Here is a 210,429-nt window from a genome sequence, read left to right as displayed (position 1 = left end):
CAATTTGTCCTACAGGGCTGTGAAATGTTAGCTTTAAATCCAACAGAGAAAAAATTAACCCTGGAAGCTGCTGAGCATCCAAAATTCCCATTAGCAGCAACTGTCTCCGCTGTGTATTTCAGGGGAAAATAAGAGACTTGTTTACTAACCTTAATTATCAGGGAATGGTTTGCCTAAGATAGGCTGTAGATGGCACTTCTTTACAAAGATTGACATGGATTCCTGTCAGTCCTTGCAACTAACAAAAAAAGTTAGTTCATTAATTCCATTTCTGTGTCCGTCTACAGAGGGAAAGCAAAAAAAAAACAACACTACGTTAGATGGGATAATGTCTGTTGTGCTCTCATCAAACAGTGGCAAAAAATAGAGCTGAGAGGCTAAGAAACATCACAGCCTCCTCTCCACATCGCCTGGTGTGGCGACATCCAGAAGACTCCAAGTTTTGAAACAGTAACGGAGAATCAGCATCTACAAAATAATAATCATGTGATTCCTATCTTTATGTACAGTGGAAACAAGCTTAATTCTGTTTTCCCTCCAGGTCAAACCAAACATTCTCTGCGGGGCTGTCAACCAGGGCAGGCAGTTGTGTTGGGGCTCTCAATCATAACATCTAATCACCACATCTCCATATCTGCAATCCAAAGGGAAACCTGAAGCAGGTGCGTTCTACTCAGCAGACTGTGGTGTTCTAAATTAATCACTTCATTAGGTGAACGCATATACATTGTCTTAGTAAGGTCAGCCAGGCTTTTCAAGTTGAAAAAGGCTGAACCTACCTTTGTATTAAAGCTTTTGAAGATAAGCATGAGTAAACCTCTTGCTGTGAAAAGGGAACTGAACATCAGGAGGCAATAATAAAGATTATTATTATATCGTTTTCTCACGTTCAGCCAGCAATATGCTTCGGTGGGTGCTCTGGTCATCCTGAAGTGTCCAGTCCAGCAGATACAGGGCTCCAATAGTAGAGGAAAAGACAAATCACTTGATATATAGAGGAAATTTCTCTACTCTTTCCTGTGATCCAGGCCAACTCGGTGAAGTAAGAGAGACTTTAATGGGAAGGAGAAAAAATAATTAGTCTAAGTAGCATAATATGGTGACTGTGATCCCTGTCTGTAGCTATTGCTCCCCTCTGGATTGAGTCTGGTGACATTTAGCTTATCATCACTGCCTGTCCGTACCTGAGCAGACAAAACAGACAATGGACAAGAGCATAAAGGGCTACGGAATCATGTGGTAACCTGTTCAGAATCACACACCCGATAACTGATGGATAGCAAGCAGAATCACGTCAGGGATTTGCGTACCCGACTGTAAAACTGCAAGGGCTGACAGCAGCACCTCTGTCTCACAGGGCACAGGGCAGGAACAACAGCTGTGTAGAAGCTGCAGTCACTGCGATGTCATTAGAACATTGGGCTGAAGCACAGAATATTTGAGAATTCCAGCCCTTGCTGCCTCTTAGCCTGTCCCTTTAAAAACTTGTGTGTGAGCCTTCCTCCTGAAGATGGTAAATGATAAACCAAATCGTAAACCAAACAATCTACAAAGAAAAAGATGCATTAGTATGCAAACTATCCCCCATAGAGGAACTCCTCTAATCTTTTCTCTGACATTCCTCCAGATTTCTTTATAAAGCAAGCAGATTTCTCTTTGAGATGCTCTTCAGAAATGCTAATTTCTACACTGGATCCTCTGTACAATTAATAAAAGACAAAAGTAGACAAAACCTGGTGGTTATTTTATTCGCAGAAGGCTATATGCCAAGTTAGTAACATCTCCCCCCTCCTTTGCTGGTTGCCTAGCCATGTAGTGTGAACTTGGTGAGAAAAGAGACCAGATTTGGAAGTGGACAAATAGCAACCCAAGACACTTGGCAGAGTTTTCTGAAGATGGCCCTAAGACAAAGCACAGCCGTTGCAGTAGGAGACGCAAGGATTGTTCAGCACCTCATTTTTTTATTTGCTCTTTGTGCAGTCTCACCTACAGGAGCAAAACTCAGCTCTAATTGGAAGAATTAGTCACAGAAGGATGACAAAACTGTTGGACAGTAAAAACGGGAATCCCGGAAGAGGAATTACTGAAAAGATCCAAAGTCGAGCAGGTACGAGGGGGAAAAGTCAGTAGAAAAACAGGTGCTTTCCTAAATGTTATCGGAAAGCAAGCAAGGTCATTCTATTCACTTAAAGGATCAGATCAAGAATCACGAAACCCCCAGGCATTTATCAACAGACACGAAGATAACACCAATAAGTGAACGCTATTTCTAGACTAATTTTCTAATTACTGACTCTACAGAGGAGAAACGTCAGAGGACATAAAACCAGGTTTATGCGCAGACGGACCAACAGAACTGAAGCCAGTAAATACACCCAACTCCTCAGCGACTGATTGAGTCACCTGCGTGCGATCACTGTGTGCCCAGCAGTGCAGGATCCGAGCGCTGCCAGTGCCGTAATGGCAGTCCAAGGACCCTGCTCTTCCTACAAGATAGGGTAAGGCAGCAAATAAGTAACAATGTACTTTTGGTTGATTAAGACTGGAGAGGAAAGAACAGGAGTTGAGCTGTTGATGCTCCCTCCATGGAGATAATTCCCCAGATCTCCAGGCAGCCTCATGAGAGCCCGAGCTGCCCACACTCTGTTTCACTTACAATAAAAGTAATCTCTGCTGAACAACGGCCCTTGTCGTGTATTTTCATTGCCCTACAGCAATAAGCAGCAACAAAACTATTATTATTATTATTGTTGTTGTTGTTGTTGTTATTATTATTAATTGCATTGGACAGGTTAATTTAATTAAAGAAATCTAAGTGGAAGAGGGAAAAGATGGTAAGCTACCACTGTAACAGCCTCATCTACCTGTCCCTTTTGCCCTCCAGGGTCCCAGGGCTCTCAGTTCAGCCTTTTGTTTGCACAGCGTTTGTTGGAAAATTAAATTAAATTAAATTATCTGAACAACGCTGTACAAAACACAACATGAAGCCTGTAGAAAACCACTAAGAAGAGAAAACAATGCTGGAGAGAATCCAAGGCAACATTCTTTAAGGAATCCAGGCTGAAAGAGTTTGTATTCACATTTAGCATGAACACTTCTGCTATTGGAGCAATAAATTGATTGGTAATGGTGAGACAAGGGAATCCCTTGTCAGGATGAAAGTGAAAAGAATTACCTGGAAACACTTCCCTATTAGGGGAAGGAAAACCTAACAAACAAACAAACCCAACCAGCAATGAAAAATATTCTGCACAGATTACAGCCGAAAGAGGAAAATGGAAATAATGGACATGAAGAGTGTAAATAACACGCCAATGTTATCTGAAAATGAAAAATATTGATATATTACCAACTACATCTGTGCAGAGGTGTCTTTTAGTTAGACAGTTCTGACAGAGTCTAGAACAGAACAAAGGGCACAAGCATTATTTTGGTACAGAATGGAGACCCCTTCTAATGGGAGATCTTACTGACCTGGCAGATCAGAAAATCTCAACCCTAAAAATTACATCTTCTGTAGATCCAATCTTTTTAACGAACTTAATGCTGCCTACTGAAGTTATTCCAGAACTTCTCCTGCTGACAGTAAGGCAGCAGCCCACACCTGTTTCCAGGAGAAACCCCAGCCTAGCCTGCTATCTCAAGCCTGTGAGCTCGCGCAATCTGGAGGAAGGGGAGCCCAACCATGAGCTGCGTGTGCTCAACAAAGGGAACACAGGATACCAGCTAGTGGTGTTCCTTTACTTTAGAAATTGTTGCGCAAGACAGAGACAGAACTTGAAAGCTTCGTAAACTGCCATCATCACATGAATTGTCATAACTGTGTGTCAGATCTCAAGAGTCTGTACCTCCAACTGAACTGCCAGGACAACGTGAAGGGAACACTGCATCAACTGCTAGAGCTAAGAAATAAAACAATTCCAAAGCAACCATGCCCTTCCTTTTAAAGACCTATCCCTCAATTTCTAAGTCCTGTGGAAATCAGAACTTAAAACGTTAATCAAACTGTAATGCAGAATGGCACGAGAAGCTCATGGCCAAGGTCAGCAAAGCCAAATAGCTCAGTAGCTGCCACAGATTTATTGCTCACTCATATTCAAAGCTTTGACATAGATCAGTGCTTCACTATACATATTTTCACTAGCAAATCATTTTTATTTCAATCATAGTTTCAATGACTGTTCATATCTTATTGAAGCTACATCTGTCAAGAGGTTTCTAGCAGGTCTGGTAGACAATCCAATTCAGGCAGCTACATACATTCTGTCTCAAACACTGCGTGAAGTCTTCTCACCCTGTGCTGCCAGATTTGTGATTCCTACACCTGAACCTCGATGTACAGGAATTATATTCGCATTTGCACTGCCAAAGCAGATGTGAAGATGTATACAATTGATTTAATGACAGACATCCGTCACCTACATCTCCCCCACGATGCAGCCTTTGAATATTTTGTCGGAAGTCGAACATGTCTGAAGGAATTTCAGTTTGTGGCTGCATAGGTCAGTAGCTTTAGGACGGGGTCCGTGCTGCGTCAGCCTGTGGTGAACATGTTCACAGTACTCAGAACACGTGTGTTTGTGGAGGGGTTTTCCCGTGTACCGCATGCAGGAGGATGATGAGAAGATGACATACCGAGGGTGTGGAGGTTTCTGGGACTCCGACAGAGGCACAAATCCGTCGCTTACATTTTCAGGTGACTGTTTGATGACACCACCACATTAGAAAACCCCTGCTTGATCTTTACAGGTGCCGTGAAATTTGTTTCCTCGTGCTGTGATGTAAACGTGAAGGACAAACTGATAATTAAACCCGACCATCTCTTTACCTTAAGGAAACTCTTCAAAACACCTGCAGCTCTCTCTAAACCAAATCCGCTCTCCCTAGTTTGACACTGCTGATTCCCCCGGGCTGCTGATGTTTCAGACATCACATTCAAACCTGTGCTGAGAGCTCTTTTAATGTGAAACAGTGCTTAAAGCAGGGCAACAGTCAGGAAGGCATTAGTATTCCCGGTGTTATTGGCATTCGTTAAAGGGAGCACAGGGGCTGATGCCCACCTGAGAATGCACTGCTGGGCACAAGGAGGGAAATATTCAGGAATACACTGGCCTCAAAAGCTGTATCTTTCCTGCTATCTGCCAGCTTGAAACCCCAGCCAGCCTGCCTGACTGGATGGGCAGGTATTCCCCAAACTGCTACAGAGCAGCACAGCGGATCTCAGTTCATGATGTTCTCCATCAGAAGAAATGTTCTTCAGGGAGAAAACCTCCTGGAGCTCTCTGTGCATTCCTGAAAGAGCCACCCTAGGAACAGGGTAATGTAACCACAAAAATCAGTGTTATACTCTCCCTTCCTTCTCTTCAATAGTGCCAGGCTTTTCCTCCAAGATGTGATAAAAAATTAATGTTTCTACCAAGACAGTCATTAGAGAAAATGTTTTCATGCCTCCAATGCAGAGCACAATCTGTAGCTGAAATCCAGGGTCGCATTCAGTATCATACACAAAGTTACTCATTTTGACAGCATTAAAAGGAAACACCAACACATCCATGTAGAGGATAATTACACCAATACGGAAAGGAGGGGAGAAAACCTCCTCGAATGCTTTTCCCTTCCCCTCCACTCCTTCAATAAAACCCCATAAAAGCTGTCCCATTTTGGGGATACAGTATGTCCATTTTTCTTTGGTAAAGCCAGAGAAGGACACTTCTCACAATTAGGAGGGGAAAATCAGTAAGAGCCTAACAAAGAACGCTTTCAGCAGCAAGACCTATCAACTCCACCTGTTCCCCAAAGAATATTGCCAAAATAAAAGAACTTGGAAGGGCTTCGCTAGCTCCTGACAGCCCGTTTAACAGCCATAAACTCAGTGGACCCACAGCACAGGTGGCAAATAAACCCAGTTTACTCTGCAGCTACACTTACTCTATCTCTGGTGGTTGTGGTAACAACTTCTACGCTTTTTTCTCACGAGCTCACTCCACAAATGCAGTCCATAAAATCCATATGTGGTGATCCAGCAGAAATCAAGACCATTGAATAAAGCTTTTGATAGCCCAGGTTACGCTACAGATTTTTAATGTGAACTGGGTGGCAACGGGATAAGGAAGTCAAAGAGTGATGACAAGTTCTCTACACCCGCTTACAGTAAGGGAAGGGAGCTTGCCCGCAATTACCCTTTACTTTCACAATACTTCAGGTGTGGAACTTCTGTGATTCAGAGGTAGTTGTGAAGTGCAGGACAGGAGGATGCTTATGAAGGGAGTGTGGAATTTGGAACATATTTTTCTGTGTCATTTAAGAAGCTTCATATTATCAGGACATTGTTTACTGGGAACTCTGGTGAGGACTGTACAGCTTACCTGTGTAGATCAGGTTGAGCACCAAAGTCGCCCCAGAGAAGAATGGAGCTTCCACTGCCATCCAAACAGATGGCATCCAGAGGGTCTACAGAACACTGGAACACAAGCTCACAATCTGCTCTTAGAGATCAGTCAGAGAATAGCAAAAATCTCTTCTAACTCCTCAGATGTCTGTGACCCCCTTTAAGCTCATGCAAAAGAAGTGTAAACGTTTTGGGAACATCATGCACAGATCACAGATAGAATGAGAGATTAGCATTCCAGGACACTTCAAATGTAGCCCAGAGGGACAATTAGAGTTTGAATATCCATTTGCACTCACAGATAAAGTTTGATCTGACTACTTTAGGGAGTAAGCACACCACACACTTATAAAAAAAAAAGATTTTGAAGGCTACACAGATTAGGCCCTTTGGTTGTCAGGAGAAACAGTACGCGTGTGAATAAACAGGCATGCTTGCTGGAAAACTACATTTGTAACTTGCTGGAATTCTTTCCATATCTACAAACATCCATTTTTACACCACAGTGCCACTTACAAACATTCTGAGAGATTTCCTGCAAATCAGTAACAGGATTTTCTCTAAGAAAGCTGAGTCTCCAAACTGGAAAACACATAAAAAGCTCATTTTACATGTTCATTCATCAGAAATTACCTCACTTGACTGAAACAGTACTTAAAAGATACCCTTCATCTCAGAGATCGCAAGGAGTAAAGAATACTAATTGTGTTTGTACAATCAAAGGACTCCAAACTTATTAAGAGTGGCCATTATTTTACTCCTTGTTAATGATTCTGTAGGAGTCCCGAACAACCTGCAATAGCAGAGAGTCCAGAACAACTGGTAATAATGGGAAGGAGACTCACTTTAGCGTGTAAGACTCTCTTCATCATGATCACATGCTTCAGTAGATCTGAACATAGGGTGCCTTAGACTGTGGAGAAGCAGAGGTGACCTTTATGAGCAAAGGACTGTCAAATAAAATCCATCAAGACATACTTGTTCAACATTCTGGGGACAGGAGGGGGCAACTGTTATTGTCAGAGGTGACAATAATAAAGTTAACTCCAAGGAAGCCTGCTACGAGCACTTGTGCATCTCTAAGAGCAGGCAAAGAGATTCCCACCTGGCTGGTGTCACATCCCAGACCATGACCTCAGGACTGAAGTCCCAACTGCCTGAAAGCAGAGCGATGGCAGTCGCAGGTTCCAAGGCTTCCCTTCTCCCCACTCAGTGCCTGCTCCATGCTGGCTGCTGCTTTGCCAAATAAGCATTGTCTCCCAGAATCACAGAATCACCAGGTTGGAAAGGACCCACTGGATCATCGAGTCCAACCATTCCTAACACTCCCTAAACCATGTCCCTCCGCACCTCATCCAACCTTTCCTTAAACACCTCCAGGGAAGGCGACTCGACCCCCTCCCTGGGCAGCTGTTCCAGTGCCCAATGACTCTTTCTGTGAAGGATTTTTTTCTGATATCCAACCTGAGCCTCCCCTGGTGGAGCTTGAGGCCATTCCCTCTTGTCCTGTCCCCTGTCACTTGGGAGAAGAGCCCAGCTCCCTCCTCTCCACAGCCTCCCCAGCCAATAACATAAACGTTGACTCTCCCATTCCAAAATCCCACCTCCATTGGCAGTTTCTGTACACCTACAGAACAATCCTGTGCTCCGGATGCTCCTATCAAACAGAAACACAGTTTAGACTGACAGCTTGCAGCCCTTCAGGCTCGATTCGCCTGCCTGGTCAGCATCTGAGCCAATGTCCAGCAGCGCAGACATTTCCACCCACTGCAGCCCTTCTGCCCACCCTACACTGGATGTGTCAATGATGAACTTCAGTTCTCAGCAGAGGGAGCCTGCACGCCTCTGCTGCTGCCCTTGAGGGAAGCAGAGCATCTTGTAGGGCAGCTGCTAGGCAGTTCCAGGCTGCTTTTCACTCCAGCCTGGCAAAGTGTGTCCGAACTTCAGATCAAAATGGCACAGCATCCAGGCACTCATGAAGCACGAGTGTTCTCTCAGTAGCCCAGCGTTTTCCCTGGACCTGGAAGAACCTAATCTCAAAGAATAAATTTCTCCACAAACTCCCACATTATATAATGTGTCCTGGGGGTTTTTTTATTATTATTTTATAGAAGAAAGCATATGGATAGCAGGCCCCAGCACACCCTTGGGTGACAACACCCTTTAGTGTACTGTGCTACCAGCGAGCACAAACCCTGTGCCTGTGCTTGGTTGGGTATGCAGAGCTCTGAGATGGCATTCACATGTCCTGAGCTGCTCAGGACCCAGCCTGAACCCAGACCAACCTTAAGAGAGGAGTGAATATTTTTTAGGATACCAAGGTGGAATTTTCTAAGCCTTTGAACAATTTGTGTCTGTAGTGTGAATTTCAGCTACTGAAATTGGGGAGGAGCGCACTGTAAAACACAGGACTTTTCCTTACTTGAAAAGAAGTCACTTTCAGGCACACAAGGGACAAAAAAAGGTGACTGGGAACAGCTGTTGCAGATTTATCAAGGGAAAATTTTGTCTGATAAACCTGACTGTCTTCTACAGTAAAATAACTGTTTCTGTGGGCATGGAGGAGCGCGATTTTGGTATGGTCTTCCACAGCATCATTGTGGCAAACCGGCAAGGTATGGACTGGATGAGGGACCTTGCAAAGTGGCTGCACCATCAGGCTCAAAGGTCAATGGTTCAAAGTCTAATGAATGCTGGGAACAACTTATATCAGGTTCAATACTGTTTAATATCTTCATCCATGACCTGGACCTTGCCAACAGGACAGAATGCACCTTCATCAAGCTAACAGCTGATATTGAAAGCAAGAGACCAGTTCATATGCTGGAGGTCAAGGCTGCATGCAGAGAGACCTCAAGAAGCTACAGGAGTGGGCCAACAAGAACCTGGTGGAACTCAGCACAGACAAATGCAAGTTCTGCTCCTGGGGCAGGATGACTCCGTGAAAAAAGCTGAAGGATACTGGTGGAACACAAACTCAACATGAGGAAGCAGTGGCAATGTCCTTTGCGATGGTGGGGTCTAAGCGTGTGCAAGGCTGCACCAGCAAGAGCACAGCTGGCAGGATGACGGCACTGAGCCCCGATTGACACGCACGAGGCAGCGCCTTGCAGCCTGTCTGGGGCCTTTCAGCACTGAACTCGAGAGCGAAGGGTCACTAAAACAGCAAGCGCTGAAGAGTATGAGGTCAGGAGAGGCTGAGGGACTGGGTCTGTTCAGCTGCAAGAAGAGAATTCAGTTATCATCATCAGATACATGGAAGACAGAGCCACGCTTCTCAGGGGAACACAGTGAAAGGACAAGAAGCAACGGGCATGAGTTGCAGCAGGAGAAATCACGAACAGATATGGGGAGTGTTCATTGTAAGTGTTTGGGCCCTGAAACAGTCATTCAGAAAAACTGAGAAATCTCTGTTCTTGGAGGTTTTCAACACCTGACTGGACAAGGCCCTGAGCAATAGGATCTAACTTGGAAGTGAGCCCTGCCCTCCATGGTCTCCGGAGGCTCATTTCAAACTAGATGATGTTATCTGCAGATCTCTGGCACTTTCCTGTTCTTCAAAGGCCACTTTGCTACGCACAGCTCTGACAGCAATGCTCTCATAGGCTCACATGTCAGAGTTTTGACACATGTGATCACACTAAAAACATCACTGGTGTCAGACACTAATTTCCTACTACTCACTGACTGCCAGATCATGGCTGCTGTCAGGCAAAGTCCCATAAAGCCCTGGAGAAAGCAGAGTATACTTCAGTGCCACTGTTTCATTGAGACTTCTCTGAACAGAAACTGTGCGTGAGCTGACTGAAACTGCGAGAGGGCTGGTGGGGCAAAGTCTGAAAGCTCCTAATCACTGTTTGTTCAGCTCTTATGTAGACCTCTCTTTGGATCTGCAGGCATGATGCCCAAAAAAAAGGCTCAAACAGAACCATGGAACCATTTGGGTTGGAAGGGACCTCAAAGCCCATCCAGTCCCACCCCCTGCCATGGGCAGCAACACCTCCCATGGGACCAGAGGGCTCCAAGCCCCACCCAACCTGGCCTTGAACACCTCCAGGGATGGGGCAGCCACCACTGCTCCGAGCAACTAATCTACTGCAACAGATTGATTACACCAACTGTGGTGAGGTGACTTGGAGCCTGAAGTGACATATGCCAGTATTCCATCAGACTTACCCCATTACAGCAAAACCAGCACTTTTTTTTTGAGAGAGCAACATTAGTTCTCCTCTTCAGTAGGGAAAGGATAGTTTGAAATCAGTGGAACAGCTGAGAATAAAGCGCCACAATGACTTTGACTTCCCTTTGATCCCGAAGGTGAACAAAGGCGATCACGAGGCATCACCAATAACCAGCGCCAGCCTTGCACCCTGCCTGTCTGTGGGACAGCACTCAGGAGTGGCAACCACTCAGATCAGTCAAAACCAGCCAGATTAACGTCTCTGCTACATTCTTCATTAGAAATATTCCCCAGAATGCAAGCACAGCGGCAATTTGGTGCAGAGCGCCTGTGCAGGTGCAGAAGGTTCTTCACAGGCTGTCGCCAGGTTCTTTGCAGAATTAGTATGAGTAAAGTAATGAACCCAATACAATTATTAGAAAGAAAAGGGTGAAGAGTTACAAACAGCTTCTTGATTTTAAAAGCGAACGGCGATTGACCAAAACACAAAAATCAAATGCTGCCTATGAGCACATTTTCTGTTAAGCTCAGTGCGAGTTCGGTAGTCATAATGGAATCCACTTATTAAACCCCAAGATGCCAAATTAAAAATTACTAAGCTATTAAAATTTAAACCAATAGTAAATACTTCTCCATTCCCTTTTCACACTCCTAATTTTTATTTTCATTTTCAAATAGACCTCTTTGAAGACGTAGGCCTGGTTCTTCTTTGTGTGGTAAAAGCCTGTCTTTAGTGTGGTTCGTAACATACAGTAACAGGAGCAGGACAAACAGGTGCTCCGCGGGTTATCAGCATAAGGGAAGAAAACATATCGTGTCCTGCACTCTCATTGCTCTGGCCATGCGTGGAGCTCAGTGAATCACGATCCCTCGTTCACCTTTGCATTCTCCAGTCATGTTATTCCCATTAGCGAGCAGATGGCGAGGCTGTTCCGTGCAGGCTTCATGGTACTAATGGAGAAAGTAGATGTTATAGCTAATATTTGTTTCTTATTAATTATGTTTCTGGGGCTTAATGGCTTGTGTTTCCTCGGCAACAAACATGTCATGTGCTTTTCAATAAGGCTTGCATATGAGCTGGCTACGGAGCCATGCCGGAGATCCCCGCTGACAGACCGGGAGGAGTGGATCCACCCTCTGGCAATGTCAGGACCTCCCCGGTGATTTGGCGGAAAGGGGAGCACCTTACCCAGCCTTTATGAAATCATCAGAAAGCGGACTCCTGCTTTCAGTACCTGCATGGTTCAGACTACACAGGGCGAGGAGATCAGTCCTTGTTCTAGCAGAGACCGTCCTTGCTTATTTTACACCTATATAATGTCATTAACTTCCTGGTTATCCACTTAAATAATCTACAGCCAAAAAAGCAGGATGCTATTCCAGGAATTAAATCAGGCCAGTAAGGCCTGAAGAAATCTTGGAGGAAACGAAGCTGCTCATTTTGTTTCATGTTTTTCTACAGAATAACTTGTTACAGGAAACAGTCTTTTTCAGAAGCTCAACATGCTTTGGGAAATCTCAAGAGCACAAAACGGTACCCCACACCCACAGAAAACAAACCTGAAAGTACAGAAACTATTCTGCTAAGCCAGATTCTGACAGATCTGCACAGGCACAACAAACTCCTGATGACAGAACTCCACAGTGATCATTAAAGTGCCACTCATCAGCGCCTCTACTATTCTGTTTCACAACCAATATAAAAGCTCCGTGTACACATCTGAAAGGAAAAACATTATCTAAGAGTTTGTGAGAAAATTATGGTTCTTTCTAACATTTTGAACTATCCCATAATGTCATTTTGAGGCTGTCATTGTATATGCTTCCAGGTTTCCCCTTCATAAAAAGAAATAATCATGCTACAGATTTCCTACTAAAATTTTCCGTAGCTTTCTAGTGTAACAAAAACTGGGAAAAGTGACTTCTTACTTCCGAAAAGCTTCTGTATCAGAGCTCTGTGCTCCAGGATATGAGCAACCACTGCTTTCTCCTTCCACTCCATCAATAGTTTCAAACCTTCTTTGCGGTGTACCAGTCCCGGCGGAGAGAACTCCAGTTCCTCCGTGGAAGGAGGCAAACATTTGGCAAGAAAAGCGTGGGAGAACTGCCTGCCTCCCCAGGAAACTAAACTTGTGATTAAAGAAATGGAAACATAGAAATTCCATAGAAAAAGAGAGATCCATTGTTCCATCAGAACGAAGAAACGTAGAGAAATCATTATTAAAGACACGGAAATGAGACCTAATAGGGAGGAAAGAACGAGGTGGAAGCAGCACCAAAATATAAAATGGAACAATCAATATGAAAGACATCTCTACAAATCATACTGAACAGAACTGAAATTAATAAATCAGGTGTGCACCGAACCGTTGCAGATGGCAGAGGGAAGAAAAGAGGCAAGCAAAGCTGTTCAGCTTGTGTAAACAGAGAACAGTGTTTAATTTTTCTCCTTTGTTCAGCCACACTACGTCAGGGCAGACCTCTGTACTCAGGAGTCCTCAGCTGAGCGAAACCAAAGCATCAGGAGTGTGAAAACAGCATTGCCTCTGCCTGCTGCTCCCCAAGTCCTAACGGAAGGACACTCAGACCCAACGCTGACACTGTACAACAGAGCAGCACAACAGTGTAGAGAAGGCGGCTTCTCTAAAGCTTTCAGCCTGCTACATCAGTCACAGCTCCGCCAGTGAACGCTGCCGTCACTGCATCCCTCAGCCACTGAAAAGGGACAATTATTCCAGTTTAACAGTGCAGCCAACACGGAGCAGCTTTCTCCTCCAGAACAGGATCACCCTCTTCTCCATCAGTGACACCAAAGTAGAAAGCGTGAGCCCATCATAAGTTAACCAGCTGCAATCCTCTCTCCAGAAAGGAAAAAGTAAGTTGATTCGCACATGACTTCGCCGCCCAGTGCCATACCCACTCCCTGCTCCTTGCACACACACAGACACCTTTCTGCCCTTGAAATAACCAATGCTAGCTCCAGAGTTAGGGCACATCACACTCTGCTAACATGGAATAAACATGGTTTACAAGGGAAAACCACCTGGAAACATCCTCTGCCTGTTACTTCACCCAGTGAAGAATTTGGCACTAATTCTTGTGAATCTGGGCACAGACAATCACAATGCAAAAATCTTGCATTCACTTTCTTCATCTGCTAGGAAATCCATTAGGAAATTTGATGCCAATTCACAATCTGAATCGTCTGCCAACACATCATAACTCCTCTGTGTTTACAATCCCAGAAGGTGAAGGACATATAAAAACATCACATTGTTTCCCTGGGATATGGCACTGCCCAAAGTTACTGCAACCATCACCCAAGGGGCAGTTGAGGGCACTTTGTGTAGATTCCTGTTGATAATTAAAAAATACTGAATTATTATTAACCTTCTGCGAAAACTGTTTGAAGCAGCAGAAGCAGCTGTATCTGTTAGTGCCAGGGAGAGCTCCATCGCAGTTCAGAGGCGATAGAAAGAACCTGAAGCCCTTTGCAGGCAGGCATGCACGTGCGGTTACACGGTGGCTTCAGATGGAATGTGAACCATAAAGACACTGACAGCCAGGGCCTCTGAGGATGAAAGCACGTACATCAGCCCTGGAATGTGCTCCTGCCTGGGCATTTGAAGAAAAGCACTTCTCCTGCCTTTATCTGCATATAGAATATGAGGGACCGGCCACATTTTGGGTTTAACTCTAAGAATATCCTTGTCATTAAATGATTCCCAATGGCAGCTTCAAATAGTGCTGCAAGAAAAATGATAAATGCCAATGTTTCTGCCTCCGGGTCCTCATGATTTCTGGAAGTGCAGACAGCTCTGTTCCTGCTGCTCCAAGGAAGCTGCTGCTGGCCGGTAAGGTAAAGAGGGATTTGTTTGTCCACACCCATTATAAATTCTGAATTTGGGCTGTATTGTTCCTGCCGTTCACAGCTTCACTTCCCCACATGCTCAATATCTGGCCATGACAGGAGGGTTGGAACTAGATGATCTTTAAGGTCCTTTCCAACCCAAACTATTCTACGATTCTATGATTCTATGAATATCGAGCTGGTTATTCTCAGAGAAACACAAAAAGCCCACCAGGATTGCTCTGATTACAAACCACAGTACATCCCCAATGCGAGGTACCTGGAGCTACTCTTCCTGAGCATCAGAACCACCGCCAGGACAAACCTCACGTCTGTACTTGTACCATTCTTGTAATTTAAAAAACCTGACGCCCCAAGTCCCTCTTTGGGCTACGAACAGCAGCCCAACCCCTGCCTTAAGGCAAAGAGCACCCGGAGGGGTTACTGAGTAATTAAGTGAAACACCCAGACAGCACCGCACCTTATCAAGCACAGGCATTTCAAGAAGTTTAACAGTAACATAAAATTCTGAAGCTGCTATATTCTATGAAGGCAGTTCCTGAAGGCCTGAAGCGTGTCAAGCCTTCATGAGAGCACCTGCAGATGTTTATCTCGGCATAATAATGATCCCAAAGGGCACAGAACAGCAGAGATTACAGGGGCAAGGGGCTCTGATATTCTGTCCCTTTTACAAGGACTTCTAAATATTGCTTGTTTATGCAAATATAGTAAATACCTTTAATAAATGCATTTATTTTAAAATATTAACAAATATAGCTAAGCATGTTATGTCCATGCAGGAATCGCAGTGCGCACAAACATTTGCATCATTTGTGAAAATTCCTCTAAGATTATTCCTTGGCCAGTACATGTAGTCCTGTGTTTGAGCTGATAAAATTTATACATACATCATATCACCTACTCTATGTAGCAATTTACAATTTAGATATAATGTAAGCATTTCTACTTATTTGCAACACCATCATTTAAAGTCCGAAGGTGCTCTGATAGTGTTACTTCTAACAGCACTGTCATAAACAGCAGTAACATAGAGGGGAGACCTTATTGCTCTCTACAACTACCTGAAAGGAGGTTGTGGAGAGGAGGGAGCTGGGCTCTTCTCCCAAGTGACTGAGGACAGGACAAGGGGGAATGGCCTGAAGCTCCGCCAGGGGAGGTTCAGGTTGGATATCAGAAAAAAATTCTTCACAGAAAGGGTCATTGGGCACTGGAACAGCTGCCCAGGGAGGTGGTCGAGTCGCCTTCCCTGGAGGTGTTTAAGGGACAGGTGGATGAGGTGCTGAGGGACATGGTTTAGGGAGTGTTAGGAATGGTTGGACTCGATGACCCAGTGGGTCCTTTCCAACCTGGTGATTCTGTGATTCTGTGATTCTGTGATTCTCAGGAAACATCATGGTTTGGGGTGGGTGCTATTTGTACACTTTTCCTGCAAAACCTAGCGAGAATAATAAAGACTCAAAGGGCAGTGCACGCATTCTGCACTGTCGGGCAGAAGGAGCAGAGTTTGTCCCTGAGAAGGGAAGGCAGGCTGGGCGGCACGGCCAGCACGGCTCCCGGCACGCACCTCTGCAAACAAGTGCATTCCAAAATGCTCTGATCAGACACATTAAAGTGCCCACAGGCCGAGGCGATGCTGCCAAGAGAAACAGAAGCCAACCATTGCCTTATTCCATCCCAGTCCCCAGGAGAAGTCTTTCCCCTCCCAGAAGATGGCAAAGCAGTACAGGTTCCAGCAGTGGTGCTCAGGCAGACTTCGGCAGCCCAGCGGCGTGACCAGCACCAGGGATGCTTTCCCAGTCCATGGGAACATGGAACACACCATGTCTCACTGTGCCTCTGCCCCCAGAGCGCCCGGGCACAGGGGGGAAAGCCCTACAGCTTCTGAAGGCTCCCACTGCAAACGTTGTTTCGTGCCACCAGCCTCAAAATCACCCACCAGGGAGGTGTTTGTAGACCCTGTGCTTTTCTCTCACTGCTGTCTGAGGTACTGCATTTGCAATAAAGCACTGAACGCTGATTTAAGACATGCAATGACACTTCTTCCAAATGTAAAGCTATAGAGCGCATAAGTGTTTCCTGTTAGTGGCTTATTATCACAGAGGAACGCTTTTTATTATAATAATTCATAATTAATACGTCTTGGGGGTTTTAAATAATATGACTTTGGATCTCAGCGTACTGTGCAGAGTGAACACTGCAAGGATGCAGTTCTCCAGCAGATGGAAGCATCAGTCAGCCAAAGCCAAGCTCCACAGCACCCAGGCTGCCTTGCAGCTTTTTTTTACCTGTCACAGTCTGACCATGCAGACACCCCACGGGGCCAGCGACGGTAGAAAACACATTTCTAATCCTTTACTGGTATGAGATCTCCGGTATTGCTGTATCGCAGCACTCAATTATGACTGAAGTATTTGCGAACATCCGATGCTGGTGGAAGAGCACCACACCTCGAATACTGTGTCCAGTTCTGGGCCCCTCACCACAAGAAGGATGTTGAGGCTCTGGAGTGTGTCCAGAGAAGAGCAATGAAGCTGGTGAGGGGCTGGAGAACAAGTCATACGAGGAGCGGCTGAGAGAGCTGGGGTTGTTTAGCCTGGAGAAGAGGAGGCTGAGGGGAGACCTTATTGCTCTCTACAACTACCTGAAAGGAGGTTGTGGAGAGGAGGGAGCTGGGCTCTTCTCCCAAGGGACAGGGGACAGGACAAGGGGGAATGGCCTCAAGCTCCGTCAGGGGAGGTTCAGGTTGGGTATCAGAAAAAAATTCTTCACAGAAAGAGTCATCGGGCATTGGAACAGCTGCCCAAGGGAGGTGGTTGGGTCGCCTTCCCTGGAGGTGTTTAAGGAACGGGTGGATGAAGTGCTGAGGGACATGGTTTAGGGAGTGTTAGGAATGGTTGGACTCGATGATCCAATGGGTCCTTTCCAACCTGGTGATTCTGTGATTCTGTGAAGAGCAGAGGCAGGTGCATGGAAGATGAATCGGGAACCTGACTGCAGAGTCCAGGCAAAATCTAACAAAAAAAGTAAGCTGCTTCCCTGTTCCAGCCTCCTCCCGGCATTTCAATGGATAACTCAAGCACTCCAGAACTCAGCTCCGTGCCACCACTGCTCACCTGTGACAGTGTTCCTCTTTTCTGCTCCACAGTAATTGTAAGGGGTTTAACCCAAATTATGATGCTGAGCGTGAGGCCCACAATGCACAGGGGCATCAGAGCAGGGCTCGTTTCACGGTTAACTCATGGCAGCTCTGAACTTCAGTTTCTAGTGAACTCCAGAGCAGCTGCACAGGGATGGAGAGCAGAGGCTCTTTATTCAGTCCATGGGGATGGTCACACGTACACCTGCACAATCTGACCAGTGCACCTTGGACATGGAATTCACGCGAATCACACAAAGTCTGGAAAAGCCATTTTCATGAAAGCCACCCACAAAGCACTGACCTGTACGCCTGTGTACACAAACCACCAGAGCTGCCAATCGGCACCACCAGACCCACCAGACACCCCGCGATGAACACGCTTCCCATTCCCCAGTCTTGCCAGAACCGTGACCCGCCCCGCACACACGCTCACACGCTGTTCCCTGCGCTCAGTAAACACTAACACACTGGTTCTTGGGCTCTGACAGCTGCTCCCTGTTTTTTATGGAACCTCGCTTCATCGGTCACACGGCATTTCTCGGGACTGCTTGCATCATTAAAACCAGGCAGGTACATTTCAGCAAAGATGAAACGGGAACTGGGAAAGCAGGGAAGAAGCGGAGAAGAAGCTACAGCCGCACCCAGCACTGGTGCCAATGAAATGAGCTCTTGTACCTCTGACAGATGGGACCATAACCGGGCTGGGCTGTTCCTCACAGAAACAAAGGGAACCAAACAGGAAAAATCAAAGAGCAATGGAAGGTGGGAACCCATCTCGCACAGAACCCAGGATGATGCAGCTTTTTCCCATTCTGTTGTGGCTTGACAGCACCCAACGGCAGAAAGAGGGGATCTGACTCCCACAGAGCCAGGGAACGCGGTGCCGACAGAGCACATCCCATGGGAAAAGGAAACGGGGTCCTTAAACCCAGGCAGCCCTCCTCAGAACACAGAAATATTAAAATAACTCTTTATTCCCACTAAGGGGAACATTCCTGGCAGCAGTCAGATGACAAGCCCTATTTTCCCAGTCACCTCAGCCAACTCAGTAGCCATGGCAACCGTCTCCAGTGCAATGACATCATACGGTTTCCCAGGCAACTGTTCCCAGAGCAATGACATCATATGGTCACCATGGCAATGCTCCATGAGGCCAGGAAGACAGTATTTTTAAGTGGAAAAATAGGTCAGGGAGGACAATGGAGTAGTCGAGGAAGAGCAGGATAAAAGATAATGGAGGTGAAAAGATCAGCCTTGGGAGAAGGATGGACACAAGGGAAAGGAACAGACGGACAGAGGATAAGGATGGTGGAGAGACAGGGAAAACGAGGAGAAGGGACAAGAGAGAAATTCAAACTACTACTTGTTTACAGATGTACATCTCTCAATTGCGTTATAGACTTTGATGACACACGATTTGGAGCAGAGGTGCTGAACCACAGCGTGCAGGGTCACAGGGAGCCCAGGCATGGCTCAAACACCAGATTAGCAAGGGAATTTTTGACAGTGCCTAAGAAATGGTCAGAAACTTCCAGCCTGCAGGAGAAATCTCACTCAATAGAATAAACCAGGTGCTTCTTCTGTTACAAGGTCCAGTTTCTAACACACTTCCATCCTCTCACTGACCGGAGCTCACGGCTCTGTAGCAGCAAGGCCAGTAACCAGATGCTACCACCAAGCCTGAGCCAGGCTTGAGGAGAAGATTCCTTTGTCCCTTCTTTCTGTTCTTTGTACTTGAAGACAAGACAAGAACCTGGACAACTGACAAATGAAAATGCGTTTTCCGTTGATCAAACACTCCTTCAGACCCTCACCAAAATGAAAGTAATGAGTGTCCCTTCCTTTTAATTTTCTAGATCTCCTTCCAATTCTATTATCCTTTCAAATGCTGGAATTTGCCGAAGATAAATATCCTTTCTGAATTCAATTATCTGCTAATTCCAGAGAGCCTTGGCCAGCCGACAATGTTACCACCAGCTTTATGTTAAGTGGCTATAAAACCCCTGGGGAAAAGCTTTTTGGCAGCAAAAGGCTGGCACTCCTGATGCATGGGGTTAGATCAGTGTAGCAGAAAGCAGGGCCCTTCGAGGACAGCTTGCAGTCTAAAAGCTTAGGACAAGGCACTCGAGGAAGCTTCCAAGTTTATCACACACTATTTTTCTATCCAGCAAGGCATCTTCGCATGTTCTCTCTTAAGTGAAATCTTCATTTGGTTTAATCAGCACAATAATTGCCTTCCACCACTCATTTCAGAAGGACTCAAAGCAGGCTCAGAGGCAGCAGTTGTGACTGTAACAGCGATGAAGTGATGTACTGTTGTAGCTGTGACACCTTCTACCAGAAGTGACTCATTTGTCCAGGTGAAGCTAAGCTGAACCTTGGCTGGCCTATTCAGAACCAATTTTCAAATAACAGGAAGTTTAGAACCCTACTCTGAGCGCAACGGTGGCTGCAGCTTTTGCTCCAGGATCACAGAATCACAGAATCACCAGGTTGGAAAGGACCCACTGGATCATTGAGTCCAACCATTCCTAACACTCCCTAAACCATGTCCCTCAGCACTTCATCCACCCATCCCTTAAACACCTCCAGGGGAGGTGACTCGACCCCCTCCCTGGGCAGCTGTTCCAGTGCCCAATGACTCTTTCTGTGAAGAATTTTTTCCTGATATCCAGCCTGAACCTCCCCTGGCGGAGCTTGAGGCCATTCCCCCTTGTCCTGTCCCCTGTCACTTGGGAGAAGAGCCCAGCTCCCTCCTCTCCACAACCTCCTTTCAGGTAGTTGTAGAGAGTAATGAGGTCTCACCTCAGCCTCCTCTTCTCCAGGCTGAACAACCCCAGCTCTCTCAGCTGCTCCTCATAAGACTTGTTCTCCAGCCCCTCACCAGCTTCATTGCTCTTCTCTGGACACACTCCAGAGCCTCAACATCCTTCTTGTGGTGAGGCGCCCAGAACTGAACACAGTATTTGAGGTGCGGTCTCACCAGTGCTGAGTACAGAGGGAGAATAACCTCCCTGGACCTGCTGGTCACGCTGTTTCTGATACAAGCCAAGATGCCATTGGCCTTCTTGGCCACCTGGGCACACTGCTGGCTCATGTTCAGTCGGCTGTCAACCAACACCCCCAGGTCCTTCTCTTCCGTACAGCTCTCCAGCCACTCTTCCCCCAGTCTGATAACCCCCAAAGCCCAGTCTCAAGTCAGTGGGAGCAGTGGGCGGCCGGCTGGCTGCACCTCGCTGCAGAAAAGCAGATGGTTGTTTCCTAGACCAAGAATTTCCTGTACCCATGGAACACTTCTCTAATAGCAGACCTCACCTGTGCAGATCACTACTGCCATTCAGATAGCAACGACGCATTTCACACACTAAGCACCTTCAAACCTGCACAAGGATGGCGTGAGGGTCTGTGAGGTCCGGCTCGCGCTCAGCCGTGCATTTCGAAAGGCAGCCTCACCACGGTAAATCTCCACGGTGTTTCCTTGCAAAACTCTGCAGTTCCCAGGCTGGAAATGTTCCAGGTGCCCAATCATACACAGCAGAGTGAGGACTGAGAGGGAGAGAAATCTCCATGATAAGCAGCACACGGAAGGATGTGGTGGCTGACAGAGAGCAACAGGAAAAGGGGAGGAGGAGAGGAAAGGGAGAAGAAACACCTCATGCTATCAAAGAGCAGAAGCAGGAACACCAGAGAGACACAAAGCCAGGCCATTCCCAGCGCCTCGAAGTGACTCCTCAGAGCCTGTGCTCCTCCTCCATAAATCAGAGGTGCTTCCAGGAGAGGCAGCTGAGCCCACCTCGCACAGACCACGCTGAGCTGGGCGCCCCCAGACAGCCAAGACGCTCTGCCCACGGGCAACAGCCTCGCAGAGTTACCAAACGAATTGGTTTGGGAGAACGGGGAGGAAGGAAATCTTGGCAGGGTCAGCACGAAATGAAGGGAAAAAAGCTGCAAGAGAATAAAATCAGTGGACAGTAGAGGTGGGGATTGCTTTGGTTTGTGGGGTTTCCTCAGGCTGAGCATCTGTGAGACTGAAACACCTGCATTAACAAAGCCACATTCCAGGCTGATTTCAAAAAAAAGAAGAATTTTTAAGAAGCAGTGGTAAAATCCAAGGTGAATTGTGAATTGTTAATGCTCTTCAGTTTGGCGTCTGATAAATCCCTTTAATAAGCGATGATACACACAAACACTGAGTAAAAAAAAAAAAATGCAATGCTGAGAGTTGACTTAACGGAGGAGAAGAAAACAAATCCATTTGATGTTTCAAGCTGTGTTCCCTTAAGTCATAAAGAATAATGCATAAAATATGTAGTTACTGCTACCACAGTAAGTGCTGTGCTTTACAGCTGCACATGCAAGCGTTCTGCATTCATTTACAATAAGACAAGTGCTGCTGATTAATACACAACAATAAAGCTCACAGGTAAGAGCAGAAAATGTAAAATGCAGCTCACCAGTATGGACACAGTAACACAGTGAGACGTGGCAATAAAACCTCGCAGGCAGATTTCCCAGATCTGACAAGGCTTTAGCTCTCACCCAGCTCAGCCCTAGGGAAGTGAGTGATTGCTTGAAAATAGGTTTGAAGTAACAGAAAGGAGAGACCCCAAAGTAAGACTTGTTTTTATTAAGTAATAAATAATAAGAGCAGAAAGGTATTTATCAGCAGGAATTAGAATAACTGATCAACAAAATATCTCCTGGGTGTTCTCGACTTCGTGTCAGCCCATCCACTTGCTAATTAGCCCCAAGACACTACTGTGATTGCACAGGACGAATAATTGATCGTCCCTTACCTGGAGATCTGGCACGGGAGAGGTTCTTAATCAGTTCCCAGCCCCAGGATCCAGCGTAGATGTTATGGCAGCATTAACAACACCCTCCCCCCCACATGTATCTAGTACAAATGTTAAGCAATTGCTTTAAATATAACAAACTCTGGGCTACCAAGCACAGCTAAAGCTGCCTTCCACCTTCTAGGTTGCCTTCCACCCCCGTGGCTCAAACAGGATTTTCCAAAGTTAAGCATCATTATTTATTATTATTAAACTTTACATGCCTGTTACTAACCATGCTCATTGCCATATTGCACACTCTGCAGTGTACAGAAACTGACATTATTAACACAGAAAAGGAGAAGCACTGAGACAAAATGCAAGGGATTCTGAGCTCTGGAAACCAGGAGGATGAATGAGCAGTAGCATCAAAGCATCCTCATCTGCTAACAATGTTGGGCCATGATGATACTGATGATCGCAAATGACTCAACTTTCCAGTCCTCCCGTGCCATTTTACAGTCCTGAGAGGCTTAACAGGACTTGTTTCAGAAGAAAACAGCAGTCCTTAAAAAGCCTGAGGTGGTGAGAGGAGATGCTCCTGCCCTTTAAGGACATGCTGGCATCTCGGCAGGACCCGGCGCAGCGCAGCAGCCAGCCAACAAACCCTTGGAGCAAGTAGTACCACCTCCTGCCAAAGGCACGCCTGGGCCTCCCGCTCTCTTCTCTGGAGCTGGGATGCAGAGACAGGAACAGAGCAGATTGCTCCAGGATGGCTCCAGCTGCCATGAAGACAGGAAGCCACCACAGATGGTCCCCAGCCGTGCTGGATTATCCCAGCAGGGCACATGCACCACAGATTCACTTATTCTCAGAGATGGTTTAGAGTCCTGACACCCCCGATCCTCAGCCTCTCCTGGGCTGTCTCTCATTGACGTAACAAGGATTGGACTGCAATAAAAAACAACAGTCTTGGATATGGGGTTTCTGTGACTTAGAACAAAGCAAATATGGGACAAACATGAGTTTCCCACTGCAGACAGGACATTCTCTGTCTTCCTCAGCAGAGAAACCGGTTGCTCAGTCACTGTGTTATTGTACCACAGACATCTCCCCATCCCTGCCCTCTGCCAGAGTCGGATGCGCTTTTGTGGTGCCGAGGACACAGCAGCCATCAGAAAGACTTGGCAAACGCTGTTCCTGCCAACCCCCTACGATCCCTGCTTCCTTCCAGCACTACATGCTTGGGAAAGAAACCAGCGCTTCTCTGCGACCCCTCCTCTTCCAGTACCCTCTGCTTGAGGGAACTCTGACTGAAGGCCATTCCTTAGGTGTTCAAACAAGGATGCAGCTCTCAAAATGCCACAGGTTTTATAGGCAACCACTGCCAGAGCAACCAGGCTCCCAGCACAAAACCAGCAGGAGCCATAGGGACAGTGGTTTGACCCACATCTTACCTCAGATATACTGTCAAACCAGGCAATCCTTCAGAGATGGAAGAGCCCAGCTACTCACAGATTAAATCCTAAAGTGGAATCGATCGCATCATCAAATTATGTGAAAAGAACCCATACTGCTGTAGGTACATAACTGTACCGCAGCAGGTTATTAACAGCTGCCTCCACACTACTGTATTCACTGACTCTCAAACAGGAGAAACAAACATCACCAGAAGCTGATTGCAGATGAGAACAAAAGACAACTCACTCGGCTTCTTTGTTGCTCCTGTTGTTCCCTAATTGTTGACTCAAATATTTTTCTCAAATGGTGTTAAGTTTTTCTGGTTTTCTCATCACGAACACCAACAGTGACAGTCTAAGATGTTTTCAGATGTGCTAAACTAGCAGAGGATGACTCTTACAGGAATAACAATAAATAACAAAAAAGTCCTGAAACAGGGTACATTCCTGGCACACTGAACATCTGCACACACCTTCACAGAAACCTTTGGTTTTTAATTTACCATACTCTCCTTAAGCCTTTTTGTCTTGCCTGCTTAGGTAACATTCTTACCTGAAATAGCTTTCCTGATGGTGTTTTACAATATTCCAGTGCCTAATCTGCCTCTTTCACATGCAGGATAGAAAACTGCTGAACGTCTAAGGTCTCTTCCTGCGGTATTCCCAGGAATACTTTACATCTCTCTATCATCTTCGAAATGCAGAGACAAAAGTGTAAAAATCAAATGAGGATTCTGAATAGTTGTACCTGCAGGTGACTTTCTTACAGGGACAACAGCAACTGTTAACATCCACATGGAGGAACAGCTACCTGGGACCAGTTTGGGAAAAAGATGGTGTCAACAGAGCACTCGCTGGCTCAGGGGCAGGCAGACAAATGTAGCTGGAGACTGGCTTTATTTCTAACAGACAGCTCCGTTTCTGACACTAATTAAAACCCTCCCTGGCCCGGCCTCATTGTTGGGAACACAGTTTCATTTCTCACAGAACCCAGCAAGAGCAAGGAACTAAACTCTCTGCATCTATGTGGAACTTCAAGTACTTGACTTTGTTCAGAACAAGCTCTCAACACAGAATCACAGAATGGTTTGGGTCAGAATGCACCTTCCCCCTGCTGTTGGCAGTAACACCTCCCACTGGGGCTCCAAGCCCCATCCAACCTGGCCTGGAACACCTCCAGGGATGGGGCAGCCACAGCTTCACTGAACAACCCAGTTCACCTGCAAAACCAGGCACTCAAACACAGGGACTTGTACACTATTAGAGGAAACAGAGGCAAATAAGAGCAGTCACTTCCAGAACAAGCCCTGGCAGACAGTAGTAATTCACATTTAGCACACACTTCAAACTCTTTAGGAGGTCACTCTTTTCAGGATTAAGCAATAGCACATCCAGGATCTGTACTTCCACCTCTTTCGGACACTGTGTTAAGACTTCCACCTGTTACCAACTTAACCCATGTACTAAAGCCGGTTACCTCGCAGACAACAGAAGATAAAAAACATGCACAGATCTACCATTAAAAATCCTAACCCTCCAGATTCTTAAAAATGACCAGTGCACTGCTTTTAAAGAGCATGAGAATTGGTTGTTGTGGGTATTCAGACTAACAATATTTACTGTATAAATGAAAGAAGACAAGATGTAGATAAATGGAAAGTTAGGCAACCTCTGATCTGGCATAGGTGCCAGCAGCAGCCTGGAGACAGCAACACCCAAGAGCTGCCTTTCCCAGAGCATACCTTAGAGAACTACATACAGAACCAGTACATGTACGTATGCACTGCCTGCTGGGAGACAACCCCAAACCAGCATCAGTCTGGGGACTCAACTCCAAGCTGCTGAAGTGGAGATGCACTTCTGAGAACAAAAGTTTTGTCATACTGACCTGTTTGAAGGTCAGTATGAAATTAAGTCCACAGGACTTCCCTGCATAGCTGGGATCCGGTGGCCAGCACCTCAGCAGTCGCAGCTAGAGGCCGGGATGAGTCTGTGTGGGTGTAACAAGTGATGCTCTTCACAGCTTCTCAGTTCCTAAGCAGAACTGCACTGCGACGGCTCCACTACACCTACCTTTGCCAGCTCCACTTTAACACAGGTGAGTGCTATTACCTTCTAGATGGTTGTGGGTGGGTTTCAGCTTGGTTTCCCTGGGTGTATGTGCATTTGTTTTTCTTCTTTTTAGCATACTTGTATTTTTTGGTTTGGCTTAGCCTGTGAATCAACTTCTCCTTAAGCTTTTGCATAAATATGTTTGAACCCATCAGCAATCAATCTCCACTCCGAACAGAAGACAGGACAGCTTATGTAGAGATAACATCCCCGAAGCAGCATTTTATTTTATTCTTTAATTCCCAAACATTTAATTTAGAAGTCTGGCATCTCAGTCATCCATCTTAACATGGGCTAATATTGACATAGTGTTGTCAGAATACACAGACAACTAAACAGCCAAAGAGTTTACAAAAAATAATTCATGGTTCTTCAAAACAACTGCAAAAGGTTACAAGTATCAAAACTCTTAGGTATATGCACTGAATTAAAAGAAACTGTGCACATAAGAGGCAAAAAAATAAATTGCTACTGAAACCTCACATTTCAAACAGTTTATTGTAAACTGATAAACAGGGCTGCCATTTCACATCAGCTTAACGGTTTCCATAGACTGAAAAAAATCTGGGATGGCTAATTGACTTTGCATGCACAAAATGTACGGCTCAACAGAACTGTCAGCTCATCTCAAATGGAAAAAAATTAACTGGAATCTAATTGTCTTCAATCACTTCCCATTATTCTTTCCCATACTTTCCAATCAACAAGCAAACTAAAGATGCCTCGTGTACTATGCATCTCTCTGAACTGCTCAAGTGCAACTAAGATAAATAGGGCCAACAAACCACTCGATCCATCGGTGCCCATGAAGACTCATCTGAAACTGCTTCTCGATGAAGTGGACAGCAGATCTGGACAGCTGTACAATACGATATGCTTAGCACTAGATATTTAGTGTGACTATGGCAAGGAAATATTGGTGACAATGGGGATGGTGAAGTGGATGAAAGAGAGATCAGAGGAAAGCTTTTTAATTATTGCCCTCTCCTGCTTCTTCATCTTGCTGGTCACTCGTCCAGAGAGTGAGGTTATCTCGAAGTAGCTGCATGATGAGAGTGGAGTCCTTGTAGGAATCCTCGTTTAGTGTGTCCAGCTCTGCTATGGCATCGTCGAAGGCTTGTTTGGCTAAAAGGCAGGCCTGCTCAGGAGCATTCTGGATTTCATAGTAGAACACCGAGAAGTTGAGTGCCAGCCCAAGCCTAATGGGGTGAGTGGGCTGCATGTGCTCTTTGCTGATTTCAAATGCCTCTTTGTAGGCAGCTTCTGATGCTTCCACAACACTGTTCTTCTTCTCGCCAGCAGCAACTTCTGCCAGGTAGCGGTAGTAATCCCCCTTCATTTTCAGATAAAAGACCTTGCTCTCATACTGGAAGTCATTGCAGTTCTTGATCAAGTATTTATCTAGGAGAGCCAAAACATCGTTGCAGACTGTCTCGAGCTCCTTTTCTATCTTCTCCCTGTAGGCTTTAACCTTCTCCAGCTTCTTCTCATTCCCATCTGCCATAGTTTTCTGCTCTATGCTGCTGATGACACGCCAGGAGGATCTTCTAGCTCCAACCACATTCTTATAGGCCACAGACAGCAGGTTTCTATCCTCGTTTGAAAGAGGCTCATTCAGCTCAGTTACCTGAAAATACAGACAAAGATCAAATTTAAAGGGTTTTTCTTAGAGAAACGCATGCAAGCCTTCTTCAACACTTCCACCGCAAAACTGCAAGCTTCAAAACTTCTCCTAGATCTCCAAATTCCTTCTAGATAGGAGTCAATTTGTAACACTGAAAGTTTTAAAGTGTTTCTCCAGTCAAGTCTTAGTCTGTTGTAACAGAATAAGTATTTAGAAGCTGCTGCAAAGCACATTCACAGAAAACAAGTGAGTCAGGCTTGTGTAAGGGAGAAGCATTCACAGAAGGAAGACTCTGTTTTTAAGGATGTCTTTGCTATAATTAGGCAGACTACACAGTAGCAATGAATTTAAATGTACTTAGAATACCGGCTTTGTGAATCTGGAACACAGCACAGACACCGGGAACTGCTGCAGTTCTTGCATTTCTTTCCCCTGCTGCTTGCTTTCGCTGGACAGCAGAGACAGAAGTGCTGCAGTCATTATCATTAAGCTCTGAACAGTTGAAATGGAAATAGTGTTTCAGAGTATCTTTTGGTCACTTAAGGAGCAATTATACAATGTAATACAAAACTGATTCAGATTTCTGCTAACTGGTGGCTGCAGATAAATTTCAGGAACAGAGCATGAAAAACTGCATAGAAATAGAACAGGAAATCAGAAAAAAAAAAGCCATTACCAACTCCAAATTCTACAAAAAGCTGAGACAGAGGAAGGATAACACTTCCAATACTGTACTCAGGCCTACTTTGCTTGCAGCGTTAGTGTAGTTCATCATCTTCTACACAGCTTCTGCTCAACATCCTCCCAACAACCCCTCCTTCACCAAACCCTCCCCTCCAACTCACCTGCATCTATCTGAGCTCTACTACCCACAAAAACTGAGCACGGAAAAAGCATACAAGACGCACAAATACCTGAGGATAAGACTTAGTGGGAGAGGACAACAGCATCTGAAACACTGCTGGGCTTTGCAGCCCAGACTCCATGGGGAAGAAATTAAAGCTACAGGAGGACTGCATCCACAGCTATCCTACCTCTCCACCTGATAAACCAGCACGTCCTTTTTTCCCCTCATCCTCCACTTACCACCTCTATTCTTTACCCTCAGCTACCTTCCTGTTCATCCCTTTCCCTCTGCTTCAAACTAAAGAGCCTGCTAAATGCTGGTACTTAAGTATTCAGTAACTACAAAAAAACATGCCTTGTTACCATTTTTTCTACCTCCTTAAGGTAATGTCTTAAGCTTTTTAATACAAACTTTTAGAGACAGATGTCTCCTGCATACTCCAAACGCCAAAATAGCATTATACAGCAAACATCTTGGGAACCATAAAAGAGTGGTGAGCACTAAACCCTGAATTTTACAGTCTACAGAGCTGGTGCTTTCACTTAAAGGGAGATAAATCCACCACTTTTCGAATTTCATCTAGTTTGTCACCAGAGACAAAATACAACCTTACAGGAACACCACTCGCCTTGAAAGCGGATTCCAGGTTTTCTATAGTCTCTCTTCTCGTGTTACTGGTCTTCAATTGCAGAAAATGTATCATAACACCCACCCTGAAAAAGCTGATTTACAAAGCCTACTTGCAGAAGAGTCACTGCAATCACAGATATCCAACACCTGAAAAGCCCTCCTATCTTCTCTTGCAGCCGAATTACAGCTGAAATTCAACACAAATATCGTGTTGATCAACAGCAATATTTGTAGAAATTTCTAAAGATCACATTAACAGAGGAAGGATTTTGTGAAGCCTAGCATGAACTCCGGCAATCTTGGCTGGTCTTCACTCAACACTTGGTAATCAAAGCAGCTCTACAGTGCAATCTTTAAAATGCAGCGTAGTTTCTGGAAGCATCTCCACGCTACACCTAGAGCAGCCAGCTGAGGTTTGGCTGTTGCATCAGCTTAGGCTGAGAACATTTGCTAAGACTCTCAACAAGCAGCAGACTAACAGAATTCCTCCTGACACAGCAAGATGCGCTAATAGCAAGGAATACTCAAGACACACTCATTAAAAGTACAACAAAACAAACCCCAGGAGAAAATCCCTCTCTCAGGACCAAATGTAGGAGAGTTGTTCCTATGTGGAAAACGAACGTAACTTCTTGTTCAAAACTCACCACCAGCTCTGGGCCATCTCAAAACAACTGGGTTTTGGTAATGAGTGCAGTGTTTGTGACTACAGAAATATAGAAATAAAGATCTGTTCTGCCAACAATGACTTTCAAAAATGTTTTATAAACAATTAGTGACAGATTAAAAAAAACCAACCCCTCCTGAGCTGTGAAATTCTGGAGAAGAGGAGAAATAACGTTAATTGACTGCACATGCCTTTGTGCAACACACTGCCTTTCCAAATGCAAGCCCTAGCAGTCAGAGGACAGAGCATTTACTCAGAGTAAATCTACAGAGCCAGCACACTGAGCTTCAGAACACTGAGCTTCTGAACACGTTGGCACGCTGCAAACTGCAATATTAACTGAGAAAGGTCTGAAAGCAGGGTTTTTTCCTTTTTTCCTTCAAGATTTCTACATTCTCAGTTAAAAGAAGACAGCATACTCATATTTCATCTGTTTTTAAGATTACCAAAGTGAGATTTTCATCAAATGAATGAGATCTTCCAATGCAAAAATAAACCTTTTGGGGTTTTCCCAAGTCACTGTCCATGGCTTGAAGAAGTCCCTTGTGAGCAGCTGCTACCACAGACACAACACACCAGAGCCAGAAGCCTGCAGACAGCACTGCCACAAGCCTTGAGCCACAAAGCAAACCACTTTTTCAGATAAGGTATGGTTAAATCTCACTGTCATGCCACCCCTGGGCACGATTTATACCCCCCCGGCAGATCCTGTTCATCTAGAAACCGATAACCACTGTCAAAGAGAGCAGCATCTCATGTGCAGCGCAGGAACTCAGCGTAACATGCCAGCAGCTTCCCACTTGTTATTCTGCTGTGGCAGAAATTTCCAGTGCTCGGGATGAAGTTCATTCCTTCCAAGTGTCACCTTTCAATGTGCCTCAGGATGTCAGTCTCATTTCCCTCTCTCTAATTTTTATTTCATTAAGCCTGAACTATTTCCTTCTGATTTAAGCTGGTGATTTCTGAGAGGGAAATTGCAAATTATTCCCCATCCTGGCTAAAAAGCGCCAATACTTTATATAGATCTATCTAAAAATCTCATCTACCTCTGTGGCGTAGCTGATCTATTATAAGAAACCGGACTCAAAGGAAAGCATATGATGTTCTCAGAGCTATCTACAGTTTTATCTACTTCCGGTATGTTAGCAAAGGAGATAAAATCAGACATGTTTCTCTTTACTTGTGGGAATGATGCGAAGAAAAAGACAACTTGAAACGCTGAAGGAAATTTACTTCTTCCTACCTTCCGTTCTACCTATAGCCTCTGTAATGGGAGAGATTTTAGACTGTAATAATTCTCTTTTACGTTTTAGATGCAGACACACTTTCTTATAACGGCTGTTAGGAAAAACAGAAGCACTTAAAAGATGAAAAGCCATTTGCAGTACGACTTCAGAGCAGTTCGTCCTTACTAAGATGTTACTCTGTACTTCCTTTATGCAAACACATTACACTCACACCTAAGTCTGGTGTATTTTCAGTCCCCAGCCACACAACACAGGCCACGACCTGCTAGCAGTGCTCATTCAGACTGACAGTTTGCTTTTTATAATACAGGCTAAATCACTGATTTCTGTAGTACTTACAGGTGTCTCCTCCTCTGCTTTATGCCCAGAAAGTTCTTTCACAGTTTACTGGGGAAAAAATGGGTGTATATAAAAGGAATCTTTACTATAACCCTGGAATTCCTGACTACACATGCTAACAACCATGGAAGCACTGTATCAGCTCAGGAATCACTTCCATGTGTGTGATCCCTACCGAGCTGAGCAACTTTCACATGGGAAATACCCAAGCAAAGGTTCCAAGCTGTGATGCACTGGATTGCTGAGCAAAACATGGCCCAGGCCAAATGAACATACGTGATTTTTACCTCTCTTTTGGCAGCCAGAGCACAAGTCATAGCAAGAGCCAGTCCTTTGCAAGCTGCTGCAGCAATGACTGTACCTGACCCAGTACAAAGACAGATTTCATTATTAAAATTCTTCCAATACAAAAATATTATTTGTAATTTCTGAATCAGACTAGCAAATTTAAACCAGAGCAGTTTCTTGCACCCAGTGGCTTCAGTGTTTGCTATCAAGCACTGGCAGTTCCATAGCGAGGGTTTACTGTCTAAAACCATAGTAAGGAAGTGGAGGAGGATATTGTTTACGTTAATGGCATCTCCTTCCCCGCTCCTACACACACTTCATTAACCCAACACCAGACACTGATGCAAAGGAGAACTCAGTGATACAATACTAAAAATACGAAGCATCCTAAATGTTTAAGTCCATGTATGTACACAGATAGAGCCTACAAATTAAACTAGAACTTCCAGCTATTTTTCTCAAAAAAAACTTTAGACTATTACATTATTTCCTGCTGAGTAATATTTCACGCACAATTGAATTTTAACATTGTACATGTTGCACAACTCTGATTCACCTCACCAACTGCAAGGTGTAAATGAGTCTCTACCTGCTATGCAGCTACACTAGAACAGTGGCAGAAATTGATGCTCTGAGCGCTACAGATCAGGATAAAACTGTCTTAAATGCTGAGGGTTTATACGGGTAAAGTGTTCCAGTCTTTCTGGAACAATCTAAACCCACAGGCACTCAATGCTGTACTTTCTAGGTGCTGGAGGACACGTTCCATCAAGTGAGAGCCTCTAACACTTACGCTAAAAGCACAGCTTGTCCCAGTGCGTGAAATCATTCTTTACCTACCTTGTCGGGTTGTTCAAATAGCTGTAACCCTGGAGCAGCACCTACTGCAGCGAGCCTGCCACACCCCCTGGAAGCACACCACATGGTACAGACACATTTACACACCACAGTATGGTCTGTAAAAATAATTTTGTCTAGGAAAAAGTAAACTAAGCTTATTAAACCTATAACAGCAAGCAAAGTGAAAGTTTAATTTTCCTCTCCTGTCTACACATTATAGGCCAAAATACTAGAATTCTTCCAAGAAAACGCAGCGTAACAGCAATTAAAAAAAATATGTATCTTTGAGCAGTAGTTTCCTTATTCAAGCTGCAACTGCTACTTCATCTGGCTTTACTTTAGAAGGAACTGATAGGACTGAAAAACAAACTGTTTCTCCAGCTTTATCCTGACAGCCAAAATGGCTGTCCTGTGATACTTTTTCTTCCTTCACTGATAAGTCTCAAAAATCACGCAAATACGTTTTCACTAAAACAGTCTTTGTTACTTCACATTTCAGGAGTAAGGGCCAGGCTGCTGGTGACACAATGCGTTGTAAAGTGCAGTGATGAATGCCCAGAACTGAAATTTACCGCTCAGGTTTCTGTTTACACTGAAAGCACACTACACTTTCACATAGCACCTTCAAAAACCATCAGGGATCTAATATTCAAAGCTTTAAAGATTTTTGAAAAGAAACTTTTCAAATCAAGCTGTCCTGCCCTGAGAGAAGATATGTGAGTTAGAACACTGAGTTCCTGTTGAAGGAAGTCTAATGTCTCCATAGCACAAGAAGATTATTTGAGTATTATTATATAAGGATAAAAAGTGAGTATTATTATATAAGGATAAAAAGTTCTCTTAATAGCTGTTATTTACAGTCACTGACATTAATTAGCTGTGTGAGGACAGAGAGCTCATGTAACATTTCATGAGAGCTTACGCTCACACCTACAAAATCGACTTCAAACACTGCAGAGCGTTCTGGAAATTCACATGGCGGAGCAAGCACCTCTGCACGCCCAGTAGCCAACAGACGCTACATGACAAGCACGCAACAGGATATGAACAGCTTAGAAAAAGGAAGCTTGCCTCTTAAATTCAGCTTTACTTTTTGTATTTTTGGAGTATCTATAATGTTTCATAAAAGCTCAACACTCCGTTCACTTGCAGTGTTCGCCAGCTCCCGATTACAGCAGCTCATCATTATACACGTTATCTGAGAGCAGCAGCAGCAGCATTACAGATGAGAATACTGTGACCCCAGATGAATGAAAATCACATAGTAACTGGGACAGTTGAGACACACAAGTGGACATAAGCACTGGGGATGTGCACTTTCTTTACCCATTTCCTGAAGCACAGCAACTGGATGCTGTTTGTTTCACATACGTTCAGATAGCCAGCACACACTCCAGCTCAGTATTTGGGAAGATAAAAAGCTATCTCCTCAATACAGCTAGACCTACGGTCTTTGAGAACAGCAGGGGAGTTTAGTGGTTTCTCGGTGTCATCTTCTAGAAGGAGCAACTGAAAGATTCAAGAGATAAACAGAGCTGCTACTCCTGGGTTACCTGTGTTGAGAAGTCTAGCAATACCTTTAAAATGCAGCTTATTTTAATGTCTAGTGCCTCTAATTTTGAGATACTTGGAACTATTGCTGCTTTAGAGCTGGATTGTAACGAGGCAATGGCAAAAATGAAGGAGAGCAGTAAAATAAGTCTTTTTACTGCCCTCGTTTAAGGGATGCAGTGTACATCACAGCCTCTGAGCCAGACTAAACGGATTGGTCCTTACAACAAAAATGTGACTTCCATTCAAAGCAAAATCATCTAGCGCCTGCACACAGCGCTGCTCGCAAGGGAAACGATTCCTCTCGGGGCCTTCGGTGTTCACAAAGGACACAGCAGCAAGAACAAACTGCAATCAGATACAGCAGAGACACCGCTAAGCATTGACTAACATTAACGTTACTCTTAAAATTCAGACCATACGAATGCTTTAAGAAAGGGACTAGACGTATTAGGTTTGACCATTCTAGTATTTTATTACGTATCGATACAGACAGTTCAGCGCAAGTAATTTCAGTCGAAAGGAGCGGAGCTGCAGCGGCCGCTCAGCGTTTAAGCTCGTGTCGGCGTTCGGCGGGGCAGGGAGCGCAGCAGAGGAGGCGAAAGGCGCCGTCAGAGCGTGGGCAGGCGCCGCAGCCGGTGCCTCAGCCAAGGGTCTGGAAGGGGCAGGGTCCGCCGGGCGCGGCTCGGAACCGCGGCTCGGGACCGGCTCCGCCTCGGGCGGCCCGCGCCTCCCTCCCTCCTCCCCCTCCGCCCGCCCCGGCCCCACTCACCGACTTCATGGCCGAGGCCATGTCGTCGTAGCGCTCCGCCTGCTCGGCCAGGCGCGCCCGTTGTAGCAGCTGCTCCCGGTCCCCCATGGCCGCGTCCGTAGCGCTGCTGGGCTGGACTCGGACCGCGCTGTGCGTGCGTGCGCCGCGCTCGGAGCCCGCGCTGCTGCGGCCGCCGCGCCTGCGCGCCGGGAAGGCACCGGGAGGGGCGGAGTCAGGGCCGGGAGGCGCGCGCCCGCGCTCTATTTGTAGGTGACGTCACTTGCTATAAATAGCGCGGCGCGGCGCACGCGCGTGGCAGCTGCTGCATTCTCGCTGCAGAGGGGCGGGGCGCGGCGCGGCGCGGCTGCCCCCATCCGCTGCCCGGGCACCGGCACCGCCCGGCCGCCCCATCCATAGCCCGGGCCCCGCCCCAGAGCCGGTTTGCCCGTCCGGGTTCGCAAGAGCGGACTCCCGCAATTCGGCACAAAGCCGTGCCCCCTCTGGCTCCTCAGCGCTCCCCGCCGCCGCGTAAAGCCAGCGCCTTGTGCCTCCGCAGCGCCAGCGCCATCTCCAACACACACAGGCTCCAGAGGGGCCAGCGCTGGGGTTTTAACAGACTTCTTATGACAAATAAGAACAAATGGCGATTCTGGGTCATAAAGGGTGAAAAGTAACAATTACATGTATCAAGATCCAAGCCGATTGCCAGAACGTTCAGGAAAGGGCTCTGCAGCACTGAGCAGCATCGTGCACAGACGGAGCTTCAGGCTGCATTGGTGCCTTCCTCCTAAAGGGATTTGATTTGCAGTTTCCATGAGAAGGCAGTGACATAAAACCGTAACAGAGCAGAACCCAAGTCTCAGCCCAATTAATTAACAGCATCAATGCAAAACTTGGATAGATTTTATCTATGGATAACGTTTGTATTGGTGGGCACCAGGAATGCATACTTGAAAAGGCACTCAGTGTAAAAAAAACATTTATATGTATTGATATATGTTACTTACATAATGTATCTATGTACATTATATACATATATATAGCATATCTGTTCGTACATTTGAATATATCTAATGCTTAAGGGAAGACTAATGAGAGTGCACTTCTCCAGTTTGGAAAATGGCTGCTGGAATTCCTCAGCAGAGATTCGTCAGTTTGTGAGGGGTTCCAACAGCTCCCAAAATGTGCTGGGCCTACCAAAAGCTTTGCAGTCTCGTACAGCAATTTCAGACTCCCGAGGGAAACAGATTACGCAGTACTTTTAAAACCAGTTATTCACCTACTGAACCAGACAATCTGCATTAATCTGCCAAAGGAATGTGGAGCCATTCACACATACAAATATTCTCCCTAAAACTTTTGGGTTTTTTTTAAATGGAAGTTCCTGTATAATGGCTGTTTCTCAGTGTAGAGTACCTCCAAAACTCTTAACCTTGAACCCATGAGTTGATAGGTCACCGCACTGTTCTAAAATCAGACAGGTCTAAACCAAACAGTTGCAAGGAAAAGTGATAAAATAAGGCAATTTTGTACAGAGCATTTGGTCAGTCTGACAGCTACTTAACACAAAGGCAGAACTGCATTTCGCATACACCAGGGCTGTGGCAGAGTACCTATTTTCTCCTGTACGTACCTCGCCCAGTGCTCCGGATCTTCAGCCATAAAGGTGGCTCCATGGATCTACAGAGGCACAAATAAAAACAGATTAGACTTTCAATTTGCTACAATATTTATAAGCTGAGATACAGCCTCTTAAAAATGGAAAGGAAATCGAAATCTCAGCAGCCTTTTACTGGAACACTGACAGGGGAGCAAACCGCTGCCTGACTCTGGTTCCCTGCCGAGCACAGATGCCAGGCATCGTACACGACGTTGCAGAGTTTTGCGATTCCCAGCAAAGCTCGGGCAGGAGCTCAGGAATGCAGCTCTCAGGAGGCAGGGTTCAGAGTTGTTGGCACAGGGACCACACCCAGCAAGAATTTGTAGCTGGAGAAACTTATGGTACTGAAAATTGCACCATGACCTAAGGCAGTGGCTCTGCTCCACGGACACATCTGATAATTGGACAGCACCAGTGCTCCACAAATAGCTCCCCGCTGAAATGCCGTTCTAGTTCACTGCCCGGCTCCACACAGGGGCACTGGGGACACCAAAGCAGTCTCAGAAAGCATCTCCCCGTGCTGAGGTTTAGCTGAGGGGACAGAGCCACAAGGTGGGGCGTGAGCACTGATGAAGAGGAAACGCGGCAAGGAAATTACACCATGCCATTCCATACTTGCCCCGTGGAAATCCTCCCCTTGGGCTGTTCGAGAGCGGTGATGGAGCAGGCGCTTGCAGCACTCTCCACAAGACTCACGGAACAAAAGCATTGCAAAGTCCCTGCCACCAACATCCTCCTCATCCCTGGAGCAAATGATCTTACTGAGGGAACTGCTAATTGATAAAAGCCTTCGGAACAAAACACTGAAAAGCACAAAGAGAACAGCAGCAACTGCCAGCTAATGGGGGAGGTTTAGCAGCTTCCCCATCACAGCAAAAGAAGTGGAGACGGTTTTGTTAAAGAGAGAGAGAGATGGAGAGTTTGTGGGCATCTGGTGTTGGAAATACTGACCAGCACTAGCACGGGGCATGATGTTCACATAGTGCTGTGAGGACAGACTGTTTCAGAGGCTCAGGACTATCTGTAATTGTTATTGTTAGAATCCTGGCTGCACATACCCCCCCAGTAAAGTGAGATAAGTGCACATCAGGGAGGAAAGGTGGTGTAACCAGTGACAAGATCCAAGCACAAGATACGGGTGGGTGTAGCTGCAGTGTGATGATTCTTTCTCAAACCACAGGGACTATAATGTCAATGATATATTTCTAGCAAAACCATACACCACAGTTTAACGACCAACAGAACCCCCGAGGCTGTCACAGTGTGTGTGTGAAAATATTCTACTATTTGTCATATTTTAATTTCGTGTTAATCTTGAATCATTCTCACGAACCTCCCTCATAACTCAGAAGTAAAACCCAGAACGAAGGGAGAGCAATAACACTGCCCAGTGCTGCTCAGTTCATGCCATGACTGTCGTAAAGTACGTGGATATCTGTTCACCAGCAAGGGAGGATCCTTGAAACAAAAGGGCAGTGATTTGTGCAAAACCTGCACAGCCCTTGCTGCCTCACGAGACAGGTTAGTTCTGCACATTGACACGCACTGGAGCTCAATGCAGCACATTAATACCACTCAGCATTCACACACAGCAGCCTTTCGCATGTTCAGCATCCCGTACAGACATGAGCTGATAAATCCTCGGAATTCTCTGGTTTCAAGCGTTTGCTCATTTCAGAGCCCCGGGGAGGGAAAAGCGCTGTGCCTGAATAGAAGATGATGGCAGTGTTCGCACTTGCCAGAATGATTCAGGGCTCTGCATGGAGGCTCCAGGCATGCTCGGTGGTGAGAGTTCCTCAGTGCAAAAGCACAGCAGCCAGCTGAAAGCAGCTTTAACTCTCCATGAGCCGCTTCACACCACAGCGCTTGGGGTTTATTCTTGATGTAACCAAAGTGAAAGTAACCAGAATTCACAAGCACAAGCAGGAAAACATGAAAACGCCTGCTTATCAGAAGCTGTCACCAGAGCACCACACTGAAACAGGGCTCCTACAGGTAAGAGGAAAACACCCCAACTTTCGTTAAGTAAATACTGAAAGTAAACAACAAAATTAACAAGAAACCATCAATTCTACTGAATCCCAGGCTTTTTCCAGAGCTCCTGAGCACAGAATTACGATGTCTAGCACTTCTGGAGCCACCTCGAAGGCACCTCATCCTGGGCATACACCATCAAGAACTCAGCAGCAGAAGCCGCATTTGAAAAAGAAGCCCAGATCTGTGTTGACAAATGAATTTTTACTGCTCCTCAAACTTTACCAAAGTGGATTAGTTTGATCTAGAACTGGATTAAATGCCACTGAACATTATTGATCTGCAACAATGACCTTTTCCTGTAGAACATAACATGAAAGACTTCGAGGGTAAGACTAATGAAACACAAAGATAAAAGAAAATGCCTCTGCCAACATTTTCAGAAGTGGCCTCTTACTCTGGGTGCCCTACTCAAGCCACAGTGTAAGTGCTCATTTCCTCTGAATGTGAGGCCCCAAGCAAGTGGAGCCAGGCGTCCAGAACAAGAGACTGCCTGAAAATACCAGCCTTGAAGTTGTGTTTCCTGACCTTTGTCCAGAGCGAGCCTCAGTGCACCCACTCAGTAAGTGCGATAGCTAGCAGGAACTCTCGGTGGGACAGAAAGCACTTCTCCTGACAGTAATCCTCTCTAGCACTGAAGTGCATTAGTTCAGAGCAGATTTTACCAGTGGCTGCCACACAGATCCTCTATATGGTCCCTTCGATACTACACTTAGAACTACTGACACGCAACAGCTCACTCCCTGACCTGGCTGTTGGACTGCCAGGCAGAGAGCTGCCTGTAGCAGCAGTGCTGGAAAACACAGATGCCTACCTGCTGGGAAACTGTCCTCACCTCAGGGTCTGCTGAGTAGGGACTTCTCAAAGTGCTCCCAGATTTCCATCCCCTTTCTGTGATCTGTTAACGTACATTAAGCACTGTTTTATGGCCCCTCGTATGAATTTTAAGATAAAAATGGCTTTGGTTTTTGTATCTAGGGCAAGCTCCTTCCTTTCCTAGGCCATGCCATGTTGAGGAGGAGGAATAACAACAGCAGGTACAGCACATTCAGCTCAGGGCAGGTCATCCACGTGCTCACGGTGCTGCTAAATACAGCTCTGAGGAAGGACCACAGGAACACATCCAGAGTGTATGGTAGGACAGGGAAACCAGAACACAGCAGGGATGCAAATCTCATCTAGGAAAGGAGAACAAGATAAGAAACAAACTGAACTATTTGAATGCTAGTGCCAGGTGAGTACAGTCTAAGAACTCCAGTGATGTCCTTCAAAGACTGACTCCACCCTGCAGCACAGGCAGGGCAGGGCAGTGCTAATTACCACCAGCGTTCAACAGAGATCTGCTCATCTCTTCCTCTCCTGTATGGCAGTGCATGCCACCTGTCCTTGCTTAGGGGCGGGGAAGCAGCAGCTACCTCTGACCCCTGCTCAGCTACCAGTACCTCAGCATAGTCAAGTCCTGGGAGATCATCCTAGGCACAGCATCCAAATTCTTGTCCAAATGCAATTGATCCTCAGGCATGTTTCATGCAGATCCCATACCCGGGTGGCACAGGGCAAAGATGCTAAAATAACTGTAATTCTGACCATTTGATTTTACATCTCTTAAAGCGAAATACTTCTAATTTGCCAGATTCTACCTATTGAGCTCTGAATCATCTAACATAACTTTCCAGAAAAGTAGTAAGTCATTTGATCTGGGGAACGACCTAGAAAATTCAGTTGTCCTCCAGAGAACAACGGTGCTGAATTTGGAAATGAGATTCATTTAAAGCAAAGAGAAAAAGCTTCAGTTCTGCTTTAGCTGCGAAGTCTTTTCCAGATCTAGGTTTGGAAATCAGACTTGTCCTTCTAGCACTTAAGAATTCTGGTGAATCACAGAACCATTGAATGGTTTTTGCATCGGAAGGGACCTCAAAGCCCATCCAGTTCCACCCCGTGCCACGGGCAGGGACACCTCTCATGGGATCAGGGGCTCCAAGCCCCATCCAACCTGGCCTGGAACCCCTCCAAGGATGGGGCAGCCACCACTGCTCTGGGCACCCTGGGCCAGGGCCTCTTCCTTTTAATTAAGAAGTCAAACCAACTGCCTTCTCGCTCGGTTCAAACACCTCACGAGGCCTCCAACCCTGGTGTTGGGGCAGGGCAGGACAAGGGCCAGCTGTCCCAGACCCCAACACCCGCATCCCTCACGGGCTGTGTTTTCTTAGCGAATAAGGTTTAGTTTTGCGTGAGGGGAACCTGCGGTTTCACGGGATCGCAGAATCTTTCAGGTCGAAAAGACCTTTGCGCTCCCTGAGCTCGTGGGCCCGTCCGTGATGCCACCGGGACCCGGCTAAGCGCCCCCCTATCGCCTCCCCTACCGAGGAACGGCGGTGAACCGCGTGTGAAGGCGACTCCGGCTCCCGCGCAACCGCGCCAGCCCCGCGGCGCAACCGAGAACCCGCGCGGGCCTGAGGCGGCAGCGCCGACACCGCCCCGCGCGCTGCCTCGGGCGCCGCCGCAGCCAATCAGCGGCCGGCAGCTCCCGCTGTTGCTAGGGGCGCGGGCCGCGCGGGCCAATGGGGAGAGGGCGAGGCACGCGCCAGCGGCGAGGCGGCTGGGCGGCGCGCGGGCCAATGCGGAGGCGCTGTGGAGGCGCGCGGCCGGGCACGCGCTAATCGGCAGGCGCCGCGGGGGCGCGCGGGGCCAACGGGAGGCGGCGGCCCCCTTCTCCCCCCCCCCCCCACTCCCAGTGATCAAACACCGCGTGTGAAACGCCGCTCACACCTTTCCCTTGAAAAACCTCTGGAGAAAGGGTAATTCATAACGTTTATTTGCCAACATATGATAACAGGCACGGGGGCTGTCCCCGGTGCAGCACCGAATCGAGCCCTGAGAGGACACACCGCCCCGCGCGAGTTCTCAACCCGCACTAAGGCTCTGCCTCACTCCCCAAGGCCCACCGCATCCGCCATCCTGCGGTTCGGTCTCCGAGAGAGGAGATGGGCTCCTGCTGCGCGAGATGGAGGAGCCTGAGGCAGAGGGAGCCGAGCTGCCCGCGACTCCTGAGGGGAACGACCCGAGAGACAGGGAGAGTCAAACAACAACGCTGAACACCCCCCCCAACTCCTGCGAGAACATTGACTTTAGCACTGGAACTCTGACATGCTCCCGGTCTGTGACATCCGTGGCTCTGCGGAGCGTGGAACACACCAGAAGTTGCACCCAGCAAAGCCACAGACACGCACAGATGAGAAGCAGCAGTATTTTACCAGCCCTCAGCCCAGACCTTGTTTCCCAGGCCTGAGACAAAGTTATCCAATATCCCCTGCTAGACAACCTAAGTTTTACTCTTTTTTGAGTATAGGAGCTTCATTTACCTTCATGATGTAGCGAAGGGCTCCAATCTCCTCAGTGCTGGGGGTAGAAATACTTAAAACTGCCACAGGACCAGTAACATGATATTTTTAGCATCTACAGTGCAGCTTCAGACTGCTCCAGTAACAACCTACAACCCACAATGCACCTTTGGATTCTTCTATCTTTTGCCGAATTCCAAATGTAACTAACTACAACAAAATTTTTAACCACTAGAAAAAGCCTGCACCCTTCTGCCTCGCTCTTTCTATTCATGTCAAACCCCTCCTTCATTTAAAAAACCCCAACATTGAAACAGGAAAGGAGAAGGTGTTTCCTGGGAAAGCGCAGACCACAAGCAGCTTCTCCGTAGGCAGGTCACATTCGTCTGCCGGCTGAGAATTCAAAGAGCAGCCATGCTGCCCAGAACGTGTCATTGGTTAACAGATCACCAACTGGATCCTCCAGGACCTGAAAGACACAGGAAGGGATCAAAGCTTCACCACATGCGATCTTTAACGATGCCATTGCTTACAGTGGAAGAGCTCCTCTGGGCAGACATATGGCAGCACGAGTGTGCACAGTGGAGGCAATGGCGAGGGCTATGTGCACAAAGTGACAAAGTCCTTGTTCCTCTCTAAGTTCAGGCTTAAAAACAATATAGGGTATAAAAACAATAAGCACCATCAGTGCAGAATTCAGCGAGCAGCAATTCCCTTTGCCCGAAGCACTGGCTCCTATAAATGCAAATAAGTGACAGAAGGGTAAGGCTGGGATGAAATAATTAGGAAGAGAGTGATCACCTGAAAACGGGAGCTCTGTTCAGGGAGGGAAAGAAATGCCTCCAAAATGAATTAATTGTTCATTTGCTTGTTTTGTTTTACTCTCATTTTGGATGCATGGCCTATGAAAAGCGGGCTGGACAAAAGGAAGCGCACTCTGCACCCCTGTGGTTCAGACACAGGAACCAAACATGCACATTCCTCCAACAAGCCCAGGGCAAGCTGATTCAGCCAGAAACGGAGTGCCCAGGAAGGTTGGGCACTGTAAAATCATTTATCCATGCAAGCTCTTCCCACACCATTAAAATATACAAAAATTGCTTTTCTGGATTCTTGAACTGAGGAACTGTTAGAAAGATTTGGAGATGTCCCCCCTTGACATCGGCAGGCACCACAGGGTGTCTTGCTCCCCACTCCTCATTGCACCAAGTGTCATATTTCTGTACCACTGCAAAATCAGTGCAAGGATGCAGAACAGCAAGATGAAAATTCTGGCTACAGAGATTGCACGCTCTGGGAATCTTAGAAAAGGCTCATTCATTATTAATGCCCAAAGCTTTCCTACTCATCTGGCTCACATTATGGCTGGTAAAAAGGCCACTTTCCAAGATACAGATCTTTATATTGATGCTTTCAAAGGCTCTAAAGAGGTTCTCTTCCCATCCTCAGAGCCACAGCCGCTTCCTGTAATGAGGCCAGTAGATACGGTCTCCTGCCTTTCAAAATCTCTTTTAAAAAGGTTTTCTCAGGCAGCTTACTCTGCAAGAGGAAGAGACATTGGATGCTGACTGCTTGGTAGACCCACACACGCGAAGCCAGAAAATAGCTCAAGGTACAGTTTATCTGGGCTTTCTTGGATCCTATTTTTAGGCGACATTTAGGTGACGAGGTGTGCTCTCATCCCCCTGAAAGCACCAGATCTCCAGCTTCTGTTCTCTACTGCCTTAAAATCACCATGAGAAGCCAGGCAGACTGCATCCAGATCACAAAAGTAACTTCTTTTATCACATCCTATAATAACACTGCTCTGTACACTGCCATCAGCCATCTCAGAATGGTGCAAAATCCCTTTATCTCATCAATAACACAGACTCGGAAATGAAAATTATTCAGGAGACTTTGAGAGCAGAAGCCCTCAGAGGGGAGGCCCCTCAAGCAGCTCCTCCTGTCACCTTCATCACTCAAAATTTAACTGGCACCTTGCACCTGCACCGGTTGCCTTGGCCACCATTTTGATGAATGTTCAGTGCAATTAGGGTCTGATAAGCAATCCAAGTGGATACTGCCCAGGGAACGCCCAGCTTGCTCTGCACTGGATTCCAAAAGGCATGCTTAGGTCAAACACATTCCATATTAAACACAATGCGCAATCTCACATCTCCCACGTGAGCTGCAGCTGGGTAGCGCATGTAGGGGCTGAGCTCCTTTCTCTGAACATTAGGTGTGTTCTCTTACCTGGCTGTGTCCCAAGGCTTGGCATTCTTCCACACAGGGTGCAGAAGCAGCAGGGCACAGAGGCTTGCCAAACACAGGCTGGCAGGGACTGGAAGAAAATAGGATATACAAATGCATTTAAATACAAATGTACTTTTGCTCTACTCACCACTGCCTGTCATGTGCTGCAGCAGGACAAGAGGGGCTGCTGGCAAGACTACTCATCTAATGGAATTCTGTTGTCCACAGCACTGCCCAATGTCTCCAAAGGCAGCTTGAAAATACAGATTCTACACTGGCAGAACTGGCCTGACCAGGAGCCACACACAGGGATGACCTCTTGGTTTGCAGCTTCCCTTACGTGCTGAGAACACTCTCCATAAAAAAGGAGAGGTCTACCAAAATGTCTCTTTCCTGGAACATCTGTTTAAAACACAGATCTTAAGAGTCAAAACACATAAATATGCGGCTTTAGACCTAGCCACAACATTGGCTACAATTCTCCTCCAGCAGTGGAGAGTCTGGGGAGGTGGCTTCCCCATCCACAGCTCCCCCAGGGGCTCTGCGAGCCTGTCAGAAGAAGTCACGGTCTGTGGGCACTGGGTCAAGTGGGAGACGCTGGGTACTTGAGGATGGGATGTTCTCTCCCTACATCACCAGCTGACACTATCCGTACCTCAACACTACTGCCCACACGGCTTCCAGGAACAGCCCAGGGCAAGCATGGCCATACAGGCCAGACCAAAGGTGCTGACTAAAAGAGCACAGGAAAAATCTAGAAGGAACAGGGCAAGTGTAGAGTTGCCCTTCCTTGGAATGGCCCCCAGATTTCAGCAATCACTCCTGGGACTCCTTGACTGGAGCCTGCATCCAAGCAATTACATTTACTAATGACAAATGGATGCAGCCTCCTGACCCCCATCCTTTTTCACAGCCTGCTTACACCGACAGGCGCAACGCCCTTAGCAAGAAAATCTGCCATTTAATTACGCGACAAGCCAAAAAGCAACATACTTCTGTGCGTTTTTAACTCACTGCCTGCCAGCGTCAGGACGCTGGCTTATCCAGAAAGGACAGCCTAATAACAGGAGGATTCCTAGCACTCTCTGCTGGAATCCACAAATGCATGCAGAAGCAGTGAGCTGCAACGAACACCTCAGCAGTCATGTTTCTAAATCGATGTGCTGGCTCATGAATGTGGTCTGCCTTGCTCCACAGAGTCCACTGGGCTTTTCTGTCTGAAAAGCGAAGCACAAGAAAGTTGCATTCTGCATGAACCATTAGCCAGGCTGCATCCACCCATCCTGACCAACGAGTGAAGAGGATACAGCAACACTATCTGCAGAGGCAAGCGTCTGTTCGGTGTCCCACAGGGACCTCCATTCAGTGGCTGGATCGAACCCTCCTGCCAGGCAGCAGGAGCAGATGGAGACAGTTAGCTTCCAGCCTGGCTCCCCCTCACACTCCTACCTCGCAGCCCTGGAGATCATAAGAGGTTGGAGACAGCCCAAGTGCGTAGGACCGGCTGTGAAAAGCCCATGAAAGAAATCAACAGGAATTGTTCTAATAAGCTTTCAGACTGAGTCCTTTCTAGGTGAGCACTTTTAAAATGGAACAAGCAGATTAAGGGCCCTTTGAATGGCTTCAAGCTCTGCCCCTGCCCTTAGGGACCAACAGGCCCTGGCAAGGCCATGAGGGCAGAATGCTCAGTCTGCTGCAGGTGGGCAACTCTGGACAGGTAATTCCCTTCTCTGTGTTTTGCTTTTATCTGTACAGCAGGGATAATTTCACTGCCCTGTCTCTCCAGGACAGGAACACTCATTTCCCTTACAATTTAAGCTGTTGACACCTTTGTGAATCCCCAGGTTAAGACATTGCTAAAGACAACTCTGGTGACTCAATTTTCTCTAATTCAGTAACTCTGCTGGAGGGCTCTGCTCAATAACAGGCGATCCTCGTCCACTGCCATTCCCTGAGCACCTCACTCAGCACAACTCATGTGAGGTCTCCTGGCTCTCCAGACAGAAACTGCAAAAGGCCCTCGATGAATTTGCAGCTCAAGTATCACTCATTTCCAAAGAAACTGCTGTTCCACAGCATTTATAGTACTTTGGGGAGTTCACGGTTTTGAGGGGAGCTGAACCAGGCCACTGAACAGGGTTTACAAACAGAGTTCAAATAACCATACCCTCACCAGAAGGTGTCAACAAGGCAGCACGTCCCACCGCTGCCAGGACTACGATAAAGGGGGTTGGGTTGCTGACACAACTGCCCTACCCCACAAGGAGATGTTCACCATAGATTTCTGCTGCTGGTGGAACATGTTAAAAATAAACATGAGCTCACTCTGGAGTCAGAACATGCCATTTTAAATCCAGCCAAAATACTGCCAGCAAGCCTCACCGATCTCTCGTGATCTTTAGCCCCTGTTTAAAATTGTGAATCCTAAAACACAGACTGAGGCGGTTTATAATGCCCAGGATTTGGATTTGCCCCAGCAATTCAGATCAAGGAGCCCGACATGAATGTGAACAACTGTAGGCACCAAGCCAGATCGGAAACAGGAGGGAAAGGCAGGAATGTTTTTAGCAGGGAGCTGGGAGACCAAAACCCACCAATTTTTATCTCCAGTGAATCACTGCTTTCCCTTGGTGCTTGACAAGCCACAAAGCCTCTCCGTGCCTCTGCTTCCTCATCTACAAAGCAGGAACAGAACTGCGTCTGCTACCTCTAACATGTTATGGGCAGCATCACACCAGCACCAATGCTGGATGGTGCCAGGCAGAGGGGTTATGAGATGGGGCCACTGCTCCAGCTCTGGCAGATCAGTGTGTTAAAGGAACCTCCTAACGTCTGTTTGGCACCAGTGATTTTTATGGAATGTTATGGAAGTTGCATAACACATGGAAGATGGCACAGCTCTTCGTTGTTTGCATTCTGTGAATTTATCTCAAGTTCCAGAGAAAACCTGCAGTCTGAAACATTTGTTACAGGTGGAAAACAAAGGCAGAACAGTGCCTGTCTCTGTCTTCCAATTTGGAAAGCTTGCACTATGGAATAATCTTGTCATGAGGTTATGAAGCTACAAAAACTATTTTAGGAGTGAGTACAGGCCCCATCAACCCAGCCCACAGAATCAGCTCTCACTGTATCAGTACAGGTTATGATTTTCCACTAAAAATTAAAACAGGCTTAGAACCTAAACCTGCTTTAAAGAGACGGGTTTGTAACTTTCCTGGTGAGGCTGGTCCTGGATGTCCTTCCTTAGTGCTACACTGTAAAACGCACACACTAACAGAGCAGTTCCCATTTCTAGTGCACAGCTATAAAATGATGGACACCAGGAGAGAGCCTGGCCCCAGAACAAGATGCACCACCACACTCTCTCTGCAACCCCCTTCAACAGGGCTGTCAGGACAATGCCAGACCCACGGCACTGTTGTTTCTCCTGCCTTTCAGAAGCCCCGGGCTTTCCACCTCCTTTACCTGTGGGGGAGGATAGATTCCAGGGTCCCTAGCTGTCCTTCTCTAAGGGTGAAGCTTTCAACCTCTAAATCTGCCTGATGAGTGAGTCTTCCTGAATTGGCCTCAATATAGCCGCCTTGAGGGACTCTGCTCAAGGGAACTCTAATACCTGCTGAAATAAATGCTTGTATTAGAGATGATCAGAGATAACAAGATGCCGACCTCTGACCCAGCTATTCCTCCCCTCCTTGCCCCACATTCTCCAGGGGCTGCGTGAATGGCAGCCACAGCACTTTCTGGTCTGTAGACCTACAGCAAAGGCAGGTGGACATCAGTTATGTATCCTATCAAGGCTATTCTGAAGAACAAGGAGGAGTAAAGAGATGGTGGGAATGCTGAACAAGACTGGACAGGAAGGAAACGGAGAGAAAAAGAATAGCAGGAAGGAGAAAGGAAAGCAAGAAGTGTGTCAGAGTTAAGTACTGTCATATGGAAGGAGCTACAGTTTAAGCAGAAGAGTGGGTAAGAACATCTGCTTCAACACCAAAAACGGCCAGGTTTTCTCATCGAGCTTATTACAGAAGCAGAACTCCCGAGCTCAAGATAAGCCCTACTGCCCTTTGTCATGACATCAGAAAGCCACGTGAGTGAGAAAGAACATTTACAACAAAGGGAGGAAAAGCTTGCAAACTCTTAAGGCCAACGATGTGAGTACAGGCTTACTAACCTTCTACACTTGGGGTCCACATGGAGCCAGAGACTCCTCCAGTGCTCGAAGGGGCCTGCCACACTGCCAGCCATTGCTCTGGGATGGGAAGGGACCTGCAGGAGCACAGGACAAAGTTCCCCGGCTGGGGGCTGGCATCAGTACTGCTTGCTGCTTCTGCAGGCTGCAGGGTGGCAGAGTCAAAGCAGGGTTCGGGTTCCAGCACAGCCTCAGTGCGAAAAGCTACAGGATGTTCAGTGCTGTGAGTAGTCAACACCACCTCACTTGTGCTTGCTTCGTACAGCTCGCTGCTCTGCATAAAGCTGTAACAATGGAGAAAATACCTCAGCCAGATGCGCTGCTGAGCAAAGAGAGGGATTCCCTGCTAAACTTTTGAATCCTGCCCTGGAGCTGGGAGATGAACTGCCCTGACGCCGGGCATGGACCATTCCCAGCTATGGAGTCACAACCCCTAAGTGATGATGCCTGGGAACTGACAGGAAAGTCCAAAGGTTGCTTCCTCTCTGAACTCTGACTGTAAAGACTTTTTGATACATCACCTGGATTCCAGCATTTTTAAATAACTTCCTTCGGGAGGCTTATTCAGATCTGCAGCTGACTGCTCCCACCCTGGGGTGCAGGGCATGAGGGTTATCTCCATCTGCTGGGAGCCAATGCCTACACAAGATCCACCTGAAAGAGAAGGCCGGGGAGGTGACGGAATGCTGTTACTCCAAAAACCAACGCTACAAGTCTAATTTGCCAAATGCAGCAAGACCCTCTTCTTCCCTGTGACTGAAATGTGGTCAAGATTCTGTGAAGGGGCAGGGAAATACTGGGCTTTACTGGGGCACTGCCCTGATCCCAGCACCTGAGAGCTAAAACCTGCTGCCCCTTGTGTATCTGCTTTCATTTGGTGCCCCTGTGAAACGGGCACCTCCTCTCACCCATATAGGCCTCTTCGGGAGTGACAGCCGCTGGCCAAACAGAGGCACTGAAGTGAAGTGGCACCCTCCAGTGCCCACCTGACCCAGCAGCACAGAGGTGCTGTTCTGGGGAAGGAACATCCTTCCCTTCCCGAGGGAATTTCAAATAATTTCTCAGCTTTCTGGACCACATCCCCTGTCAGCAAGAGACAAACCTGCAGCCTGTGGAACGTAGGATGTGTTATCCTGCCACTCCCTTGTGCGGCAAGTCAAAGTCCTCTCAGGACAGGAGTTGTTGAGCTTTTCCAGACGAGGGATGCAGGATTTTTGACGTCGGCGGTAATTTGCAAACCAGTTATAGACCTGAGCTGGCTGCAGGTTCATATCCCGGGCCAGTGCCTCCTGCAAACCCAGAGGCAGAGAGGTATCAGGGGAAAAAGAATAAACCACACCCAAATAATCAGGCTTTCCCTTCAGCTCCAAAGCAGCCAAGCAAAAGAGCTCTCAAACCCAGAGACATTTGTTCACTAGGTCCCTGATAAGTCCACGTGGATCCCACTGAGGAGACTGATTTATAAACTCAAAAGAGCTGCTGGAAAATACACATTCCAACTTGCTCCCCTAGCCCGTTTGTGTGCTAAAGGAAACCATTTGCTGCTATTATGACTGATAAAAACCCAGTGAGGAACTTATTTCCCCTGATCTTTTTGTGCAAAGCAAGTGAAATTACTGAGCATGAACTGAATGATTTTGCAAGGAAATCTTTAGGGAAAGATCAAACACGGGGAATCCCAGCTCATGGGGGCTTCTTAAAAAAAGGATTTAGAGTGAAGCCAGTTATAGACCCAGATCCCAGAGTTCTGCTTTCCTGTGACAAGGAGACTTGACTGAAGGTAGCACATCCCTACCCGCTGTTCCTTGTTTGGACTCGTTGTCACCTCTGCAGCAAACCTGTGCAGCTGCCGGCGTACTTCATCTGAATAGTTTCGATTCTTCAGGCCTTCAGGACAAAGGGAAATAGGTGGAGGATTCCTGTATGCAAGAGAAAACAGGATTAAAGAGGACCCAAAAAGAGTCACATCCATGGGAATTTTCTCACATTGCCACAGGTGGTCAAAACATAAAGAAAACCCTGCCTCCAAGAAGCTGTCCTCTCAAGATGCAAGCCAGTCTCTGCATCTCCCCTGCATCTAACAGCAGCAGAGACAAAAATTCCATTCCCCCGTGCCGCAGTACCTCTTTCTGCAACGGAATTTCTGCAGTGGGGTTAGGAAATCCGTGCGGTGTTTCTCCATAAACCTCCGATAGTGAATCTCATGCCAAAGCTGCACCAGCTCCTCCTTCTCCTCTGCCCTACAATGCTATAACAAAACAGCAGGTAAGCAAACCCTTTCCAGGCAGGGAGTCAGGCTCAGACACTTACTCTGTGATTCCTACCAGCAGCATTATCCAAATCTGTGCTTGCTGTGCCTTCTCTAAGGCACACAGGGAGTCACCTGCCCTATTCCTCGCTTTCCTCGAGTGAAACAAGCTACACCAGGTCAAGAAGCCAAAATCCCCCACCGTGAGTGATGCAATTCAGCCTTCTTGACATCTTCCCATCCTGGCACACCCTCCAAACTTGGTCTCCTCCAGGCTTTTATCTCCTGAACCCTAAGTTCATGAAAAACTCCAAGAACTACCAACAAAAATCCCGCTTTCACAAACTACAACCAACCCCATCATCACCCAGCTGCCTCTTCCCCATGACTCATAGCAACTGCCTGTAGCAAAGGCTTTATTCTGTGCTTCAGGCCAGCCACCACTCGCACCTCACCTCCCACTGCTGCACACCAGCTCTGCGGGCGCAGTTTAGAGTCCTCTGCACAAACAGCTCTAACTATGCGTTTTCCAATACTTTTTGTCTTCATGAAGAAACAACACATCCCTACCTCCAGGAGTCTGCAGGCTGCATCATGCTGCCCGTTACGGACATGAACAAACACGCAAGCTCGGACAACGTGGATGTTAGTAAGAAAATGCATCTTGTGTTTGCATCCCATCATGGCCTCAACCAGCTCCTCCAGACCAGGAGATGAGTTCTGGAGGTCCTGGCAAAGCTGTCCTGCTAGATCCAGCAGCTTGGTGGGTGGTGAGTCCTTGTTTTTATTCTTGTTTAACATGGCCATGAACCGCTTCATCCTTATGTCCTGTTGGAAGCCTTTTCCATGCAATGCACAAAGTTGTTGTCAGATAAAAACTGTTACTCCCGTTTTCAGTTCCTTGCTGTTTTTTTTTAAAGGAAACAAGTTTACCGTGCTGTTAGAAACAGCCTGAGGACCTCAAGCACTTAAAACCTAAACTTAGATCTAAAGCAGCCCCAAAAGGTGAAAGCGGTGAAAGCTGCACCGGGTGTTTAGTTGAGAACACCGAGCTGGGAAAGGCGCATTAAAGTCGCCCCGGGAGCTGCTGTGCGGAACCAAACGCCGGGCTGGATCCCACTGCCCTGGCCTCGGGGGACACGGGAGTACCGGCAGCTCAGCAGCACCCTGAGCACCCAAACAGCCCTCCGGCCCCTTAGCTCCCACCCAGCCCTGCACCCTCGCACCTAAATCCCCGTCTGAACCTCCACAGCCCCAGCTTACCGGTCCAGACCTCTGGAACTTCAAACGCAGAGCCATTCCGCTGGCATTCCTTTGCCCCAAGCAGGGATGGAGCAGAAGAGTAACTGAAACCCGTGCTTTTCAATCATTTCGCCTTGGAAAACCAGACCCCTCCGCCCCGGTGCCCGGGGGTCAAACCCCAACCCCTGCGCCGGGGAAAAAAGGTGGAAAACCTGTGGTTTACCTGGAGCGCAGACCCCGCTCGTCCCTCGCGGCGCCGCTGCCCCGGCCCTGCCCAGCGCCCGCCCCTGCGAGCGGGGGCCGACCGCGCGGAGGGGCTGAGGGTGTCCGGAGAGGGGAACGGAGCTGGAGAACGGGGGTCCTGAGAGCGGTGAGGGATCATCTTGGCCTCTATAGCCTGGAGAAGAGGTGAGGGGACACCTCATCGCTCTCGACTGCTGGGCTCTTCTCCCAAATGATGAGAAGAAATGGCCCCACACTGCACCAGCGCAGGTTTAGATTGGATATTGGGGAAAATTTCTCTACTGAAAATGGTGAAGCCCTGGCAGAGGCTGTGCGGGACAGTGGTGGAGTCTTCACTCCTGGAGGGGTTCGAAAAGCAAGCACATGTGGCACTTAGGGCCAGGGCTTAGTAGGCACAGTGGGGTTGGGCTGATGCTTGCATTGGATGAGCTTAGAGGTCTTTTCCAACCTCTATGACTGACTCTCTCTGATCTGATCCTTCTGGCACGCTCAAATGAGCCAAATGAAGAGGCAAGCAGCTCAAACCCTCCGTTTCTAGGTGGGCACTGGTCAATAAAAGATCACCCGGGGATAAAACTGAAGTAGCTAAGATTCTCCTTGCCTTAGGTCTGAACACCCCCGTGAAGGCGCCAGCTCTCTGCTGACCTCAGTTCATCAAGGACAGACATTTGTAGCTACCTAACCGCTTGAGTGCTCTAAGGACTGCCCTCTCATTAAGCCCAAGCAAGGCTTTATATACCCTTCTCACCTCGTTAGCAGCTACCCCGGTGATTTGCCACGTCTAAGAATCTCACAGCTGCAGCAATTAGGCATAACTCAGCTGATCACAAATTCTCTCTTATCTAGCAACCTACAAACATCGATCATAGCCACCTGGCAGCCAGAGAGATCCTCCCCCCTCACAGCACTGCCAGGTGCAGGTCCTGAGCCCCCCTGAAATAACCACCTCACGCCAGGTCCCTGTGCCACTCTCGAGCTTGCTCTGCAGACACAGACACTACATACTTGAGGGCAGGTATCTTCATTTTGCTGCATGCAGATGTAACTTAAAACTCTGCTCACAGTGTTCCTCGTTCCCCTCGTGTTCAGCTGCCCTTGGTTTCTCCTTAGGCCTCACAGGACAGTAACTGGCTTCTTGCTCCTTTTGCACGCCACTGCTCTAGATCCAGAGCTAGTCTTGGGTACTTAAAGAACAAAGCCCCACCACTGAACTTTGTGTATTTTACCATCATGCTGGACATCAGAAGCAGCATTTCCTTTTGGCAATTATCCTCCTTCACTCCCCAATTCCATATTGCTGTCTGGAGTTACAACAAAACAGCAGCTTGCTTTATTTTCTGCTTTTTTTACTTATTTACATGTGTGAAATTTAACAAGCAACTATCAATTTATTTTACATATTCACACGACCCAGTATACCTCAAAAGGGAGAGGCAGGCTGCTGTCAGGCACATCGGATCCCCCATTTCCAGTGATGGTAAAGCTGCTGCCATCACACCCTGTGCTGAATCTAACTGCCCTGGAACACCACCATTCGCCCTCGTCCTCCTTCAGCTCTGCTCTAAATGAAGATTTGGCAATCGAGGACTGCAGCTACTTGAAACCAAGCTGAGGTCAGGAGATATTGGCTAGCCAAAAGCTCAGATTCCTTTTCCAAGGCCTTAATCAACTTCTGTTGAACATCAACAGCAATATCGATCAGGTCCTCCCAGAGCCTCAAGATGGGTCCCACAGAGAGGCTCTTTTCCAGTCATCCTTCACCTCTACTTCCTTGCCACAAGGTAAAGCTTCTAGCTGTCTCTCTGTGAGATACAACCCTACGTCACGGAGCACTAGCATGCATCTTATCTAGACAATCAGTCCAAAACGTCACTAGCCGGCTGTCTTTATTCCAGCAGAAGTCTGTGAAGTCTTTCAGCAGCCGATCGGCAAACTTCTCATCCCCAGTGGCACTGGACCGCCATGTTTTCGTCAGCATGGTGTTGTAGGCCCAGTTGTAGCCAATGCGCTCTTCACAAAACATGTTCTGGTTGCTGGAGCTCGTGGAGTTGCGCCGACGTCGCTGCTGCCCACAGGAAAACTTCCGCTTGGAATACGGTAGCTGCAGAAACACCGTCCCTAGAGGAAACGGAGAGGACTTTAGTCCTGGATAGACCTAAGTCTCTACAACTGGCAGCTGACTCATTAACTTCTAAAAACGAACACGGGCTGACTTTCATTTAATCACCTGCTAACAAGATAAATGGGATACACTTTTCTTCCTTTGTTTTTACTTGCTGCTTCCTGCAAATAACCCTGGGAGAGCACGCAGTCTCGCCTTTCTCTTGGCAGAAGGGTGTGCAGCAAAGCTGTAGGCTCTGACTCATCTTCCTAGCTTCACATCCATTTCCATTCTCCTCTCAGTTTTCCCAAAGCTCTCTTCCCATCATTGTCTCCATTTCTCAGCAGCCCCTCTGAACACGCTAAGCTACTCCATAGTCACGCGCCGTGCACAGAGCTTTGTTAGAGGTGCTGACAGATCACAAAGGTTGAGGGAGATGCAATAAGATAATAACGAGAGCGTGTGGATCCCAAATGCTTTACCTCTCCCCTCACAGTGCATACAAGTAGAGATGCATCTACAGCTGACCTGAAGCACGAGACCAAAGCACTGACTTGTCCCAACACCTTTAACTCCTTCTTGCTTCTAGATACACATTTAATCACACTGCACAAGGAATAAACTCTGCATTATTTTTCACTTCTCCATCTCCTGGAAAGACAAATTTCAGAGACACTATAAAGCAGGACTTCAAACCAATGCCACTGAGTAGCAGCAACCCTTTGTCCTTTTCAGACTGCCCCTCCAGTTTTCTGGCTTGGGTGGCTGATAAGAGCTACTTGGCATCTGATTATAGAGACATAATGAGGACCAACATCGCTGACACAAACCCCAAGCTGCACATAAAATGATTCTCTTGTAGATTGCTCACCTGTGACATGAATGTACTGGGGTTTGTTCTCAGCTGGGAAGTTGAATGCAGAGGCCGAGTATTTATCTTGCACAAATCCAAATCTGGAGAAACAAACAGGAAAATAATAATTAAAAAATAATAAGAAAAGATAAAGAGAGTCACTCCAGCTGGGCTTCCTGCAGCCCAAGGCAGGGAAAACCTGCCACTGTCAAAAAGGCTCCTTTGTCTTATGACCTGAAGGCAAGGGGGAAGCTATGAAGAGAGCTGCATTTCTCCACACATTCTCTGCCTCTGCTGGGCCCAGTGTGAAAGCCTGTGTCTCCATAACGATCTCGTGCTGGAAACCAAAGCACCAGTGGCTCTGTGTGAAAGGGTACAGAGCCATCTGACAAATGGGGCAGCTGCACACGGCGGAGGGAAGGGCAATAATCAAGATGGACATTCCTTAGGTACATTTCAAGCTGTCATATTTTTTCCTGCTGGGCAATATCCCACACAAATTCAAGCAGCTGACCCAGTGGTTCTTTGCTGATGGAGAGTATCTGTTCCTCTCCTGCTTTCTCAGCTAACGAAAGCTCGCCTGCAAGCTAATGGCTATCACAAAAGGCAGTCAGTCTCTCTATCATGGAAAAGACGTTGGCAGCAACACCGTGAAACAAACCAGCAGCTCGAGCACCGCAAGGGGTAAAGCTGGAGAGGATTAAAGTTTCCTGCAAGTCCTCCTTGAACTAAGCCCAACTGCCAGCTCACATCTCAGCCTCCTGCCTGTTGCCAGTCACTGGCTGTCATCCGTTTCAAGATGGTGTTAAGTGCACACGAAGGAAATAACTGTCCCTTCTCAGGAAGAAATCCATTTACAGCCCGTCTGCCTCGAGCTTAGAACACCAAGGCACCTTCCAAAGGCAATGCCCTCCCCAGGAGAGCGTGGTTTGGTAACAAGTGACAGGCCGCCCCTTGCACCCACTGAACCACTGCCAAGCACTCCAGTTACATTTTAGTCTAATAATCTGCAAGAAGATTTCAGAGGCAGACAGCACAGAACCCACGCGACTCAGGAGTGACTGTTCGGCACAGGTCTTCATTACCCAGGCAGAAAGGAACCTTCCTGCCATTCTGCCCTAGACATACCTGTACGCTATCGCTTCCTGAAGGAGATGCATCCGGTCCCAGTATGTTTCTGGTTCAAAGCCTGGAACAAACAAAAAGGTAACAATTATCAAGCAAAGACACTTTATTTCCTTCTTTTTCAAGACTCCAGTTTCCCTCAGACCTCTCTGCACTTTTTTTTTTCCTAGCCATTTGTCAGCTGCCTCTTGAATGCCATCTTAGGTCTGTGTCTTGTACGCTGCAGTAGCAGATTCACCCCTGAATTTAGCTTTTGTGTCTCAAGATGAAGGAGAAGAACATAATGGGGTATGCGCAAGGGGCCCAGGAAGGAGAGTGGGCAGCTGTGCATCACCACTGAGTGCTCCAACAACAACAGTTCAGAGTGACCTCACAGCATATGGATTCATCACTGATTGTTTACATTCACACTGGATACTGGAACAATCATTAATAAAAATAAAGAAAATTGTCATCTTTACTATTTAAAGCAGCACGTTTTGCTAATTGTCCTTTCTCACGATGCAGTTTTGCCCTCTCTGCACAGGGACAGAGTCCTCTGTTCTCTGAGCTTCCAACCGAGACTCTCCGCAATAGCATCGCTCAACAGGGCGAGGTCACACTGCAGAGGAGATTGCAGCATCTACCTCCTAATCTCATGAGCAAACACTCTTACCGTGAACGTAACCATGGCAACAAAAAAAGAGAGGATTGCAGTGGTGACAGCCTAATCTGACTGAGGGGGAGAATAATCAAATGCAGGATACAAATGCAGAGCAGCTGTGGGCAGGGTCTACCAACAAAACAGGCTCTTCTGCTAATACACCACCATATCAGACAGTAACTGCATGGCGTGGGCTCCCAAAGGGCGTGCGACGCAATGGCAGCAGAGATCACTGGGAGACAGCCTTCCCGAGCCCTGATACTTCTGGATTCAGCTCCATGCCCTGTCACACGCTGATGAGCCTGCCCACACGGCCTCCTCCAGCACCACCCGGAATGTGGGAACAGGCCCTTCACCAGCCAACCCACGCCTGGCAAGAACCCCATGCCAGAAGGGACCTGCTCGCAGTGAAGGACACCCAGAAGTGGAACAAAGAACATTCCTTACCATCAAACAAATGCTCACTACCCTCCTTCAACAAGCAGCTAACGTTGAGTGGGATGAACAACTGGGCTCGAAGTGGGTCCCCGTATAAGTAACTGGGCAGTGCAAACGGGCCTTCCAAGACCGGAACAAGCAAGAAACCACAGGACGTGGCTTTCCGATGCCAGCCCTGAACCTGGGAAAAGGTTCAAACATTGAATCACACGGTATCTGCCAAAGTGAAGAAGGGTACTTCTGTGCACAGGGGAGCAACTCCTGCCCAAGAACAGCTCAGACATGCTCAGCTTGTTCACACAGCAAGCACACCAGCATTCTCATAAGCAAAGCAGTACAAGCACAAGACACCAGGCTCTCCTTTCTTAAGTGCCACATCAATCAGAAAGCACTTTAAAATAGGACGGTTTTCAGAAACTGATTCAGCCTACTCATCAGCAGTGGCCCCACGCTGCTGCTTTACGGGAACAGGGCAATGGATTTGAAATATAAGCAAAAAGCGTTATTTGGCTGGGGGGGTAAAACCCCATGCTAAAGACTTTGAGTTTTACAGAAGCTACAAAAGGGAAAACAAAACAAATCTAAAAATTAAAACTGACACAAACTCCCTACATTTTCCATTCTAAATGTTTTCAGCAAGTTTTATTTTAAAAAAAAACCCAAACCTAATCTGCAAAGCATTGCCAGGCAGGGGGAACACAAACACACGGCCTGGGGAAGTCCTGTCTTGAAAGCAACAGGAAATAGATTCCTTTCCCAAGACTCAGCTCAGGGCTTCAGGAGGGACTCGCATCCCACCCTGTCCTGTACTGATCTCTGCACACATGGAACCCACAATGAGCAGACCATTCTGCAGACAGGACCACTACAGATGGTGTGAGAAATGATAACCAGATGCAGCAATGCTAATGACCATCAGTCAAAATTACTTCTGGGAACAAGGGCAGATCCAGCCCACTGCCTCTCCCCCAGTGCTTCCCAGCACCTTCCAGTGGAGATGTCCCCAGCAGCACAGGAGATACAGGGGCTGGCTGGGCGTTGCTGCAGCCACACGGAGCACAAGGACTCTTACCATCTCAAAAAGAACAGCTGCAGTCACCGCCATCCAGTGCAACTTGATTTCGAAGGCCGCGTTGAGGGAGAAGTTGCCGTGGTAATAACAACTGCACCACTCCAAGCGGTCTGTGCGGTTATTCACATCCACATCGAGCGTCACTGTCCGTTGCTCAGGCACTGTGGCAGCTATGCAGCCAGGGAACAGGGGCATATTGAAAAGATACATTAAAAAGAGGGTGGGAAACATGATGAAGAGAACAAAAGAAACAAGACAAGCCCTTTGGAATGAACTTGTCCTCCCTCTCCTCCTCAGGTATTTTCTGGGCTAGCAGAACAGCCCCGCATGCTGCTCATCGAGACCACAAAAGACAAAAAAAACATAAGCATTCCTCAGATCAGTGGTTTGTGCCACAGAGTTACCTCTCGAGCAGGAAAAAGACACTTCAGCGGCAACAAAGAGACAGAACCAAGAGGAAAGGAGCTAATTGAAAAGCGACCGGTCCCATAATTAATACAGCTGGACAGCATTGGCTCCCTCATGCCCAAGATATTCCAAATTTGTTTTAATGTTTCTATATGGCCCCACCAGGGATCACAACAGGGCGCTGCTACACAAGGCAGGAGCATTCCAGGCCTGCCCTGCTTTAGCTCTGGGAAGAAGTTAAACTTCTTTATTCTGTGACCCTCTGCCAATATCCCACATCACTGAACTGCTGAAACTATGCACCCAACGCTGTCTGTAACTGCAGAAGTCAGCCAAGACTCGCTGCGATACCTCTGCTCTTTGCAGGAAGCACTGTGATAGTGCCCAGGACCCAGCTCCCTCTGTGCCCTGGCACCCCAGCATCCCAGGGAAAACAAATCTCCGACCTCAGGCAAAAGACGAAGAGAAGCACCCACAGTAGAAGCAGCCTCACCAGTGTCATCCAACAAGGCTGGGACGGACCCTGGAGCTCTTGGCTCAAAGACCAGAGCGCTGCTGCGAACCATGCCATCACTTGCAACTTCTCTTTAGGCAAATACATAACTGAACATTTCTATAATGTTAAAAACTAACACAAAACAAAGGGCTGCAAGGCTACTATTGAAAAACCTTCGCCTTTTTTTTGTCATTGCACGCATGAGGGATGGATATTGATATTTCAAACGACCTTATTGTTTAATGGCTAAATGGTGGTTTAAAAATTGAAGTTCTCCCTCAAGGCAGGTGGAAAGTTCCCAGCTTGCCTTCTACTGCAAGTTAGCTGGAGACAGCTTCCACAATTATGAGGAAATCCTTTATAGTGCTACTAGAGCAGCTTAAGAGCAGAAAAGAAATAAAAACGCCAACAAAAATGGAAGAACCTCACCCAGTTTTGTTTTGTAAACAAGACCCATTTTTGTCTTTGGGAAATGCATTATCTACGGTTTCTGAGCTGGTCCGGTACTGTCAGTCAGACCAACACCTTGTGATTTCCTTGATCTGTATCAGTGGAACCTCACTGTGAGTGCAACACTGTGGTTTGGTTACCGTCGTTTTGAAACGCAGCATGAACCACGATGATAGTTTTGTGATGAACTGTGTTGGAAAACAACACTTCAAAAGCTGTAAAGCGAAAGCAGCTCAGTCAAGTAGACGCTGGTCATTAACTAAGAGGTGAGTGATAACACCGCAGCCCGGTGTGCCCAGACCAGCATGCTGCGAAAGAATGAGCTCCCTGCTCCCTTGGGCTGTCCTGTTTTCCAGACAATGTAGGCTGCCTGTTAGCGCTGGAGCTTCTCTCCCCACCCTGCCTGCAGCTGTAATTCCCAGGCAAAGCAACAGGAACGCAGTCCAACAGGTGAGCAAATTCAAGCGACCTTAACAACTGATGAGAAATATCCGTCTGTCTGAATTTAGAGGCTTCAGGTTAATTTTAATAGAGTAAATTCCAGCTTCTGTAGATCTGATGATGAGGACTCACCTGCTTCCTAACTGTCTTGTACCAGTGAGTACTTAAGTAATGACTGATTGTGGGGATTGGAGAGGAGCAGGCAGGTTATTCTCTAGTCAGACTACGCTACACACGTGACTACAACTGCTAGTGCATGCATTGCGATAAATCAAGAGGGACATGATTAGGGATGTCACAGGTCAGACTTCCACTGAGGAGGGAAAGGGGACAATCACTGGGCAAGTGATAGGGATGCAGATTTGAGAGGGACACGGAGCTTGTTCCAGAGCTCCCAATGCTTGCATGCAATTTTATGTCACAGCCTGACATTTAGGGAAGGTGGGGAGGGGAAGAAATGAAAACCACAACCAAATCAAAGCCAAGAGAGGAACAAATGAAGTCACGTGGACCAGAGGTCATCTGGGTTTAGTAAAGCTCCTCGCCTCAGATGAACTGGTAAAGGTTTTGTTTGAATACTGTTTAGAAGAGGGACAGCACAGAAACATCAATTAAATAGGTTCCTTCATAAGAAAGAATTCCACACTGGACTGTTCTCCAAGAAAGTATTCCTCGAATAACCAGAATGCACGTGCGCAATCTGGAGGCATTTTTCATCCACCCAAGCACTGTAAATTAGTTAAGTAGCAGAATAGACACAATCCCAACTGAAATGAAGAAGGAGGGCTACTCAGGTGCATGACTACACCACACTGAGGGAATGCGCAGCCAGCACTAAAGAAAGGGCACGTGGGGCAGTGATGCACCCTTCTCTCTGTGCCCATCTGCCTGGTACAAGCTTAGCAAGTCTCAAGTCTTCCCATGTCTCAAAAGAGGACAGACTGAGAAAAGTGAGGTGGTTTTCTTGGGCCAAGTAGTAAGAGATCAAAGTGAGAAGAGGATCTCACCCAAGGACCTCCATCCCTCATGATACTTTGATGCCAGCCTATGTTTGGGCTTGGGCTCTGGCCAAGCACTGAGCTAAGAAGGCTGGATACCAGCCAAGGCAACAGATTAAGTGTGTGACAGGGGAAAATATCCCACATATGCTGGCTTCAGAGAATTAACTGTTAGCCCAGACTTCCCATCTTTAATACTTTCCAATTTCTGATGCTGTTCCTCTTCAAACAAGGCTCTCAGAAATACACAAGGATTACTGTAACTTCAGGTTTAAGAGGTGCTACACCAGCAGTAAGTCACTGCTCTTCAGGCCAAATATACAAAACAGAACAGCAGAATTTTCTTTTTATCCTCAATATAAGCCTTTAAAAGATGCATCCGAATAAATCTGAAGTTGCAGTTCCATAGCAATGATTTTTTCTTGTCATTTTAAATGGTGAAAGAGGAACAAAAGCAAGTGACTCAGGCTGGCCTGGAAATGCAACAAAAAGCTGACAAAGCAACAGTCAGTGGTGCAGGCAGTGTTTCAGGGGCTGCTGCTGGTAGCAGGTGTTGTACTTAACACAGTACAGAACTTCAAATGTTATAACCATGCCTGGCCCAGCAGCAAGACATTCCATATGCAAGCCCTACTGCTTCCACACTGCAGGGATCATTTGGAGCTGGGCTTCACCAATTTTAGTTCAAGGACTCCAGCTATCCATGATTTAGATGAGCCGAGAGGCTTCCAGTGCATCACAGAAGACTTTTCTAGTACATCTGTGCCTTTTGCCATTGGGATGCAATCGGGCATGTCACTGGTACAGCTTGGTACCAGCTCTGCTGTTCTCACAGCTTCTCTGTCCATACTCTTCACATGTAGTGAACAGCCTGCATCAACAAGGAGACAAAGTCAATGTTTTCCTCTCTGAATTCTAGAGGATGACATGGAGTGGACGTTCAGGAACAAGGAATATGTAAAAAGTACTTCTTACTGCATTCCAGTCCTCAGAAGCAAGAGCTGCCTGTCAACCCATGAAACACCTCCAGCATATGCAAACAAGCCCACGTGTAAGCCATGCAAGGCCAGCATGAAATTGGCAGCTTTATTGCTGGTCCACGTGAGATCATGCCCTTGGCTGGCTGCTCTTCCCCTATCAAACCATCCCCTGAGCTTCCCCAGCTGTCACCTGTGCTGCGCATCTACCTAAGAGTGCCGCTGCCTGGCTCCGTCCTCCGAAACTGCGGCTAAAGGAACTGTGCCTACTTGCATAGGAGGCTGGGCGGCTGGGCAGCCAGGGCAGGAAGAACGCAGGGATGTCTGAGTGCAGGAGCTCCTCTGCCACAAACGCCACCTCAAACCATTTCCTCTGGAAGGCGGAGAAGTCATCCATGGCAGCCGTGTGCCACATGGCAGGCTGCTGCATGCCCACTGCAAAAACAAGGGGAAAGACAGATCGCAATTAGAAACGAGGGCAAGATCAAGAACGAGATGTAGTTCTATCTGAAAAAGAGGAAGGGAAAAAAATAGGTTATGTCATCTGCAATTCCTTCTCCACCCCCACACGAAGCCTGAATTTTGCTGACTGTTTTGAACAGCGGCTTTGGTTGCTCCCAGAAGGCACTTCTGCTGCAGCACCCATCTGAACCGAGCACCGCCAGCCGTCGCGCAAAGGGACAACGAGGGAAGTCTTGTAAGAACAGAATGCTGACCTCGGTCTGGTTCTTTGTCCACAACAATCTTGTAAAAATAAAAACCATAAATAAAGGTTCGTAAAGCTTCTCCAGAGGCATGGACAATAAGCTGCTCTTCTAGCATTTTCTGAACAAAAAAGAAAACAGAGTAAACACAACAAAAAAGGCACAGTCACTCTTCCAGGTACATAAATGTTGGTAGAAAACATCAGAAAATATTTTTGTTATTCTTGACATCTTTTTGTCAAGATACGTGCCCAGCAAGAACATCTGCAATGTTACCTCATGATACTCTAAATGTAAGGAAGCTTATCTCCCTGAGCAATCGTGTTTGACCTCTCTGCAGATGTCTGCCAGCCTCCCTTGCCCTGCTCCGGCTTTACAGATGGATTTGCAGGAAGGTGAGAGGTTGGGAAAGACTGTAGGTTCTCTGTTAATTGATATGGGGTCTTGGAAGAATTTCATATGGGATATCAGAGCAATGAGCTCCAGAACATTTCCAACCTTTTGCCCCTGACATAGTTCGAAAGGGAAGGAAAAACCTCATGAGCACAAGCTGTGTATCTTGCATAAAGTGTGTATGTGCACTTCATCATGCATAAAAGAGAGGTCAAATGCTGGTTTTAGTACAACTTCAGTAATTACATAAGAAAAAACAAAAACTAAACCCAAATCCCAATCACACCATTGTGCCTTGTAACTCCGACACAATGAGAGTTCTCGGTAACAACCGGCTACCTGGAGGCTGCACACACAACCGTCAGCACAGGCAAGGGGAAAAAATAAAACACATTACTGCTGAAGAACATTACTGTGTTGTGACAGGGCATCTGAACGATGTCACCATGACCTCAAGTGCTATTGAACACCATTTTCAATATCCACCAGTAAGAGTATTTTAATAACAAACAAATTATTGCTAGGCTTCCCTCTATGATTCTACTTTCTCTATAGAGGGCGGCATTGTTGGCCCATACATCCAACCGTTCTCTTACCTGCATGATGTCAATGGCCATGGCCTGGGTCTGCACCCCTTCCACATTGTTCACCAGCCAGTGCACCACTTCCGCGCTGATGAAACAGCACGGGGAGAGCCCCTTCTGTTCAGAGAGCAGCTGGATCCCTGTGCTGCATATAGCAAGTTCTCATTAACATGGGCTAACTGACTGATCTTTAAGTTACAGAGACAAAAAAATCACTGCTGGGAGAAAAAGGGGGCTCAAGAGAGGACAAGAACACACAATGCCCCAGAGTGACATATTGTTAGCTTCCGCTAATGAGATGAAGAGTGGACACTGACAGTATTCCAGTGTCGCTTTCACTGACAATTCTTGCTTTGACAAGATACTGGGGTTCCAATAATTGAAGTCTCTGCAGCACCACTCAATTCCTGAAAACTCCCTGTTAGATTGGAACTGAAAAATGAACAGAAGCTTAAAGGGCTCCCACATCTGGCACAGGGCTCTCCTTCGAGTAACTCCATGCCTCACGCCCACTTATGAAACATCCAGGCACATGTTAAGCACATTTATATTAAAAACTTACGTGGGGTGTTTCATGGCTTCAAGAATCTCTATCAGGGTGGAGGAGGAAGTCAGAGAGCTTGCTGAACACTGCTGTGAGCTGGAAAGGGAACAGAGGCTTGGGTCAAAACCAAGACAGCTGCAAGCCTTGTTCAAATGTGTACCTTTAAGAAAAACACTCTCTCTTATCTTCCTAACAATGACTTTGCCACATTCCTTTCCTTCTACATCTCCAGAAGGACAACTAACAGCATCACACCTGTCTCTCCCCACCGATGCCATTGGGTCACTGCTGCACTGATCCTGCACCCTCTGTTACACACAGCTGCACTTGGGAGCAACCCAGAACAGCCATTTTTAAGTCAGCTTTTTCGACTGTACTACACAACCAGAGGAAACAGGTGCCAATATTGTTTATGCTGTTTCCTCCTCAGTGTCTCGTCTCCACACTAGAACCTCTTGGGCCTCATCAACACACTTGATCCACTCTGACCTGAAGCCCCCCCTTTGCTAACACAGATGGAAGACAGATGCCAATTCAGAGTCTGGTTCGCTGCTAACAGATCTCAGAAATGGAATTTCTTCATTCTTCGTTTCTTGAAGAATTAAGCTCTTTCTGTAGGTGAGGAAATCAGGCCTTGTGTTCATTTAATTCTGGAAAACTGTTGCAAGACTAGTTTTCTGCATTCCTCTTTCAGCACGTGGAAAGGCTGCAGTAAGGTCTGTGGCAAGAGCCCTCCCGTGCTGACAGACCAAGTTCATTGCATTCTCAGGTTCCTGTTCAGTGCCCATTCCTCGACACCGGAACAAGGAACGGAATAGGACTGCAGCACAGCACTGCTGTACTTCCCTTACCTGCCCTCTGCAGCATTGGCTGTGGCACATCCTTGCTCTCCAACACTCTGGGAACTTCCCGGGGCTGGAGTGTTGCCCCGATCAGGTAACTGCCCCGTGTTCATTGATGTGCTGCCGTCTGAGGCTGCAGGGACTGACTGATCTATAGAGACCTGCAAGAAGTAAACACAGCAACACCTTTATGAAATTCAGGATGTAATCCATTTCCCATTTTCTCCCCTCCCCACAAGATCCATACCTCAGCTCCAGTTAGTTCACAACAAGCAATACTGAGGCGAGCAGAAGCATCGGCAGAAAAGATAAACACAGAGTTACTTTTGTCATCACTACAGAGCCCTGGACAAGCACGACATTCCCTGTGTCGCTGTTCCACAGAGACCCTGGTAAAGATGGGGATCACCAACCCAACAATTGTGCTGACAACACTACAGGCAAACCAGTCCTGACCTGACATTTTCAACAGAGTAACTAACTATAAACATGTGATGGAGAGAACAGGGAATGTTGTCACTAGGAAAATAGTAAGTGGTTAGAAAAAAATAGTTTAAACGCTAATTTTCAGAGAAAAATATGCAAATGTAACACACAAAATCCAAGTTTCATAACGCAAAAAATCAGCTTCTCTCCCTCTCTTTCTTGGGGCACTCTCAGGAGGCTGGTTGGCACCCACCCACACCTATGTCACCAAGACAACAAGAACACTTTGCTCCTGCAGGAACACTCACACTCTTCCAACGGTAGACTGAATAGTCCACAAAAAATTAACATAAAATCATCTCAGAAAATAAATGCTGCAAGATTCAGCAAAGCACAGGCTGTAATTGCCATCTGTCATTAACACGTATGGTTTAGGAAAGGCACGTTATATAAAAGCTAGGGAAGGGGAGAGGGACACAAACAGCAGAGAAGTCAGTAACTCAGGCTGGTGTAAACACAAGGGCTGCTCTGCCATGATGAATCCACAGCACCTGAACAGCTAAAAACCACAATGCTGGCAGCTGCGTTTCACTCCGATTGCCAGGGCAGAGACCCTTCCTGTGCCATTTCCCACATTCCCAAGCTCTCTCTCCTGGCAGTGGCAGATGTCCCATTTTGGGCAGCCAAACCCAGCAGATGCTCCAACGTGGAGTCTGCAGTCCCTGCAGCCAGCTAAATCCACTCTTCCTCCTCAGAGCTCCTCCACCAGCAGGATCTCCTACAGACATGCAGTGTTATTGCAAACTCCTAAGTGGTGTCGAGTGTGCAAACACCTTCTGTCACCACGACTCTTTTCAACCAAGATGATACCAGCATTTTCAGCTCTCATTTGTTTAGGAATCCAAGGATGCGATTGATTTGGATCTTCCCAGAGCCACCCGCCAGTCAGACACCATAGAAGGAGATGAGCAAGCAATTGCCAGTTTGTTTAGCAAGGGGAGATGGAAAGGGAGTCCTTACTGAGACACAGAAAGAGAAGCTTCAGTACCTGACAGAACAGCACCGCACAGGACAGCAAGGTAGGGCACACAAACATCCAAAGCACACCACAAACACCGGGTGGTGGAAGGAAACAGTCACATCCACCTCCCCAGCTACCATGTCCTGCTAGCGCTGCACATCGCCCACAACGAGCTGATTCGGAAGCTAACACAGGCTCCCCACGGGACACGCTCAGAAATGCTCTCCATCACCTCAGTCCAAATGCCAGGGATGCCAAGACCCCACTCAAAACTAACCTGTGAGTAGAAGGCTGAAGCTGTACGTGGACTGCGAACAAAATCCATAAAGAAGGCCCCATCCTGAAGGCATCGGAGGAAGTAGGCCCGTTAATGGCAACAGCAACAGGAACAAGGAGTTGAAGAAAAGCAAATACAGGTTGTGCAAGTATGAAATCACCAGAGAGAAAGTATGAGAATGCAAACCCCAAACAGACACAGAATTTCAGATGCAGCGGGATGCAGAGCACCAGGATTTACTCATACACATACCCTTACTTTCTCTCTGTAACAAGATATTCTTTTCATTAACAGAGATGCTTTTCCAAAGCTTTTAAAACCACACTGATCAGAAGCCAATCGAAACTACAGCCTTCCCTCAACATTTCACAGGAGAGACTTGAGCCCTAAGGTGTGTGGTTTCCATCCCAAATGCAAAGCTGAGCAGAGAAACAGAATCCAACAGAATTGCATTTGTAATGACACATATCTACGGAACAATAGCTTTTCTCCTGCTCTGTCAGTCACTCAAATGATACAGAGGGAGATGCAAAGCTCTTTTCAGGAAGCGCACTCTTCTTCCCAAATGCAGGTCTGGAATGGTGCAAAGGAAAGAGAAGGGAAATTCATCACTAAGATCTTTCCAACATGGTGTTCAATGCTTCATGCAAAATGAAACAGACGCTGCCTGTGCTGTGTTCCCCGCCTACTCGCAAACCCTGGATGAATTTATCCCCGGCTGCTATTCAAAGATGTGTCAAGATCTTCTTATCACAAAAGACAATGCAGCAGAGCGCAGCTAGATTTTCATTCCCTATTTGCAATTCTTTATTCTGTTCCCTAGGCAAAATATTTTGCCTAGTCTGCAGTGAAGATGGTGCTCACCCTGGTACGTACAGAGAAAACATTCTGAAAAGAACCAGCGCCAGGTTTAGGCGGCTGGCAGTTTACACAGTGCAGAGCCAGAGCCAAGCACCCTGCACCCATAAGGGCAAAGACTTCCCAAACAGATTACGCAGCAAGATAACTCCCTGTGTTCAAATCACACCACACTGCCAAAGTGACCTGCCAGTTCCACTCTCAAACAGAATAAAGGTGGAGCCAGTGGCTCAGTTTTGGTTTGGATTAACTCCTACACTGGATCACATCCCAGAAAAGCTCCTTTGGCCACAGAGCTGGGACGGTGGATGCTGGCTATCTGGGTTCCAAGTCTCCAGATAGCCAGCACAACTCCCCGTGCGGGTGAGCCCTGACTGGGCCAGGTTCTCCTGAAAACATGAAGCGCACACTTGCTGATGTTTCCAGATAAGCACGAAGCTACCTGATGAAGCCACCTGTCCACCAGCATCTTTCCAATAAATTGCACAAAAGGGTGGATGTTGAAATACAAGATGCTAAGAGAAAAACACTGAAAGAGACGGTTAAGTTGATAGTAGGGAATCTGAGAAATTTTTCTTTGCAATACTTCAACTGTTGAACCCCAAGACAGGTCACACCTCAGTGCTGGATCTGCGCTCAGTCCCTTGCCACTTCTGCTGAAAGACCTTCATGCCAGAACCCAGCAAAAGAATCCAGTAGTTCTGGTTGGACTTGGAGGTGGAGTTCCTGCTCTCCTGGCACACACAGGACAGGTGACACGAAGGCTGAGGAATAGCACAGCCTCTTCTGAAGTGCCTTAAGAGGGCATTAGGAAGATGGGTTTCTCCAGCCTGGAGTTCAACCAGTGAAGGAATGGCATCCAAAACCCTACTCAGGAACATATTCTCTGCTACGCAGATGCAACTGACTGGAGGTCCTGCTTTAAAATTCCACTGATGCTTCACATCGTCACAGTCTACAGCTTATTTTTGCTCTTAAAGACAGCCTCTTATCGATCCAGACAGCACTGTAATACCCAATCTTGGACTAGAGAGTAAGATGTGGTACGATGTGGCCACGTGCTTAGAGAAAGAATCTTCTATTACCTGAGAAATTCTTATGTAAGAATAGCAGCTAAAGGTAGACAAGTAAGCCTTTACCTTGCGAGGGCTGTCCATATAGCTGGGTGTGATAGCAATGCTCCCGCTCTCTGAAGGCTGCCCAGAGCTCTTCCCAGAAAGCACTGCTGCTTGCTGCTCCCCCAGCGTCCTAAAGTAAAATCCAGAGTTTGTTAAAAAATATCCTGTGTCAGCTTTCACCGGAAGACAACTACTGTATTTTCAGACATGTGCTTTCCTGCACTCTGAGGCACAGGTCAATCCCACATTCTGGAAGTACTTTTTACCCCACATAAACAACTGAGTAAATTCAGTGGTCTGTGTGTTGTTATGCACATGTAATAGTGTCTTATCATGAAAAAAATATTAAAATCTCTTACGCATTTAAGAGCAAGCAGGTTTTAAACTGTTCTTACAGCACACCTCGTGTCAGTACTCAGATTCTTTGAGCCACTCTCAATCAATAATGAAATATTTCACACAAGTGAAACCTCACAAGTTTCCCAGGTACTTTAATAAATGTTATCAGTGCAAACCAGCTATTTTCTTTAGGCTGTATTTGTTACCCAGTCTTTACGCTGAGACCACTCAATCAGCGCAGTGTACTTGTGCACACGACTGTCCCAGTGCACCCTGTGTGGATACAACTGCACTGGCAAATCACAAAGAGGTGACAGATGTGATGTGTGATGGACTGAGCTGCTACTTATAGAGATGCTCCTCCTCCTAAACTACTGGACATACGCTTCTCTAGTATCTGTGTTCTTTTAAAGTCTTTGGTACTCATTCTATTAATGGAAACAACACAAGGAAGTCACTGGAAAGGGCCAGTATCTCCCCAGCCCTGCCACAGGGATGCTAAATAAGCAAGATCCCACAGAAGCAGGATCCCACATCCTTGTTTTCAAGGTGAAGAACCCCCTATATGCCTTAGCCAAACCATGCAGAAGATCCAGAGAGGAAGTATGTTGTAGTTTTCCACACACTGCCTGACTGTAAAGACTCACTTCTGACTGGCCTCCATCTCCAGTAGAGCCGAGAGTGCCGAGGTTCCTTTCTTCCCAATAGGAGGCCCAGACTGCTCCAGAGAGTGGGTGGGAATGGGACCAGCAATCTGCAAGCCTTTCATGGCAGATCCTTTCTAACAAAGGAAAAACAAAAGCACAGACTTAGTTGAGTTGGGCTTAGCTAGTAAGCAAGAGCACACTACCTCATGTCAGCAGGGCTTCAGTCGGTGCACTTTAAAAGAGAGTTAAACCAGAGGTACACACACACCAGAACAGCTGAGTGTAATCAATTTAATTAGTTCAGGAATAGCAAAGTCTTAACAAGACCTTACTATCTGAAACTGGCAGCAGGGTGTCAGTCAGCACTGTGCTCTGGGCATGGATGCCCATACAGGCACACACGCCCCCCAGTTTCCCTGGGATTGCCTCAGTGTCCCTCTGCTAAGGCTTTCTCAGGTGGCAAAACGTAGTTCATCGCAAAACTCAAACTCAGCTTCTCACCCAACTAAAAGCTGACTCACTCGAATCATTCGATCAGATCGATGGCGTCGACGAATGCGGTTCAAACCCTCCACAAAGCGAATGAATCCATCTAGGAGCTGCCACTCCTCCTCATCAGAGCGGGGCTTGTCACCATACACATCACAGTGCACTTCTCCTTCCATGATGCGCTTCGTGGCGCTGATGCAGGCAGGCAGAAGCAGAAAGCGGGTCCTCCAAAATTTCAGTGACTCGATGAGGCTGAAGGAACATGAAAGACAGGACAGAGTTTGGCACTGTTTCCATAAAGTAAAATATATATCTGCTGTACATTTCCATGAGTACAGTGACAATCTCATTGTGCTATCCCTGAGTGAGAAAGAGCAGATGAGCAAACAAGCAGTCAGCAAGATGGGCATGACTGGGAAGTATTAAAACACTGGTAAGTGGAAGAGAAAACAGGTCCATCTTCAGAGTAACAGTATCATAGAGATATTTTCTTTTCTGTGGAAGATAGGCTACAAAGACTTTGTCTCCAAAAATAAGCAAAGAAAAAGGAATTTTGAAGGTACACATTAGAGTAAGAGGCATTTTGATTGAGTTCTGAAAAGAAACAAAGATACAGAAAGACTGGTTTTGTTGAGAGATCTCAAAAAGGCTATTGATACCAGTAGAGATATTCCGCATTTCTAACCAGAAGCCCTGCTCTACACAGGTGAGGAGCAGGACTGCAGTCAAGCTCACCCCAAGACTCAAAACAACCTTCCAACAGATTCTAAACTAAATGGAAGGTTTGAGTTAGATCCAGAAATTAATAAGAAGCCAAGAAAAGCATCAGTGTGGTACAAAATGCCATCGTATTTCTTTGCATTTGTAGCAGAGGAAAAAGGATAGTTCATGCAGTCAAGACTTTGTATCAAAGACCAGATAATGCAACACGGTGAGATTCCTACAAGGCAAGAGCTGTGAAAGCAGGCCAGGTACTCTCCCTGGAGAACGGAGCATTTATGGGCTAAGCTTGCTGAAGAATTTTTAGGTCAAAAATGAAGAGGCAATTAGGGCACAGAATAGTCTGGAAGGAAAAGGAGACCTCACCTAAAATCCTCCGAGCCAGCAGAGCAGATATACTGATCCAAGTAATTCCACTTATACTCTTCCAGTCTCTCGTGGGAAAATTCTACCCAGCAAGAGACAAATTCAGAGTCCGAGTGTGAGGGGCACAAGCTGTAAGTGTAGTTTATCTGAGCAGACTCGTATGGGTATCTAAAGAGAAAATGCAAACAATCTCAGCAGCAGCAGCGGCGGTGCTTCTCCTCCCTTCTGAAAAGGAAGAAGGTTTTATGGTGTTCTTTCCAGCAGGTACAGGCAGCTGGAAAAGCACATTCATCTGAACTCAGATACTCACTTTGGCAGGTATCGAGTCACGGTAATTATTTTGTCTTTTAATGTTACTTTGTGGAAAGTACGGCCCATACTCAGCCAGTACTGATCTTCTTCCTCAGGCCGATTTCTGGATACCAGACCTAATTGTAAAAAAGCAAAGCACACCTTGTCAACGCACTCCACCAGTCAGAACTCTGTCAAACTGTACTTACAGAAGCACACTTCAGAACTGGGCTTCTGAACTCAAGACAAACTACACGCCATTCCCCAGGCCACCTTTTTAAGGGACACATACACAAGGAGCCTTTTGCTTTTACAACAGTTAAGATTCACCAGTATCACATTCAAAGCAGGGCATTCACAACTCGTACATCACCCATACAGACCATTTCCAGTCAGGGCAATTAGGGAGCAGACAACAGGGAGAGCTAGGAAACTCGGGGGTATGATGGTAAAGCTAGGCTCCACTTTCACCTCCTCTCTATGCTTTATCTCTGGAACAAATCACTTAGGCTCAATACTACTGAAGGAGCCTTGCTGCTCGTTCCCAAACCAGTGATAACAGTGATAACAGCTATATCCCATTCCTGTGTATTCCCTGCTCTACAAACACTGTATCCCACTCGTTTGTCTAGAGAATATCCAGAATAAAAGCCAGATGTCAAACAATCCCACTCTCTCAAGGGAATACGAGACCCTCTCAACTCACTCCAGTCCTCCAAGGTTTGACCAGTTTGAGATGACTCATGGTTCCAGGACAATAAAGCTTCACCTCTCTACCTAGGACCTTCACAGCTATTTTAGAGTTAGGAAACTGCTTCCAGATATGTACATTTGGGAGCTTTGGGTCTGTCTTCTTCTAGAGATGTACCTGCTCTGCAGTCACCATGTGAATTGTGTTTAAGCTGTATTTCACTTGGGTATGCTATTATCAATATGAGCCTTAAAACACATCAAAAATCCTGCGCTTGACCCTTCATGTTGCAGCCGAGTTGTTTGTGCTGCCCCAGATCAGGCTCTTTTCCCAGCAAAGATTTTTATATAACAATAAAAACGAAAAATAAAAAAAGAGCAGAGGGCTCCAATGAGCATCCACACCTAATTCAGAGAAGTTACTGGGGCTGGCAGACACAGAGAGAGACAAGACCGGGCTGTGAGCACCACGTCACTCACCTCGACTGTACAGGGGGCTGCTGCTGAGCGGGGGTGGCACGGCAGTGGCAGGTTTCTGTGGCTTGGGTTGCACAATAATTTGATAGCCTTGCATGAGCCGCTGACAAATGAACTCCTCAAACACCTGCTGGGCTGTCATCTGCACTCCTTCCTCATCTCTCCTGGACACAGAGGTGAGGGAGACCAGAATAAAGAAGCTGACTACACGCCTATTCTTAGCTCTTTGCTTCCTAATGGAAGATTTGTGCCTGCACTGGGCTCTGATTGCGCAGAGCCCTCTCCCTGTGAAACCCACCTGCAGAACAGGAAAGAAAAGGGGGCCCTTTTCTGCTTTAACCAGGTGGTGACGACCTGTCTGGCAACACTGATTAATGCCTTTAGAAGCAGTTTTGTAACTAGCAACAACTTTGCTTACACTAATTGTTAAACTTCCAGTAAATTTATCCATGATCTCTTTTACAGCATTTTGCAGGGAATCTCAGTACAGCTCGTGCGTGTTTTAGCAGAGCTCAGGGCTGCACATGTGCAGGCAACGCTCTGCCCTCTTCCGCAGAAGGAAGTCTAGAGCAGAGAGATTAAAAGAGACATCACTACTGCATCTAATAGCAACTGCTTGTGCTCCAACCTTTGCTTTCCTGCCGTACAGGAACATCTAACAATTCTTTTAGGTGTTTCTTCATTAATCCTACAATTTCCTATGTATTTCAGTCACCCTGACTATTATTTTGGTTATGTTCCCATTAAGCAGCAACATGAACAGTCTTTCTGATGTCTCATGGGTCGTGGCAAGTTTGAAAAATGTTTAAGATGAGACAGCTTCAGAAAACAACAGACCAACCCTATTAAAGAATAGCGCCCAGAGACCTGTTCTGTTTATCCCACTATTTTCCACCAAGCTCCTTTAAACTAAATATCCCTGAAAGTGAGGATGAGCATCTTAAGCACTGTGCACAGACAAGCATTTGCTCACTTAGCGCTTCCAAAACACTTCTAGAAAGCAGATGATGGCTGGAGGTTGATTTTTTCAATTGAAATGCAACACAAGAAATAGATGTAAAATTTTGAATGCAAATGATTTCTAAGATAAAACCTATAAAACACAATACAGTCAGATGGTAACAACAGAAAATGTGCAGTTACCACTGAATAAAGAGAAACCAAAGTATGTTAGCAATTCATCTTTCTCTTGTTCAGCCCCCAGAGCGTTCCTCTGTCACAGCTGCACCTTCAGCCCTTTGATTCGATGCTGGTTACGCTACAGAGAAGTTGCTGGCCAAACCTGTCCATGTCAGCTTCTGGGAGGAGATCATAGCAACCCTCCGTGTAATCGTTCTGCAGGCTCTGGCGGTCAGGGAAGTAGTCCGTGGTAAGCGGGAGACATGCCGGAGTAGTGAGGGATTTCCAGTCCACTCCAACTGTACAACAGAAGCCTGGCACTACGGGGGGAGCAGACAGTGTCAGAACTGCCTCGTTGCACCATTGGGGGCAGACACAGGGGCATACACGGTCACCCATGGAAAACAGGGTGCAAAGGGAGGTGAGAGATGGGTGACGAGGAAAGTTAAAAAGAATGAGGGATGAAAAAACAGAGTTGGCATAAAGTCAACAGGGAAAAAAAAAGGGGTGGAATGGGAAGGGAAAAGGAAAGAGGGCAGGAAGAAGGGAGGGAGAGAAAGAGACAGATTTTGTTAAACAATGCAGTGCACATGCTAATTCCATCCCATCATGCAAATAGCATTCAGAGTTAATACATTTAATTTTCTGCTGATTGAAAGCTAGAGCTGAGATAGCCACCACTTTTCCAAGACTACAGCAAGTCAGGTGCAGTTACTCATTATTAATAAAACAGACCAACATTCCAAGTCTGAACAAGAAAATCAGACCAGGCTGACATCCTAGCCAACTGCAGAAGGAGCTGGGGATGAGGAGAGAAAGAACGACAGACCAGCATCTTTCTGGAACAGTACATAGCAGAAAAAGGAGCATTTCTACAGTTATCAAAACAGAAGACAGATCCAGAGGGGTAGGAAGACCAGAAAAACAATAACTTGGAAAGCCATCCTTCCCCACACCCTTTCCAAGAGTTATGTCACTCTTCCGCGATTAAAGAGATCTAAAGCTAGATGTGAAAAAAAGCAAAACTGAACTGAATTCTACCAAATCATCAGTTTGGTACTGCATTACATTCCTACCTGCCTCAAATGATCTGATTCAAGGAACGTGGCCAACTACTAATTCTGAACCTCTTGTCATAAAGACTGTACAAAGTTGGTTTATTATGAAAATGTTGATATTAACGGCGAGAACACTGCACAAGAAAGCAATACAGAAGAGACCATGATATAGAAAATGCTTTCTTAAGCAGTCTCACACTTGTTTGTGTCAGATGAAGACAGGTATTTCTCAGTAAAAGGCACCAAATTTGGACACTGACTGTACTGCTGCAATGAGCTGGTGCTGAGCAAACTTCTGATACTGAGAGGCAGTCAGAGTTCAGCAGCTTTAGCTTTTCCCATAGTAGTGTCTAGTAAGGAAAGAGTTTCAGGTGTGATATGACAACCCACTTCACATACTCTTAAAAGATACAGAACTGCAATCCCAGTGCAATACACAGCACAGGGAGATGATGCAAATAGCTGCAGGGGAAAGTAAACCACTGCCAAGAGCCAAACAGGCTCTGCAGCTCCTTGCCTACCACCTCCTGGTGCCTCTATGTATGTACCCTTTCCCTCCCTACCTTCCCACCCATGCAAACTCTTCTCCAAACCTTTCTCCTGCTTACTTGGATCCAAAGAGTTGGAGACTGCATCTTCCAAGGAATCCTTGTTCTGAGTTTTGAGATTTATCCCTACAAGAAAGAAAGATGTATTTTATTTTAAGCAATTATGCACTTCACATTCATTTCAAATAAAAATAAAACAAAAGCATATACATCTTTCAAAATATGGCATTTATCTGCTTGGAAAAGACTCAGGATTGTGCACAGCAGAAAACTGCACAGAGCCACCTAACGAGGGAAAAAAGGACATCTTGGCTGAAATTTGAATGTCTCATTGCAAGTGTTCAGTAGCTCAAAACCAAGCAAACCAACCTTCTGAAGACAGTGAAAGGCATCTTGAAAAGCAGATGCCATAAAAAAGCAAATAGCAAAAAAAAAGCAGTTGCCCACAATCATTTAGCTTGCTAGCCTCAAGGTCTCAGCAGCTAAATACTTGAAATACAGTCAGTACCCAAAGCCAGAATCTTTTTTATTGGCTTTTTCATTTTATGAACAAAGGAAAAGTTAAAGAGGGAGAATTTCATAAAACACAGGAGCAGTAAGAAAGGAAATCACACAGACTTGCACTTGGTGGGACAGGAGAACCCGTACATAAGATTCTAATTATCTGAGAATAAGTAGACTCTCTCTCTAAAGAGTCGAACTAACCTATGAAAGCCACAATACAGATTTACTCCAGTTCCACCAGTTTTAGGCATAAACTCACAGTACACCTTTCACCTCTCTGTCAGGAGGCAGGGAAGAAACAAACAGCTTATATTTGCTGAATCAAGAAGATCAACTACCTTTTTATCCCTCATCTGGCTGAACATTTGAGAAGTATTAATTAAGCCTTCAGTGCCCCTAAATAGATCTAATATATTAATTACACTGTTTAAAACTTCCACGTTCTGCAAAGGCAGCAGCTTCTGTAACATTTCAACCTGTAAGATATCATCCTGGTTTGTACCTCACTGAGAAAGAACAGTAAGGCAGGTTTCACCCACTGTGAAAGGAGATAAGTCAACAGCTATTGAAGAGATGCTCAATTATGAGCAAAATTCAGTTCACGCTAACCTAAATAAAGATTAATAAGGGGCTAAAGACTACTGAAAACTTCTGTTTGAGTTTTGGTTAGGGCTTAGGACACTATGATTTTTCTCACTGTCAAATGAATTTGTTGTAAGCAGCCCATTAACCTGGGAAACAGATCCTAAAACTACAGCTCAGGGAATGCTAAGCCAACATGATATCCCTTGACCAGCTCTTCCCAGACCCCATTTCACATCCCTCTGCTGTATTTGCATCAATACTTGTGCAGTTTTAGTAATACTATCCATACAGCAAAGAAAACCCCAACTGCTCCTCACGTGGCTGCTCCCTGAGCTGAGTCACCAGGGAGCTGGCTAAACAGCCACTGTGGCCTGTGAGAGGAAGTCAAGCAGCTAAAGAGACAAGGAAAACTGCTGGCTTAAAAGGCATTTATCAAAATACAAATTTCAGGGAGCCTCCAAACATTTAAAAGCAGACGTTTTTATAAAACTAGCCTATGTAGATTTATGCAGGAAATTGCTATCAACATCATAGCAGTTAATTTAAACAGCATCTACTGAGGAAGACTGGTTATCTGGTGACACATGATGACAGTAGAACCCTGGAATAGCTGGCTCAAACTGGAGTTCACCTTTCCCAACACTACTGATGCCATCTGCCATCTGGTTAGAGCACTGCAACGAGATTTATCCGCTCTGCACTATCATCTCCCATCTGCTGGACAAGGAGACAACAGACTGAACGTCAGCATAAACAGATGGGGTAATTGTTCACTGTGAAGCCCATGTTGCAGCAAAACACACTGTGGGCAGCAGAGGAGACTCAGACTCACCGAGAAATCCTATTTTGGGAAACTGAAAAAAGAACTGTTTCATTTCACAGGTGACTCAAATCATAAGGGAGAAACAGAAGTCAAATCACTGAGTCACAGTGCGGCAGCTACAGATGGCCGAGGGTGTTCAGGCAGGGAAGGTGCTTGTAACAATTCGCACAGACACAGATGAACTTCCACCACGTACATGGTTTATGTCCCCTCCACAGACCCAAAAGGCTCTATTAAAATTTAAGCACATTTATTGCCAGGACATGCTCTGCATCTACGTTGCGCACATTGCATCATGCAGCTGAAACATCGTTCAGCAATTGCAAGAACAAAACAAAGTCTGTCTGGAAGGCAGAAGACAACAGCAAAGCAAGAAAATGAAATGTATTCAGATGAAACTAAGAGAAAGAAACAACAGAACACAATCACTTTTAATGTGACTATGCAAACACAAGACAAGAAACAAGAAAATTGTCTGTCAACTTCTTTTTGGTCTTCAAGGTATGAGCATAGGAGAAAAACAAATGTTTTCATCCAAATGTAATTCTGAGGGCGATTGTTTTTTAAAAAAATCTTTAAATTGTCTTTGAGAAGAAGATGAAGTCTTGAATGCTGTAGTCCAAAAGATAGTTTTTTTTACCATGTGCTTATCTAAAAAGCACATCCACAAAACCAGAAGATAGGTTGCAGAAAACCACACAACACAACAAAATGCTCAGTGTTGCATGTTGTTCCACTGAGAGTAGTCAAAAGGAATGCTGAGAATTTGCATTAATTCAGGTGTCTGGGTAAGGTAAGAAAGCATTAATTGTCAACTTAAAGTACAGATGTGTCTTCTCAAAAACACGAAGTAGTATGTTGGGCTGTGTAAATAACATTTGGTACAACCAGCACCACGCTCCAAGTGCTCAAAGTCTGGAGAAAGCATATTTGCAGGTAATCACAAGAAATGCTAAAAAACACTGAATCCCAGAACTTACCATGCAAAACAAACCTGCTTTTTTACAGCTTCTCTCAAAACCTAGATGTGACCAAACTTTACTCTTTCCATCAGTCTGCATATGTAAAATGTATAAATTCAAACAAGTTCCTTAACCCAAAGGGGGACACCTTAAGGCAACTCCACGCAGTTAAAAAAAGTTCTGACCAATACCAGTGAATATTTAGGGTGGGTTTTTTTTGTGCCTGGATGTCAGTGCTTTGTTATTATGTAACTACAAAACTGCCTGAGAGTTTACCACATGTAAACAGTGAGCATCTTCCTATGCTGAAGTTTATAAGATCTACCTAGAGAAGCAGAGACACATGAAACAACAAAAACCACTCCCTAAACTGACAAATCAACCCCAAAACCTACCACACATCAAAAAGTCCAAGTAAGAGGACTAACAGATCACTCAAAGTTGAAAATTATTGATCTATTCTACTCTGTATTGCCTGGTCTGCCCACCTTCCCCGACTCCCGGCTCTGTGGCTTTGGCACCGCTGACAGGGAAGGGCCTTCGCTCCCCAGCCCATGCTCCATCACTGCTTTGTTACCTGCATTGCTGCTGCCAGACAGACCACTGGAGTACTCCTCCGCCCCGCTGAAGCTCAGGAAAGAGGCACTGTCTCCTGGATGCCGAGAGGTGATGTGCCTGCAGTAAAACAAAACAGCCTACGTTACACCAACCTCTGTAATTCCATTCCCAGATGGTCCGGACACTGCAAACTCGGTGATCAACGATTACCTCCCCAAGTTCAGGGAGGAAAGCCATCTCAAGCCCTGCCAGAACAGCTTTATATCTCAAAATAAAGGTGTATACTGCATATGTGGCACTGACACAACATATTGTTAAACTTTAAAGTCACAACCTAGAACTGCCTCACTGTAACATATATAGGATTTTAAGGAAAAGGGATGCTCACGCTAAGTCTACACAGATTCATCCTGAGGAGCTTACCTGCCAGTGGCCTCGTGGTAAGCCAGCTCCAGCAGCTCCGCAGAGGAATGCGTCAAGTCCTGCTGCCCATTGCCCTGCATTTCTGCCATATTCTGACGGGTTTGGTGATGGATCTGGATAGCTTCTCCTGATGGACCTACACAGTTACAGGGTGATCATGAATCACCACATCTGCAGGGATTCCCAGTTGTTTGCACCCTCCCTTTGCAACAACACGGGTCACGCTATCTGGTGGAAATTAAGAAAGCACGTTTACGAAACCTTCAAAGACTTGAACCTCTGATACCATCTCCGAAACCAGTGAAGCAGGATATGTTGAACACTGTTGGAGGACCTACTTACAGGGCGCTAAACAAATACGAGAACAATTCAGCATCTGAAAGTCAACTCAAATTATAGTCAGGATTCACTTCAGCAGAATTCACCTACTGTAAGATTGTTCCACAGCACCTGCTGCTGCACGTTAGCCAATAGGTGATCATTTTTTCAGAAGGGGACATCTGATTTATCAAGCCTGCACACTTCATTCAGCCGCTGTTACAGTGCCAAGTACTTCCAGACACCAGGGTTCACACTGCTTCTCTTGTTGCATTAACACTTTGACAAGGAAAAAGTAACAACAATACAGCAGGCTGGCAAGCAGACTTACCCACAGGAAAAGTGTGCATCCAGCGTCTCCTGTTAGACGTGAGCTTCATGGGCATGCGGGATGGGGCAAAGGGGTTGATGAGTGCTCGCTGCGGGGCGTATCCCCCTGGCCGGATGTGCAGCATGGATTCTGCACTGCCCACATGGAACCTCCCAGGGGCACTGGAGTCGCGTTGCTGAGACTCCAGCATGTTCTCAAGGACATCTGGAAAATACAACTTGAAGTCAGCCTGAGAGCATGCAGAAGACAAGAAGTTACTTGGGGATACAAAGATTCTCCAGGGTAAGTGGGAATAAGGAACGCCGAGGAGTAGGCAGGGAGAGAAGCTGAAAGCAATTTGAATCCAGTCTGCAAGTTACAACATAAACAAGAATCCAGACAAGAATGAATATGATTTCATCTGCCATTACAGCATTGCTGTGTCCCGTGTCACTTTATGCTAAATGAAGCCACTTGCTAAGAACTATGAAGAATTACTCAGAGCTTTGACAATTCCTGAGAAATTAAGACTGACACACAAGAAACTTGAAGGTGAGCACCAAAGAGACAGCAGGAGGCACAACCCAGCCACCAATGCATTTCTGTAACACCCAGATTTGACAGCTTAAGTAAGGGATTATCTCCAGAAGACAGAAGACACAAGATCTCAGCATGCTGGCAGCTGGTCACTACTACTCCACGGAGAACAGAAGTGCAGTTTGCAACAGGAGAAAGAAACAAACGAGAAGACCAAGGGGCATTTACTCTGTTGAACACATGGAAAGGGAAGGAAGGGTCTCATTTACCACTCTACACCACCAACTAGAACCCGTGAAAAACCGCCCTACTCCACACACGTTCCCACTCAGCCGCACACCTTCAGCTGGGTCACAAGACTATCCTTCAAACGCAAGAAGTAACAGAAATACCAAAAACAAGTATGTGAACTGACAGCAGAGAAATGCATGAACACTAAATGCTATGTGAGGTACACTGTAACAGCGCTTCCACACCAGAAAATCCAATTCCTGTAACAGGATAAATATGGCATTAGGTGTTACATAGTACGACATGAAAAAAATCATGAAGAGCCTTCAGGGGCAGAATTTACAGAAGATCAAGTGACTGCAGGAGGAATATGATTTACCAAGGAATAAGTCGTGATGGTGGAATATACCACACAGTGTCTGAGAGCAAAATTAAATCGGAAAGAAAAAAGGAGACTATGAGCACTGCTAACGCATTGAGAGAGCTCAGTTGTCAAAGGAAGGATCCAGAAAGTGAGTCAATGACAATAAATCTCTACAGAGATAAGTAACAAGCAAGGTCCCCAGGGCTCACTACTGAGGTCCGTCCTCATTTGACAGATTATAGGCGACCTGGAAAATGAGAAGCTACTTGTACATGTCCACATTTGCAGGCAGGCTTGGGAAAATAGTCAAATAATAAAGTCAATAGACAAGGGAAAAGAGCAAATCAGTGTCAGGATATTCCTATTTAGGACAAGCCAGTAAAAAAAAGAACAATGGTATTGGGCAAGGACAAACGGAGAACGCACACTCCACTGTAGCTGAAGCTGCAGAGGTCGTGTACCATAAGTACGAGTATAACCACCATCTCCCCTGTGCTGGCGTGGCAGCAGCCAACACAAATTTCCATCTCCTCTCTCCCCTCTCACCACCTCAGGTACTTTCCCCATCTGCCTCCGGCTGACCTCTGGTGCTGGTATAGCCCAAAGAGCTGCTGACTTCATACTGATGCAGATGAGGCCGTGGGATCATCAGGATGTTGGAGATCTTGCCCAGGGAGCTGTCGTCGGAAGCCTGGCTCCTCACCTCCTCGGGGGGCAGTGTGCGGCTCTGCAGAGAAGGGCTGCACGAAACATCACAGGAACTGGAGCTCTTCCTGGTACGACTTTCCCGCTCCCTCACAGATCTGCTGAAATCAGAGATGTCCAGTGACAGGAAAGATATTAAACCTTGTGTTATCAAGTGCCTTGAGCAAGCCCAAGTCACGCAAGAGACTTGGCAGGTAAACTCTAGAAGAGACCTACAAGGAAGCTATTGCTGGTTTTTGACTAGGTGGGTGCTAAGACTTCTGTACACTATGCAACAGAGGAACAGAACACTAAAACGCTTCCAGCACAACGGCTCTGAAAAGAGCCTTTATGCAATTCTGCAGGTGGTACAGAAGTACACTCGCAGCCTCTCACCTGAAAGTGGTACAGCGCTGGGCTCTGGATGGGCCTGGCAGCCTGAACACCTGGGCATCATAGCCATCATAATCAACCTGGATAGGCAGGGCATTCTCAGAATCTTTTGGAGCCCCTAATGCTGAAATAAAAAACATACAGCACTGGAACCCTTTTCAAGAACATTCAAGATATGCAAGTTAAAAGGATTCAACTCTCATCGCTAAGAAAAACGTCAGTTCCAAAAGAAACCACATACAAAAGTCTCATGAACAAAACAGCTGGAGCAGTGCAGTCATCACAGTTGGTGCCTCTGAATCAGGGTTGCTGAGGCCCCCAATATCTTTTCCATCTGCAGTCACAGCACTGACAACATCCCAAGTCAGCAAATGCCCTTCTGCCCTACTCCCATGAGCAGTTCTGCTGGCACAGCAGCCTGGTAATGTCTGAGCCTCCAGCCAGGTGACCAGCAGCCAGGACAGAAACTCATCCCACCTCTGTATTCGATATTTGGCAACCAATATGTGCACCCTGACATGCAAAATAGCGACTACATGGGTGCGACAGCTTTCCGCAACAACTGCCTTTTCCCCAACCCATCAGCAGTGTTTTTTCCTGAAGTGCCATTGTCTTACTACAGCTGTGTGTTAGTTTGGGAGTGGATAGATGATTCCAGAACAGAATTACTCACAGGCATCTCGGTTACTTTTTGCTTTCTCGGTCAGAGGCTGGAGGGTCCAATGAAGCCAGTGTGGGGGAAAAAAAAAAAAGAGAAGGCAAAAGAAGAGACAGAAAAGACACAGTCAGCATGTTTTAAGCAAATATTCCCCAGCGTGATCAAGCACCAGACTTAAAGTTTTCCCTGCTGACCCAACGAGGCAGCCAAACCTCTTCTGAAGTATGAAATACTGATACTTGGTCACAAACCAGTGTTAAAACCACCTTTCTTACTGTCATGGAGTTCTCCATTACAGAATGAAACTCTAATTTTTACATTGGCTAAAACATTTCTCACCTAGTTTCATCCTAGAAAGGAAAGTGCAACAGTCATTACAGCTTTGCCTTCACTGCCTTTTAACACAGAAACTTAGAGTTGTTGCGATGCTGGCTAGAAAGGTTCTGATGCTTGGCTGAGAAAAGGTATCTGACAAGCTAGCAAGAAAAGACAAATCAGAAAGAAACCTACTTTCCTTCCTGCCAGCTTGATCCGTGGAGTAAAGCTGTTACACAGGAGCTGGCTTTTGGATGTGTAGAAACTGAAAGGAAAAACAGAGTGGCTCAGCTGTACTCTAGGAATTGAACATGGTTGGTTACCTACACAAACAGCTCGTGAATACAAACAAGCTATTCGCTTGAGAAAAGGGGATACCTTTCTCTGCATAATACAATCATCTGTCAGTGTTTTCCACTTTTTAACTTCAAAGAAGTGACTTTCCTTACAGCCCAGCTTTTGCTTCCCACATAAGTCTCAGCCTAGGCCATTTCCTATATGCTAACACCTGTATTCACCAGTTCTCTTCCTCCTTCCACAGAAAGGTATCACCCACTTTCTACCATACGCACACCACTGTGCAGTCTACATGAGTCTTTCTGTCATTTACATAACTGAGTAATGACTCACATTGGCTGCTTGAAAAATAAGGGCCCCTTCCCATTTGAAATAATTTATTCATTAAGATCTGTTTCTTGTCATCTGAATCTTTTAAATCCTGCCTTATTATAAGCCTTAAAATACCTTTTTCATCTATGGCAAAGACCAGATGCCTTCCAGCCACTTGAAAACACTGGGTACAAGCAACCCATGACTGGCCAGGATGGCCAATTATGCGCACAGACAAAATAAAATACTAAAAGAGAGAGAAAAAAATAATCCTACAGCAGAACAGGGACTGAAGGGGTAGTTTTCATTCTGTGCCCTAATCCCTACTGATAGAGAAAGAAGAGTGCATTACAGTTGTTTAACAGAAAGAAGAAAGGAAACCTATGGTGTCGTGGAGCGACGCAGTGTAACACTGAGCCTCTGTTTCCTGCAACTGTTCCAACTTTTATCCACATTATCTCTTCCCATAACTACTCATTTGGGATGAATTTATTTTCATTAACAGCCAATCTACTTTAAGTGATTGTGTTTTTTCTTTAGCTTCCTGACTTCTTCAAAGCACAGCTAATGGCAGAATTAAGCTAGCTGGGAAGAAGGCCTAAGATCAAGGCCTCCTCCTCTGAAAACTGCCTGTTGCCTCTGATACATCAATGTCCACAACTCTGCAAGACTATTGTAATATATGTATTTGCTTCACAAGCAAACAGAGGAAATAAATAATGAAAGAAGATAATTCAATAGATTATAAAGAGAAAAGCGAAGTACGAATGTTTAGCAAAGGCTGACAGGGTTCACCTACCTATGGTTTATCCAGTGTGGAATATTGTAGTCATCACCCAATCTGGAGTCACCAGGTCCACAGCGATTATGAAGCTGGAAGAAGAATTCAAAAGCACAGTAGCTAGTTATGTCTAGCTAGTCCCCAAATGAGTAGCACTTCTACTAGGAGTAGACAGAAGGGAAAAGAAACACGTGCTACCTTAAAGAGCGGTACTGCATGCAACGGCTGTTCTCCCATGCATACCAAGTCCACACCTATTCCTGTAAACAAAGATCAGCAGAGTTCAGCTATCTACGGTTCAGAACTGATACACTAACCTAAAACAGATCATCAGTTTGAACTTAAGACCGATTTGGATTCATACCAGATGTTAAGATGCAACTATTGGAAAATGGTAGTTAACAGTCCTGTGAAACAGTTACCAACCAATAGTGCCAGTGAGGATACAAAAAGTTTCTTCTAAATTAACACAAGTCACGCAAGATTATCCCTTAAGGGAAAGGTCTGCATGGATGGACGAAGTGCTATGCTATCGTGAACAGATGATATTAAATGCCTGGAAGTCCTCTGAAAATCTGCCCATTTCTATAGGAAGTGCGGACACAAGTCTTCCACCTGTAACCCTTCCTTCCAAAGTACACAAGTTTTGCATAGCAAGAAAAGGCTAGAGCATTTCGGAATATTATTTACCATTGTCTATCATCCGCTGTTTGGTCAGAATCATAAGGAGTCTATCAACTTCAAAGACACCCACACCAGGCGTGATAACCACCGACATCTGGCCAGTCCGATCGAAGTTGCGGTTTATGTAATGCTTGTCAAACACTAAGAGGAGGAATTAGGGAATATTTTAGGAAAAAAAGACACTGGATAGTTTTTTTGCAGAGCAAGTGAGATGAATCTACTAATAGTGGTATTAAACAAGTTTCCACAAAGCACGTGCAAGCATGAGAGGGCTCATATATGGCCTTGTCCAACCAATAACTGTTAATAAAGCTATAGGAGAGAGAGGAATCAGAGCAGAAGATAAGACAATATGGGAACCAGATATACAAAACAGAGTATTTTTCTCATACGCTTAGTTGTTTCCTTTATAACATCTCAAAAAACCCCAAACCAAGCAAAATCAACAAACCCAGAACCCCCCAACAACATAAAGTCCATTACTAATAATTTTCAGTAACATCCTGTGATCCCTCCCACGGGAGTGCCACGACAGCCATTAAGGCAGCAGAATGACATCTGGAAAGCCCCTCCAGTCTGTCAAACCCATCTCCCTAACAAAAAAGATGTATTAGCTTCACCTAAATCACATTTGATCTAACACGATCTCTAAATGCTTCCATGACTTAAAACTCCAACTTCTATTCCAAGAGGTTCTCATACAGACACACAGCTAGAAGAATAAGTTTCATCCTACCAAGGCCCTGTAAACAGCTCCTGAAGCCTGAAATACTCAAGACTCAGCTATTTGAGAGCAACTGGTTTTCCAGAGACACACATAACTTCTGAGGATGAAAAAGATAACTTAACCCCCTAATAACCTAATATTCCCCTCCTCACAGTTAAGGAATAGGCAACAGGAATCTACACCTGTTTATGAACAGCTGCTTTAACGACTTCTCCCCTGTGTATTTTTATCCATTGTTCAAAACTTACCATTGAATGAAAGATTTATGGCCTCCAGGTAGTTCCCTTGTGCCGAAGTGGAATTGTAGCCGGGAGGAAAGCCCTCTGGACAAGTGTGCAGAAGGAAAAAAAAACCCCAAACTATCATGTCTGTATAGACTCACTGTTAAATAAATGAATAAATAAAAGCTGCATTTGTGGTAAATCCTGTCAACGCAGGCAAAATGGGTACTGGTACATCTCACAGAAAGAGCCAAGGAAAATAATTAAGCCAGGAGCGCACCAAGTCGTACAATACCAGCTTCCAACTGAAACCAGAGTTAAGGGTATAAGCGCAGCAAAGGAGGATTACAGCATCATACCTGCTTGCTCGAGTCGCACCAAAACAGGATACTGGATGAAGAGCTTTTTAATGGTCACAAGCAATGAAGTCCACTCTTCTCGCCTCTCATTTTGAACCACAACTCTAGAAAGAGCAAAACCTAATGAGAATCATGAAAGGAAGCTATGAAGTGAGAAGGGATGAACAACTTACAGAAAAAGGAATGCATAAAAAAAGTGGGTGTTTCTTCAGCACATCAGCACTACTGCCTGCTTGTGGCAGTCACTGAGGTAAGCCAGGCACATCCCCAGCCAGGAAAGTTTAACCTCTTGCTTCAAAATGGGTGATTGACATTATTCATCACACAAAGTCACTGCTCTGCAAAGCAGCAAGATCATTAACAAGGCCAAGTTCAGAACCAAAGGACAGCTTCCACAGCTGCACTCGCTGTGACCATCCAAATTGCTCCAGCGCCGAACTGGGAACACCCGTAGTTTTTGCAATGGCACCATCTGCTCCTCAAGTACTCAAGAATTTAAAGTTCTAAAAACTGTGAAGCCTAATGCAAAACCAACTCCCAACACTACAGAACTTTTAAGTTTATTGTGAATTCCAAAAGAGCACAGACAACATAATATTCACCTGCATGTGGAAGACTGGCTTAGCAAATACGCTCACAGAGGGAATGGGGACCACTCATCCAGTTACTGCCAGCTTCTGGCAGATGTTTTTCACTACCCGAGTTCCTTGAAAGGTCCTTCAGTCAATAACATGATGTTTTCCACAGGGGTTGCACATACACAGTGAGCCAAGAGATGAAATAACCAGAGGAAGAACTTACTTGTAAAAATCTTCATAAAATCTTCCCTCGTGATCCTGCCGAATTGACGCACGATGCATTTCGGGAAACTCATCTGAAATAGTAGCAAAAGCACTTGTTATCCTATGCTCTTGTATAGAAATGACTCATCTTCTCTAGTAAGGAGCTGTTATTTCCATTTCAAAAAAATCTGAGAAATATCAGCTCTCCTACACGATATTAAAATTGCTTTTAAAACAATCTGACAGCTCGAGTATGATGAGGAAAATCTGCCATAATATCCTTCCATACAAGGGTTTTACTGCAGCTCTTTCCAAGGAATGGCCATGTATCCACTGGGCTTGGTACAGAATACTTTGGGCATGGGCATAAAGTAGGTGGAAAAAGTCACTGCCAGCCTGTGGCCAACTTCGAAGAGAGGAGGAGACAGGCTTAAAAACACAAACGTGACAGTACAAACTTTACAGACCTATAGATTTTGCTTCATAAAATGTTCTAGAAAACAGAACCACTGTCACTTCATGGCTGCAGTTCTTCTCCTGTCAGAAGAACAGACGAAAAAAGAAAACCTTAATGGTCACAATCAGTAGAAAGCCTTGTATACACACATACAACAAATCCTTAATTCCCCTTACTAGTCCCCTACTAGGATTGAAGGCAACTGGATTAGGACAGACTGCTGTATTCAGACATCTATGCGAGTGCTGCACATGCCTCTGTGAAACAACAGAGTGCTATGTCCTGAAGATTCTAGGCTGTACCACATTTAATAGGAGCACTCCCCACCAGTCTCCATAGAAATGCCTCTTTGCAGTTGCCAAGACACAGGATTTTAGTTTAAAATATACAGACTGTTGACTCCATTTGTTTATACTTACTCATGGCAACTTGATATTCCTATCTATTACTGTAAGAGAGATGTCCCTAACAATTTCAGAGAAACAACAAGTTAAAGCTTCACAGAACAGTCACAGTGCTAATGCACACCATGGAATTCAGCCATAAAACGCACACTGGCCATTCCACCCAAAAGAAGCTTGGAAAGCCCTGGTCTGAGCAACATGGTATCACAGTACTAAAAGCACACCAGGCACTCCGCAGACACATCATGCAAGACTCCAAGTAACTCTCCAATGAACAAATATCATGACGAAGATCTGTTGGGCACGCTCCTGCTCTCCTTCACACTCAGGACCACCATGAGCTGTTCTTTGTGAAGATGCTATAGATTTAGCATTTCAGACTCTTTTGCCTTGGCAAGCTAGTCTTCCAATGTAGGTTTTAGATTTTGTATCTGCCTTTTTTTGAGTACCGGTACAGCTCTCTGGAGTCGCGGCAGTCTGCTGCCACACTGCTAACAGCAGCTGGACCGTGCTCCGAGCCAGAAGACAGCTCTGGGTTGTTCAGCTATGAAAGGTAGCAAGGCTTCATTTGCTTTTGAAACAACTCACTTTCAAGAAGCTTGCCCAACATCAGAGGCCCGTGTACTACAACCGGGAACCCCAGCATGTGCAAAGACAGCAGCACTGAACAGATCACACACCAGAGCAGGGAAATACTCAGAACTGAGTCTTGGAACAAATAAAATGGTGTAAAACAGATCGGTGCATTACTGCACAAACAACCTTATCACATCTAGTGACTTTAGTCTGTCAGACCCTCCACACACTCAAACTGCATGGCACAGAAAGCAGACACAACAGCTCACTTAGCACTTGCACAATTTAATGCAGCCCTGCAGTAACCTCTCTTGCTGTTCAGGAGCCATCTCTCAGTTCTGTACACCTTAGCACTGACACAGCCTAGATCCTCCTCAAACAGGCAGACCAAAGGGCTCATTCAGATGGCGTTGTCTTGTTCTTTCAGAACTCAAGCAGCTATTTACCTTCCATTTCGTGAAGAGGTCAGCAAGGAAACCGTTCACAGCTTTCTCGAAGTACAGGTCCCCTGCAAAGTAAATGTCTCCAAAGCATCAAATAACAGCACTTACTTCAACTGTGAGGTGTATTAGATTCTAGGGCAATTACTTTTATTAGAATCAGTACAGCCCTGTGCATAATGAATGTTAATATCACCGAAGCAAAGACGATAAAAAGATTAAAAGCAGGACTACGTTTCAGAGAATGTAAACAAGACTGTCCCACTGTTGAAAGAATTTGACCTTTATATTCATTTTTCCAACACATTCGCAGCATGCTGGGAAAGCATCTGCACTATCTCTTTGGCATCGTATGCACAACCGATCCCCTGCTCAGTTTTGAATAGCTGCCCAGTTACATATGCCTAAACACATGGTCTGAGGAAGTGCAAGAGCTCTGGGAAAGAATTAAGCCAGAAAAAATCTAGGACACTGACATGAAAAAGTGACTCATCCTTAATGCCTGAAGTTTTAATACTTCCAGCTGACTCCATCTGGGCTAAGGTGGGGTTTCTGCTTCCTCAATAAGCCAAAGAGAAACCTAAAACATCAAGATTCTCTTTACACAGGACTTCCGTATAGTTGTGGTTAAGATGCACCCAGGCTTGCACCAGCTCTCATCAACAAACATGTTCATATCCACAGAAAACCTTTCCGAGGCTCAGAGTCAGCTGATTGCCGTGATTTCATCACTGACATACTGGTACCCAGGTTCTACAGTAAGAACAGGAAAGTTATGGAATAGCCAGGAGAGAAAAGCAGGGCACTACAAGTAAGGATCTAAGAGGACACACCAGGCACCTCAGAGCACTGCCTAGGCCAAACCAGGGTATTGTTATGATAGTTTTCTAGGAGTGGTATAACTAACCAGCAGTGGCAGCGCTTTGGCAGGGGCAGGAAGGACAGCTGCTGCCATCCACACTCACGGGCAGGCACAGCAGTTACCTACGTACCATAAATATCGAAATCCCACATTTCACAGCTCATCTGGATAAAAATATAAACCATAGCAGAAGTGGAGCGGAAGACCACCTGCAAAGATATGAAAGATCTTATTTAAAACAAGGTACATTCACTAAAAGGGCCAAATGCAGAGATTAACTAGAGAGAAATTTAAGTGACTGTGCCCTCTGCATCGTAGGGATTTTTCAACAGCCGGAGCAATTCCTAGAATTGTCTGCACAGAAGAGTTTCAAGTTTACTAGTCGTTCATTCTCCTGATTTTATTGCCGTGCTTCACCCTACAGCACAGCCAACTCAAACACACCACATAAACCAGTAAGCAAGACAGATTTAAAACAGACCTGGCAAAGACAGGCACCGAAAAACTTCCTTCCCCCTGCTCCTGGAAATCTTACCCGGGTGTCCTCACTGATGTATCCACAAGTGACTTTCTCACTCTTAACCCACAGTTCACCTGCCTGGGCCCTGCAAGAGAAAGAGTGCAGAGTGTTGGCTAAGCAGAGCCTATAGGCAGATTCTGGAGCAAATAAAGGATGTACCAAAAATCTGCATTCAAAGATGATTTGAATACAAAGTTTTATTTAGTTAAAGCTTGATTTTTAATCCAAAAGATGTCAAATAACTGTTTCCCTCTGCATCTGCACATTCCCTTGTCCCTTTGCCATCTCAACAGCAACTAAAGTAACCCTCATCTGAATGGAATACACCTTGAGAGCGGAGAAATAGTATAAGAGGTAAAGGGAAAATCCTTTGGCTTCATCAGAGGCAACGAGGGTAGCTGGCTCTCCTGTTATTAGCTTCCCCCACCCCAAACCAGAGAAAGGCCTTCCCCGACTCCATGGCACACACAGAAATCTGTGGAAGAGTCGGAGAACAACAAAATGTAAAGGATTTTTCAGAGAAGATTCTCTAATGAATTCAGAGTATCCAGCCAATCTAAAGTCACAAGAAACCATAAATTCTCAGAGAAGGCACTGACCTGATACCCGCAAATTCAACTTTTTGGGTGACATACGCACATGTGCTGACCTAAGAAAGAATAGTTACAGGTGTTAAAAGAGCAGGCTGAGTGAGCAGACCAATTCATAAAAACATTCACACTCAAACACGTGACTTCTGCCACAGAACCACAAAAACCTCTGGAAATCTAATATCTCAGCCTACAGAACCTCTGGAACAGACAACAGAAAACAGTTTTTAACATACAGAAACTTTTAATGGGTTTGTCTCATTCGCTGCCCTTATAGGAGCCAAAGACTGCATTTGAGAGATCCAGAAACAAAACAATTCTAACAGCTGCTTATTAAGCAGTACTATCAGAGAAGGGACACTTTAGCACACTTCTACTTGAAAAACACTGGGATTCAATTCCTTCCAAAGGTAATAAATCATTATAATTCCGAACATAAGAAAAAAACCTCCCAACAACATTTGCAGTGCCCCAGACAGTAATTAACATTACTGCAAGGGAGGAGGAAATGAGGGGACTAATTTTTTCTGCAGCACATTCACACCCGTTTCCCCAACTCCAATGTACCGCTTACCAGACAGGTTCCCAGAGCTGCTGACACTGGGCTCGCCCTGAGCCTCATGTATTTTCTAAAACACTTATTTTCTTTTAGAGCAAGCAAAGAAGTTTGTAAATAATCTGTTCCACTGTCCACAGCAGAGGCCTTACCAAACTCTTCTTCAGCCGCCACATATCCCCACGGCCAATATACTGGTCCTTAAAGGTCAGCTCCACCAAGTCCAGTGTCACCTCCTGGGAAACAGAAGAAAAGCAGGGCTTAGATTTCACTGATTGTTTCCAAGTAGCGCGCTTGCATGTGTTCTCCAAGAACGACACGTTACAGGCAGGGCCACTCCAGAGCGTGTCAATACTCCTAACAGATGCAGGATAAAAGGGAAGCACCCTTGGAATAACTGCCAAAACTGCACATGTGCCTGCAACTCCTGTGAGATGCAAGACACTGCACAACGCTACACAATGTGACCAGAAGAGCCCAAGGACTAAATCTGTGCTTCAAATCTCAGTGGAAATGGAGAACACAAGTAAAACAAACTACTTCCATTGTTCACAGCATTAAGGAAGCCTCCATTCCTGCAGATTTTTGTCCTGTGCTGAACATAAGCTCTGACCGAAGCTCTTTTGCGAGTTGGGACACCTGCAAGAGACACAGCTCTCTGGTGTCAAATAACGCAAATCCAGACCACAGCTCTTCTTTTGACTAAGCTTCTCTTCACTCTTCCTGTTTTTCCTGAATTTCTAGAATTTAATGTTATTTGAGATTTCTGAATTTCTATGAAACTGTGTTGAAGCTGGTCCATGGACTTCAAAAACAGAGCAGGGATGGTAGGGCAAGAAGAGACACATAGCAAACAAAGAAATGGTTTAATTGCCCAACCTTTATTTTCCTAGAAAAAAGGCTAAATACCTCTCAATAAAAACAAACACCTTTTTTTTCCACATACTATTGTGGATGGAAATCCACAGGGCTCTGATTTGAGCTAAGTGAAGGGACAGATGGAAAAAACTGCAAAGCCACACACCTTTGGGTCAACAACATTGACATGGACATCCTGGTACGGCCGCAGTCGGAACACTTGTGCCACTGTCTGATCCACACTTATCGTTTCTGCCACAGAAATGAGAAAGAGTAACACGGAAGCAAACATCTCAAAAGGTTTCAAGCAATTTACAAGCATAAAAGTAACAGGTAGATTGTCATGAAACACTTTGGGCCTCAGCAAAAGAAAACAGCTTCTTTCAGCTATGGCCCAATTTAGGTTATTAAAACCAAAGCAGGAGAGAAATTCAAAGTTTAGACTGGATTAATCCCTGCAAGAAGAAAAGAGCTCAAGCTAGCCAGAGAATGCAGAAACAAAAACGTAAGGCTAAAAAGCCAATTTTGTTTAAACCATACTGTACATTACTCAACCAAAAGTCGATTTAAAATTGGCAATACATTCTCTGGTAAAATTCTAATCCTTCCATTCCTGAGCAAAGCATTGATTTTGTTACAAGGTTAAATTACATGCATTATCCAATCACAGGTACGGCCCAAACACACAATCTTTGTCTACAACTTCACTATGCATACTATGAGACAAGTTTTACCTTTCTGCAAATCCTCCTTGAGTGACTTCACTTGCAGAAGCAGGGGACTAGCACACAAAAGAGAAAACAGGTAGGCAAGTTGAAATACTGACAGCCTGCTCCTCTAAATCACTCTCAAAGCTGTTTAGTAACACAGAGCATGTGATAAGCTAAAGAGAAACATTAAAACTTTTCAGAAAGCTTCACAAATCACCCTCTCTGCCTGTCACTCTGTCTTGTTCTTTACACCAATTATGATTATGAGGTACTTGTTAGGTGAAGACAGTATTCTAAGTGGGAAAGTAAGTGACACAGGAACTTCTCAGAACCTCATACAAGTACAGTCCTAATTTTCCAACATGGGCCTCAGGATGAACAGCTTTGTATAAGAAGGATTATGTTTTTATAGGTGACCAGGAAGTTTTAATTTTGCCTAAGATATACTAGAGAATAGAAGAAATATCATTGGGCAACAGCAGTTCTATGAAAAGGACAAGGACACAGCACATCTCTCCATATTCAAGGGCTCCTTAACCTGTGACAGGTCAACAAACTAACAGCAAACACAAGGAATTCCACAAATTTTAAGGAACATCAGCTGTCATGATGACCCCATTCACTTTTCTTCATGAAGAAAAGCCCGTGGCAGCATCCTGAAGAGACATTATCAGCTCTAGGAGCCTCTGACACCCAATACCCCCTTCAGGACTCTGACTTCCCCTGACAGACACCAGCAAAGAGAATTCACCTGTACTCATCATTGGGATGGGCGATTTCTACAACATCTCCCAGCTTGATTTGAAGAAATACTTTAGGATTCACCACCAGCTCATCATCTACAAGAAATAAATGAATGACGAAAACTGCAATGAACGGACACACAGCAAATAGCTGCCTAAGTGTCCATACACAATAGCTCACCTTACACAAATACATCAGCCCAGGATCAGCACGTCCACAGGGGATGGTGCTCACAGCATGCCAGTGCCCCCACCCAGCCCCTCCTGGGGTAGAAACTGTTCTGTCCCATCACAGAACCTTCACAGAAAGTTTGTTCAGCCAGAGCATGCCTTCATTGGGCAAGAAGGACCTTCTTTGTGCTTTTAACTGAAGAAGCACCAGTGGGAAAGCAGAGAGCTACAGAACCTTAGCAAGCTTTACTAGAGTGCTATTGTTTAAGTCTAGAAGAAGGGAAAAATCAAATAAATGACATTTTTCTGAGTACACAAACACGTGCAGAAAGTCACAAGTAATTGACTTGTCTGTCACATATTAAGAATGACTGAAACACACGGTTAAAACTAAAGTGAAAACAAAAGGGGAAGAAGCAGAATTTTTGTTTTATAGGTGCAATCTCAATCTGCTCTGACAAATGCGATTCTATTATACCATATCTTGCTATTAAGAAAGAGCTTTCCAAATTCTGGCTGCTCATTATATCACAGTTCCATCTTCACATAATAAATCAGTTAATTGTTTTCAATTAAGAGCACTGGTCTCTCTATTACGGCACCAGAGATACTGACCACTGCCTCCAAAGCCCTTCTTATGTATGACGAGCTTGTACACCTTGTAAGTTCTCATCTTGGATTGCAGTTGTCAGCCGCTTGAAGACATCTTGTGCATCTAACGCGGAAATGAAAGCAGAGATCTCTCATCATTACACAGTTTCTACACTCCGCATGCGAGCAGAAGATACTGCCCCACCACGCAGCCAGAACGCCACACCATTCCATGGGCACTTTGCAGAGTTTAACAAACATCAGACTAATAGTTCAGGAGCGATATCTGCTACCAGCGCACCTGTCGGACAGCTAGACAACCCCTCTCCAGAATCTTATCTTTCCATTTCAAGGATGAACTCTAAACCCTGTATTAAGTGCGTTAAAATGACACCCAGGCTTATGCCCACTGCCAGTTTTAGCTTCTGGTTCTGTCCCTCCAGCTCCCTTCCCTCTTCTGGAGATGCTGGAAACCACCGGGGCCCATTCCCGCCCCGGACCCGCGGGGCCGAGCCGGCGCTGCCCTTTCAGGCACCGTCTGGCATTAAGCGCAATGCTTTAACCACATCAAAGGAGTTTTTTCCTGCCACAGCCATTTAGAATAAGGCATTTTCGTTTCAGAAGCGCATTTAAACTGGAAATTGCGAGCAAGAACAAGGTTTTCTCCCTCACACAACAAGGCACGCTACCAGATCACGGTAAAAGCTGTCCCAGAGCAACCGCACCGCGCGCCGTGCGGGCACCGAACCGGCCCCGCTCATCCCGTGCGCCTCAGCCCCGCAGAGGGCCGGGCCCAGGCAGCTCGGAGCCTGCTCGCGGCCTCCACGGGAGCGGCCGGCTGGGCCCCGGCGCACACAGCGGCCCTGACGCACCGCGCGCCGCTCCCGCGCCACGTCACGTGACCACTGCGGCCAAGGGACGTATGAGGGGCTGGGCTGTGTGGATGGGGCGGGGCATAGGTGTAACGAGGCGCGTGGCTTATGGGCGGGGTCTTGGTGAGGGGGCGGGGTCTTGGCGAAGGGCGGGGTTTGGGACGTGATGGCCGCTCTCTCTGGGCGGGGCGTGATAAGGGGCGGTGCCACACGGAAGGGCGGGGTCACGCAGATGGCCCGTGGCCTGTGGGCGTGCCTAGGCCCGGATGCGGAAGTGATGCGATGCGGGGGCGCGCGGCGCGGCTGGAGCGGGGCTGGCGGCGGAGGTAACGGTGTTCGGGTGGGGCCGTCTCCGCCCCGTGGCCGGGAGCGCGGCCCAGGGGCTGCCCGGGACGGGCGTCGAGAGGAGGAGAGGGAGTCGGGGCGGAGCGGAGCTGCCTCCCGCTCACGGAGAAGCCCCGCGACTCGGTGCGCGACGGGGTCCATTCGAGGCAGCAAACGCGAAGAAGGGTTGGGGTTGTCCAGAAATGAGAGACTTGAGAAAATCCCGGGGAGAAAGCGACGCCTTGGTGGCAGCGGAGAAGGAGGAGGGTGTCCGGTGCAGTTCAGTAAGCTTTAAGGTCTTTTCCCGCCCGTGTGGTGCTGGGGTTTGCTTCGCAGCCTATGGTCTCCCAGCAGGTTGAGGGTATGTCTGCAGGGAGAGGCTGTGGTGTGGAACCACTTGGGAATCGCAGTTTGTCCTTTCTTTTGTCTGTAGAGGATTCACTTAGATGCGCATCTACGACTCAGCTCCTTACTTAAAAAATGACCTGGCAGTAACTTTCTTAAACATACATGCTTGAAGATCGAAGCTTTTTGTTTAATCTGGAGACTGTTCTTTTGTGCGGTTGATCTAACGCTGCTTTTATTTTCAGGGTAAACTGTGAAAACCTCAGGACTACCAATCTTAAGCTGCCCTGATGCTCTCATCTGGGGTGGATGCTTTCCTTGATTCGTCTGTGTCTGCTGTGACAGAGGGATTGTACACTGGACCCCCAGAGAACATCTCCCCTGAACGTATGGCCGTGTCAGGGCCTCATGTTGGGTCAGAGGCAACATCTGAGGTGTTGACGCCTGTGCTGGCCCTTGGGGACGGTCTGTCAGCTGAGCACCACAGGGCTCCCGGAGCACAATGCTTCCACCAGGAGACAGAGGGTCTGGGGGATATGTTCCAGATGATTCCTCCTAGGCCAGCAGCATCCCTGCCTAAAGAAGTTCTAATGGCTGGAAACCTTGAAGAGGATGAAAAAGACAAAAAAAGAAACTTTAGGAAGCTAAACTGCTCTAGTGATGGATACCAGAAAGAAGAGGAAAAGGCACAAGATGCTGAGCAGTATTGTGCTCAGTGCTGCACTGAGACTCCAGGGGAAAGGTGGTCAAAACAAGTAAGCAAATGCCAAAATTCCTCCCTGTGGGGTGTTTTGCATTTAAGGTTATAGACGGGGCAGGGGGCTCGGTCCATGTGGTTTCCTGTTTCTTATCTGGATTATTGTGTGTCCAGTGACAAATTAGACTATACCTTACCTTTTCTCTTGCTTAAATACTGCTGGAGTGGCATGAAGCAGGTGTGTAACAGAACAAAGGACAAAACAGAACAGTGACTAAAAAGGAGAAGAGAAACAAATTAGAAAGACTGGTGCTAGTATCCATGTTTGCGGATGCAGCATATTCTGCTGGTACCGTCACCCCCAGCCAGGTACTGACCGTGGAAGAATGGCTGTTTTAGTCTGGTGATGGAATTATAGCACTGCAGAGAGCTCTGGTTTGGTATTTCCATTTTTAATCTAAAACTAAAGATTACTCTTAGTTTTTGTAACTATTGTTTGTATCTAGAGAGGAAATCAGTGTTAATTTCCTCTTCCAAAACAAGAGACTCCCATGGTCGTGGGTTAGTTTCCTCCCCTATAATGATAAAAATGCTATTTCTAGTCAGACTTGCTGAAAAACTTGCCTAAGAATGCTCTGATAAAAAATGAAGCGTCACAAAACTCTCTAGTTAAAAGTTGAGGTTTTTAGTCACTTTCTTGATCAGTTTTCTTTAGTTTGTAAATAGTTTTCACACGCAATAACAAAGAGCATACAGGAGAAAGAGTATTGAGGCTGAACACACTGCAGCCAGGAAATGCCAGGATAAGGTTTTACACCTGTTACTGGATGGCACATAATGTGAAAGTACTGTGTGGTTTTAACTCTGGATTTTGATGTGTGTTTGATTTATTTGAAAGTTTGTGTGAATTAAGTTAATTAAATTTTCCACAGTTGTTCTCTTTTCCAGCTTTCACATATTTGTGGGGTTTTGGTTTGGTTTGGTTTGGCTTGGGTTTTTTTTTTGCAAGCAGGCTCAGGTTATCTGTTCTGGCGTGTATGTGGTGCTGAGCCAGGGCAGGAGTGCTGGCAGGCAGGCTCTCGTCAGGAGCAGGGAAAGCATGCGTCTTACAGAGATTTACTGGACTGGTTTGGGGATATGAGAGACACCAGGAGAGTGGATTACTCTTCCATTTCAAATTTGCATCTGTTTGCATTTTAAGCCACTTACTCTTTATCCGTTTGCATCACAGGCCTTCATTGCTGATCAGTACAAATCTCTCCTGGGTGCCTCGCTGTGTAGCGGCAGTCAATAGGATCAGAACAGAGTTGCGAGTGCTTGTGGGAACCACTTGCAGTGCCAGGCTGTTCCTGTGAAAGGGCTGAGGCGTTCTGAGGTTTCCTGGTGGCTTTCTCATTCATTTAATTCACCTTGCTGAGCAGGAGCAGTCCCTGAAATGTGCCAAGTGTTCCAGAAAAAGCATCTCCACTGTTATATATGTCTTTTTCCAGGAGGACCCTCACATGAACCAGCACAAGGTGAAGCCTTTGGGAGCCTGTTGCTCTGGAACAGTGGGAACCCTGATAAACACAGGTGCGTATTTTAGTTGTATGCCCCTGCTGACCCCCTGCTTCTCTCCCAGGTCACTTTTTGTTGATTCAAAATTGATGAGCAATTGTGGGGTAGGTCGTTTATTTTGCTTTACAGTAGAAATTATTGGCTTGCGACAGGAAAACTTAATACTCTTGTAAAACCATTTTGGTAGCCCTCGCTGTACACAATGATACTGTACAATGCTAAAAGGAACTTAGTAAGCTGAATGCCTTCTGAATTTAGTGTGTGGTTCTGATTGGCTCTATTTTTCCTTACGCAGAAGAAAACCAAGAACACGTTCAGGTGACAGCTGACACTCTGCCAAAGCTCACTGAAAAAGCACAAGGTATGAAGGCTGACGGGACTAGGATATTTAGTAAAGCTGGATGCATTACTGACCGAGTGAGTAAAGGTCTTCCACCTGAAAGCAATCAATGCTCAGAGGTAGACACAGTCATGGCCAGAGCTGGGGTTTCAGAAACGAGCACATTAGATTTTTCAGAGCCTTTAAAAGTCACAGGCATTGAACCAGCCACAGAGCATCCACAAGAAAACAATGAATATAGTGGGTTGAAAGCCCGTGCTGCTATGCCATTGAGAACAGGGGACCATGTTGTGTCTGTTCTGGAGACTAGAGAAGAACAAAATCCTGTTAATGAATTCAGTATGTCACTTGCTAATTGCCAGCTTTATCAGCAGGATGAAGAAAACAATGCTTATGACTTCTGTTCTGGTCCTGTACCAAAACATAACAAACCTCCTAGGCTGTCATCAGTAGAAAGCTGTAGAACGCTCTCCACAAAGAGTTCTGAAGTTTTATGTCCAGTTCAGAAAAGTATCTGTTGTCTGGACTTTAGAAATACGCCAGTAGAAAACAGTAGCACTGCAGTCCATCAAATTACTAATGAAACCCACAAAGAGAGTCTTCCCAAGACCATGGAAAGTCAGACTCATTATGGTCATGGAACTGGGTTCGTAGAAAATGAACCCTCCACATCCATACCAGTAGAGCAGATCTCAGTGGTAAGGACCAAAGGATTATCTAGGGCTAAAACTGATCATAGGGAAGTAAGTGCTGGCATAGGTAAATCAAACAGCTCTGAAATTGAAGAGGCTGCTGAAGTCCGGAGGAAAATTGCTGTGGGAGATAACACTGAAGTTGGTAGCTGGCCTGAAGCTCAAGAGGGTGCTAAGTCTGAGCATTATCCTTCTTCAGTTTTTAGTTCTGTTTCTTCAGCTCCTGAGGAGTTCTTGAAAGAAAAATTAAAAAAGGTCCTGTCAGAAGGCAATAAATTGAAAAAGGAGCAGTGGCAATTCTCTGTTGGTGATCTGTGCAAGGATGATGTCAAAGAAAATAGGCTGATGAAAAGGAGCAAAGTTGCTTCCAATGCAACAGACATATGTTTTTATAATGCCTCCAGTAAAATTTCCCCTCACAGTAGCTACAGCTGTCTGGATCTTAGTAGCAAGCTAGAAAAAGATTCACCTGAGGCACAACTGTTTGAAAAGGAATCTGAGGTGAATACAACATCAGAGGAGTTGGCTGGCAGTTCAGCCGAAGCTACAGAAGCCAACAGTGATCCCAGTTTGTCCACTGGTAAAGAAGCTAACTTGATCTGTACACTAAATATGACTCTACCTCCTGCTGCACAAAAATCAAGACAAACTCATTGTGACGAGTGTCCTCCTTGCACTGCTAACGAAGTTTCAAACCAGGAGAAGGCTCAGGATGATCCATCTGGGAAAGAATCAGTTGATGCTTCTGGAACAACAAGGGAACAAGTTGCTGGTGGTGTGCTTCATAAAGAAAAATTCAAGTCTTCAGTAAGTTCCAGGACTTTTGATAACCCTAACAGGGCAAGCAGAACTTCCCAAAAGACCATGGAGTCTTCAGTTGGAAATACAGAGAGTGTGGTCACTGGCTTAGAAATAGACCATAGGGACATGTGGCATTGTTGTAGTTGCAGTATGAAAGAGCAGTGCACAGCTGCCAGTGCTTCCTGTGTTTTATCAGGGAGTGCATGCGTAGATGATGTTCTCCCTAGCAGTCATTTGTTTAATGTTGAAGTAAAGAAGATGGAGGAAAAAGGTAATTTGGAAGGAGAGGCTTCAGCTGGATGTCATAGCAAGAAGGCAAACATCTTTCCAGAAGCACACTTGCCTTTGGCATGTGATTCACCTCCTTGTGAAGATGATTGGGGCCACAGAAGTGTGGATCTGCATGGGATGAATGATGTTTGCACAGCAAAACCCATGTTCTGCTCAGCTTATGCTTCAGAGAAATCTCCTGCTGCCTTGGTAGGAGATGAGATTTCAAGTAGAAATATGGAGGTTGTGAAACAATTTGATCTTTCTAAGTTAACAGGTGGCAGTGAAATTGTTTGTGACAGAGATGAGGGAAAAGAACAAATCTGCACATGTGCTCTCCAGACAGATGAACTTGATAAAGTAAGAACTGTGTATTCTCCAAAGGCTCATGAAGACAACCAGACTAGTGAACAGCTATTAGTCAGATATTTGAATGTTCGAACACGACACTCTAGCCAAACAGAAAAGACCATTCGTCCAACGGAAGTTCTGTGTCTGGAATCGCAGAGCGAGCTTGGTGGCCCAGTTCCAGGCAGCAAGCAATATTTAGAAAGTGTGAATGAGCAACCAAATGCTGGCTTACAAACTAGAGCCACTTCTGTGGAAGAAACCAAAACATCTGTTGGCTCTTGTCAAAGTGAAGCGATAGTGTTAGAAGAGAAGGTAGTGGACTTGAACTCTTTAAATGGTGTGAAAAATGAAGATTCTTCAGGATGCTTGGGCCTCATCAGTGATCGAATAAAGGAGACCGTCAAACTAAAAGAAGACAAGAATGAATATGAAAGAGAAGATAAGGAAGCTCTTGGAGAAAGCTTTTGTGATAGCAAACCACATTGCTCACAGCATGCTTGCTTTATCGAATGTGCAAAAGAGAAGGCCGAGCTAGTGTTTGTGGGAGACAAGATGCAGCAACCTTGGCCAAAGATACAGTGGCTGGTGGAGGACCAGGAAAATGCAGTTAGTGCCCGATTTTTGACCTTCCAATCAATTCATGGGAGTCTGGCATATAAGCCAGAAAATATGGATGGGCTTCCAGAGGCAGAGAACAAAAGTCTGAGAATAAACACTCTCTTCAATACCTCTTGCGCGCAGCTAACGTTTGAGCCTTCTAAGGAAACTGATGCTCAAAAGGATGTTGGTGCATCCCATTTTGGAAAGTTTGACATCCTGGAATTTTCTAATGAGACTTGGGTGGGTTCAGAAACACCATCAGCTCTGGACTTGGGAGTCTGTCTGCCTGAGAAAGAAAAGCTGTGTGCGCCATCTGAGAATGCACACACAGGTAATTGGGATTTGTTTTCAGCTGAAGTTTTTAGCACAAATTCCTCAGAGACAAAACCTCTTTCTGTAACAGTGGCAGATTTGCAGTATAATGCAACAGCCACATTTTATCCGCATGTGAGTAAACTATCAAACGGTCAGGAGTCATCCCCAGACTGCGTGGTTTGCAGCGCAGTATGTGTGCCTTACAAGTTAAATGCACAGAGCAAAGATACCGTAAAGGAGATTGCAGAAGGCCAGGACATTGTACCGACTTCGGTTTGCAAGGAAAATGAGGCTTTAGGTTCAGAGAGACTTGGTCAAATAGAGAAACGTCGGGTACATAAGCAAAAGAAGAAGTATGAGAAGATGGGATTACGTCTGTCAGACAGGGCACAACAACGACACAAGTCAGATTATCAAGGGAAAGAAACAATCGCATTGCAAACAAGGATGTTGCATAGTTCTGGACTCCTGTGCAGCTCTTCAGATGAGGTAGTGACCTCCAGAAATACAAAGTTTGAAGGTCCTTCAGAGGAGATTTTTGCTGTCAGAAGCAGTGAAAATAAACCGTATAGCACTTTACAAGAAATCAAAAGGCCAAAGATTACCACAGATATTATTAGTTCACAGTTCTTGAAGACTCAGGATTCAGAAATGCAGAACCTGAACCTTAATTTAGGGTATGACGGAATCCCTGGTGCCTTTGAAACTGCAAATAAACTACGAGGACCTCTTCCATTAAAAATACAGCCTGGAAGGACTTGCAAGAAATTTCCCACATCATATCAGCTAAAAAACGTGAGAAAAAGCAAAAAAATTAAAAGTTTCTCTTTTTTTGAGGTTCCTCCAAAGCAGGGAAACGCGCTTCTCAAATCTGTGTACTTTCCGTGTAAGCCATCAGCAATGGAAACGGAAGCAGCCATGGGATCTGTGCACATGCCAAGGCAGAGAGCCAGGAGGTGCGCTTTGTTGAACAGCTTGACATTGAGGAGGCGTACTGAAGAACCAGCCTTGCTGAGGAAGCTGGCTGCGATGGCCAGCAAACTCCTGGCACCTGCCAAAAGCACCCAGGACTTAGAATCTCAGCCACGTTCTTCTGAACTCTTTCCAGTGGGTGAGAGGTACAGCGAGCGTCGATCTAAAAATCTGCTGGAAGCCTTTTCTTGCATTAACAGGCACTTACACTCACGTTGGGCTGACAGTTGGTGCACCAAGATGTTCAGCTTTCAGCCTTTGGCACTTTACCCTGTAGAATCTACCAAAATACTTTTTTCGGGCTGTAGCCATGAGCCTCCAGCCTCTTTCTTGGATAGTCCAGTTTTCCCAATTTCTTTTCACATTAAATTGGACTCCAGTGCTGTGACAGACCTCACAGGGATTGTATCCAAGCACTCTGTACAACACAGACCGCTTTTGGGAGAAATGCCAGCATCGCCTTCAAAGTGGACTTTCTCTTTTCTCCTGTCTCGGAGCTGGTCGGATATAACAGCTTTCAAGGAAGATTCCAGTCTAAATAATGAGCTGGATTCCCCTCTCTCTGGGACAGACCGAGGGGCTGTTGCCCTGCATCCTGACTGTGGAAGAATAGCCAGAGCAGGAAGAAGAGGAGCATGCTCCATGCTTGGCCTTCACACAGTGTTAGCACTTTCTTCCCCTGGATGTTACAGGATTTGGACAAGAAGAAGAAACTTAACCAGTCATATTCCTACCATCCAGAGACTATTTATATCCCAGTTTGCACAGGGTTTGAAAGGGGCAAGGTATCCACCTTCCATGTCAGACGACCTCGTCTCTTCATTGCCGTACTCCCTGGGCAGGGCACTATCCATATGGAGTCAGCACGGTCCTTCTGCCCGTCCCTCCGAAATCACTTCTCTCCATTCCAGTCACTGCAGGTGGCAGCCAAGTATGGGCATCGAGAACAGGTAAAAGTCATAAACTTATTTCTGAGGTTAAATATCTGTAGGGTACATACTTGCTTCTTTTTGGGAGGGAGAGGGTAGTTGCAGCTTGCATTGGAGCTTCCCCTACTCCAAACTGACACATTCTGCTCCAAAAATGGCTCAGCATGGAAGGTTCTTCCCTATGGAACAGTCTGTTAGCCGAGTTGAGATATATTTGCCTTCACTTCTCTGATACTGTCCTGTTTTGGCAGAATGGCTAACTGTATTTTCTTCTCCTTTGCGAAATATACACTCCATGCATCAGAGTTTATAAAGCAGAAAGGTGAGCCACTTCCTTAGGTCTATTCAGAGTGACTGCAGAGCAACTGGATCCCTGAGGTAGGAAAGCTTTCTTCAGAAGTCTGAGCCACAGGTGCTACCCGGAACCACTGTAGAATGCTCCATATAACATTAGGAAGAATCCTAAGGGGTGGAGGGTGGCATTCTGTTAAATCTTTAATTGTATTCCGTGACTGTTCTATGCTAGTTGAAACCTCTTTGTGTGTGCCATGCCTTTTCATAGTACTTGCCTGGTGTAACGTTGGCACAAGCAAGTGTAGCTCCAGCTCAGGCTGGTGATGAATTTCAGTGTGTCATTCACAGTATGCATGGGAAGGGGACTGAAATCTACTCTTCGTGTTTAATTAAACTTTGCTATTGGTATCAGAGATCTCTTTACTAAGAAACAGAATGAGAGAAGAGGTTCCTAGCTCTGCTCCAGGATTTATGCATGCTTTGGAGCAAAGATCTTGCTTTTTATCCCTCAGTGCCATGGGGCAGCTCGGTCCCTGATTTTATAAGTCTTTGAGATTCCTGGGCAGAGTGTAAGCTCATGAGCACTGTAGAAAAGTTGATTTGACTAATTCTTTTGTTTAATACACCAGTCTCTAGAGAACTGTGGAATTTGGCTTATGTCATAGCTTGACATACGTGTAACCAAAAATCCTGCCAGGTAACTAATGCTGCATTTTACTTTGTATCAATAGATAACATACCTGAAAATTTAAGCACATCAAGGGACGTTAGTATAAATTCTAGTGTCTACCAAAGGTGTGAGTGAGCCTGTGAGAGTACTACTCCCTCCTGGGGGTTGTCTGCACTGAGACAATGAAGTTGAACAATGGCACAGAGACAACTTCGCAACAGGTTCTGCTGGACCTGTGTTCTTTTTCATTCCTTGAGTCAGTAAATCAGGCTGAATTTTCTAGTGTACAAATTGGTGCTCTGAAGTGATCGTGCAGTAAACTACAGTTTGAGCACTAAACTTACAGATAAGATACTGCTGCCATTCTTTTAAAAAGCCCAAACACCTTACATTTTAAACCTCACTTCTGTGTATGAAGTGAATTTATCACTTAGTGTTATTGAGGCATCCTTGGACTGGAAGATCAGAGATCAGAGCTGATCGTGTTTCCTCCTGTTCTGTGGGCTCCAAGGCAGCTTCTTACAGCACATCCTGTTAACTTAGTTTAAGAGGATTTGATTTCTTGATGTAAAGGGCAGTTTGAAAACTGAATGTTTTGCTATGAATCTTTTATCTCAAATGGAGAGAAGCCAAATCAAACCTTATCACTTCCCAGGAGAAGTAACCCAAAGTTAAAATAGTCTAACTCGCAGTTTGGTTTGTCTCTAAATTATCTCATAAATGCGCTGAGTTCTTCTGCGTCACTGAGATTTTCTTTAAGTGAAGTTACTGTACCACACACTGAGTTGAAAAGGATGTTTGCAGAAGTTTAAACGGCAGCAAATAAATTCTGTTCCTAAAACAGTTAAGCAAAAATTCATATTAAAGGTTTGGCTACAAAAAAACCATAAAGAACAAAAACTAGCATTTTAAATATTTAACGCCATTTTAGATTCCATTTTGCTGAAAAGTGACAGGCTGTTTTCAGTAGCCAATAATTCTTCAAAGGTATTAACAGGATAATTCAGTGATTATCCCTTAAATTTGTGTATGCTCAGAAAAAATCTCCCATGAAATAAATGTTTAGTGTGTAAATACAAGAACACAAGAAGTGTGCTTGGTGCAGTATAGATGCACTCTCAGCTCCCAGGATGGCAAAAGTGTTTGCCTGTTTTGATTAAGATAGTTAAAAATCAGAAAAATTCACAAGTATCTCCAAGTTCGCTGCAAGCCACTTTCTCCTGGAAGAGATTGGTCCTCTTTAAGTGATCTCATTTGTTAGTGTTTTTAATAACCAGGAAAACAAGGAACTGGAGTAGTTCTGCATAAGTGTCATCTTCTGTCTCTTCCACTTGCAATAATTAAAGTATTCTTTAAGTGAAATCTTTTTTCCTAATTAATGCTTATTTGGATTCAGAATTTCTCAAGGTTTTTTTTCTTTTGTAGTTTTCTTTACTATTATTGCATGAAGTGGGAACTTCTGCCTCTTGCACGGAGAGTGCTGATGCACACTTGTGCAGATTCAGTAGCGCTGGGATAGGAAGCAGAACACTGAGAGAAACAAGAGGACACGGTTCTGATCGTGAATGGCAAACACAAGAAGGGGGTCCTTCTGACGTCCTTGTATTTGGACTGATCTGTGCTGCCACCGTGGCTGGGTTTCAGTCCTGTCTGGCTGTGATTGCTTTGCGTTAGAGCAGTGAAGTGCAACAAGTTGTTTGGGAGAGCAGCAAGTACAAGATTTGCTGTTTCACATAACAAAAGCTCTCCTAACTCTTTTTTTTTTTTTCTGCTATTGATACTGTTGGCACAAAAATAAAGCTTGATATTACAGGACTTAGAGCTGCTGTGCTGACTTTTATACCATAGAATTATGATGATTACCAGCCCTGATGGAAAGGCCTTTGTTTTTTCCAGTTGCTTAAGAATGCTCAAGTAAGATTGTGGGAGTTGGAGACAACAGAGAGTTAATCCTGTGGAAATCCTTGCCACCATGCACTTTTTTATTTAGTAGCCAAATACTTCAAGGTTCTTGGTTACTTTAAAAACTGGGGGTTTTGAATGAGGAATATAGAATTTCATAGAAATAATTACAATTTTGAGACTGATGCTGTTCCTTTCCATCCTTTCTCCTCACTACACTTTTAGATGGCAGTAGGACTATTTCCCTGGCAAGCTGTCACTGGCATTTAGTAGTGTGGCTGGCTCTTGGGTGGCTGTAGGCTTTCATTCCTGTTCCTGATACTAGCATTTTTTTGTCTTATGGCCCAGTTTATACTAATTGTTTCTCTCGCCTTTTCATAGTGTAGTCCTAACTTCTGTCTGTCTGGTTTTGTTTTTTTCCATTCTTTCCTTGAAGCAGCTATGCCATGTTACCGCACTTCCCTGTGCAGAGTACGGACGCGCTGCAGGCTGCAGCTGCTGCGATACGGTGAGTTGCTTGGACCTCTGTGCTTACTCCAAGGGCATAAGCGTTCTTTCTTAAAGACAGTTTGGCTTTCAACTTTTAGCAGTTTACTTCAAGAATGCAAACGTGATGGAGATAACTGCACAGAACAGTTCTGTTATTTTTCAACCATGTTGTGCCTTGTTATGAAATGAATATTTCAGACTATAGATGTTTGTTTCCTTACTTGGATGTATCTTCTGAGTGTTTGGACATTGGGTGCTGAAATTTCATTCTGTTCTTTTTCAGTGTTGGAGTGTCAGACATAGAAGTGATCTGTTAAATTTATCTGAGAATAAAAAGTAATAAATTAATAGTTATGTCAAAGTTATTTGCTGGCAGAAAAGGGGGATTAATTGATTTCTGTCAGCAGTTACTAAATAGAGCTGTAAATTGTTTAACCGTATGAAAAGGGAAAGAGTGGGTTTACAGTTACACATTCGAACACCCTGACAGTCAGGTGTGGGCTGCAGCTGTGTTTGACTGTGGCTGTACCAGAGAAAGTGTCTGCTTAGGCAGTTTGTGAACAGCATTGCTTTTTGTGCCCATGTTGCCCCTTAAGAACAGCACCTGAGAGTACAGGATGCTGTTGCAGTATAAAGTGGTTATTAATCTACGTATGTTCCCTTCTTCCTCTCTTACAGTCTGGAAGCTTCATTCCCTCTTCTGTTACCAAAGTCCTGCTCGCTTCCAGAATCATCACCACCTTCCCCCAGGCTTTCAGCATCAGAGCTCCAGGTCCATGCTCTTGATGAAGCCGATGCTTCTGTTCCAGCCTGTCTGAGATCCCAAGGTGACACAGAACTGGTAAAAGTGAGTTCATTTTAGGTTTTGGATATCTTGTGCTCTTGGTTCCTCAGAACTTGAAGCTGTTGCTGAATATTATGTAGTGACCGTTAGAGACTAGGGCTGCTGGGCCTCCTCTGGGCTGCTGCATTATTTTACTCAAGCAGAAAGAAGGTGGCAAAACAAGGAAATGCTTGTGTACTCCACACAAAAGTAGATTCTGTTGACCAATGTGGTCATTATTTCCATCATTTTAACTTTTTTCCCCCTCTTTTTTCTTTCGTAAGACTGAGCCAGAAAAGAGACCAAAGAAAGTCTCACAGATCCGAATCAGGAAAACCATTCCTAAGCCGGACACTAACCTTACTCCAATGGGACTGCCCAAACCAAAAAGGTGAGCAGTTCTTTTTAAATGGACTCGTACTAGGTTCTCTTGCTTACCTTTCCTGCATAATGATGTAATCGTTTTGATAAATGCTTCTCTTCCCACCACTGTTTTACACTCCCAGTTGAACAATGTCCAATGTTTGCTTCCTTTATGACAAAAGATCGACACAGCCCTATCAGCTGTGTGAAAGACTGAAGAAAGACACTGCTCCTTGAACGTAGCTTGTTTCAAGTGCAAGTGCTTTCCCAATTGGCCATCTACTGTTCTGTTCGTTTCTGTATTAACCAGAAGTGCTGGCTTTGACAGAGGGCTGCGTTTCTTCAGAGATCAGCTTGCTAAGTGCCAATAACTAACTTCTGAAATCAGTCTTGAGATGAAATGTTAATCTCTAAGCTGTCAGTGATTTCTGAGCTTCCACCAACAAGTGACCTCTGAAGGGACTTCCCTTTCTCTTTCTGAGCATCATTACAAAACATCGTAGAAAGCAAGAAGGAATGTTGACTTCTGCAGAAACAGCGGGTCTTGACCCAGACCTTACAGAAATACTGCATCACTTGAGGGACTTAATGACCTCATTTTTCATTCCTCCCTATCCCCAATTAGAATCTAAATCTACATTTTAAGTTAAAGCATAATTAGTTAGTGTTTAAGCATAGAACACAAAACTTATTGTTTCTGGTAAATCTGCTTGTTGTGAAGAGAGGAAGTTTTGAAATTCTTCTTTCTTGACTGATTTGCTCATTGTTCTTTCAGGCTTAAGAAGAAAGAATTCAGTTTAGAAGAAATTTACACAAACAAGAACTATAAGTCCCCTCCTCCAGCCAGGTTGGTTCTGCTTCCTAATGAGAAGACAAAGATAAATGTAAAAGACTTGGGCAGAGAGAGGGGCAATCAGAGGTCTCTGACAGCTGAGGGAGTGGAGTTGTTAAATTGCTGTAGTTTAAAGTCATAGAGAGATGTAATTAGAAAATAGTATCGTGTACTGTTTGGATGGATAGCAGAGAAATAAAACGTGACCTACTAAGGATTGGTAGCTGTTTAAGTATGGATTTGTATGTTGTTTTCATCTGCTTATTCATTCCAGCCTCCATCAAAGTGTAGCACTGTTTCAAAATCCAAAGGCAACTATTCTTTAAGATACCAACTGCCTGTCATCGAGTACAGCATTGATATGAGCTGCTGTGTTTTTTAATGGGCAAATCTATTTGTTCTATCGAATACAGATTCTGTAACTGCTTTTGAACTGCAATACAGTTAGAAAGAGACTCAGCCCAAGTGTCTGTGACCCAATAGCCAATGATTGAGCTGTAGGGGAGGGGTCAGCTGCTGGTAAGGATGTATCACAGGCAGTGTGGAGGGACTGCAAACATGTACAAGTTAGGAGACTGCGTACTTAGGCTATGAAACCCACTAGGATTCCTCTCTGTGTAAGGTGATTATATCTGTGTGAACATTCATGTGTTCTGTCCTTGGCTTTTACCAGGAGCTTGGAAACCATCTTTGAAGAACCCAAGGAGAAAAATGGACACTTGATCTCTGTAAGCCAGCAGAAAAGAAAGCGGATTCTAGAGTTTCAGGACTTCACTCTTCCCCGGAAAAGGAAGACACGAGGCAAAGTCAAAGCAGTGGGCAGTTGCACCCGAGCGAAAAAAGCTGCGCTCCAGAGTGCAGAGTTAGATATTCTTCTGAGTCAGAAGCTCATGGACCTGGAGGCCTTTTTTGCAGAGGAGGCTGGGCAGGAGCAGGCCTCTAGCATCCAAGGGAGCCCTTGAATTGAAGGTGGTCTAGCCAGCTCCATTAGCGTTTTAGTCCCACTGGGAGAAACCTACTGACTTAATGTGTTGCTCTGCTGCTCTGTTCTAGTACCTGAAGGTCAGTTCTTGACTGTGGCCATCGTTAAGGTGCTATTTTAGGGGCAAGGGTTAAATGCTATCTGAGAGATTCTTTTAGGTCCCTGTCCAAGTGTAACACAGCCACATACAATTTACCATTCCTTCCCCAACCTCTGCAAAGTACTGCTCGTGTTTAATTATGTTAGAACACCTTTTGGGGGCAGAATGGGAGTGTAAAGGAGAAAGGTGCACACCTTCAGTGACGCCAGAGCTCTGCACTCCAGACCGTTTGCACACTTGAGCTTGCTGTTGTTACTGTAATGTCTGTCCTGAACAACCTGACAGAGGAGAGATGGTGTTTGATAAAGATGCATTCTAGCAAACACAGTCTTGATATACCACTAACTTTTTAATAATTAAAAGTAGCTGTATTGGTTTGCTTTCAATCGTTTCTTCCTTCTGTTTACTTAGAAGGTTTTTTTCTGAGTTTCTCTGCCCTTCCTGGCTTCAGGCAGCAGAAGCCCCATGTAACTAAACTTTATGAAACATGCACTTTGTATGTGTTTCTTTATTTGCTGCTTGAGGACACCTTTTAACACGACTTAGCTCAAAAAAAGGTAATATTTTAAGAAAAAATAGTGCCCAGTACTAACTTTTCCCAAATTAAGTAGACTTTTTACCTACCTGGCTGATGATGACCTCCTCTCCAGAGGAAAAGGTAGTTAGCCCATGAGGATATTAAGCTGCAGGATATGCAAGAAGAGGTTTTTATTTAACGGAGCTGAGTTGCTGCAAGCAGGGTACACCACCAAAATCTTTGAGACTCACTTTTAAGTGATTTTAATTCCAGTAAAGATGTCAACCTGATTTTAATGCCAACAAGAAAATTGTCTTGAGGGGTGTTTACCATTTCAGATTTACAGTTGACGTAGCCCATAATTAAAAATTTTTTGCACAGCACTGCTGTACACAAGCATGTTGTACAAAGAGCCTCCTACCCTATGGAAGTTGGTTTTTTTCATTATGTAAATTTGTAATTCTCTGATGCAGCACTGGGCAATTTCGCGGCTGTACATTCTGAGGGAAGAGAGCTCTATTCTGCAGAACTTCTGTTAAACTTACTTGAAGCATAATTCAAAATGAATGCAGGCTGCAGTTCAGGTAATTTCTGTCCTTTAGTGCCTATAGAAGTTATTCGGGCAAAGCTCTCGTTGGTGGGATGCTCACATTTAATTAAGCTGTTCATTCTTTCATTTGTCACCTGAAACTTGCACTTTCTTATTTACCTGCCAAATGGTAGTTTCTCTGTACCGTCAAAGTGAGCAAATATCTAGTGGGCGGTTATTTTAATGAAGTCCCAATAAATGCAGGACTTAATTACCATTTTCTCCTGTTGCTCTGCCACCTCTGTTACTGCTGAACAGAGAACTGAAAATTAACAAGCGATCTGTTGAATTCCAGAGCTTTGCAAGTGGAGAGGTGGAAGAAGATTATTACACTGTGTGTAACTTGAGTCTTGAAAGAGCTGTAAAGGGGCTTGGTTTACTCCCAGCTTATGTGCTGGGGTTCCTAGAAGTTTACATTCTTGTCTTGCAGCTAATTATCTTTAATCAGGAAGAGTGAAGAAAGGAGTGCTCATTTACAGCAGTGGTGTTTGGGTTTTGAAGGTAAAAAAAAAACCAAGGCAGGCAAACTTTCAACATGTTGATGTCCCATTTCAGCAGCCAGGACTGGTTGACCTGTTTGGGCTGCTGGAAAACATTTAAACTGATCTCCTTTATTTTTATAAAAATAAATCCCTGAAAAATAAAGGTCCATTGCCTTTTAAAAATGTTTGAAACTTTCCCTATAGTGGTTTATTAGCCAATTATTGACTAGTTGGAACATGTAGCAAGTGAGAGAGATATTTTTGTGATTTTATGCTATAGGATGGGATTGTTGCACAGCATTCATTGACCTTCTGTAAACACAGGAGGCTGCCAGTGCTGTGAGACAGTTGAGTTGTAACTTTACTGGGGCTTTTAATAAAACAAGTATATGGGTGGAGAGGGAGGAAACTTGGGTCCAGGCAGAGCTCAGACCTCTAATGTGCTTAAAATGTGGAATGTGTAGGGTTTTTCCTCTGGGCTGCAGGTTTATTTGGTTTTGGGGGGTGTTTTTTTATCCGCTTCCCTGCTCTGTCTTCTTTCTGTGATTGCTTTGAAATAATATTTCTTAGCTTTCTCTTTAACAGCTACAGCAGAGAGAGCAGAGCAAAGAAAACACTCAGTTCTTTTGTTTACAATTACTGGAGAAATTACAAAATGAGTTGCAGTTGCCTGGCTGTCCCAGACCTAGTTTGTGGAAAGGCAGATACACAGCTTGCTTTGGTTTGGTTTAGTATTTGTGTGGTGGTGAGGTGTAGGCTAATGGAGACAAGGCATCTCTGCCTGCCTCCAGCTCGCAGACGTCAGTCATGCTTGTGCACTTTTTCCACCTCTGTTCTTGTTTACAGCACTTGTGGAACAGATTTGTTCCTTGTGGCTGCTGTTTGTACACTGGGAGCAGTGACCGCGCAAAAGCTGAGCGTTTGCCACTCTGAGCTGCTTTGGTCCCAGATAATTGAAAGAAAAACATCTAAAGGATGCATCTTTTGGAGTCACGTACATCCCCAGCTGAAGGATGTGTACACTTGCCTTTTCACAACATGAACCCACTCCAGTGAGGATTTGGTTTTGGACCATTGTGGAAAGACGCTGTGCATATTGCTCACAGGATGATGGCTAAAGCAGCTGGAAAAGGGTTGCAAAACTTTTGCAATGAACTGTCTCTTAGCGGTAGGTTTTGCAGAGCCAGGCAGCTCTTTTCTAAATTTGCTAATTATGAGAGGTAGAAAGATCCCTTTCGAAAAACCAAACATTCTTATTTTCATCATGCTCTGATTGGAGCAGCTGAGGCTGCTTGATGGTGCGCTGCTGCACTGGCCCGGCGTCTGCACACATTCAGGTTCTGGTGCTTGCTGGGCATGACTTCTGTAGGCAGTTCCTGTTCGCTGTGTTTGATCTGAGGTGGGCCTTTGGTGTATTATGTTCCAGGTGCTCTTCCAGGCTGTGGATAGTAACTGTGGATTAAGTGTGTGATGCTATCAAGCTAACACGGCTCAATGAAGATTTGTACACTTGTGCCATTAGCCTCCATCGCGCTATTGGCGTTTGGTTTCTGTTCAATATTGTGTGAATCTAAAATTTTACTGTTTCTTTTGTGTGTGTTTTTAATTTATGGAAATAAATTTTTCTGACAACCTTTCAGCTTTTTTTCAGGGCCTCCTTTAGGGTTGTGTCAATAAATACATGCATATAGAGGTGGAAGAAGTCAAATCTCCAAAGTCATAAACGCCGTTACATAACAGAGTGGGCTTTTGGTGAGGTGTGGAGCAGCAGTTCTAGTGTTCATTCATCCATACTGTACTGTACTTGAACAGAAACAGACCAGGAGCATTTTAAGCATGATCCTAGACCCTATACAGAGCAGTGAGACGGTATCCATCTTAAGGCAATGGCGAAGCAGGAGCCAGACAGCATGGGCAGCTCTCCTTGGCTCAGTACTGAGAGTCTCAAAGCAGGCTCAAGGCCAGGGATCCGTGTGTCTCCAAGGCATCAGGCTGATGTATTTAAGCCAAAGCCAAAACATAGACCATGAAAAAGCCCTATTAAGCATCTGTAATGATTATGCCAGAAAATAACTACCCCAAAAAATCTTGTGCATCACCCAGATTTTCAGTGCCTTGCTATTCAGCTGCATGCTGCTTTTGGCAGAACTAAGCTGGAGCTGCGTTTCCTCACTCTTGTGGTAACTGCATTCTCTGAAGCGCAGTATTAGGTGAGTCCTGCAGATGGCATGACAGCATTGGGTGAGTCCCATAGATGGCAGGAGAGCTCCAGTGAAGAAAGAAAAGCGGAGTGCTCTGAGACCTGAACAAGCATTCTGCTGTTCCCATGCTTCTCCACCTGGCTGCAACACAGCATGTGAGGAGTTTGCTCTGTTGCCACACTGGAACTTGCTCCGCTTACCATTTACCTCTCCTCTTTTTTTTCCAAGAAGCAGATGGGTTTGGATTTGCATCCTCTCTGTTGTTTGATTACCAAACAATGGGTAAATGAGGCGGATGACAGTCTGGGACAGGACCCACTGAATCTGAAACCCCTGCTGCTGGTCAGGGCACAGATTTGTTCTTTCTCAGGAAGTGAGAAGGGGAGGAGAAGGGTGACTGGAAGTGAAACAACAGGAAAGACAAGCTAGGCATGGAATGAACTGTTTAAACCCAGATACTCTCAGCAGAGTATTTCACAACAGCTTACTTTACTGCTGTCTCGCTTTGTTGGTTTTGGGTTTTTTTCTTTCCTTTACATAGCAGATACGTTGACATTATCGCTGTTGTAGCTGGCCTGTCTTCACTATTTGCCTCTGATTTATATGCCAGCAGAAGTCAGTACAACTGGAATACATGCAGCAAACAAGGGTGAAGGATGTTTGGGACTTTTTTAGTTAGCAGTCTCACCTTTTCCTTTTTCACAGGCCATAGGAGCAAAGCATGATTCACATTTGCAAACTGGAGTGAGCCTTGCCCAGGAACAGCCATCCCCTTTGAATCTTCATCCCCTAGCAGCCAACTTGGCTACCTGATATGTTCTGTTCAAAAGGCTCCTGGTCGTGTTCAGGCAATTTCTGCTTGTAAAACCAATGCTGTTTAAACGATAAACCATATTTTGACCCTTTATAGAATTATAGATTGAAAGGTACAAAGTACTATAAAATAATGATTGGCATTTTTGATGACTATTCATTGCTATAGTTCACCTTAAGGCTGCAAGCATCCAGCTCTGCTGGCTAATGGCTTAATGCATTAATATGTGAGAAAAACGTTTTGATTTATTAGTATAAATGCTTGGTTTAAGAAAGCAAATACATTCTTCCTAGTTAAAAGCAAAAAAACCTACTGATTCTGATAGCAACTCTATATGCAAGTCATATAGAATCACTGATCCTAGTTCTGTGCTGCAGGTTACATAGACTCGTCTGTGCTGTTCTAAACGATGCCATGGATGCTCCAACCAAGAAAGGGCTGGCATATGAGTGGTACTACATTATCATAAACAAAATCTGCTTTATACACAGAAGGACACAAAACTGCTCAGCACACGTTTCTAGAGACAACTCTTCCCTTACTGATCGATTTGGAGAGGTTGGATTTGCAGATGTCCTTGTTTCCAACATTGATGGCGGTGGTTGTGCCTTGCAGAGCCTCTGCATTAGCTGTCAGGCCAATGAGGATGCACAAATGTCTTGTTTGCAGAAGTCTAAGATGCCTACAAACCAGTAAGAAAGTATACACTTAAAGATTCTGTCAGCCTTAAAAGTAGTGAATGTAACAGTCTCCCATACTATTCGCTAAAACAGCAGAAGTGAGCTAAAAGTCCCCTTCCGAATTTCAGTTCTTTAACAACTTACACTCCCAGAACTCTAACTTAATTCTATGATCATCATTTATGTTAATGCAGATTTTCAGACCCAAAACCAGCTTGACCCTGGCTCATAGACCATTTCAGGTCTAGCGATAGTGAGATGCATACTTCATATAGCTTTCAGAGGAAAAAAGGAAAAGGCTATCCTTTAAGTTTACAAAAGGTCTTGATCTTAAGTTCTCTAGTGTGCTCTTTTTAAAAAGGAGATTATTTCACTTATTTTGAGGTTAATTCAAGAATTAAATATAAAATTTCTAATTTTCTTTCCAAGATTGGTATGTCCAAATGAACATTATATTCCCTTTTCTCTGATCTTTGAGTTTCCAAAGAACTGATCTTTGGAATTGAAGAGGAATGTTTCAGAGTGGGAGTAAACTAGTCCTACTTCAATAACCTCATATTGGCTCTGAAATATACTGTTATTCTGCTCCTGCAGAGCTCTGGTTTCAGTAATTCTGGACAGGAGTTGTAAGAGGCTCTAAATAGCTCCAGATATAGTGCTCCTCGGAAAATTGTTCCTAACAGCACTGTGTAGATCATTGTTCTCCATTCAGTCTAAACAGGAGGGCAATAGGTAAGCGCAGAAGGATCCCTGCTTTGCATTTTTTTCTAAGAAGTAAGAACTCTACCTGCAGGCGTACAATTAAACACCGATTCTGCCAGCTGAAAGAAAGACACTCCAAGAATTTCCTGATAGCTCATGTGACTTGCATGAACAAGGTACTGAGTAGCATCTTTGAAAAGCAGGTCACTTTCCCCATACTTCCATGACTGAAAGAGTTGGAATTCCGAATCCTGTCTGCCTCCCAGAGATTCCTAAACAGGAAAGAAAGAAGTTCCACAGTGTGGATTGTAAATAGCAAGGTTAAGATGTCAACCCTCAGTTTTACAGCAAGATCTAGCAGTAAAAAGGTTCTGCTTTCACTTAGTGCTCTCCTTATTTGTACAAAAGGATACAGTTTTGCAGTGGCTTATTTCTCAGCAAATGAATGACCACTGTGGAATGGCAAATGCTGCCAAAATGCCCCTTTAGAGAACCCATACTTATTTTCTCGATCTCCTATGAAGATTCTCAATTCTTTCCTAAAGGCACTTTATGTATTTAATATATAACACTTCTGATCTTGAAAAGGTTTTCAGCAGTTGTCCATAACCAGTGATAACCTGCTAGGTTTTTCCCTGTTCTCTGCTTTACCTGGGATTTCATGAGGAAGTCATAGATTTTCGTGACAGCAACTGGCCGAGTCATGACTGTGCTGGGGGGAACGGGGCCAAGGTTACAGCCTGCCCATTCTGTCACCGCAGCACGCGTTCCATCTGGACACAGGAGTTCAAAGTCAGGAGCGCTATAACCTTTTGCCCAACCAGAGCTGTCCAGATCTGAAAAGAAGATCAGGTGAAAGAAAACCCTTTTAAAAAAATGAAAGCAGAAGACAGGGTGAATCTCATGCAAAATGTTAAAAATGGAGGGGAAGAAGTTTAGTGAGAGTGTTCAACACATATGCAGCACGCTATGTGTTCCTTTCTCAGGAAGGCATGAGGAGCAGGGCAATGTTTGCACTGTGGAACCATGTCAGCTGCATCTATCAACTGAAAACTAATGTAACATTAAGGCATGCAGACAGCTTATCATGGCTCATCTTCATCTGTAACCAGACCACCCTCTGAAAACAAAGCGATGCAGCCTGCATGTCCTTTGCTTCCCTGGACAAACCACCCATTACTGCATGGATTCCTGTGGGTTTCCAGGCCCTTATAACTCTACTTGACTTTAGAGAGATTCCTTTCTTAGAGAACACTCTTCTGTTACTGAAGTTGCCTACATTAGAATTTCAGGGGGCTCTGTCAGGCTGAACAAAATGTGGGTTCCCCTGCTTCTCACTTCTGTGGAAAGGCATCACTTAAGAGACTGAGGAGATTTAATCTAACGTAACCAAAACAAATAATAAAATCCAATTGCTAGATATTTGCAAAGATCAGTGTTTCCCAGAGGAAATTAAATGGTTCACAGTGTAATAACAACATTTTTTAGAAACTGTGAAAGGAAACACAATTTGCAGTGTTTTTACCTATTAAGCTATTTGGACTGTTTATTCCTCAAGTGCCTGTGAATCAACATGAGGAAGCTTCCGTGTCATGGTGAAGCCACAGAATATCTCCTTGCACAAACAGCTCACAGCATTGCCCTTATCTGCCATTTTCATTCTTGAAACCCCAGTTAAAAACAGTGAGTATATGCACCACGGCTGCCTATGGGAGGAGGTCTGCTGGGGAAAATTACTTGATTTTTAAAGCTTTGACTTTCAAAAAATCAACGCTGTCTCCAAGGATGATCACGCCATCACAACACCCCTCGATCTCTGCGCTCACTGACTTTTCCTCTTTCCTCTCTAGAACTGAGTAGTATCTGAACTTTGAGCTTTACTGAACACCCACATGCAGAAAGGTTCTTCCCCTTTTCCAGTCAAAACCACAACTTCGTGGACCTAGATTAATCCTGTATAAGTTGATCCTCATGAGCAATGGTCATGTGTGGAAAGTAACTGGTGCTAATGAACATTCTCAAAGGAAAAGAGAATATTTGCATCTCACTCTCTATGTTCTGGAGTAGGTTAGAGTGTTCCAGGAAAGCTACATCTCCGAAGCTTCTTCCACTGGGATTGCCAACTAGGCACCTAGTGCAGGAAAGAAAACATGACATTGTAAGAGACAGCCACTACACAATGACTGGTGGTTGGACAGCCATCTGAAGCTGAAACGGGAGTGGCTGGAAGCAGCCCTCTCATCCGTAATTACATGGTGTTGTACGGAACAAGTGGTGAGACATCAGTATAGGTCCTGGTGGACAGTGTTCACATATTTGATCAGACAATCCCTTTCATCCCTTAAAGCAGCTCTCAAATTAAAGCCGTGGCACGATGTCCATGCAGCCTCACCTGTGCCTAGCCAGGAAAGAGAATGTGATTCAACTAAATGTGCTATATGTATTTATAAAAGCGCCTTGATCTTTAACACTCTTCTCTGCCTCTGTCTTCAACTATTTATTTTATTTAGTATCTCCAGTCTATTCAATTACCTCTTGTACCTTAGACTGCTTCTTACCACATCACCTCTGCTCTCTGACCATCCAACTATCTTCTATCCCATACCTTTAATGAGTCAGTACCAGTGCTCTAAGCTTTACATGTTTGGAAGCATTGTCTTGCTCTGGAAATGTTTTCATGGCTGTTTTACATCACCAATCAGCTGAACATCCCATAGCAACTATAATTAAAACAAAATACACGCTAGCAAAAGTTATATGGTCAGTTGCTTAACAGAACTCCAAAGAAAACCATCAGCAAAATAACAAGCCAACTCTGGATATTGCTCTGCGCTCCCGACTGACAGCTTACCTGAGAGCTCCCATATTGCCGTAGTAACGTTCGTTGTGACTCGCAGCACACCTGCTGGATATTCGAGCCCCTTCCACCTCACTGTCTCCAATGCACACCTTGCATAGGTTTCCATCTGCTCCTGGCATGCAGCCCTTCCAAAAGTAATTCTGGTAAACTGAGGAGAGAAACCGAGGTGAAGTTAAGGCAAGATATTCCAGAGGTTCTGCATGCATGGGAAAAGACAGGAATGGGATTCCATCCTCATAGCTAGTAAGAAGAGAGCTGGATGGTGTGAAGGATCACAGACAGTCAGACAGGAGGAAGAGGTGCTTCAACACCCTCTGAGGCTGCCATCGTCACTTGCTGGTCAAATCCTCACGGCCCCATCACCATTTTTACTGCTAAATTTGGGGCTTCAGATTCCATGGCCTAGTCAACAGACAACCCAGAGCAGTCCTTACCAGAGCCAACGTCACAGTTCTCAGTATCATTCCCCACAGCTCCTGCTGTGTATCTGGAAAGAAGTAGCCATCCACCAGGACTATAAAGGTGACTGTGGCAGGATCTCCTTCCCCTAAGATTATGGATGTTAATCTGTTTGGCATTTTTCTTAGCTAGTGCAACAGCATAAACTGGTGGCAGTGCTGTAAAAAAATGACAACAACCAGTTATAATAGGGCAATTAAATATTCCAGACAGGTTCGGCTCCCCTCTTCCCTTCCTCATCCTGTCATGATATCCTCAGTTAAGGCAGAGGATCTGCATTCTTTGCTTAGCCACAGAGCTCTTGCCCTAGCTGTCCAGTGTTATCTGTAAAAGCTCCTACTGAACATGCTCAACAATTTCTTTCCCAAACCAACATGCAGATACATTCCTACACAAATCCTAGAGGCAGTCTCAGGAAAATCTAAGCCTTTTGCCTTCTCAGAGTTGTCCTGTTACCTTTGCGCTTAAGATTAATCAGCTTCCTTGTTTCCTCCATGCTCTTAGCAGCTGAAGCACAATCTCCCCCTAGAGAGGAGAGATAACCATTAAGGATTTTGTGACCGCTGTCATTCCTATTGCAGGGCAGCACTCATCAAAACCCTTGCAACCCTCTTGAGCTATGTCAGCATGTTTGTCCCTTTTACAGAGAGACAGAATAAACAGCCAGACAAAAACCTAGAACCAGCTTGTGGAAGAGCTGGGAAAGAATATTTTGACATAATAATGACTCCTGCTCCCATCACAAAACATCATGAGCTGTGGAAATGTAACTATTCTTAATGGGTTTTGATCCTCTCCCTTATGTTAAGGTCACTTGAGAACTTACCGTAACATTCTGCAGCTACAGGCACCAGTCCACACTTCCCTGCAATGTAGACATGTGTCGCGTCCAGTGTGACTGCATCAGCCTCACTACTCTGCCAACAGCATTACAGAAAATAACAAAACCAGGATTTGCATGAACTGTGTAACCACGCAGCTGTACTTCCCCACCAGCTGAAATTCCCCTGCATAAATTGCCTCTCATTCTCACTAGTTGCTCCAGTGTATAAGCTGGTTTTCCTCTTATTCAGCTCACACATGGACATAAACACCTTGTGAGGTCTTACTTTATACTCTGACCAGAGGAACTCTCCTACCTTAATCATTTCAATGCAGTTGGTCATGGAAGTTGCTTGGACACAGACTAATGGGTCAGATTTGATGCTCAGTGCCCACTCCTCACATTTGTGAAGCTCCGCGTCACTGATGCAACACCAGCGCACAACACTGTTGTCCAAAGAGCTCCCTGCAGTAGAAGGAAGGCACACAGTGAGATCATGTCACCTACACACTGATCTGTTCTTTGTTAAGAAGACATCTAGATCTATGCGCTTGTGGCTGGCAGCGAGGAATAACATGGAAAGAGAACTTTTTCTTCCCTTTCCTTAGCTACAGTCCTCCAGAAGGGTTCTCACCTTCATGGCCGAGTCCCTTTAGGAGAGCTACATAATCCAGACCAAGGACATAGGCAAGCTCTAGCTGCTCTTCCAGAAGCTGCAGGTACTGAGTGGCATCCCGAAATAGCAAGTTCTTTCCCCCGAAGAGTGCTGAACTGAAGAGTTCAAACCTGGCTCTTTCCTTTCCTTTTCGCCCAAAGAGGCGCTAGGACAAGAACAACACTTTTAATTGCAAGAGACCTGCTTATCCTTCCAGTGATAGAGAGCCTTATTCTCCCTTCCCTTCATATCAGTGGTTTGTCACACAGCACTCAGGCTTCTGCTATCTCTCACACTGGGACAAAGCCCACAGTGAACGGGTTCCAGCCTTAAAAGCATTAAATGATTCAATTTTTTTAAGAATTTAATTTTCACACTAGCTATAAATTTATCAAGCAATAAGGCAAAGTGGGTGGTAATGGAAGAAAAGCCTGTGTCTGAAGATATACAGCTTATAACATCCACTCACCTGGATCATGGTAAGAAATTTGGTGGTGATCTTCTGGAAGTTGTGGCGAGTGACAATGCCACGGCCAGGCCCTTTGCCCAAGTTACAAGCGCTGTATTCAGTCAGCTCAGCTGTGGACCCATCAGGACATAAAAGTTCATATTCCTGCAGTTCTGACTCTGAAACAACAGGACATTCATGAATCTATGAAGTGAGGCGTGACTTGGCAGCAGGCACAGAGGTGGAAGGGGAAACATTTTTCAGAGGAGGTTGCTGAAGATTACTATGCAAGCATGGCAGTGCAAGAAGCACACCTGGGAAAGTTGGGTATGCTTTTAACAAAAAGAGGGAGCTCAGCCAGAGGGACTCCAAAATACTCTTTAAACTGTATCCCTATAAATATGTTTGTTTGAAAATACTTACCTGTAAATACCACTGCCAATCACCTCCAAAAATCTCAATACAGAACTCCACTAAGTTTAAAAACACAAACCAGGTATGCAGGAATTGCACATTTTCGCAGCTTGGTAAACTGAATTTTGAAAGGAATCTCATAATTCAGGCAGTGCAAAATCTAACACACAGCTGCATCAGAGACTCCAGGCTAAAGAAATCACCTGCTTATAAACATCTGTCTGCTCCCATTCAAGAATCTCTTGCAAGAAATTATCGCTCACTTCCTCTTTCCTTTTGTTTCCTTATAACTTGTGTGGACAGCCAAGAAACATCACTGAACTGCTTGCAGAGATTGAATTTGCCCTGTAAACAACAAAATATAGGCATATCCCCCAAGTTCCCACGCAGGAAAGAGCACAGCCAGAGATTAAAAGGAATCCGATTATTTAGGATTACCTGTGGCACTTATAATTGTTAAATGATCCAAAAAGGCAACATCTGCCACTCCATTCTTCAAGCACCTGCAGGAGGGCAAATGCTATTCTATTAACATGTCACTTGGCTTTTCCTCCCTCACAAGTTCTTTTTCCCCAGAGGTAAATTCAGTAGAAGTATCAGAGAGCTCACCTGAATGCTCCCTCAGAGTCATAGAAAGGTTCGTTACTGCTTGTCTCACAGAAGTGGTTCTTGTCTCTGACATACGATTTTTGTCCTTCACAGAGAGCGCACAATCGAGGAGCAGCAACACCAACCCCAGGGATGCAACTTGCATTGAAATATTCGCTGATTACTGCAGAAGGAGGAGGACAAGAGTCAGACAGGAAAAAATGGAAGAAAAAGGGGCCAAAATTATCATGGGCATAAGTTGGACTACAGTACTTTAGAAAATAAAAATAAATCAGCAAATGCAAGTTCATTGTCTGAACTTCAAATCTGGAACATATGATGGACACACTGATCAAATTTTGCTTGGTTGAAACCACCCCATGCTGGCTACATTGCAGAGATTTGTTTCCTGTTGCATACAGAACACAAAGATTTCCTGGTTCAGTCACTTTGAGATCACTAGAAAAGTTCTGAAAAGACTTAAGAGTCAGTATCAAACTCACTCCAAAAGGAAGTCTCAGTCACAAAGCCCTTCAGTTTCCACACAGCTCACTTCACTCTATAACACATCTGCTTGCATTTCCCTCACACTTGCTGAGGGCAGAGACATAGCCCTACAGCTCCTATCACCCACCTTGGCTCAGAGGTTGTGCCTCATCCCAGGAAAGATCATTTCTTGCAAGGAGAAAGCCAAGTGGAATATTCCAGCCTGATGTCCATCTGGCTCCATTGTGGCAGCTGCGTGCACCTCGTAGCCGCTGGATATCCAGAGTTCCTCGCTTAGCAATGGCCACAGAAAACACACAGTTTCCTGTGATAGGACAAAATATGTAACAGCAATAGCTAAATCCCAATTTGGCAGCTTCCATCTGCGTACAGGAGATCAACTACTTCTGCGAACATGGCTAAGGAAAAAAAAATCTTGGACATACGAAACAGATACTCATGCTAGGAACTTTACCATGTACTGGTTACTTGGCACCTTGTCAAACTGAGCAATGCAAGTGATGTGCAAAGCGAGAACATAAAAACCTGGGCTTGCAAGATCATCCAGCTCAATCATCCAATGCAATTGCTTCTAAAGAATTTTGAACATTTGTGTCACAGTGCTTAGGTACTGTAATGGGAAGAACTGCAATGTCTTAGCCTCACAACATGCTTATCACGTGAAATATATCAGTTCCACTATGATTTCATGGTTCTTAAGCAAAACCAAAATTCACTTCTGTCCTCATACCATCCCTTTATTAGTCTCTTCCTACATCCATCTGTTAATTTGGCTTTCTTCTCAGATTCATGTCCCTTTTTGATTTTGGCTCAGACTCATTGACTTATAAATTGTTCATTGCACAGACTCTCCAGGAATGAAGAGGAATCTTACCATAACAAGATTCTCCACTTTACATTCTTGTCTCTTCAGGGTGAGAAAGAGGGAATTAATCCATGAGACAAGCTAATCTCTTACAGAAACACTATTTTATCTTCAGTTACACAGTAAAGAGAACAGTATAAGAACTGGCATAGCTGGAATAAAACCCTTCTTATTCCAGACGAGATGTGGCACTGCAGCACACTAGTGCTGCGGGCAAGGGCAGATGCAGAGATACAGACATTTTTTCAAGAATTCTTGAGCTTTGCCTTTCACTGCACAGCAATTCATCAGCCACAACACCAGTACAGCTTATTCTTTTGCTTTATGAACCTACCTTGATCATAGATCTCCTTTGCCACCACTGTCAAACCATATAGCTTCACAGCAGAGTAAACATCTCCAGCATCCAAGGAGGCAGCATCTGCTTTATTCACCTTAAAAACAACAGCAAAACCATCAAAATAAGTGTGTTTACAGGGAAACAAACAGAGCAGCTTCAAGAGCAGAGTTTCTGCCTGAGAAGTAGCAACCAGTGATTTTCACAAGCACTTGCTTTGTTTTTAACTGAATCTCTGCTACTAAGCACACTGAAATGTTAGCAATGAAGGCTGCTACAGCTTCAAAAGATACCTGATCTTTTCCAGTAACATCTTTTCTCACCTCTTCTTTGTGCCTTCCATTCCAAAAGCAAAAGTCTGATGCCAAGTGAAGAAAAAGCCCACCCCTATTTCCTCCTACGGCTCCCCAGAGACTCCAAATCCTTATTAAGAGTTCTACTGCCTATGATCTTTCCATAACCCAGAAAGGGGAACTGAAATCTATTAACAAGAGTTGTAGGACTGAAATAAAACACAAAATAAACTATTTTATATGCAAAAATGCTTTGCTCTTTACTTCAGAAAAGACTAGCTAGGGTGTAAAAATAGCAAGGAAGAAAGGGAAGAGATAATATTCATCATAGTCAGAGTAGGACCAAAACCCACAAGCAATGAGAATGCTCTGAGCAAATTTTAATTTAGTATTTTGGTTTTGTTCGCTTCTTGCCACAATGACTGCAAGGATATTAGCTGGGTAAAATATTACATCTAGTAGAATGCTCATGGATTTTAATTCTTACTTCCCAACCTACTGCATACTTTGTTACAAATGCAATATCATCACTTCACTATCATTTTATTCTCCCACAGATTCTGTTGACCAGTTACTTCCTCAAAAGAAGATTTGGACTCAAAATACTTTTTAAGAATCTCTGTGAACTCACCCTGATTTTGTCAATGCAGTCATACGTGTTGTGGGCTCGGATGCAAGAAATCCTAGTAAATGAATTGGCAGTAGCAAGGGGCAGCACAGCCATAAGCGCTTTAGACAGTTCAGCACACTTCCTCTGTTCTAGGTCAGAAAGGGTGCACCATCGGAATTTCTTCCCTGTAGGATCATAAAAGAAGTGAAGATTTGCAGGATTTAGTGGGAAAAAAACCTCAGTTTCAGACCTTCTGGAAGAGGCAGGCTATTTCATTTAACTTCATGAGTCAGTTGATTTTGCTTAGTAACCCTCCCTTACCCACATACGGGCACCCAAGAGAACTGCCCAAGCACTCTGACCAAGACTGGTTTTGCCCAGCTAGGAGGTCAATGAACGTTCGTTGTCGAGTCTTTACTGTATCTCTGCTACCTCTCGATCGGCAGCAACAAACTAGTTTTTAGGCAGATTTTTAAAGAATTAGCAATTACTATGGCACAATCTTTTGCTTCAGAATCTTCCTTGCTTCTTTTTGCCACCCAAAATGAGGAAATAAAGGCAATAACACCTTGTTGGTGATGGTATGTTTTTCTTTTGGGGTAGCCAGAAGAGGTACGGCACTTACTATGCAGGGTGACCTTGCTACATCTTTCTGTTACCAGACTGCAGTTTTTCCTCATAACAAGCCAGCTGTGGTGTGACCTTACCAGAGCACAGACCTTCTACTCTTGGTGTAAACAAGCATTCCTCAAGGTTTATCAGTTTTACTGCTGTCAGATGTGTCCTTGGTTATCAATACAAGCCATTCTTTTAACCTTCGCTCTGCTGTTTCCTATGTGTTTGCACATACACATACTCCTAAGGATATTTTATCCACACCAATCTTAATAGTTCGTAGAGAGTCAGAACTGAGCCTGCAGAGGAACAAGCAGCATGGAGGGATGAACTATTCAATTATCAGGTCTTTTTCCAGCTGAAAACTAAGTAACTGATAAAAAAAAAAACACCCCAAACCGTGCCATCAGAAAGAGTGAAAATGCAATTACAAGTAAGGGAGAAGGTGAGACCTCCTTTTCCAGGAGAAGCCAGGAGCTTGGTTGGTTTGAACTGACTATGCAGCTACATCCTAAGCATTTCAGACATCAACAAAATTTCCTCTTTTGCTTTAGGATCCAATTATTCCAGCTTGGATAATCTATAATGTACTCGTTTGTATTCTTTCGATTTAATTCCTTCTACTCTGAAAAATATCATCATATACATCTCAAGAACATACTATGCATTTAAGGAGGAAAAAAGTGATTATTACATGTGAAAACAGCATGCAATTACGTAACTTGAGAGAATCTTATCCCATGTAATGAAACCAGGACTGAATGCATAGAAAACACAACAACATCTCTAACACTGTCACTCCCAAATGTTTAAGTATTTGTCTCACTGGTTATCTTTTTATATATAAAAAACCTCAAACTAATGCCTAGAATAAATAACGTTCACAGTTAAAACAATGAAGCTTTTATTTCTTCGAACATAACATCAGACACCAGTACTCCACTTGTTTTGACATTAATTCAGTGCAATTCCAAAAATAATCCATTGTGGTTTTAGAGGAGGGCAGCTTGAAGTACACTAATTCATTTTGACAGCATCAATGAGTATGCAGATCTCAACTATTCAAAGGAAATAAATCTTCCCCGAGCTACTAAGAAACCAGTGTATCAAGCTGTTTCCAAACTAACAGGGTCACCATCTGCCAATGATCAACCAGGAAAAACACAGGCAAACGGAAACCACAAGCAGAGTTCTAGCTGCAGCTTTGCAAAGAAAAAAAGCAAACCCAAAACATACATTAGAGTTTTTATCCTAGTCACCCATCCAGAGGTCACCTTTCTCCTTCCCTCTATGCATCAGCCTTACCTGAAGACAGCAAAGTGAAGATCATTAGGACAATTAAAATCACTGTCTTCATGATTGCAGCAGTCCAGCAAGGATCCTCTCTCTATCCTGACGCTCTGCATTCTCATACCAGGAATTCCACAGTGATGAACCAAGCTTCTAGAAGATAACAAAGGGGGATTGGACATCAATAAAGATAAAACAAGATTTAAGAAAAAACAAACTGCCAGGGGATGGTGTATCCATGTGTGCTAAGAAGCAAGAGACAGTGTCCTATTCCTGTCCACAGGTGGAAAATACTTTTGCATTTTCTGCTTTGCTATGAACAGACATAGGAAGAAACGTAAGCCTCTTCTTTTGAAATAAATTGTGCTTCTCCTATTTCAAAAGGCACCAAAATGCGCTTGGGACATAGATAAGATTCATATCTACCTTACAAAAAAGGTACCTAAAGCTAAGTGAACTGTCCCACCTGCTGAACATATCTCTACAGAATACTGAAGGGTCCTTCTTGCTCTATTTTTCCACCTGATAATGGTTTATCTGCTAGTTAATTTTAAACAAAAAGTAATTCTTTGCCTCCCTAAGAATTCAGAAGAGAACTGTGATGCTCTTGACTTTGTTAATTCTCTGCATTCCATTCTAGCACAGCAGTCTCGCTGTGCTAGAAATAAGCACACTGGCTTATTTCCCTGTTTTCTATCACTTAGTCTGGAGTATTACTTCTTAATTACTCTACGGCAGCCATGATTAACAGCATTAACTCTACAGTAGGACATACTCCCCATATTTATATGTATAAAAGCAGAAGTGTTCATACTGGACTAGTCTGATGATAGATAAAATATTACTAGTATGCTTTCATCTTACCTGTCCAGAAAAGAATTGGCTATTCCAAGAGTCTTGGAGGAAGAAATTCTTTTTCCTAGTTTTGTTTTCCTTCCTCATCTCATAGATTTTCTTAGTAATTTCTCTGCTTCGTGTATTTTGCCAATACTTGCCCCAGATTTCTTTGGTTGCCTTATGTACTCTTCCCTAGTAATTCACAGTACTTATTCCCCACTTGCCTCTTTTGCATTCACATACATAGATCCCATTGCTTATCTCTGCATTCTATGAGTTCCCTGACTAGGTCTGCAACATTTGTTGAGGCGTTAGGTTTCCACTAATCCGATCACAGAAGGAGTTATGTTTCTCACTACTTCCTGAACTGCCTGAGCAAACGTTCTCAAGTCCTAAGATCTCCATCCTCTCCTTTGCTAAGAGAACAACTGGGTATTATCCTACCCTTGGACCTTGCTCACCTGCACAGGGCTAGCACAGCTCAATACACTTTGGGGAGCAAGTTTAATTCCTCAATGAGCACAGTCCATAAAATCTTCTGATACAATATGTTATCAGATGTTAAAAAAAAAAAAAAGTAAGAACAAAACATGTGATAAAAGTAATTTTTAAACAGTTAAAGGTCCACATATTTACTTTTCATTCCAGGGAGACAGATGAGATTGAGACAGATCATTAATCAGTTCAGTCGATGTCGCTTAAGACACACCACAAACAAGTGTGTTCTGTTTAACTACACCTTCAGCTCTAAACAACTCCTGAATCACACCCGGGGAAACCAGTCCATCAGCCCCCCCAGCAGCAGGTAGCTCCTGCAACACTTGTAGCAAAGCACTGAATAGGATCAAATCCCTCCTTCTTTGAGGCTTTACTTCCTGCCCATCCTACCATTATGTGATAATGGCCCAGGATGTATGTGCATCCCAACAACTCAGTCAGCTAATATAATTACTATTAGATGAAGGCTGCATCTGGATCTCTGCTCAAATTTTACATATTTAAAGATAAAAGGCTTTTCTGTAAATTCCTGTGATACATAGACAGGTATTACATTGCTGTCTGTGATGATTTGAAAAAGGGCAGAATGATGTGAAGATGTTGTTGACTACATTTAGGTCTGGTCAGGAGAACAAACATTAGTCACAAAAGTAAAGTAATCAGATCTGCCAAGAGGACCATGTCCTAAAGCACCAAGAATGTGGAAACGGTGACAGGACTCTGGAATTGTTTTCCTACTAACTCACCCTATGAAACTACCCCCTGCCACTGTCAAAGAATGGTAATTACCTACTTCCCACCAGTGCAGCACCTGCGTGTCTATCTAGGGATGCATCTGAGAGGATGGAAGCCAAATAATCTATAAAATCCCTCTTGTGCTGCTCGAATCCAGGCAAGGGTCACCACAGTCGGAACAGATCTGACAACTCGCGTGCAGGAACAGCGCTGCCTTTGTCCCACATCACATCCACCCTCAGTACAACCCTGCCCTGACACCCCTGGGGCTCCCACACCTGTGGCCAAGGGCTTACCTGCTCCTCAACAGACACACCGAGAGGTGGCCGAACCCCAACCACCTCATCCTCGGCTCCATAAGCAGTGCTGTCCTCAAACCCTGCCTCCCTCTGAGGAGCACCTTTGTCCTGACCCCACACCCGCTTTGTGGAGCGGCCTTAACCCCACACCACGTACCCTCAGGGACAGCCTTGTCCCCCCCACCATGTACCCTCAGAGACAGCCTTCACCCCACACCACGTACCCTCAGGGACAGCCTTGTGCCCCCACCACGTACCCTCAGGGACAGCCTTGTCCCCCCACCATGTACCCTCAGGGACAGCCTTCACCCCACACCACGTACCCTCAGGGACAGCTTTGTGTCCCCCCCACGTACCCTCAGGGACAGCCTTGTCCCCCCACCAGGTACCCTGGCCAACAGCCATGTCCCCACCCCACGCCGCCTCGGGGACGCCCCGTCCCCACAGCCCAGCCCAGAGGACAGCCCTCAACCGCCCTGGGGACTGGCTGTCCCCGTGTCCCCATCGCTCCTGCCCCCGTACACATCCCCCTCTGGGGACCATGCCCTGTCCTCCCTGAGGACGCTCCCACCCCGCTCATAGTCCCACCACCCCGTGGCACACAGCACGTCACCACTCCCCATCTCCTCAGGACACCCCTGACCCCGCCCCTCCCGGCACGAACATTTCGGTTGGCCACTCCCATTCTCCTGGCCCCGCCCCTGCCGGCACGGACCGCTCCCCTGGCCCCACCCCGCCCCGCGCGCGCCGGACGCAGAGGACGCGGAGACGCGCAGGAAGATGGCGGCGGCCGCGGCGTGGGGCAGGTACGGGCGGGCCGGGAACGGGGCGCGGCACGGGCTGTCGCTGTCCGGCAGCCGCCCCGCGGGCCTGGTCTCCGGGGGCTCCGTGCCCGGCGGCCGAGCCCGCCGAGGAGCCGTGGCGACCGGGATCCCGGCAGGGCCAGCTCCGGCAGCCTCGGGATGCTCGGCAGGGGCTGAAGGGAGCGGGAATCCCGGCAATTCGTGCTCTGACAGCCTCCGCTCGCCTGTCAGGGGCCGAGGCGGGAGCGGAATCCCGGCAGCTCCAGCTCTGACAGACTCTGGATGCCTCGCAGGGGCTAAGGGGACTGGGATCCCGTCAGTTCCAGCTCTGACAGCCTCTACTCCCCCTGCAGGGCCTGAGGGGATCGGGGATCCCGTCAGTTCATGCTCCATCAGCCTCCACTCGCCTGGCAGGGTCTGAGGGGACCGGGAATCCCATCAGTTCATACTCCAACAGCCTCTGCTCGCCTGTCAGGGGCTGCAGTGACCGAAGATCCTATCAGTTCCAGCTGTGACAGTCTCTGGTCGCCTGGCAGGGGCAGGAGGCCAATGCGCTTTGACACACTTGTACCCATCGAGGTCAGGCTGTCAGGGGCAGGGGAGGTGACTCTGACAGCAAACGAGGTGGTCCTAGCATCTTTACCTGTTCTTAGATTTCAGAGAAAGGAGAAGATTTGTTTTTCCCATGTTGGACACCAAAACCAATAAGAGCGCAGGGGGCTGTGGTTCATTACTGCCGCCCCTGTGAGGGTCTGTCTGCTGAAGCACCGAGTCGGTCTGCCCTGCCCTGCCTGGGCAGCACAAACAGCTCCTGGAGGCTCCTGTGAAGCCAACGCAGCTAGTTTGGGCTGTGCATTGTTTTTTTAGGTGATTATGTATTGACTTTTTAGAGTTCTAAAACTTTTCTGGTAAATTTAAGTCTAATGTTAACTAGATTAGTTCCTAAGTTCTTAGTATTTTGGGTTCTTTAGAAGCAGCGCACAGGCTCCCAACCTGGTGATGGGCAAGTACTCCTTTTTCCCCGGGTATTTCAGTATGTTGTAAAGCAGGGCTCTTATCTGCGCAAATTAGTGCTGGTCTTGTGTATGACCCATGTGGATCAGCTGAGCTCATTGTTCATGACAAAATTACATCATGTTGCTGTGTAAAACATACAGGTTCTGCAGCAGCGTGGGATGCCTTTTCTGTTTTGATGAGGAAATAACACTCTGGGAGACGATGCAGCACCTGGCTACAAGAATCTACGTTTTTGGGAAAGGCTATCTGTCATGTTTGAGTTAACTGGGTGGTTTTAGTAGAAACCAAAGCCGAAGGGCAGAGTGAAATATTGCTGACCCTGTGTTATGGGGAAAAGTGAAAACTATGTCTGTTTGTCCTTAGCACACATGAAAACATCATTAGCAAGCGTCTGCCAGCATCATTACATGATTTCTAGACAAGAAATCTGCTATTTATAGACTCTTTTTCTAAATGAAGAGATAATGTCTATATGTAACTCAGTAGACACCTGAAATTAATTCTTAAAATCCTTAATAATCACTTCCTGGCATTGAGTCACCCTAAATGATGCAATGGCTTGTGAGCTAATGAAGTAATTCTGTACTCAGCACATACCTGGTCAAGAGCAGATGAAAGGTTAGAGGGCCAAATGAAGATATTCCAGCTGTGTTGTTTGCTTCCCAGGAATGAGTGGACTGCATAGGCCTGGTTCTCGCCAAGGGACTGAGCCTGTTGGTGTGAGAGTACAGCCTCCGGCTTGGGCCTGTGGTCCGGTCCGACAGCAGGATGTGGTGATGTCATGCCAGCTTCCAGTACTTGTCTAAACATGCTGATTTACAGACTTGAAACAGGAATAGTTCTGGTACCGTTGGGTGGATCCTTTTATAGGTTTGTTAGAAACATGAAATGAAGTAGTATATATTAAAGATAGTTGGTTGGACTCGATGATCCTAGAGGTCTTTTCCAACCTAGTGATTCTATGATTCTATGAAAACTTCTGGATTCATCTTCCTGCATTGGCCAGTTGTAAGTCTATTTTGTGTGTTTTCAGCATGGCAGAACCAGTCGCATTATAGTTTGCCAACATACGCAGCAGTAAAATAAATTCTTAAGAAGAGTTTCTTTTCCAACTCTACCAGTTGGTCTAATAATCATAGAATCATAGAATCATAGAATCGAATCACCAGGTTGGAAAGGACCCACTGGATCATCGAGTCCAACCAGTCCCAACACTCCCTAAACTATGCCCCTAAGCACTTCATCCACCCGTTCCTTAAACACCTCCAGGGAAGGTGACTCGATCCCCTCCCTGGGCAGCTGTTCCAGTGCCTGATGACTCTTTCTGTGAAAATTTTTTTTCTGATATCCAACCTGAACCTCCCCTGGCAGAGCTTGAGGCCATTCCCTCTTGTCCTGTCCTCTGTCACTTGGGAGAAGAGCCCAGCTCCCTCCTCTCCACAACCTCCTTTCAGGTAGTTGTAGAGAGTAATAAGGTCTCCCCTCAGCCTCCTCTTCTCCAGGCTAAACAACCCCAGCTCTCTCAGCTGCTCCTCGTAAGACTTGTTCTCCAGCCCCCTCACCAGCTTCATTGCTCTTCTCTGGACACACTCCAGAGCCTCAACATCCTTCTTGTGGTGAGAGGCCCAGAACTGGACACAGTATTCAGGGTGTGGTCTCACCAGTGCCGAGTACAGAGGGAGAATAACCTCCCTGGACCTGCTGGTCACGCCGTTTCTGATACAAGCCAGGAGGCCATTGGCCTTCTTGGCCACCTGGGCACACTGCTGGCTCATGTTCAGTCGGCTGTCAACCAACATCCCACGGTCCTTCTCTTCCCCTAGTCTGTGGCACCGCATAGGGTTGTTGTGCCCCAAGTGCAGGACCCGGCATTTGGCCTTGTTAAACCTCATGCTGTTGGTCTCAGCCCAGCAGTCCAGCCTGTTCAGATCCCTTTGCAGAGCCTCCCTACCCTCCAGCAGATCCACGCTTCCACCCAGCTTAGTGTCATCTGCGAACTTGCTGAGGGTGCACTCAATGCCTTCATCCAGGTCATTGATAAAGACATTGAACAGAGCTGGACCCAGTACCGAGCCCTGAGGAACCCCACTTGTGACTGGCCTCCAGCTGGAGTTAACTCATTTACCACCACTCTCTGGGCCATCCAACCAGTTTTCAACCCAGGAGAGTGTGCGCCTGTCCAGTCCAGAGGCAGACAGTTTCTGAAGCAGAATGCTGTGAGAAACTGTGTCATTACTTCACAAAATCGATAACCATTCTGTGCACTCCTCCTCCACACCAGCACGGCAATGAAGGAGATACATGAGCCCAGTCCATGAGTGTCTCTTCAAGGAGTTGCTGTTGTCGGATGTTCGTGAATCCTATGAGTCTAAGTGACCACCTGTGTAGCAGCCTGGTGGAGATGGAATAATCACAAGTGCTAAACCATCATCACAGCATTTGCTGCTACATTTGCAAGCAGAGTTCAGAATCACTTATTTAAAAAATAAAAGCGACAGATCGATCACTGAAGATGTAGGCCAGGGTGGTGCATAAACTAAGATGGAATGAGATGATATTAACTTGCTTTTTTTATAAGTCTTGGTTTGTATTTACAATCACAAGTATTTTAGAACTCTGAACTAGCCAAGATGTGATGCATAATGACAACATAACTGGTTGCTTGAAAAGGGCTTTTGCCAAGATGAGTGCATACAATGCTATGCTACAGTAGAATTAACCTCAAAAGGAACCTGTGCCAATGTTTGGTGAGAAAAAGAAAAGACAAAATAGATGCACAATTAAATAAATATCTGCAGTTGGATTGTCAGGGTTTTGTGGGGATTTTTTAGGGAAGAAATAAGCCAGAAGGTAATAGGCTCAGTAGGACTGTTATGAGACTTTGAGGAGGCTTTTTCTTCAGTGTTATTGAGCTTCAGAAGATAAGATTATCACTGCGTTGAAGTGCTTACATTTGCATTAGTAAACATTTGTACCTAAGGAACTGTTTCTCATTTGCTGTGTTTGCAGGTTGCTGACTAGCTGTGAGTTCCTGGTGCAGAAGAGCCCATGTGCCAGAGCTGGAGTCCTATGGAAGCAGCCGCCTTCCAGGACGTTTTTCAGTGGTAAGCGACGGCTTGTATCTACCCAGTGCTTTTAAACTCAGGGTTACTCAAACTTATGATCGCATTTTGGTGAGTATGAAGTGCATGAAATGAAAGCAGAGTGGGAGTCCAGCATCAGAGACCTGTTCAATTCACAGTGTTCCCATAGGCATGAGCTTCCAAACTACACTTTACTCCTGTGCTGATTTGTATTCCAGAGAACAAAAGAAGTGTGTTTAGCTACTGCATAAGATTCCTTACAAGGTGCTGTTAATCGTTTCTCAGCTGTTTTGGAATACTTGGCTAGCAGATGTTGTAGCAATAAAAATTAAAAAAAAATAAAATTTCCTTGATCAAGAGGAGCATTTGAGACAAACACTTACCTCACCACGGCTGACGGCTTCTTATCTGTTCTGTTAGAAGCACTGTCTGATCCACAACGATTGTATAGGTGAGAGGAGCCTTGCAGAGATGCAAATCTGGGCAGCTGGGATGCTGTAGCATCCAGAGCGGTATTGGCTAAAATGGAAGGGCAGAGCTGATCCTGTGTGGCGAACACCAGCTCCCAGATCAGAGTACCTCCATTGGGGCCATGCAGTTGTTTATTTGCTGGGGTTTTCCTCATTATTTTTGTTTACTGTAGTGCTTCTATATACCTCTGTGTGTTTATAGGAAAGTAACTAGCTTGCTTTGTCTCCGTCACCTTAGAGGGTATTTGCCTTCTTTTAAGCTTCTTTGATACTTTGACAATCATCTTTTTCACTGGGGTTGTCATTTCTGAGGAAACCAGTGTAACAGAGCCAGCAGGACAGGTGCTGGGATAATAGAAACAGGGCAGGAATTCACTTCGTTTTCTCTCTTTTTATTCTTTTCCCTTAAGGGAAATTTATATTGCAATCTATTTCTACGTTCCTTTGTAATGTATGTCTTTTGACAAGTTTGCTATTTAATTAATGTTTTCAAACATTACATCACATCATTTATCAACACATTAAATTGTGTTTGCTGTGGCTTGTAGAACATCAAATGGTTTGGCTTCCAGCACAGGAAAAGCAATGTTCATGTCAGTGTAATCAGAGGCTCTTGAAGGTGAAACAGCCTTTGCCTGGATACAAACCAGAAAGAGCTGTTCCCGCTGAGAGGTTTTGATTTGGGAATTTACTAAGCTCTGGTGAAATAGCTGAGCAGCTTTGCCAGCTTGGAGCCAAAGATGTGGTGGGAAGGGAGTTAAAGGCTTTAGGGCTAAAGGATCTCAGTCTCTGTACAGGCATTTCTGTTGCAATAGTTATGCAAAGCTGAAAGGTTGTGGAGTCTTTGTAAATAATAAATAAATAAAAGTCTGTCTTTATAAAGCTTTCTTTAGCTGTTCTAAACAACCCCTGTCCTTTATAGAGTATTTTATAGAGCATTGGTAGAATATTTCCTAGAATCTTAGTTCCTCCCTTGTTTGTTTTTTGGTTGGATTTTTCCCCAGAAAATAAGAATTTTAAAATTATTTTTTTCAGAAAGAGTAAAGCTTTTTTTTCATATTATGCTGTATTTTAGGACTTCTAACACAAACATTTTAAATCGCACGTGTAGGAAAGAGGTGAGTAAAAATACTATTTTGGTAAAACAAACACTTTTGTGAGCAAGAATTCCTTTTATTGAGTATCTTGTTACACCATCATGGATGAAGAACAGCTGAATGCTTCCGATCAATTCTGCTCCTTAGAACTAAAGCTTCCCACATTGCTGAGCACTTATGCTTTGAATCCTGTGCATTGTGCATGCATCCTTTCCTGATACAACTCTAAGCCTGACTGATGGAACAAGATATAATCCATTGTTTTTTATTCCAGCCCATCTATGATAATGATTGTTGTGGAAATGACACCAATCCTGTCCAAGAATTAATTCCTTTGGGTGTTGTCTGTCTGGCAGCAAGTGACGCTCATTGCAGAGCACCTTTGGACGGGCTGTGACATGGGTGGAAGCAGCGCAGTCCAGTACTGACTCAGCCCAGTCAGGTTGCACACATCTGTTTTCTCTAAAGATTTGCTCAGGGCAGCCCTGCCCCTGCTGCGACTGCCCTGCGTGCTGCCCTGTCGCTCAGTGACAGCACGATCTGTGGTGTGCAGGAGGAGCCTGGCAGTTCTTGGTGAGGAATAGATGTAATACTAGATGATATTTTTTTTGTCAGACAAATGTGCCTTTTATCCTGTTTACCAAACCTCCACTGAAGCTGGTCATCATTTCCTTCCCTTCCAGTTAGCTGTGGAGTCGAGGAATTCCCCAACCCTAGTGAAAGCTGTAATGGCTGGGAAGCAAGAAGCTTCCCAGTACCTGCTGTGTCATAGATTTCTGATCCCATTTGAATCCTCTAAGCTGACATCCTTCCCTGCACACAACAGCTTTTTCTTTATTCTCTAGTTGTTCTGTTTCCTGAATTCTGTTTTTTTCTGTTACAGACAAGAAGAAGCTTCATACTGCTCCGGTCGGGCAAGCCTTCCGCCTGCGTCCCTTCCACTTGCTGGTAGCCACAGGTGGGGGATATGCAGGGTACAGAAAATATGAGGATTACAGGTTGGAACAGCTGGAGAAGAGAGGCATAGAGGTGCCTGTGAAGCTTGCGAGCGAGTGGGAGGTGAGAAACCTGGGGCAATTTTTGTTGTGCCACGTTTGAAGCACACCTTCATTGCTTTAATTCCAACAAGGGAATATTTAAATTGTCCTTGACGACTCATGGAACTAAAGTTTCTGTTGCATCGCTTCTGGCTAAAGTCAGTGTATTGATACATTAGGAACTGCAGGCACCTCCTCCATCTTTTAGTATGGCTGACACTTCATTTTTTTAAACACTTCTCAAATCAGAGAGAGGAGAAAGTTAATCAAGTGATTTTAAGGTGTATTGTGAATAAGATGGTGTTTGGTAGGCATTGGGTCATTCAGATGGGAGACATGTAGTCCAAAGTCTTGCTTAAAACAAGGCCAACACTGAATATAAAATAGGAAAGACTAAACTTACATATGATAAGATTAAAAAAACATTCAGTGCTGAAGAATTTTTGTCCTGGTAGTTCTCGCTATGAGTACAGCTTGTGCAGTACTTCCAGGTTTTATCTTCCCTGCTGCTCAGTCTGTGCTACTTTTTGCTTACTTCCCCTATGCCTTCCTGCCTTGTATACTTTATAAGGAAGCTGAGACAGAATTAATACCTAGTTAAGAAAAATCTGCCTGTTTTCTGTATGAATATGTAGCAAGGCCATTTTTTCATAGGTTACACCTAGGTCTGTAGCGGCTATTGCTGATCCTGAGGGATTTTTGCCTTTTCCTGCTGGATTCCAAGGAGTTTAGAAGTTCATGTGGAATTGCAGCATGTGTATCAGATTCATAGGTCAAATACCCATTGCAGCACTGAAGTAAGAAATGTTTCATAAATTCTAAAATTGCTGCTTCTCCTTTGAAATATGAAGTGTATTGTACAGCTCCGAGTTAGACAGTTCAAAGGATAGGTGGTATCCTTCCAAATAGCCAGGGTGGCGCCTGCCTCGGCACGAGTTCTAAAGGCAAGGAGTTAAAAATTCTAGGATTACAGGATTGTGTAGGAAACACTTCAGTCTGACCTTTAGCATCCAATCGCAGTTTCTTTGCATTCCTAAGCACAGCCTGTGAATGGTTTGGGCACATGCCTGTGAGGGGACAAGGCTAGAATCGCTAAATTCATTTTCACCGGTGACCCAAATAAAATCTGATGCAGACAGTCTGGATGCTAACAGCTTAGGCTATGATAGCTCCTGAGGAATTTGTCTGTAAATCTGTCTTCTGTATATTTGTTTCCTGCTGAAGCCTATTTCAAACAGGCTTTATGTTCTGATTAAAAAAAAACTGGTAAGTATCCCAGTATCCCAGAAGTATTTATTTAAAAAGGGAATGTCAGCTCAGTTTTGATACTTGAAAACAAATAGGTTTGTGTTGTTGTTCATACGTTTTGGTATGAAATTGGGTAGTTCCCTTATTAAATTTGCTTTCTTTCATTATGCTGATATGCTGGTTTGTTATTATCTGATGGTTATTATTTGGTGAAGCTACGAGTATTGTTTTTGATGAAAGAGCTGTAAAGGATTTGGTTTTGGCGGTGGGGGATCACAGAGAATTTCAAACTGATAAGCAGGGCTCCAGGGCCGCAGATACCAGCAGGAGACACTAATGAAGTTTCCTAACCTTTCCTGATATGCTTAAGTTCTGTTGAATCCTTCTGTGGGAGGGAAAAGAAGCTCCGCAGTTATGAGGGGAAAGAGCAACTGTATTCAGACATTGCCAGAAATGTTCCTGTTCCAAACAATGATGGTTTGAAGACAAATAAGAGCTGCATTGTTCCTTTTTATTGGAAAGCTGAGTGTCTCTTTTGCTGACATATCATTTCCCGTTATTCTGGTTTCTAGCATCCCTGGGAGCACGCTTAGGAGCATGGAAAAGAGGAGAGCAGAATAAGGCTTTGCGTAGGCAAAAAGAGACCAAGTGTGATGGAATGGGGTTTGAAAGCATAATGTAGAACAAGAAGCTGCTGCACATGCCCTGGCTGCCGAGCCTGCCGCTGCAGAATTCCCATTCCCCAGCACCACTGGTGCGGGAACACACGCCAGCAGACAGCTCTACATGTGAGGCAGTTCCCTTCCTGCTGAGCAGAAGGCAGCGATATGGAATAGGTGATCATCTTCACATCGTGTGAGCAGGGAATCGCTGCCTGTGCAGAAGTACATATTGGTGTCCTCACGGAAGCATGCATAGGTTTGGATGGAATTCAAGAGAGCGTACTTCTGTCTGGTTTTGCTTTGCTCAAACTTCATACAAGAATGAGGGGGTGAAAGAGTCTGGCTTAAGACAAGTATTCCTTAGGCTTCTCCGCAGTGAAAGACAAACCTGCTGTTTCAGTAGCATAGGTCTTTTCTTCCTGTAATTTTCTTAGAGACATTATGTAGTTGATAGCTTGAGCTGATTAACGCCTTAGTGTGTCTCCTGCTGTGAATACCGTGGAGGATCAGCTTCCATTTAATTAGATGAAGTAAAGGAGAGGGCTTGGGGGAGACATGGAGCTATTTATCAGCTGGGTGGAAGCTTATTGTTTCAAATCCTAGCTGAGATCTGCATGCATAGCGTGCCATTCTTGTGCTAACTAGAGGACCTACCTGTCCCACCAGGGCACTGGGGCAGTGCTAGCACAGAGGGAAGAATTGCTCAGGGGACCCTTGGCCGAAGTGAGTTTGGATGAACCAAGTGATCAGGTGAACAAGAGTTGCTCTGTAGAGAGGAATGTCTTGTGGCCGTCCTTGGTTTCCATGGCTTGTTCTGTTTGTGTAAGCGAAAATCGGTGTTTGTTGAGTGAGGCGCACCACAGAAAACCCAGGGAGCCTCAAAGGGAAGGGAGGTGTAGTGACATTGCTAGTACGGTAACAGAGACTGCACAGTGCTGCCCCGCTCGAACCTCAGCTCGCTGTCATGGGCCATGGTCTGTAAAAACAGCTTCATACAGTGGGGAAGGGCCTGAGTAGAGGTTTGGGCTTTGATTCTCAGAGATAAGAACAGACTCTCTCCTACTGACACTAAACCCTGCTGGAATTGTGTAACGGAGGGTACTGGATGCTGCCTTGGCAGTGCAGTGCAGAAGGTGCTTTTCTTGGCCACTGTTTGGTGCTACGGTAGGAGGTGTGTGTCGAGCTCAGGAAGGAGCTAATAATGGAAAAATCTGATTTATTTTTTTAACCCAGCTTTGGAAGAATGAAGCATAATCTCCAGTCGGACGGTCTCTTATTCTTTGTTCTTGCTCTCAAGTTCTGATGTTTGGAGTTTTATTTCATAGAATTATAGAATGACTTGGATTGGAAGGGACCTTAAAGCCCATCCAGTCCCACCTCCCACTGGATCTGGTTGCTCAAAGCCCTATCCAACCTGGCTTCGAACCCCTCCAGGGATGGAGCACCCATTACTTCTCTGGACAACCTGTGCCAGGGCCTCAAGGTGGAGAATTTCTTCCCAGTGTCCAATCTAACTCTTCTTCGCTCCAATTTAAAGCCATTCCCCCTTGTCCTGTCACTCCATGCCCTCGTAGAAAAGCCCCTCCCCAGCTTTCTTGTGTACTGGAAGCTGCTCTAAAGGTCTGCCCGGAGCCTTCTCTTCTCCGGGCTGGACAACCTCACCTCTCCCAGCCTGTGTCCGGTACGGGAGGTGCTCCAGCCCTCGCATCGTCCCTGACGATGGGGTCCCATGGAACTGCTCCAAAAGTTTCATGTGGAGTGGCCGGATGCGGGCGGCAAAGATGTCCAGAAAGTGTTAAAAGGGCTGAAATTTCAGCAGCATCGAAAACGTGTGAAAGCTGTGACTGTGCCAATGATTTTCTGTGGTCCTGCAGAGCGGAATTGAGTGAAATGCGGGATTTTTAACCTGAGCGGTGCGGTATTTGCCCGGGCGGCTCCGTGTCCCGGGGCTCGGTCCCCGCCCTGGCTCCTCCCCCGCGGGCACCGGGGCGGGCGCTTCCACCGCTGCCTTAAGGCGAGCGCCGGGGGCAGCGGCTGGGGCTCTGCTGGAGGTAGGTGTGGGGCGTGCGGGGTCCCGGGGCGGGGGAGCCGCTGGGGAGCGGGACGGCAGCCCGGGCGGTTACGGTGACAGTCGTGTTTGTGGCGTTTAGTAGATACAACTTTATTATTGACCTTCCGGAAGGGATCTTTGAGATGGTAGCGTGGGCTTCTGGCACCAAATTCGGAGAAATGGGTATAAACTGGAGAGGGGCAGATTTAGGCTGGACATAAGGAAGATTTTCTTCACCGTGAGGGTGGTGGAGCACTGGCCCAGGTTGCCCAAGGAAGTTTGTGGCTGCCCCATCCCTGGAGGTGTTCAAAGCCAGGCTGGATGGGCCTTGGGCAGCCTGAGCCAGTGGGATGTCCCTGCCCATGGCAGGGGGGTTGGAACTGGATGATCTTTAAGGTCCCTTCCAACCCAAACGATTCTATGAGTCTTTGAAAAAAGCACTCGACCTTTAATGACTGCCGTAAAACACCACTTCTGTGTTTTTTTCCTCTATTTATAGAACACGATTGAAACGGCAGTGCAAAGTTAGAGGGAAATGAGCAACGGCTTCTTTAAGAAAAAGTGTAGAAAGCTTTCATATGGGAAGGTAATTATTTCAGCAGCCAAGGGTGGCCAGAGCAGAGCATGGCCGGTTTCGTGCCCCGGCACAGAGCAGGGCACGTGGGCAGCTCCTTGTTGGGCAAGCGAGAAGCCAAGGCACTGCCCAGATCTGCGTGGCCTTGGACGATGCTCGCTCTGCCCTCGAGTTTCTCCAGCAGTTCTGCTGAGCTCCCGGAGTACAGGAGCTCAGGACTGGGTGTGGAACACCCAGTATGTCTCTTCCTGGACTGGCTGCAGAGGAAGGTGGTGGGTGGGAGCAGGGATTATGTGTTGGAAAGCAAATGGATGCTGCTAGGAAAGGAATGAGACCTTTAATAAACAGTCACCATGAACCTTGCCCCTAATGGCAGGACCTTATTTTTATTGGCGCTTGAAATGAATACAGCATTTGGATGTGTGCAGTGCATTTTTCAAACAGTAGTTCTATTACCAAATGTAGAAAGTGTGACTGGAGGGCTCTGAGCACTCAACTGGCACATTCCAAGCCTAATGATTCATGCTTGCAGCTTAAAACTGAGACTACAAGTTTGAAGTTCAGTTGCAGATTAGTTTTTCTTACAAATGCCTTCCTGTATTGTTTTTTAATACTTGAGGGAAGGGCTTGAGGTAGTAGTGATGAGTAATTAAATGGAGTCACTGGATTTGATGCCGATTTGAGCTGACAGAGCAGAATGGTGTCGCATAGCTGACAGATTAACAGTTCTCTATCAGACAATAGTTCTCTAGGGATTTATACCTGCTGGTAACGGCTTCTTTTATTTGCTTATGGTGTCTGCTGGGTGAGTTAGACAGGAGGGGGAGCCTGGTACCAATGTCCAAACTCCAACAAAGAAGCAATCAGAAGATTCCTGCCTAAGCTAACAGCACAGGCTGTGTGGCACTGCCCAGTTGTGAGCTTGTTTGATCACCAGTTCTTTTTCCTTTCCCCAAAGAAAGTAGGTAAACTCACAGCAGATTTTTCATCTCGTCGTTCTTACACCATAGGAACTGTACATAGCTTCTGCAACAGTGACAGCAACTTGCTGTGGACTCGTATGTCCATGTTTAACGTTATGTTTAAGCATCACTGGGATATTTGCCTCTTGGTGAATGTGATGAGGTCAGTAGAACACAACTTAAGAGAAACATATGTGATCTTACTCATCTGAACTGAACTTTTTTAAGAAGTGGAGGCAAAAAAGCTATAAAGACCATTATTTCTCCTCCATGGAGAGGAATCTGTCTTGTACCACATGGTTTGTTTAGAACTGAAGGGAGTAGTCCCCACTGCGTTTGGTTGTAGAAGATTTCCACGTCCTTTTGTTTTCAGGGAGCAGGGGACCTGCTTAACCTGCCTCATGGTTTCAGGGAATCAGCCTTGTCAGTGCAGGATACAGTAATTCCTTAAAAATGCTTTGAGGGATTTCTCCCAGAAGAGCTGATGGGTTTGCCTCCCTTATCCTTCAGGGAAGAGTGAAGACGATGTAGATACCTCTTCTGTTTGCTCTGCTGTCTTCCTGCAGAGTCCTGCACGGGTGAAGGCCTCAAAGGAGGAGAGGAGAGCGGGGAGCAGGGTGCCAGCCTGGCCTGTGGGAGCCCCCCGCATGAGGGGCCGGCTGCGGTTGGAGCGCTCTGCTGACTCCTGCCCGGCTGCGCCTCTGTCAAGTGGACTCTCTCCCCACAGTTTTCTGAAGATGCATGTTTCAGTGCCAAGATTATTTTCATCTTGGACTGATGAAGCACCTTTTGGAATGATGTCATCACTTTAGCTTGTTTTTATTTAAAATGTAGTATTTAGTGGTGGCAGTTTTGGCAAATCAAGAGAAATCGCTCCCCTATGCTCCTCTTTGATTTCCTTTGAATTTTGATGGGATTTTGGGTAACTGCTTTCCTCGTTTTACTGTACAGATGGCTTAATTTTTGTTGTGTAGGAGATTCTTGTGCCAGCCAGAGACTGAATGATATTTTAAATAGGAAAACAAAAACGTTGGCACAGGCTCAGGGAGTAAGGAGTATGTTTTGAGTGTTCTCAGCTGATTTTAAATTTGCCTCCTTTTGATCAACTGGATGCTTTTATGTGCGGTTGTTAAAATTCAGCTTAAACAACAATTTACACAAAGGTCTTGGAACTTCCTGAGATATAGAACGCTGTATAGCAGTTTTCTTCCTGAACAGAGACACCTCCAGAGGTGTTTCTAGGGAATATCTGTGATGTTTGCAGTTGAACACCAGTCAAAATATACAATTCTGGCTAGAATATTTTCCCTCTGAGGCCTGAGGGGGATGCCATTAGCAGGATGCCATTAGCTAGTTAATTCCAGCTCTTCCTGCTGGCCCTCCCACTCCTCCTGCCTTGTCCCTAAAACAATACAACCCTTTTCCTCAGTGTTTTTTTTGATCTGCCCTAGTAGGTGTACGGCTTTCATGGTGTTCAGGGAGCTTTGCAAATGAGGAATTCATTTATTTGAACACAGACTTGAACAGAAAATTTAAGTTGCCAGCCGCTACAGAGTTAGGCCCTGAACTGCTGGGGGACGGGGAGTTGGTTCAACCCCAAGGGGGGGTGTAGGTAGCTGGCTTCTGCTCTCGGAATCAAGGGTCCAGTTTTAGTCTCAATCCAGCCAACAGGAGGTACAGAAAATCTTTTGGAGGTGTGGTCTGCAGAGTAGAAGAGGGAAGTTTACCCCCATGTATTCAGAATGCACAAACAGAAATATTGCAGCTTTTCATCTTTAGAAAGCAAACCAAAGCCAAGCCAGCTTCCTTTACTGGTGTTTGGTGTTTTAGTTCTGCTGGACATAAAACTGGCAGTACTGAGAGTCGCAGGATAGCCCTGTTAACTCTTCTTTTGTACCCTGTTTTCAAGCTGGCCCTAAATCTGGCTTATTTCATGATGTGTCTCGGCATTTGCAGAGGAACGTCCCTTACCTACTGTCTATGCCAGTCTTTTGAGATGGAAAGAGGCTTGAGGATGTGGATGTTAGTGTTTGGCAAGGGCTGCAAAATGGAAAGACGTTCCTTTCCTTTCTGCTTTCTTCTTTACAAGCTGGTCATTAAGAGCAGGAAGGGATTTTTGGTGCCCAGCAGCCCAGAATTCTCTTAGCGGCAGCTGCTGCACTGCAGAACCGAAGCTAGGAACTATCTGCTCCTCCTCCCAGCCCACTCCTCCTCCCCGCCTGGATGCGACTGCCTCCGGGTTAGCGGTGCGAGGCCAGTTGGCTGCTCCGACTGGAGTGTGGCGCTGCCCGGCAGCCTGCGACTGTAGGGGTTCTTGGGGAGCTGCGCTTCAATGGCCACCCTGACTATCGAGAAGCAAGGACTGCTTATACAGAGAGCTCGTTTTTATCGTGCACAGTCGGCTTTATCGTGGGATGTTGAAATATGACACAATGCCTATTTGTTTGCAATAGCCGCAACCCTCGTAGCAGAGACTCAAGTGGGAAACAGAGGGGGAATCCAGAGACAAACCAGCTGGGAATTAGGAACTGTGACGCCGTGTCCTCTCTCCTGTGCCGGAGCAAGGAAAGGAAAGAGAGAGAGAGGAAAAAAGACTGAGCCTTGCAACCAGCCGTCACCCTGACGATGTGTCAGTCAAACACCCTGCAAGGACCAGATCTGCATGCAGGGAAATGGTGAGATGCTATAAAGCTTTATCTAACCCTCCATCCTCTTGCTACAACCTCCACAAAGTTAGGATTCATGTCCGGAGGCTGCGTACGGGGAACGGCGGCAGCAGCAGCTGTGCCGGGAACCAGCACCCACCGCTGGAGAGTCCAGGCCCAGCTGGCTCTGCTGGTGGGACACCAAATAGGAGAGCGCGTTTCAGGTACTGTTTCGGTATTTTTGCTTTGCAGGAATGATGACTGAAGGGAGAAAGGAGGGAGGGAGGACGGGAGGGTTTCTGGGCAGAAGGAGCGACAGCCATCTGCGAAGCTTTTGTTTGGCCTAATTACTATAAAGCTCCTTATGCACTGAACTGGCAGAGAAGGGCATGCTGTTCTGTGACCAGGGGAACGAGGAGGCTTTCAGTCCTTCCTATTCTATTCTCCATCACTGGGAGAATGGAAAAACTGGTGAGAGAGACTGCTATGAAACCAGGCCAAGGCAGGGAGAAACCCGCGGGCTCTGGTGCGAGCTGCCAGGATGCAGCTCTGCGGGGATTGGTCCGTGAGTGACTGCAGTGAAGCGGGGGGAGAGCAGCAGGAGGGGGAGTGGGACCTCCATGTGGATGCCAGCAACCTGGCTTCCGGCCTTCGGCAGACCGCAGGCTGGTGGGTGGTGAGGATGAGAGGAAGAATGTGCAGTGTCCTTCCTAGTGCCATGCCGAGTCAGTCCTGCCTCCCGCTGAGAAAGCCGGCTTTACCTCTGCTGAGACAGCACTTGGGCTCCTCAGGAGTTTGGTTGCACAAATCTTCCTCTGTTTTTTATTTATTAACTCTTGGGGGGAAAGAAGTTGTGTTCACTGCAGAAAAGCTCTCTGGGCCAGAATCGCCATCTTACATCCCAGAGTGGTGACAGTTGTACCTTCCCACGTGACATTTTAATTCTAATGCAAGTTTTGAAAAGGAAGTGTTGGCAATAGAACTTCTTTTTAGTTTCCCAGCTCCTTTCCATCTTGGAAAGATATACCCGGTATTGTGTTGTTCATCCTTTGTATTACATAGCCCCGTGAGAGAGGGGCTGTCTGGGCAGCCGGAGCACACCACTGCCACAGGGCCCCATCCTGGTGGCAAGTGTACTGCCTTCAGCAATGTGATGAGAACAGAATCCTAGGTGGGATTTCAGTTCAGGGCGTGGAGGACTTGAGCGTTTTGCCCTCAGTTAGGCAGACTTTCATCTGATAACAGGACCTTGCAAGTGCCTGTGGTTTCTTCATGAGTAGAAGCCCAAAGAGTTAACAGGGCGCTGAAGGGTCTTTGCAAGCGGCTGAGCTGGAGGCACCTCATGTCCTGTGTTAATGAGATGAGCAGCTTCTCTCAGGGCTATAAGTTCAACTTCTGCCCATGTCATTTGTGCAAAATGAGTCTGCTGCAGGATGTTCTCATCACTACCAAAATCACAGGTGCAGCTGGTTATGAGGCAGAGGAGTTGGTTACTGGGCAAAGGAGATTAAGTTACCCTGCAGCACTAGCAGGATCACCTTTGTCCCTAGGTTCTCTGTTCAGAACCAGGGCACCCAGTGAAGGTTTCAAGACTGGAAAGACATCTTTTGGAATCAGCTATGTGAACATTGCATTAACTAACTCTGGAGCGCTGCTCCTGTTTTTTCTCCAGTGAGCACGTGTTTCCCAAAGTCAGTGAACAACCGACAGCTCTATGTAAATTTGACTCTGAGGCACAATCTAGTCAGAGTGCCTTCAACACAGAAAGGCCATAAGGGGCCTCAGTTTCTTAGGTTCCAAGGATTTCTCTCATCAGAGTATCCGTTCTTTCCTTAATATTGCCCCTCCACACAGTTCTTGTTGGAGTCCCAGCATCGCAGGTCCCTAGCTGTCAGAGCATTGTTCGCTGCCCACCCTGGCTGCCCAACAGCTGCCACGAGAAACATTTTTGGGGGTAGAGACTTCTCATGTTTGGAAGAAGATCCTTTGCTCTCTGTTATTGCCACTGTAAACTATCATGTTACGTTGTTAGTTGGATGAACCAGCTGTGACTTTGTTTTCAAACCTCATCAGCAAGTGATCTTTTCTGTAATTTTTGAGGGCATCATTCATAAAATGGGACCTGTGAGAATGAACACTGTGTTTTGGACAGAGGATTTTTTTTTTTTTTTTGAGGTAAACTGGTCTATTTTGGGACAGGGGAAAACTGACCAAAACAAAGGAGTAAAGACTTGCAGAATCGATGTTTACTTAAAGCTGTGCAGGAATAACTCATCCCTGGTATGGGAAGCTGGTGTTCTGAAGCTGATGGCTGATCCTCTCCTGTTGTGTGTATGATCTTCCAGGTTGCAGTTTCCCCAGCTGGCCCTGAGGCGAAGGTTGGGCCGGCTAAGCTGTATGTCTAGGCCTGCTCTGAAACTGCGTTCTTGGCCTCTGACCATTCTCTATTACCTTCTGCCTTTTGGTGCTCTTAAGCCCTTGACCAGAGTGGGATGGAGGCCTATGAGCAGGGTAAGTGCGAGCAGGTCTCTCTTGCGCTTCGTGTCTGTGAGCTGGTTTATCCCGAGGGCAGCTGGCAGCAGCTGAGTGGAGAGAGCCCGAATACGGAACAAGCTGCTGATCATTGCTGTGAAAGCAGAGATGCAATTCTCATTTCCCATTAGTTTTTACTGTTCTTAGTTGTGGTGACCAATTGCTTCACAGTCAAGAGATTTGTTTTCAGTAGCAGAGAGTTTCTTTGTGTTCTCATGGTCAAAGGTCTGCCCAGGGAAATCAACAGAAGCTTTTGAATTACTTCAGTCCCCTCAAAGTGCCAGGGCGGGCTGGAGCAAGGCAGACCCGACTGCTCCTGCAGTTCCCTTTCCTGGCCACGCTGATGAAGGCTCTTGCTTTCTGTCCTTTTTCCACAAAGGGGGGTGTTCCTCAGGCTCTCTGAGCATTTGTATGCCAGCCTGTCCAAACGATATGCGAATCTCTGCTCTGACACTGTGGAGAGCAGGGTCTAGGTAGTCTTGCAGGCAGCTCTTCTCCACCCAAATCCTGGGGTTTCAGCATGGAGCCACCACGCAAATATTTTGATTGAAAACTGCAAGGCAATTGCCTTTTTGGGGGCCATTGTGTGGAACAGCTGTTCTGGTTGATCCCATCGACTCAAGAACCAGGCTTTTTGGAAGGAATGGGGCTACCAGGAAATACCGCTGTCGGCAGTTCTGTGATTTTACAGTTGCATCTGCATGTGCTCAGTGGTTGTGGGGAAGCGAGCAAGGTTGGTTTTTAGAAATAGCACTCTATAAGGCTTGCCAAATGAAATAGCAAAAGTTTTTTTCTTCAGTACTTGTGCTTATATGACCTACGGTACTGTTGATTTAGAAACGTTTATCTGAACTAAGATTAGGTTGATGTTCTCTTTCGTTCTGAAGTGTCACTGGATTTTAATACAATGCAGGATCGTGATATGCGAGTGGGGTCTTCCATTGCCGCATTTGATATGACAGACAGGCTCTCGGCCAGCATGTACTTCTGTTTGCGTTTATGGCTGCATTTTGCAAGACTTCAATACGAAGGTTATGATTCATATTGACAGTAAATGATGATTCTCACTAAGAAAATGAGAAAAAAGTCTTTTAGATGAGAGTTAAGTATAGCTGTGAACTGCCCTGTTCAAAAAAATCTGTCCCGGGTTCTGCAGATAACTTCCTGCTGCTGAAGTGGTTTCAGAGGGCTCCGTTCCCTTGCTCCACCCACATCCCCCTGCATTACACCATGGTCATGTGAGCTCTTTGACTGACACTGAGCACCACAAACCCCAGAGTAGTTGCTGGCCGGGATGACCGACAGGAAGATGCGGTCATCTCTTCAGATACATCAGCAGCAAACATCTCTTACTGGCACTGGTCGTTTGTTGCTCTTGCTGCTGAAGCTTAGGCTTTGGGGTACATCCAAAGGGTCATTTCTACAGGAATAAAGGCATTTCATACTCCTGCAATGAGCAGCTCTCATAGTTGTGAGAGAAGGAGTAAGGCTGGTGTATGTCGGTGTAGCCGCATCCATGATGGTGTGCGTCTCCGATCGTACAAGTGTCATGAAAGCAGCATGACACTGGGATCTACAAAACACTCTTGTTAGTAGGTGCGCCTGAGAAGCATATCATGAAACACAGAGAAATTATTTTTCAGTCAGTTTTCGTTTGGTAATGTTAAACTCTTCTGTTGGGCATTCCGCTGGGACACGTGAAGTGTCTGTGTAAGCCTTGCTCTGGGCCGTCCCTGAATCTCCACTGTGGAGCCTCAGCCTGCAGGGGAGGGGACAGTAAGCTTCATCCTGTTCCTCATCTGTTCTCATCAGAGTGGAAGGAATGGATGGTTTTTGTGTTGTTTTTTACTGACTTAAAGGCTCCTTTGTGTGTGGCGTAACCCTCTGAATCCAAGGGAGTGGGTGGCAAGAATACTTCACCCTTTCTGTTCTGAGGGGAGAAGTAAGAGAAAGCTGTTGGTGGTGAAAACTGAGTGACACGGTGCAATTCCTGTTTCTTTAGGTTGCTTTGTACAAATCAGTACCAACTCGGCTGCTCTCACGAGCCTGGGGCCGCCTGAACCAGGTGGAGCTGCCCACTTGGCTCCGGAAGCCCGTTTACAGCCTGTACATCTGGACATTTGGAGTGAACATGGAGGAAGCTGCTGTCGAAGATCTGCATCACTACAGAAACCTCAGTGAGTTCTTCCGCAGGAAGCTGAAACCACAAGCACGGCCGGTCTGCTGTCTGCACAGTGTGGTGAGTATAAGGAATCAAAGGCTTTGTGCTACGCTGCCAGCTTCCCCACCCCCTAACAAATGTCTCTAGTTTACAAGGAGTGAAGGAATTCCTAACGTGCCTTATTTTCTTTTCTCTCTACTGTAGATCAGTCCCTCTGATGGAAAGATCCTTAATTTTGGACAGGTCAAAAACTGCGAGGTGGAGCAAGTTAAAGGGGTTACTTATTCTCTGGAGTCTTTCCTGGGACCTCGTGTCTGCCCAGAAGAGCCACGTTTTAGCCAGGGTGAGTCCTGTGTCAGTTCTGCATTTGTTCAGCTCTGCACTTTGCATGTTCTCAGAGATCAAGAGAAGAGAGATGGCTTCTTCTTTTTACTTTCCTTCTCTTTCACATTGCCAGGAACAAAAGCAGGTCTGGGTTTTATTTGGGGACAAACATGTCACTGGTTTAGTGCCTCACTTTCTCACTGGCAACTTTATACTGTCTCGCCTGGCTCATTCTGATCAGCTGAATTTATTGCTTGGTTCCTTTTTATGTGGTTCTGTTGACAATTACCATCAACTCTAAGATCTGCCACCAGCACCAGGCTGCAGCACTCCTGCTGTCAGACTGAGCGGTGTCCCCGCGCCTGGCTGGCAGGGATGATGTGAGCTGCTCCGTAACCAGACTCGAGCATGAGTGCTAGTGCTGTGGCTGCTCCGCTGGTCTTTGAGCGCTGTGCCCAACGCCTCAGGTTTAGACAAAAGCCACATGTGATGCTAAACTGGCACAGGGACTGCAGAGACCAAGTTCTGCCAACAGTACGGTTGGTTTCAGCACACGCACAAATGCAGCAAATGAATCTTCACAAATTCTGTTCCTAAAAGGGTTGCTTGGAGAAAAATCCTGTTCTTAAGAGCTTTAAGAAAAATTCAGTCTCACTGGATCTCAGTTTCTGCTCTTCTGTTTGGGGAAGGAGAAACTCCAAAATGAAGGAATTTCAAAAATGATTCTGACAATACAGGATCTAATTTTGTCATAAAGGGAAAAGAACACTTTGAAATACTGTATTCCTGGAGAAAGTGAATCTGTTTGTAGTCTCAACGCTACATGTAGGCTGTATTTAATCCTCTGGTCCTCCACTGGTTCTGTGTAGGCTGCTCAGCCATGGCAAGCGACTGGGTGAATATCTTTAACCTCTTCCTTTCCATGGTTTCTTTGCAGCCCCTCCCAGTAACTCTTTCCAGCAACAACTGGTCACAAAGGAGGGGAACGAGCTCTATCATTGTGTGATCTACCTTGCACCAGGGGACTATCACTGCTTCCACTCCCCTACTGACTGGAGAGTGTCTCACCGACGGCACTTCCCAGGTAGGTTCCTGTTCCTAGGAAATGAATGCAGAGCAGCTATGGAGGGAAGCACTGGTACGGGCCGCTGCTGAATGAGACATGCCAGTGCAGCAGCTGTACAGCCTGATAGGTAATGAGGGAAAAGTGATTTGTCAGAAATGGTAACGAATGTCATGGTAGTATTGTTTACCAGAACGAATCATATAGAAATGGTGCAAACAGTAATATTGTATTCAGGCTGTTTTAATTCTTTGAAATAACGGCTGATGCACGCTGACCTGACATTCTCAAACACAAGTTGTTCGGTTTACACCTCAAATGCAAATCGTTCTGCAGGTCAGAGTGAACAGTAGCCTAAAATATGGCCTTTTTTCTGGGTTTGGCAAAGAAAGTGCAACTGAACAGCTGTGCTGGTGGAGCTGGGATTGGGTGTCTTTGTCCTCCTCTTTGCAGATCATAATGTACTTCAGCAGATAACAAACATGGTTTACTTCTTGCTGTCTAGAAAAACCTAAGTGTTTGAGTTTGGTTTCAAACGCCATGAAGGGGGAAGAATGGGCTGCCTCAAGGTCTGAGAGATCTGTTAAGTCACAGATTGAAGTTAGGCCTGGATTGAAACAAAGGAGTTTAGTGAGATGCTGTCACATCAGGCAGCTTAGCTTGAGTGTTTTCCCACTGTTGTAGGGTCTCTGATGTCTGTGAATCCTGGAGTTGCTCGCTGGATCAAGGAGCTGTTCTGCCACAATGAACGGGTTGTCCTTACAGGTGACTGGAAACACGGCTTTTTCTCTTTAACTGCTGTAGGAGCAACAAATGTGGGCTCCATCCGCATCTACTTTGACCAGGTGAGCAAGAGAGCGATGGGCAGGTTTCTGGGTTCAATGGCTGAGGCTGGTAAAGCGCAGTAAAAGAAAGCTACAAAAAAAAATTTAAAATCTTACTACCCTGAAACAACAGTGTTTCACAGCATGGAGGTTCCCCACTGATTATAGGTGTTCTCAGTCTGATTTAAGGGAGTTGCCTCCAGCACAAATTCCTCTTGTGCTTCTGAATTGTCAGTTTACTCCTGCATCGCAAATGCGCAGCTTCCCGCAGGCTGCAGCTGTGCTGATCAACGCCGACGACTGACATCCTCAAGTAACAGTTTCTTCCTTCTCTATGTAGGACTTGCACACCAACAGTCCACGCTACTCGAAAGGTTCCTACAACGACTTCAGCTTCATATCCAACAATAACAAGAAGGGAATCCCCATGAGGAAGGGAGAACATTTAGGGGAATTTAACTTAGGCTCTACGATCGTACTGATCTTTGAGGCACCCAAGGACTTCAAATTCCACCTCAAGGCTGGACAGAAAATCCGCTTTGGGGAAGCACTGGGCTCTCTATAGAACGGTCAGCAAGAAGGGTTTCTATACAAAGGGACTCATCGCACCACCGAGTGTTCCATTTAACAAGTGTGTGTCACTCAGCGGGACCTGAGTGAGGAACACAGCAGATGTCATTGCTACGTTAAACTTGAGTGTGTTTGGTCTGTATTTACCTGCTGCTGAATGCAGAAAGAGGACTTTGAATGGCCTTGTCTGTGTCAGGTCCAGCTGCCTTTAAAGATGCTGACAACAGAGGTTTCTGTTCTACCCTGTGCCTGCAGTCTTTCATGTTCTCCCCTTGCTGTGCCACAGAACGCTGTTCTTGGAGCCCCCAAGTCCTTTGTGAGCCTTCCTCAGCTGTGCTGGTGCAGCAGGGAAGGGTGGAGGTAGAGATGAGATGTGTTTAAAGGGCACTGACAGGTCGAGTCAAACCTTGTACCTTTTTCTCTGCACTGTCTGATTTCAGACATCGAGTAAAGAGTATGTTCTTATATTTATTTTACTCTCAAGACACTCCCCTGCAGCTCTTGCATGAAGGCAGCCTACGAGTACGTAGAGTGCCAGAGTTAAACGGGCTGGGATAACATCACAGTCCAAACCAACCACCATGTACAACAGGCAATGTCCTCATAATAAAGTACAGTCACCCAGGCTTCCCACTGTCAGACAACTCCAGTTCTTTCACCTGATGTGGTCCCTTTAAAGATGGACTTTGCGCTCTGTTTTGAACCTGAACACTGTCTGTGTCCCCTCATTTTGAGAGTTTGTTTTTAAAAAAAATAGCAGAGCAAGCTCTGTCCCATTGTAATCCATGGCTTTATGTTGCTGTTCCAGGCCTTAAAGAGTTGGTTTGTGTGAGAGACAAACATCACCTCTTGGATTAATGGGTCAAAAGACAGGAATGTTTTTCTTGTGTGATGCAATGAGACAGCAGCCAAAATGTTTTTACTTTCTGCTCTGTATTTCCAGTGTTGCTTTCTCACTAAGTCTTTGAAGAATTAATTCCTCTACTCACAGAGCAGTTTCAGATACTTCAGGACCAATTTTTACTGCACAGAGTGAAATGCCCCGTGTGTTGACTGTGTATGAGAACATTTCAACAGTCCCAAGTTGCCTCCCAGGTGCCAGCCTGGCCCTCCCGTAACGGACTGGCAACTTCATCTTATCCAAAATACAGAACGCCCCCCCAGCTGCTCTGACTTCTGCTCTCGTACTTCACGCTACGAATGCACTGGGGGCTGAGAGGTTTATGCTGAAGCCTCATCCTATAGAACTTCAGAGCCTCTGTAACTTCACATCAAGGAGAGTTAAAATTCAACACCTTGGGTTTGTGGAACGTGGTGCTGCCTGGCCCTGGCAGAACGGCTGCCAAGTGAAGAGAAGGAACCGAATCTGAAAGGAACGCATCCTTTGTATCTAAAGAGTGAACTGGTCCAAGCCCAGGCACTCAGACATTTAGAACTGGCAGTGCTGTCCAGAGCCTGTTGGAGCGGACATGCTCATGAAACCTGCCTTTCTGCTCTGAAAGATCTATTATCTTCCTTGCTTGAGCCTTGGGTGTTTTTTTCTGCTACATCAGCGATGTGGTGGGCTTTGGCCAGCTCTGACTTCCTAAAGAAAAACTTCTTTGTATGCACTGCACAAAATAGACTATGATTTTGTTGTACACATTTCCAGTTTGCCAAGTCCTGTATGCTTAGCTTGTCATCAGGAGAGGATGATGAACTGCCTCTAAGTGACATAGGAGATGGTGGCTGTGTGGGTGACAAGCAGGAGCACATTTGTTTGGCTCCAAGAGTCAATGTTTCCTCCCTTTCCTGGGGGTGGAGTCTGAAAGCTTGAAGTGGCTCTCAGCCACCTATCACATTAAAACTTCTTGGTGTTGGCACGTTCACTCCTGCAGCAGCAGATTGTCAGGTAACAGTTACAGAAACGGGCACTTTAGACCACTGAGAGTGAGAAAACACAGGCAAATGTCAGCCCTGAGAGGATAAAGCTGTACCCGTTAGAGGACCAGTCGTCTTAGCGGGAGAAGGCAAATCTGTTCCAGTGGCTGAGAGACAAGACAACTGAATCCTCTGCCCATCTCCCACTGAGGCCTGTGCCCTCCAGACACAGCCAGAGCACCTTTGAGCTTTAATTTCTGCCTGCTCCCATAATCACACATAGGATCTGAAGGTGGCTGTTGGCTGAGCGATGCCCAACAGGTTACATGGGATTTGCTTTATTAGAAATCGGAGGAGAGGATTAGGGTGCAAGTGGCTGGTTTTGTGATGGTCTCAATACTGTGCAGAGCTGGTGGATTAACAAACCTAACTTGTTACACAGAGGTCAGCAAGGCACCCTGGAAGTGAAAGCAAAGTTCCTAGAGGGTACTGATAATGCTGTGAATTTCTCCTGCATGGAGAATCCATTTAATTCTTCAACTGTATCAGTAGCACGGTATTTTTGTACATCAAAGTGTATAACTTACTGACATTAATTCATTTAACTGCAAACGTTTTGAAATAAAGAGTCTTACCAGTGTTGCTGATCTTTCTGAAATGTCAGGGTAACCTAAATTACGTATTGTGGGTGCAGTGTGGGGTATGCCAAGTTCCTAGTTTAACCAGCTGTAGTGACAAAATAAATCAAGCAAAAATAGTTAATTTATAAAATCAAAATGCCATACATAGACTAAGAGAACGCACACATCGCTTCTATCCTCTCCTGCTGTGAAGGGGGCAAAATGTCCTGCTTGTGAGCCAGACAGTGGGTTTGGAGGTATCACGTATCCAGAGCACTCTGGATATCACGCAGGCGGGCAAGCAGGTTCTGCACGTGGTGTCTGTCTTGTGGCTGTGCTTTGGCCAGGGCCTTGATCCTCACCTGCAACTGAAAGTTAAGAGAATTGCATAAGTTGTTTGCACAGCAAGCGAGCATCTCATCTTTTGACAGGAAGAGGTGACTGAGCTGTAGCAGCCTTTACTTTGTCTTAGGAACCATTACAGACTTTTAAGAACCAGCAACAGGACTGTGATAGGAGCAGCCAAGCACGGGCCAGCTCTGGAGGTGACGGCACAGCCCCTGCGCCCAGCTGTGAGAACCTGGGGACTGTGCAGTGCAGGTGCCATCACTGTGCTGTAGCTGCACTACCCCAAGAAATTATGGAAGGACATGCAAGGCTGCCTCTACTGCAGCTCAGAAACCACTGTAGAAAGGGCTCATGGAGCTGAAATTGCATTTCTGAACAAGCAGGGAGATGCCTCTCCAGGGCAGCGTGCTCCTCCCCAGCCTGCTTCTGACACACTTCCCTCCTCCTGGCAGTTTAATTACAATTCCTTACAACGGCTGCCAGCCTTTAGACCAAGGGCACAGCATATGGTAACCACTTCAGTAACCTTCAGTGTCCTTGTGCTTTACGTACCTGATCCAATTCTGCCTGAACTCCTCGTGCCTCTTCTTTGTCCTTGGGTTGCACGCTTGTTTCCAGCCACTTCTGCAGAACCTGTACCTGCTGCTGACAGGACCTGATAAAATGGTGAGAAGGGTTCTTGTCCCTATTAGGAGCTCAGCAGTCAAAGCCAACTTAGACTTGCAATCGACGCTTGCAATAAGAGCCAATGTTTTTGTCAAAAAAAAAATAAAAAAGAAAAAAAACCAAACCAGAAAGGGGAATGCTGCTGGGAAGCAGAGAAATCTGTCTGAAAGCTCTTGCCTCCATTACCCACTCCTAGCTCCCAACTTCTTCCTTTCGTGACAGTTGAATCCCACGCCCCATTTTCTTTTAAGCTTTTTGTAAATGTCTTGTTCAAGTAGAGAAACTGTCATACCCCAGCCGTACATTTTTAATGGACAATTAAAAAGCTAAGAAGTCTTCACTCCTCATAATAAAAGAGCTGAAAGCTTAATTTCAGCTGCTCTGCCAGGCTCATTTGTGCCGCCTTCACATTATACTATAGTACTTTTGTCCTGCTCTCTCCAATAGCTGCCAAAGGTGTAATTAAGCCGCTTGCTAGCTACAAAAGAAGTTGTGCATGTACTCTCTCCCACCTGGAGTGAACTCTGAAAAGGAGGAACTAAAAATGCCTCGACCTTTTCTGTTTCACTCGCAGTTCTGCTGGGAACAGATGGGTTATTTCCAGAGGAGCTACACACAAAAATGCACTATGGAGCTGACAGCATGTCGAAAGGCTGGCTAAAGGGGGTCTGCAACATACTTAAGTTCTTGTTTCCTGCTGAAGTAGTACTGCATCTGCTGCTGGATGTGTTGGAGTTCAGCTCCCAGCCTTCTCTGAAACACTGCTTCTGCTTTGGAACTGTGCTCCCTTTCTTCCCTTTCAGCTGAATGGAAGACACAAGGCACAAGCAACGGAGGTTAGAGCACAATTATACTGTTTCTTCTTATTGGGGAAAATCAGGTTAGTAGAGAGGAAACAGAGAACCCTCCCAAGTCCTTTGCGCATGTTTCGTCACCCTGTGACACGGACCCAAAAGATGAGGTGCAGCGAGAGGGCAGGAGCCTCAGGACTCAGTTTAAACATACGAACATAAAACAAGGTAACGCTCTTGCAAATGGTTTTGTACTGTTTTGTATGCTGTTTTGGCCTAGTCATGATTCAGTGTTTCACATCTACTCTAGAAGTCAGTCTGGTACCATGGAAAGCAGACTTCATGCCCTGTCATCCACATCACCACAGTGAGAGGCGCTTCAACACTGTCCCCTTTACAGCCACGCTAAGTACGGGGGACACGCAGAGAACCGTGCTGGGTGAATTCTTCCCTCCTGACACGATTTCTGTATGTTCAGGCTCACGCACATGGAAGGCCCAGCACTTGAGCACACCCACCCCTGGAATTCCCATCCTTCAACCCCTGGAACAGCTTTAGCCCCGATTTGCAGAGCAAACCAAATTGTATCCCCATCCCTAAAAGGCACGATGGATACTCTTCCACTCCTCATGCAGGCATGCCAGACTGCTTTGTCTCCTTCATATGCTGTGGAGTTGACTTGCAGTCTTACACGCACTGGAGGATGCGCAACTGCTGCAGTTCAGATCTGAGGACCTACCTGCAGTCTGGCAACTTCCTTTTCCCACAAAGTCTTCAGGTAACAGCAAGTGTGGCTGCAAATGTGGTTGCAACTTCTTCTCCAGAGTCTCCTGTTGAGCACAGTGCACACCATGTGTCCACAGTGACGCAGACGGGAGCGGTGGGTAGGAGTGAGTGGTGTTACCCATCGGAGACAGACATCTACAGGTGCTTTCTTCCATTTGAGGTGCTGGCATTAAGCTCCCAGCGTGCACAGAGCATCTGTTTGCAGGCATTTGCTGGAAGGGTGTCTCGGACCTGTGAAGGCAGAAGGATGAGGTCCCTGTGCACTGCAAGCTGTTGGTCTTAACCTTTGCAGTCAGTGCAGAGGGAAGAATCTCATTACCCCTGGCACACAGCTGCCCCACTGGCTGCTCCACTGCACAGGGGAACCCCAGGTGGAAAAAATAACACACTATTATCATTTTAAAAAAAAAAAAACAAGCTAACAAAAATAGCAGCAAAACAGTTGAGGTTTCCACTCCTCCAACCTGTCATGCTCCAAATCCTCCACATTAACCCAGGCTGAAGCCATTTTTCTTAGAGCTGTGAATGAACAAACTGCTGCCTTATTTTGATTTGGGGACAAGAGAAAGAGGGCAGCCGAAAGACAGGATTTGACAGGAAATTGATGGATCTTTCCCTTCTCTAAAGTAAATTACAGAACCATCTCACAAAAAAGTTCAGTCTAAACATCTGTTCAGAAGCAATTTTAGCTTCTGTAGCAAAAGCAGTTTCAGCTCCTTCACTTTCAGGGCTAAGAAGCAATACCAGAACGGAAACAAGCGCAGAACACTCAAGCCTGTGAAACCACTGTTCAGTTGAGCGTTTCAGCAGCACAGACCTTTTTGGGAAAGTAAAAATAAAAAATAACTCCTTTTGGAGCCACAAAGTTGATTCAGCTGAAACAGAGAAAAATATTCAGTTCTGTTTCTGCATTACCAGAATCATTAATGACTCCCCAGTAGATCAGTTAAACTCAGACACAAACCTGTTTGGGACCAAATACGACCTATGAGCCAAAAAGCATCCTGCGCAACTCGATCTTTGAATTTATGGGGCAAGACTGACAAAAAAGGAAACTTCACTGATTACCTAAGCCCATTAATTTTGGACATATGTGACGTGCCTTATCTTTCCCTCAAAATCTCTCACTAATGAAACAAAGGCCTTGGTTGCTATTTAATTAATTTGAAAGTGCCACTACTCTTGTCTGCTTCACATAAGAAACCTGAAACTGTTAAGGTCATCATGGCCTTCTGACAGCATAGAGCAGCAAACAGTCCCACAATTGCTGACTGTTCAGTGTGAAAAAGGTAAGGGGATTTGAGGGGATAAGCACAGCAGAAGGCCCACTGTAAGTCACCGATTTTTTTCTTTTAAAACCAGATTTTCTACCTAGTAAGAGGAGGTCCCAGCAGTTCCTTGCTTTCTAGAGATTCCAGAAGGAAGTCAGGCCTCCGTGGTGGTAACCTTGCTTGTCGAATAGCATTTCTGAAATGAACAAACAGAACAATAATTTCTGAGATTCATGATCGCTTTAAATTGGCATAACCTGGCATTGCAGCTAAAGAAGCTGTCCTAGTCCATCACTCACCCCTGCTCTGCAGCATCCCCCTTGCAGGCAAAAATTATTTTTAAAGATTAAATTTTGACCTGTATTAACATTGCAGTCGGGTTGTCCATGCAAATGAGTATGCCAACACGAAGAGTGGTGGAAGGGACAGAACTGAACAAGGCAGAACTGCTTCTTTTAGCAGCAGGTGCCATCTTTAAGAAATATGAAGCTGTTGCCCTATTTCCCTGCAGGGCTCCTGCCCTGGACTGAGAAGCTTCAGGGAAGATTCTTCCTTGCAAATGCCCTACAATCAGTAAGAGTTTAAGGAATAGCTTCTCCAGGGGAAAGAAATGGGAAAAAAGTAAGTTCAGTTTCTACACAGGATCTTGATGTTTATCATTTCCTCAGACCCTATACATGACTTGAGTGAAAAAAAAAGAAATTCAGCAACAGCTCTAGGTCACTTGGGACTTTTACCATCCCAAGAGCTCATCTTGCCCATCACATAGAGTTGTAAATGTTTCTGTGTAGCTGTTCCTATGACAAATGACCAACACTCCATGAATTCAGCTGGATATTGAGGAACACAGTGGACAGTACATAGCTGAGCAATTCTACCCATCACTGATAGGCAAGTATGAAGTCACAAAGTCTTTCATTACTTGTAGGCTAAGGTATGCATTATGCAGAAGCTACTGTACAACTCTGCAATGCCAGCTGCGTGACGCAGGGTCAGAGAAAGAGTTAGGGCAACTGCACGGAACAAAAAGTCTTCAGTGTGAAAACCTGGAAATACAGAAATGAGACAAACATAGGTAACCTACATGTATGCAGAGAGAGAGACAGACTCTATATGTGCAAAACTACATATATGCCAGAGAAATGCAGGATGGACTAGAACTCAACACTCACAGGTCACTGAGAACCGAGTGCCCACCAGCAAGGTGAAATGGTAGATGACCGCATTGTGAAGGCCGTGGCTTTTCCTCTGCTGAATGTCCCCTTGTCTCTGGGCTAACATCAGGCACTTCAAATGTCACTTGCTTCTTCGGAGGTAGCAGAAAAGAACAAAGCTTATTTAATTTGTCAGAGAGCACCTTCTGTTTCCAAAGCATGGCACAACAATACACTGACTGGTGAAGGTGATCAGCTGCCTGCCAGCACAGGGAATAGTAGGGCATTTGATGGCTGAGAGCAGGAAGCAACCCCACAGCACCCAGGCAGATGAACACCGCAGAAAGGAACCAAGATTTCTGATGGCCTCACAGCCACACCAGCTCCCTGCTAACATTGGGTAAGGAGAATTAACTGGCTCCTTCTGCAATGAGGGAGGCTGCACATCAGGAAGAGGAACCATCAGTGTCTTGAAAACCTTGGAAAGAGCTGGGGAAGCTGGCCAGGAGCAGGGTGAGAGCACTCAGTACAGGCACCTACATCTTCCTTTCCATACATCACAATGAGCTGATACACAAAGGCAGAAGTGACATAAGCCCATGTTTGAAGGTGTAAGTGGTATCAAAGCTAAGACAGGATTCCATACAGCCTTTAACACTTCTTTCTAGCACAGAATTTGGAGACCAGCCCCTAGCCACATGCAAAGAGGTTTCATCCAGCAATATCGTCTATGGTACAAATTGGCTAGTTTTGAAATAGCTTCATTAAGAAAGGTTCCCAATTAGCAGCATAAGTCTGAAGTGCTCTAGTCTCAGATGAATGAAAGGACGGGGTATTTTGCTTTGAACCACAGGCAAAAGCCTATGTCAGATCCAAGCAAGAGCAGAGATGTAAGGCTGCAAGATACATACATGCACACAAACACACACACACACAGAGCAGACTTCAGCAGACCAGTTCCCAATGTATCGCAGCAATCACTTATCTCTTTCACCTTCAGCTGGCACTGGGCTTGGAGCTGTCCCTGCAATGGTTTCATGCCAGCGGTGTGTCTCAAGTCCCAGCTTGCACCTTCTCTCAGAAAAGTGGTGTGGGAAACTCCCATGACTTTTTCAGTGTGACCTTTCTTCTGCTGCTGTGCCTTGGCAAACCTGAGCCAAGCATCAAATACCTGCAACCAAATAGAAAGCTGCAAGTGTTACAGACAAGTTCCAGGCCAGCAAGTCCCGCCGCAGACAGAAACACCTTCCCTTCCACAGGGCAGTAACAGGCAGAGCTACGGCAACAGCAGGATACTGCCACAAGGACAAAGGGACAGGGATTTAAGTCAGCTGAAGCCGAATGAGGAAAAACATGTGCAAATTTTTTAATCAGATAAGAGGATTTAGGGACAGTTTTCCAGCATCCTAAAATAACATGAAGCAGCTAAAGATAAAAGAAAACAGATATTCAGTGTGCACTCTGCTGACTGCAGTCCAATCTGCATTGACCTACATGTCTGCAAATTCGACTGCCCTGACCCCCACACCCCTTTACCTTTCTCTGCAATGAAAGGGACCAGTGCCACAACCCCTGCACTGTCTTCTGCTTTTCCCATTGCTGCTCCAACAGCTATCAGGGGAAAAAAAAAGCACAGTAACCAGGTTAGGAATTTACACATCCCACACCACAATTCTAGTCAGAGCATCAACCAGACAGGAAGGGCTGGTGGGGCCATGGCAGAAACACTGACTCAGTTCCCCCGGTACATGGGAAGGTTTCTCTTGTACTACTGGAATCAGAAATCCAGCAAACGTTTACATTCATTTTTGTGGTCCTCATGTAAATGGAATATGAAGGAGAAGAAGGGATAAGGATCAGCAAGAAGCTGGATACCTACTCAGGGGACAATTCCTTACCCGTGCCTTCCAGCAACAGAAGGAAGCAGAGCAAAGTCTACGAGTCATTAGCTGATCTCCCTGTCTTTGTAGCAGCTGTAAGGCAACCAAGTGAGTCACTCGCAGACAAGCCCCACTTATCTAAGCCAGATGATACTAGAGCAGAACAGGTACCACACGGCCTTCAGCACCTGCCCTTTGTTCCGCTGAGGCCACCCTCAATATAGAAGTGCCCTATGGTGAAACCCCATCTGCAAATATCCATGAGCCCAGCAAGGATTTCATTAACAGTAAACGATCCCACACATGGCAAGCCCAGCTTGTGATCTCTCATCTAGTCTATTAGTTCTGCCAAAGCTTCTCCAGCCACGACACAGGCATGTTCCCACCCCTCGCTGCACAAGGCTTTCAGTCAAGATTACTGTCCCCTTCACGAGGGGCGTGGCCTGCGCCTCCACGTCCACAACTTCCCACCCTGAGTCACTGTCTGGGGAGGCTGCTGATCCCTCTCACCGCTTTTCTGAGGCATCGCTGATGATATTCCTTCCATTTCACCAGGTACTTCTGGAGTAGGTGCTGCTGGTGGTGCTGTACTGCCCTGTGCTGCTGCGCCCTCAGCATCAGAGACTCCCTAGTTAACTTCTTCCAGCGAAGAAACAGACTCTGTAAACGTGCTGGTAAGAGAAGATGAATTAACTAATGTGCCAAAAGAAAACTGTTAATCCCAGAGACTATCAAGTGATCAGCTACTCTTCCAGACTGTTTTAGCAACTCCTAACGCTGACAACAGTCAGCACTGGCAGTACTCGGCACCAGAAAGGAATGTGAAACACTTCAGGTGACGCACAGGGAGGTGTGAATGGCAGGTTCTTCCCTGCTGCCATTGGCATTCTTTATAATCTTTAGGAAATTATTTGCCCTCTTTGTGCTTCAGAGTCCTCACGTCAAGAACGTGGCTGCTACCGTGAAAATGCTTGCAGAGTTTGAAGGCCATTCTGTATTAATTACTAGAGAAAGACTGAAGCAGTAATTGATGAGATTACTTGCGCTGCCCTGTTCTTAGGGCAACTCAAGACATCTCTAAGAACAAGAAGCCTTCAGCAGATCACTGGAGTCTCGAGTCATTCCCCATTCTACAGGGACATCCTTTGTAAGCTCAATAGACCATTTGTGCATTTCATCCATGCAGACGGCACAAACGACTGCCCTACTAAGCCATGTCTTTCTAAGCATCAGAGACAGATAACTAAGTCTTTTGAAGGTTTAATACTTCCATCAGCTCACCTATATCCAAATGTTTTCTAGCCTCCATCACAGCTGTACTCTTCTGCTGACGGCAATACCCTTGTCGCGAGGCAGCGCATCTCCACTGCAGCAACACCTACAGATGTAATGCAAACAAAAGATGGGACAGACTGATACTGCACACACTGCTGACACCATACCCATTCCCATCTCTTTTGTCACATCAGGCTCAGCAAGACAGTGCAAATTTCTACAAATTAAACACAGCAGTATTTCAGAGGATGTCCTGGGCGTTTTTCATAGCATTCTTGTTTTCTGTCCCTCCACCTGCCCACCGCCCCCAGGTAATACTACTTTGCTGTATCACACCTCTGGTTTTACCTTCCTTCTAGGAAATTGAGAGAAGTAAAAGAAGAGGAAAAACTCAGAGATACGTGTAAAAAAAAGATGAAACTCCCACTTTTTAGACCTTTCTTTGTAGTGGCTCTTAAATTAAGTTTTTTTCCCTTTTCATTGCATTACCTGACCCCTGCCTGAACTATGACACTCGCCCCTGCTATACAGACCCTACCTTCGACAGGACTGCTCTCCTGTAGTGCTCATCTGCCCGAGAGGTTGCCTCAGCTTCACGTATGAGAGCAAAGGCATTTTCTCTCCACACATGCAGATGCTGCCTGAAGGCAAAAGATATAAAAAAATATAATAAAGAAAACCTCAAAGAGACTAAGAATGATTCTCAGTTGTTCATTTGGTGTCTTCCCACTCACAGGGGAACCATAAACTTCTTTAGCTAGAGGACCTGCACAGAAATAGAAACGCACAGCAAAGTCAATTCCCGGCACTGAACACTCAAAAATTTACAATGGTGGCAGTGAAAGAAAAAGAGTAATTTGGCAGCAGCACAGTCACTTCTCTCTCGGCTGCACAAGCAAACACAGGCTTACCACAGCAGCAATCTGGTGCGCTGTTCCTCCTTTTCAGCTACATGGTACAGAATGCACTGTATGTTATCTTGGTAACTCTGCAAGAAAAGCAGTGAGAGGTAAAATTTTCCTCAACTGCCAACACCTCTGAGGAGAGAAGACATCTGGAAACTCTTGTCAGCAGCTTAGTAAAGCAGCAGCTGCAGTAGAGAAAAACAATTACATTACAGCACTGAAATTGAGGCTGTCTTCCCAAGACCAGTCATTACATGCTAGTTAACGCTAGCTATTGACACCCTCCACAGAAGCCACAAGACTGCACTAGTTCTTTTGCTCCAAAAAGCAATGCTACAACTTGTATCGACAAAAGCCTCCCTTCCCCCTTGCACACTTGGTGTGTGAGCACCTGGAGTGAAAGAGCGTGGCAGCTCTTCACTCTTGCAACACTTCAGCACACACAGATGAAACCCACAAAGGAATGGACATTCCCTTCTACCTTCCAGGCTGCCAAGGTCTTGCCCAGCAATGTGTGCTGATAGTGCCTGTCTGCTAGCACCAACTTCCTCCATTTCTCACGCTGATGTCCCACATACTGTAAAGGGGGGGAGGGGAGGAAACAAAAGAGAAAAAGATACGTACACGTTAGGAGCCGGGGTGGAAACAGGCACCGGCAGAGAGCAGAAAGAAAAGCACTATCCTACTCTCTGAGGAAACACCGATCCTGTATCTTGCTATAACAGGTTCTCTCTCAAACCGCTGCTGCACTCTGCTATTCCTCCAAAAGGTCTAAGTGAGGCTTTTTTATCTGCCCTTTTTAGGAATCCTCTTGAAAACTGAGGCAATTCACTCAAACTAACCAGGATCAACAGACTAGCGTTAGCTCTTGAATTTCTCACCAACTCTCAAGACGTGTTGTGAAGTACATTCAGTACAACCCATCATGGCAAGGGATAGGGCCAGCAAAGTGAAATTCCAGCTGGCAGGACCTGCTATGACCTGTAGGCAGCTACAGACCATATGCAACAGCCTTGCTGCTAACTTCTGACTTTAGTCAAGTTTTGAGAAGGACATATACAGCACTGGCTGGGGACAGTTTCATCATACTAACTCTGGTTACATTCCCAGATAAACCTCCTGAACTATAGTCTATACCTATAAACTACACTTAGACAAGTGAACAAGAACTTCAACTCCCCCTCCTTCCTACACCCTTCCTGTTCTGCCCACACTGAGCTGGTTTTATCCACCTGGGAAGGGAGGAGAGCTTAGAAGTGACCAATGTTTAAAATAAACTATGCAGTTTCTAGCCATATGGGTAAAAGCAATCTGAATGTAACAAAAGCAATTAATTCTCTTCCCCATCTGCTGTGTCTCTCACCTCCCTCCACTTGTTCCAAGTCTGCTGCAGACACTTTGAAAGGTGAAATCTTAAGGCTTGCAGTTCCTTGAGCTTCCTATAAGGAAAATAATTTAATTATCTCTCCTACAATGCAGTCCATGTTACTGAACCCTCTAGCACAGATGTGAGCCCACACTTCCTATCTTTAGCAAATTTACTGAAATTTATTTCATTTACTGAAAGACAAACCAGCAGATTCTAAAGCACAAGTGAGGAGTTAGAATCTTTGTGGATTGAATGCTGTTTTGTCAAAACTAAGCAACCACCAGGCCAATCCAAATAATTCTCCCTTTTAAAAGATCTTCTTACTCTGTTTTTCTCTGCTGAGTGTTTTGTTTCCACAGACAGAAAGCCTTCAGCAGCAGCAGCTTACTGTAGTGATCTCTTGCACAAACCAAGCCCTCCTGCTCCTCCAAACATGCAGCTGTTCTTTGGCGCCAGAGGCACCAGAAGCAACGCAACAGCTGCCTTTCAAAATGAAGCACAGCCTACAATGGGAAGAAGGTGGCAATGGATTCATGACACAGGCGAGGCATAAACAACAGAAGGCAATTCCTTAGACATGACATGCACAAAACTACCCAGTGTTCTTTTTCTTCTTCTCACACTGAACAGCAGTGGACATGTGTCAAAGCCCCTTTGCTGAGAGTTTATGTCAACCTGTTCTACGGGAACCCATGTGCATACAGATGAAGAAACTGTTATCAGAAAATAGCAGGCCAAAGAAAGGAAAAATACAAGCTGATAAGTAGCATGTTAAAGACTCCCAAGAACTGATAAGTTCCAGAAAGCAGCCCTGTTGAATTCGCAAGAACTGATAATCTCAGAACACCAGGAGTAAGCCATATCTGCAAAAGGCCACCTGTACACACTACCATCGACTATGACCTGTGTAGCTCAGACACATAAAAGGGACTTTCTCCAAGGTCCCTCTAGGGGACTTTCTGGACACCTATCAAGAAGCAACTAGCTTGTCAGTACAACCCTGCGCTTGTTAAATAGGTTGGAGTTGGCTTTTTTTACTATTATTGTGTCAACCAGGTAACTATGAAACAGAGCAAGAGAGAGAGAGCATATGCATATTTACTGGGTGAGGGAATGAAGGAATGAACTGTTTGAGTAGTTATCCTCTAATAGCAACATCTTGATTCTATTATTAATAAACAGCTTAACTTAAAAAAGGTGATTAATAAATACTGGTTGTAATCCATTTCCCCTGACTTGATCCCCCACCAGAGAGAAGGGATTTTTCAGCACCCAAGTCCACCTCATGCTAACTGATGTTCACGGTGAGTAAGAAATCACCTCCTTTATTTCCCAGCAAGGCCAAGTGGAAGAGTTATATTTACCCTTTTCTCTTCCAGTCGGTATTCTTGCTGCTTGCTCGCCTTCAGCAACCACATATCAAACATCCGGCTCATCAACACTCTCCTGCAAGCAAAAAGAGAGAATGTTAGCATGGGAGAGAATTCCTTCAGAAAACAGATTGATTTTATGGGTATCAAAAGACCAATCCACCTATAACTTTAACAGTTATTTGATTTTTCAAATCATGCAAGCCTTCTTTGGAAATCAGGCAGCTGGGTATCTTTGTTATTCTCTGGGTTAAAAAACAGGCAATCAGCCTGCCCCCTAAAATCTTACTCAGAATACAGGTAACAAGATTGGTGAATTTTGTGAAGTTATTACAATTCCCGGCTTTCAATCAGATCATTCAAGAGATTGTTCCAACTTCTGGATAAATAATTTCTTTTATTTACACACACACAATTCTGGAACCAACTGAAAGCAGCATAAATAATCAACAGACAGAGGAAGCATAATACGCAATTTCATCGTAACAAATGTACTCCACAGGTCAAATATAAAAGCCTTCTGGCTGCTTTAATGATAATGTTGACTTATTCCTAGGATTAAATAAATTTACCTTCTACCAAAAAGCCTTACCTTCACCCTTAGAGTACCTCTAGCAGCACAGGTAGCACACATGAGCCATCAACTGCCCCTGCTCCTCCCTGAAGTTAAGCAGCAGCAAGCGTTCTGAGCTCTGTCTGTGCTCACGCTGCAGCCCACTGCCCTTACCTGTACCACATCCAGCTCTGGAAGCTAAACAAGTCTCAGAGCCAGGTTTAATCAATCTCCCTCACACATTTCACAGAGAAGCAGGAGATGTAAATCACCCGTTACTCATAGAAAATACAAAAGCAACTGGCATCATAATGGTCATACCCCCCAAAAAGTATTACCAGATTTTAAAAGAGATTCAAAGGCCTGCAGACCCCACATTTGTAGAAATTTATTCTATATTCATATTCCTCTGCGTACCTGTAACGGGCACAAGCCACTGATGTTAAGGCCTGCTGCTGTTCTTCCCCCTTCTCTTCCAAACGGGACTTCCAACGGTTCCAGAACTTCTGCAACACCTGAAACAAAACAACAGAGACATAAAATCACATAGAATGCAAAGAAAGAAATTATTACATGTCCTACTAACACTGCATACTGCAATGGATGCCTCCCACAGCGCTTCATATTCCCAACTTGTTTCATAACCTGCTATTAATTTTTCTGATAAGACAAAGTCACGATAAACCAAGGAAAACAGAAAACTAAAATAACGTATCTAAGACACAGAAGATTTCTTTGGGAACAAATTAATATAAAATTACCACTGAATTAATAGAAAAGTATTTTGTAAGTGAAGATGGAAGACGATAGGACAGCTCGAGAAAAAAATAATACAAGAATAATAAAAAAGCCAAGCTCACTGCATGATGCAAACGGCATGACAGATGTTTCCCCATTTTCTGAAGATGAGCATCCATGACATTCTGCCAAAGACCCTCAAACCCGAGGTTCTGTAACAACAAGAAACATAGACAACTTTCATGTAATCCCAATCAGCAAGCACTGGTAAGCTTAGAACCGGCTGTTCCTTGCAGACAATCCTTGCAATAATACGTCAATTCCTTCTCACAAATTTGTCACTTCTGCAGCTAAACTGAAATTCCCAGGCTTTTACTGTGAGACATCCAACTACTTTCTCAGCTTTCAGCACTGCTACCCAAGCCCTTTCCCAATCTGTCTCCTCCTTCAGTTCAAGGTTCAGAACTCACTTCTTATCAAAAATAGAAAAGATCCACTTCTTCCCTTTTAGGTCAGGAGAAGTTCTTTTGGTCTACAACCCTGCAACACCTTGATTCGGGGATGAACATGGTAAACAGCATTATGAGAGCATCCTGCCTTAAAGTGCTCATATGGTCAGTAATGTTTTCAATCTATGATCCAAGCAGGTTTATTATTGTTCTTTTGACGACTGGTACTGTTCCCCACTTGAAAATACTTCCGATCCAGAAAAGCTGGAGGCTCGCTTGTGCCCACCTTGCTGACAGTCTTCAAGGATTTATCCTTTTTTTTAAAAAAAAAAAGACGACACTTACCCCATGACCTGCACATGCAGTAACCTAGCTTTGGGTTTGTGTGAAAGCAGCACGTATGCATTAAAACAGAGGGGAAAAATAATTCTTGTAGCCAAACAGGGTAAGCAGACAAAAACATCTAGGGTAGAGGAAAATTAAGGAAAATTAAATCAGGGAAGATCAAGGGGAAAAGGCAATCACAATAGTGAAATCGCCAGGGAGCATGATAGCCTAACACCATCAAGATTAATCTGCTACTTCATAGTTTTCCAATTCAAAGAAAAACTATTCAGGAGAGCAGCATTGTTTCCCCATTTGGACTGAACCGGAAGATTCCAGAATAGTTGCAATTTAGAAACCTGATGCCCAATCCAAACTCACCAGAGCAGAAAATGGTGCCTCCACCACTTAAGCCACACACGCCCACTATTAGAGGCACACTGGCAGTCAAAAGTATTCCTACTCTCTCCACAGCCTCTCCCACCCGATGCATAGCAGTGCTCTTACCAACAGATAATGGTTGTAGTGTTTTTCAGCCAGCCCACACTGTTGAGTCTCTTCCACACGCAGTACGACATCTGTCACTGAGTTAAAGTCTCTTTTACACAGAAACATCCATCCTGATATAGACACAACTTCTCCCACAGAGAGGCACTAGATCTCCAGCTAAATTTACTTCAATATTTGAATTTCCTGCACTGTTACTTATGCAAGATTTGATTACAGTCAAGTTTTTAGATTTTCCTGGCTTACCACAATACATTTCTGATTCACTGTTAAGTAAGGAATTCCTCTCTAACCCTAAATTACCTTCTGCAGGCTCTTAGCTGGCAACAATTTTATTCATTTTTAGTATCGCCTTACGTAGTTTGTTATCACTCATGTTACATGCACAACACTCCTGCTCATTAACGAGATCTCTCCCACGCAGGCATGCCTTTAACCTGTTCCCAAACTATGAAACACATATTGGATACAATGCTTCCAGCACGCAAAGCCTCTCCATAAGGCAATCCTTCCTGATAGTTTTTCAATGCCCTTTTGGGGAGTACGCATTCTTCTCCTGCACTCCCATGAAAGCCGCCAATTGGAGAAACACTGCTGGACTATCCTGTTTCGGTGATGCTCTTGGGCCAGCTCTAGAGAACAAACACACAAGTTACTCATGAATTGTTCTGTCCTGGGCTCATTTACATCAGAAGAGGCCACAGCACTTCAGCTGCTGGCTCTGAAGTGACAGTAGCACTGAACAACGCTGGTAAGAATCCACAGTAACACTCAGCTATGGGCTACATTCTTCCTGTTGATCACAAAGGCAGTTTTAAACCAGTTACAGACTGCACTGACTTAAGAAGGGGATGTTAAGACACTGTGTCACTTGGTCAATCCATTACTAGTTCCCAGATATCCAAGCTGATTACCACTGATCAATGGGCAATTCAAACAAATGTATGAACTCATTCCAGTGACCTCAAGGAAAGAAACAAAAGAGCTGGTGTAATCACCTTCACCATCCTGTATGAGACATGATTCTCTGATTATCAGAAAATCCACACACAGAATGACTAATAACAGTCTTGAATACATCCTTGCCACTGATATCTCAGTCAGAATACAACATGAGATGTGCAAGTTTTCATCAAGAGAACTGTGAAGCATTTTCTTTTAAATCACACAGAAAGCAGGCGATCTTCCCGACAGTTCAGTATGTAACCTTAGCTAGCCAGGCCTGTAACAGGGCACAGTCCAAGCTGCATCTCATCATCTGCTGAGCAAGCAGAAACACTGTAGCATGTCCTAGAACAGGAATAAAATAAAGTCACTGTGCCCTAAAAGCAAAGGAGCTGTGCTTTGTTCTGCCCTAACTCACCATTCTTATGTTTCTTTGCTCTGCGGAGGTAGAAGTATCCCAGCCATGCTTCCATGCATCTCTTCAATTCCCACTGCTGATGATGAGTTACTGCCCTCATCTCCTTCTGCTTGTCATTCTGGCTGTAGAAATACAGCTCCTGCCACTGCAACCAAGCCTGGCAGAGCAATTGGAGAGGGAGGGAAGTAAAGGGAGAAAAACAGACAAGATTAGAGAAACAGAACAAAAAGAGGAAACAGGAAATTCCATGTAAGACCTAAAGGTGAAAGCAGAGAGGTTCCTCCCCACAAGGCAGGGGGGGAACAACAAACAAAACCAAACAAACAAATGTCAAAGGAATGTCAGCACAGAAAAGGTCCAAGACCACCAGTATCATGCTTTTTTTCCCCTTTTTTTTTTTTTTTATGCTCTGACACTTTTTACATTAAAAAGCCAAAATAATATTTTTTGGTCAACAGGCTTTCTTTCAGCCAGAGTATTTTCATACAAAAGAGTCACATCTTGAGATATGACAAGATTTCCCAAGTCATGAGTTTATCTTCTTGATAGAATACGTCAGAACAGGCAGAGTGTTGTCATCTTACAGCAAAGGTTGAAGGCTGAATTATATGCTGTCACCTGTTTTTAATGAAATGGATAAAAAGCCACAGTTCCAATGAAAGAAAGAAAATTATGCCGCTTTTACTTCAACTAGGAAGAACAATTTACTGAAGGAGCTTACAACCTCTCAAGAACATGAAATGCTGCATTGTATTTTCTTACCCCAAAACGGAGCTAAACACGCTCACAGAAACTCATCAAGACATAAGAAACATAAAGATGAGAGAAGGTAGCAGCTGAAGCTCCTGGGACTTACTCGGAACTGCAGGCTCTGAGCCCAGTGCTGCAGAGCCAAAATGTTCATTTTACGACCAGCACAGTTCTGCTGGTGTCGTCTTCTCCATACAGCCCAGGACATGCTGCCAAAACAATGCAACAGACATGTTGAAATGCAGGATCCACAGTTGGGTGTAAGAAATCACCCTCCTCTCACTGGATAAAGGTATGAACAACAGTTTTCTAAATTTACAGTCTGTGGGTGTACCAGAAAAACGCAGACACACCACATTTCACCCAAGGAAAAAAAAGAGGAAAAAAACACAGAGCAAGGAACAATCACTGCAGGAGAAGGTAACAGAGCACACATCAAAACCATGGCCTTACAGTCAGTGCTGCTCCTCCTTCTGCTTCCACTCCATTCTTACCGCAAGTAGCTTCTTTCCCTGAAAGCCACTGCCACAGACTGCATCCCGTGTTTTGTCCTCCGAACATCAACATAAACCAGCCAGCACTGCCAGGTCCTAAGCAACTGTTGCTTCTTTGCTGTGCACAACAGAAAAAATGACAGCATCTTATGTTCCTGCAGGACACACCACCTGTCCCTGGGCTCAGTCCCCTCAGCCTGCAGTGACACCTCGTGGGAAACCCCAACACAGCTGCCACCAGCATCATGCTGGCAAGGATCTCTGAAACGCTGACACTACCATATCGCTTGCTCAGCATAGCGCGAGTTATCACACAATGGCATCGCTTTGTCTGCAGCACTTACACGGTATAGAACTGTGCAACAACAGCAGTATAACAACCTCACAGGGTAAGAATTAGAGGATTTGCTTAGGTTCATTTAAAAAAAAAGTTCATCAGGTTCATCAGTAGCTTTTCCAGATTTATTCTCTACCACAAGCAGGGAAATCAACCAGAAACAAGCCAAGTTAATTTAGCAGACTGGTCACACAGCTGAAGATAGAAGCGGTGTCACCAGTTCCAGTACAGCACTCCATGCAGCACACTGCAGCTTCTCCTTACAACAGTCTGGCTTGTCAGAACAGATACTATTGAAGCGAAATTATTAGAAAAACATCATTGATTTTATGCTACTCCACACTTACACTAAAAAAATCATGCTTTGTTTTTTAAGAATTCCATGCAATCTGGTGAATCAGGTATTAACCCACCTTAAAACAGGTCACTGCTCTACTTTTGTCACTAAGTAACGCACAGCTGCTTCTCTGTTCTCTGGCCTCCCTCACTACGAAAGGAAATCCAGAAAGCCTATCCATTTTTTTCCAAGGGTGCCAGTACATACAATGTTCTGAGGCTAAATTCATACACAAAGAGACCAGTTAACTTGTTTTGTCAAACGGCACAGAACAAAACCACAATATCATCTTTAAGAGATGGTCATCCTCCCCTTCAGGGACACAGAAGTTTCCTGAAACCAAAGGAAGTTTCAACCAATATAGGCAACTTCAGCAGTAGGACAAAACCACTGCAGAAGGAAGAATCTACACAGTAAGACAAGGGGCACTTCAAAAGCTGTTACCATCACTTCTACACTTACCATGAGACTCTGCAATATCATATTTACTCCTCATTCTATGTTGCTGGCACACATAAGCCCTCCAGGCCTTGAATATCAAATTAAGGAGTAAATGCCTGAAAAAAGAAAACAGCACCATTCACTTAAATAGCTACCAATGCCTAGAAGTAGGATTCTTCTGAGTTCAGCTGCACTTTAAAGATACGGTGGAAAGGAACACACCTGTAGTGTCTGGCTGCTCTGAGGCTGAGCTTCTTTCCTCTGCAGACAGTCCACTGCTCCTTCCACTCTCCAGAAGTGTTTTGAAAAATAATATGCTTCTTGTCATAAAAGCTCCTAAACAGTTGAAAGATTGGAACATGGGAAATCTCATACAGGTTTACAGGTTGACCACAAATCAGTTTTAATGAAGGTTATGCTACGTCTTTTCCAGTCTTGCCCAATTAGCCTAACAGGATCTAATTGCATTTAAAAAGAAAACAGAAATGAACTCTGTGTGAAATTTATGGACTTGGTGCATTAACCAAACATTGTGAATCAAAGCTATGGAGAACTGGGGACTCTTGAATCTAAAAGGTAACTAATTATTGCTTACACTCCTTGCTGAACTTTATAAAATACATTTGCACTTCCTCCTGAAAAATAACCGATGTCCTGAACTTGCACAAAGCCAGAGCAGTGCAAATTCAGTGCATTGCAAGGCTGACAGGACCACTCCTGGTCCCAAGCCCAGAAGACGTGGTCAGAACACATCTGATAGGGTGCTATGGCACTGGAGACTGGAGGGCCTGATCCTGCTGTAACAAGTGCACGTCTTTCCAGTGGGAACCACTCTGTTCCCAAGGGTGTGGTCTAACAGGAATGAACATGCAAATTGCCGCAAAACATGACGAGTATTGGAGTGTTGGTTTTCAGTAGCTAACAAACAGTAATAAAAAAACCAAATTATCAGCCACAGGTATTTCAGAGTCAGACAGACACAAAGCATATAGAGATACACATTAAGACCAACAGTGCAAACAGTAAAATGCACTGAATTCCAAGATCTAGAACTTCGAAAAATCATTAAATTAAAGCAGGTATTATAACCATACCCCATCATTTATATGCATGCACACCTCAACTTCGTCAAGGTAACTACAGTTCCTAGGAGTTCAGTGAGGAAAGTTTAACCATGATTATAATAAAAAAAAAAAAGAAAAAAAACAAACCCAAGCAGAAGCAAGAAACTTTCAAATTATCTCAAAAGACAAATAGATAATTCTCTCAGCAGCTGGTACTCTCTCAGCTCAATGATACAGCATTAAACTATATTAAAAAACAAACAAACAATAAAACAACAACCTCATCCATCCCTTGGTTTCTCGAACTTTATCTACCTGGCTGTGGAAGGAAGAACTCGTCCAAATGTCTTTTTTGCCCAGAGACAGAAGTATTTCCTTGCTAGATATCTGAAGCAGAAGGAGAGGTTAGTTGCCTTTGTATTCCTACACTGCTTATTCCTAGGCAGTTATAAAAACAGGAACTTTTATGCTAGTGCCAGTAATAAAACTGAGGGTCTGGTTTTACAGAGATCAATGCATATATGCAATATTTACGCCCTGAAATTAGTACCTTTACAGGCCTGTTCACCAAGCATAAATAGAGGCCTATGCATCATTGCAAGACCTGAATTGGGACAGACTTGTTTAGGAGACCTAGGCAGCTGACATGTCTTCCTAGCTGCCTGCTTACACCTAGTGACACTAACTAGCAGGCTGCTGATTAACTGAGAAGCTTTTTGTGATTTAGCAACTATAATATCACTGTTTCCCTGAAATCAACCAATCGGGTCAGACTTGTTTCCAGAATACTTGAAGCCAGCAGACAGTCCTTCTTCCTTCCTCCCCCATAGCAGCTCCACTGCCCAGTAAGTTTCTCCACGTAACAGTTCAACTCACTAACCTGCGCTTGTGATATTATCACCCTTTTTTCCCCTTTCTTCCAAATGTCTTTAAGAGTTAATTGGCTCACAGTTAATTTGGACCCCAAAAAGCATCGAAGCCAGCATAAGGTATTTAATTAAAGCACACAGCCATGTCCCTCTTTCAGCAAATTGCTAGAATCAGTTCAATAAATATTAGGGGTTTAATCTCTAAACAATTGCCATCCCACTTTTGTCAAGACTCCTTCAACAAACAAAGAAGAAAGACAAGAGGAGGGCAAGACTAAATCATTATAGCTGGCAGCCCCCTAGCAAACTATACTGTTGAATATATCCATTTACATTAGAAAATAAAAAATGTACAAAGTCTGACTGCGCCAATGTCCTCAGGTTACCACTGATGTCTTCAGAACTGTCAGGTGTGCCTGTGAATAAAATCTTTGCCTTAGCCTGCACTTGTACTACTAAAGACAGACTTCTTTGAGTCTGATCCCCCTGCTCCATTCACAGAAAATTATCACCTAAATTTGAAATGCTGTTTGTGATAGACATATACAAGTGATGACAACCCATACCCATAAGAATTTATGGCAAATAACCACAAAAAACAAGGGTTGAAGAAAGATTATTTCTCCCTTGTAAAGTTAGAAAACAAAAGCACAGGAAAAGCAAGAGAGCTGACATCACAGAGTAAATCTGTGGTTGGGCCAAACATCTGATGTTCCAGTCTAATACCTCAAGATCATAATTCTTATATTTGAGTGTTATGATAATGTAAACCCACATAAAGTTGTGTTTCGTGATGGTTTCAGGGGTGGTGTTTGTTTTTTTTCTTTTTAGGAGGAACACTTTCTCTTTAATAATCTCCCACAGAGACCAATAAGCCTTCATCTGAGAACAACTCAACTTTGTTCTGTCTCATGGAAGACATAAGATGCCATAATGAAAAAGAAAGTAAATTACAGCCAAGGTCTTTAACAAAGCAACATCTCACTGTTGCTCACCTGCTCCTGGATTCCTCCATTTCGCTCTAGCTCCAAGCCTGCAGTAAGCACAGGCACCCTCTGTACTGCAATACTGTATATTAGCTCTGGACAAGGCACCGGCTGGCTCCTGCTACTGGAGATGCCTCCATCAAACGGATCTGTGATATGCTGTATCCTCCCAATGATGGGTATATCACTCACTCGACCTGCACACGAACCACAGAGAGCAACGCTAGATGTTTAACTCCAAGACCAGCCGCCCCGCGGCCCTGAGCCGCGCCGCTCCCCCCGCCTGCGGGCAGCTGCCCCCCCAAGGAATGCTCCAGAGGGAGATGCCCCCGAGGCACAACAGGATCTCGCCACCACCGGAGTCGCAGAGCCCTCTCGGCTCTCCCAGCGCACCCGCCAGCTCCGGCCAAGCGCTTTGCGCCGCCGAGACCGCACCCCGCCGCTTTCTATGAATAGATTTGTCCTCACACCGAGGCTCAGCTCCCCCGGCACGACGCGAGGCCGCCTTCTCTCGGCGCACCCCGTATCACCAGGCGGGGCAGCCCCCTCTACCGCCTCCCTCAGGGCGGACAGCGCGGCCGCCCCGCGCCCCCCCCCCCCAGCCCAGAGAGAGCCGCCGGCAGCGCAGCGCGGGACACCGAGCGCCGCAGCGCCCCCGTGCGGCAGGAGGAGCGGCGGGCAGCCCCCCCCCCCTTCATTCAGTGGTAAAACCTCGAAAAGGACAAAGCCTTCGAAGCAAAGGCAATAATAATTTTATTTTACAATTCAGCGCTGCTTTGGATGCCCTTCTAAAAAAAAGGCATAAGGTCTTACAAGAGCAGTGGGTGCGCATCATAGTTTTAGACAAAGAACCGTGTAAATCCTCAAAAGAATGTTCAAAGACTGTTCATTCTTTTTCTACGTTATCCAGCCGTGTGTGGAGACTGCCTTCAGGTTATCACCTGACCTAAAACAGCTACATCTAACAAGACAACTAAGCATACCAATAAATTCTTGCAGCCCTAAGACAGGTTATCTCTCGACCTAAACCAGCTACATAGAATACTTTGGGTAGGAAGTGACCTTAAAGATCATCCAGTCCCACCCCATACCATGGGTAGGGACACCTCCCACTGGACCAGGGGCTCCAAACCCCATCCAACCTGGCCTTGAACACCTCCAGGGATGGGGCAGCCAAGTCCTGGCAACCTGTGCCAGGGCCTCCCCACCCTCATGGTGTGGAATTTCCTCTCATTTCCCTTCCCTTCTTTTTTTTTTTTTTTTTTTACTTTTCAGACTGGACTTTGCATTTCAGACTCAGCTTCACTTACTCTGAACATCTCTTATATCCTGGGGAGGAAAACATTCCCGATCTCCCCTGCCTGGTGATGCCGATGCTCATCCTTGGATCCTCCTTGCTGCAGGAGGCTTTGAGGGCCAAGCTCAGTTTCAAGCTGCAACTTTCTCCAGCAAAGCACAGCTCTTGAGGCATGACACGCTCTCTATTAGTGCTCTGCCTCCCTGCTGGACACCCTTCGCATTCATTTTTCCTAATGCCCAGTCTAAACCTGCCCCTCTCCAGTTTATACCCACTGCCCCTCATCCTATCACCACAAGGCCCTGTGAACAGTCCCCCTCCAGCTCTCTTGTAGCCCCTTCTGGTGCTGGAAAGTCGCTGTAAGGCCTTCCTGGAGCCTTCTCTTCTCCAGGCTGAACAACTCCGACTCTCTCAGCCTGTTCTCGCACAGAAGGTGCTCGAGGCCTTCTGATCATCCTTGTAGCCTCCCCGGACCAGATTTATATGACGAGATAATTAAACACACAAACCAGCTGCAGCGACTTATCCACTAATTCTCACAGACATCAGGAGAAATGTCACCACGGAGTGGGCTTCGAGGCTCGACCCCGTCCCGGCGGGGCTCAGCGGCGCGGGTCACGCCTGCGCTCGGCCACCGCGGCTCTTCGTCACCCGCGGCTCTGGCTCCGCCCCTCCGCGGCACCGCCCCCGCCCCCCGGGCCCCGCCCCGCTCCTCCGGCCCCGCCCCCCAGGTCCACGCCCCTCTCCTCTGGCCCCGCCCCCGGGGCTGCCCCCGCTCCTCCGGCCCCGCCCCAGGGGCCCCGCCCCCAGGGGCCCCGCCCCGCTCCTCCGGCCCCGCCCCCCGGGGCTGCCCCCCCCGGCGCCTGCGGCCCCGCGCCCCCCGTCTCCCCCTTGGGCTGCGGCCAGGGCGCTCCGGGCGCGGGGCGGGCGGGGCAGGGCCGGGCCAGGCCAGGTGCGGGGCGCTCCCCCGCCCCAGGTTCCGTTCAGGCGCCGCGGGGGCCCCAGTGCGGCCGCGCCTGCGCGGGGCCATAAATGGGTGCGGGGCGCGCGGCGCAGGCCCCGGCGGCGGCAGCGGCGGGCGGGGAGAGGGGGGGCTGCGGTGGGGCGGGCACCGGGCACCGGCCCGCGGTGAGCGTGGGGGCGTGGGGGGCTCTGCCTGCTGGGAGGGGGGCCGCGGGGGTGGGGGCCCGGGGCTGGGCGTGTGCGGGGCTCGGCCGGCGGGGGGCTGGGCCGGGGAGCGGGGCTGTGCGGTTTGTTAGGGCATGTGGAGCTCTGCCTGCCCGGGGGACCGGGCTGGGAGAGCGGGGCTGGGGGGCTCTGCCTGAGAGGCCGGGCTGGGTGAGAGAACGGGACTGGGAGGCCTGTGGGGGCTGGGAGGCCCTACCCTGCTCAGAGAGCTGGGCCCCAGGTCTGAGGGGCGTGTGGGGCTCTGCCCTGCTGGGAGGGCTGGGGGGCTTGGCGGGCTTCCCCCTTTCTGTGGCTGGGGGGTTCTGCCTTGCTCGGGGGGCCAAGAGGCCTGGGCGCCCTGAACTAGGGGCTTGTGGGGCCCCCTGCTGCTGGGAGACCAGGGCTTGAGGGGCTCCCCCCTGCTTGAGGGGTGGTGGATCGGGCTGCTGGGGCCAGGGGAGTGGGGCACTGGGGGGCTCCCTCCTGCTTGAGGGGCCAGGGATGAGCAGGCAGCAGGAATTGGGAGCGTGGGGATGGGAGACCTGCCCTACTGAGGGCCTAGGGATGGGGGGCTCCCCAGTATTGGGGGCTGCAGGGCAGGTTGGGGGGTCTTGGAGAGCGGGGGAGTGGGGATGGGACAATACTGGGCTCTGCCCAGTTTGAGGGCTGGGAAAATGGGGCTGGGTATCTCTGCCCTACTGAGGGGCCCTGGGGCTGGTTGGTGGGACTGGGGGGGCTCTGCCCTGCTGAGGAGCTTAGGGAGTGGGGCTGGGGAAGTTGAGCAAGGGCTTTGCTGGAGGGGGAGCTGTGGGTGGAAAGTTGGCACTGTTACGGAGTACGCTCCTTATCTGCTGTGTCCAAGCAGTAAACAGTCTTAGGCTGGAGGGGAAATGCACCCACTGGAAATTTGTGTCTCAAAATCTGGTGGGTTGGTTTTGTTTTAATCAGGTCTGTGGTGACAGGCTTTGAAGTAATCATGGATAAAAGAGGAGGCGCAACAGAAACTGAAAATGGTGATGCTTTCCTGGAGCTGAACAGAGTTACAGTGAAATACCCACATCGCTACACAAAGGTGAGTGCTTCTGTCTTTCCAGGAGGTGTGTGGAGCTGTTGGGCACAGTGGCAGGGAGGGGAGCATCCTGTGAGAGGGAAGAAGGAAGGCAAGGGCTGAAAAGCCTTTGCCTGGATTAGGATTTGCAAGATGCTGTAAAACAAGCAACCTGTTACATGGGATGTAGCCGCGCAATCCTGTCCTTGATATGCTTTTGGTTCCTACCATCTTATTTTAATATCTGAGCATCTCGCAGCATGTGCTGAAGAAATGATGGCAGAGGCTGAAGTATGTTGCTCTACCTGCTTTCCTGAGAACTCGCACATCACAGTTCTACTTCTACTTTCTGCAATATTCCTTTGTGAAGTTGACCAAAACATTTCCTTAGAGTAGATATCACTTCCTTGGAACTTACAGCGCACAGGATATTGTCAGGGGCTTTGATGCATTTACTAAGATGCCTTTTGTAATCTTAGAATTGCTCATATTTGGCTGCTGGAAGCCCAAGCACTTAGTACTCCAGCTGCTGCTTAGTGTTAAACCTGTAACACAGGTGTTTTTGTTCAGCTAAATTATGTCTGAGTGGAAAAACAGCAACTAAATAACTTGCAAATACTAAGTGAGTTTAATGTACCAAGGTTTCAGTCATATTTGGGGTTTTGGTAACACTGCTGAAATGTGCTTTTAGGCAGAGTTGTTCCTGGTGGCTGATGTTCTCATTGTGGAAAGCTGTGGGAACAGGTGGTTGTTGCTTGGTGGAAATATATTAAGATACTTGGCAATAAATGGCCTTCAGTGTGGAACAGAGCAGGGCAGGGCAGTGCTGCTGGCTGCCTTATCTTGCTTAAAGAATTCTGGGCTGTTAGCTTCTGAGGGGTTGTTTTTTAAAAGAAAAGTTGTTATTGTGGTTCTGTTGAGATAACAGAGCTGGCTTATTGTGACCAGACATCAACAATAAACAAAGTGCTGTAGAATTTGCCAAACTTGCGTGGGAATAGCTAATGTGGCTTGCTAATCCTCTCACTCCTTAGAAAAGTTTTAACTTAACCTTCTGAGATGCAGTGTCCTGTTGTTCTGACCTTCTTATTCAGTTAACTGCAAAGAGAAGGGGAGGAGCTGTCTTTAAGTTTTGCTGCTGGAAAAGTGGTATCTGTACTCATTTCCTTTTGTCCAGCCTCTCAGTTGCAGTGACTGAATGCAACTTTGAGTTCTGCTTGCTCTTTTGGGCAGTGTTCGGTTGGTTCTGGTGGTAGCTGTATGCCAAAAGGAATGTGTTTGTACCTTCAGTTTTGTTAATTCGGTACCTGATCAGGACAAAGTTGCAAAACCAGTGCCAGAAGGCATCTGGCCTTGTTTATCCATTGGTTTGCCAGGAATCTAAAGTCAGGAAACAACAGAAATCAATCTCTGTTAAAATATCTTGTGTTGTATGGGCTTTTTTACAAGCAGCACCTTAAATATTGAAGGTGCTCATGTAATCAGTGTTGTAAGCATTTTCACATGATCCAGTTTCCTACTAATTGGGGATGGGAGGAACACTGTTTCAGGACATGTGCTGCTGATTTGGAGAGGGGACTGATGTCCTTTAACAGCTTATTCATTTACTACCAGTAGGAAAGCAGTTGGCTTGTACTATGAATCCTTCTAAACTGCTTCAAAAAAAATGTTTAATACCAGCTAAACGTGCTACTCCCACACTTACAGATACTAGTGTGTGACTTTAACAAAAAAAGCCCTCAAAACACATTCTGGAAGTGCCAGGATTAATCTCCTCTCTTATGAGACCATTATGTAGTCTAAGCTGTGGCTTTGAGTTCTTTGGAAGCTCCAAGGATGCACAGCTGCTGAGCAAAGGCCAAGAAACAATTAAATTTTTCCTCACTCTGGTGGAAGAACTGCCCTAGGATCTGATGGATCCTGTGGACTCCCTCTCTTGGCCAGCAGGACTGTGCTGTTCATACCTCTATCCACATCAGACTATGTCAGTGTTACAGCACTGATGGCCCTCGTAGATCAGGGTTTATTTTTGGGAAGCTGTGGGCAAAGGGACCAGTCTCCCTCCCTTTAATGGAACTCTCTTTGCTGAAGACTAGTACAGGATGATGCTTGGATAAGTGTGTGTGTGTGTGTGCATGCATATTAAGGTTTTGTCCTGCTACCAAGCTGCCATCTGGAAACTCTCAAAGTATAAAGCTCACATAGCTAATGAACTGATTTTTATCACATGAGGATAATGATGTAAAAGGTCTAGAGGATACTGTATTCTTGGGAAAAAGGTAAAGGGATTTCCCCCTTTCAGTCTGACTGATGTGTGGTGTCTGCTGTTAAGATCTTTTTGTCCTTGCTTCCAGCTGCCCAGTACTGAATGGGTTCAGTTTAGTTGGGAGTGAGGCAGATAGAAAGGTAGTCTATGGAGAATGAGTACATTTAATCACAAGTGTGGATCTTGGCTGTAGCCAAGATGATGGTGATTCAAAGCACAGACGATTCCACTGTTAGTGCCAAGGACTGCGTCTGAAAGCTGGGAAAAGTGGGAGAGCTGAAGTAACCACTCAGCACTGATTTGGCATTGTGTAGAGTGGGTAACTTAACATACATTTGGATATCTTGGAATTGGTGCTGGTCAGAAATGGCAAACTTGTCTGGAATGTCCAGGTCTGCATTAGTAACTGATATTGTGGTGATGCTTTTTTTTACCTGATGACTCTTATATGACGTTTAACATAGCGATATCTTGAACTTACTGGCTCCAGTATGTCCATCTCGCACGTAAGGTGAATTCTTCAGGGAAGTGAGCACGTGAACGTGTATAATGAGAACCGCCTTTTGCATGTTAATGAGGACTCAGCCTGACCTGATGAGGGTTAGTGCTTCATACACGTCTTTGCTCAGTGGCCGCTGGCCAAAGAACTGCAAAATAAACTTGCTGTCTAATGCCAGCTTTGCACTACAGTATTTCACAGGGAGTGAAACAACATACTGGGAAGCTTAGGTTGTCAAACTAAAAGGCTGAACAGGCAGTCTGGAGTAGGTATTCTGGGTCTTGACTGGGTGAGAATTGGAACGAACTAACTCCTTGCTTTTTCTAGGAGGAACTGCTGGATATTAAAGAGCGTCCCTACTCTAAGCAAAGACCTTCTTGTCTTTCTGAAAAATATGACAGGTATTTTCTTGATTATACAAAAACTATATATGCTTCTATAAAAGGTCTAAATTGCAAGAAGTTCTTAGCAAAGAAATGCATGTTAATGCAAGATACGTATTCTAGAGTTCAGGAGCACTGCTCTGCTAGGAGAGGCTTCATACTCTAGCTAGGAGTTTTGTGCTTTGAGTTTTAGCAGAAAATAACTTCATGCTGCACAAGTCTTGCAGACATACAGGAGGAGCTACTGTGGAGATGGCTGTAGCACAGGCTGACTAGGTTGTGTTGCAACACGCTGGCTTGTGTGGTGGATTACTGTCCCGTGTTGACAGTGCACTTCATTTAAAAATGAGGGTGAGAGTTTTTGGCTTCTGTTTGTAAGTTTGCTAAACAGCGGGTTTTTTACTGTTTTATTTATTGTACATGTAAGCATGAGATCGAGTTAAAATTTTTGGAATGCGTAAGCACAGAAGCATTTGATCTTCTTGAGCTGTTTCTCAGTGCACCAGGCAAACCTCGCCAATAACCAGTGGGACAACGTTGTCTGTGTGTTGTCCCTTTGATAGCCTGATGCTGGGTGTTGCACCCCCTTACTGTTACAGGGGGGATCCAGAATACCGTGTGTGGGGTGGAGAAAAGCAGAGATTTAGAAGCTGGGTGTGAAAGATTTGTTACTTGTAAGGACTTATACTCGGTGAATTCTAGGTTTTCAGCAGCAGTACTAAGAATTATTTATTAGGTAGTAACCTAATGAAGGTTACAAGTAGTAATCAATCCTGCAATTTTGTTTTTTTAGTGATGGTGTCTGGGATCCAGAGAAGTGGCATGCATCTTTATATCCAAATTCAGGAAGAACTTCACCAGTGGAAAGCTTTAAAAAAGATTTGGATTCAGATCGGGCTTCTCTCATACGTAGGATAGTGGGTAAGTGTATCCTTATAACACAAGACTCAAAACTTGAATGTAGGCTGTTGGCAAAACCTTTCCTTTGGGGTGACTCAAATGAGACTAAACCAAGTCTCTCTGAAAATGTGTAAGTGCATGAAACAAGTGTTGAGGAAGTCTTCTTTGCTCCAGCTCTAGTTTCTGGTATTCTGCTAACTGTTCTTTGAGAACAAATTTGGATATAGCAGTCAGTTATGTCCTGCTGTTCTTGCTGTGTAATACTAAATGTTTATGTAATAATGCAAGTGCAAGGAGCAATTTCCATTCAGTTCGAGACCGAGTACTCAGGCCTATAGTGGGAAGGCAGGTATGTCATGAGAGATGGCAGTGATTCCTTGATATCGATCTGTAATTTTATTTTTTCCTTTGCACTCCCTGTGGTCTCACCTAGATTAACCTTGCAAAAGTAAATAGTGAGTGTTTTCCTTCAGAAAATTTCCTCCAGTATTTCCTCTGGAATAGCAGCAGGGCTATGGAGCAGAAGGCTGGTGTACAGAGAAAAAGCTTGTGTTTACTAACACCCTAAATCCAGCTCTTTTTTTGTGATCTTTGATTTGTAGATCCAAGAGAGCGAGTGAAAGAAGATGACTTGGATGTAGTCTTAAGTCCACAAAGGCGAAGCTTTGGAGGTGGCTGTCATGTAACTGCAGCTGTTAGCTCACGCCGAGCAGGGAGCCCATTGGAAAAGGAGAACGATGGTGTCCGTGTTATTGGTGGCCGTAGGATTGGCAGTGGAAGAATTATCTCTTCTCGTAACTTTGATAAAGACCACCGGGGTGGTGAAAAAGACCTACGTGATTGTAGAGATGCAAGAGACAGAGATCGTGAGAGGGACTACAAAGATAAACGCTTCAGGGTTTGTTCTTTCTTTCCTGATTGCATATTAAATCAGAATATTTGGACACTATGCAGTAAAAGCAACAGTGGCAGGTTTACCAGGTACAGCAGTTAAATTTTCCATGCATGTGGGCTGTTTTTTCTTAGAAGCACTTTATGGTTTAAAGGGTGCTTCAAAAAACGTAGTTGTCAATACTTCTGACATCTCAATGTGGATGCATTTAACACTGTCTTGCAGACCTCTCCTGTGGTAGACTTAGCAAAATATTCAAAACTCTGTTTGTTCATAGTTCTTGCCCTAGCAGTTGTCAGTGAGCGTTGTCTTTAACCTCTGTAAATGGAAGCTTTCCGTGCTTCCAGGCATTTTTAAGAAAAAAAGAGGAACTACAAGTGTACCTCTCAGAATACAAAACTGAGTTAATTAGGCGCCTGCAGAGCAGTAGCTTTCTGTGTAATGAAGCAGAAATTCAGCTGATTGATTGTTATTTTTTTTAAATTTAAAAGGTTAGTAAGCATGCGAAGTGTACATTTAAATCTTAAACACAAAAACTGATGTGAAGAGGTTGTCACTTGCTTTGGAGGTCAGGGAGGAGTCTCGTGAAACAGCATTTAATAGTTAATGTTTTTAATACCTTACTTCAGAGGGAGTTCGGTGACAGCAAACGTATCTTTGGGGAGCGACGAAGGAATGACTCTTACACTGAAGAGGAACCCGAGTGGTTCTCTGCTGGTCCCACAAGTCAGTCTGAGACCATTGAGCTCACAGGCTTTGATGATAAAATTCTGGAGGAAGATCACAAGGGGAGGAAACGTACAAGGCGACGCACAGCCTCACTGAAAGAAGGTAATGGCATGTTTCACAACACCTTTGCTTGCCTGCTGGCAGGGTATATTGCTGGATGTGGGTTGCTTGCTAGAGATCCAGGTAAATGTGAAGAATAATGCAGTTTATCAGTCTTTAGTCATAAACTGGCATAGCTTTTGTTGTCCTGGAGCACCAGACATAGGCCCATGATTGATCTCTGACTGCAAGTACCTTTAAGTGATAGAATAGTGTTTTTCCGAAACAAAAAGAGAGCCTGCTCTCTGGGCCATCTAGGAAGAAAGCAGGAGCTTCCAGAGGAGATTTGGTGGAAAAACAGCAGGAGCTGTTAACTTGAATGGCTGTATCTGCTCAGTGTGTTGTAACACCTGATCTCCTGGGCTGGTCAGAATGCAGTTGTTTACACCTGATTCAATGGCAATTCTTATTTTCTTGAGGGAGGTATTCTTAATTACAGACTGGAAGTTCTAGTGGGTCCTGGTTTCTGTTGCAGCAGATGGCAGCCAGCACAAAGTAACTGATGAAATATCACATGGAGGGTTGGATTACTTTGGTCCTGTTCTTCTAATTCCTGGGAAGATGCATTGACTGTTAGGCACTGTTCCTGCAGGAAACGGTCAAGTTCAGTGACTCGGCAATCACCTGGTTTTCTTTTTAAGGGATAGAATGCAATGGTGGAGTGGCAGAGGAGGATGAAGTGCAAACTGTCCTTGTCAGCGAAACTCCAGCAGATCAAGAAGTTCCGAGGGAAGCAGTCTTACAAGAACCAGCTCCAGGAGAGTTTGACTTCAATGAGTTCTTTAACTTGGATAAAAGCGTTCCTGGTTTGGCTTCGGTGAGTTAAGACTGTCTGTATTCATGAGCAGCTTTTTATGGTGCTGTTGTGTTGACTAAAAGCTAAAACTTCTTGCTTTGCAGAAGTTGCTTTATGCGTGTGTAAGTCTGAGGTGAATTTGCAGAGACTTAGCTTTGGAGTGTTAGGATGTTACTTCTAAAATGTTATCCTGGGGACTGCCTCTGTCTCCAAAGAAGGTGAGGCAAACTAGCTGATTATTTTTCCTTTCTTTCGATCGTTACTGAAGACGCAGTCAGCATCCTGGATGGATCATCTTTGGAAGTATTAGAGATGTGTTCAGAGAAGATTCACTCTACAAATTTAATAGAGCTGAAAACACCCTTTTGTAGCTAATCTGGGAGTTGTGGCAAATGGGTGTTTTGTGCAAGCTTCCTGGAAGGTAGTGTAAGCCTGGAGACACTTGATGAATGCTGTCTCTGTGTTACAGCTGCATTGTTATTCTTTTTTGTGTGGGTGATATCTGCAACAAATCTTAGAGTAGATTTGTACAATTTCCTGACATAAAGGTCTTCTAATGTGTTGTATTTGAACAGCCAAAAAACAGATGGACCGATACTATCTTGGTTTTGCTGTTGGAAATGGTGTTGAGTGATCCTAGTCTCAGAAAACAGCATCTCTGGCAGAACAAAGCTGTTCTTCTGTCTAAATGTGCTGTGTGCTGAAACAGCATCTGTGCCTGTTGAGCAGGCTTTTCTCTAGATGCTGTCCTGCAAGTTAGGAAGAGCTGTAGTTAAAATTTGTAATGTGCTTTCTTTGAAATACTTGTACTGATTGGCAAAGAAGGAAACTGTTGCTATGAACTGTGATGACTGCCAGACAGCTTGAAGTACCACTTAGAGACTTTGGTCCTGCCTGGAGGAAGAAGGGGCTGCTGGGACTCTGCTGAGATGGACTCCCTTGGCTGGAACACAACCCTCGGTCCTCAAGGGGTTCAGCTCAGGAAGTGTGAGCAAGCAACCCTCAGCTACTGGCCTTCTCCACCTGCCCTTAGGGGATGCTGGCTCTTCAGGGAATAATCTTTACGCTTTGTTCCAGGCACTGTGCTTGGCCTGTGTTGGCATGGAAGTTAATCATGATTGTAGAAAATAGAGCAGATCAGAGTATTCCTGTGCAGTGACAAGGACCAGCCATGATCTGGCTGTCAGAATTACTGGTTGGTTTAATTCTTGTGGTAAATGCTTCTTGCTTTTTTTCACATCCACTTTAAGATGGTGTAGTTAATGGCCTTGGAATGCTCTGGTTATGCTGTTTCAGTTATAATTTTATTCCGAGCAAATATTTGGTATAAATAAAAAGATGTGTCATGGGTTATGCTAACTGACTATAAAAATGCTGTCATATTAGAAGTAAAAAAGCAGTTCAAAGCTGCTAAATTCTGGGAGCAGCATCTTGTCTGTAGCAGAAGAATCTTGGTTGCACAGTGAAGCTTCTTAAAGATCTTGGTGATCTTGCTTCTGTTAAGATTCTCTTTTTCCCCTGCCCCATAATCTAGATGATCGAGGATGTCCTGGGGGAAGGCTCGGTGTCTGCCAGCAGGTTCAGCAGGTGGTTTTCTAATCCCAGTCGTTCTGGAAGTCGGTCAAGCAGCTTGAGATCTACGCCACATGAGGAACTGGAGAGGCTAGCAGGTAAGAGTGAAGGACAAAGTCAGATAGACAGCTCCTGTATTCCTTCCTACTCATTCAGTAAGAACATGGCAGGTGAAGCTTTAGGACAGTGAATTCTCCCACAGTTTAAGCACCTGATGTTCTTTTGGAAGCTCTTAGATTAAGCAGCTACAAGTTCTCTTTTTTTTTTTGAATGTTCTTTTCGTGCTCCTGGTGACTCTCCAGCTCATCTTGGGCAAGGCGTGCAAGAAATAACTTTTCAGTGACGTATTGAAGTTGGTTACCAGTTTATGTTCATCTTGAGACATGGGGTTGGTGAACTGATGTCGCAGTGCTCCTGGTTTTGCTGTTTCAGGTCTAGAGCAAGCCATTCTCTCCCCTGGCCAGAACTCTGGAAACTACTTTGCTCCCATTCCATTGGAAGACCACTCTGAAAACAAAGTGGACATCCTAGAAATGCTACAGAAAGCCAAAGTGGACTTAAAACCTCTTCTCTCAAGTCTTTCAGCCAACAAGGAAAAGCTTAGAGAGAGCAGTAAGTGCCTCTTCTCAGATATTGTCGAGTTCCTGTGATGCAGTATCTCAAGGCAAGAGGCTCGGTATTCTGGAAACCTCAACTGCCAAATTCAGTTGGAGTAGGAAGTAGTATGGGTTTGCTCACTGAGAACCCAGTATTCAGTACACCTCAGTTGTGTCAATGTCATCACTGATTCTTTTCATCCTAATTGCAGGATGACATCAGATCTCTATCAGATGGCTTTACTGCCCAGCAATAACCATAAGTTAAGACTATGCGAATCTTGGTCTGTTTCCAGCTTTGTCTGTGGTATTTACATAAGTTTTTCACACTGGATGCTGGTAATGTCAGCTCAAACTGTGGCATTTAAACTCTGGCTTTACCAAAAAAGTAGTGCAGGTCATTCTTGCCAGCATCTCTAACGGATCAAATTGATCCAGTCAGTATTGGTGTCTAAAAAGATTGATAGGGCTCGAGGATGTCAGTGTTTTTCAGCTGCATACTGTAAACTTGAACATCTCCATAGTGTTGCTGGCACTTGAAGCACAGTGGTCAATGCATTAATGCACTGAAAAGTGCAACAATTAAATCATTAACATAGAGCTACACCATAGAAACAGGTTTGTCTTAGTTATGCTAACTTGGTTAGAATCACAGAATTCCAAGGAACTTACTCTGTTAATTCAATTCTGCTTGCGTCGGCTCCTCTAAACAGAGTTCAGGGCTGACTTTAAACATAATGTTCAGGGGCTCTTCCAATTTTGGGATTTGCATGTTTGGGCCCGTAGTGTGCATGCAGGGTACGAAATGCATGTGTTCTTTGGAATCTCAAGTTCTAATTCCAAACTGGTTTCTCTTTGGCAAGCAGCATGTATTGCCATGTAAACAGGACTGAACAAAAAGCAATGCTGCTCTCATGTGTGAAGCAGCTAGGAAGAAAAGCATCCAAGCACTGCAAATGTTCTTATGCATCGAGTCTGGGAGTAGGGAGTGCCAGTTAAAGTGGAGAGAACTCTTCCTTAATTTGACTTAAATGGAACTATGAGTCTCATCTGCATTCTGCTTAGTCTGGCTTTCCTACTAAAAGCTTTTTAAACTTTGATCCTCACAAGCCAAGAATGGAGGAAGAAAAAGTCATGGGGAAGCTTCCACTCACTTGGAAGTACCTGCGTTGGTTCTGTGTTCCCATAAAATGCTGTACAGTTCGTGTTGTGGAGCTGTCAGGTCATTTCCTCTCCGCCAGCCTCATTTTTCCTCATGTTCCATACTGCATGTCTGCATCACTTTCTTTTCTCCACCTTCTTGCCAAAATTTCCAGTAAATCCTATTTCTTTGGGCCAACATTGGCTTCAGCACCCCATGGCATGCTCCTGCCTCTTCTTACTTTTCTCTTAAGGTGTCAGACCTTGTGATGCGTGCTAGCTGGTCCATAAAGCATGTCTAGCCTGATGTTGGCACTGACAGATATTTATGCATACACAGGAAACAAAGCACTGCTTAGTAACACTCGTACCTTATTCTGGTTATGCAAGTGAAATCTTTCTATAGGAGTGTTAATTTCTGAGCAAAAAAAAACTACTTCAAACTTTATGCCTTCCAAACTAAACGTGAGTCTCCAGAGTATTTCAATTTCCCAGGTACGTATTCTCTCTGCTTGTGATAGCATCAGACATCTGGTCTCCTGGAGTATGAGATAAATGGAACTTTGCTAACTGCAAATGAACAAACTCAGTTGTCAGATGAATGTTCCCCATTGAAAGCAGGTGAAGCTGTCAAATGTAGTAATGGCATGTCTTGCAGGCTAAATGAATGCTACTGATAGCTCTATCAATTGAAACGGAAACAGATTCTTATGGAGTCATGTGCCTGTTCTTGTGCATGGCAGTACTGCTATCTGAGAATTAGAATATCAGTCTGGTTGCAGGTCAGACACAGTTTGACAGCTAACATGGGTATCAGAAGATCGGGTTTTGGCTGTTCTGTGGTTTCAAACACCTTGTATTCAACACCTGCACAAGAATATAGCTCTCTTGTAACTGGAGAACTGTGGTTCACTGCTATTTCTGTTGTTTCTCAGCTCATTCAGGAGTTGTACTTTCAGTGGAAGAAGTTGAAGCTGGACTAAAAGGCCTGAAAGTGGATCAAGATGGAAAAATTGCTACTCCATTTATGGCTGAGAAAATGGAGGAAGCATTGAATGTTGCTGGCTCCAGACAGATCAAGAAAGATGGAGATATGACTGCATTTAACAAACTAGTCAGCAGCATGAAGGCAAGTGGGACGCTGCCTTCACAACCCAAAGTCAATGTGAGTAGCAGACTCCTGGCTTTTCTGAACTGTAAGTGGATCTGTGTCAAGATCACTTGACCCAGAAGCAATCAGTAACTGCTTCTGCCACCCTAAAACACTCTAACAACTGAGTAAGTCTAAACCGCCTGATTTTCCTGCCAAACTAAACCCAAGGACTTCTAGCCTCATCCCACTTCACTAGAAGATAGGGAAGAATGTAAATTTGGCCTGTGAGAAGTTTGTGGATAGATTTCGCGCTACAACAGATGTTCATTTCTTGCTGGCCCTTTACATTGACATGTAATTTTGATAGAAGAATAACTTCAATACTTTCTCTAGTATTAATATCTTATATGTGAATAAGGCACCTTGAACAGCCTGTATGCAATCTAGCACCAGGGGTTTCCTTAGCTGGGGGAGGTCTGTGAGCCAGCTTGGCCCATACCTTTGCTGATGTTTTATTTGGCTGATGCACAATCTGTGGATCTAACAAAACAAATGAAATGACTTCTGTCACTGAGATAAATGTAGCTGGTCTCATAATTAGTCTGCTTGTTCTTTTCTACTTACAATGTTTTCATTTTCTTAGCAGAGCCTTGAGAGCCACTTAATGTCACCTTCAGAGATGCCAGGCCAGCCTCTATCAAAGAATATTCTGCAGGTATTTGTTACTGGGGGGGAAGTACTTAAAAGCATATCCCTGGTGGGAGAACAAAAGTTATTTGAAAATGAGATTTAAGGTAAGTATGGGATCAGCAGTCAATGTGACTCTAGAGAGAGGAAAGAGAATGATTCGCTAGTTCAATTTACTTAGAAATTTGTCTTGTGCTATTTCCCATGGTTACAAATTAAAATTGAAAACCTGGTTAAGCACATGATTCTAAGGGCAATCCAGAATTGATGTGTCTTGGTGCACAGGCCTACCCTGTCTCTCTAACGCCATAAATAGCACAGCCTGTAGTGCAGTAAATTGAGCTTGTTTGTATAAATTGATCATGTTCTGAACGTTCTTTTGTGTCTTGTTCTTAGGAACTTCTTGGTCCACCCATTACCAGACCTGCTTCATCAAATGTTCTGAGTGGCCTGATAGGTGGTTTGGAACCTACACCCTCGTTGCTGACACAGAGAGCACCTTCGCCCCCAGTTCCATCAGTGTTCCCAACTCGAGCTGCTTCTGCAGATTACCTGTGCCACAGAATATCTTCACCGATTGGTGAGACTGGCTGTAATGCAGAAGGGTGGTTTTTTTTAGCTTTTCATTCTTTTAAAACCGACTCACATAATGCCTTGGAGAACAGTAACAACTTCCTGGTATTTGGTGAGCAGTTTAGGCCAGTGTCTGCCTCTTAAGTGTGTGCCTCTTACTTGTGCAAGGTGCCTCCTTACTTACTCGTCTCTGATGTTAAATTGATCCCCAAAGAATGTTGGTGCCTGGCAGATCAGCTAGAGCCCACAGTAAATTCTGGTGTAAAGCAGTATGCTCAGCTGCTGTACAAGAAGCCAGTCTTCAGGAACCAATTGGACACTGTGGTGCAAAACGCTGCCAGTAGCCTCCCTGTAGCTCTTCAGCCTTATGACAAGGAAGACACATGGCTGTGTGGACCTCAAGGATGAGCTAAGAGTCTTCACAAGAAATCCTTAATTCACCTAGAATTGTTTAACTAGGGGAGGTATGTTGCATAAGTTGAAAGGAACTGCCAGTCCTTTTAAATACAACTGTTGCATGTTCTTTAGGTTTCGGACAAGGTTCTCAGCAGTTGCTTGGTGATCCGTTTCCGGGCGCAAGGAAGCCCATGAGTCCAGTTGCTGCACAGGTTAGATTAAACACTTTCTGCTTAATGTATATTCGGGTTTTTTGTGTGGTCTAGAGTTAATTTGCAGAAGCACAGACTTTTGTTATATTCAGATGCTTAAGTTCAGCCTGAGTGTGAGGATGCAAAGTCTTATCTAGCCCAGTCTCAAAACCTTGTCGCAATTGGATCAGTCTTGGAGTCCCTCAGATAGAAAATGTCTTCAAAATGTCTATTTTCCATTGATAAAATGGATGGCCGCTGGTAGGCAGGATCTTAAACCCTAACCAAGTACAAGCTTTGATTTGTGTCTTCTATACAACTCTGTTTCAGATGAGCCCCTTGGAAATACAGCAAGCAGCGTTTGAAGGGCTGGCGTTGCCGCATGATTTGGCCATACAGGCAACAAACTTCTATCAACATGGCTTTGGGAAGCCACAGATGGACAAAAGCAGAGACGGCTACAGAAACAGGTGAGTACCTGACTGCAACACTTAAGGGGTACACTGTCAACTAGATCTTAGCAATAGTGATTCCAGCTGGTTGTGGTTCTTGGCGGTCCTGCTTTTCACTGTGCCAAGAGCAGAGCTGCTCCTGAGTGACTTCCTGTCCTTTAGCAGGCCACAGCGCATGACGAAATCACCTGCACCAGGGCACAGAGGGAATGCATCTCCTCCAGCTCCCGCAGCATCCATTACCAGCATGGTCAGTACTTCATGTGTAACGATTGTCAGTAAAGCTGTAGAAGTGTCTGCAGTAACTAAATACAGTAATTGTAGTTGATGGGAGAAGGGGAGTTAATCATAGCCACATTAAATCGGTGGCCATAGGATACAAAAATGAATTACACTTCATAGTTAACTGAGTGCCCTTACTTTGGGAAACAGCCTTTTCTGGCCACTGTCTTTATCTAAAGACGAAGAAGTACCATTAATGTTACCTTGGCCTGGTCTTCTGAAACCAAAGGAAGGTAACTGAAAACTCAAGCCCTCATGTTTTGGGACTTCAGTTATCAGAAGACAAGTGCTGATAGCAGTTAGCTTCAGAAAGTGCTGGTCTTCGGATATGAGGTAACTGACCTAAATGTCTGCAAGTTAAAATATTACATAGGAGCTTCAGGATTGCTTTGAAAATAAATACAGTCTCGAAGCCAAGCTGTTGCCTCCCAGCCTTTAGTACTACATAGCATTGCTTTAATCTGAATTTTCTAATTAATCAGTCAAGTACTTGCAGCTCAGGACTAACGCAGATATCGACTGCTAAATCAAACAATGCTTTTCTGTGCATACAAATGAGTGGTTCCACAGAGGTCATGTAACTTTTGGGGGGATAAAGTACAAATGAGGCACTAGTTCCCTGCAAATCTGTCAGCCCTGAGCTAAGACAGATCAGGCAGCTCTTTAGGAACTCCTTTGGAGCTGCTGCTCTGAACCAGCAGCAAAGAGGAAGCAGCTCAGACTTGAAATACAGCTCAGTTTGGTTCCAGGCATGTTAGGGTAGGTTTAAGAAGTTTAATTTGCTTAAATAAAGGTTTCAGACTTCTGCAAAACCTAGAAAGTGCTTAAACAATAGAATAAAGCGTTGAAATGAGGTGAAAAAAATCATGGGCATGCAGTGGCTGATTCAAAAGAGCTTCAAGTGGAAAGGGTGTGCTAGAATTGGTGTCCACCTGCAACTAAGGGAGCATGGCCTAGGTAACTGGCACAGGGTAAAGTTGCTGCTTGCAATGTTCTCTGCAGCTGTCTCCTTCCTTTACACCTACCTCGGTGATCCGCAAGATGTATGAGAGCAAGGAGAAAAGCAAAGAGGAACCAGTTTCTGGGAAAATGAAAGTTGGCGATGGCAAAGATGAAAACCAGAGGCCAAATGAAGGTATTGTAATCACTTTAAAATCACACATGCAAGAGAGTCTTGGAATAGAATTGAACTTCAGCACCTAATAGACATGGGCTACTGTTAGACTTTCCCAGCTCACTGAGAGGATGCGGGTATAGAAATGAGTCGGTAAGAGCAAATGTTAGAGCTATGGAGAGGGTACACTTATAAGTGCAGTATGCCAGCAGTGCTGGGTTTAAATCCAATTCTTTCTGTTCTGTCAGTTTGTGAGCAATAATGACACTAAGGCCTGGACCAAAGCTCTCTTTGCAGCTGGTCTGAAACACAATGACACTTCCGTCTTGCTCTACACCAGTAATTGAAAATGAGCAACTTACAGCACTCTCAGGATGTCCTAAGTTCAACAATCAAAGTTGAAACCAATTAAGCTCTTCTAAATGTAGCAGATAAAGGAAGCATTTTGTCACCCTCATTGATGCAAGAGGCTGTTAAGAAGAAATGCTCAATACCAGTTGTGTGGCCCAGTGAGACTGTTCCTAATCACCACAGTACTGGTCTTTGATACTGTTAGTGAGAGGCAGCTTGCAGTCCCTGTTCTACAGATGACTTTTCCGTGTAGCATTCCAGCTATCACTGTGACCTCAGCTGGTAGCACATGGTCCTAAGGTGGTTTAGGCCTTGTCTAACTGATGTAGATGGTCTGTGGAACCAGTTTTGTGAGAAGCTTTAGTGTTCCAGGTCTCGCTAAGCATATGTCAGACATGGAAGACTGCTGCTAACCCCCAGACACATCTAAACTGAAAAGACCACTTTGTGCTGGTGGCACAGCTCCAAGTCATGATCCTTTGTGCCTCCTGTCTCCTATGGGACTGACTCATCTGTGCTGCCAGCTCAAAATTTCTAAGAAAGGGAAAATGAGAATTAAAGGTAGTTACTGCTGATTCTGACCTAACTTAAACTTGCTGTTGAGGGATTTCTGTGGAACATACTCTTCTTTACTGTTTTGAAATAATTTCTCCAAAAGCATCCAGGAAAGACGGACGCTTAGTACATATGAGTGACTAAAGATCAGCTAGTCCTGGGATCTTGCTATCAAATCCAGTTGCTAGCTGTGATGTTCATTAGCTGTAATCTCTAGCTGTGAACTATAATAGTTGTATTCAATTCTAGCTACAGATAACCTACTGTCTAGTTCTGTGGAGAATGCAGATCAAGAAACTTTGCCCACCTTAGGTACCAAACTACCTGCACTGCAACGCTCTGCATGTTCCACACCTCTTGCCCAAGCAAATCGTTGCACCAAAGAGCAAGACTACAGGCCCAAATCAACTGGTAGAAAGACTCCTACAATGGCTTCCCCAGTACCTGGAGGCCCTTTTCTTCGTCCTGTTCATCAAGTACCCCTTGTTCCCCATGTACCAATTGTACGACCTGCTCATCAACTGCATCCAGGACTAGTCCAGAGAATGCTGGCACAGGGGGTTCATCCGCAACACCTTCCTCTACTGCAAGCAGGTAATCCATGTGTTTTTCCCTTAAGTTAAAGCATGTTCTCTGTAAGACTGACTTTGTTAGGAGCAGCACAAACTTATACTCTTTACTAGTAATGTTTATTTTATCAACACTTACTTTTAAAACCAGGCAATAAATTCCAGCCTGTCTAAATACAGAAGTGTTTTGCTTTAAGTTCTTCATACTTTCTTGGGTAAGAGGTTTCCTCACTCCTGTTCAACAGGTATGCTTCCTCCTGGAGTGGACCTTTCTCACTTGCAGGGAATATCTGCTCCCATCCTTGGGCAGCCTTTCTACCCACTACCAACAGCCAGCCATCACATCCTGAATCCACGCTCTGGGACACCTTTGCAGCTAGCGATGATGCAGCAGCAACTACAACGATCAGGTAGGCTGAAATGCAGAGTGGGAGTTTTAGAGCACTGACAGCTGGCTCCAGGTACTGCACTTGCTGGCTTGTTTCAGTACATGGGCTAACAGGAAGCTACTTTGCTAATTTCGGTGTTCGTGTTCACTAATCTTGTGTAGTAGTGGAGCGGGCTCTGCACGTTCTAGGCCAGAAGAAAGTCCAAGTGAAGCACTTAGATTAACAACAAATGGTGTTATGGGCAGATCTGCATTTTGCAGCGTGTGTGGACTTTCCTTCCTTGCTGTGTGTGAGAGGGGGCACACACCTGTTTCAAACAAAATGCTGTCTGATGCTGATCTTGCAGGTAAAACCTAGATGGTGCTGTGTCGAGAGCTGGCAGTGTCTGGCAGTTTAGGGGAGGAGAATAATCACCTGTGGCCTGGGTTCCCCGGGGCTGACAGGACAGTAGCAGCCCATTTAGCTTAGGCCTGATCAAATGGTTGCTCCAAGGCAAGTCTCTGATCAACATATGGCTCCACCTCTAACAGCTTTACATTCCACAGGCACTGGAGCACAGGGATCACCTGCTGGTGCGCAGACCACTTCTCAGAGCGTGCTGTCTAGGACTGGATTATCTCACGGGCACGCACAGCTTGACCATCGCCCCAGCCAGAGGAGTGGCTCTCCCATCGGCCTTGCAAAGTGGTTTGGTTCAGATGTCTTGCAGCAGCCTCTCCCTTCCATGCCATCCAAAGTTATCAGTGTGGATGAACTGGAATACCGGCAGTGAACAGTGACCACTGGGTGGGACTTCTTTAGACTGGATAAAAATGTCCATAGTCAGGACTTCACCTCTGTTTATTTTTTGGGGCTTTTATTTTTAGCACTCTGTGCAGAATTTCTGTTTGAGAGACTAAAGCACATGGCACCTGTCCTGGTCTCATGTCTGCATCAAGACTAAAGGATCCATTATGGCTTGAATAGTGAAGCCTGAAGAAATTTAGATGCAAGACAAATCCAGTTTAATCCTGGAAATGTCTATTTTTTGGTTTTTGTAAGATATGTGAATGAAGTGCTGATATTCTCTAGTGTAGAGGTAGCAGCTATGGATTCCTCCTGCAGAAAACTAAATGTATAGAACCTTGTGTACAGACTTGTGTATAAACAATCTTTTGTATATATACACATAGAATAGCCTTTTTGAACCTATACAACTGTACATAAGAGTAGCTGATAACAGTTGAGCTTTAGTTGTGCCTATGGTTTGGATCTTTCTCCATTGTATGTGTGGGACTTTCTTTAAGATTAAAGTTGCATATCCTAAGTGTGAGTGAACAGGATAAAGTTGCTTTGCCTTTTCTTGCTGCTCATCTCTAGGTCCTCCCCTCACGTTCTTCTGTCACGTTCTGTGCACTCAGTGTAGCTGAAATGTCAAAGTCAGAAGCCCACATCTTGCTGTCTGCATAAGAAAGGTCTGATTCTCCGTGTGTGACTCCACCCATCAAGTGACAATTATTCAGGCCTCGAACAGCCTTGAGTACAGGAGCTGATACAGTAAGGATACAGCCAGCTCTTCGGTCTGCCAGGAGCAGAGGCTGCAGGTACCCACTGGTCTGTGCTTTCCCAAGGGTTGGAGCTGGTCCTGGTTTAGCTGCAGTATTTTCCTTGTTTTAATCTTTCAGGCCAGTTAAAGGCCATCAAAATGGAGCCTTTAAATCCTCACCCTTCAGCTGCTCAGTTGTAGCTGTAGTGTGTTCTGTGCTGCCTTCAGTGCTGTAGATGGCAGTTCCTGGAACTTCTCTCAGCCTGGTGTGCATCTGCTGGTGCAGTTACTGTGAAACCTGTCTCCGGAGTTGGTATTTGTGGCTTGAGAGGGGGAGGGTGGGGTAGCTTTGTGTTCTTGTGTATATTTGGTTTTAAAATACTGTGTTCTTTTTAAGCCTATTTCACTTTCCTGAACAGCTCAGTGCTTTCTTCCATCCTTGTAGCGCATGGTTCCTCACTTCACTTTCTCACGTGTATTGTCTGGTACTGCTGTCCTGTCCTCTGCCTAGTGTAGGACTGCCTAGGCTGTTGTGCTCTTTTAAAAGGTGAAAGCAGAACCGGAATTCTCACAGACTTGCTCTCTTTTTGGTCTCACTGAATGCAAAACCAGCAGCAGGAAAAATAAACCTCCCCTGCCTGTATTGTAACAGTTGCCAGTGTGCTGTGGTGGGTTTATCTCAGTCCAGCAGAGACTGTTGTACAGAATAGCAAGCTGAAATCTAGTGTGGAATCTGTTGGGGGTCACCCATACTTCCAGGGGTTGTTCCTAAGCCAATCTGTGTAAAACATGCGATCATCAGCTTGTCCTTCTATGATTGTTTTCATACTTTTTTAACTTGACACTTTCCCAGCAATGTTCTGTAAATAAAGTTGATTCTACCAGCTGTCTGTATCAACTGCTCTTGAGCTGAACTACACTGCTGGGGTACTGGTTAACTTTCAGCACTGCTCTCGAGTGTGAGCTGGAAGCAGGGTGAGCTGCAGCTATGGGCAATTCAGCCTGGGTTTGTCTTCTCCGAGAGGAGAGCAGCCTCTGCTCTAAGGGAAGGGAGCTGGCCTCCCTGCAGCTGTACTATGGAACTGCTGCATTGATACCTTCTCCACTGAGCATCTTGCAGCAGCAGCCTTATCAATTAAAAGCTGGGTTTGGACAGCTATGGTTAAGTTCAATGGGATTCCAGTGTCCTAGAAGAAGGGGTAGAACAAATCAGCTCTCAGAGGGTGATGGAGGGTCGCTCCTCATGACTTCCAGCCAAGGCTGATCACCCCTGTGGAGCAGCAGGCGCTCAGCTCGCATGCAGGGATCTGCTTCTAAGCTTAGGGAAAATGCTTGGAGGAGACTCAAGGCTGGAATGTGCTCTTGAATGGGTGTGTGAAATTGCTGTGCTGCTGTGTGATTAGAGGGAAGGGAGCATTTTTGACACATTTAAGTGAACCCCTGTCCATCCCTTTTGTCAAAACGCAAACGCTTGTGGTTGATGCTTTTGCTCATGGGAGAACTTCCTTCAATTTTATTAAAAAGCCATCTCTTGTGCAACTTATTTGCCTTCCCTGAACTGAGCAAGAAATTCTAAACAGGAAAATCTGAAAGCATGCAGTTGCTAATACAATAAAACGCGAGCATTGCGTTTACTTCTGCTTGTATAAAACAACTGAAAATGTGGCTGCTCTTGAGCAGAACTGACAGTGTCTTCCACAACATCAGGACTATTGCTAGCCTTGAAGTTCTCAAAGGAGAGCATTTCAGTTGGAGTCCTTAGCACTGTTTCACAAGATCTGCTTCCCAGGTTTTGTTTTAATTTAGAACAAAATAATTCCTGCTGTGTGATCTTCCCCCCCTCCCCTTGTAAAGACCTGTACATGCAGCAGAAAGTCTTCTGAGGCATCAATGCTTTGTAAGGTTTTGGTTGAGGAAAGTCCTTCATGTGAGTTTCCCCTCTGTGAGTTCTGTTGGAGCGGGACGCTGCAGTACACGCAGGCCGGAAACATCATTTTTACTATGCAGAAAGTTACAACTATAGATTTGGCAGAAATGGCCTGTTCTTTGCTACTTACAACTAATGACAAATGTCAGGCACAGTGGCAAACCATGTCAGAACAACTTTATTTTTTCACAATCTGAATAACATCCTCATCCTCAAGAGTGTGATCTTTGCCAACTTTCTGAGGGTTGTGTTTAACAGATGAGCCCCAGACCAGTGCACTGAAAGGAGAAGAAAAAACAAATGGAAAAGGCTTAGACATATAATGTGCACGCACAGCTAATACAGAAAGCAATGCTGAGAACTATGTTTATTCTGCAAGTACCTGGGTGAACCAAACCACAGGCAGATCAAAACAAAGAGTAAAGTCACCCGAAATACTTGTGCAGGACAATGCTCTGCAATGCTGCGTCTGCGGACTACTTCAGATATAAAGAACACTGTCCCTATAGAGGAAATGTATCCAGGACAGAGCACAGGAACATAAAATACAGTAATTCAAGTATTAGGCTTAATTGTCACAGGGAGATCCATTCCATTTAACATCAAAAAATAAAATCCTGTTTTCCCTTCTAGTTTACAAGATAATGAAAGAATATACCAGAAGGTGGATTATTTTGTATTCTCTATAACTTATTAATTTACAATACTTACTATTTAAAGTCTTTAATGAGATTTTTGTGGATCTTCATGCAAAAATCCTCCACTGTAGTCTTACAGGAAGGCAGCACCACAGGAGAGGTGTAGTCTGGGAGCTGCCCTTTTGGTTTGGTATAGCTGTAACGCAGAGGAATATTTGGTCAATATCAAAACCATCTCCTTGCTTTTGACCCACCACAAAATGTCATAGGTCACTCGTGCTGCCATCCCAGGTGCCTGCGCAGGGTTCCACTGCTTCAGTGGTGACAACAGATACTCTGCAAATTGTTATGTGTGCTTAAGCTGTAGATGCAGCTGGGTATCCAATGGTTGCAGCAAGTTCTCCCCTGTAACTGCAAAGGTTTACCTAGCGGGCTTTCTGTAGTTGATTATGAGAAGATGAGACAAGAATAGTTGATGGACAAGATGCCTACGCACCAAGTCCCTTTTTACAATGCACTCTATATTGTCACAGAAGATAAATACAAGTTTGAAAGACTGCAACTACTGTATTGTTCACTCATAAATTCATCTGAAAAAGTGTACCTGTAATGTGAGGGAAAGCTGTAATCGTTTACAGCATAAGGATGGATGAAGAACTAAACTCCATTCTGTTAAGAGAGCTGAATGCAGGTCACTCATGACAGGCTGAAAAGAGGTACCTCTGAAAGTCACAGCTTTGCACTGTTTGACTAGAATTTCAATCTTTCAGGAATTTTTTAAGATGTACTTTGGACTTGGCTTCACAAAGTCCTCATTTAATTCCCCACAGCACTTGTGACCATTAATAAACTCCAAGACAAGGGGAGCAGTTTCCAGTTTACAGAGTAAACACACCTTGTTGACAAGAGACACCATAATTTGAAAGTGAGAGTTTTAAGCTAGTCGAAAACCACTATAAAATAACCATAATTCAACGACTCTTGGCCGTTCTGCACTCTCAGCACTACACTTAACTCCACAGAAGGCAGCAACTGGCACTCACATTCGTACGAGCTTCAAGTAGTCCCAAATTTTCTCCAGCAGATCATCAAAGTTCCAGCGATGATGAGCAGATATTGGTACACAGTGGGGTACTTTGTAAATAATATCTAGTTCCTCAATGGAAATCTGGTCAATTTTATTTAGGACATAAATGCATGGGATGTAAACCCTGCAAAGAGAAGGAAATACCGTTACAGCGGCCCAGCAGCAATCCACTGCTACCTTCACTGCAAAGAAAACAGCATTGTTGATACCACATTCCTAGCTTAACTTCCGTATGAAGCAAACCCCAGAGACAATTCTTTTCTGTGGAATATAAATTGCAAGTAGGCCAGACCCAGGGTCCCAATAGTACCTGTTCCCTTCGACGACGTCAATGAGGTCATCAGCAGTGGCGTCGCTGCGCAGCGTAACGTCAGCATTATGAATCTTATACTCCGCTAAAATGCTCTTCACTGTTTCAGTATCCAGCTCGCTCTGAGGACACTGAACACAGACGCAGTGTTAAGGAATGGAAGAGCTTGCAGTCAATCAAGTATTATAATGAATAATGCTATCATCTAGCAGTTGCTGCATAGAGGTTACTAAAAATACTAACTGCATAGTGAAGTTACTGGACTTGACTGTGACTTTACCATAGTTATCCTCAGGAGAGGGAAAAGATATTTACACCACAACAGCGTTATTAACACCTTGCTGATCACTGCAATCAGACATTTCAGAAGCAATGTTTCCTGACAGTGTGGGACCAGCTGCAGCACAAACCTGCCTGTCTACCAGTCCATAGCCCACACAACTCCACGTTAGGTTCCAGAGCAGGGGTCTGATTTTTGCTCTCTGACTACTTCTGTGTTTTTAAAGATTCAGCTGTAAATGGAAAATGAGGAACAGTCTGGATTCTGAGGCCTGGAACTCTGAGCTCTTCCCCAGAAGAATGCTATAGTCACGAAGCGAAAGGCAGTTTTCCCATCCCCTCCGTTGGGCCTCAGAACTTGCTGGAAAGCGCCCAAGGCTCTCATTTGTGGGTGGGGAGGTAGTCAGGCTCCTAGGGCAGTAACTGACCACAGTGCAGGACAGCGGCTCAGCATCTAGAGGAGCCACAGCAACAGGGCGGCCCCAGCCACACCATGAACTGCAAAAGCCTTTCTTCAAGCACATTTTTTTAAATTTTGCTTAAAGAAAACTTCCAACTTACTGTGGCTGTAAGGTTAATGCCTCCTTTATCCTTTTTTTTAAAGCCAATATTGGGGGGCTTACTATTCAGACGAATTCCAAATCCCTCCAGTTCATTCTCAATTATTTTCTTGTGACCGAGGGGTTTCAGCACATCCAGCACAATCAGAATGAGATTGCAGGTTCGAGCAACTAAGAACCAGAAAGAGAAAATCATCCCTCAAAAAAGAAGGCTCAATCTGAGACAAAACAATACAAAATACAGCTCAGTGGGCTGATGACAATTAAACCCCAAAGGTCGCTGCTTATTTTCAAATTCCAGTATAAGACCGAAGTCTGTAGCGCTGGCCAAGCATCACTGATAGACAGACCCTTTCATGCTGTAAGAATCACAGAAAGCTAGGAAAGCCTTACTGTCTACATTCAGACCCCAGAATGACAACAATGAGCAAGGTAAAGAGATGAAGACAGCAGCCATGTTCAATGTCTACATCTGCCTTCAAAAGCAGTCATATAATTTCACCACCAGGTAAACACAAAGCACGAGCTCAGCACACGCTTAAAGCCAGAACTGAAACAGAGCGAAATGACAGAGGCTATTGCTTTGCGTCAGGCAGCTCGATTCCAGATACAATTCAGGTTTTTAAAGACATCAAAAATAAGCGATTCAGCCTGTCATTCTCATAAGTTGTACTGACTGAACCAGTGAGAGGACACTGCCTCCAGCGCTAAGATACTCACCTGCAATGACCTGCCTTCCTCTGCCTTTACCGTCCTTGGCACCCTCAATAATTCCTGGGAGATCAAGTAGCTATTCATTCAGGGGAAGGAAAGTAACTCATGAGAAAAATATTTTTCTTCATGCAGAACATAAATCCTACTTTTACCTTTCTCCTAAGTCAGCTGACTCTACTGCAAACCTGAATAGGACACAGCAAAATCCTTTCCCCTTTGATTCTTATCCCTACCCGTACAACAGAACAGATACATCTCACCTAGAACAGGAGAGCTACCACAAGAACTCCCTCCCCAGAGCAAACTGAAAAACAGGGTAAAATTAGTACACGGAAACATTTCTGGTATTGTCAGGCACTTGTCCACGTCACTTCTGACCTGCTAACTTAACTCCATTACATCTGTGCGCACCACCTCATCCTCACAGACACAAAAGGATCTCACCTGTATCTTTGCTCCCTTGTATCTAATGACGCCAGGCACGGTAGTGAGCGTAGTAAACTCATATGCTGCCACTTCAGAGTACACTCCAGCGAGATTACTTAGCAGAGTAGATTTCCCCACCGATGGAAAACCCACAAACCCAATTCGGGCATCACCTGTCTTTGCAACATCAAAACCTGCAAGTAAGGGGAAAAAACATTAAAGATTGACATTTGTAATCTTCTAAGATTCTGCGCAGCAGCTCTGCTAACTCTTTTAATAGTGCCTAAGTGAAAACCAGGTAAGCTTCCTGGTGTGAGGATGAGAGCTCGGCACGGAGCTGACAGTTTGTGCTGCCCTGCACGGCTCCAGGCTGGGGGCAGCTGGAGCATTTACAAACAGGTACACAAACAGGTGCCCGCCACAAGGTGCTCTCCACATGAAACCTCTGAGACTTCTGCAAACGCAAGGTTTTTCAGATCATAGTGAAGTCCCTTCTGTGAAATACTGCAGAAAGATATTTCGGTAGCCTGCCATCTATGAATATTCGACACACACATCTAAGAAACTACCTGATACCTCAGCCAAAAGAAACACAACCAAGCAGATACAAGATATGTGTATGATCATACTGTTTAAATAGCAGCTGCGGCAAAATCAGCGATTTATCACCTGATTCGAAGCTCACCTCGCCCCGATGGACATATCGCTGATGACCTGGCAGAAAAGGCCAGGCCAGCAGGTAAACAATTCAGTGCTGAAGCGCACCCCCCCTTCCCCCCCCGCACCTTCCCCGGCGCCGCCGCCGCCGCCGCCCTTGGGCGCGATGAGCTCTCGGCGCAGCTTGGCCAGGCGCGCCTTCAGCAGCCCCAGGTGGTGCGCGGTGGCTTTGTTCTTCTGCGTGCGAGCCATCTGCAACGGCATAGAACAACCCCTCGCACCGGCCCGCGGGCCCCGCCGGCCCCCGGTGGTCCCGCCAGCCCCCGGCCCCACCAGCCCCGGCCCCACCAGCCCCGGCCCGCGAGGGCCCAGAGAGGTCGCGACACCTCCGCCTCGATCTCGGCGATCTTGGCCAACGTCCCGCTCATCTCGGCGGCGTCTCCGACCGCCGGTACCGGAACACGGCCCCGAGCAGCCTCAACGCGTGGCTCTCGCGAGAAACGGGCGCGAGAGCGGCAACGGTGGAACACAGCACTCCCGCGCGGCCGCGCCGGGATAGCGCGGGGCGGGAGAGGCTGAGAGAGAGGCGGGAAGTGAGAGGAGGCGGGGCGGGAGAGGGGCGGGGCCACCACTGAGGGGCGGGAACGGAGTGAGGGGCGGAGTTGAAGGGGGCGGGGCCGGGGTCGGAAAAAGCGCGGGAAAGCGCGGGTGCTATGTCTGCGCTCGCGGGGGGGCGGTGACCGGACGGAGGGGACGGGGCTGAACGAGGAGCAGGGGCGGAAGGGGGGAGGGAACTGAGCGACGGGAGGGTGCGACAGAGGGGCGGGTGCGGGGACCGAATGAGAGGCGGGGTCTGAATGGGGGTGGTCTGAGGGGCGGGGCTGAGGGGGGCGGGGCTGAGAGGGGGCGGGGGCTGAGCGAGGGAAGAGGCCTCAGGGGGGCGGGGCTGAGGGCTGAGCTAGAGGCGGGGACTGTCGGAGGAGCGTCGTCGGCCCCGGCGTCAGAAAAAGCGCGGGAAAGCGCGGGTGCGATGCCTGCGCGCGCAGGGGGCGGGGGGGCGGTAACGGCCGCCGCGAGGCTGAGGCGGCTCGCGCTGCGCGCGGAGCGCTGAGCTGAGGGAGGGGTGGGCGTTTCTGGCGGTTCTGGCGCTGTCCGGGAGTCCCGGAGTCCAGCGCCGAACCGGGGCGGTGAGCAGGTGCGGGGGTTGTCCGAGTGAAGAGCGGAGCTCCCCTTCTGACGATGTCGCAGGGAGCCAAATGCTTGGACTGGGAATTACAAGGATTTTTATGACATCAGGAAATAATTGTTTTATAAGCCTTCAGGATTTTGTGGTCTCCGGGTTCCTTTTCCCGTCGTTTTTGGCCAAACTGGACTCGTTTACAGAAGGCTTTCCCCCCCATTCTGTAACGCTTCCAGGAAGGCTCCTCTGTCACTGCAAAGCCGGGCTTTGTAGGACGTATCCAAGTTTAAAGCTTAACGTGTTTTTTAAACACAAACACGCTCTCTTCGCCAACGGTAGAAGCGTTTACAATGACACCCGTAGAGAACTGCCTGCCCCGTCCTGTGGTGGGATCCTGAGCGCTATGGGATGGATAACGCTTAACTGACCTTGTAACCGTGAGGTAACAGGATTGTTATGGATCGTTAAGTCTTCTTTAGCTTACAGTAACTAGAGCGCACTAGTGCAATGTGAAGCACGCTGCTATCTGCTGCCTCTTTCTGCCTCTGCAATGTCCCCTGCTTGTCTCATCTGAATCAAAACGGCAGCCTTTAATGTCATAAACTCTTTATGGCATAAACTGTCGTTAATATAAGCTTATACAGAGCTTACTGAAATAGAATCTCTACTGAGACGGGATTACGTTAGCACAGCTAAGCCAGGGTAAACATAAACGCACACACCTCTATGTATTTGTTCATAGTTTTCTAATTATTCCTTGTGAACAATATCAGTTTTCAACACAGGACATAGTGGATTTTGTCCTGGTATAAATGTTTTCCTACGTACTTCAGGTGGAATTGGGCTTGTTGATGTTTCAGTTGAATTCAGCCACACAATCAGTCCACGGCTGTGGTCCCTTTTAGTAACAGGAAAAAAAACACAGAAAAATGCAAATCTTGAGTGCTTACTGGAGGCTTAAGACCACCTCTGTTTTTGTAGATGTTGGCGGATTTCAGAACTCACAGGTAGTGACAGAAACAGTCGCTCTTACAGACTCACTCCAAATCCCATAGACTGAATCAAACTAAACATTTTTGTAAGTGTGGGCTGAATGAACAAAGATGTTAATTAAATGTATGGCTTGAAAATTTAGTAACTGGCTGGATTTTGTTTTCCTGGCTTCGGTATTCATGGTGTTTTTAACACACAGCTGCCCAGTGTTTGCTCTTAAATCCATTTCTTCCAAGAAAGTTACTCAAGCAATGATCCTATAAGGAATTTATGCACATAAAAATGCTTCAGTGTTGATTATTGTCCTTAATGACCTGAAGGATGTAAGACTTTTGCTAATAAAGATAATTTGTCTGCTTTTTCCTGGCTAAATGAACACTAAATAAACACCCAAAAGAAAATTCCAGGAAAATATTTGTAGAACATTGGGTACAATGTCAGAGGAGAAAAAGCCCCCAGTGGCACCTGAGAGGAAATAAAAGGAGATGTGACAGAGTGAGATCTACTCAAAAGGTTAATGGAGCTCCGTAGTGGGCGCTGATGAAGATGGAGTATGTGCATTGGCTTTTTTTTCCTTAAAATGTATATGTATGTTTTTTAAATTGAGAGAATTCCGTGCAGGAACTCTAGATGAAGGGGGTCTATTTCCAAAGGCTGGGAATTGCACTCCAGTTGCAGAGGCAGTCAATGGGCAGCTGCTGGCTGTGTTAGACAGCATGGGCTGAGGTTCCAAGAGGGAGTGAGAGCCCAGCGATCAGGCAGTCATAGGAATTACTCACTGATAACCTGGTTGTGTAACACAAGCACTTTTCTGATAATGTTCCTAATAAGGCAAGGAAAGTGATGGTACTACAGGGTGTTCAGAGAATGCAGAAAGGCAGCCTTTATTTCAGGTGCCATCTCGTCAAACAACTAAGAAATGTGATTCCATAAATCAGTGATTGGGAAAAAACAGGAGTTTGGGTCTGATCAAACTCCAGTGAGAGGAATGTGACCGAAGTGGCACATACTTCATTAGCAAGATCTGGACGATGGAGGGCTGCAGCAAGAATGGGCTTCAGAAATTCATGTTCTTCTCACCCCAGTCCTGCTGACTCATAGGTTTTGAGCAAGTCATTTCCTTTACTTGTGCCTCAGTTTTATGTTTGCACAACAGGAATGTGCAGTTGCCACAGAATGATTGAAACTTTCATGTTTCCATAGCACTGCCCCGCAAGGATGATAATTGCAGGTCACTTCATTGGAGAGCTGAGTAGTTAATGCACTTTAGGGTGTTTTCTGTCAAACTACCAGTTTTAAACGAGTTGCTTCATTTTGAGCCAAATTCTGAAATTATTTCTAAAATAGCTATTAGTTTAGCTTGAATAAGAGTTTTACTTAAGTGAGATGCAAACTAAGTATGCCGAGAAGACTCTTGCAAGTGTTGGTTAACCATGATACATTTACCAGTGTAAAATACACAGTAAAAGCTGTGAGTATTAAATCAATCGCAATAACTGGTGTAGCGTATGCTTCATTAAAATCACACAAAGATTCCTCTTTAAAAATAAGCAGTGCATGCTCGCTTCTTTAGGTATTTTTAATCCTTTTTTTTTTTTCCCCTTTCTTTTTATTCTATGATTCTAACAAATAACTTCAGTGGCAAAATGCTTGTGGAGATCCAGTTTATTCACAGTGCACTGAGAAGGTTGTTTTAGCCTAAGAGCCACTCTGTTAGTATGGCAGTTGTGGTTTTGGTGCTTCACTTTCTGACAGCAGCCATACCATGCACATGTGTGTGTACCCGAGAGCGACTGCATTTCCAGCTTAGCAGTGGTTCTGCAGGATTTAAAAAAGAGGGAGAAAGCCAAATCATGATTGCAGGTGCAACAGGGCTCTTGATTTCACTTCCTCTCAGAAATTATCACCAGTCCAGTGAAAAATTATTTGTATCAAATTATATCCTCAGCTTGAGTATGTATGAGTTTGAGGATGATGGATATGGGACTGTAACCAACCTACCTCATCAAAACAGGGTAACTGCAAGTTAAGGCCTGCAGAGAATCTGTTAATTTGAGGATGATTTTTCTGAGGGTTTTTTTTCTTCTACAATTTTGCAAACTTTTTTTTTATTTTTCCATGAATTTTACTTTGATTTGAGAATTGGCTGCTAACTAACCCTTTCATTGTGCTTCAGGGAAGAACTGCTCATGCTGAAGAGGAGACAAACCTTTTTAAGGTGGTTGTAATGAGCTGTCTAAGGGCCAGCCTTGTACCTGTACCCGTTTGGAGGAAAGAGATTTTGAGAACCTACTGTCAAAAGGTAAGATTTTTGAGGTCATATTACTGATTTTTCAATGGAACCTTAATACTGATTGCCTGAGGTGAAGTGACTCTGAACATTGATGCAATTCACATCTTCGTTGACTCTTGAGAAAGTTGTGTATATTTTTGAATGCTGTAAGTAATACAGATACATCCATTCTTTGTTGTCTCCTTGGATTAATGTTTTTATGCCACTTTACTTGGTATTTATGGAGTTCTCCTCAGGGCAGCACAACAGTTCAGCGCTTAATCTGTAAATACCAAGCATTGACTACTTGCATTGTGTATTTAGGATTGCATTGTAAGGTATGTTTTACATGAGAAAGTTGTCTGTCAGGGTTGCTGAGTTAGGCATGGATGCCTAAGTCACGGGGAGCCCATTAGATGGAATCCTAGGTTGTGTTCCCATTTTGACCAGATCCTTAATGTGGCAATCTTGTTTTGAATGGCTCATGTTGCTTTGGTTCCAGGCAGTCTAGAATAGGTTAAACAGTGCAGAGTGAAGAAATGAGGGGAACAAAGAGGAGACTAAATATCGATGGTTTGCTTCCAAGACTGTGTTAAATTAGTTTGACAACAGAGGGTTCTGTAGTTTAGCATCAGCTCCCCAGACTTTATTATGGACTGCCACACAACAGATGGACTACACAGCAGTGAGGAGAGCGATCAAAAAGAAGAAAAGCAAACAGTGCAGTTTTCCCTTTTAAAAATAATTCTTTTTGCATACTTTTCATAGCATCATATACCTCCTATTAGCAGTTGCTGGCATTCTTGTGAGAATGGTAGGTATTTTTAAACAAGAGTTGTTTGTCCACTTCTAGAGGAGAAAGCTAACAAATCATTGACCCTCGTCTGGGCTAGAGAGGAAACTGTGATGTCTCCAGGTTTGAGAACCCTTGCTGCTAGGGGGATCTCAGGGATTCTCATGGGATGATTCCCAATAAAAAATTAAGCAAGGTTTAAAAACTTAATGTAAGTAACAATCAACCTAACTAGTAATGAATGTTGAACTAATTACTTATTAGATCAGTTGCAGTTAATTAAAATTGCAGTAAAATCTCAGAAAAACTCATAGCTACTCACTGGAATTGTGAATGTGCCATGAGATGCACAATGTTCTGTCCTGTGGAGCACACATACAAGGAAAATAGTTCATACAACTGAATTAGCTGGAACAAGTGCCATGCAGAAATGTCTCTGGTAATATTATAATCCACGTGAACGAGCAACTAACGAACCTTTTTAAAGAGAGTCCCTTTTGTAACAGGGACTAGTCTGAACAAATCGAGCAGCCCCATGACCTACACAGATTCATGAGTTCAATGACCAACAAATAGGTAGGACTGCAGTCCAGTTAGCGTAGACACACATATGTTTGAATAAATTGGACTGCAACATGGTCTTGTGTTACCTCCTGTGTTTGCAGAGCAGTTTAAGGTCTGCACTTCTGAGTAAGGCCAGTAGCAAGTGAGCTGCAGTGAAGTGAGCAATGTACACTCTGCAGTCCCAAACGGCACACACATGTTCAGAGCAAAGCAGGATTTCTAATACTATTGAAACACCAATCAAAGTACTTCAGCGAGGACCAGACAGCTGCAAACATTTAGGGGTAGCTCAGGAATTCCCAAGAGCAGAAGTGAGACAGGAAATAGTGAGAAGCTGAAAAAAGTAGCTGAGGAAAATGCCTTTATTTAAAAGAGAGGTGAACTCAAAAGTTCAGCACATCCCAATGCAGAAGGTGTCAGATGAAGAAGGGGAAGAAATTCTGTATACTGAAAATGTAGATTTTAAATTTTAATTTTAAAA

The 210,429-nt window shown here is 45.4% G+C and overlaps 9 protein-coding genes across 46 annotated transcripts; 3 read left to right on the top strand and 6 right to left on the bottom strand.

Annotated features, from left to right (window-relative positions):
* Window positions 1-26,114: 26,114 nt before the first annotated feature.
* Window positions 26,115-36,619, bottom strand: YWHAH (tyrosine 3-monooxygenase/tryptophan 5-monooxygenase activation protein eta). Its single transcript, XM_054081992.1, has 5 exons — window positions 36,515-36,619; window positions 36,343-36,389; window positions 35,391-35,496; window positions 34,731-34,908; window positions 26,115-27,552 (listed from the first exon to the last, which is right to left on the bottom strand). Coding segments are annotated over exons 3-5 (837 nt in total). The 5' UTR covers window positions 35,393-35,496; window positions 36,343-36,389; window positions 36,515-36,619; the 3' UTR covers window positions 26,115-26,895.
* Window positions 36,620-41,218: 4,599 nt separating this feature from the next.
* On the bottom strand, window positions 41,219-51,646 carry ANHX (anomalous homeobox). The gene is made up of 10 exons (XM_054081991.1): window positions 50,987-51,646; window positions 50,292-50,416; window positions 49,964-50,087; window positions 49,271-49,457; window positions 48,690-48,822; window positions 48,151-48,452; window positions 47,445-47,592; window positions 43,980-44,067; window positions 41,766-42,213; window positions 41,219-41,450 (listed from the first exon to the last, which is right to left on the bottom strand). Exons 1-9 carry the CDS (start codon window positions 51,233-51,235, stop codon window positions 42,121-42,123), a joined length of 1,449 nt encoding a protein of 482 aa, XP_053937966.1. The 5' UTR covers window positions 51,236-51,646; the 3' UTR covers window positions 41,219-41,450; window positions 41,766-42,120.
* Window positions 51,647-51,753: 107 nt separating this feature from the next.
* On the bottom strand, window positions 51,754-95,640 carry DEPDC5 (DEP domain containing 5, GATOR1 subcomplex subunit). 12 transcript variants are annotated; one of them, XM_054081983.1, is made up of 43 exons: window positions 95,410-95,640; window positions 94,745-94,844; window positions 93,967-94,054; window positions 93,240-93,286; window positions 92,672-92,757; window positions 91,800-91,883; window positions 91,101-91,150; window positions 90,517-90,586; window positions 90,112-90,190; window positions 89,126-89,187; window positions 87,710-87,779; window positions 87,262-87,334; window positions 86,461-86,564; window positions 86,129-86,203; window positions 85,160-85,294; window positions 84,668-84,729; window positions 84,488-84,561; window positions 83,275-83,344; window positions 82,780-82,816; window positions 82,110-82,230; window positions 81,612-81,835; window positions 79,919-80,122; window positions 79,270-79,405; window positions 78,866-78,963; window positions 75,460-75,540; window positions 73,972-74,128; window positions 72,693-72,853; window positions 71,542-71,659; window positions 71,232-71,399; window positions 70,178-70,397; window positions 69,657-69,790; window positions 68,692-68,800; window positions 66,695-66,757; window positions 64,980-65,131; window positions 64,147-64,224; window positions 63,597-63,729; window positions 62,620-62,728; window positions 62,114-62,338; window positions 58,134-58,303; window positions 57,071-57,242; window positions 55,984-56,044; window positions 54,874-54,956; window positions 51,754-54,019 (listed from the first exon to the last, which is right to left on the bottom strand). In XM_054081983.1, exons 2-43 carry the CDS (start codon window positions 94,800-94,802, stop codon window positions 53,724-53,726), a joined length of 4,797 nt encoding a protein of 1,598 aa, XP_053937958.1. In that variant the 5' UTR covers window positions 94,803-94,844; window positions 95,410-95,640; the 3' UTR covers window positions 51,754-53,723. The 12 variants fall into 12 exon arrangements, with proteins under 12 accessions (XP_053937958.1, XP_053937961.1, XP_053937955.1 ...); XM_054081986.1 differs by having other exon boundaries at window positions 62,174-62,338; window positions 73,972-74,155; window positions 75,475-75,540; XM_054081980.1 differs by having other exon boundaries at window positions 51,755-54,019; window positions 73,972-74,155; window positions 75,475-75,540; window positions 95,393-95,640.
* A 226-nt stretch (window positions 95,641-95,866) lies between these two features.
* Window positions 95,867-113,071, top strand: PRR14L (proline rich 14 like). 5 transcript variants are annotated; one of them, XM_054082296.1, is made up of 9 exons: window positions 95,867-95,918; window positions 96,507-97,016; window positions 98,449-98,530; window positions 98,811-103,806; window positions 107,091-107,159; window positions 107,819-107,987; window positions 108,248-108,354; window positions 109,102-109,173; window positions 109,832-113,071. In XM_054082296.1, exons 2-9 carry the CDS (start codon window positions 96,552-96,554, stop codon window positions 110,118-110,120), a joined length of 6,249 nt encoding a protein of 2,082 aa, XP_053938271.1. In that variant the 5' UTR covers window positions 95,867-95,918; window positions 96,507-96,551; the 3' UTR covers window positions 110,121-113,071. The 5 variants fall into 5 exon arrangements, with proteins under 5 accessions (XP_053938271.1, XP_053938269.1, XP_053938270.1 ...); XM_054082294.1 differs by having other exon boundaries at window positions 107,088-107,159; XM_054082295.1 differs by lacking the exon at window positions 95,867-95,918 and adding an exon at window positions 96,007-96,200 and having other exon boundaries at window positions 107,088-107,159.
* Window positions 113,072-113,209: 138 nt separating this feature from the next.
* Window positions 113,210-129,336, bottom strand: LOC104068434 (serotransferrin-B). 4 transcript variants are annotated; one of them, XM_009571311.2, is made up of 18 exons: window positions 129,114-129,321; window positions 127,005-127,142; window positions 125,106-125,269; window positions 124,179-124,278; window positions 123,107-123,283; window positions 122,494-122,656; window positions 122,323-122,387; window positions 121,492-121,649; window positions 121,002-121,188; window positions 120,684-120,832; window positions 120,371-120,461; window positions 120,001-120,069; window positions 119,520-119,702; window positions 119,077-119,233; window positions 118,274-118,356; window positions 116,877-117,061; window positions 116,311-116,497; window positions 113,210-115,525 (listed from the first exon to the last, which is right to left on the bottom strand). In XM_009571311.2, exons 2-18 carry the CDS (start codon window positions 127,054-127,056, stop codon window positions 115,476-115,478), a joined length of 2,220 nt encoding a protein of 739 aa, XP_009569606.2. In that variant the 5' UTR covers window positions 127,057-127,142; window positions 129,114-129,321; the 3' UTR covers window positions 113,210-115,475. The 4 variants fall into 4 exon arrangements, with proteins under 4 accessions (XP_009569606.2, XP_053938275.1, XP_053938276.1 ...); XM_054082300.1 differs by having other exon boundaries at window positions 129,118-129,321; XM_054082301.1 differs by lacking the exon at window positions 129,114-129,321 and adding an exon at window positions 127,854-127,962.
* A 763-nt stretch (window positions 129,337-130,099) lies between these two features.
* Window positions 130,100-155,081, top strand: PISD (phosphatidylserine decarboxylase). Of its 4 annotated transcripts, none has more exons than XM_054082171.1 (8): window positions 130,100-130,164; window positions 134,188-134,282; window positions 136,712-136,887; window positions 149,541-149,777; window positions 149,904-150,042; window positions 150,961-151,107; window positions 151,771-151,931; window positions 152,251-155,081. In XM_054082171.1, exons 1-8 carry the CDS (start codon window positions 130,139-130,141, stop codon window positions 152,473-152,475), a joined length of 1,206 nt encoding a protein of 401 aa, XP_053938146.1. In that variant the 5' UTR covers window positions 130,100-130,138; the 3' UTR covers window positions 152,476-155,081. The 4 variants fall into 4 exon arrangements, with proteins under 4 accessions (XP_053938146.1, XP_053938145.1, XP_053938144.1 ...); XM_054082170.1 differs by lacking the exons at window positions 130,100-130,164; window positions 134,188-134,282 and adding exons at window positions 144,815-145,230; window positions 147,352-147,517 and having other exon boundaries at window positions 136,746-136,887; window positions 152,251-154,986; XM_054082169.1 differs by lacking the exons at window positions 130,100-130,164; window positions 134,188-134,282; window positions 136,712-136,887 and adding exons at window positions 141,711-145,230; window positions 147,352-147,517 and having other exon boundaries at window positions 152,251-154,986.
* On the bottom strand, window positions 154,402-177,942 carry SFI1 (SFI1 centrin binding protein). Of its 10 annotated transcripts, none has more exons than XM_054082163.1 (29): window positions 177,790-177,942; window positions 175,997-176,184; window positions 174,448-174,519; window positions 173,291-173,404; window positions 173,090-173,184; window positions 171,954-172,071; window positions 171,566-171,668; window positions 170,710-170,866; window positions 169,817-169,978; window positions 169,347-169,417; window positions 168,189-168,278; window positions 167,746-167,843; window positions 166,770-166,851; window positions 165,730-165,908; window positions 165,400-165,475; window positions 164,518-164,613; window positions 164,043-164,119; window positions 163,670-163,772; window positions 163,138-163,234; window positions 162,367-162,527; window positions 161,875-161,949; window positions 161,513-161,587; window positions 160,971-161,147; window positions 159,995-160,128; window positions 158,923-159,018; window positions 157,505-157,782; window positions 156,654-156,777; window positions 155,861-155,963; window positions 154,402-155,328 (listed from the first exon to the last, which is right to left on the bottom strand). In XM_054082163.1, exons 2-29 carry the CDS (start codon window positions 176,014-176,016, stop codon window positions 155,221-155,223), a joined length of 3,141 nt encoding a protein of 1,046 aa, XP_053938138.1. In that variant the 5' UTR covers window positions 176,017-176,184; window positions 177,790-177,942; the 3' UTR covers window positions 154,402-155,220. The 10 variants fall into 10 exon arrangements, 8 of the variants coding, with proteins under 8 accessions (XP_053938138.1, XP_053938136.1, XP_053938140.1 ...); XM_054082161.1 differs by having other exon boundaries at window positions 177,794-177,942; XM_054082165.1 differs by having other exon boundaries at window positions 159,995-160,125; window positions 177,794-177,942.
* A 431-nt stretch (window positions 177,943-178,373) lies between these two features.
* On the top strand, window positions 178,374-198,484 carry EIF4ENIF1 (eukaryotic translation initiation factor 4E nuclear import factor 1). 7 transcript variants are annotated; one of them, XM_054082414.1, is made up of 19 exons: window positions 178,374-178,412; window positions 179,400-179,523; window positions 182,592-182,665; window positions 183,441-183,568; window positions 184,150-184,445; window positions 185,069-185,270; window positions 185,909-186,084; window positions 187,598-187,733; window positions 188,068-188,247; window positions 190,307-190,536; window positions 191,108-191,179; window positions 191,548-191,731; window positions 192,253-192,332; window positions 192,642-192,781; window positions 192,929-193,013; window positions 194,048-194,180; window positions 195,315-195,659; window positions 195,880-196,044; window positions 196,569-198,461. In XM_054082414.1, the coding sequence occupies exons 2-19, from the start codon at window positions 179,428-179,430 to the stop codon at window positions 196,793-196,795; spliced, it is 2,949 nt and encodes a 982-aa protein (XP_053938389.1). In that variant the 5' UTR covers window positions 178,374-178,412; window positions 179,400-179,427; the 3' UTR covers window positions 196,796-198,461. The 7 variants fall into 7 exon arrangements, with proteins under 7 accessions (XP_053938389.1, XP_053938383.1, XP_053938388.1 ...); XM_054082408.1 differs by having other exon boundaries at window positions 192,926-193,013; XM_054082409.1 differs by lacking the exon at window positions 178,374-178,412 and having other exon boundaries at window positions 179,239-179,523; window positions 192,926-193,013; window positions 196,569-196,809; window positions 197,383-198,483.
* Window positions 198,485-199,185: 701 nt separating this feature from the next.
* DRG1 (developmentally regulated GTP binding protein 1) lies at window positions 199,186-204,725 on the bottom strand. 2 transcript variants are annotated; one of them, XM_054082416.1, is made up of 9 exons: window positions 204,495-204,641; window positions 204,275-204,398; window positions 203,508-203,683; window positions 203,070-203,139; window positions 202,351-202,520; window positions 201,511-201,641; window positions 201,157-201,324; window positions 200,187-200,309; window positions 199,186-199,753 (listed from the first exon to the last, which is right to left on the bottom strand). In XM_054082416.1, exons 2-9 carry the CDS (start codon window positions 204,396-204,398, stop codon window positions 199,654-199,656), a joined length of 1,062 nt encoding a protein of 353 aa, XP_053938391.1. In that variant the 5' UTR covers window positions 204,495-204,641; the 3' UTR covers window positions 199,186-199,653. The 2 variants fall into 2 exon arrangements, with proteins under 2 accessions (XP_053938391.1, XP_053938390.1); XM_054082415.1 differs by having other exon boundaries at window positions 199,188-199,753; window positions 204,533-204,725.
* Between the last annotated feature and the right edge of the window lie 5,704 nt (window positions 204,726-210,429).

The sequence above is a fragment of the Cuculus canorus genome, chromosome 17 (genome assembly GCF_017976375.1).
Source record: "Cuculus canorus isolate bCucCan1 chromosome 17, bCucCan1.pri, whole genome shotgun sequence".
Classification (NCBI taxonomy): domain Eukaryota; kingdom Metazoa; phylum Chordata; class Aves; order Cuculiformes; family Cuculidae; genus Cuculus; species Cuculus canorus.
The sequence above is the reverse complement of the archived record's forward strand: the minus strand, read 5'-3'. Positions and strand labels throughout refer to the sequence as shown.

Bases quoted from the DNA above. Each gene is read 5' to 3' on its own strand.
- YWHAH (XM_054081992.1), bottom strand. The intron at 27,553-34,730 runs GTGAGTGGGGCC...CTGTATTTTCAG, and splicing joins TGGCCTCGGCCATGAAGTCG to GTAACTGAGCTGAATGAGCC.
- ANHX (XM_054081991.1), bottom strand. From the start codon at position 51,235: ATGAAGCGGTTCATGGCCATGTTAAACAAGAATAAAAACAAGGACTCA. The intron at 50,088-50,291 runs GTACTGCGGCAC...TCTTGCATACAG, and splicing joins AAATTCCGTTGCAGAAAGAG to GAATCCTCCACCTATTTCCC. The intron at 49,458-49,963 runs GTAGGGATGTGC...CTGGGTTTGCAG, and splicing joins GTCCAAACAAGGAACAGCGG to GAGGCACTGGCCCGGGATAT.
- DEPDC5 (XM_054081980.1), bottom strand. From the start codon at position 94,802: ATGAGAACTTACAAGGTGTACAAGCTCGTCATACATAAGAAGGGCTTT. The intron at 84,562-84,667 runs GTAGCACGTGTT...TTCTTCTTCCAG, and splicing joins ATGCAGTACCGCTCTTTAAG to CTTCATAATCGCTGTGGACC. The intron at 62,729-63,596 runs GTAAGAGAACGG...TTTTTTGTTCAG, and splicing joins TGGCCATTGACATCATGCAG to AAAATGCTAGAAGAGCAGCT.
- PRR14L (XM_054082294.1), top strand. From the start codon at position 96,552: ATGCTCTCATCTGGGGTGGATGCTTTCCTTGATTCGTCTGTGTCTGCT. The intron at 98,531-98,810 runs GTGCGTATTTTA...TTCCTTACGCAG, and splicing joins GGGAACCCTGATAAACACAG to AAGAAAACCAAGAACACGTT. The intron at 109,174-109,831 runs GTTGGTTCTGCT...GGCTTTTACCAG, and splicing joins AAGTCCCCTCCTCCAGCCAG to GAGCTTGGAAACCATCTTTG.
- LOC104068434 (XM_009571311.2), bottom strand. From the start codon at position 127,056: ATGAAGACAGTGATTTTAATTGTCCTAATGATCTTCACTTTGCTGTCT. The intron at 124,279-125,105 runs GTGAGTTCACAG...GTTGTTTTTAAG, and splicing joins ACTGCATTGACAAAATCAGG to GTGAATAAAGCAGATGCTGC. The intron at 121,650-122,322 runs GTAATCCTAAAT...CTGTTGTTTCAG, and splicing joins AACAATTATAAGTGCCACAG to AGTCAGAACTGCAGGAATAT.
- PISD (XM_054082170.1), top strand. From the start codon at position 145,034: ATGGTGAGATGCTATAAAGCTTTATCTAACCCTCCATCCTCTTGCTAC. The intron at 145,231-147,351 runs GTACTGTTTCGG...ATGATCTTCCAG, and splicing joins AATAGGAGAGCGCGTTTCAG to GTTGCAGTTTCCCCAGCTGG. The intron at 147,518-149,540 runs GTAAGTGCGAGC...CTGTTTCTTTAG, and splicing joins GATGGAGGCCTATGAGCAGG to GTTGCTTTGTACAAATCAGT.
- SFI1 (XM_054082163.1), bottom strand. From the start codon at position 176,016: ATGGAGGAATCCAGGAGCAG. The intron at 163,235-163,669 runs GTAGGGTCTGTA...TTACATCTGTAG, and splicing joins GGAGAGCAGTCCTGTCGAAG to GTGTTGCTGCAGTGGAGATG. The intron at 160,129-160,970 runs GTGAAAGAGATA...CTACCTCCGAAG, and splicing joins AAGCCCAGTGCCAGCTGAAG to AAGCAAGTGACATTTGAAGT.
- EIF4ENIF1 (XM_054082409.1), top strand. From the start codon at position 179,428: ATGGATAAAAGAGGAGGCGCAACAGAAACTGAAAATGGTGATGCTTTC. The intron at 184,446-185,068 runs GTTTGTTCTTTC...ACCTTACTTCAG, and splicing joins ACAAAGATAAACGCTTCAGG to AGGGAGTTCGGTGACAGCAA. The intron at 185,271-185,908 runs GTAATGGCATGT...TTTCTTTTTAAG, and splicing joins CACAGCCTCACTGAAAGAAG to GGATAGAATGCAATGGTGGA.
- DRG1 (XM_054082415.1), bottom strand. From the start codon at position 204,574: ATGAGCGGGACGTTGGCCAAGATCGCCGAGATCGAGGCGGAG. The intron at 203,684-204,274 runs GTGCGGGGGGGG...CCTTACTTGCAG, and splicing joins CGGCGGCGGCGCCGGGGAAG to GTTTTGATGTTGCAAAGACA. The intron at 201,325-201,510 runs GTACTATTGGGA...TTCTCTTTGCAG, and splicing joins GACGTCGTCGAAGGGAACAG to GGTTTACATCCCATGCATTT.